At 40.5% G+C, this 258,731-nt stretch overlaps 1 protein-coding gene and 1 pseudogene across 4 annotated transcripts; one reads left to right on the top strand and one right to left on the bottom strand.

The window, feature by feature from the left end:
* The first annotated feature begins 3,917 nt into the window (after positions 1-3,917).
* Positions 3,918-166,201, top strand: LOC124794959 (ATP-dependent DNA helicase DDX11). 4 transcript variants are annotated; one of them, XM_047258674.1, is made up of 17 exons: positions 3,919-4,260; positions 21,321-21,440; positions 28,553-28,693; positions 49,924-50,124; positions 52,974-53,140; positions 59,847-60,081; positions 70,527-70,679; positions 85,940-86,063; positions 102,579-102,736; positions 110,593-110,725; positions 119,831-120,038; positions 144,025-144,235; positions 144,319-144,468; positions 144,551-144,671; positions 151,655-151,785; positions 152,688-152,906; positions 165,940-166,199. In XM_047258674.1, the coding sequence occupies exons 1-17, from the start codon at positions 4,129-4,131 to the stop codon at positions 165,976-165,978; spliced, it is 2,643 nt and encodes an 880-aa protein (XP_047114630.1). In that variant the 5' UTR covers positions 3,919-4,128; the 3' UTR covers positions 165,979-166,199. The 4 variants fall into 4 exon arrangements, with proteins under 4 accessions (XP_047114634.1, XP_047114630.1, XP_047114631.1 ...); XM_047258677.1 differs by having other exon boundaries at positions 3,941-4,027; XM_047258678.1 differs by lacking the exon at positions 152,688-152,906 and having other exon boundaries at positions 3,918-4,260; positions 165,940-166,201.
* On the bottom strand, positions 62,482-62,599 carry LOC124796569 (annotated as a pseudogene).
* Positions 166,202-258,731: the final 92,530 nt, after the last annotated feature.

The raw sequence follows: 258,731 nt of genomic DNA on the forward strand, positions 1-258,731 counted from the left end.
CAGTATTTCTTATAATGTGCTATAGCATCAACATTGGAAATGTTTCGGATTGACAGATACAGTTTTCTTTTTGTTTTACAAGATACCCCTATTCCTCGAGTAATCCATGGCTTCTTTGTAGACATTGCTCTAACCTTGGTAAGTTTTGGGGGAAAGCAGTGTTCAAATAAGGTAAGCACTTTATTAGCAAAAATGTTATATTTTTCATTCATGCCATGAGCACTGTAAACATCAGTCCAGTGAATGTCTCTGAGGAGTGTCCTAAAATAATCAATTTTTGGCTTACTGATTACCCTCTTGAGCTCAGATTTAACAGATTTTATACCCTGTTCAGTATTAACATTTAACAGAAGGAACTGCATGTCATGGTCTGAGAGGCCATTGACTATTGGTTTTGTAATATAATTTTGTTCATTTGACTTTTCTATAAAGATATTATCAATGGCTGTTTGTGAGCAAGTGGTTATCCTAGTGGGGAACTTTACTGTGGGAATTAAGTTGAATGATAGTGTTACTAACTCAAATAGGTTCTTATTGGGAGAGTCTTTAAGGAAATCTACATTGAAATCACCAGCAACCACTATTTCTTTGTTTTTGGTTGTTAAATGGGCCAGTACAGCTTCAAGGTGGTTTACAAACAGATTAAAGTTACCTGCAGGTGCTCGATATACACTTAATATTATGAAAGATTTTTTGTGAAAATCTAATTCTGTTGCACATGCTTCCATATGCTGTTCTAGGCAAAATTTATGAATGTCTATGTTCTTAAATTTATGACAGTTCCTGATGAATGTGGCAACTCCTCCTTTCTCCATTTCTGATCTACAAAAGTGAGATGCTAACCTAAACCCTGTAACACTTAAAAGTTCTATACCAGTGGTCACATGATGTTCAGAGAGGCAGATTATGTCAGCTGGGTTTGAAGACTCTAATTCATCTATGCAGATAGTTAATTCATTAATTTTATTTCTCAGTCCTCGAATATTTTGATGCAATAAAGATAGCTGACATTTCACATTGACTGACTTAAAATTGGGTGGAGTTAAAATATCTGCTGACAGTTGAAAATTCTTAACCAATGGCTGTTTATGTTGATGTAATAAGCTGGAATTATGTTTTTTGATTTCTTTCTCAAACTGAAGTTTTGTCTCAGTTCTAACCTCTCTTAAAATTTGTTTTCTTTCTGTCCTCCCTACCCTAAAAAAGGGTCTTTTCTGAATCCTATAACCACTGGTATTTTACCACTCATGACAGTGCCTCCCCCCTTTAACTTTCTTGCTATTTCCCCAGCCAATTTACCCTTCCCCTTCCTGTTGAGGTGAAGGCCATGCCTAGTATAATCCCACCTACTGATAGAATCAACATGAACCACACCAATGTGTGACCCCGCACCCGACATGAGCAGCCGTTCCAGCTCCAAATTAACTCTCTTGACAGAAGAGTTCAAATGAGGTCGGTCATGGCGCCCAAGAACAGATACAAACTCAACACTGGTATGCCTCGATGCTGATGCAATCTTTGCCAGGTCACACTCTATGCTGTACCCAGGATCTCTGTCAATACTGTTACCTGCCCCACCCACTATAACCACGGTGTCTTCCTTAGTGAAATCTTTGCAAAGTGATCCTAAATCCTCTGTCACCTGCTCCAGACCAGCACTAGGTTTAAAAAAATTGGTGACCTGGTATTCTGATCCTAGTTCATCCTGCAAGAGTTGGCCAACACCTCTTCCATGGGAACTACCTAACAACAACACTTTCTTTCTCTTTACTGATTTCCCTACATTCTTACTTTTCAATTTGCTGCTGAAAGTTTGTTGTGCCCTGTCTACACCTGTAACTGCTTGAGGCTCACCAGCTTCTAACTGAAGCAACAGGTCAAATCTATTTTCCACATTCACCATAAAGCTGTCAGACAAAGTTCTAGGCCTGTTCCTCCTGTTGCCACTTCCCACCTCTCTTTACCCTTCTCCCTCCTTAACCTGTCAAGATCTCCCCTGGCCTTGTCTAACTCAGCCTGAAGGGCAGCAATTTTCCCCTCCTGTTCCAGTATCTTCCTATCTCTACTACAAATCCTACAAAACCACTGATGAGTCTCATTTACTTCCCCTATTCCCACGCCACTACAGTCACCCACATGGAAAAAACTACAGCACCCATCACACCAAAGCCCCGACCTAACAATTCTACGGCAAGTCAAGCACTTTTCACTCATGATAAACGTAATAATTTATTAAGAATAAGTCAGTTAAATTACAGATAAACACGAAAATATGGTTACACAAATTTGGCCTAAAAGTGATTTCCCGTGATTCCGCTAAACGTCTTGTTTATCCACTTGTAGCATTATATAGCTAATAATAGTGAGATGGTTTTAACAACTGCTATATGATTTGTTTGTTTAAATATCAAAGTAATCTACCTGTAACAACTGTGTAGATGACAATTCTGTGGGATACAGTAAGCTTTTTATGTAACCTACAAAATGTAGTTCTTATAGGATAATGCGTCTCGAAGTAACCAACTAATTCATATTAAAAATGGCAATTTTGGAGGCTTGCCCTCCGCCCCCTTTCCTCCACCTCCCTCAACTCCCCCCGGACAAATTACAGCGGACGTCCTTATCCCCATGATCAAATCACTGCAATGTGCGAAATCCAGTTGCACTAAATCAGCGTTTATCTGTTGCTCTACGGTACTGTCAACTCTTTCGAAGACTCGAAATGTAAAAGTGGCCAGAGGACATTGCAATTCGAATGGTAATAGCGTCCTTGGTCACGGAGGTGGGTTCATTATATTTAAAAATTCAGAAATATTCATAGAGAAACTAAATTGTTTTGTGTATTCAAAATCAGTGGGTTTTACATGGGCTGTATATGATGTAATTTTGAAAAAAAAAAGAATCACTTAGAAAACAAACATTACCAAAGTGCGATGATTTGCTTTCTTTCTCGCAGTGAATTTTAACAGAATACTTGTGCAGTGACTCAAACTTACACATTTTTAACATCTACCGATAAGAAGCAACATGGCAAGAAATTAAAAACATTGTACAGTTTGCTAGGTAATTTAAAACATCGTACAAATTGTTTCTTTATATTGATGATAAATTTATGGATTTCATAACTACTGCCAGCTAGTACTGACGTGAGACATATTCACTATTATTGCAAAATTCTAGTGATACCCGACGGAAGTCTTTTCATTTCATTATTTGCAACTGACAAGCATAAGGGAAATAATATACAGAAATGAGAGGCACATGTCACATCCTGTATACGTGTCACCGAAATACTTGAGACAAAATTATGGAAATGTATCATGTAATAATATACGCGCTAAAGGATTAGATTCGGGTAAGTAATGTATGCATACACATAAATACGTACTGTATGTATACGGTTATTCATTGCTTTGCGTTACTTAAAATTGTTTTAAAGCACCTTCCTTGGTAACTGTAGGGTACCGGTACCGTTCAGTGTATTTCGTAACAAATCATATTCATTCTCGATATTTCTGTATTTACAACTATCTGCCCTAACACACTACAAATCCAGCAATAGTTTTCAGAGTACGATGCGCTATTTTACGCTCTTTAATAAATGCGCTCTTTTGTCTCGTTAGAACACAAGAACAACGAAAAGCGAACAGGAAGATGCCCAGAGACTTCACCGTACGAGGTATTGGGGAGGATATTGTCAAATGTCGATACTGCTCGCCAAGCAGACTTGCTGTCCACAGGTTGCACAATATATTCCAAAAGTTTTTGGCATGCTCATAATTATTCCGCAATCTGCCCCCACACTTTCTATGTTCGAGAATATTGCGCATTATTGACGGCTTATGGCGGCCTAAGTTCTGCAGTTGGCCATCCTGTTGTACACGGCGCGAAAAGACCTGTTTTCAAATTGAATGTCAACGGCAGTGTGTTTATTTCCTTTTTTAAAATCCCATCTTTCTTTGTTACAGATGCTGTTCAGTTTTTAATTGTACTGTGATTATTCGATGTGAAACTGTTGAATTATGAAGTAAGGACCATGTATGTATAGAAAAAAACCTATAGGCACGTATTCTTCGTCCTCGTGAGCACCGAAGTCTTTGTCTACTACACAGTGTAAACGTTTGTAAAATGGAGTTGAAGCCTCCGGATTCTTTCCCATTCCCGTTTACGGCTTATTCCATTCAGCATGATTTCATGACGAATTTGTATGAAGCGTTAGAATCTGGGAGACTGGGAATATTTGAAAGTCCTACAGGCACTGTGAGTATATTTTCCACTTCATTAGGGACAATGATTTATATGTACTGGAACTTTACTACCTGCTTCATTTTCTTTTTAAAACTGCGTTTGTATTCAGGTTTTAAATTTTATCGCATTTGCTTCGTGACGAAAAAAGAAATTTTTTCATGAAGTATTTCTACTGTTAGCAAGTGTATTTTGTTTTAGCTAATTTTCTAGCTCACGAATAATTCAGTTGAAACACGCCGTCGGTGAATGTGTCTATAGATAGGATCCCAAATATTATCACACCAATAATCATCCTCCTCAAATACAAATGTCTGCATGTTTAGTTATTTGCATGTTTCATGGAACCCATCTGAAATATATTGCTGTGATGTGGTATGTGTCAAAGGGAACACCAAGTCCCGTCAAAAATAAAACTACATGCTGATCATGAGATTCACACTAATTTTGAAAGGAACAGACAGACAAAGTGCACCTGGACAGTACACCCTAAAATAACATCACCTAGTGTTTCTTTAGAAGGACAAAAAGAGCAAACATAGCTTCGTGTGAACTGGTTACTGATAAAATAAGTGTTAGACTGTATTGTAAATATAAGTTCCTCATTGCGGGTAGAGTTCTCAATTTGGAGGACAGAAAATTGAGAAGTGCCTAACAAGGTTCATTATTGTTTGTTGTTATTTGTAAATGATCTACTCTTATTATCAAACAAGCTGAAGGCGTTTTCTGTGTTGATGATGCAAGTATCGTGATCAAGTCTAATGGAGAAACTCCAACACTTTTCTTAAAAATTTTGATCTTGTTCTTTGGAAATAGTGTCAGTGAATGCTGTACATGTATTTCCAACTGTATGTGATTACATCACACCATCACAGTAGACAAAGGGGAAAATGCAGCAGGATGTTCTAAATTGTTAGGGGTCATTCTGTGTGAACTTACAGATATTTTGGTGGATCCTAAGGTGACCATTTCAGAATTTAGTCATATATGGTACTTGGATACAGGCATGTCTTAGAACAGTAAAACTGCCAAACAGCACTGCCCTAACCCTTAACTGTTTTTGATAAATTCATGTTTGAAGTCTCAAGTGTGTGTATCTGGTCATTTGTAAGGAATCAATTTCCCTGTTTTCAGAGACCTACTGCTCAGTAATGATTTGAACTACAGATCTCAGTTTTGTTTTCCATCTAGTATCTGGTCCACTAAGTTGATATAACATATAAAAAAAGTAGGAAAAATCTTTCAGATTTTTTATGAAAAATGTTAAAAAACACAGTTTGTCAACATTAGCTTTAAATTTGTGATTAAAAACAATCATAACTTTGCACAGGGAAACAGTGCAGACCTGTTTGTGCACTAAAGCCTTTAGTCCTAGTATTAAGTAGAAGCACTAATGGAAAAACATTTGGTATTGCAATTAGTATTTCTTATCTTCATTTAAAGACGATTCCATCACAAAGTCAAATGTGGTGAACTTCAAAGCACAGGGGAGGGGGTGGGGTGGGGGATACATAGACAATTAAATCTCTCTTTTTTTTCTTTTACTGGAATGTTTACATATATGGTAGCAGTCATGGGTGCAAAGATGAATATCCTAACTCACTTTATTCATGACAATGAATAGAATAAAAATGCCACTTACACATACTATCCTCTTTCAACACTACAGAAAATTGATAAATAAAAACGCTGTGTACTCTTGGAAGAATTGTTCCTAAAATATTTGTGGTTGAACTGTAAGCCAGAACTATAAAGAGGTATGGGCTGAAAACAATTATCAGTCATATTTTAATTTGTATGTTGTATTTCACTGTTAAATGTCTTCAGTGTAAAGAATTACAAGCTTGGTGCACAAATTTGGTGGTGTATCCTTATTCTGTCACTGTAAATTAAAAAGACAGCTCCAATGAAACAAAAGAAGCGATGCAATCAGTAATGAGAGACATAAATAACTTTTTATATATACTAGTATAAACAGATGTTAAAATTCAGATATAAAGAAGGAAATTGTATTTCCAAAACTCTTCCATTTTGCTAATAACTTTGTTTTCCTTGACATCTTGATGTAAAAATGAAATGAATTCACCTGAAGGTGGGAGATATGATTTGTTCATAGCACCCATTGGCAAGTTCATACTCCCTGTGCACTGTGACTTTGTGATTATGGTACAGCCACCTTACATACAATATTTGAGATGAGATCACACACATCATTTTTCCTATTGGGCCATGAAAGAGAATGCGATTCAGCAGGAGACATGCAGTTAATCACACCATCTTTAAATTCTTGTGATACCTAGGAAATGTGTTTTATTCCAGTTTTTATTATATTTGAATCCAAATGTGGTCTAACTTGCAGCTGTTCCAACACGGCATTTTCATGAGCTACCGTAGCAACAGTGCCCCCATTTGCATCTATTGAGAGTCTCTTCATTAGAATGGTGTCAACAGTAGTGACTTGAAATACATGATGCATTTGTGTTCTTGTGTTTCAAGACACCTTCATACGATTTGATCACCTGTGAAGAAACAACAACAACATATAAACCCCCTATTTTTTGTAGAGTGTTTAGTGTCGAACTCTTTTCAGGTTATCTAAAATAAGCCTTTTCTACACTTGAATCATTTTGTTATTTACCGTGATGGAATATAATCTTTCCTTCCATGCATGAAGTCTTGAAAAAATGTCATCTTCATATAACATCACTACATCTTGTTTCACTATTTCAGATGACACCTTCTAATTCTCTAGCTTTCTGGAGAAATAATTATACCACAGCTGTCTTTAACTATTCTTGTTACACATACCATGTGCTCTGTGACACCAGCAGTAGATGCTACACTGACAGTGCTCCCTGATGGTAGAACAAGTGATAAAACTTGAATCTGTTCACTGCAAGTTGAATAGGGCCTACTACATTTTTGAGCGAGGAGCTCCATTACATCTGAAGAATCGTTGCACTGTTCTCATGGGCACTCCAAAAAATGCAAAGTGTTAATATGTTCTTTGTTTCTTGGCAGGAGATCAAATCATATGAATATTTCTTGGAACACAGATACTGTTTAATAAGGACAGTTTGAGGAACACTATCACACCAGGCATGTCTAATTATTGCTAGTAACGCCTTTCTAATGATGAGACTTTCAACAAATGCAATTGGGGACAATGTTGCTATGGAAGCTTATAAAATGTTTTTCAGGAGCAGCTGCAAGTTATGCAGTATGTGGCTTTCAAGTATAATAAAAGTCAATACATAGGACAAATTTGCTGGACATCACATGAATTATAAAGCTCAACTGCATGTCTCCTGCTGAACTGCAATTCTTTTGGTGGCCCAGTGGGAAAGACGCCGTTTGGGTCCCCTTCCCTAATATTGTATGTGAGGTGCACGTCCCATCATTACAAAGTCACAGTGGATGGTTGTATAAACTTGACAATAAATGCTGTGAACATATCATATCTCTCACCTTTTAGTGAACTCATTGTGTTTTTGGATCAAGATGTCAAGGAAAACAAAGTTATAAGCAGGGTGGAAGAATTTTAAAACTAGTTTCCTTCTTTATATTTGAATTTGTTTATGAAACTGTTGTTGCAGAATATAGTAACTATGTGTACTGATAAATATGTAAAAAGTAATTAATGTGTCTCATTTGCATCATTTCTTTTCTTTCATTGTAGTTGTCTTTCTAATTTACAGTAACAGAATAAGGATATGTCATCACATTTATCGACCAAACTCTCTCTTGTAATTATTTACACCGAAAAGAGATTCAACAGTCAAATACATCATATAAGTTAAGAAAGCTGATTGACAATTGTTTACAGCTCACACCTGTTTACAGTTCTGCTCTGCAGGTCGACCACAAATATATCAGGAACATTTTTTCAAGGAATGCAGGTGGTTTTTATTTACTACTTCCCTGTAGTGGTGATTGTGGGTGGTAAGTGTAAGTGGCATTTTTATTTTATTCTTTGCCAATGAACAAAGAGAAGTAGGATGTTCTTCTTTGCATCTAAGATTGCTACCAGATGTGTAAACATTTCAGTAAAAAATCAAATTGAGATTCAACTGTCTACTTAACAATCCCTGCCCCCCCAACCCCTCTGGACTTCGAAGTTCACCAAATTTGATGTTTTCTGCGACACAGTCGTCTTTAAGTGATGGTAAGAAATATTAATTACAATGTCAAATGCTTAACATAGGAACGGGCGGAATTATTACATACATTAAGACCCAGAACACAAGTTCAAAAACAATGAGACAAATAGATTTTGTAATGATCAGCACATAGAAGTGTGTGCTTGTGAATTAATGCTGCAAAATAATGTCCTTTTGGTTGAAACTGTATATAGATCTGGGATCTTCTGAACTATTTGTGAGGAATCTGGATCTGTCAGACAGTAGCAAGCAATTAATAGTGTGTGGTGACTTCAGTGTAGATTTTCTAAAGGATTCTAATAGGAAAAATGAGATGGAAACCTATTTGGATCCTACAATTTGCCCTCAGTAATTACCTTTGCAACTCAGATGGATAAAAACAGTAGAACCCTAATTTATAAAGTTTTCCTTGATGAAGCTCAGAGTAAGAAAATAACTGTTTACCAAGCAACAGATGCTCTCTCTGATCATGATGCTCATATAGTTAGGATAATTAACATAGCACCTTACAGTATGAGTACTCCTCAGTGGAAATCAGAATAATGAATGATTGCAGGACAAATGTGGTTTCAGTTGCCTGAGACTGCAGTCGTGTGTGTGTGTGTGTGTGTGTGTGTGTGTGTGTGTGTGTGTGAGAGAGAGAGAGAGAGAGAGAGATATTGTTACATTCCATTGTGGATTTCCCGTTGCAGCACAAATGTTTCTAAGAATAGTTTACAAAGGTGACACGGGATGCAATTTACAATGAACCAAATGCTAAAATAAAATATAATGTATTCCATGATAAATTCATATCATTATTTGAAAATAGCTTTCTGCATAAACTAGTTAGAAATGCCACTAAACAGCCAGGTAAAAACATGGATCACTAGAGGGATTAAAGTATTTTGTGAAAGGAAAAGGAAAATATGCCTTTTGGCAAGAACAAGTAGGCATTCTGCAGTAGTTGCACACTACAAAAAATACTGAAAGTTATTAAGTAAGGTTATTAAAAAATTAAAGGACATGCACATAATGTTAGAAATCAGTACTTCTGACAACAGACCTGGGGCAATATGGAATGGAGTGAAACGAGAGAGGACAAACAGCCACAGAACAACACAGCAGCACTGTTGAACTGAATGGAAGAGCTATAAATGAAGAATCTTAGGCAGCAAATGTATTTAATAATCATATTTCAATATAGTAGGAAGCATAGGGACAAACAGTCCAGAGCAACATGTTGAAAATGTAACTTTCATAAAATTCAACCATATGAACGTATGATCAGCTTCTTTGTCTGAAATTAAGAAAATTATACATTCTTTCAAAAATAAAAGCTTGTTTGGTTTTGACGGTATTTCCAGTTGAGTACTAAAAATTGATTCCCATGTAATAAGCCAAGTCTTAACTGAAATATGTGATGCATCACTAACTCAAGACTTTTCCAGAGACTGAAATATGCCATTATTAAATCCATCTTTAAGGAACGTGGTAAGAGAGATGTCAGTAATTACTGACCTATTTCACGCTGACATTCTCCAAAATTTTTGAGAATGTGATATATTCTAGAACAGTATCTCACCTTAGCAAGAATAGTATTCTTAGCAAATCAGTTTCAGAATGGCTGCCCTGCTGAAAATGCCATGTACATGTTCAAGCACCAGATATTACAAACATTAAATAATTATTTTCTGTGACCTCTCTAAGGCATTCGACAGTGTGAACCACGGTATTCTCCTAGATAGCCTAAATTGACATTTTGTGGGATTGATGGTACTAATGTCATATGTTTAGATTACATTAGATTCAGTTTTCATTCTATAGACCCAAAAATGAGATGATTCTCATGGGTGTGGAATGTGTCATGTAACCAAAAGAATGGAGAAAGTTGCACTTATTAATTCAAGCAATATAGTCCAGGAACATCTTAGGTCCGCTACTGTTCCTCATGTATGTAAACCAACTTCCATCTAGTATACAACAAGCAGATGACACTAGTATTGTGATCTATACAAACATACATACAGAAGTGGTAAACAAAGTTCTTGAAAGTATCATTGACTGGTTGTCTGTGAATGGTCTCACACTCAATTTTAAAGAGACTCAGCTTATTTATTTCTGCACATCAAGAGGTGTTACACCTATAATAAGTGGAACACATGGTGAGGACATAATAAATAGGGTGTGATCTACAAAATTCTTAGGGGTCCATATTGATGGGGGAGGTGGCAAAAAAACACCTTAATTTGGAACTCCTAAAACAATTTAGTTAAGCCACATTTGCACTTAGAGTCATTGCAAATTTTGAGGTTAGACACACCAGTAAGATGAGATATTTTGCATGTTTTCATTCAACAATGTCTTATGGAATAATATTCTGGAGTAACTAAACTTTAGTAAAGAAAGTCTTCATTGTGCAAAAACCTGCTGTGAGAGTAGTATGTGGTGCTCACCCATTATCATCTTGTAGATATCTGTTTAAGGAGATAGGCATTCTGTTACTGCTTCAAATTATTTATTTATTTTTCAATTCGTTTCAGCCTACTAGAGACCATGGGGCTCGTCTTAACTCTCCACTAGAATTTTCTGCTTTTTCTTGGCCCAGTATGCCTTCATCTTCTGGCTGTGAGCCTGCTTCCTCTCATCTGTCCATTTAGGTCTAGTGGTGACTGTACACTTCTTGCTTGTGAGAGACAGTGGGAAGACTCCCTGCAGGATGGCCTGTCGGTATTGAGTTTGGTTCTTGGTTGTCTTTAATGGGATCTGCACTTCCTCTGAGTCTGGTTTAACTGAGGTGATCCACTTGGTTTTGGATGCCCTTCCCCTATTTGTCACTGTGATCCTGTTGGTGAGTCTGGAGTGATTCAGGTGGGTCATGTGCCCATAGAAGGTCAGTCGCCTTTTCCTTATACGTGTGACTGTCTTCCTGATGTTCGTAGAGCTCGTTATTGTGCCTGATTCTGTAGGTACTGTCTTCCTCTCTTATGCATCCTGGTATTCTCCTCAGGATCTTCCTCTCTTTAACTTCTAGTTTCCTGAGTGGGCCCTTTCGATTCATCAAGAGGCACGTAGAGGCATAGAGTTCAACTAGGTGCACCTAGCGTTTATGGTCAAGGTTTCACTCTCACTTGCTGAGATCCATTCTCCGAAGTACTTGACTGCAGTAACTTAACATATAGTATTGTTTCCTAGTGGGATTGTAGAAGAAGCCTGCTTTATATTGGCGATGAACTCAATCTTCTCTGTGTTGACCCTTAAGCCGGTTTTTGCCACCATACTGTAGAGGCTCTGTAGTTCGTGGGTAACCTTCTCCATGCTGTTGACCAATAGGGTGAGATCATCAGCAAAGGGTAGACAGGGTACACTGATGTTGTCTTTCTTGTACCCAGTCCTGCTTCTGCTGACAGTGTGGAAGTCCATTCTCTGAGATTTTCTCCAGAACACAGCTGAAGATGATGCTTCTATTCCTTCATGAAGTTTGTTGTAAACAAACCACTACAGTTCAAGAGAAAAATGAGGTATGTAATTACAATACCAGAAGGAAAACTGACATTATTACTACACATAAAGGTTGTCTTTAGCACAGAAAGGGCTGCACAGTACAGCAACAAAAATTTTTGATCATTTACCCAGGGATGTAAAATGTCTGACGGACAGCAAAGTAAAATTTGATAACATACTGAGAAATTTCTGTCATAAGATGTAAAAAGTGGTGGATAGGAATTAATAACACACATCTGTATATCTTCTTTTCTTTTTGTAAATAAATAAATGAAATTTAGAAATGTTCAGAATCTAACCGTATGTTCAAATTAATTTACGATGTGAATGTCTAATGACTTGTTCATCATTACAATCGTTCATGCAAAAGATCCATGGAAGATGTTACTAACTTTTCATTATTATTTATACTTAATACTATTACTAAAAAGTTACAGTGCACACGTGGTCTGCATTGCTTCCCCGTGCATAGTTATGATTAAAAAAAAAAAAAAAATCACAATTTTAAAGCACAGCATGGGAAAGTTGTGTTTTCAACATTTTCGTAAAACATATGAATGATGTAGCCTACTTTTTACTGATTATATATGGACTTAGTGGCGTACATACTAGATGCTTAACAAAACTGAGCTCTGCAGGTCAAATGATTACTGAGTAGTAGGTCTCCGAAAATATGGAAATTGATGCCTGACTCACAATCGAATACACACTCTTCAGCCTCCAAACTCGAATTTACAAAAATGGTTAGTTAGGACAGTGGTATTTGGCATTTCTACTGTTAAGACATGTAGGTATCCATGCACCAAATACATTTAAATTCTGAGATGGCCACCTTATCACTTCTGTGTGTGCACAGAACAACGCTTAGGTATTTATGTTCACAAGAACATAAACTAGAAATCCTGTACTATAAAACTTCTAAAATGCCTACGCTCAGTAGTGATTCTCCAGCAGAAGGAGGTGCTTACTCATTGGTCTGAAGATGACCACAGTAGTGGTCGAAACCGGTCACTGTAATAAATAAATTGTGATCAAGACTGTTTTTGATAGTAAATATTTGTAACACTTGTTCACTGTTCACTCCCACAATGTATTCAAATATAAGTAAAGAATTAACTTCAAACACAAATGGAAATCATAGTTGTCAGAAAACTGTTTCTACTCCACAGAAGAATTTCTGAATGTGTATGCATCTGCAAGGAAGACAGTAGCCTGGCATATATTTAACAAAAATGTTTAATGCTGTCTAGGTAATTAGGTAATTTGGAGAGCAGTGGCTAACAAGGACTGTTTTTAATTTTCTTTTACCTTGGTAATGACTGCCAGTTTCTTGCTTTATGCATTCACAACAAAATGCCTGAGTTTGAAGTGCTCTTGAAAAACAGTGCAGCTTACATAGTACAAGGTACAGTAAGCTAGTTGAAACCTGTAATCGACAGCAGTAGGATTTTCGGAGAAAATTTAAGTGTGTGTTGAAAAGATAGGTTAATGGGAAATGGAGATGGTGTATTTGTCACAATAGGCAAGAAATGCAAATCCACTGAGATAGAAGATGAAGCTGCATGCGAGATTGTTTGGGCAAGCCTCAGTATGGGGTGGGCATAAAATGGTAATTGCATCCTATCACCCACCATACTCATTTCCTGATGTAACTGAGAACATTAGAGAAATTAGTAGGTATGTCGTACTTTAAGCATCAGTGGAGACATCTATCATCCATCAATCTTATTAGTTTTGTGCATGACAAAACATCCTGTGAAACATTACTTAATGTGTTCTCTGAAAACTACCTAGAACAGATAGTTCGGAACCCCACTCACTATGGAAATAGATTGGACCTAATTTCAACAAATTACCTCCTTGAAAATGTCGACATCGGATCTGGTATCACTGACTATGATGCATTTGTGGCAACAGTGATTACCAAAGCACAAAGGACAATTAAAACAAGTAGAATCATTATATACTAGATAAAAAAAAGCAGTTGTGTCATATCTGAATGAGAAACTTAAAACTTTTAGCACAGTGCAGGAGGATGCAGAGGAACTATGGCTCAAGTTCAAAAGAATTGTTAACTGTGTGCTGAATAGGTATGTACCCATTAGAACAGTTCATATTGGGAGGAAACTTCCATGGTATACAGTCACTGTAAAGAAACTCTTTAAGAGTAAGAGACTACTGCAAAATAGGTGTAAAACAAAGCATAGTACTCTAGACAGGGATGCTGAATAAACCATGTTTGGCTGTCAAGAGAGCAACAAGTAAAGCCATCAGTGACTACTATAGCAGGCTATTGTCAAATGATCTTTCACAAAACCTAAAGAAGTTCTGATTTTATGTAAAGGCTGTACCAGAGTTGGTCTCCAGTCACTCACGAGTGAGACAGGAACTGAAAAAGAAGATAGCAAAGCAAAAGATGGAATTCTTTAATCCATTTTCAGATGCTCCTTTGCAAAGGAAAACCCAGGAGAATTGCCCCAATTTTAATCCTCATACCAATGGAAAGATGAATGAAAAAAGTGTTAGTCAGTGGTGTTGAGAAACTGCCAAAATTGTTGAAATTGAGCAAAGCTCCAGAGCCCAATTGAATCTCTGTCACATTCTGTACTAGTGTCCTTGACATTGGTTTGTTGTAAAATCTTAGAGCATATTCTGAGCTCACTTAATGATGTATCTCGAAAAGAATGGCCTCCTCCATGCAAACCAGCACAGATTTCGAAAACATCGCTCATGCGAAACCCAACTTGCACTTTTCTCACACATAAGTTAAAGCTTTGGGTCAAGTCTGTTTGGTAGATGCTGTATTTCTTGATTTCTGAAAAGCATGTGACCCAGTACCACACCTACACTTATGTTCAGAAGTGCGATCATATGGTATATCAAGCGAAATTTGTGATTAGATTGAGGATTTTTTGATAGAGAGGACACAGCATGTTATCTTGGATGGAGAGTCATTGTCAGATGTAGAAGTAGCTGTGGGTGTGCCCCAGGGAAGTGTGTTGGGACCCTTGTTGTTGATGTTATATGTTAATGACCTTGTGGACAATATTAATAATAACCTAAGATTTTTAGCAGATGATGCAGTTACCTATAATGAATTACTGTCTGAAAGAAGTTGCATAAATATTCAGACAGATCTTGCATAAGATTTGAAAGTGGTACAAAGACTGGCAATTTGCGAAAGGTTTAGAAATGTAAAAAAAATGCAATTCACAAAATGAAAAAATGTATCCTATGACTATAATAATGAGTCACAGCTGGAATTGGCCAACTCATACAAAAACCTGGTTGTAGCAGTTTGTTGTGAAATAGATTTATTACATAGGCTCAGTTGTGGGTACAACAGGTGGTAGACTTCAGTTTATCGGTGGAATACAGGGGAAGCGCAACTCTCTACAAAGGAGTATACTGGCAAATCATTTGTGAGACTGGTTCTAGAATGTTGCAAAAGTGTGTGGGGACTTGTCCCAAATAGGACTAACATACGTTATTGAATATATACAGAGAAGGGCAGCACTAATGTTCATAGGTTTGTTTAGTTATGGGGGAGTGTCAGAGATACTGAAGGAACTGAACTGGAAGACTCTTGAAGGTAGACATAAATTATCCTGAGAAACTATATTAACAAAGTTTCAAGAATCTGCTTTAAATGATGACCCTAGGAATATACTACATATTACCCACATGGATTGCGAGGATAATATTATAATAATTGCTGCACATGTAGAGACATTCAAATGCTCATTCTTTCCATGCTCCATACTTGAATGGAACGGGAAGAAACCCTAATAACTGGTACAATGGGACATACCTTCTTCTACGCACTTAACAGTAGTTTCAAGAGGTGTAGATGTAGATCCGAGTTACAGTTCTTGATTAATATGCTTGTGTAAACTAAAGCAGTGGAAGATAAGTAAATTCAATACATAAGGAATATACATATGAGTTTAAACATATCAAGTCGCCTGGTGCTCTTGCAGGTCCAAAAGTAAAGCTGTTATATTTACCTTTAGCACACACATTACCTCATATATTCCCCTGTTAACTGGTCAGTGACTAATGATCATAATGTTCACTAAATAAATACTGGTAAAACTTTACAGGGGCCCATCTTACAAGAGTATGCTTGTAGACAGAGAGACTTTGTAATTAAAATTTTAGACATCTGTGATGCGTTAACTGTGAGGCTGACAGCACATTATATTGGGGGGGGGGGGGGGGGGGAGGCAGTGAAAAACTGTGACTCCCCCTGAACCAAACCCAAGAGCCAAGCCTGCATTCAACCGAGACTTCACTTTCACAAACAGATTGTCACTTTCTAAACTAATTTAATTCTCAAGGTAGCCTACAGATCACTCTACCACCACAATGTTTACTCTGATTAAAATAACTTTGTGATTGATGTTTCAGTTGGTGCCAGTCGCCATCCAATTGCAGTTCTTTCTCGAGCGACACGTGCTCGCTGTGTTGCCTGTTTTGTGGGTACATGGAGTGCCTTGTGAAGGTTGGCGGTCTTCCTTGTGAAGGAAGGCGCTGACGATGTTACTGAATCAAGTCATGAAATCGTGTTCTTGTCAACTAACAACAATATGTGGATAAATATTGTGGGGAAGAAGCAGGAGAGACAAAAAAAAGTCATGAAATTAATATGGCAAACACAATCCTATTTTTGACAGTAAATTTACAAGCCTGTGACCTGGATACACATTTGATTCTGTCTGGCAGCAGTAAGACATGGAGCTTAAATGATCGGACTATCCAAGAGTTCAGGCTGTTTTGGTGTGAAATAGAATTTAATATTATGATAATTTGTCCGTATCCCACACTCTTGAAATCTTAAGAATAATCTTTGTCACACAGTTCACCTTCAATGTAGCTTATCCAGCTGATAATGGTTATCATTTCTGTGACACGCTTAAGCTGAAGCATCAATCATAAAGTTATGTTAACTGAATTATAGTAAAAATTTCATTGAAAATTGAGTCAAAGGATTTCTCGTAATCTGTGAATGACAGACAAAATGGTGATTCCACATTTATTGCTCAGTTTTTTAGTTTTGGTCACAACTTGCCAAAGGCCCGCTGTGCTGCATCCACTTCTAAATTCAGTTTGCCCCTTTACCTGCATCTAATTTTCTATGCTGACAGTGGTAATTTTAGTGAATATGCTATACTCTATGGAGGGGGCTGAGGGTAATGTTGTACATACTATATGGTAAGTCAAAGTCTCGACCCTCTGGGTTACATACAATGTGATTGACAATGTTGACTAGAGACTTAAGATCCCTACTGATCAATACATAAACCGCTCATGTTGATTCAGAACGTCTCATACGTGGGCTGAGATCATTGTGAACATAGGTCTTTTGAGGTTTGGCACTGTTCATATCTTGTCAAACTTTACGAGTCCTTGCAGGCTGTATTGATATTGTGTACAACTATTTGTTATTCCCTTTCCAGATCCCCACATTTGCCACTTAAAGGTCTGTCATAACCTTGCATTTCCTAAAGAGCTGTCCATCTTGTGTTGATTATGAATTTGGGACAAGAAAAAAAAAAAACTAGTACAAGTAATGAAAGAAGAAAGAGGTATTCACCAGACTAAGTGCAAGTAATTGTTTGATGTCTATACAAATATATATTGCTCCTATCCCAATTCTATTTTATGAGATTGTTTTGTTTTGGTCATTATTACATATCTGAAATTGGTGATACTGTAGAGAAATGATGATTTAGCCAAATTTTAAAACTGTTAGTTAATATAAGTTTCATCACCAACTTAATGTAATGTTATCAGCTGCTTGCTTTACCAACTCATTGGTTAGTTTGCATTTTGTTGTTGTTGTGGTCTTCAGTCCTGAGACTGGTTTGATGCAGCTCTCCATGCTACTCTTTCCTGTGCAAGCTTCTTCATCTCCCAGTGCCTACTGCTTCCTACATCCATCTGAATCTGCGTAGTGTATTCATCTCTTGGTCTCCCTCTACGATTTTTACCCTCCCCTCTGCCCTCCAATGCTAAATTTGTGATCCCTTGATGCCTCAGAACATGTCCTACCAACCGATCCCTTCTTCTAGTCAAGTTGTGCCACAAGCTCCTCTTCTCCCCAATTCTATTCAATACCTCCTCATTAGTTGTGCAATCTACCCATCTAATCATCAGCATTCTTCTGTAGCACCACATTTCGAAAGCTTCTATTCTCTTCTTGTCTAAGCTATTTATCGTCCACATTTCACTTCCATACATGGCTACATTCCATACAAATACTTTCAGAAACGACTTCCTGACATTTAAACAGAAACGGTTTCCTTGCCATTGCCAGTCTATATTTTATATCCTCTCTACTTCGACCATCATCAGTTATTTTGCTCCCCAAATAGCAAAACTCCTTTACTACTTTAAGTGTCTCATTTCCTAATCTAATTCCCTCAGCATCACCTGACTTAATTCGACTACATTCCATTATCCTCGTTTTTCTTTTGTTGATGTTCATCTTATATCCTCCTTTCAAAACACTGTCCATTCCATTCAACTGCTCTTCCAAGTCCTTTGCTGTCTCTGACAGAAGTTTTTATTTCTTCTCCATGGATTTTAATACCTACTCCGATCTTTTCTTTTGTTTCCTTTATTGCTTGCTCAATATACAGATTGAATAACATTGGGGATAGGCTACAACCCTGTCTCACTCCCTTCCCAACCACTGCTTCCCTTTCATACCCCTCGACTTGTATGACTGCCATCTGCTTTCTGTACAAATTGTAAATAGCCTTTTGCTCCCTGTATTTTACTCCTGCCACCTTCAGAATTTGAAAGAGAGTATTCCAATCAACATTGTCAAAAGCTTTCTCTAAGTCTACAAATGCTAGAAACGTAGGTTTGCCTTTCCTTAATCTTTCTTCTAAGATAAGTCATAAGGTCAGTATTGCCACATGTGTTCCAACATTTCTACGGAATCCAAACTGATCTTCCCCGAGGTCTGCTTCTACCAGTTTTTCCATTTGTCTGTAAAGAATTCGCGTTAGTATTTTGCAGCTGTGACTTATTAAACTGATAGTTCGGTAATTTTCACATCTGTCAACACCTGCTTTCTTGGGGATTGGGATTATTATATTCTTCTTGAAGTCTGAGGGTATTTCGCCTGTCTCATACGTCTTGCTCACCAGATGGTAGAGTTTTGTCAGGACTGGCTCTCCCAAGGCTGTCAGTAGTTCTCCGGGGTCCTTGTTTCGACTTAGGTCTTTCAGTGCTCTGTCAAACTCTTCACGCAAAATCATATCTCCCATTTCATCTTCATCTACATCCTCTTCCATTTCCATAATATTGTCCTCAAGTACATCGCCCTTGTGTAGCCCCCCATATAATCCTCCCACCTTTCCACTTTCCTTTCTTTGCTTAGAACTGGGTTTCCATCAAAGCTCTTGATATTCATGCAAGTGGTTCTCCTTTCTCCAAAGGTCTCTTTAATTTTCCTGTAGGCAGTATCTATCTTACCCCTAGTGAGATAAGCCTCCACATCCTTACATTTGTCCTCTAGCCATCCCTGCTTAGCCATTTTGAACTTACTGTTGATAAGAGACGTTTGTATTCCTTTTTGCCTGCTTCATTTACTGCATTTTTATATTTTCTCCTTTCATCGGTCAAATTCAATATCTCTTCTGTTACCCAAGGATTTCTACTAGCCCTCGTCTTTTTACCTATTTGATCCTCTGCTGCCTTCACTATTTCATCCCTCAAAGCTACTCATTCTTCTTCTGCTGTATTTCTTTCCCCCATTCCTGTCAATTGTTCCCTTATGCTCTCTCCGAAACTCTGTACAACCCCTGGTTCTTTCAGTTTATCCAGGTCCCATCTCCTTAATTTCCCACCTTTTAGCAGTTTCTTCAGTTTTAATCTACAGTTCATAACCAATAGATTGTGGTCAGAGTCCACATTTGCCCCTGGAAATGTCTTACAATTTAAAACCTGGTTCCTAAATCTCTGTCTTACCATTATATAATCTATCTGATACCCTTTAGTATCTCCAGGGTTCTTCCATGTATACAGCCTTCTTTCATGATTCTTAAATCAAGTGTTAGTTGTGATTAAGTTATGCTCTGCGCAAAATTCTACCAGGCGGCTTCCTCTTTCATTTCTTAGCCCCAATCCATATTCACCTACTACGTTTCCTTCTCTCCCTTTTCCTACTCTTGAATTCCAGTCACCTATGAATATTAAATTTTCATCTCCCTTCACTACCTGAATAATTTCTTTTATCTCATCATACATTTCATCAATTTCTTTGTCATCTGCAGAGCTAGTTGGCATATAAACTTGTAGTACTGTAGTAGGCATGGGCTTCGTGTCTATCTTGGCCACGATAATGCGTTCACTATGCTGTTTGTAGTAGCTTACCCGCACTCCTATTTTTTTATTCATTATTAAACCGACTCCTGCATTACCCCTATTTGATTTTGTATTTATAACCCTGTATTCACCTGACCAAAAGTCTTGTTCCTCCTGCCACCGAACTTCACTAATTCCCACTATATCTAACTTCAACCTATCCATTTCCCTTTTTAAATTTTCTAACCTACCTGCCCGATTAAGGGATCTGACATTCCACGCTCCGATCCGTAGAACGCCAGTTTTCTTTCTCCTGATAACGACGTCCTCTTGAGTAGTCCCCGCCCGGAGATCCGAATGGGGGACTATTTTACCTCCGGAATATTTTACCCAAGAGGACGCCATCATCATTTAATCATACAGTAAAGCTGCATGCCCTCTGGAAAAATTATGGCTGTAGTTTCCCCTTGCTTTCAGCCGTTCGCAGTACCACAACAGCAAGGCTGTTTTGGTTAGCGTTACAAGGCCAGATCAGTCAATCATCCAGACTGTTGCCCCTGCAACTACTGAAAAGGCTGCTGCCCCTCTTCAGGAACCACACATTTGTCTGGCCTCTCAACAGATACCCCTCCGTTGTGGTTGCACCTACGGTACGGCTATCTGTATCGTTGATGCACGCAAGCCTCCCCAACAACGGCAAGGTCCGTGGTTCATGGGGGGAAGGTTTGCATTTTACATACCCTTAAAACAATTAATTCTTTTCCTTCTATGATGTCTGTCTGCTTGGCTGTCATCTAAGCTTGTACCATTTAATATGGATGTAAGTTTTGAAATTTGTTGTTTTTCGGGAGGTTACTTTACTTTAAACTGATACTTGAATGTGGCACATCACATTACTTTTTAACAAGGTAGGAAAAGACAGATTGCTATTTACCGTAAAGAAGACACGTCAAGTTGCAGACAGACACACACACACACACACACACACACACACACACACACACACACACACACACTCATGACTGCCAATTCCAGCATATTTTTAAATAAAATTGTTAGTGCATGAGAGAGAGCTCCTCAAAAAACGTGATCTAATGCTTTTTTTACACACAGGGCAAATCATTGAGTCTGATTTGTGGTGCACTGCGGTGGCTGTTGGACCACGAGACAAGGTGCCAGGCAGACCTTGAAGCTCAGATGGCAGCCCTGACTTTACAACTGGAAGAACTAGAGGTAAGGAAATAATATAGCCAAGAATAGGATAGCTTGTTCCTTGAATATTCTGGTGAACTGCCAGATGTCAAGTGACTCAAATTTGTCAGTTTGCTCAAAATCTCGTGAAACAATATAAGAACCCCGAGGCCAATATACATGCAGCATAAATGCATGTACCTTATCTTTCAGTCTCTCTTAATTCTTTGTATAGTGATCATATAGTAGATTCTCTTTAATACTCTACTTGGCAAATGTGTATCTTGTGGTGTCTTGCAGTTAGGTATTTGTTATAACTTCCTTTGCATGCAAGGTGGTTCTTTAGTGGATACAGGAGTGAGGAAGAGATGCCTTTCATGAAAAGGGAGTTCAGATATTAATATATTCTACATCTGATATCAAATACCAAAAATAATACATACCTCTTTTGCTGAATTAGCAGCGTAAGTTTGTAATGCTGTACAAAAGATTTATAAATCTGTCACTCTCCAATACAATGTCTATTCAGATGATGTTGAGCCTTGGGTACTATGAAAGTCTGTAAATATTATTCAGATGACAAACACAAAAAATGGGGCTCTGTGCATGAATGTTGAAACTCAAGTACACCTGCCACTGGAGCTCCAGAGGAGGAATGCTTCCTCTCACTGGCACTGGTGTAATTGTTCGTGGCAGGGCCCTCATGCCACAGTGGTAGCTGTAGGAAACATGGCGGCACTCATATTTGAAAGTGCTGCTGACCAGATTACCGGCCAATACCGCATTATTTACACTGTTGTTCTGTTCCATTAGATATTTTATTGTCTGTTGAATATGATGGTGTTGATAATGAGGCTGGGTACATGCAGACTTCCAGTATTCCGTCTCACCCAACAGCTGAGATATAGATTTGCTTTGTACTCTCATTTATTTAAAATTATCTTCAGATTTTGTGTCCTTTTGCAGTCATTTCAATGTCAAAGGGAGTTGAATCTGCAAAGTGATGAGTCCAGTGGAATTGTGTTTGTCATATTGTGACAATCTGGCATGTACAGGTCATACTGACATAGCACTTGTTGCGAGTAAGGTTTCACTTGTTCATTGGAACAAAATGACTGATATAAGTAAGGCAGCTTCAGATAGTTGTGGGACAGCCTTTGTTGGCTTGCTAACAAATTTTATTGTCTGTATGGATTACATATATTTTATAAAAATGAACGGTTTTGATTTCCTCAGACCATCTTCACATCAGAGTATGTAGACTACAAGAGTAACCTGTCAGTTTATATATACAAATTTACATGTTTCATCTTATAGCAATGATGTAGACTGTAACTTTGTGTATAGAAACTGATGGGTTATTCTTGTAACTAAAATACACAGAGCATTACAGACTGGCCCTCTTTGAATTTCTTTATACTTGTAGGGTTTGAAGCTCAATGCCTGAAAAAAATGTATTTATATATATATATAAATCTCTGAACATCATCCTTGAAGATTAGAAGATTTACAAGCACTAGTAAGTACTAAACAATTCCACCTAATTAACATAACTTCTGGTAACTGAGTGCATAGTGTAAAAGTCATACAATCGTAGATGAAGAAATAAATTAACAAATATTGAATCGTAATTTTTTAATAAACACGTATTTTAATTTTCAGTTACTAATTGCATGAAAATGAGAGTATTCACAGTAAATTAAAATTTGATAGTAAAATGTTAAACATTAAATGAATCATGAATTTGCAAAATGACTTTAAGTCCACATTTTCATGGTTTTGAGTTATGGGAACAGTAATGTTCCAATACCCAACATGCATCACTTAATACCAATGAGACTTTAGTCCCTAATTTCTGTACATTATTTCCAGTAACAGAACATTATTGTTTACTGGTAAAACAGCCTTAGTCCAGGACTTAAGTTGTTGTGCTTGTGAGGTAATGATAATTGTTAACATATTCATGTATAGCTTCAATTTGGTAAAATGTCTATATTACTCTTTTGCTTGGTACACCTGTGATATGTTAGTTGAAAACGAAAATGGCATCTGAAAGCAGTTCTTTATATATTGGTGTTGTTGAAAATGAAGAAAATAATGTCCAAAAAAGGAGGAAAGGAATGAAATGGGCTGTAGAATACAAGAGAGCTACAATAAAGCATGCTAAGGTTAAAGGTTTTGAGCACGTAAATCATGTGAGGAAGTTAGTTTCAGCTAGACAAACAGGACCTACTTGTGGGTAAGCAATTTGGATTTAATTTTGTTTCACAATATTGTTGTACACAATGTTCTTGTACACATCATGTAGCTTACTGAGACTGGTAATTATTAGTAATGCAGACTCTTGTTTATAAAAAATTGTCACATTTCAGATGCAGGAAACAATGCCTTAACTTGATTTCCATAAATGCATTGTTAGAAGCAGTTAGTTACATGAACAGTTTTGACACTAAGAATGAACAAGGGACAAACTGGAAGTATTGCCATAAAAAGATGAAGAGGAAGGAAAGACGAGCCTGGTACTAGGGCAGCTATGTTCAAATATTATGTTAAAGATTCAGACGAGCAGATAGAGGTGTGTAAGAAAGCCTTCCTCAGTGTTTATTGTGTTACCAAACCCAAGATGAAGAGATTGTGTAGGTTGCTGCTTGGTAGCAAGTCTCCTAAAGGCCAACGTGGAAAACACAAACCAGGGAACGCAAAAGAGGCTGATATACTTGCTACTATTCATACCGATAATGCGTCATTTCCAACTAAACAAACCCACTAAGGAAAAACAGATGTTTTATACTTAAACAGTGAACGAACTGTGAAAACTAAGCATGAAATGTTTCTTTTCAAATATCCTGATAGTAATGTGTCTTACCACTATTATCACAGATATTTCAATAACTATTTTCGTTTGAGATTTGGTAGGCCCAGTGTAGACACATGCATTACGTGTGAAGAACTGAATGTTAAAGTCATAGGGACTGCACTTAATGATTGTGCTAAACGTGGACAGACTCTACACATTGAAGGACGTGTATGAACACATAGTCAGCTGTAGTGCTAAAGGAAATTTTACAGTTACAATTGGTGAAAGTGAGAATGTTTATGATTACAACTGGTGGTCGCATTATTACAAAAGAAATGCAAATTTCATAGAGACGTCTGTTGTGGACGTTCCTAGAGATAAAACAGTTTCTTTCACTGTTTCAACTTTTATGGTATCCTGCTTTTCTGCAGAACAGATCGGAATAGTTGTGGCAAAACCATTCATAGAAGGAATAATTCAACATTCTTTCATCCTTGGGCCAACATATCCGCACATACCAGAACTATCACAGAGACATGCTTATCCATATGGTATGTGTCCAATCAGTGAAAATAAAATTATTAAAGATATATGCAAAATTGTCAAGTACATTACTGACTGTAATGAATCCAAAGCATTTTATGAGATAATTGCAGCTTGGGAAACAAAGGCAAATGAGTAAAATTGCAATTTTGTTTTGGAAATTTTGTCCTGTAAGTTTATTTCCCTGGATGATTTACTGTTCTGTGTATTCTGAATGTGTTTTTCAATTAAGAAAATACATTATTATGCGTTTATATGCCAGAATTTTATTACATAAGAAGCAAAACTGAAGTTAATTTGAAAAATGACTTAAGTCCTTTTTTAAACCAAAATTTGAACATGAAGTAAGTACAAGGTCATGCTTTTGTAATGACAGTCTTATGTAGTTTTGATGTATGTAACATATAATGCAATAATTTATTGCAATATTCACTTCAGTAAGATAGTAGACAGTTTTTTGTTGTTTCTGAAAGTGTACCTCTAAGGACTTAAGTCATTTTGCAAATTCACGATTCAAATAGAAATTGAAATACTTTTTCTTATTTCTAGATATTGAACAGGATTATTGATTTATACAATTTCTTCTCATTTAACAATGAGGTGTTTCACAGGTCTGCATCAAATTTTAGTCAATTTTCATATGAGCAGTAATAAAAAATAAGAAGGTGTAATTTAATTAAAATTATGATGAAATATTTGTTACTTCATTTCCATTTGATAATAAGTATCTGAAATCTTGCTGAAAAGTAATCCCTCAAAGTCTTTTTATGTTGAAAGTCTTAATTTTTTTTGCATAAAACAATCGTTACTAACATTCTACAACTTTGTTATTCATGTCTACATATTTCCAGCCCTTTGCTGTTAGAGGGCTCTGAATTGTAACATGTGACATAATGTTGTTTAATGTAACTATGTCGGTGCGAGAGAAACAGAGTGCTGTAATCAACTTTCAAATTCTAAGAGTTTGTCCACACATGGAGCACCCTCTCCTTCAACATGACAATTCTAGGCCAAATGCGAGTGATGCAACATCTGCAACAATCAGTCAAGTTGGGTTGTCTGTCATCGCTCAAACTCCATAGATTCCCAACTTGGCCCCATCTGATTTTCTTAGGGCTTCACTTTGATAGTGATGAGGCGGTGCAAGCGGAGGTGAGGTGACAACTCCATCAACAAAGTCAAAATTCTACAGTGATGGTATCAACAAACTGATCTCTTGCTGGGAGAAATGGTAACTATGTTGAGAAATAAATATGCATACATGAAGAATAAACATGTAGAATGTTAATAACATCTGTTTATTTTATATTGATTTAAGAATTTGCACATAAAAAATCTGGAGGCATTACTTTTCAGCACACTTTCGTAGAATCTTAAAAAAGTAAAAAAAAAAAAAGAATCTGCTGCTAATCAGATTGTAGTACTTTCATGATATGTAGCTACCAGCAGTTATGTTAATTGGGTGTAATTATTTTGTACTTAACAACTATTGGAAAACTCCTGAACTCCAAAGACTTTTTTTCAAGTTATTTTGAGAATTGTGTTGTACAGTTTTAGAAAATTAATGTCTGGGTGCTGAACTACAAATCCTACACTTACGAAGAAAATCTAAGAGGGCCAGTATGTAAAGTCTCCTTATCAGATCTGAAGGCGGTTTGATGAAACCAATTTTACAAATATTTGCAATGTAGGTGGACAGTAAACTTTTTGGACAACTGATATTGGGTTTTCTCCAGTAAAGGACAGTATGTTATCCATCTGAAGTATTGGCTTTGGTGTGGGTTGGGAGGATTGGCTCTCACTGAGAGTGTACCCTGGGGAGAGGAGGGGGGACACAACCCTCCTCACTCTCGCAGACATTTTCATTGCCTGAGAGTCCCTAAAAAGTCTTCATGAGACAGTCGCAAGCTTTTTTATGAGAAAAGACTTCTCACGAAATGCATACATTCATATTCAGCAAGGCACTGATAATCATGTCGTAGAACACTATAGCTGACACCAACACCGCCACCAGTACTGTTAAACTCCCTTCAAAGTAATATCAGAATGCAGAGATGTATTTACATTCTGTGACAGTTACTTTTGCTCTTAGAGTATTGATGTTTTTCATTGTCACCACCACCACCACCATCGGTGTTCTGCCATAGGATAGGTCTTCACATGTAGCTCTCCATGCACTCTTGTCATTTGTGACCGTCTTTGTTTTCTCATAATTGTTTCCTATCTGTATACTATCCACAACCTGGTTTCTTCTGTGTCTTCTTCTTCTGCCATTCACTGTTCCCTCATAGCGTTCATTCTCTTCCAGTGTCCAAGCGAACAGTGTTTCCTATACCTGATTATCTTTATAATTTGTCTCTCTTCCCCCACTCCTCTCAGCACCTCCTCCTTTCTCACTTTTAGTCATGTTATCCCTTTCATCTTTCTCCAAATTCATGTCTGAAACGCTTCTGTTCTTATTTCTTCCTCTTTTCTCAGTGTCCACATCTCAGCTCTGTATAATGCCAAGCTCCATATAAAGCACTTCGCCAGTCTCTTCCTCAGGTACTTGTACATGCATCCACATAGAAGTCTCCTTTTCTTATTAAATGCGTTCTTGGTGATCACTGTACGTCTTTTCACCTCCTTATTACATCTCATGTCACCTGTAATTATACTTCCTAGATATTTGAAAGCACTAACTTATTCTGTATCTTTCTCTCCTAAATTTGTAGTTCTTCTTGCACTTATCGCCATACATTTTGTCTTTTTCTCATTAATTCTCATTCAAATTTCCTCACAGGTGTTATTTCATTCTTTTAATATTCTGGTCATAGTTTTTTTGCTCTCTCCCAATAACACCATATCATCCACAAACCGGATACATTGTAGTCTCCTACTACCAACACATACTCATCTTTTTCATTTTAAACATTTCTGAATAATATGCTCCAAATTTGTTTTGGAGAGACAGCAGCTGTGTTTCACTCACCTTCCAATTGGAGTTTCCTCTGTCATCTCATTCCCAATCTGTGTTTGTATTTTCTGTTGTAGGTATGGGTTCTTAAACAGCCTCCTACCCCTCCGGTCAACAACATTCTTCCTTAAAATGTCCATTAATTTATTTCACTGTACTTGATCGAAGGCTTCATCCAGCTCAGTGAAAACGGTATAAACTTCACTTTCCTCTTTCAATGTATCTCTCACCTATCATTCTCAACAGTCCAACTGCATGTCTTGTACCTTTTCCTCTTTTAAATCCATACTGTTACTCTGCAATACTTTGTTCCAGTCTTCTGTGAAGTCTCCTATTTATCACCCGTAGTAGAACTTTTGCTACGAGGGAAATCAAACTTACAGTTCTAAAATCCTCATATTTCTTGTGATTGCTTTTCTTCTCAATTGGTATGATTACTGCTGAGAGAAAGTCATCTGGCTGTTTACCTTTTTTATACATCTTATTACATAGATAAGTTAGCTCTTTCACACCACTACTCCCAAGACTCTTAAACACCTCTGCGGATAATCCACCAGTTCCACTTGCTTCGTGGTTCTTCATCTCTCTTCAAGCCCTTTCTACTTCTCCTTCCAAGATGCAGCATCCTTTGTCCTCTTCTATAACTCGTGTCTAATTTTTGTTACTAATTAACTGTTCTAATTTTTCAGTATTGAGATTTTACTTGTGACTGTCAAGTGTTCATACGTAGTTGTTTTCATATACCCTTTAAGTTTTTTTACTTCAGTATTGAGAAATTAAATTTAATTTTTAGTTAAAAATTCACACAAAATGTATGTTTTAAACTGGTGTATTACATTTACAATGTTTAATATCCAGGCAGAAAATGCAGTTGACTGGTTGGGTCAGCAGGCTCAAGGAGTGGAACTGAGAAACAAATTAAACGTGATTGCACGGCAACTCAGTTCTATTCACAAGAGAGAGGAGAAGTTGCACAGCCTAAGGAACAATGTCAAAAAGGTCAGATAAATTTCTTAAAATGTATGACAAACAACAATAAATAATAATAATAATAATATAATAATAATAATAATAATAATAATAATAATAATAATAATAATAATTCCCGTGGAGGCCCGGGAAAAGAATAGGCCTCCGGTATGTTCTGCCAGTCGTAAAAGGCGACGAAAAGAACAAACCACTAATAGGGCTAACCCTCCTTTTAGTGTGATTAGTTGGTTCAGGACAGAACTAAAGAAGCCTCGGACAAGTGCCGTCATGGTCGGGGACGATGCTTGAACCCTATGCCCGCCCACAATGGTAACGACACTGCTAGGCAACTGGAAAATGATTTAAATCCAAATAGAGGTGTTTTGCAGGATATGCTTCCTGCAACCACTCTAGAAGGAAAACAAAGACAGAGGATGAGATGGTCAGATGAAGTTAATCGACACCTCATGTTCTGTTATCACCAAGCAACAAACCTAGGAACCAACACAACTGGATACAGATCACAAGTATACACAACATTTTTTACCAGATACCCAGAATTAAAATTTTTAACAGAACGACGACTAGCTGATCAGATCCTTGTAATAATCAAAAATAACAGGATACCCCAGTCAGAATTAGAAAACATTAAACAACAAGTACAACAAATACTGGAACAAAATAATGTGCAATCAGAAGAAGAAGAAAATACAGTAATGGACTCAAACATCCCAGAGCAAACAAACAAAGAACAACACGCATCAATTAAACAATCAGAGGAAAGCGAAATCTTAAGACAGCCACCAGAACAAGCACAAATAGAACAAGAAGTGACACATGTTAGATATAGAAGAAAAATTTCGGCTGACATATATAGTATACAAAGACACAAATACAGACATTAGACCATTCTTGCAAAGACCGCCAAATAACCCACAAGTCGAAACAACAATAAAAACTATCAACACAATCATACACAACAAAATAAATGAAAACACAACTATGGAAGAGTTACAACTACTAGTTTATATAGGAGCACTCACTACACTAAATGTACACACTAGGCAGAGATCAGAACAAACCAACACACAGAAGAAACCCACAAAACCAGCATGGGAACACAGGCTACAGATCAGAATAGAAAAACTGAGGAAAGACATCGGACAGCTAACACAATTTATAAGAAATGAATGTCAGAAAAAAAACGAAAAAGGTTAGGTAAAATCTCACAACAGAAAGCGATAGAGGAATTAGATGAAAAGAAGCAGAAATTACAAGCATTGGCCAAATGACTTAGCAGATATAAAAAAAGTTAAAATCGAAGGAAACAAAACCAAACATTCAACACAAACCAAAAGAAATTTTACCAGACAGTAGATAACACACACATTAAAATAGACAGTCCACCAAACATAACAGACATGGAACACTTCTGGAGCAACATATGGTCAAACCCGGTACAACATAACAGGCATGCACGGTGGATACAAGCAGAGACAGACACATACAAGATGATACCACAAATGCCTGAAGTGATAATTTTGCAACATGAAGTCACCCAAGCAATTAATTCTACTCACAATTGGAAAGCCCCTGGAAAAGATAAGATAGCAAATTTGTGGCTAAAGAAGTTCACCTCAACACATTCACATCTAACTAAATTATTTAACAGTTACATTGCAGACCCATACACATTCCCTGACACACTTACACATGGAATAACTTATCTGAACCCTAAAGATCAAGCAGACACAGCAAACCCAGCTAAATATCGCTCCATAACATACCTACCAACAATATACAAAATATTAACTTCAGTCATTACACAGAAATTAATGACACATACAACACAGAACAAAATTATAAATGAAGAACAAAATGGCTCTTGCAAAGGAGCATGAGGATGTAAAGAGCAACTGATAATAGATGCAGAGGTGACATATCAAGCTAAAACTAAACAAAGGTCGCTACACTACGCATACATTGATTATCAAAAAGCTTTTGATAGTGTACCCCACTCATGGTTACTACAAATATTGGAAATATACAAAGTGGATCCTAAATTGATACAGTTCCTAAACATAGTAATGAAAAATTGGAGAACCACACTTAAGATCCAAACAAATTTAAATAATATCACATCACAGGCAATACAGATTAAGCGTGGAATATACCAAGGAGACTCATTAAGTCCTTTCTGGTTCTGTCTTGCTCTGAACACACTATCCAACATGCTAAATAATACAAATTATGGATACAATATTACTGGAACATACCCACACAAAATCACACATTTGCTATACATGGATGATCTAAAACTACTGGCAGCAACAAATCAACAACTCAAACAATTACTAAAGATAACAGAAGTATTCAGTAATGATTAATATGGCTTTTGGAACAGACAAATGTAAGAAAAATAGCATAGTCAAGGGAAAACACACTATACAAGAAGATTACATATTGGTAACCACAGCGACTGCACAGAAGCGATGGAAAAAACAGATCCCTATAAATATCTAGGATACAGACAAAAAGTAGGAATAGATAATACAAATATTAAAGAAGAACTAAAAGCAAAATATAGACAAAGACTAACAAAAATACTGAAAACAGAATTGACAGCAAGAAACAAGACAAAAGCTGTAAATACTTGTGCTATACCAATATTGACCTACTCATTTGGAGTAGTGAAATGGAGTAACACAGACCTAGAAGCACTAAATACACTTACACAATCACAATGCCACAAATATAGAATACATCACATACACTCAGCAACAGAAAGATTCGCATTAAGCAGAAAGGAAGGAGGAAGGGGATTTATCGACATAAAAAACCTACATTATGGACAGGTAGAGAATTTAAGAAAATTATTTCTAGAATGAGCAGAAACTAGCAAAATACACAAATGAATCACTCATATAAAAACATCGGCTACACCACTACTATTTCATAACCATCTCTACAACGCTTTAGATCACATAACATCAACTGATACGGAGAAAGTAAATTGGAAAAAGAAAACACTACATGGCAAGCACCCGCATCATCTAACACAGCCACACATAGATCAAGACCCATCCAACACATGGCTAAGAAAAGGCAATATATACAGTGAGACGGAAGGATTCATGATTGCAATACAGGATCAAACAATAAACACCATATATTACAGCAAGCATATTATTAAAGATCCCAATACCACAACAGATAAATGCAGACTTTGCAAACAACAAATAGAAACAGTAGATCACATCACAAGCGGATGTACAATACTAGCAAATACAGAATACCCCAGAAGACATGACAATGTAGCAAAAATAATACATCAACAACTTGCCATACAACATAAACTAATAAAACAACACGATCCCACATACAAGTATGCACCACAAAATGTTCTGGAGAATGATGAATACAAATTATACTGGAACAGAACCATTATAACAGATAAAACAACACCACATAACAAACCTGACATCATACTCACCAATAAAAAGAAGAAATTAACACAACTAATCGAAATATCCATACCCAATACAACAAATATACAGAAGAAAACAGGAGAAAAAATTGAAAAATACATCCAACTGGCTGAGGAAGTCAAGGACATGTGGCATCAGGATAAAGTTGACATTATACCAATTATACTATCAACTGCAGGAGTCATACCACACAATATCCACCAGTACATCAACGCAATACAGCTACATCCAGACATATATATACAACTACAGAAATCTGTAATTATCGATACTTGTTCAATTACCCGAAAGTTCCTAAATGCAATGTAACATATACCGTACAGTTAAAAGGAAGTCACGCTTGATCAAGGTCCGTGTCATTTTCCATTTTTGACGAGACATAACGTCTGAGAAAAGAAAGAATAATAGTTGTAGTAGTAGTAGACTCTTTGATGAGTACATGCTTGGCTATGTGGGCCCCCAGCCTTTGCAGTGCTGTTTTCATTTCTGTGCTGCATGGTATAATACCTGTTATTCTTTTCTCATCCCTTGGGGACCGAGTCATATGCCTTCTTTGGGAAACTGAGGTTTTTGGTAAAAGTGTTTATAGATTTGTCCTGCCTACACGTCTTTCTTTCACTCTCCTTGTTTTCTTACCCTTCTACTGCTTCGGTGTTTGAGGTCTCTCTTTTTCCTTTTTTCCTTCTTCCTCTCTGTGCATTCCTGCAAGCCGGCCCATGCATTTGATGCGTAACAGGTGACTGGGTACCGCGTAGTTCCCAGCCCCGGGTTGACAAGTAGGGCTCGTATGTACCCCCCAGGCTCAGCGAGGGGTTATTACCTGAGCTGGTACTTTCCTCTATGCCGATTGGTCCTTCTGTCTTTAGTCCGAGAGGTGTGACCTGAGATGTCGACAATCACATAAGGTGGATGAGGCCTCTAAGAGCCCGCTGCCTCACCTGGGAAAAAGTGTATTTTTTAGCTGGGACATCCGGGAAAAATCCGGGAATTTTTTTTCCTTGTCTACGTGTACACCCTGGTTACTGTTCAGCGTGTTCGTCATCCCGAGTGATCTATTCTCTCTGACACATAGTCGAGTGATCGTTTCTACTGTGTCGTTTGTTTGGTAATACCTATCCTGTGTGTGCTGGCCTCTTTCGATTAACACCACTTCCCTTGTATTGGCAACAGGTAGAATACCTTACATACGCTATCCTTACTTCTGCGGAATGTTGCATACCTCACACCTCTTTCTTGCCAAGGCATGCCCATGTCCCCTGATGGAATGATTCATGCCATGGTGCAATCCACATGCAGATATGAGCTATCCTATCTGTTATAAACAGCTATGTGTGCAGTGTCATTGCATTTTCAGGGATAGTGAAAAGCCAATTGGCTTTCTTTTCAAAGCTCTTTTAACAGTTTTACTCCCCCTTCTGTTGTTTGGGGGTAATCTCCAGCAGCTTTCAGGAAGTGCAGTTCATTCCCCAGTTCCGCGTCTGACCGTAGCAAACAATGTCATTGTAGACCCTCTTTATATCTCCAACACCTTGGGCTGATATTTTGTGGACATTTCGAGTTGCACCCATTACCATCCTTCCCTCCTCCCTCTGAAATGAGCGGCGAAGGCAAGGACGATATCTTTCTCCTCCTAGAATTGTGAATGTTACAATATTGCTTGTACTATGAGGGAAGTTAAATATGCACGCTCTTCATCCCGTTCTACGTCACGTGTCGTATGCTCTGAAGATCTGCTCTCATTGGCTGACGAGATCACTTGACGTCAGCTATGATTGGCTTACTAAAGCGCATCGCAGTCTCAATTTCATTGGCTTCTGCTTTTCCATTGAGAAGACTGTCTGTATGAACTTTTGGTGGCACTGGGAGATTCTTCCCCTGTCCCTATTTCATGACCCCGTCCTTCTTCCATTTGTTGAAACTACGAATTTCTTGAGGCTATGTTTGACAGGAAACTGTTGGTCTTCTCACATCTCTTACCTGGTAGTTTGCTGTACTCTCTCCCTCAATGTGCTAGTGTTTTATGCTGTACCTCGTGGGCAGTGGACCACACCGTCATCCCCTACTTATACTGGTCCCTTGTCCATTCAAAACTGGATTATGGATGTATCATATATTCATCCCCACATCCGTCTTATCTTATGTCGTCTTAACACCCTCCAATTGCCACTGGTGCCTACTATACTAGTCTGTTGAGAGTCCTTATGCTGAGGCTGCTGACTTACCGGTGTCCTACCAGTGGCACGTTCTCCTCAGTCGTTAAGCGAGCCGTCTGTCTTCTGTGCCTGGTCATCCATCCTATGCTCCCTTGTTTGACGATTCCCTTGACTGCTAGTATGGGCTGTGCGTGTCTTCTCTGTTGCCTCTTGGAGTTCACTCTCTTTTGCTGCTTCGACAGCTTTGCTTTACACTTCCTGTCGCATTCGCCATGGGTACGAGTTCTTCACTGCCCTGGCTTTGTGCCGAGGTAAGTGTTCATTTTGGACTCCATTCACCTGCTAAGGACCCTACTCCTGGCCTGGTGTATCGCAACGATTTTCTCACACTTCACAACCAGTTTGGGGGCAGTGTCTACATCTACATCAACATCTACAGCTATGTGATTACTCTGCTATTCACAGTAAAGTGCCTGGCAGAGGGTTTAATGAACCACCTTCAAGCTGTCTCTCTACTGTTCCACTCTCGAACGGCGCACAGGAAAAATGAGCACTTAAATTTTTCTGTGCGTGCCGTGATTTCTCTTGTTTTATCATGATGATCGTTTCTCCCTGTGTAGATAAGTGCCAACAGAATGTTTTCACAATCGGAGGAGAAAACTGGTGATTGAAATTTCATGAGAAGATCCCGTTGCAAAGAAAAGCACCTTTGTTTTAATAATTGCCACTCCAATTCACATATCATGTCTGTGGCACTATCTCCCCTACTTCACGATGACAAAAAACGAGCTGCCCTTCTTTGTACTTTTTCGATGCCATCCGTCAGTCCCATCTGATGTGGATCTCACACTGAACAGCAATACTCCAGAATAGGGTGGACAAGCATGATATAAGCAGTCTCCGTAGTAGACCTGTTGCACCTTCTAAGTGTTCTGCCAAAGAATCGCAGTCTTTGGTTGGCTCTACCCACAACATTACCTATGTGATTGTTCCAATTTAGGGTATTTGTAATGGTAATCCCTAAGTCTGTGTGACTTACCGTGTAATCGAAATTTAGCGGATTTCTTTTAGTACTCATGTGGATAACTTCACACTTTTCTTTATTCAGGTTCAGTTGCCACTTTTCGCACCACACAGATATCTTATCTAAATCATTTTGCAATTAATTTTGGTCATCTGATGACTTTACAAGACTGTAAATGACAGTATCATCTGCAAATAATCTAAGAGGGCTACTGATATTGTCTCCTATGTCATTAATATAGATCAGGAACAATAGAGGGCCTATAACACTTCCTTGGGGAACGCTGGATGTTATTTCTGTTTTACTCAATGACTTTTCGTCTATTACTGCGAACTGTGACCTTTCTGACAGGAAATCATGAATCCAGTCACACAACTGAGGCAATATTCCATAGGCATGCAGTTTGGTTAGAAGATGCTTGTGAGGAACGGTGTCAAAACCTTCTGGAAATCTAAAAATATGGAATCAATTTGACATCCCCTGTCGATAGCACTCATTACTTCATGAATATAAAGAGCTAGTTGTGTTTTGCAAGAACAATATTTTCTGAATCCGTGCTGACTACGTGTCAGTAAACCATTTTCTTCGACGTATTTCATAATGTTCGAATACAGTATATGTTCCAAAACCCTACTGCAAATTGACGTTAGTGATACGGGCCTGCAATTCAATGGATTACTCCTACTTCCCTTTTTGGGTATTGATGTGACTTGAGCAATTTTCCAGTCTTTTTAGGTACGGATCTTTCTGTGAGCGAGCAGTTGTATATAATTGCTAAATATGGAGCTATTTTATCAGCATACTCTGAGAGGAACCTGACTGGTATGCAATCTGGACCAGAAGCCTTGCTTTTACTAAGTGATTTAAGCTGCTTTGGGACACCGAGGATATCTATTTCTATGTTTCTCCTCTTGGCAGTTGTTCTTGATTGGAATTCAGGAATATTTACTTCATCTCCTTTGGTGAAGAAGTTTCGGAATATTGTGTTTAATAACTCTGCTTTAGTGGCACTGTTATCAGTGACCTCACTGTTGTTATCGCGCAGTGAAGGTATTGATTGCGTCTTGCCACTGGTGTGCTTTATGCATGACCAGAACCTCTTTGGGGTTTCTGCCAGATTTCGAGACAGAGTTTCGTTGTGGAAATTATTGAAAGCATCGCACAATGAAGTACGCGCTACATTTTGAACTTCTGCAAAACTTTGCCAGTCTTGGGGAGATTTTGCGTTCTTTTAAATTTGGCATGTTTTTTTCGCTGCTTCTGCAACAGCGATCTGACCCATTTTGTATACCATGGGGGATCAGTACCATCACTTATTAATTTATGTGATATATATCTCTCAATTGCAATCGATTCTATCTCTTTGAAATCATTCCATAACTTTTCTACACTTACGTGATTATTTCAGAAGGACTGGAGCTTGTTTCTTAAAAAGGTGTTAAGATCATTTTTTCAGCTTTTTTAAATAGATGTAGTTTGCATTTCTTTTTGATGGTTGTAGGAATTACAGTATTCAGCCTAGCAGCTACTGCCTTGTCGGTTATTCCTGTATTCGTCGTGATACTCACTATTTGTCCAGGATTATTTGTTGCTAAGAGGTCAAGTATGCTTTCGCAACCATTTATGCTTCGAGTGAGTTCATATACTAATTGTTCAAAATAATTTTCTGAGGAAGCATTCAGTACAATTTCGGATTATGTTTTATGCCTGTCGCTGGCTTTAGACATATAATTTTTCCAGCATATTGAGGGTAGGTTAAAGTCACCACCGACTATAATTGTATGAGAGGGGTACCTATTTGAAATGAGACTCAAGTCTTCTTTGAACTGTTCAGCAACTGTATCTTCTGAGTCAGGGGCCAGTAAAACGACCCAATTAATAGTTTAGTCCGATTGTCAAGTATAACCTCTACCCATACTATTTTGCAGGTACTATCTACTTCGGTTTCACTACAAGGCCACCACCAATTGTATTTAATCTATCCTTTCTGAACACTGTTAGATTGTTAGAAAAAATTTCTGCTGAGCTTATTTTGAGCTTTAGCCAGATTTCTGTACCTACAACTATTTGAGTTTTCAGTGCTTTCTATTAGGGCTTGGAGCTATGGTTCTTTCCCAACAAAGCTATGACAATTTTCAACTACAATACTGATCATTTCTACAACAAACTTACTATGTTTTACCTTTCCCCTTTTAGACGGATGCCCTTTCTGAGGTTCCCTGAGGCCCTCTAACCTAAAAAACGGCCCATTCCCTCCCACACAGCCTCCGCTACCCGTGCAGCCACTTCCTGTGTGTAGTGGACTCCTGACCTATTAAAGGGAACCTGGAAACCCCCCACTTGATGGCACATGTCAAGGAATCTGCAGCCTACACGGTTGCAGAACTGCCTGAGCCTCTGATTCAGACCCTCCACTCGGCTCTGCACCAAAGGACCACAGTCGGCTCTATCGATGATGCTCCAGATGGTGAGCTCCGCCTTAATCTCGCAAGCAAGACTAGCAGCCTTTACCATTTCCGCTAGCCGCCCAAAACCAAAGAGGATCTCCTCCAATCCAAAGCGACATACGTCACTAGTACCAACATGAGCCACCACCTGCAGTTGGCTGCACCCTGTACTCTTCATGGCATCCGGAAGCAGCCTTTACACATCTGGAATGACTCCCATGGAGTGTATACTGGCTTCCTTCCCCTCCTTGGCAACCATGTTCCTAAGGGGCCCCATTACGCCCCTAACGTTGAAGCTCCCAACTACCAGCAAACCCACCCTCTGTGAACGCTCAGATCTTGCGGGCTGAGAAGCTTCCTCTGGGAAAGGGTGGATGACTGCATCCAGCTCCAAGACATCATCAGCCACAGATAATGCCAGAAACCTGTTTGCCAAACGAACTGGGTAGGCCCTATGATCGGCCCCTCGGAAGTTTTTCGCTGCTTTACAGACTTTGGAATGATCTCCCACTCAACCACTGGTGAGTGGTCAACCTCAGTGCAGTCAGTACCCGGGGCGGCCACAGCAGTGGACTGAACAGGAGACACGTGGGATTTGGCGATGATCCTTTTCAGTATCACCTTCTGGACCAGTGCTTGATTTTTACTGTGGAACACTACCTCCTATATCTGGCCACCCAGTACATCCGGCAACATGTGCTTCCAAATTGTGTCATCTGCTCAGATTCTCTCTGTGCTCTTCAGAGCCTTCACAGGCTGTACTCAGTCCACCCTTTAGTACAATGGATCCAAGTCTGCCTCCAATAACTTATGGTGGGGGTAGCCAATGTGGTGTTCCTGTGGTTCCTGGTCACATCAGGAAACGAGGCTGTTGATGCTGGTGCCAAGGCTGCCCCTCTTTTCCCTCGACCTGCTAATCATTCTGTTCCCTCGGATGATCTTCATGTCACAGTTTGTCGGCGTGTATTTTCACTTTGGAATGCACAGTGGTCTTCTCTCCAGGGGAACAAACTCCTGGACATTAAACCTCTCCCAATAGTGTTGTAGACTTCCTCTCAGCCCTCACGTTGCAAGGAGGTCATTTTAGCCTGGCTTCATATAGGGCACTGTCGTTTTAGTCACCATCATTTATTAAGTTGTGACCCTGCCCAACTCTGTGCCTACTGCTCTCAACCCTTGACAGGTCGCCACTTTCTTATCTGGTGCCCATTTTTTAACTGTTTACATTTATGCCTGAGTTTGCCATTTATTTTATCAGATGTTTTAGTGGGTAATACACATTCTCTCGATAGCGTCTTACTTTTTATTCACTGCAGCGGCCTTTCAAAACAAATTTGATCACCCCCTCCCACCCCTCCTCGCCGGGACCTCCACTATCTCAAAGATATTTTGAGAAATTTTCCCTAGGGACTTCCTTGTCCTTAGCTGCTCCATTTTTTAAAGTTGCATGATTGGGTTTTACCTTTTTCACTTCAGGCTTTTATTTAGTACTGTTTTTTCTTACATTATGATAGGGGCACATATGACCTTAGCAGTTTTGGGCTCTAAAGAACCAACCAACCAACCAACCAACCAACCTGCCTTTGATGGGGTGGGTGATGCTTGTGACCGGACTGGAGTAGGTGGTGGTGGGAGGATGTATGGGACAGGTCTTACATCTAGGTCTATTACAGGGATCTGAGCCATGTGGCAAGGGGTTTGGGGGGGGGGGGGGTTGTTTGGGTGAGGAGACCAAACAGCGAGGTTATTGGTCTAATTGGATTAGGGGAGGATGGGGAAGGAAGTTGGCTGTGCCCTTTCGAAGGAACCATCCCAGCATTTGTCTGGAGTGATTTAGGGAAATCACGGAAAACCTAAATCAGGATGGCCAGACGCGGAATTGAACCGTCATCCTCCCGAATGTGAGTCCAGTGTCCTAACCACTGCACCACTGCTTGGTCAAGGGGTTGGGAGCAGGGGTTGTGTAGAGATGGACGAGGATGTTGTGTAGTTTTGGTGGGTGGCAGAATACCACAGAGGAGGGCAGAGGGATGGGAATGATAATGGGTAGGACATTTCTCATTCCTGGGCACCACGAGAGGTAGTTGAAACCCTGGTGGAAATTGTGCACGGTTGTTTCAGTCCTGGGTGGTACTGATCCACGAGGGGAATGCTCCTCTGTGGCTGGACGGTAGCAATTTGACAGACAGTTGGTGACTGTAGAGATAAGGTATGGGAGATCTATTTTTGTACAAGGTTGTGAGGATAATTACGATCTGTAGAGGCCTCTGTGAGACCCTTGGTATATTTGAGAGGGACCGCTCGTCACTGCAGATGTGACAGCTGTGGGAGGTTAGCCTGTATGGAAGGCCGTTTTTTTTGGTATGGAATGGGTGGCAGCTGTCGAAGTGGAGCTATTTTTGTGAAGGAGGTCAACATTGAAGAAGGTGGCTTGATGGGTTGAGTAGGACCATGTGAAACTAATGGGAGAAGGGTGTTGAGGTTCTGGAGCAATGTGGATTGGGTGTCCTCACCCTCAATCCAGATCATAAAGATCAGCTAAAGATGTTCGTGATGTTTAAGTAAAGTAGGGGGTCAAATATCGACAGACCTACTTCGCGTACCATATCTGTTTCTTCAGAGAGGGTATTTGAAGAAAGATGTATGTGGAGTTTGTGGAAGCCAGGAGAATGCTGACTACTTGCTGGGCATCTTATATGCAATCCATGGACCCAGAAGGCGTGTGCAGAATAAATGGCATCTCTTAGCAGAAAAAAATTGATGTTTTTTTGATTGCAATGTAAGAAATCATTTGTATTACTGTTAGATGGTCAGCGTTCTTGTTGGAGTTCTCAGAGAGAAGAAATGCATTTGTGTCATGTTAATGAACTGAATTTTAAATGCAGTTATGCAATAAACATCTGGTAAAGAATGGTTGAAAGTGAAAGTATGTGTTCAGTTGTTATTTGATAATTTGGTGTAAATCATTAACCGGAAAGCTTTAGCAATTTCCTGCAGCAGAGAAGACGCTTTGGAGAAATCCACACGAGCATGGCACAGCATAGTTGGTCCCCAAAATTCTACTTGGTGACCGGAATTACCTACAAGCCAGAGTCATAAAAAAAGAGGTAATCCTTTAACAGAACATTATGACACACGGTACAGGATGCAAGTGAAATAGTACTGGACAGTACCAAACTAAATTGAACCAACCAACAATACCCAAATGGATATTTTTTATTTTTGCTGTAAGGACAATGTGAGATTTAATTGGGAGAATATATTTAGAGATTCCAAGAATGTTAACAGGCCAGTCTCATAATGAACCTATATGGCAAAGATGTCATCAATATGTCTAAACAGAACCAGGGGCTGAAGGCATATGGAATCCAGGAAAGGATCCATGAAAAGGTTGGCGTAGGGAGGAGCAATTCTGGTCCCTGTGGCTGTGCCCCTCTGTTTGTATGCTTGCCTCTCAAAGGTAAAGTAGTTGTTGGTAAGAATAAAGTTGATTAACATGAGCAGGAATGATGTCAAAGGTTCGGAATCAGATGCACACTAACTGCGGAAAGTTTCAGCGGCAGGCAGATGCTGGTATAGAGGGAGGTGGCATCAGTGCTGACAAACAAGGGATGTTGTGGGAGTAGGATGGACACAGATTTCAGCTGATCCCCTTCATATAATCCTCTGGAATTTATTCCAAAATCACCATCCACCAGTGGCAAAGAACTGGGGAATTCATAATCCAGAAAGAGGTGTCGAAAATGAGCACCAAAATTACTATGGGAACTTTAGTTTCAGAGAGATGGAATCTTACAAGAAGGTACATCAAACTTCACAGTTGTGGAGAGAAAGAAAGTGTGGACCATCGACATTGCCATCCCACGTGATAGCAGAATCAAGGAGCAACAAGTGAAAAAACTTAGGAGGTACCCAGTGGGACAGAGCCCAAAGAACTTACACGGCACTTAAAAACTGTTGATGTTAATAAAATATCAAGCTGCCAAGTACAAAAAGCCTCTGTAACAGCATCTGCATGATTTATACACCACCACATCACATAGTTCCTAGACACTTGTGGAGTGTTTGACTAGTGATAACAATTTGAAGTTTGGGTTGTGAACTGCTTAGTACATTATCATTCAGGATGATCTGGGATTCAGTCCAGTAGTCCCTGTTTAGAATTTCTGCTATTTTCATAAGCCACTTCAGGTAAATATTGAGCCTGTTTCTTGAACAAGTTGTGATCTGTAGAAATCTCCTGTACTTATAGTCAATTTTAAATAGCATTAATTCAAGCCCCTAAATATAATATAGATTCACAAATCCAAATTTCCTGTGGATATATTTATCTTGTTGTTGTTAGTTGTACAAGGCTACAGGTCCTTGGATCTGTTTTTATATTAGAGGTGATCTTTTAACTTTATAAGCTGCAAACATTTTGCATAATGTTTGTTTCTTTGGCTTCAAAAACAAAAACAACAAAGCAAGTTAGGTGCACTAAACTGTCGCATTGTATCAGTGTTGCCAGCTTTATGCTGGGAAAAAACAATATGGCACCATCTTGAAAACTTACAGAAATCTGTAACTGTCAATAGACTGCCAAGATTCAGCACTGCTACTGTCTCTCTACAGCTGTATACTGACTGAACCAGATTGATAGGTGGAGCAAGGGCTCAATACATACAAAATAAAAAAAAATCACTAGAAAAACATCAAAATTAAAATGAATTAAAATATAATTTTGCGTAAGTTACAATTATAATTTAAAGGTTTTCAAAATCTACAGATGACATAAATGACTAAATTGTGAAGTATTTTTTGTAATAATATAATTACAGAATGGATCAAAAGTGTTGTGAGAAAGTAAACTGAATTGCTTTATTACAGTGTTTTTTAAAAAATACCTAAATTACTTCGGTATTACGGCAGGCAATTAGTTGCTAATGTATTTTTGATATGTGTGTGTAAATTGTGCTCAATTTTATGCATTAATTTGTGTGCGGAAAACCATTATGATCCAATATTAGATATGTAAATGTATTCACAATAGCAGGAATACTTTGTAATTTACTCGTAGTGTGTGTAATGATATTGGATAGGTGATTGAGAACTACATAAATATGAAGTACATATAAAATTGATGTTCAAACGGTGATAAAACCATGACTATACAAAATTGATTGGTGCACATAGCATGCAAGCAAATTATGCGGCTGTTGTATTGTCTGTGGTTGAGTTGGGTATTGTGTGTGCTTATTAATGTTATCCCATTCTGTCACATTACACTGTGGATTAGTGTAGTGCCTTTGTAAACAACTGGAAAATTTAAATGTTGTGGTGAACTTTCTAAAACCCACAGTTATCCAATCTATTTTCCTTAGCTGCCACTGTTCAAGTGGATATTTTTGGAAATGTATCCTCGAAAATTAATTAAAATAGTATGTAGAATTTAGAGAACCTGGTATGTACATTGTTTTTCCATGTACATGTCATCCCAGGTTCGATTTGACAATGCCCCAGGAAAGTATGTATTTTATGTCACAAGAAGGTTCTTTAGAAGGATTGCAGTTTTGTGGGTTTTATCAAGTCTGTCTTTAACTTCATTATTTAACAGTAATAATTACACACACCAAGATATTTTATAAATACTTTACAATTTTCCCTCAATATCTGTATGTACGTGGTCTAAGATTGGCGCAAAACTTTTTGATACTCTAGTAGCTGCATTTACCATTTTTGCCATGCTAAAAGTGTTCAGAATGTTTTAGAAGTTATTATTAATTTCACCCTCAACACCTTGTTTAATACTTTTGAGATAGCGACGGATTCCCACGTGTATACTGGCATGCGCAGTGTCAAAAAGATACATGGGCATTGTCTCGAAAAGTGTTAATGTTAATGTATCCACATATTATTAGTTTTGGAGGCTGTGACTCTTTACAAGCCTTCAATTAATTTGTTGAGGAAACAGACCACATTATCCCTAAGTGGGTGGAACATGCACATAATGATTAATTTCTTATGGACGTCTAGCCTTGTTGGTTTAGCAGCTGCCAGTTCCAAATGTTTACCTATACAAATTGTGATCAGATCTCCTCCAGTTTTAAAATTTACGCCACCTCTGATATAAATACATGATGCCCCACTTTTTGAGATAATTCTGCAGTAGTGAGTTGCACAGTCATATGACGACAGCACTATACGCTGTATTTCATTGTTTCTACATCACTGCTGTGTAATGCATTTCACTATTCCATTCAAAGAGTGTAATAAAACTTCAAGCTGCTGTACTTTAGTTTTAATAGACTGCACGTTCTGATCAAGAATAGATGTTCTGAGAAAAATTTTGTGGTGTTTTTCCACTCCTGTGTGGTAGAATCTATCTTTCGTGTACAACTGAAGAAATCTCATAAACTGGTTGTGAGATACTTTTAAGGGAGGTGAGCCCGTTGTCATGATTTACCCTAGGAAAAGGCATAGTCCTCCCACCCAAAACAACAGGTATCCGACCTTATGTGGTCCCACACCTGCCTTGTGTACATCACTAATATCCCCCCCCTCCCCCCTCCCCTCCCCCGCCCGCACTTTCCCAGTCATGTTGAGGTGCAGACCACTACTGGTGTAACACCATCTCCCAATATTCCAATGTGCTCCCAGTCAGTAGCCATGAGTGCCATCTCCAGCTCTGTACCGACGTGCTGTACAGCACTACCAAGATAAGGCAGATTATGCCACTGGAACAGCTCACATTGGTGCTACAAGTTAGGCCAGTATTACACTACCATATTTCTTTGTCAAAGTTGATATGTCAGGGAACTTTGTCTAATCTCGCCTGTCATCAAATAAATATGATCAAATCTATGACTCTCTGTGGATTTGATCATAAAAATCATTCTGTTAGCGCGCGCGCGCGCACACACACACACACACACACACACACACACACACACACACACACACACAAGCTTCGACTAAAGTGGAAGGGTGAGCAATGGGCACAGTGAATTCTATGAATTTTGTGTTGATGGCCAGGTGGAATATGCTGCAGGCAACATATGTCCACAATCACAGCTATAGCCATTCACCTCTACATCTGGGAATATCCAGGCAGCTTTTCAGCAAGCTGGAATAGAGGATGTGGTAACACTAAAATAAAAGATTCTTCCTTAGCTTTCCATTCTACCCTGTGTACCTTTGAACTCTGGATGCCACAAGTTAAAAAAGTGCTTCATCGGTTTCATACTTTTTATTAATTTTGTAGTTGTTGGAACACTAATTCCATTAATTAAATTATTCAAAAATAAAAATAGTTCTTATTGCGCATACAGGTGTACTAAACATTTATTTACCTTTACATAGTCTCCCTTCAGTGCTTTATAAATTGCTTCACACGTTTCTGGAATTATTTTGGTTAATGTACAATAGGATGTTTGAGTGCTTTGTTGTAAGTAATAGTAGCTCTCTCCTGTATCAAGAAAGCCTAGTGTCACAGTTTGCCCATCTTCTGCAGGTACAGCATTTCTCGAGAGAGTATTGTGTTTTGTATTATGAAATGCCACTTAACTGAGCAAATATTGAAATACATTGTAATCCATTCGTAAGTAATTTGTATATAAGACTTGATGTCCTCCACTTGCATCTCTCGTGACAAATTTTGCTGAATGCTTTTTCTATTTTAATGTAATACCTATGACTACATCCAAGTATGTTTCCTTTTTTTCTGCAGCTTTTCTTCCAAATAGACACACAATGCAATTGTCATACTAGCAACTGCAGTGCATAATAACAAATTGTTATCCACCATCTTGAAATCTGACAAAAATCTGGCGAATATTTTATCATATTTCTTTGCCAAAGAAGCTATCTTTCTCGGATCACTACTTTTGTTGTACTGAATCAGTGTGGATGTCATGCGCGTGTCCTATTAGAACTGCACAGGTGTGTCTGCACCACTTTACCAGTCAGATCAACCTGATACCTGCTGAACGTGCTTAAGATTCATCTGCGTATCAATTTATTGATTTATTGTAGCAGCAACAGATGACACTCCAGTGATACTTGATTTAGGTCCAACAAGAGTTACGGCTGTTTTATATGCAGAAAAAAGTGTCACATGGCCTAAGGAATTGCTAAAAAAAGGGGAATGCAGATTTGCATGCCAGATTGTTGCAAATAAACAATTGTGTTTTACATGCCTCAATTCCAGTTCAGGTACTCTTGTTATTAGTTTTGATATATGAATATGAGTTTTGTGTAATATCTTGATCATTTATGAAACTCATCAATTAGAATTACCATAGATTTGGTTAATGTGTTTCAAGTGAACCACTTCCTGATTTCCAACATTATGTCACTTATTTCATTTATTTCCAGTTATTGTTTCTAAAATTGTATATTTAGAAAACTGCAGTCTGTTTGTTTTAAATAGTCAATTTCAGTTTTTCTGTTAATTTTTAATATGCCACTTGTATCTTTTTGTAGCCAGGAGAATATGTATGAGTAACTTGTCACAGGGAAGGCTCACTATGGTAGATTTCAATGAAATCTTCGATGCTATTTTCTTGATTTTGTGACACTAAACGGTTTATCAGTGTATGCACTGTAATTAGGTGAATAGTTCAATCTACGCACACGTACACACGCACACACACACACACACACACACACACACACACACACACACACACTTGTTGGCCTGTAGTCAGTGCCTGTCCAGGTTCTCTGAATAATTTTATGTTCTTTTTCATCACCTGCACACAAATAAGCTCTTTAGTGCAGTTTTGTCATCCGCACATTCCTGTTTGACTACAACTTTGCAGCATACTGATCAGCTCTACTTGAAAATTTATAGAAGCAATAAATAAGAAATCCACCTATATTACATGGATTTCATTATGAGGGTTTAGCTATCAAAAGAGAGTGTCCCATAGCAATTTCCAAGCCTGAAAGGTTCTCTGTGAATGAAAGTGTTAATTTGTAAGAGGCTTTGTAACATTTGAAACGTTTTACATCGGAGAGAAATTAAGAGTTACGTTGTAATCCCCACTATGCTCCTCCTCCTCAAATACCGAAGCCGAAAACATAGGACAGTGTGAAAACCATGGACAAGCATCTTGTGAATGTAGAGAACAAATGTGTGTAAATAGTAAGGCTACTGTCAGAATCCATGCAAGGCTTCACAAAAATTGGCGCAATGAGCGTGAGATTGTCAGAATCCACGCAAGGGTTCATAAAAATAGATGCATTCGGAGTAAGACTGCAAAGTACAAAAACAGGAGTGTATGTAAGTCAACATGTCTCATTAAATTTTTTGACTGCCAAAATACAGCATTGTGGAAATGTATGTGACTTATTATCTGATTCATTTCATCCATTCTTATCCATAAAAAGTATCATATTACATACAGAGCATCAGTAGCTATCACCAACATTGTATCATACTCCCTTTCAATCCTCTCTAACAACTTTTTCCTAACAACCCTCTTTCTTTCATGGTTGTATATCTGTGGAATAAATTGACAAGGATTGGTACCAATAATTTAAACATGTTTCACTTGCAAATTTTGATGTATTAATCTCATAACAAGCATAGACTAAAGCATTTGATTTAGGTTCAGAAAACAGGTCAAAAATCTATAGTAAAATTTCACCACAGATAGCTGATGCTAATAACAATTTTCCAATAATAATACAATTTTGTTGTAGAAAAAAATCTAAGAGCAAGTTATGCTTAGCTCAATTTATTGGTTTATCTTCCATCAATCATTCGACCAAATAGTAATATTTCTCCCACAGAATATTCTGCAGCCTATTTTTAGATGACCTGGTTTGAAATTAAGTACGTTTTTGCCTATTAAATTTAGCTTTTAGACATAATTTGTAAGGTTTCCAAATTGTTTGTTATGTTGTTAATGGTGTAGCCTGATTCCAGAGAATGAGCTGGAGTAGCACGTTTCATTAAATGCTCTTCTTCTGATTGGTGTGATGTGGCCAATATTTCAGTTCAGAGTACCACTTGCACTCTAAATCCTCAGTTACTTGTTGGATGTGTTCCAATATGTATCTTCTCTGACAGTGTTTGCCATCCCCAACTCCCTCTAATATCGTGGAAGTTATTTGCTCATGTCTTAGCACATATCCCATCATCCTCCCTGTTGAGGGGAATGTAGGATTATTGTAGGGAGAGTTCCCACCTGCACGATAGTCATTATTCTTTACTGAATTAGCCCCTTCCCCTGTTCCCGTTCCAGCACTACACAGCCCTCTATTCCACTGATGCACCCACATTCTTTTTATCCCCCCCCCCCCCCCCCCCACCACACACACACACACCAGCCTGCCCTCCATCTAACTTCCCTGCTGCACCTACAGGGCGTGATCAATAACTAGTAGGACTGAGTTGATTTAATTTTTTTTATTGACCTAACTGGTACAAATGCTTTGAACCTGGGAAAGAGGAAGAAATCCGCTGGTGACAGATCTGGACTGTAGGGAGAGTGAAGCAACATGGCAACTCTGTGCTTGGCCAGGTGTTCCAAAACCTGCAGCTCGCAGTGGCTTGGCTCTTAGTCGTGGTGCAGCTTCCAACAAGCAGCGCTGTCTGGCTGCACTCAGAGGACACGTTTGTGCAACCTTTCAAGTACTTCCACATAAAATTTCTCATTCACAGTATGTCCGGGGGCACAAACTCCCAGTGAACCATGCCATGACTGTCAAAAAAGCAGATGAGCATAGTTTTGACCCTTGACTTGCTCATTTTGGCTTTCTTCGGACGTGGGGAATTGTGCCACTCAGTGCTCTGGTGTTAGATCTTTGGGTCGTACTCAAAACACCATGATTTGTCACCAATAATCACATTGTGAAGAGAATGTGGGTTTTCTTGGAGACAGTTCAGAATTTCCTGCGAAATTTGCGTATGATCAGTTTTTGTTTGTCACTCAGGATTTTTGGCACAAACTTGGCACACACCTTTCCCATGGCCAAATCCTCGGTAACAAATTTTTGGATGGTACTGTATGAAATCCTTATCGCATCAACCATCTGCTTAAGCACCAGTTGGAGATCAGTAGCACCTTCACCTTGGCCACATTTTCATCAGTCCTTGAAGTTGATGGGCGACTAGTGCACTGGTCGTCTTTGATGAGCTCTCGCCCCTCTCGGAATAGCTTGTGCCACTCAAACATTGTTGAGCGGCTCAGGGTAGCATCGCCGCAGGCGTCTTTAATCATTCCAAGGATCTCCGTCAAGGTTTTCCCGAGTTTCACGCAGAATTTGATGGTGTAGCGCTGTTCGAGATTTTTTCTCCATCTTGAAACGCGACCGCACTACTGAACAGAGGACCAAAAAAATTGACGTGCTCACTCTACACTTTCCTGCAGGTAACTGGAAAAAATATTGGTCTCTCCAAAAGGCTCCCCACTACATACTCAGGTGGTCTGACCCCCTCCACCGCTCCATTTGCACTGAAGAAATTCAGTTTTTCCCACTTCGTTTCTGTATGCTCCCACAAGCAGCACTTCACTGTCCCCTGTCTCCCCCACCCCTACTGTACATCCCTTCCCCTCCCCGCCTCAGCCTCCTCCTTACCTCCACCATCTAGTTTGCTGCTTGCAGTCTGGCCTTGTGTGTGTGTGGGGGGGGGGGGGGGGGGGGGCACGCATGTGCATTATACATTATAAAATTAGAGAGATTTGACCACACACGAGGTACAGGCAGTTAAATTTACCCATGCAACATCTGTTAGTGGAATTGCAAAGAGGTGCCAGTGTATGAGTACAAGTGTAGTAGGTATATAATTTTCAAACATTTATCACAAGAGCTTTGAGGGAGAGACAAAAAGCATAGAAAAATGTCCTCAGTAAATGTGAGTGGCTACAAATACACTTTTACATTGCTTTGTGCCTTTTCTTTATCTGTAATTAAGTCAACTAGCATTATTTTTAAAAGGAACTTTGGACCGTGCCTGTCTTTCTCACTGTTATTACATTTCCATAATAGTTTTGTCTGTGCTACTTATTATACTCAGTCTTGTCCTGTGTTTTCCTCTGCTGCTTGCAAATGTATGATTTAGGGTACTGAAACTTTGATCTGTTTTGAACATTTGCTAATCATGCTATGTTTCTCTAATAGTGCTCTTACATCATATTTTCTGTTTTACATCCTACAGGAGGCTAAGAATACTGATAAGAAATCTTGCCAAAGATCTGAAGAGTCTCCATCGGTTCCCGCAATGAGAGATTTAGTTACTGATGAAGATGAAATTTTGTTAGAAGAATATGAGGAAAGTAATTGTGAAGATGGCACTACTGACGTCACTGAGGATGAAGAAGATGAAGAGAACCAGCTGGATGAGCCAAAGCCAACCCAAGTACTTTCACTAACATAATGTGACTTATTGTGAAGTAGCTTTAAAAGTGCGTGTAAAATATGTCCGTGTGTCAAGATATTGATGTATCTGAAGAACAAGTGAGCAGGCAGTCATGTGTCAGTTGAATGAAATGTTTGTCAACTGGAAGGGTTCTGCGAGTAAATAATAAAGAAAAGTGTAGTATAAGTAGAAACACTGTAAAATATTGAATCTGTCCTTTCATTTGTTATGCCAGAAAATGCACTAACATAATGTGTTTAGCTGAAGATTATGGTTATGTGCGAGGGTTGTGTAGTTTCACAAAGGAAGTACAGAATTCTGAAGAAAAATTGAAATCGTGAAAATGTTCTTTTCTAGTACTTTAGAAAGATTATCTACGTATACATACATACAAGCCGTTGTTCAGTGCACTTTGTACCATTGCTACTCATTCCTTTTCCTGTTACACTCAGAAATTGAGTGAAGGGAAAATAATTTCCTCTGTATGAACTCCAGTCTTTCATGTGCTTATTTCTTTTCAGAATATGACTTTCATTAGTTATAGCCCCACATGAATGTTGTTCACTTCTAAACACTTTTTTAAATGTTGCACCAGCTTCTTGCCCTGCAGAGAAATTCTTCGCTTGGGGACTGCACTAGTTGACAAAAGGCTACATTGTATTCCTCCTCACCTTCACACCATTGTTTCAAATTCAGGAAGAGGTAATAGTGGCTGGCTCTGAGATCAAGACTTTAAGGTGTGTGGTTGAAAAGTTGCTAATGGAAATAATGAATCTTATCCTTGGTACAGGTAGCAGTGTGTGGACGTATGTTGACATGCAAAAGGGCTACCTCAGATAGCATTTTCCCCCAACAATGATTCTGGATGGCGGGTATCAGTTTGGTGAGCATTTTTCAGTAGATTTAAGATATAACTGGTTACCCCCATTTGATGAAATCAACCAGAAGAATGTCCTTTTCTCCCCAGGAAATGATGGCCATCATTTTAAGACCTGAGTAAGGGGACTGCTTGTTTTTTCCCTCCAGTTTTGGCATGATCGAATGGTGCCACTGCATTGACTATTGGTTGATTCTGTGGCGCTGAAAGATATCCATGTCTCATCGCCCATAACAGTTTGAGAAAAGAAATCATCCTCATCCTGTCGACATCAGTCCAAAAACACTCATTTGTTTGACACTCTTTGCTCTTTATGTCAGTTGGTAAACATTTTTGGAACCAACAGTTCATACCAAAATATATTATATCTATTTTGTGACAGTTATGTAAATAGTGGTAGAGGAAATTCATCAACCAGTAAATGAGTTGCCAGCTTTTGGTACACCTGCTGCACGATTTCTTTGAACTGGATGTCAGGTTTACGACTCCACGTTTATTTCACACATCTGTGCACAGCCAGTTTTGAATACTCAGCCCATTACTCATTACTGTGGGCTCATAAATTAAGTACACCTCCTGATAAATTTGTATAGCTGTAGATCCTTTTGCATATAAAAATCAAATGCAACTGTGCAACTGGCAACTGGCAGTAGCAGTGATATTTGAAGGCATTTCACCCAGTTTAAAAGACTACAGAATCAAAGCAGTTCCTTCTAACAATTGACATGGCTCTGCCTTTGTGAAACTCTGTTCTGAGACGCCAGCGTTTAAATATAATCAAATAGCCCTTACTTTTTGAATATGCTTCATACCTATATAATGTCAGTTGCACTCCAAAACATTTCTACAGTCTTGCTCAGTATTTCAGTTAATAAGTACAGTAGACCAGACTAAGGTACAAACTGTAATTCGCCCTGTGCTGTTTGTCTGTAAATTTAAAGTTAAAACAATTTCAGATCATGTCATATCCATGGCATTTGGGAATTGCAGAATAAGTTGCTTTTTAAATGTTTCTCCAAACTGCCATCATCAGTTCATATGATAGTGAATTAGGAAACTTTGATAATGTGACAAATGGACTATTTGTTGTAAATGTGTCTTCTTCTAACCCTGAAAATGTGATCTGTACCAAATATTGTGGTTATGAATTTCCCTTTTTATACTGATTTGGCAGATAGTGCCCCATATTACAAAATATAGGATAGAGCAGGATATACTGTGCCATAGTGCACCTTAGTGCTTGAGTATTAAAGTTTAGAGTCAATTTTCTTCAGAAATAAAGCTTTAGTGTTACAAATGAACATGTAATAAACTTGCCATTCCAGTGAAAGCCTGTCATCTTCTTATACACCTAAAACTTACACAATGAAAAGTTTGATGTGGGCATATCTGCAGTCACATAAGTTTGTTTATTTTGTGCAGCAGGTTGAAAGAAAATGGCTTTTCTTTGAGTGAGATTACCGCTTGAATGGTCTTTATCAAAATGATTTTCTTTTCCTTCTGTAGAGTTCTGTATTGTCTCCCAAGCAGGTCAATATGTGTCACTGGCATACCCTGTAATGATGACCAATTCTGTAGAGCACCTGGGAAATCATTGACATAACATGCAAATAGGAATGGGCTCAAGAGGAACCTTGAGGAACCCCAAAGTTTGCTTACTATCATGGATATTATCTTTTCCATTGATTTCTGAGTACTGTTTCCTGTTGTCTAAATGCGATTGTTCTAACAGCTTCAGTTTTCAAGTGATACATTATTTTTCTGTACTGAAATACAGTGGTAATGGTAATATTCTATAGTCTTTGGGAAAAGACGTAATTTGAATCAAAATAATTGTTCTTAAATTTATTTACAGTGATTTAAATTTTTTTCTATGTAACTGTGTTGTTGTATATTATTAAAAAGGTAACCGGTTAGCAGGAATAATATATTACATTGTGGAAACAGTAAAGGGCTTCACTCTTTGTTGCAGATTTATTTCTGCAGCCGAACCCATTCTCAGCTGGCGCAAGTGGTGGGTGAAATCCGGCGTAGCCCCTATGGGGCTGATATCCGTGCTGTTCCCCTTGCGTCTCGTTCTAATTGCTGTATCAATGAGAGTGTTCGCCGTCTTGGTAACAATACTCTTATAAATGAAAGGTAAGGAGTGCAGCTAGAATTTTATCTGGGTGGGCATTGTGCTGCATGTGTAAACTCTGATACTGGATGTGTGTGTGTGTGTGTGTGTGTGTGTGTGTGTGTGTGTGAATACTTTGTCATAATTCTATCAAGTATAACAAGAGTGGTGCTGGACTTTGGATACTCCATTTTTGCAGAGTAATCTGGCTGGGCTCTCAGTTGATGAAACTTTCATTCAGCTGTTTTTTATTTGAGGTACTCATGTTACATTATTGATTTCAGGATTATATTCCAACACTCATATCCTATTTGAGGTTCTCATGTTACATTATTGATTTCAGGATTATATTTCCACATTCTTATCCTAGAAGATACCAGATGCACACAGTACAATATGGCACTGTTTTAAATGCAATCTGAAACTGCATTGAATGTCATGATGTAAAAACAATGTAAACAACAAGGGTCTCAAATTGCTTGTCGGCTCATACCTGAAATTACTTCTTCAGTTGGTGACTATACCCATAATAACCTCCTGTGTCCTGCCTAAGAAGAAATCCTCCACCCAGTCACAAATTCTGGGTGATACTCCATATGATCATACATTTTTTTAAAAATAGACGTTGATGTGGTACGAAGTCAAATACTTTCAAGAAATACTGCATCAATCTGATTGCTACAATCCATGGCTTTCATGATGTTATGTGAGAAGAGTGTCAGTTGAGTTTTTCAGGATCAGTATTTTTGGAATCCATGTTGGTTAGCATGGAGGAGATCACTCTGTTCGAGGTACCTCATTATGTTTGAGCCCAGAATATGTTCTAGGATTCTACTACAGATGAATGTTTGCTAAATTGTATGTTAATTTTGTGGATCACTTGTGTTTCTCTCTGTGTAGATGTGTGTGACCTGTGCATTTTTCCAGTCATTGAGTATAGTGGCCTCTGTGTGTGTGTGTGTGTGTGTGTGTGTGTGTGTGTGTGTGTGTGTGTGTGTGTGTGTTAAAGGGATTTACAGAATATTATAATTACAATGGGAGCTAACTTAGGTGCGTACTCTGTATGAAATATGACAGGGATACTATCAGGGCACATAGCCTTATTTAATATTAGCGATATTAGTCATTTTGAGTGTATAATAATTATGTATTATTTATGCTTGTTCAAAGCAGAAAGACTTATAGGTTAAGTGAACATTTTAGAGACTTTGACACATTAAGCTACAATATGACATTGGTAACATTTCTGCCCAACGTGAGAAGGCCAATGACCAGGGGAGTTTGTGCAGCAGCGTTCAGCACTTTAACAGATCAACGACCGAGCAGATGGGCAATACTTCCAAGAGAACAATGACCAGCACTGTTCGCACATCAGTGGTCAATGCTCCAGGAACTGTCAGCATACTGAACTTATGTGTGTGACGTATCTGGTGATGTGGATGGGGATGACAGAGCAATGTCCAACCACACCAATACAGTGGAAAGCCGGCACGTGTCTGAGCATTGGTAACATTTTGGCCCAACATTAGAAGCATACATCAATGACCGAAGAGTCAGTCGCCACCCTAGAAACTTAGTGACATTGGCAAAAACACCGAATAAATACCTCCGACAGCTGGGCGTCAGGGGGTCTTTTGAGGGGTCCTTTGAGGTGGTCCTTTGGAAGGCCCTTCGAGGGGAGAAAGGAGACATGAAGAAACATCGCCTGGACGGACGGACCGATGGTTAGTCAGCAGATGTCGTGCTTCGCTACATTGACTTAGCTGCTACACTGCTCGACAGAAGAAGATGTCGGTACTGCGTCAGCCCATAGGTCAATGCAGAAGCAACCATTCCAGATGTTATCAGAAAGAAGTTCATGTGGTAATTACCCAGGTGGGTGGTGAGTAAGAAGGGGCTGCGATCTCACCAAATGGGTCACCTGTGAACTTAGATGCTGATGAACTCTGCCAGAAGGTGCCAAACCTGAGGGCCGCTGGTTCGATTCCGGGACGGAGCAGTCCACGTATTGCCGTAGCTGCTTGTTAGTATGCAATGAGCGAATTCCAAGAAGGAGACCGCACCACCGCTGCAGAGAGTCATGGGCACGGTACTGAGGGAAGAATACGTTGTCGGTGTGCCACTGGAACATGAGCTGTCACTGTATCAGCTGTCACCGGAATCTGCATGCTATGACTCTGCCGTTTCGCAGCCATGAAGGATTGAGCCAGTTAAAAGACAATGTATTAGTCTGTTTGTTTAGAGTCTTATGTCTCAATAAATGATTGTTAGTGGAACCACCAATGTTTCACTCACACCTCACCCACTGTGTCAAGAGCCCATTCCACCACCCACAAAGTGTCGCTTCCTTCCTGCCACTGATGCTCAATATCAGGAGTCACTAAACCCTGACCCACTACAGTTGCTTCTCAATGCCATTGACAATAATACCTATCTCACTTCTCTTTGCAGTAGTGAGAGAAGCAAACTCGGCAAGTACACCAGTATGTTCCGTAGTAAAGGAACATGTGAAAACTGATTTCAGCATTATTTGTGTTGCTTTGCTACCCCTGATTTCAGTTCCTGTGTCATCTCTAAGTGCATAGGACACTAATTTTGGTACAGCTGACAGTCTTTACATATCGCCTGAAGCTCTTTAGGTTATGTGAGTGAATTTTCAGTAAGAAACATTGCAGTTCCCTTTTCATTCACACATGGAGATCTGTAACTCTGGCTGTTAAGGAGTGCCTTGAGGGATGTGGAATGAGTCAAATTAAGTATTAACAGGCAGAAGCAGCCCCAGGCTACTTCTGGAAGACTTGCAGTATTCAGAGTGTATATGGCCACTGCCACTCAACTTAGCCTTGATTTGAGACCAGCCATTCCTGTCATTGCCTGCCATGTTTCCATTATAACCCCACCCCCTGTGCAAACTCTGTTTATCTTATTTTCAAATTTATTTATTTTCTACATTTACATGTGCATCTATACTCTGCAAGCCACATCATGGTGTGTGCTGTAAGGAAAGCATGTATCACTTGTTAACTCCCCTCCCCCCTCGCATTGCAAGTCATTAATAGTGTGTAGGGAGAATGATTGTTAGTAAGCTTTTATGAGTTCTGGGATATAACTGCCAAGTTAGGAGAGCTACATTATGAAATACGATTGTTGGAGTACTCAAAACTTGATGTTTTTATTAGTTTTATCTGTGTTCTTATTAATTTTTATTACTTTCGCACACATTAAATACTATTTGAAATGATTTAAAGTAATTTAAGGTCTTGTAGACAGCAAAGCTCTTCATCTCATTTTAAAATGTCTTAAATTATGAAAATGTGGAAATAAAAACATCACGTAATGATCTTTGAATTTAGTCAGTTTATTCATTTTAGCTCAATCCAAATCCTTATACAATCTTTTGGCTAAAATTTGCATTATAAAACTTTATAGAAAATAATGTAAAACAATACGGTTTCTTAACCAATATATAAACACTTAAAGTATTTATAATTTTGAACATTCCTAAAAAACATTTCTGCCTACGTATTTGTAATGCATCAGTCTTAGAATATCTTTAAATGAGACAGTTGGAAATAATATTTTGTGTCTAATATTAATATTTCATTGTTCAGAACCGAAATTTTACAAGTGTTTGAGCAGAAAAAGATAATGCCTAACCAGAATTATCACCTCAAATTTTTTCTTTGTTTATAAATAATATGTAAACATACAGAGAATTATCTGTATGTGTTTAATTTTCCTTTGGAAATATATCAATGTGCTGATGGTAATAATGTATATAATAACTGTGATTGTTATTAAGTTGTTCCAGGGCCAGTGCCAAAGACAGTTTGTCTATAATGTTTTTGATGAACAGTCAGTGTCAGTCATCACTGAAAATACATCATAATGTGACACAAAAGTTAATAACCTAGGTGAAAAAGTAACAAATCACTGAACACTAGAGGCATTAAGTTGTTTATTGGTACATAATAAGGACCGGGCAGAGGAGTGGGGTTGAGGGGTGTACTCTAGCCCGAAAAAGGATGCATGCCTGTTTACAACTCAATGCCTCTACTATTCAGTGATTTGATATCTTTACTCCTAAATTATTTACCTTCTGGAAAACTTTCCAAACCATATTGACACAAAAGTCTCTGTTTTGTCCTGTAGTTTGAATAAGTACCCACTTCTCTCAACAAAATATAACATTGAGCAAATTATATGAGATAATTATTTAAAATTTGTGCAAACTTCTGCTGTTGTTACATTGTGAGCTACTTAATAGTTTTGTTCAGCTATATATTTTACTGTAGATGAGAGGGAATGGTAGAGCTCGAATCTAACTGATTTGACCTTAATGGCCTTTTCGCAAGATGTATTTTGGAGGAAGTAAAAAGTTAAACGGCTCTTCACTGAGTTTGATGAACATATCTGTGATACTTTCGTGAGTACTAAATGAACTTGCTACAAAATGTACTGCACTTCTTTGGATATTCTCTATTTCTGCTAACAGTCCTATTTGGTACAGATCCTAGACCGACAAACAATATAGAGAAATTGGTTAAACGAGGGTTTTGTAAGCTCTAGCTCCTTTGTGGGTGGACTACTACTACTGAGGATTCTTCCAATTAATCTGTGTGGTATCTTTCTTTCCTTCTATTAGCTTTATGTGGACATTCCACTTTAAATCACTTCATTCGCATGCTCATAGATATTTAATGGATGTTACTGCTTCTAGTGGCTTGTCCAATAACAGGTCTTTCCGTGTACGGTACTTGTGCACAATACAATTAATTTGTTTACTTTGAAGGTCAGTTGCCAATCCTTGCACTGTCAGTCCTCCATAGATCTTTCTGAATGTCGCTACAGTTTTCTAGCATTCAGAATTCTCTGTATACACCAGCATTATTTGTAAACGACTATCATTGCACTATGCCTGTTCTCCACAGGTCGTTGGTATATACTGTGAACATTAGTGGTCCTATAGTACTCCATTTGGGTATGTCCAAAGCCACTTTGACATCGGAAATTTTTTGTGTGTTGCAGACAACATGTGTTTTATTTGCTAGGAACTCTTCAATTCAGTCACAGGATTAGTGTGTAATATTCTGTGCACACATATATTATAACTTTGTCAAACACTTCTGGAAGTCAAGGTACATGGCATGAATCTGAGTGTTTGTTTTTACTGCCTTCTGTGTGTCACAGATGAAAAGGGCAAGCTGACTTTCACACAAGCACTGTTTGTGCAAACTTACTTTGATTTGCTGCAGGAGAGATTTTTGACCTTCAGAAACATCACAGATCTCCAAACTTTTTAATGATTATCTTTCAATCCTATCTGTCACTGTTTCATTTGCCCTCATTCTAATTCTTACTTCTTCAGTAGTCTTTTTTTCCTCGATTATTAATATTCTGGTGCTCCTTTGTAAATAATCCATTTCCACAGCTGTTGATTGTCTTTTGGGGTCAGCATTTAAAATCCACAGTTCTAATCCCTATCATAGGACAGATTCACCCATTAGCTTAAATGTTCTTTCTCTTACTGTTGTTAGAAATGTTCTTGTCCCACCAAAAAGAATTTATACACGATATAACTTTTGCTAAATCTAAAAAGGCAATGTATAACTCTACAACTTCGTTTTAGGTTCTCAAGCCGTAGGAAGATTTAATAATAATGGGGTGCTGGTCCATTGACCCAGCCCTCAACCTATAGGACCAGAATTTGACATCAGCATTTACTCCTCTAAGAAAATTGGCATTCCTATGTCTAAAACTATCTCCTTTCCCTTTGTCTGGCTCCTCCACTGGACCTGCCCTGGTTTGAATGACACTGCTGGTAGCTACACTACCACCGGCATAGCCCTCAACTTAATTGACAAGTGCAAACTCGTGTGCATGCCACTGAAGGTGCCTTTGATAATGCAGCATCCCCTTTGAGGGATCATGAGCTTTATTGGGTCTATTCTTTGATTTTAGATTGAATTTGGTTTTGAGTTAGTTCCACTAATACTTACTTCCATCTCTCTCTTTTTATTTTGTCTCTTTGTTTTTTGTCTGTGGTTGCTACTCTTCAATAATTTTTGTGTGTGTGTCTAGTTTCGTGTCATCCATGTTCCTGTGGTTGTTTCCTCCCCCCTTTCTTTATCACTGTTTTATCCAGTTTCCTTTCCGATGAATATAAATTTCCAGATATTCAAATCGCTTTGATTTCCCTTTCTGCTATTCTCTGCTGTATCTTCTTTGGCGTAAGAAACTTTCTACTTAATCCTTGAATTGACCCACTCCCTTCAAACCTTTCCTCTCTTTTGCTGAATGTAAAAGGGTCGGGTACTGAAATCTAAAATTTTCATCACATTTTCTGTGTCCCTGTTTGTGCTGCCACTTGCTGAGTAAAATCTTTTTTTCTGACGTTGTTGGATTTGATTTCAGTTTGAAGATCTGAATACATATTGTAACAATAATGGAAATTTCTGTATGGAACAAAATGTAAAATAAGGGAAAGGCAACCACTCACCTACCAGACTGATATATGGAGTGTAAAAACACGTAACTGAAAGCAGTATTCACACTAGCTTTCAAGCTCTTACTCTTTTTCTAGTAAAATCTAACACGCAACACGCAAATATACACCCCCGTGGCCACGAGAGACTAAGTCTTGGTTATTATATTAGCACAATAACAGTTTTATTGAAAGATGTCAGTTATTTCGTTATAAACTATGTCTGGTAATCATTTTAAATTCAGGTGTCTTGAGCTCCAGAGCAAGACCAAATCCAAACCCATAGATAAAGAGAACGCACCTAAGCGACAGAAGACTGTAGGTGGGGGCAGCTGTCCATTCCGGCAGCGTGAGAGAGTGCAACAGCTGAGGGATACGGCTCTGTCATCTGTCCATGATGTTGAGGAGCTCGTGACTGCTGGGAAAATGCTGAAAGCATGCCCGTACTATGCTGCCAGGGATGCAGTCCCTCTTGCTCAAGTAAGTGGTGCATCTCAGTTCTTGTAGCAGAGAGCCAGGTGGTAGAAGGGACTCGCTTGATGTGTTAGAGGCACATGCTTGGAAGTTCAGTAATGCTCAAGGGTGCAGGAATTACAACTTTGCCTTCATTTCGAGTGACATGAAGTCTTTTTCTTGATGACTTTCGTGTTGTTGGTTTGTTAAACTTCAAAGGAAAGGAAGTGTTCTTGACACACAAAAAGTTTTAAAATGTGGCAGTATTTGACCTGCTCTCAACTGAAAATAGTTCCTCAAATTCTGCAAGTATGTAGCCAATGTGTACTGTCCATTGAGAGTTATTTCAAAACTGTCGAAAGTAAACATGGAACATTGCTTTAAAATTAACTTATGAGGAATTGACAGGTGATGATGTGAAGGTGTCGTACACTTTCACTCCACAAAATGATGCAGATAGTGGTACTTGGTGGTCTAGTGGTAAAGTGCGTGGTTGGAAACAGAAAGATTATGGGATCAAATCCTGATCAGATCTTGAAATTTTTCAGTCTCTAGCCCTTGCCTTTCCGTAAGAAACAGTTTAATATAACTGTAATTCTGAAAAGGCAAAATTATAAATTCCTTAAAAGTTTCCTGTGCGCTTACCCATTGGCAGCCCCTTTCATTATCCTAATTGCTAGTGCCTTTGTGTTTGCTGGTGTGTGTGTGTGTGTGTGTGTGTGCTTTTTTTTTTTAAAAAAAAAACACTTACATTTCCCTCGAACATTATATTTTGTGTTGGTAATTAGCTTTGTTGTTTGCTTTAATAACATTTTAATATCATCTATTAACAACTTTGGCCCTACTGCTGATAGGAGATATAGCCACCATGTGACCCATGTCTACATTTCGTGATTTTGTCTTTTTTTTTCTTTTGATTTACAGCTCTCAGGTCAAATGAAAACAAAATGAATTTCCGTGGTTGGGAGCTCTTTGCTGAATTAAAATACATTCACGTAACTACTGTAGTGCCCTGCGGTCGGTAGGAAAGAACTAAAGATCAAGTTTGAACACATTTTATGTAACTGAAACGCCTTTCTGGCTTGCACTAATTTTCAAACTCGAGAACACCAGGAAACACAATAATTCTTGTGGTGGCAAAAGCCAGATAAAAATTACAAGACAATGAAAAGAAATAACAACAACACTACACAAGATACAAATTTTTACAAAAGACTATGGCGAGTGTCTACTCAGGAGTATTTTTGAGTGACATTGGCCAGAGCTGCCCTAGCTGTACGTACACACTGCCGGTCTAACTCTGCTGTTGTGCTCATAACACCAATTCTGCAGAGTGCTACACTTAGTTACATTAGTTCCAATTGATGCACCTCTGTCATACGGCTTTCCATGAATTAGTGCCGTGTTTATGCCGAAAGTCTGTTGATGTATACATTCACTGGCGATGTTTTTGATATGAGCTCTTGAAGGGAGGTCGGCATCCCACCTTGCTTGTCTGTTGTGCGGGCACTCTAACAGGTAAGGGGCCGCTACGACAATTACTAAAGACTAAAATGTGTTATTAATATGTTTTGCTATTTTATTCTATACCCACATTATTGTCAGTTGAGCATTAATTGTCTTGCAGAACAATGAACTTATTTTTGTCGATTTTGTAAAGAAATTTGGCTTTTATTAATCTTTTCCACAGAGGTAGCCAATTTATTTCAAACAAAATGTTTCATTCCACACAATTGTTTAGTTCCAACTCGACACTGAATTTCAAGTGTACTTTTTTGTCTTGTGGCACATAAAGCAGAATGCCAAAATGAAGAACCAAACAAGAAGGAGTACAGTACTGTTACTTCAAGAAAATTGGCATCCCGAATACCACACTGGAAAGCTTAATTTTTCTTTATTGTGAATATGAACATGCAAATGTGCACTTTAAGCCTAATTATGTATTTTAGTGTGGTTTACAAAATTCCAGTACTCGTGGAGTATTCTGATGTGTTTTTTATAGTGTAATGTATGATCTCTTAATGCTATATATGTACAAACATACATAAATGTTTACTTGAAAATGGCTAAAAATGCAAATTTGGTCAGTAGTATTAAATAAAATGTTCTTTTTCAAATGTATTGACTGACTTAGCAGAATTTTACAATCTGCCATCTGTGAAAACACAACGTTTTTTGATCACAAGAAATGTTTCAACTCTTGTCTAGTACCTCCTTTAGCACAGCACTCCATCTTCAGGCCACAAGTGGCCCATCGGGACCAACCGACCGCCGTGTCAACCTCAGTTGAGGATGTGGATAGGAGGGGCTTGTGGTCAGCACACCGCTCTCCCGGTCATTATGATGGTTTTCTGTGACTGGAGCCACTACTATTCTTGTCAAGTAGCTCCTCAATTAGCTTCATGAGGCTGAGTGCACCCCAAAAAATGGCAACAGCGCATGGCGGTCTGGATGGTCACCCATCCAAGTGCCAGCCACGCCCGACAGCGCTTAACTTCGGTGATCTCACGGGAATCGGTGTATCCACTGCGGCAGGGCCATTGCCCACCTCCTTTAGACTTGACATTATTTCTTCATTTGTGCTGTTAATGTCTTGAATGTATGGAATGCCACTCTTCAGTAGACTGGCAGCACATTGTGTTTTATCACTGTAACTCCCCAAAAGGCCTTGTATTTACTCCTAAAGTAGAATATAAATTGCCAGTTATAGTGTTCCTCGGCGTCACAGATATGTTGTTAATTTTTTATAATATTTGAAAAAGTCGTGAAAAACTTATTGTCCTTACTTCTGGCATATACAAACAACCTTCTTTTCTTTTCTTTTTTCTTGCTGCAAGAAGTTTGTATTCCTTCTTACCATCTTTTCGCAGTGCTGTGTGGATGTAAACATGATTGGAAATGCTGTATACCAGTATTGCAGAGAACAAATAAAATAGTCTATGTTAGTCACAACATAGCAAAATTTTACTAAATATTATGGTACTTTGAGTTGTAGAGACTAGTTTTGAAATGAATATTATTCCAAGGACTGCTTTCTTATTTTGCATTCCTTATCTGGAAAGAATATGTTAAAACAATTGTCCAAAGTACAGTAAACCTGTATGTTCCCTCTGGGCAGCATGCTGCAGTGCTGCATATAGACATATGATGCCCCTCAAACCATGAAATTCCAAACAGAAATACGACTGACTAAAGGCATATGAACAGAGCTAACACCAAGCAAGGGCTTCCAATTTCATCATAGCTGCGCATGCACAGTAATGCCCACTTTCTGGCACTCTCTGACTGCTGTTCAAACGTACCTACTTATAACAGGTCATGGGAAAATATTGTGAATGGTGGTTTGACAAGCATTACTTCCAAAGTAAATTATCTTTTATGCTAGAAGAGCCACGTTACGTGTGAGAATGTGCCATGAATTTCTTAAACCACAGAGTGTTTGAGTCTAATTCAATATGTAACAGTTTGAGGGCCAGCCACTTAGGAAAATTTCGGGCCCAGAAGACCAGCCATTTATGTCATTACTTAAAATTTTATTTTAATATTTGGGTTTGATGTCTGTGAAAGGGTAACATATGCAAAAAGGACCAATGTATATGTGAAAGCTTTGCTTTGTTTCTAGCTATACTACATGTATATTAATTTAAGCCATTAACTTTCCCTGTTTGTGTGTTTGTTATTTAAGTGATGTTGCCATTGGCTGACTATATCACTCCACTCGAGCTATGATTGGCTGACAAAAGCACTTTGCAATCTTAATTTCAGTGCTTCAGAAACTAATGTGCTGTTTTTGGTGGAATTTGTATTTATACTTTTGGAAGGGTTGATAAGTTTTACAGCTGCGAGGGAAAGTATACAGCCACTTGACAAGGAAAAGTGTATTTTTAGCTGGGAAGTCCAGCAAAAATCCGGAATTTTTTTTCTTGCCAGAGTATAGACCCTAGTTTTGTTTTGAAATGCAAAATAAATAGTTCAAACTTGTATGTTAAGTCACAGGTTACTAGTTAATGAAATGTTATTGCCAGTCTTGTCACTGCAGTTTCTGTAAAGTCTAAAATCTCACTATGACCTATTTCTCAAATTTGTAAATGAAATTGTGTTGTCTCTTTGTACTTCTTGTACCTCTGTTATTTAGCTACTTTTTTACCTAGAGTCACTTTTGTGTTTCTTTTTCTGTTGCCTTTCATCACAATAAATGCCCTGCAAGCTCCAAAGCAAGGAAAGGCCATAGCCGACTGCTTGTGCAATGAGGCAATGTGTGGACACAAGAACACCCTTGCATATACACACTCTTTCCACAAATTTTTATGGGTGTCCGTTTATTCCTGCGCTTCTGTGATTTTACACGAGAAAAGAGGTATCATGTTGACATACCTTGCTGATAGCAAAAGTGTTCAGTTGTTGATGGGCATAAAAAAAGGATAAAAACTTTGCTAGCTTTCAGACAAATCCTTTAAAGGTGTGTGTGTGTGTGTGTGTTGTGTGTGTGGCGCACGCGGTTTGTCCAAAGTAGCAGTTCATGATTGATCAGATCAAAGGCTTTAGACTTGTTAGAAACAGGCCACAATTTAATTCATTTTATTCTATAGCATTCATGACCTCTGTCAAGAAATTAAGCACAGCTATATCAGTTTTTTTAACTCTTCCCTTTCTAAACATTAAAATAATGTGCTGCATTTAGTATTCAAAACTTTTCCTGTGTAACTCTTTGAATTAAAATACAGAAGCTAAATAATAGTGAGATTGTTTTGTGTGTCTTGTGCATCATCCTTGTTTGAAGTGGCTTTACTATTGGTGTGCTAAATCATCTATTGATCAGTTGGTTTTTAATTTTGTGCTGTATTTGCAAAATATTTGTTAAATATGTTATTAATCCATGTATCTTCAACAATTCTTCCTTCACATTGTGTGATGAATTTATTGTGTTTTACTATATTTCTGTCCACTATTTACAACTTTATGAGGTTAATAATTTCATTTCATTATTTTCTTATTTGATAGTTGAGTCATTTACTAACTTTTTGCAGCTACTGTAAGTTTCCTGTATACATTGCCGTCATTTCTCACATAGGGTTAGAAAGGTGCATTTTGTTTTTCTGCTTTATTAAACTGTATAAGAGTTCCTGATGATTTCTTTATGTTTCGTGTTATCCATGTCTTTGACTTTACCTCAACTTCTGTTTGCTTCACTGAAATGCAGCATCAAAGCAATACTTATAATTACAGGTTGTTGTTGTTGTGATCTTCAGTCCTGAGACTGGTTTGATGCAGCTCTCCATGCTACTCTATCCTGTGCCAGCTTCTTCATCTCCCAATAATTACAGGAAACTGAGTCAAATGCTGGGTTGACATTATTTCAAGACACCTTTTTTTAAGTTGTTTTTTTTTTATAGAATGCAGTTGAAAATCCTAGTGTTGTTTTCGGCTTTTCTTATGATATCTGTTTGAACCTACTTAGTCTATTGAAGTCTGGTTTCTCTCAATAATTACACTCTCCCCCCATGCACATGCACATGTCCCACCATTATGAAATTGATAATTCCTTGATGTCTTAGAATGTTCAGCACATCATCGTTAGCTATTAGATCTACCTGTCAGCATTTTTCTGACTCCTACATTTAAAAAGCTTTTATTCTCTTAATCTCAGTATTTTTTATCATTCACGTTTCACTTTGATACAAGGCTACAGTCAAGACAAATACCTTCAGAAAACAGTTCCTAGCATTTGTATATACTGTCTACTTCGTCCATTGTCAGTTATTTTGCTGCCCAAACACCAATACTCACCTATAAGTATCAGTGTTTCATTTACTAAAAGAATGCCATCGGCATTGCCTCATTTAACTTGATTACATTCTGTTACCCTTGTTCTTCTTTTGTTGATGTTCATCTTGTTTGTATGCTGCTACTTGTACTGATGGTTGTCTTTGAATGCTTTTTGTGTGACAAGTTTGTTATGACTTCATAAATGAAAATATGCTAAAGATTTTTTTACTTATTCCACATCCATGAGATCACTTCACATAGGATCTGTGGAAGCTACTTTAATCCTTTTTCCTTTTTCAGTAAATACGTATTATGTAGTCTTTTTTTATGACCTGTTCTGCATCCTTGAGGTTTCCCTATTTATAGTTCTATGTAACCAAAAAGTATGTCTAATCTAATCCTCATGCTGGTTCGTTTCACATGTTGTTATCTATGATGCTGCTGTTCTGTTTTTAAACTAGATGAAGCTCTGGCTTTCCTGGGCAAATGTTCCTTAGTTTTCTTGCTACACTAGGTACTCAACTTCTCGGTGATTTCCTCTGTCATTATTGTCAGGCCATGTGGTACTTTGATATGTTGTTGTTGTTGTTGTTGTTGTTGTGGTATTCAGTCCAGAGACTGGTTTGATGCAGCTCTCCATGCTACTCTATCCTGTGCAAGCTTCTTCATCTCCCAGTACTTACTGCAACCTACATCCTTCTGAATCTGCTTACTGTATTCCTCTCTTGGTCTCTCTCTACGATTTTTACCCTCCACGCTGCCCTGCAATACTAAACTGGTGATCCCTTGATGCCTCAGAACATGTCCTACCAACCGATCCCTTCTTCTTGTCAAGTTGTGCCACAACTCCTCTTCTCCACAATTCTATTCAATACCTGTCCTCTTTAGTTATGTGATCTACTCATCTAATCTTCAGCATTCTTCTATAGCACCACATTTCAAAAGCTTCTATTCTCTTCTTGTCTAAACTGTCTATCATCCACGTTTCACTTCCATACATGGCTACACTCCATACAAATACTTTCAGAAACGACTTTCTAACACTTCAGTCTATACTCGATGTTAACAAATTTTTCTTCTTCAGAAACGGTTTCCTTGGCATTGCCAGTCTGCATTTTAGATCCTCTCTACTTCGACCATCATCAGTTATTTTGCTCTCCAAATTGCAAAACTACTTTAAGTGTCTCATTTCCTAATCTAATTCCCTCCGCATCACCCGACTTAATTCGGCTACATTCCATTATCCTCAGTTTGCTTTTGTTGATGTTCATCTTATATCCTCCTTTCAAAACACTGTCCATTCCGTTCAACTGCTCTTCCAAGTCCTTTGCTGTCTCTGACAGAATTGCAATGTCATTGGCGAACCTCGAAGTTTTTATTTCTTCTCCATGATTTTTAATACCTACTCCGAATTTTTCTTTTGTTTCCTTTACTACTTGCTCAATATACAGATTGAATAACATCGGGGAGAGGCTACAACCCTGTCTCACTTCCTTCCCAACCACTGCTTCACTTTCATGTCCCTCGACTCTTATAACTGCCATCTGGTTTCTGTACAAATTGTAAATAGCCTTTTGCTCCCTGTATTTGACCCCTTTGATATGTAGTTCACAAAATTGTATGATGGAGATATCACGAAGTCCAAAACTTCCATATACTACAACAGCTTTCTGTCGATGTCTGTGATGAAGGAATATGATTGGCAATGCTGGTGCAGGTAGATGGTAGATATCTGAGTTTACTTCTCTGTAACTTTTCAGTGCTGAGTGCTCTGTAGTGATCAGATTTGTAAAGACGTTATTGGAGGTGGGATAACTGTTTTGGCTGTTGATCATGATGGGATGGCATCTCCCAACCCAAGCATTTTAGATTTCCAGCCGTGAAGTTCAGGGTCTACCAGCAGTATGACAGCAAACTGTATCAAATTCTTTTATTAACAACATGCCATTCGGTATATTCTTAGTGATAAAGAGGTGTTGAACGCTGGACCTTCTGAAAGACAGTGGTGATAGTGTTTTAATGGCTACAATACAGTTGAGGTCCCCCTCCAGGCAGTAAAGCTAGGCAGGCGACATCTTGTGCAACAGACGCTAATTCGTCAACAGCTGGCTGCCATGGCCAGTGCTCAGCCCCATACGACAATGTAGTTTGCGATGGTATCGCTAGGGAAAGTGGTGAATTATAGCAGCACCAAACTGGAGCTTGATGTGTACAGGTGGAAGTAGCTGAGTATAACAGGTAATGGCAACCCAGCAAAAGCCAAATGTGTGAATGGAGCCATATGGATACACCGGCTATGCAGCATGATCCTGAACAACTGATGCAACCTTGGGTCACACTGGGGCCAGATCGTTTCAGTGGCCTGGCAGCTTGATCAAATGACGTGTTCCCTTGTGGCTGTATCAACATGTATCTTGTTGTGCTACTGTAGGTGTGGTGGTGTCACATAGTGGTGGTTACTGTGGCACTGATTCAGTACCCTGCTGCAACACTATTGTAGTACTGGTCATGATCAGTGCACAGCTGATGTCATCAGCCATGAGGGAACTCCAGTTATAAAAATGTAAAGTGTGTTGTACTTTCGCTCTGTTACTCAACATTTCCAGCCACCTGTAAGGGTATGAACACGTGGTTTCATGACAGAATCCTTGCAGGTAGATGCAGGGGATAATATTTATTTTCATTTTGTCAAATTTAATTGTTTTTTGTTTTTTAGAATGTGTTCGACAATAGCAGATTTGTCAAAATTGCAGTATGTAATGTGGCGGCTGTGCTATGTGCAGCGTTCTGAAATCGTATGTATACAGTGATCAATGTAAGTGCTACTGCCTTCACAAGGAGTTTGTAAATTCCAGGTTGATTTAGACTAAGGCTGCCTTTTACTGGGTAAAGCATCTCTCTAATTTTCTTGGCTGGTCAGAAAATTGGTTGATTGTAATGCCTTTGGAGGCTGAACATTTTGTGATGATTGTCTGTGTGTTTTCGTTTCTGAGAGATGGTGAATTAATATATTGTTGAGTACATGGTTAATTAATATATTGTTCATGATAGCCGTTTGTCCAGACTACCCTCTTCAGATATTTGATGGTAGAATCCACATAGTCTTTGTCAGAAAGAAAGTTAGTTCTGTGTACCAGTGTTTATAAAAATGGTACTCTTTTGGGCTGGATGATGAAAGCTTTGTGGATGGATGTATAAGTCACGATGTTTTGACTTGGGGTAAACAGTGAGATCAAACATATGAACTTTGATCCCTTGTGTGCAGATCATGTATGTGTCATAAACACAACGAAAAAAGCAAGATTGACAGATAGAGCTGAATTTAATGTCATTTGAATGCTCCATAGTGAACTTAGCCGCTGATGTAAGAAATGGAGAATTTATAGCTATTCTGTCAGTAATATAAAATTCATCATTATACAAAAAGTAGGTACTCTTCAAAGTATGGCAAAATGATTTACTAGTCTTGAGAGGAAGCTGGTCTGCTAATAACTTAAATTACCTTCCACAGGAAGAGGAAGAGTCCAAAGTTTCATCTGGATTAATTCTGATTTACTTCATTATGTCAGTGAACATTTGGGAGATTTTAATGCAATTTTTTCAGCAACTAATAATTTGGTTAGATATTTTGCAAATCTGTTGATTGGAGAATCAATAGCATTAATAATAGGTCACAGTGGAATGCCTTTGTTGTGGATTTTAGGCAAGCTGTGAAGCCTGGGTAAACTGGGAGATTGTCTAGTAGATCAGAATTCATAGCTTTGCTGTTTTTTCTCTTAAGTGATAAAGTAGGATCATGTTTAGTAGGTACTACCTTTGAAGGGAACAACACTAAATAATGTTCACTGAATTATCTACAATGTAATGGACTTCGCACAAACAGCATTAAGGAGTATAGTGGTAGTTTATTCATGTACAGTGTGCAGATTAAGTTTCTATAATTTTCTTGTGGTCGTTAATGTGTATCTTGGTCTGTTCCACAACCCTGAAGGTTCTTCTTCTTGATCGACTCTATGGAACGTAAAGGATGATGGATCTATGTCTGTTTCGTCCAAGCTGTGAGAAGTTTTCCATAGATGCTAGCAAAGAGTTCTAAGAACATTTACAAACCATTGTACATCATTTCCAATATTATATATTGTAACAAAGTTACTATACTGACAAATTATTAATAATAATTAAAGATAAGTAATGCCTGAGTCACCGACATTGTTGTACACTTACGAAACAAACAAAGGTATGATCCAGTGAACCTTATAGGAATTTTCATGAGACTAGATCTTGGTACTTGTCAACATGGCGATATAGTTTAAGATTGTACACAGATTCTTATTCTGATGTGACACTCTGCCATGATACCCATGTGTTGTCTTACAGCTGTGTACTTCTGCCTGGAAAGCGTCATAGCGTTAACGTTTTGAATGAAGAAAGTGGTATTAACAATGTTATATATTATAAAGCAATAAATTATCATTGTGCCTCCACTTCTCTGTGTCAGCAGTCGTGGCTATAATGTACAATAATTGATTCTTCAAATTTTTTCTGCATCTCTTTGTGTTTTGTTAATGTTTCTTGCTTGCATTTTCCTTTCACATTTTAAAGGAAAATGCTGTCTCACTTCACCATGTCTTTTTCAGTTGGCTTTTTTAAAAAAAAAATTGCTTCAAACAAGTTTAAAGTAGTATTCATGAGATATTGGTTTCCAGGTTGTCCTTATCCCCTACAATACTCTACTGCACAAGTCAACACGTGAAGCAAGTGGAATACGACTGAAAGATAGCATTGTGATAATTGATGAAGCACACAATCTATTGGAGAGTGTTAACAGCATTCATAGCTGTGAAGTTACGGGACACCAGGTAATCTTGCCTTTGGCAGCATAACATTTGAAATCACATTTAAAGCTCAGAATGTTCAGACTTCACTTTTGCTTGACTTTCTTCCCTGAAATATTAAGAGCCTTCCATCTCCACCCTCTCCCCCCCCCCCCCCCCCATTTTCTCCCCCCCCTCTCTCTTTCTCTCTCTCTCTCTCTCTCTCTCTCTCTCTCTCTCTCTCTCTCTCTCTCTCTCTCTCTCTCTGTGTGTGTGTGTGTGTGTGTGTGTGTGTGTGTGTGTGTGTGTGTAAATTCATGTTGTTCATTGCAGTTGAATTACAATAATTTTATCACATTTTGAATGATCAAAATAAGACAAATTGGTGGAAATCACTGTGTACTGAATCATAAACGAAAAACTGGAAACAAAAAAAGTATGTGTAATTATTGCATACGCAGAAGATGAATATAAACATGATAATAGAAAATTTCTTTTGTAACATTATAGAAGTAATGTTCAGTTCCACTTCACACTATAGAACAAGAGATCTGAACCAGCAAAGATATGTATGAAGTGAAAAGAAGAAAAAATACACTCACAGTAAGCAGTATCTTCACATGTGCTGCCCCCACCCTCCCCCCATGTTATCATCAGATGTTTCCTGCTACATCTTATGATAAAATGTCATTGTTGCATATGAAACACATGACTGTAAAACTAATTAGTGTTTGAATACACTAATTTGTAACCTTGAGATACAGCATTCATAGCATTAAACAACAGTTATTAAATATATCACAGAATAATATGAAATTCAACATAACAGTAAAACAATTACATAAAAAAATTCATACAGAGTAATGATACTCGAGAAACCAGTTAATAATGGAAAAAAAAGAAAAGAAAAAAAAAGAGGGTTAAAGTCACGCGCTCGGAAATAGAAACAAGAAATATGTGTAGCATTACAGTACACAGTCAAACAGAAAATGATTATAAAAATGAATTTATACCATGGCATTGAAGATGTATAATGTCAGTTTTCTTTTTAAAGCTATTGTTCTATTATCTTCCTTCTCCTCATCCCCAAAGTTCTGCAACAGTTCTAGGCCAATGGCATACAACTCAAATGTATCCTTAAACAAAATGGCTGGCTGTGGTCAGGAGGGTGTAAGATACTCTCCTTCTTCAGAGCCTCATAAGGTTCATTGACAGCTTCTTTACATTAGTCCGTCAAAGTAAAAACTTTTTTAGGGCTTAATAAGTTAATTGAACATGTGTTATTCAAGACTTGGCCAGGCATAAAGTGTCTATAAATTGCACAAACCTAAAAAAGTCCTAAATTGCTTCCTGTTTTTGGGATACAGACATTCTATTATTGCCTTTTATCTTTTCAGGATTAGCTTCCATGCCAGCCATGGATAAGATAACTCAAAAATTTTCTCGTTCTTAACGAATTCATGTTCTTTTAAGCCTAATGATTGTGCTCTCTTTTCTTAAAGCATGCAATACCCCATGCAGCAGGTTACAATGTTCTTCCTAAGATTCAGTGGTAATTAGACCATCTGCATATAAGGCTATTTTGGGGCTCAGCTCCAGTCCTAAAACTTGGTCTAATGCTCATGTAAATACAGATTTACTAATTTTCAATCAAAATGGGACAAGAGTATATACTGATAACATCTCCTATTACTGAAAAGCTGAATATTTTCAGTGTTCTTAAGCAAGTGGCACTTGACAATAACGAACTCTTAAATCAAGACTTGTCATATAGTTCACTTTGTAGTCGTTCCATACTTTCTGGACGATGAGTCTCTTGCCTCACTATTGTGTCCAACATTCTTCCATCTGTGACAACTTTTACACAACTATCCTTTTTACTTACAACAATCAAAGGGCTGTTGTATTCTCCCTTACTTCTTTCTGTAACTACACATTCCATCATCCTTTCAGTTTCTTTGTGCCAACAGTAGGATAAGGTTTTACTGAAAGACTCTCATGCAGCTTAACACCCTTTTTTGACCCTTCACCACTCTCCATATTAACAAAACTGTCCCCAGAATTAATGTCTGCTGTGTATTTTGTTAACTAATCCAGACCTAGAATGATACCTACACTTAGCCCCGGAACTAAAAAATAAAGAAAATTACACACCAGATTTATGCCCCCAATTTCAAATTTCAGAAGTATTTGATTTTTAGTTGAGGTACTAGCATTCCCAGTTCATCAGCATTTTCCATTACATAATTAAAAAAAAAACTTTGGGTAATTTCACTGTGTCTTCAGAAGGCCTTTCTCTTCTATACAATGATTGCTAATTTTCACACATTGCCAGACCTTCATCTTTGCCAACGATAAGAAACATTAACTTCATTCTCAACATCTACATCTATTTTATCATTCACAGAATTTCTGGTATTCATCTCCTGGGTAATTTAAAAAAGTTTTCCTTCCTTTTACCTCATATACCTCCTTCAAACTATTATGTTAAAGAAATACATCCCCTTGTTTTCTTCCTCGTCTCTACTTCAACTCCTATCACTATTATCTTCCTTACTACTATCATCACTTTTTCTCTGTAACCTCCCTTTTTTCCCTTCCCCATCACCTAGCTGCTCCTCATGTACTTGACACCATTACACATTTGAGAATACATTTCCATACAAGACCCCAATGATTCCACAATACTTCCGTAAGTAACTTCAGACATATTATCTTCAATCAAGAGATTCTGATGTCACACATTCCACTACCAAAATTAGGGTTACAACTACTGCTACCATGACTGCAAATTCTGTTTTCTTTTTCGTGAAGGCAGCTTGTAATATTTGTGAGCCCGAAAGTTTGACCTACTTCAGAATGGGCAATTGCTGTTGCGGGAGTTCGTTTCTACTTGGGGCCCCTCCCGTTTGGAATGATCTCTATTATTATCCCTAAAAGTTCACTTGACCACTTTCTTGTGCACCTCACACATTTATTTATTTCATTCTGTTTGTCTGATCCCTGTCTCATGACAACATTCAGAATTTCTTTTTTTGTGAAGTGAAGAATTTGTTTACCACCTGTCTACATCCCTCACTCGACTTAGGAAATCTTTAATTGTATGATTGTATTCTGTTAACACACATCTCTTATTAGAAGGCAGCTTCTCCATTAGTACCTCCATAGTATCCCTTTCACTCAATGGGCCATCCAGATATGTTAATTTACTCATCAGCCTTTCATAGTACTCTTTGATACTCCAGTTTCCTACAATACCATGATGCTTTTTAATAATATTCAAGGACTTTGCTTTGTTTTTCTTTTCTAGAAATCCTGAAGCAAAATCCTCAAACAGCTCATATTTATCTGGTGCATCTGCCTTCCCAATCCAAATTCCCCCCAAGCAGCCTAAATTTTCAATTGTAATATCTCAAATTTTCCTTGTCTTACAGATATCCCAAATTTAAATACTTTGACTATCTCTGAAACTTAATTGTCAACTTTTCCAAAATTTTAATTTTAATATTTTTTTAAAATTTTAATAATCAGAAAATTTCTTTTCTGACTCAGATTCCTACTCTTGTTTTTATTCCTTCAGTTTTTGCTCAAACGTCTTATCTAGCTTTCCTATCTTCTTACCCACTTCTTTTTGTGATTCTCTAATAGCTTCTACCTTTTTCCCCACTTCTTCCATTTTCATTAACAGCAATTGAAACTTACTCACTGTTCCACCTTTTCCATTTACTTCTGTTTTAAGACCCAGTGCTGATTTAAGAAATAAGCCTTCATCCATATTTTCCATAACAGTTACCACTTCCTTTTCTTCCACTTGTTCATTTCCCCAAACTTGGAATCTCACTACACGCTCTTCCCCTTTGATTGCCATATTGTAGACTCATAACAAACCATAATAAATGGGCCACCACTAAATTTCGAAATTGAGAGCCAAGGACTGTAAGATTTCAATAAGACAGCACTGGGGGAGGGGGGGGGGGGGGAATTTTCTTGCCACAAAATGACACCATATCTAATGAAACTTCCACTCTGAAGATTTAAATAGTGAATTTTGATTATGAATATTCCTAAATATTTAACTTGGAAATGTAATGAAGTACAGTTTTGTGGCTTTTCTTTCCTCTCCAGAAGAACTTGTTTTACAATTGGAGTTACTGTAAAGGTCATTTACAGATTTAGTAAGCAAAACCCAAAGGGATATAAATTATAAAAATCCCATGAATACCTTTGAAAAATATAGTCACACCAGTTGTTCAATCGCCCAAAGGCAACTACAAAAACAAGAAGCTCACCCACGAGTATGAGATTGCTGCATGTGACCAGTGCCAGAATAAGCCACAGTCATTAGACAGCTCTGAAATTTAAAACACCTATTGTGTTTATACTTTGCAACAATGTGAGATTCTGATCGGTCAGAGCCTGGAAACTAATGGCAGATGTAACAGCTTGCACATTTTACAAAATGCAACATTTAAATACGTAAAATTACCCAGCAAAAACGCTTTACACATATGTCAAAGCACATCCCCCAAAAGATATGTACAATGATAATTAAAGTAAATAAGAGAGAAAATAAATTAACAAACAGTAACATTAGGAAAGTAATAATGTGGCAGACAAAGACAACATGAAATTTGGAATCCAGTCACTATAAAGCAACATTTATTCAAAGAAGTATGTAAATGCAATTACATTAAAACAATTTGAGACTACTTTCCAAATCTTTGCTGAGAGAGCTCTATTCAATGCTTATCTGTACGCGGGATGTGACGTGTGACCTTGTTGGCAGCCAGACGGTGGTAGGTCCATCAGTGGTAAACTGCAACTGTTGTCTCCTCTTGAATGGTATATAATCCACTTGGCGGTAATATTATTCCTTGGTCGACTTCCTGTAGGTACAGGCTGGTTGTAGGCAACTGCTGCTATATAGCTCAAAGTTTGTGTGTATACGATGCTAACATTTCAGGCAAACGATAGTCATTAATGTCAAGTACACAGTTATTGAAAGAATACAATATTCACTTCAACTCACAGATAGTGAAGCTGCAGTTCATTCAATTTTCTACATGCACCACATTCACAAATTCACACCTGATGAATAACTTTTAATGCAGAAATATGCTTAACTGTTTTTATAGCTACTGTTAATGTTTAACATATGTGAAACATTATTAAGTTGTAAATGAAAGATCTTGGAACACATTAGTTTTTGGTAGCTCATGCCACAGCAAACAGCTTAGTCCAGCAGACAATAATCGCTTCTAAATTACATTTGCATTCTGGGTCATTCCATGTCAAATGAAAACATTTTAAATAAAAATTTGACCTCACCCTCTTAGATTTTGCTGAAAGTTGGCATACTTATAGTGGGTGCTGAAACTAAGAAAAATACCAAATTTCAATTTTTTACCTCAAACCATTCCTGAAATATGGTCATGTAAACTTTCCAAAAACTGGCCAAAGAGGTGTGAACGGACTTTTTTTAAATTGCCCTTGGAGCTGCCCTAATTGAGATAGAGACCTGGGAAAGGTGTCATTTTGCAGCATTTTTCGTGCTCTTGCCAAAGTGATATACAACAAAACATAGCTTCTAATTAATAACATTTTTCCAAATACTATTTAATATTTTGATTTAATTTTTTTTTTTTTACAAAAAGTACATATTTGAAAATTTTCAAAATATTTCCATAGCTACTTCATACTGTTGTAAATCACATGGCAAAATATAAATGTGGGATGAATGGGTTCATTGTTAAAAAAAATTATTCCAGACTATTGTTTTTCACTAACAGCCGTAGTTGGACCAAACTGACCTTTAACAAACAGGAATTTCATTAAAAAATACTGAAAGGTAAGTAAAAAAGTACTAGAAATATCAAAATATCACCTTCTTGAAACAAAATCAAATAACATTTTCTGTAATTGATTGCTTATTTTCTTAGTTTTTTACAGTTTAAACTAATAGTCTATTAACTGGCAAAATGAAATGTTGAGTGTGGGACCTATAGCTAAGATTTAAATAAGGTGTGAAAAACTTGTAAATAGACTATTGATATAATACTTCTAGTCCAAAAATGCACATTTCATTAGCACAGACTTTAGCCACTGTATGAAGGCTGAGCATGCTTGTGTACCTGTCCATGTATGCAGCAGGCTGTGAACAAGTTGAAGCAAGCACAGTGCTTGATGTCTGTACAATCATTCAGAGACGGGAGCCATTGTTCAGAGGATACAAGACTGTTTCCTTCTAAGGCTTAGTGTGCCTACAGCATTATTGTGCACTTTGGTTTTAGTCCAAATCAATTGTTTCCTCTGTGTTGACCAGTTTGTATCTAGTATATTTAATAGTTCAGTTACAAGTAAGTATATAAATTGAAGGAGAGTTTATAAGTGGTTTTTGTGTCAATATGGAACCAAGTAAAATTGCAGTGCTGTAAGAGTGCTGTAAGAGTGCAGTATTCTAATCCATTGAAGAAGTCAAATCATTTTATTAGATACAGAAAAAAAACAACTGAGAAATGTCTCAGCATGGATGCCCAAATTATTTCCACAAATACCTAGCGGTGGCAGGATTTGCGTTAAATGTAGGAAAGATGTAACCATCAGTGATAAGTGTTGAAGAAGATTCTTCTGGATCAGAGATATTCATCCCAGACCAAGACCCTGACTTCGCTGCAACTTCAGTGGTTGTTCAAACACTTAACACATCACTTCAAGAACTAGGAGAGTCCCCAATTGATAAGAAAAAAGTAACATCTAGGCATTGCCAAATCAAAAGTGAAAAAAATCTCCTCATCAGTGACACGTAAACTTTTTATTGCTGCTGAAACTTATTTCTTCAAAATCTCAATACAAACTTTAATAATTCTGTAAGTAGAGCAAAAAAACTAATGAGTCTTCCAAGTTTACCTGAGAAGTGGAGTGTCAGGAAAATAATGAGGGAATTTAATGCTCCTAATTACATTGTTCGGCAGTCCAAAACAATTTTGAAAGAGAAAGGATTCACGGAAGGTCCAAACTCAAAACCAGGGAACTGTTTACCAACAGAAACTGTCAAAACTGTACATTCATTTTATGAAAATGATGAAGTTAGCCGGGCAATGCCAGGTATTAAAGATAGTGTGACAATTACAGAAACAAGCGGAAGTAAAACAAAAATATCAAAGAGACTTATTTTGTGCAACCTTAAAGAAGCTTACAAACATTTTAAAGACAAGTTTCCTAACATAAAAATAGGTTTCTCTAAATTTGTCAAGTTGAGACTGAAACATTGTGTATTTGCTGGCTGGAGTGGCACGCACACACTGTCTGTGTGTGCACAACTCACCAAAACATAAAATTAATGATAGAAAATGCCAAACTAAATACTGTAACAAACAGCAGCTTAAACAATTATAAGCAGTGCATTGCAAAAATGCATTGCAACCCATCATCAGTTGATTGCTAATGGGAAACTATGAATATTGCCCTGGAGAAACTGTCATACGTAAAATTTTACAAGATTCTTTTGATGAAAACTTAATTGAACGAGTTCAGTTGCGATAGTGGATGTCAGTTGACTGCTGTAATCTGGAAATTGTTCAGAAAAGTTCTGAAGAATTCATAGATTTATTTTGTAGTTAGATGTCTACTTTGATTCGGCATGACTTCATTGCCAAACAACAACGAACATTCCTTAACTCCACAATAGAACACCTTATGGAATCTGAATTTGTTGTCATATGTGATTTTTTAGGAAAATTATAGTACAGTTCTACAGGATGAAGCTCAGAGTTACCACTGGACAAGACAAAAGATTACCATTCATCCTTTTGTTATATATTACAAACAGGAGGACAAAATTGAGCGTTTGAGCTTTGTCATTGTTTCTGATTGCCTGGAGCACAATACAGTTGTGGTTTACACCTTCCAAAAGAAGCTTGTTTCTTATCTAACAAATAAATTTCAAATGCTTCCAAAAAAAATATACTATTATTCTGATGGTTCTGCTGCTCAGTACAAAAATAAATCTTCCTGAACCTTTGCCTTCATGAGGAAGACTTCAAGATAAAAGCGGAGTGGCACTTTTCAGCCACAGCACATGGGAAAGGGCCTTGTGATGGAGTAGGGGGTTCAGTTATCTGACTGGCAGCATGTGCAAGTTTGCAAAGGCCATACTAAAATCAGATTGAAACCCCACGAGATCTATTTGAGTAGGCAGTAGAAAATATAACAAATGTTGATTTTGCGTATTCCACTCAAGAAGACTATGCTGCTTCAGAAATATTATTAAAAAGCCGGCTTGAAGAGGCATTGACAATCAAAGGAACACAGCAATTTCATTCCCAACAGTACATCAAAATTAATAGTCAAATAATTATCAGGTGATATGCACCGCTGGGAGAGGGAAGTAACTACGTCACCAGACAAACTGAAGTAACAAGATGTAGCAGGCTGTGTCACACTGTGTATGGCAGAAACTGGTGGCTTGGGTACATAAAAAAAAAAAATCAAAAAACAAAGAACTTGATGAAGTGAAAATAACTTTTCTTTATCCATGTGGACCAGCTAAGTTATTCTCCTATTCTGCACATGCATATGTCCTGTGGGTGTCAGTTGTGAATGTTCTCACAAAAGTAAATCCATTTACTCCGACAGGGAGAACATATATTCTTAATGAAAGTTATGTAAACCAAACCCAGTCGGATTTATTAAAATGTTATCTGCGAAATTCCAAGACAGTTTATTGGGAAACTGCTTTCAACTCAAAACTTAATTTTTGTCTCAGGTTAGTGTTAATGTATATTATATAGAAAGTTGTTTCAAAATTACTATTAGAACCTATTGCATTAAATTTAGCTATGGATAGATACCTGTTACTCAAAAACAAGCATTATGTATTTAATTTTTTTAATAGTTTCATTCCAAACCTCGTGAACCAGAACTATTATGTTAATACTTTTGCTTTTTCATACTTTTTTTTCAGTTTGTAGTTAAATGCTTAAACTTTTTTGTTTTATCAGTAAATATACTGTTAGTTAAGTTGTATGAAATTAAAATAGGCAATCAATTATAAAAATGCTGATTAGTTTTGCTTTAATAAATTCATGTTTTGATATTTCGAATACCTTTTTTACTTACCTTTCAGTATATTTTAATGAAGTTTCTGTTTGTTAAAGGTCAGTTTGGTCAAACTATGGCTGTTAGTGAAAAACTAGAGTCCGGAATAATTTTTTTTAACAATGAACCCATCATCATTCCACATTTATATTTTGTCATGTGATTTACAACAGTATGAAGTAGTTGTGGAAATATTTTGAAGATTTTCAATTATGTACTTTTTGTAAAAGGAAATAAATCAAAATATTAATTAGTATTTTGAAAAAGGTGATTAATTTGAAGCTATGTTTTGTTGTATATTCCTGGAAAGAGCATGCAAAATGCTGCAAAATGACAGCTTTCCCAGCTCTAGCTCAATTAGAGCAGCTCCTAGGGCAATTTAAAAAAAGTCCATTCACTCATTTTTGGCTGGTTTTTGAAAAGTTTACATAGTCATATTTCAAGAATGGTGTGAGATAAAAAAATTGAAATTTAGAATTTTTCTTAGTTTCAGCACCCACTATAAGTATGCCAACTTTCAGCAAAATCTAAGAGGGTGAGGTCAAATTTTTATTTAAAATGTGTTGATTTGACATAGAATGACCCAGAATGCAAATGCAATTGAGCAGCAATTGTTGTCTGCTGGACTAAGCTCAGTGGTCACTGTCACAGGACGTCCAACTCTTTGTTTGTCATGCAGGTCAGATGTTCCCCGCCTCAACATCTTTAAAATTACTTGCCCAACGACACGCAGCACTCACATCAACACAATCTCCATAAACTGCTTTCATTCTCTGATGAATCTCATTTGAGTTGACACCTTCTGCTGTCAAGAATTCAATGACTACACGTTGCTTAAATTGCATTGACTGACTGTCTGCGCAGAGTTCTATACTTCACACTGTAACAACACAACTGTTCAATGCTAGGGCTTCCTGCCAACTGGAGCTGCAGCGAAGAGACTATGGAACAAGCCAGTACCTGCTGCACACCAATACTGCCAACTGTTGATGAGTTACGAAGGTGGAGGCATTACTTTTCAGTCAACTCTCCTAGATATGAAAATGTGAAACTACCTAGTAGGTGCTATTACATAGTGAATTGTATCCAAAAGAACTAATTTATCATAGATGGTTTGAAATAGCTTTATTTTCTGCATATAGATACAGAAAATATAACCAGTTTTCAGTTTATTATTGGGCATTACATAGTGATGCCCAATTTAGAAAGATGATGTACATAAGAATGCATTTGCAAAATAAAAATTACACAGAGACAATAAAATGTCTGTGCTTTGATGCCCTGGTGCCAAATCAGTTGTGGGCAGTTGAATGGTCTCTTTTGAGATGCATCATGCCGTATAGGAATCGGCTGTGGGGCATCAATCATATTATTAAAGTTTGAGATACCAAAAAATAAATAATGAAAATAAACATGTTAATAGGAAATTCATGTTGTAACAAAATAAAAGTAAAGTATGGTTACACTTTACAGTATAAAACAAGATATCTGGAATGTATAAATTGAAAAGAAGAAAATATATGACTCGCCCTTAGCAGGGTCTTCACATACTTTATCAGGTACAACTACAGAAAGCAGAAGGTGAGGGCATTGGGAAGACTAAGGTTTGACACTTGAGTCAAAATATCATTTAATCAGAAAAAAAGGGAGGGAAAAAGTAGTGCTCTTAATACCAGTAAAACAGTAGTATTTACATGCTGGTTTGAAGATTTTAAGGAAGCAAACTTTTCTAGAGCATTGGGACGGAGAAGAAGAGGGTGAAAATGGAATGCTTTGCATTTGCAGGTGATATAGCCCCGATGAAAAAGGCTTTTGAAGCTCCACACAGCAAATTGACACACTGGAAGAAGTGCTAGAGTGAAATGGCTGTAAAATGACGTCTTAAAAATGTGGAACTACTGTCAAACATCAAAGATAAAAATAGAACAATAAATCAAGTGACTAAATTTAAATATTCTGCTGAATAGATCCAGTCAGGCTTTAGCAGCTACAGCTAAGAGAACGGAAATAACTTTCCAAACCACTAAAAATGTGCCATATAAAGTTCTTTTGATAAGATGTCAAGACACTTTTATAAAAGCTAACATTTCTGAAAGCTTGCAGATTTCTTGCTTTACACAGAAGATATTTGCTAGCTTACCTATGACAAAAACACGCACAACATATATGTTGCAATCTGTGTTTGGATTGTCGTATGTAGGTCCCATTATTAATCATTTCACATTGTGAATGTTGGTACAGTCTTCAGCTTTCATTACCATTTTGGAAAGATCAGAATATTAGATGTATAAAAAATAAAGTAAATGAGTTGTTGATGTGATTGCATGATATCAATAGTTGGAAAGAAATTGATTTATTTTGGCTGAACACCATATAAGCACAGGGATAGAAATCCTAATGTAAGAGGTTATAAATTGGCTGCATATTGATGTAGTCCCAATATGGATAAAGGGGTTGTCAGTCATATAAAAGGAATATAAATAAAAAATAGATCAGGATATAGAAGCATGTGCTTATGAGTTAATATTGGGAGAATGTGATACTTGTGACTGTTACAGCATACAGTTCTCCATTGGGTAATTTGGAATTTTTCGTAAAAGAATTTGATGAATTATTATGCTATCAGATAAAAGCTAGGTGTTATTAATTTGAGTTGATTTTTAATATAAATTTCTTTAAGGGATATGGCAGGAAAAGTGGTCTAGAGTTGCTGTTAGCTGCTTATAATTTACTATCAATCATCAATTTCCCTACTAGAATTACCTAACACAGTAGATCCCATATAGGTAATTTATTCATACAACCAGCAGAAGTTAGAGAGAAGTGTCCATCCTTTTGTAAACAGATAGTCAGATCAAGATATACAATTAGTCACATTACTTAGTTCAGAAACACCCTAAGAAAAGTGTGAGGCTGATTAATGGCTGAACTACTGAAATTTTTAAAGGAAGCTTAAAAATATTGATTGAGGGTGGCATTTAAAATGAACCTAATGCTAGCCTAAATTCAAGGTCTTTCTTACTGAGTTTGGATCCATTTTGGGAAGTATGACGGCATGCTGAAAAAGTAGGGCCTCTGAATTTTTTATTCTGCTCTCAAAATCAGCTGAGGTATTAAATGTCATGCATATTACTCAGTTGACTCCCCTGCTTCATTGACACAAGTTGCAACCATGTGCTACTAGCGGACTCTTGAGGAGGAGGAGGAGGAGGAGGAGGAGGAGGAGGAGGAGATAAGTGTTTAACGTGCCATCGACAACAAGGTCATTAGAGACAGACTAGAGGACTCTGAATTTCAGAGTTGAACAAGGTGGTGTGTAAACATAACTATGTCAGTGCTTGAGAAACAGTGTATTTTAATCAAGTTTCTAACCAAAGAAAATATTATGCCAATTGTAATCCGCAGAGAAATGGAAGCTGTGTGTGGTGATGATTATATTGATGTAAATAATGTGCGAAGTTCAATTGCTTGTGCTTGTAATGAAGGAGATGGTGGTGCTAACCTCAATGTGTGGTCACACTGGATGACCACTTACGGCAACTGACGAGACTCGTAGGAATCGGGTTGATGAACTCATCAGAGAAAATCATCGGATAAAGACACAACTCTCAAGTAATTGTGGCATATTGTGAGTGTGTGTACATGCCATTAGTGCAGAACTGTAGTTTAGAAAGCTTGAGTGCATGTTGGATGTCTTAAATGCTCACTCCTGACATGAAACAGATGAGATTGGACATCTGTCAACAATTTCTTTTGTTTTTTGAGCATGAGGCTGATGGGTTCCTGAATTATATTGTGACATGATGATGAAAGCTAGGTTTATCATTTTGACCAAGAACAAGAGAGCGTTGGTGGAGTTCCACCACAATCACTGGTGCCCACGAAGTTAAAGACCTGCCCATCAGCAGGCAGTAAAGCTCACAGTGTTCTGGGATGTTCAAGGTGAGGTGCATTTGGAATTCATGCCAGAAGGCACCACCTTAAACTCTGCTAGGTACCGTGAGATTCTTAGAAAACTGAAAGCATGAATTCGAAGATTTTGTCCACAACTCGGGCGACCTCTCGTTCAGCACAACAGTGCGAGACCTTACAAGAGCGCTGTGACACCTGCAACAATCCAGCATGTTTGGTTCACTGACATTGGTCATACTTCGTGTAGTTCCATTTTTGATCTGTTTCCAAAACTCAGATAACATCTACGAAGACTTCACTTTGATAGCAATGACGCAGTGCAGACAGGGTTGATGTTATGGCTCTGTCAATGAAGTCAAACTGATATACAGTGAAGGTATCAACAAACTGATCTCTCACTGGAAGAAATGTGTTTGTCACCAGGGTGATTATTTTGAGAAATAAATACGTAGACATGAAGAATAAAGGTGTGGAATGCTAATAATGTCTGTTTTATTAAAAACCTTTAATTGTTTTCATGTAAAAAATTCAGAGGCATTACTGTTCAGCACCCCCTTGTAGGTTTCAAAAAAAAAAAAAAAAAAAAAAAAACAAATGTAATAATAGGAAGTCATAAAAGAAACCGTGGATTATTGCGGGTATGAAAGTCTCTCCACAACAACAAAAGGGCTTATATAATCAGAACAATGTAATGATCTGGAAGTACTTTTATAGTATAAAATGTAGTTTAACATACGATGAAAAGTTGTGAAAATAAAATCAAGCAGTTTGCACATCTCATCTGAAATTGACAGATCGCACAGCGAAATGAAATCAATGTGGAATAATGTTAAAAGAAAGACAAGGAAAGAAGCCATAGAAAGTGACATTATTTCTGTTGAAGAGAACTGTAAACAACAGTTCCTGCATAGCAGATACTTTTAATAAATACTCCAAAAAGCAGGTGGGGAGGGGGGGGGGGGGGGGGGAGGGGGGGCTGAGGGGGAGAGAGAATGTGTGTGTTATGTGTGTTTCAGTTTACCAGGTAAGCAGTAAATGAACAGTGCAGAAGGTAGTCATTACCAATACTTTATTTGGTAGTTAATGTAATCAGAGGTGCTAATCTTGGAAAACAAAAATGTGTGAATAAAATACTTCTGCGTATTGGGTCACATCTTTATGAAATACTATAAAACTGATGTTTTGACTGGCTTTGCTGTGGTCTTCTTCAGGCTGATTAAACTGATGAAGACTGCTGCAAAGACAATTGAAACTTTGGTTTTGTTGTATTTAATAGTATTGTGGTCCAGTTAACTAAAGAATTTTATTAAATTCACACTGGTTGAGGAATTCAATGCACTTTAAAAACGGCATTGTTCACTTACTGCTAGGACAGAAAGTGAAACAGATATAACACTCAAAAATGTCTAATCCTTGAAAATGGTGAAGTAACTCCAAAACTTATAAACATAAAAATAGAGCATGGCGAGTGAAGAACTGTAATATTGGTAAAACTATATCCAACCTTAAATGCTTTTCTCCACTAGAATCTGAACTGGGCACTTACGAGTTGAGTACCACCTCACAGACATGCATTAGCACCTTTGGCGATGGATGCATCTCGGTACATCCATCCTTCTGCGTACTTGTAATCTCATGTCTGCCTATTGTCTAAAAACAAAGGAAAAATACAATTCATAAAAGAAATTATGGACTACCGACAGATAAACAATGCTATTTCTATTGCAGCAGTAGTAGCTGTTCTTGTCTTGGCACTAGGTACTAACATATTTTTCATTATTTCTTCTCAAATTCCAAGGTTATTGCATTTTGAAATAGTATTATTAACATACAAGAGCTTAGAGTGGATATCATTATTAGTGGATAATAATCTAATAAATAAAGACTATGAACAAACAGCCATTACAACAGATGACCTAACTTACATGATTAAGCTCTCCAAAACTGGTTATCATACTTTGAATTCTTTTCTTGTTCAAAAGACATTTGGGAGGAAATAGAAGGGATGTGAAAATCAGTTAACTAAGAACTATGAGATAAAAAATCATACAAGGATCAAATGTGAATTATTTCAGTACTTATAACTGTAACTTAAGGGTTTAGCTGATATATCCTTCATTATCTTATCCTTACCTTGGTTGGTTTCTCATTTGAACAGCTTTGTATAATTTTAGTATTTCTCTCATTGTAAACTATGAGCTGCAACATTTTTGTCCTTTTGTTTTTGTTTCTTAATGGTTAATGTATGCCCTTTGGTTTATTTGTCTCATGGTGTTTTTTGTACATTTTCATTGCAGCTGAGCTTTGCCCATAGTCAGCTTTCTCAATACAGGCAGCGATTCCTACGGCAGTTCAGTCCTGTTAATTTGCTACGCCTCGAACAGCTTATTTTTGTAATTAGCAAGCTTCTACGTCTGCTTGGTAAGCTTGATCTTTCACCTAATTTGTTCTTTTTACAATATGACATGAGTTTTGTTTCTGATAAGTTTCTTTCTGTGAAACACATCTGATTATATCTCGTATTTTACCTTTTTCTCTCATAGTAAGTTGGTTGTAGTAGTATATATAGATATATAGTTTTTTTCCCCTGAAGAATTCAGCTTGCAATTTTGTAGAGTTATTATCCTAACTTGTTCATGGTGTGTATTCAAATGAGTTAAATGACTTAAAAAGTTGGGACTGTGGTAATTTTTTAGAAAAATGACATTTTAATAAATAAACAGAAGCTCCAGCAGTTTTTATATTTGCCCAAATTATTTTAGAATGAAATTTATGCTACAGACAATGAAACTATTGCCGTAGTACAGTAATGTCCCTACTCACCAGCAAGATGTGCTTTCTATCAAGACTTTTCTTGTACCAAAGGCAAAATTCATATGAGGAAACTATTAAATTATGAGACAGAATTGCTGGTCAGTACTTGCCTCCAGTACTGACATTATCTAGTCTGCCTCTGTAGCTGAGCGGTAAATGTGACTGACTGCCATGCAGAGGACCTGGGTTCAGTTTCCAGTACTGCCAGGGATTTTCTCCTTTTTGGGAGAACTCAGCCTCATGATACGAATTGAGGAGCTACTTCAAAGAGAAGTACTGGGTAAAAGATCTGCAAAGCCGACAACCGCAGGCAGAGCAGATTGCCGATGCCTCGCCCCTCCATACTGCGTCCATATTATCCTGTTGGCAGATGATGACATTGTCCAGCTCTGTGCCAAGAGTTCCTCCATTCCGTTGTGTTTTAATTACTGCACTGAAACTCCACACTTCCACATCAATGAAAAATAAGGCAAGAACGTATGACTCCGAATTTATTTTTGGAAGTACAGTTCTTTATGTACTGCATGTCTTGCTGCCTATTTCATGAATGATGGCTGTCTGCACAGATCAATGCACAGATGGGGACTGCAGCATTGACTGTTCGAAGCGACAGTTGTGGTACACAAATACAGGTGCTTCGCACTGGAAGAAGACTTTTTTCTTGCAAATTACCTCTTTCACTTGCGTAAGTAGAAATTGTCACTTACCACCATCATCAGCCATGACAATTTGCAACAAAAGGAATGAAAGTTTACTAAATAACTTGCTACAATCATGTTTAATTCTTGCAGTGCCTACAACATTCATGGCAGAGAACTCAGAACGCTATTGAATGCCCATTGGCTGTTGAAAAATGTGTGACGTCAAGTGTGTAAAATGAGCCTAAACTCTACCACCATTGTTCGTGACTCCAACAATAATGTATGTTATTTCAAGCTAGTATATATAATGCTCTCTCACTCTCTCTCTCTCTCTCTCTCTCTCTCTCTCTCTCTCACACACACACACACACACACACACACACACACACACACACACAAACTTCTGTTTCCTATTGAGGGAAGCAAAACTGTGTTGCATACAAAAATCAGATGGAATTGATGTTACATATTGTTCTTCAGCAACACGGATTTTATTAAGCACAAACCATTTACAAACAAATCACAGACAGCAATAGTTTCTGACACAAGTGGAAATACACAAAAGAAAAAACTTCCTCCAGGTGGATACCTCTTAGCTAACACAGTACTCTGGAAGTCTGGTGAATGACTCATACATGGCTGCAGGAGAAAACAGTTTGTCGGTTCAACTGGGAAGCACTTGATTGCACAGCGTGCTCTCAGTGCACCCACATGCCGTCTGTTCGTCACTGAAAACACAGCTATTGGCTGAACAGCAAGTGAAGAGATTACCAAATTATACGCCCCCGTGGTGTATGCCTTGGCCGAAACTATGGCTGGACCTTTCGCGCTTCCATAAGGACTCTGTTCCTTCTGAGGCACTCTGCAGTCACTTCTTATCGATCCTTGATGCGTCCCAAGGTTCTGAAGTCATCTATACCGACGGCTCGCTGGTTGATGGTCGCGTAGGCTTTGCCTATGCTCTCTCAGCGCATAGCATATCGAACAGCGCTCCTTGCCAGATGGCTGCAGTATCTTCACTGCCGAGCTGGTGGCCATCTTTTGTGCTCTTGAGCATATTTGTTCCTGCCCTGGTGTGTCCTACCTGTCTCCAGTGATTCGTTGAGTGGTTTACAGGCCATTGATCAGTGCTACCCACGCCATCCTCTGGTAGCAACTATCTAGGAGTCAGTTAATGCCCTCGAACAATCTGGTCGTTCAGTGGTTTTTGTACGGACTCCGGGGCATGTTGGAATCCCAGGAAATGAGCTTGTTGACAAGCTGGCAAAACAGGCCACTTGTAAGCCACTTCTGGAGATTGGTATACCTGAACGTGACCTCCGATCAGTGTTACGCCGCAAAGTTCTCGGGATTTGGGATGCTGAATGGCGCAGCTTAGTTACGCCCAATAAACTCTGTGCCATCAAGGAGCACACAAATGAACGGAAGTCTTCTCTGCGGGCTTATCGCAGGGACTCTGTGGTCCTCTGCCGCCTTCACATTGGCCACACTTGGCTGGCACGTGGCTATCTTCTCCGGCGTGAGGCCCCACCATGTTGTCGCTGCGGTTTCCGTTTGCCAGTGGTCCACCTTTTGGTGGACTGTCCACATTTAGCCTCTCTGAGATGGAATTTTAATCTCCCTGACTCCCTTCCTTTGATTTTAGGAGACAATGCCTCCACGGCTAACTTGGTTTTACCTTTTCTACGTGACGCCAGTTTTTATTCTTTAGTTTAAGTTTTAGTTCCTGTTCTTCGTCACCATGTGCTTTGTACCCTAGTACTTTTAGGTTAGTGATTTTGATTTTAATGTGTTTCAGAGTGGCTGGCTCATCCTTTTTTATCCTCATGATGAGCCAGCCCAGGACATCTGCTCTACTGTCTTAAGCTCTTCTGTCTGTTTCTTGCATGTCTGTGCTTTTCTTGTCTTCTGTTGTCTCTAGTGTGTTCAGCTTGCTCTCCTTCTTCTTCTTCTTCTTCTTCTTCTTCTTCTCTCTCTCTCTCTCTCTCTCTCTCTCTCTCTCTCTCTCTCTCTCTCTCTCCCCCCCCCCCCCCCCCCCTCTCTCTCTCTTTTTTGCAATCTAGAACTCCTGTGGTGTGTACCGTTTTATCCCAGGGACTTGGTTCAATGGAACAAGGGACCAATGACCACGTAGTTTGATCTGTTTACAAATCAAACCAACCAACCAGTACCACATTGGGCAGACAGGGAAGTCTGTGTGCTAGCCAAATATCAACAGTAGGCAACAACCAAGTCCAAATTATAGTCCAGGAGAAAACCACAACGAACAGGCTCATCATCAGTAAATATACTAGAGAGCTTGCTGTAAACATTGGCTAGTTGCAGCAGGTGGGGCTGTGGCAGTCCATTTTATTGAGTATTGATTAGTGTTTGTGCAACAGTGTACATACAACCACAATTTTGATTTCATTCCTTCATACATTTATTATCCGTTAAAGTTCTGTTGTTGGGACGATGATCAACTTTCCAGCTTGATAAGATTAAAAGCTAAATAAATTAGATCGGTACTCACAAATAACCAAGAGTTCCGTGGCAGAATTCTTTGAATAAATTATAAAGTCATTGAAGCACAAGTTAATAAAACTCTGTCTAAGAACCAATGGTAGCTCTAACAAGTCACTAAACAAAGTAATTAATGTGGCATAGAACACAGTTAATAGTTACACTAAACTTCACAGTTCACATACACTACTGTCTTGCAGTAACCCACCAGATAGAAGTGTACTGCAATAGTTCACTCAGTCCTGAATGAAAGTCACCACTCTCAACAATCACTTATTCTAATGACGATGATAGTCCAAATGTCCTACCAACAACAGCACTCCCAGGGCACTCATAGGGCTTTTGTGAGTTTGTGCATGGCTCACCTGTGGCCCCGAACTATTGCGCCTTTTTCGTCGTTCCTGGGCTGCACTCCCAGCCTTGTGCCCCTGCCTCCTTATCCTTGCTTCTTTGCCTCTACCTCTGTCTTCCCCTCTCTTGTTCTTGCTTACGTCAGTCCAACTATCCTCCTGGTTTCTGCTATCTCTGAAGGTTTTGTTCCTCATCTTTTTTTCTTCACCTTTCGTTTTTGGGGTTTCACCTCTCATTCTTAATTTTGTCTCTGTGTAGTGTGAGCCAGCTGGGAAAGAACAGGGTGTAGACACACCAGGACAACTGGGAAATCCAGGAAAACCAAAGAATTTTTTTTGTCCAGGAAATATCTGGGGAATTTTTTTAGGATTCTGGTAATTTTTCATTATCTTAGTTTTCAGTTAAATTTATGTGACTTTGACTGGTAAGAACTGATACTCTAAAGAATTTCACTTTAGCCAACTACTGTGGAATAAGACTGCAGCAGTGAAACATAAACAAGAGAACAACCCCAACATAAAGCGTTGCAAAGAAAATGTGCTATTTGCAACAGCAAAACACAGTGCACATGCAAGCATCTGTGGACAGCTAAAGGTATCAAATACTTTAGGACGAAGACTATGCAATATTTTGTAACAGTAGACTGCTTTCGATGTGCGTAACGTCACAACTGTTTATGTTTCTAACAGTTCATGGGAAAATATTGTGAATGGTGGTTTTAGAAGTGTTTCTTTCAAAGTAAATTTCCTTTTATTGCAAGACAAATTATGTTATGTGTGAGAATGTGCAATGAATTTCGTAAATCATGGAGTGTTTGACACTTTATAACACCTTGAGGTCCGGTCACTCAGAAAAATTTCAGGCCCTTGACCAGCTATTTATGCTATCATTTAAAATTTTACTGGCACATTTGTGTTTGATATATCTTAAAGGATAACACATGCTAAAAAATACCAGGCTTCAAGGTTAGGTTTTCTTATTTGTTTTAGTTCTTTCATAGATTACAAATTATACAATAAAAATGGCAAAAAGTACAATTATCTATAAGAAAAGTGCAGGTTGAGTTCTTGAGCAACTTCACACGTGATTGGCTTTTCTATGGAAAAGTCAAAGTGCTCGATGGAATGTGTATTCAGCCTGGTAACCCACAAATGTTCAGTGCACAGCAGTGAAATCGTACTTCTCAGAAATATTCAGCTGCTGCAATTTACACTGTGCTCGAAGGAACCTGCCTTAACCAAATGCTCAGAAAAAACTGCAAAAAATTTTTGACGGAGTGTCTTTGGCGTGTGGCCTTACTGCCTCTTTGATCATTTCCTCAACACCGTTGTCATTTAATTTGTATAGCCAGCATGGTAGCCAGTCCGTATAGTGGGCTAATTAGGTACCTTTTCGGCTGAGCCCCTGACAATGCAGGCATCACACTTCTGATACCTGAGCTGCTATCTCAGGGGTGGTTGCTTATCATCCTGGAGCATTGGAACTACCAGCAATGGCTGCCATTCCAGATGGCCCCTGCTGTGGATGGATGGTGCTCACAGGGAGAGCCTCTGGTCGTAGTGAGTGGTATCAGGGCATATGCTTTGCGTAAGAAACACATTAGGCTGCAAAACAGTGGCTGTTCTTCTACGTCAATCTCCTTAATTGGGAATGGATCCTTTAATGCTTTGTCTTGTGCCCATGCCCCCCTCCCTTCCCTGACTACCCCCTGGAAGAGGGCCAGTCTCACTGGCTTGGGGTGAAACCCTTTCCATGCTACCTGGTCTGCAGCAGGACTGACAGGGACACTTCCACCTGGTCATTATTTTTCGTGGAAAATATTGGAGACAAGTTTGGCGAAGTGGACTGTCTTAGTAACATATGGTCGAGTTCGCTGTTGATCAAACTTCTTCTGGTGCCCAGTCTGAGGCCCTTCACGCCTGTGACCATCTTGGTGACATCCTTGTCTCCATTACTCTTCACCAGTTTTTGAATGTAGTTCAGGGTGCCATTTTTCATAGGGACCTCATCCTTCAAACTGATGAGGAGCTTAGAACCAATCTGGAACAGCAGAGCCTTCATTTTGTGCAGCATGTTCAGAAAGGCCGTATGGGCAGTTGCATAGGTACCAGTGCCTTTATTCTGGCACTCGGTGTTTTGAGTGTTAGGCCTGTCCTCTTGCTGTATAGTGGACACACTGTGGTGAAAGTGGACACCTACTCCATGAGGGGAGCCCGTGTTCCGCCGCCTGTGGGTGTTAATTGTCACGGCCATCACTTTCTACATTTGCCAGATTCTCCAGTTTATAAGAAGGTACAGGAATAGAAGTCCCTTGATCGTACGTATACCCTGCAGTGAGTCTTGTCAGAAATATGACCTTCTTAACCCTGTGTCTGTGACATCCAACTTTGCCTCTGTTACATCTTTTTCCCATCCTCCCTTCTCCTTATCCCAGTCCTCTCAGGACCTCTTTCCCCAGTGTCTCCCCAACTGGAGGCCTGATGCCACAAGTCAGCCACAGAAGCCTCAGTTCCATGTGCCCCAAGGTTGCCCCCCACTCTTTCAGTTTCAGGTCTCTCTGAAGCCTGCTTTTTCTCTGAGCTCTGCCCTCCTCAACCTATGAATGAGGAGGGGGAGAAGGAGGAGGAGGAGGAGGAACATAAGTCCTGGAACAAAGCCCCCCCCCCCGCCCCCTCAGTGTGCCCATCCCCCTTCCAACCTGATTCTGACCTCTTATTTATGGACGTCATCCCATCCATGTTGGTGACACTCGGCACACTACAAGGCTGCCAATGTCAGTTTTCCATCCTGGATGTTATCCTCCCAGTTGACTGTTGTACGGATCCATATGTTCTACTACAACACATTGCGACCCATTTTGCATTCACATTGTGAGGTAATGGGCGAGTTGTGGCGCCCTGGAAATATTCTAAGTTCAGAGTTGACGGCGACCATGTGGGCTGCGCGGCGGGGTCGAGCTCATTAGCAAACATGTGGTGCCAAACGTTAGCCGGATGAGAGGGGTAGCCCGAGCGCATGGTCCAGCCATGTGGCCGGGAATTCCACTGTGACGAGGATGATGCTTTATGTCGATGAAGGAGATGTCTATGTGCCAAAGATGGCGGACTTTGTGAAACCTTAATGGCAGACATTTCACAGTTTGTATAGAAATTAATAGTAGCCAGATCAATCATGATACCTCAAAAGGAAACATGTACATTTCTATTATTTGCTCTATGATTCTGATGGTGTAATCAGATTTTCCATACATTTATTAAATGTCTGCTTGTGTCTGTGTATGTGCGGATGGATATGTGTGAGTATGCGAGTGTATACCTGTCCTTTTTTCCCCCTAAGGTAAGTCTTTCCGCTCCCGGGATTGGAATGACTCCTTACCCTCTCCCTTAAAACCCACATCCTTTCGTCTTTCCATCTCCTTCCCTATTTCCTGACGAAGCAGCCGATGGTTGCGAAAGCTAGAATTTTGTGTGTGTGTTTATGCTTGTTTGTGTGCCTATCAACCTGCCAGCGCTTTCGTTTGGTAAGTCACATCTTCTTTGTTTTTAGATATATTTATTGAATAATGTGTATTAGAGTGTGTTTATGGTCCAGCTGTAGAAATATTTATTTAATTTCAAGTATTTAAATGTAAATCCATTATTTTGTATGTGCTTAAATATGTGTGTGGGTGCGTTGGTTCGATAATATGGCGGGAGCACTCTAGCCAATCACAGCGCTCGTGCATGGGGAGACTGAATGGGAGGGAATTCTAGCAGTGCGGCAGTTCTGGACAGTACGGCACAGGATATGAGTGCTGGATGCAGACAATACAGCGCGTTGGATGCACAGTCGGCGGAAATACTTGGACAGTGGAGCAGTTTGCGCATGGTCGCAGAGAATAGAAATATTTCGGAGTGCTGACCTGTGTTCTTGTGTGATTTCCGTAGCTTCTGCAGTGAAGGTGTAGTGTGCATTTAAAAGTGAATATCTTGCGAGCTATGTTGTTATTCATAACTAACTACATGCAGTAGGAATCTATTGTTTCCCTGTTATTCAACTTATATTTTATTTAATTGCTGGACCATCGACACCATTAAGTGTTTTGCAGAAATATACCGCATTCTCAAAAGTACTTATACTATCGTACTCGTCATTTAAAGTCGTTAAGATAGTACCTGCAGATTTTATTTAATTGTGATCTTTCATTTATAAATTTATGTGTTATTTTCATAATTAGCAATTGCCGAGTGATAGAAACCTTCGACCATTCGATTCATGTGTGTATTCTTATCGTATACTGTATACTCAGCAGTATTTGGCCTGTAATGTGGCAACTACGTATCCCAGCCCCTAGACAACGAAACCAGCCAAAACTTTTAATGTTACAACTCTGAGTCGGAGGGTATATAGTTAAGGGCCACCACCACATCTTTCATTTTAATTTGAAAGCCCGCAGCCTCCTATCCGACTACCTTCCTCCTCTGGAACCAGTGGTATGAAGCTTCCCACTTATGTTTTACCCCTTTCAGCCAGAATCCTACAGTGAACCTTTTACTGAAAGGGAACTTCTTCTGGCCTTCTCCTTTTCCCATGCTTCAGCCCATCGGCCCAGTTCCACCCATAACCAATTGCTTTAATGCTTCGGTCCTCCACAACAGCAATAGCTCCTCTGAGTGTTGAACTGCATTTGGCTCCTAGATGCCTTCCCCTCTGTGGTTACCGTCCTTAAGCCTGGCAAGGATCTGGTGGAAACCACAGTTCGACCGGTCTTTTCTCAGCACCGCCATTTTGTTGCAGTTTTCTGTGAGCTGTGTAAGGCCTACAGCACGGCTTGGTGCCATCACATCTTATTTACACTCCATGAGTGGGGTATCCAGGACCCTCTCCCGATATTTATTCGCCAGATCCTGTCTCACTGGTCATTCTGAGTGGGGTTGGCACCATTCTCAGCTTTCTGTGGATCCAGGGGAATGGCATTCCACAGATTTCCATGTAAGTGTTCTTTTTTCCTCGTTGATATTAATGGGCTCGTGGCCTCTGTCGGATCATTGGTCACCCCTGTTTTGTCTGAGGATGATCTCTATATTTGGACTAGTTCCCACTCTGTGACCTCTACCGGGCAACAGCTCCAGATTGCCATCTGGCGCACTTCTGTGTGGACACTCTCTCATGGTTTTCTGTTATCCCCCTTAGAATGTGGATGGGGCATTTCTGTTGCTGCACTATGGTCCATCCCTATCTGCAGCTTTATGTCGATGCCCAACGCCAGACAGTGGTTCCCCAGTTCCGTTTCTTGGGACTTCTTTTTGATAACAAGCTTACTTGGTTGCCCCAAATCTGCCTTCTGAAGATTGGCTGTTTCTGTAAACACTATTCATTTGCTTCCTTGCCCACACATCTTGGGGCACAGATCGTTAGACTCTTCTCCACCTTTATTGGGCCTTAGTTTTGTCCTAGCCAAACTATAGTAGTCAAGATTATGGCTCAGCTTCCCCTTCCACACTGCTCCTCTTGGACCTGATACACCTTTGTGGTATCTGTTTGGCCACTGGTGCCTTACGCACTAACTCTGTTGATAGGCTCATGTTTGATGTTAGGACGAGGTTCAATGGTCCCAGCTCCTGGTTTTCTATACAATCACTCTCTGTACTTTCCCTGCTCACCTTTCCTGTTCTATTCTTTTTTTGTGGCTTCAGGATTTCGCCTGCCCGTTGTCCATCTGCGGGTGGTTTTACCATTGGGCTGTGCCTCACTTGTCTCTGCCATGATTTCCGTCTTCCCTCTGTGTTGTGTTCCCCACTTTCTCTCCTGAACAGACTCTCGCCTCGAATTCTCATTAGTTCCTCAGCCCCCATTTTGGATGGATACTTATGGGGTTTTAAAGCCTTCATTGCTCTGATGGTGTTCTGTTGTTTTTTTCCACCTGCCCATATGAGAGTTTCAGGATGCTATTGTTTTTTACGCTGATGGCTTTAAACGTGGAATCACACTAGATATGCCTTCATGTCTTCTTTTGGCACAGATCATCTCTTGCCTCCCGAGTGTGGGGTATTTACGATGGAACTGATAGCCATTTACAGGTCCCTCTACTTTATTAAACTGCCCTTTCTCACCCAAGTTTTGTTACACAAGTACTTGATGAGCGGCCTTCATGCTATCGTATGGTGTTTTTCCCGCTGCCTCTTGGTCCCTGAGCCATCCGCAACATTCTTGCTATCTTGACCGTGCTGCTTATTCAGTTGATTTCCTTTGGGTTCCTGGCCATGAGGATACCCCAGGTAATGAGCTTCTCGATCTTCCAGCTGGGGGAGGGTCATGGCATCATTTATCTTCATTTTCCATGACCTCTGCAGGGATGGATTTGTGACTTCACTTCAAATTCCTTTTCCTGCAGTTGTGGGCTGTCCCTGGTAGGGTTGTGTGATTAAGGGGATTCCTGCCATGTGGCATTCTTCTCCCCACCCCTACCAGTGAGAATCTAGTGTCCTCTGTGCCATCTTCATATCAGCCATACCAGGTTGACCCTTGTTTATTTACACCAAAATGAGCCTCCCCCCACCATTTTGTAGTTAAGGGGCCCCCTTCACAGTGATCCATATTTTGCTGGACAGTCCCTTCGTTTTGGCCCTTCACACTAAATATGCCCTCCTCCTCTCCTTGTCTCAGGTGTTAGCAGATGAACCTCGCATGGTTACATCCGTCCTCGGCTTTCTTTATGAAAGTGGTTTGTCCTCCCGAGATTTAAGTACTTGAATTTCCTTCCAGAAATGGAGTACCTTGGTTAATGTTGGTGCTGGTTTGGGAGGCCTTCATCTTTGTCTCTGCACTGGGACATCGACATTACTGATTTTTTTCAGATGCTGATACATATATTTTTGTAAACAGATTGCGCACAGTGGTTGAGTGAGTGAACACCAGGAGCGTGCTCGACATAGGTGTTAAACGTTCGTTAGCTCAATCGAGACTGGGCATAGACTGTAGATTTTGAGTGATGTCCAAATATTTAAAGATTGAAAAATGGCTATGTCAGATTCAGGCAAAAAAGTATTGGCAAAAGTTCGGTTAGTGAAAAATGTGATGGTTTTGAACGTTTCTAGAGTTGTTTTGTGCATCTGTGTGAGGAATACCTGACTTACATATACAAATGCCATATTAAAAATTACTATAAATTATGCAAAAATCTTAATTAAGTGCTTATTTTTTAATGAAGTATGCCATTTTGTGCACAAAATTCAAGTCTGCAAATATATAATGGCAAAGGTTGGATTGTAATGAGCATAGAAGCAAAATCTACAGTGGAAAATGAAGCTAGTTCTGAACTGAATGTTAGTTATCTCGTAAATTATTAGCTTTGCAGAATTTTAGATGTGTTCTTTGAAATATGAACTGCTAGTCTTTATGTGTCACTATGCCCAGAAACACATACTAACCCTCAAGGCTTTTCTTATTCCTTAATGAGATGGGATTTTCAGTTAGATGCAGCTTTAAATTAAATGGTTTCGCAGTAAAACTAAGTGCAGCATTAGAATCAGCACATCAGAAATGTTATGTTTAATAATGAATCTGATTGGGAAGTAGTTTAGTGTTTTGGAATATTCGAACACTGCCACATGTATACTACTTGGAAAATGTACAAGATTTAAGAAATAAGCAAGTAGAAAAAAGAAAATTATTTGTTAACAGCAGTTGAAGTCATAAACAGATGGAATAATTCTAATTAACTATGTCACTTTGGGAAGGTTTACTGCTGAAATTCTGAGAACAAGGTAGTATTATCACCAAGTGTTCCTTATGCACACTGAACAGTTGTTCCTTCTGCTTGCTGTTCATGTATGGTACAGGAAAGGGGGAAATGTAGAGGTATCCAAAGTTCCCATCACCATGCACTGTAATGTGACTAATGGAATACAGGTGTAGTCATAATTTACTTACTGTGGATGTCCTATGTATCTTGCTAAATTCTTTTTTTTAATGTGAAATGAAACAAATCTTGTGAACTTGCTTTAGTAGTATAAAATGTGTTGGACTTTATGAGCATACATTATTTACTGGTCACTTGCTAGGTGGCGCAACCACAACTGTAGTAATCCATTTCAGCTAATCAAACCAAGGCAGCTGCTGGCAAATAGGTGCAGAACAGGTGAACCTAAAGAATGTACAAAGTTTACAATGACAAATAACCTTAGCTTGACTGTATCAAAGTGCTGCAGCATCAATTACTAGAACACGAGGAAAGATGAAACCATAAGATGAAAATGATGGCAATCAAACGAAATGGATAGAATCCCCAAATACATCCAGCTTACCAGCAAGTGCGGTTAGCCAACCACAGAAGCGACCAGGACACAAACACAGCTCATACGTAGTGCACAGATCATATCCACGGAAGACCGCCCAAGCTCGCATGTGCAGAACTGGAGGTCCAACACAGGAGCCCAGTTGTTCCGAAGCTGCGTTAGCACTGGCAGGAACAAAACGAAACTGTGAAATAACTCCATGATGCACACGAAGAGAGAACATCTGTGCAAAACCAAAATCCGGTTTTGTACAGATGTTCCACTAAATTTCTTGGTTGGGTTTGATTCCTTCCATTGCTAATGTGTCTTTGGAACCATTTGACTCCTATGTTGGACCTCTGGTTCCACACATACACTCCTGGACAGTCTTTTGTGAACATAACCTACACACCACACCTGTGTTGTGTTGGTGTCCTGGTCACTTCACCTGTTGTTTGCACATGACACTTGCTGATAACCTGGATATGCTGGGGGATTCTTGTCCATTTCCTTTGATTGCCGTCATTTTTTTCTTACAGTTTCATCTTGCCTTGTGTTTTCTCTCATTTTACAGATGAAGGGTATGTTTTTATACGCCAGTTTCAAGCAGGAAGATGGGGAACATATATTATTTACCCTCATGGGGATGTAATCACAATGTAATTGGCACTGCAGCACTTTGATACAGACAAGCTAAGGTTAGTTCTAATTGTAAACTTTGTCCTCCTTAGGTTCACTTGCTTCTCACCTGAACATGCAACTTTTTGGTTACAAAACTAGTTGTAACTGAGTGAATAATAAATGAATTCCCAGCAGCTATTGCGTTAATAGTGACCTTTCAGCACTGCACAAGGTGTAAAATTCCTTGTGGTCCAGCTGTATAACAAGCTAAAATGGAGCAAAGGAAAAATAAATTAATAAAGAAGTAAACAAAATGTTTCTTCAGCAGAAGCAAGTAGTAAGAATAATATGTTAAGTTGATATTTGTGCATCTTGTAGAGAATCGTGCATCTCGCAGAAGCCATTTCAAGGATCATGAAATTTTTACACCAACTTCCCAATACATTTACTCCTTAATGGTTTTTGTTGCTTATAATAAAAATCAATTCCAATGGAACTGTAACTTACACATTTGCAATACAAAATGCAGAAATAACTTTCTTGTGGATTATCCTTCTTGCCCAGGACTCATAATGGAGTTATGTACTCTGGTGATAAAGTATTCAACAAGCTCCTATCTAGCAGAATACTTTACCACCAGAGTACATAACTCCATTATGAGTCCTGTATGTGTTACAAAATGATAATGTACTACAAGTTGTAAAAACATTTTCTTTGAAAAATGACTCTGTAATCAAGCAAATATTAAGCTATTAATATGAGATAAGTAGCAGGTATACAATAAAACTGAGGAAGCAACAGGTTTTTCAAAGTAGCAGTTTCCTTACTAATTTACTCAATTACATTTAGGTGACACAAGTGTGAATAGCATTTGGCAGTATGGTGGTAATTAACTGATAATACAAGGTACAGATTAAATTTCTATGCTGCCCTTGTCTCATGTTAATAAGTACCTTGATTTGTTCCACGTTCCTGAAAGTTCTTGATGAATCTACGGTACATGAATGAATGAATGAATGAATGAATGAATGAGTGGAGGTAGTCAGAATTTTGAGGAATGGTATTACATGGATTATTAAAGAATATTAAATGTTAGATTAATGTAAATGATTATAAAGCAGGGAAAATGTGATGAGAGAGAGAGAGAGAATATTAACTAGTAACACAGATGAAAATATGGTGATAAGGAGCAATTACAGAAGTGTTGTTTTAGTTTAAAGTTTATGAAGTGTTTCAAGTTAACAACTGCAGGTGAATGATACACAGTAATTGCCATAAATGCTGTTTCATCTAAATTTTTGTGTTTTTAATGACAGACGATCCAGAATGACACTGACCATAGTGAAAATACGTGTTTGTAACTGTAACTGTTAGCATTTAAATGCTTCTTGAATAAGCGTTATGTGTTAGGTTCATTGTGAATTGTTGAATATTAACTACTGCATAGTATTATCTAATTAAATTGAAATTAATAATCAAGCTGTGTTTAAATGGAACATATACATTGTGTGGGTACTGTGTTCAGGGTCACAGCTCTTAACATTCCAGTGTTTACCTGCAAATGATCTGCCTCCCAACTAAATACATTCTGACTGCCTAAATTAAACTTGAGACATCTAATGTCCACAGACTTTAGCTTGAAGTGGATGTGGAAGCTTACAACATATCACATTACATTCACCTGTAAAATTATAAATAATGTAAAATGAAACAAAAATTACTTGGCTGCTGAGAGTAATGTCAATTAAGCTTTAATATTTGATTAACGCTGGTAAACTGTATAAAATTTGTGGGGAAACAGCTACAATAATATAAAATAAATGTCGCTGTTGGTATTAAAAAGCCAGACCGAGAGTATGATCTTTGAAGAAATTATCATTACTCATCATATGAAGGTTGTTAACTATCTCTAATTATTATTTGGTTAATGCTCTGTAATTGTATGCCAATGTTAGAAACATCCTATAGGATAGGATAAAGTAACTTATATAGTGTTCTGTGAATTCATTGTATGGCGTTTCTTTTTGCTAGTTAATTGAGTTACCGTAACAAATGGACATGCTCCATCATCACACAAGGAGTTCTAGTCAGAAAAATCACTAGGTGCTGTCAGCTATTAGCAGGACATATTAAATAACTGGAACTGAAAGAAGGAGTGAAGCCATATTACAAGCTAGATGTGCAGACAGAAGAGTGTATAAGAAGAAAATTGCATGGCACAGTGATGGACAGATTCAGGAGGTGTAAGAATAGAAATGGCCACACTGATTGGGCATACTTTCGTGAAAGGAAAAGAGAAAGAACAACTAAAGACAAAATAAGCTGGAACAGGATGAAATAGAGTGGATGATTAGTTCACTTTTATAGTTTACGTTTCACGGGAATATTAATGGTATGGCCACCATTAACAGAGCTGAAACATTCTCATACATAAGGCTACTTGTGAATTCATCTCTGAAAACTTCCCTTTGACACATTGTACAGTCACATAATATACAATGCCTGTTTTGTGAATGGTTCTGTTCCTCACCATCAGTCTGTCCCTAGTCAGTTTCTCTCTTTTTCCCACCACCAGTCTGTCTAAGGAATTTATACCCAACATAAGATCACCCCCTAGATGGACTACAAAAGCAACTAACAATGTGCGACCTCTGATTACGCAGCTTTACAGCTTCTAGCAACAGCATCATTGGTTGACATGTTTGGTGTCCCATGTACGAGCAACAAATCGCTGCTACAAGTTCAGCTTATAAGCTGACTGATAACTTACACTGAGGCACAAATGATATTGCTTGAGAGCACGGCTTAAAAATTGGCCTTAAACAGGAAAATTGAGTGACAGGGGAATACTATATGAAAAATATACCACAATGGGCACATTTATATCCACAGTAGAGATGATGACTATTTAAATTCTTAAAGTGCTCTGTAATGGCTCTGCATAAATTCAGCTATTCAGTAAACGGTTTACAGAACTGTTTTCTTATGTGACCACAAACTTTCAGCAGCCAGTCTGTGTTATTATTATTATTATTATTACAGCTGCAAAATCCAAACAGCAACAAAATTCCTCAGATTAGTTTAAATAAGTGAAGATAAATGAAAGATGAGTGTGTTTTAGAAATAAAACCCAACCTTCATCATATGCAGGAATGCCTTTGATCTTAATATTCTTATTTAAAAAGAGAGAAAATAAATAAAAGCGATACTTGTAGTTGTTTGTCCACTAACTTGGTCATAACCATGCACTATTGATTAGGCATAAATTAGTTATGGTAAATTTTATGCCTCTTGTCCCACAAAAGTTGAGCTGTACTAATACAAATGTTTTGGAAAAATCTTTTAGCAAATTCTTGCTTAGAACTAGCTCAAAGTTTTCTCATCATTGCCTGTTGTGTGGGGTATAGTGACAATACTCAGACGGATTTGAATCTAAATGCTACCCATTATAATGGAAGGCGGGAAGCAACACAAATGTCACCCACATAGGCCACTAACGTAACTGTACATGTGCTATTTTGTCACCTGAAAGTGTTGTGTACTGTCAGTTGTTTATGTAACTTACACAGAATGCAGCCTAAATCAAACCCTGCCCAATGTATTTTTTTCTTTCTGGTGGAATAATTTCTTGCCAGTGTTTTCAGTGTGTTCTGTCTTTAAAATGGTTATGAAAATGGTTTTACGATATTCCAGAGGGTCTACCTTGTGTAAGAAAGTATTTTCAGCTTGTGAATTTTAATACCATTTTTCAGGTGGTAGGCCTGGTCACCATCCTGATGTCAGTACTGGTTTGCGAGCTGCAGAAGAGAAGATGTATACACTAACAGATTTTCTGTTATTTGCAGAAATTGATAATATCAATCCATACGTGTTACTGCAATTTTGCAAGAAGAGTAAGCTGGCACATAAGGTAATACCATGCTGATTTGTGACATTTTGATTAGGATATTTTGATTAAAACAAATTGGTTTACCTGGGTTCAAATTTCGCCTGTGCTTCTTATTATTCTTCAAGTTGGCAATATTATGAGAAGGATACTTGCTACTCACCATATAGTGGAGATGCTGAATCACAGATATATTGTTTAATTGTAGAAGTTGGTATAGATATGATTGACAAGCTTTACTGTTGTGAAATTTGGAACACTTTCTTACTAGAAATCTTATAAATACATCCCAAGATTTTTGTTAATACTGACCAGTATTGCACTAAATTCATATTGTTTTGTAAAAATACTTGTAACAAATGTCTATTTTGCATTTGAAGGATGCCTAGGCTTGATGTGGTTTAAAGGTTTATAGCCAATATTTATTGAGGACTAAACTAAAAAGCATTTGCACTTAAAGGGAGACAGAAAAATAAAATTCGGAAATATTTATTTCTATGATATGAAAAATTGTGTGCCTCAGTGGATAAGAGCCAGATCCAAGGTTTGGTCCTCTGTTGGTACTAAGGTTTTGCTGCCATTTTAGTTTCTTTCCTCTCTGGGGTAATGATTTGATAATGTGAAAAATACCAGGGTGTACTATGGATCAGAACCCACATTAATCTGTAGGACCCACTACAAAAGGCCAGGCAAGTCAGTTCAAAGGTTGAAGGAAGGCAAGGGTGAACCACCACCTGTAGGACTGTGCCTACTAAAGCATCTATGTAGAGTAAATAAAGACTGGCGACCAGCAGTATAATTAATAATCCAGAAATTAGCTTTACATAGTGATGAATTGTAAAACAGATTAATGCATTAACTATGCAGAATGAAAAATAATCTTTTCTGACACAGGCACTCTAATTGATAAACCTAAATCTTAAATGTGGAAACATGGATCCCTTCTTCTGAGCGTGAAGTGACCAAGGAGTGGATGGTAGAGCCCCTAGTGTTTCACCAGTGGGATGGCAGAAGTACCATAAACACTCTTGTTAATGAGAACTGTCTTCTGAGCTCTCTAGAGTTCATGTATGTGATTGATTTCTTGCTTCACCCATTCATTCTGTGGTACATGATCTGTAAATCCTATCAGGAAAGAAAATTTTTAGGAATGTCTTATGAGTCAAGGTGTAAATTTAAGGTCGAAAGTAACTACCAGAATACATCTGTATGCTGGGATTAGTCTGCTGTGTGTGTTTTAGCTGCATAAAGCTATAGTTGGACTAAATACAGTTCTTAGAAAAAAGATTATTGCTTTGGTAAAAAGGATGTAAAATGAACAGAAACTTGCTTCTGTCCTACTTAGACTAAATAGCTGCTCTTTATTTATTGCTTCTTCAGAACAATTATCTGCACATTAATGTCATGAAAGGCAACTATTTGACTGCAAACAAAGGTGGGAGATACTTCACTAGTCTACCTCATGGTATAGGAGGTATAACTAATCTCAATCTCTTCCTTTCTGTAGCAGCAGTTACTGCCTTTGCTCACTCCTGCATTGTGTCTACTACTACGTACTTCCACATCTTTCTTGGCTGTCCTCATCTCTCCCTTTACCATCACATACTTTATTTACCTTGGCAGGTGATGTCCAAACCATTTCAGCTGATATGCTTCTCCCGAGGCTTTATTTATAAATCCCAAATTGCTCTGTTTGGGATCCTGTCGTGCCTACTTTTATTTTCTGGTGTCTCATTTCTGCTGCATGTATCAGACTTTCTGATCAGCTACTCACAATCCGTGATTCCCAGTCATAGTTCAGCTAATTTTGTTTCTTTCAATATCTGTCTGTTGTGAGGAAGTTCCATTTGACTACTTTAGACAGTTGGCCGGTTGCCCCATCTCTTTGCCTAATTTTGTCTTTCATCTTCTTATCTGCTCTGAAGATAGAGCCCAAGTACTCAAATTTACAAACCTGTTCTTACGCCTTTGCTTCAAATGTGCTCTTTCTCCATTTTGTTTGTAATCATGGTTTCGATTTTTCCAGCAAAATGCATTCATTCCTTTCTTCTTAAGCTCTTCCACCCAGACATTAATGTTGCAGTGGAAGTTTTTATCAAAGAGGGCAATGTTGCCAGGTCACCTGAAAAAGCCAAGTGGTCAGTTGAATGGCTTACATCTGGTGATTTCCAGCAGTCAGATTTTTAATATTCTACATCTACACCTACATCAATACTCCGCAAGCCACCTGGCGGTGTGTGGCGGAGGGCACTTTACGTGCCACGGTCATTACCTCCCTTTTCTGTTCCAGTCGCATATGGTTCGCGGGAAGAACGACTGTCTGAAAGCCTCCGTAGGCGCTCTAATCTCTCTAATTTTACATTTGTGATCTCCTCGGGAGGTATAAGTAGGGGGAAGCAATATATTCGATACCTCATCCAGCAACGCACACTCTCGAAACCTGGCGAGCAAGCTACACCGCGATGCAGAGCGCCTCTCTTGCAGAGTCTGCCACTTGAGTTTGCTAAACATCTCCGTAACGCTATCACGGTTACCAAATAACCCTGTGACAAAATGTGCCACTCTTCTTTGGATCTTCTCTATCTCCTCCGTCAACCCGATCTGGTACGGAACCCACACTGATGAGCAATACTCAAGTATAGGTCAAACGAGTGTTTTGTAAGCCACCTCCTTTGTTGATGGACTACATTTTCTAAGCACTCTCCCAATGAATCTCAACCTGGCACTCGCCTTACCAACAATTAATTTTATATGATCATTCCACTTCAAATCGTTCCGCACGCATACTGCCAGATATTTTACGGAAGTAACTGCTACCAGTGTTTGTTCCGCTATCATATAATCATACAATAAAGGATCCTTCTTTCTATGTATTCGCAATACATTACATTTGTCTATGTTAAGGGTTAGTTGCCACTCCCTGCACCAAGTGCCTATCCGCTGCAGATCTTCCTGCATTTCGCTACAATTTTCTAATGCTGCAACTTCTCTGTATCCTACAGCATCATCCGCGAGAAGCCGCATGGAACTTCCGACACTATCTACTAGGTCATTTATATATATTGTGAAAAGCAATGGTCCCATAACACTCCCCTATGGCATGCCAGAGGTTACTTTAACGTCTGTAGATGTCTCCCCATTGATAACAACATGCTGTGTTCTGTTTGCTAAAAACTCTTCAATCCAGCCACACAGCTGGTCTGATATTCCGTAGGCTCTTACTTTGTTTATCAGGCGACAGTGCGGAACTGTATCGAATGCCTTCCGGAAGTCAAGGAAAATAGCATCTACCTGGGAGCCTGTATCTAATATTTTCTGGGTCTCATGAACAAATAAAGCGAGTTGGGTCTCACATGATCGCTGTTTCCAGAATCCATGTTGATTCCTACAGAGTAGATTCTGGGTTTGCTGCTACATGTGTTCATTATGTGGTAAAGGCATAAGCAAGGGACTGTGGTCTTGCTTGGACGTCTTGCTTGTAGTGAAGTCAGCAGATCTCTGATTTTGTGTTCTCATAGAGTTATTTTTGAAAACATTACTGGAGATATCAGTGATCAAAATACAGTCTTCAAAATTAATTATAGTAGTCTAAAGGTTTACTAAAAGATGACCGGTTTCAATCATCACAGGCTCGAAACCGGTCACCTTTTAATAAAAATGCCTTGTTATCCAGACTATTATAATTAATCTCATCTAGTTCTTGAAGATTGCATAGGGGATCCTGGTGGCTCAACATATAGCTTTGCTAACTGTCGCATTCCTATATGGACTTTCAGAGACAAGTCCTTGAACTCTGTCTGTTGCTTCCTGCAGGTCTAGAAATATAGCATAGAAGAACTTGTTTCCTCCAGAAGTTTTTGACCAGCCATCCTAAGTGTGAAAATGGGATGTTGAGTGTGCCGATCTAGGTCAAAAGAGTGAATGTGATGAGACTATCCAGTGGTGTGCCTGAAGCCATCCTCAGCTCCATATTTCAAGTTGTTGTCCAAATTATTTCTTGGATCCACAATAATTAAAACACATCACTGGTCACATTATTGAGCACTTGCCTTAAAAAAATAATAGTTACCTGTCATCTGCCACCAAGGAGCTCTACACTTGCTCCAACAGTACCCTCCTGTGTCTGCTGCCTGTCTGTAAGACTCTCTTGGTTTTCCTATTTGTTTTACTTTGTAGAATTTATTTTCTTGTAATGTCCAATATTGTTGACTGCTTTTGATTTCACTGTGTTGCTTGGATCTTTTATTTCATTGTGTGTGTGGTTTTTTTTTTAAAAAGTGTCCATAGCTCTCTATTGCACATACACTATGTGACCAAAAGTATCCAGACATGTGGCTGAACATGACTTATAATTTTGTGGCGCCCTCATCGGTAATGCTGGAATTCAATATGGTGTTGGCCCACCCTTAACCTTGATGACAGCTTCCACTCTCACAGGCATACAATCAGGTGCTGGAAGGTTTGTTGGGGAATGGCAACCCATTCTTCACGGAGTGCTGCACAGAGAAGTATCGATGTTGGTCGGTGAGGCCTGGTATGAAGTCAGTGTTCCAAAACATCCCAGAGGTATTCAATAGGATTCAGGTCAGGACTCTTTGCAGGCCAGTCCATTACAGGGATGTTACTGTCGTGCACTATGCCACAAGCCCTACATTATGAACAGGTGCTTGATCATGTTGAAAGATGCAATTGCCATCCTCAAGTTGCTCTTCAACAGTAGGAAGCCAGAAAGCACTTAAAACATCAATGTAGGCCTTTGACGTGATGGTCCCATGCAAAACAACAAGGGGTGCAAGCCCCCTTCATGAAAAACATGACCCCACCATAACACCAGTGCCTCTGAATTTTACTGTTGGCACTACACATGCTAGCAGTTGACATTCACAGGGCATTCGCCATACCCACATCCTGCCATTGGATCGCCACATTGTATACTGTGATTCGTCACTCCATACAATGTTTTTCCACTGTTCAATCGTCCAGTATTTATCCTCCTTACAGCAAGCAAGACATCGTTTGGCATTTACCGGCGTGGTGTGTGGCTTATGACCAGCCGCTCGACCAGGAAATCAAAGTTTTTTCACCATGAGCCTAACTGTCATAGTATTTGCAGCGGAACCTGTTGCAGTTTGGAATTACTGTTTGATGGTCTGGATAAATGTCTGCCTATTACACATTACGACCCTCTTCAACTGTCGGCAGTCTCTGTCAGTCAACAGACGAGGTCGGCTTGTATGCTTTTGTGTTGTACTGTCCCATCACATTACCACTTCATTGTCACTTCTGTAACAGTGGATCTAGGGGATGTTTAGGAGTGTGGAAATCTAGCGTACAGGCTTATGGCACAAGTGACACCCAATCACCTGACCACGTTCAAAGTCCATGAGTTCTGCAGAGCACCCAGTTCTGCTCTCTCAAAATGTCGTAATGACTACTGAGGTCGCTGACATGGAGTGCCTGGCAATAGTTGGCAGCACAATGCACCTAATATGAAAAACATATGCTTTTGAGGTTGTCCAGATACTTTTGATAACATAGTGTATAAAGACAGAAGCTATCAGACATACATTGTATCCTGAATTTTTTTGCTGATTTGGAATGTTTGACCTGATTTAAGATGCATTTTCACTTTTCTCACCACAGTTTTGAGGATAATGACACTCAAGCCACAATTTTGTTTTGTCTTTAATAATGCACAAGTTATTTTTTAATTTACCCTATAGGGTTTCTTCTTCTTCTTCTTCTTCTTCTTCTTCTTCTTCTGTGTGGCTCCACGTCTTAAAGCTATTCATGGATCAAAGTGAAACCACTAAGGGCAGTATGATTAGAAAACTAATGGTCAATGGAGGTCAGACTGTATTCACCTCATTTGCCTTTGTAAGTTTTACTGTGGCGAGTAAGCGAAAAATAAATCCAGATAGATATCTGGGTGTCATGAGCTAATACCAAATGACATGAAACCAGCATCAAAATCCGTATGTCCGTTTCTTCAAAATCATGTCAATATTTTTGCCACACGCTTAATTTAATCCATTAGGTTTTGTAGGATCATGTAAGTCAAAGCTACCAGTCATGAAATGAGCTGGTAACTCGTAAAATCGATAACTTTCATTTTATCAGCATGAATGTCTTGTATGGTTTCACATTCATTAAATCAAATGTCTGAATGTGTAAAAGCCACTGTAATTAGTTATTTGCCCATGTATGTGACGTTATTCTGCAGTAAATTATGTGTTGTGTGTGGGTGCAAAACATTGACAGTAGGTGTTACAGGAGGCTATTGTAGATTAGATGACTTGATCAGGACACTTGGCAACAAGTCAGTGAGAAAAAGTCTAATATCTAACGTAATGAAAGAAAGGAAGAGACAGGGAGAGAATGCTTACCACACATTAAAAAATGAATTACATTATTTAATTGGATAGATAAAAAATCTACTCACCAAGTGGGGGCGGAACACACACACATAAAAGACTGTTGCTGTTGGCAAGTTTTTGGAGACAGTGTCTCCTTCTTCAGGCAGAAGCGTTGAAAGGAAAGGAAGAAGGGTGAAGAAAAAGGACTGGAGAGGTCTAGGAAAAGAGGTAGATTTTGGGAAAGTCACTCAGAACCATGGGTCAGGGGAGACTTACCGTACAGGATGAGAAGGAAAGACTGATTGTTGGGGACTGCATCGGACGGATTTTCAAACTTCAGGTCTCATCCAATGCAGTCCCCAACAATCAGTCTTTCCTTCTCATCCTGTACGGCAAGTCTCCCCTGACTCACAGTTCTGAGCGACTTTCCCAAAATCTACCTCTTTTCCTAGACCTCTCCAGTCCTTTTTCTTCACCCTTCTCCCTTCCCCTTCAACCCTTCTGCCTGAAGAAGGAGCCACTGCCTCCAAAAGCTTGTGTATCACAATAGTCTTTTATGTGTGTGTGTTCTGCCACCGCGTGGTGAGTAGATTTTCTATTTATACAATTAAATAATTTTATCAATAATTAAAATGAATTACATGTCATTCTGAAATGATGGTAGCTTTCGAGCAACAGGAGTGGAAAAGTGAATCAAACCAAACTTACGGTTGATGGCCAAAACAACAGCAACAACAACCACCATTATTTGAGAAACATGTACGCTAGTAATAGCATATGAAAACCCTGCAGCAGTATATAAAATGATCTGTATAGATATTGACTGGTCAAATTAGATGAAGGCTTCCAATAGTTAGGTATACAAGAAACCTTTTTCAGCTGTATTCATCTGAAAATCATGGAGCATATTTTTATTATTCTTTATTTTTGTTTTTGATACATTTTCAATAGATCACTAAGCAGGTGTAAACACAAGGATGTGGAATGAGTCAAAACATCTCCAAAAATATGACATGTTGAGTGGTCAGTAGTTAGCTCACTCTGTAGGACAGTGTTCAAAAGGTGAAAAAGGTTCTCATTCTTGTTTGTAAGCCTAATAACTGCTCAGTGCTTCAAATATATATAACTGATCACCCTTTCACCTCCCATTATTTATATTCAACCTAGGACTTTTCATTACCCTGGTGTAAAAGTATGTTTTATTTTCTTTTTAACCTTTATCATTCCTGTCTCTCCATGCCACAACTTGTATTATCATCAATTATTTCTCTAATCACGGACATGTTTGCACAGTTCATTAAATGTTTGAATTACAGAGATAAACACCAGCTTCTAATCTGGTATTTCGCAACAGTTCAAAATCTGAGTCATTTTAGTGTCAGTATTGCCAGCTCATTTCAGACTGCAACTGGCAACTGGGTGTTGTTTCTCGTGCAATCTTGACAACTTTTCCTTAAATGTGATTTATCTTTATAATTTTTACAACACCACAAGAAAATTTACATATGACTTTGGATACTTCAGATTCGGCGTTATGGAGAGCTTTATGAATCAACTGTGAAAATACACCCAGAGAAAAAAGGTGGTCTGAAAGCTCTTCTAAGTGAAATGGTCCATGCCAGTTCCAAAAATGGAATTAAAGGAAAAGTGGCAGCAGGTACAGTAGTACAGTTTCATAAGTATTTGTCGAGAATATTGGAACGGCGCTGTTTACAACTGTTATGTAAGGAAAAGAAATTACAAAATAAATATATGAATGTATGTAGCAACAGGTTCAGTATAACATGTGTACAATGCAGTCATTTGGAAACTATTCATTTGAAAATATGTTATGTAACTAGTCAGTACAATGCCTTTAAGTGACTTATTTCTTTGTTAATTTTTTGTGTCAGCATTATTTACAAAAACAGACACTATTCATAGAATACAGGAACTTAAAAAAATGTGAAGAACCTTAAATGGTAATAGAGGTTTCTTTGGCAGAACAAAGCATAAATTTGAGACAGGTTTGGATGAAGCAAGGTGGTGAAGGAAAAATGCAGCAAATCACATAGAAATCTGAGTGAAAAAAATGTACAAGAAACACCCAAATATATAAAGTTTGACATTTTTATCTTAGATGATCATAAATGTGTGACTGGCAGCATTACAAATAAATGAGCATGTAGTTGAAACAGAGCACATTGTAAATGCTTATATTCAGCAAACATGGACATCTGCAATATCTTAATGTAGTTCTCTTGTAGTTTGGCCCCACAGAAACTTCAGGTAGGTGATATTTAAAGTATTTTGAGTTGAAAGATGCAATAAATTGGAACAGATAATGAAGGGAAGAACGACATTGTCATAAGCTCAAGTTAAAGAAAGGCTTACACAATAGGTGGGCAGAATAATATATCAGCTTATTAACCTAACTTCTTCCCATGTATTATGGATTACCTGAGGGAGTATAATTATATTCTCATGCTTCAGTATTTTTTCTTTGTTATCTGGTAATAAAGTGTGATGATCATATGTACACCTGAAACCGTCCATCAATGATGCCCCCCCCCCCCCCCCTCCCCCGCCGCCTCACACACTACTGGATCCTTCTGCAGACACGATTCAGTGTCACTTAAACAGTTATAATTATCACAGAGATTGGCTTATATTGGGAAGGTTGGCACAGCATTGCGTGAAGCCAAATTGTAGAAGATCGCAATTCATCTTTCGAGTCATAAATACAACTACCTTATGCAGTGTAGTGGCAAAGTGTAATGGTTAGTGTATAAACTTGGTGTGCAGAAGGTCATACATTCAAATCTCATCAAATGTACTGAAATTGTTTTTGTTTCTAAATCTAATCAAAAGACTGTATAATTTTTAATCAATTAATTGGTATAAATGTTTTTTTTTTTAATTTCTAATACTTTGCTGCATTGTTTTCATCATAGTATTGCCTCTTTTATTTGCTCTTATTTTTCTTCCTAACACTTTGTTTTCATTTGGAATCTGCCTGTGTCACTTATAATCTGCAGCCAAGTGCCAACCAGAATTGCTCATCGGTTGATAAAGTGGCAGCTCATGTAGCCAGTGTGAGGATAGTTTCAGGTAACCAGGGACATCAAGAAATCACAGTTTAGCACTGAAACTGAAATGTGTCTGTCTTGAATTTGCTTGTAGAGTTTAGCTTTAATTGCCGTGAACAAAGTGATTGTGATTTTGGTTCTGCTGCATATTTTTTACTGCTGTTTTCAAAGATATATTGCACATCATGAGGTTGTGATTAGGTTGGGACATAGGTTTAAATTTAGGGAAAACATGTTATCTGCACAATTCAGTCATTCGTCACTTAAAATCAGCTTTCAACAGAGCATCTCACATTTCTGTCATACCTCGTGGCGGCCGCTTCCAACATTGCTGTCCATTACACATTAGCAGCATTTGTGACCTGTGGTGTTTGTGTGTTGCCTACAGTTGAGTGTTAGCCGGCAGCCAATGTGTTAACACTGTAGTGGCAAATGACACATCAACTTCCAAGTAATTTTAGTATTATGAAAAAAATGGATTGCTACTTGTCATATAGAAGAGATGTTGAGTCGCAGACAGGCACAACAAAAAGACTGCTGCACATGTGAGCATTCAACCAAAGGCTTTATTCTAAAGTAGAGAACACACACACATTAACACAAGCACAACTCACACGTCTCTGGTCAGTGAGGCCATACTGTGAGCAACTGCGCATGATAAGAGAAGCAATCTGGGTGGTGGGGGTACAGAGGAGGCATAGGGCAGGGATAGGGTTGGATAGCGGGGTAGGGGTGGAGGACAGTAAAGTGCTGCTTGTGGAAGCAATTCAGGGACAGGGTGGGATACCTAGGTGGGGGGGGAGCGTGGAAAAAGAGGCCAGTAGAGGAGGGGAAAAAGGAGATTGGATGCATTAATGGGATAGGGAGCTGGGAAAGGTGAAGGACAAGGACTAACTGAGCTTGTGGCCGGGGGGCGGGGGGGGGGGGGGGGGGGGGGGATGTTACAGGAACATATATATAGCAAGGAGAGATTCCACCTGCGCATTTCAGGAAAGCTGGTGTTGGTAGGAAGGATTCAGATGGTGTAGGCTCCAAAGTGGTCATTGAAGTGAAGAATGTTGGGCAGCATGTTCAGCAACTGCGTGGTCTAGCTGTGTCTTGGTTCCAGTTTATCAGCTTGTTGGTTGTCATGCCAACGTAGTGTGTGGCACATGGTTGCTGCTTAGCTTGTGTATCATGAGATGGCTTTCACAGGTAACCCTGCCTTTGATTGAACAGATGGTGCTTGTGACCCGACTGGAGTAGGTGATGGTTGATAGGATGTACGGGATGCATCTAGCATCTAGGTCTATTATAGCAATATGAGCCATGAGGCAATGGGATGGGAGTAGGGTGAAGAAGGGATGGACGAGGATCTTGCGTAAATTCAGTGGGAACCGGAATACCTTTGTGGAAGGGGTATGATGAGTAGTAATCAAATGGTGGAGAATGTGATTTAGTTCCTCCAGTCCTTGATGGTACTGAGCCATGGGTGGAAAGCTCCTTTGTGACTGGACAGTGGGACTCTGGGAGGTTGTGGGTTACTGGAGAGACAATGCCCAGGAGATCTGTCCTTACAATATTGAGAGGGTTATTTCTGTCTGTGAAGGCCTCTGTGAGGCCCTTGGTATATTTGGAGAGGGATTGCTCGTCACTACAGATGCAATAGCTAAGGGTGGCTAGACTGTATGAAAGGGACTTCTTGGTATGGAATGGGTGGCAACTATCGAAGTGGAGGTATTGCTGGTGGTTGGTAGGTTTATACAGTCAGAGAAGTACTGATGTGGCCATCTCTGAGGTGCAGGTCAACACTGGGGAAAGTGGCTTGTTGGGTTGAGGAGGACCAGGCGAAGCAAATGGCAGAGAATGTGTTGAGGTTCTGGAGGAATGTGGATAGGGTGTCCTTTCTATTGATCCAGATCACAAAGACATCATCAATGTATGGCGCATGAACAGGTTGGCATAGGATGGTGCCATGTGGATGCCCATTGTTGTATGACGGATTTGTTCGTAGGAGATGCCTTCAGAGGTGAAGTAATTGTGGGTGAGGATATATTTGGTCATGGTGACCAGGGAGAAGGTTGTAGGTGTGAAATCAGTCAGGCATTGCGAAAGGTAGTGCTCAATAGTGACAAGGCCTTGGGCTTTGGGGATATTAGTGTAAAGGGAGGCGGCATCAATAGCGATGAGCAGGGCGCCGTATAGTAAAGAAACGGGTACTGTGGAGAAAGGGAAAATGGTTGGTGTGTTATATATACAGGGTGTTTCAAAAATGACCAGTATATTTGAAACGGCAATAAAAACTGAACGAGCAGCGATAGAAATACACCGTTTGTTGCAATATGCTTGGGACAACAGTACATTTTCAGGCGGACAAACTTTCGAAATTACAGTAGTTACAATTTTCAACAACAGATGGCGCTGCAAGTGATGTGAAAGATATAGAAGACAACGCAGTCTGTGGGTGCGCCATTCTTTACGTCATCTTTCTGCTGTAAGCGTGTGCTGTTCACAACGTGCAAGTGTGCTGTAGACAACATGGTTTATTCCTTAGAACAGAGGATTTTTCTGGTGTTGGAATTCCACCGCCTAGAACACAGTGTTGTTGCAACAAGACGAAGTTTTCAACGGGGGTTTAATGTAACCAAAGGACCGAAAAGCGATACAATAAAGGATATGTTTGAAAAATTTCAACGGACTGGGAACGTGACGGATGAACGTGCTGGAAAGGTAGGGCGACCGCGTACGGCAACCACAGAGGGCAACGCGCAGCTAGTGCAGCAGGTGATCCAACAGTGGCCTCGGGTTTCCGTTCGCCGTGTTGCAGCTGCGGTCCAAATGACGCCAACGTCCACATATCGTCTCATGGGCCAGAGTTTACACCTCTATCCATACAAAATTCAAACGCGGCAACCCCTCAGCGCCGCTACCATTGCTGCACGAGAGACATTCGCTAACGATATAGTGCACAGGATTGATGACGGCGATATGCTTGTGGGCAGCATTTGGTTTACTGACGAAGCTTATTTTTACCTGGACGGCTTCGTGAATAAACACAACTGGCGCATATGGGGAACCGAAAAGCCCCATGTTGCAGTCCCATCGTCCCTGCATCCTCAAAAAGTACTGGTCTGGGCCGCCATTTCTTCCAAAGGAATCATTGGCCCATTTTTCAGATCCGAAACGATTACTGCATCACGCTATCTGGACATTCTTCGTGAATTTGTGGCGGTACAAACTGCCTTAGACGACACTGCGAACACCTCGTGGTTTATGCAAGATGGTGCGCGGCCACATCGCACGGCCGACGTCTTTAATTTCCTGAATGAATATTTCGATGATCGTGTGATTGCTTTGGGCTATCCAAAACATACAGGAGGCGGCGTGGATTGGCCTCCCTATTCGCCAGACGTGAACCCCTGTGACTTCTTTCTGTGGGGACACTTGAAAGACCAGGTGTACCGCCAGAATCCAGAAACAATTGAACAGCTGAAGCAGTACATCTCATCTGCATGTGAAGCCATTCCGCCAGGCACGTTGTCAAAGGTTTCGGGTAATTTCATTCAGAGACTACGCCATATTATTGTTATGCATGGTGGATACGTGGAAAATATCGTACTATAGAGTTTCCCAGACCGCAGCGCCATCTGTTGTTGAAAATTGTAACTACTGTAATTTCCAAAGTTTGTCTGCCTGAAAATGTACTGTTGTCCCAAGTATATTGCAACAAACGGTGTATTTCTATCGCTGCTCGTTTAGTTTTTATCGTCGTTTCAAATATACCGGTCATTTTTGAAACACCCTGTAGAAGGGTAAGTTACAGATAATGGGCTGAAGGTGTTAGTCTATGGCAGCAGAGTGAGTCTCAGTGGGATCACAGTAACTGGCTACAATGGGGTGTCCTGGGTGGTTGGGTTTATGGACTTAAAAAGCATGTAGAAGGCAGAGTGTGGGGATTGGCAGGGATAAGGAATGAGATTCACTCAAGTGAGAGGTTCGGGGATGGGCCTAAGGATCTGAGGAGAGACTGGAGATCCTGTTGGACTGGAGTCCTTTTGCCAGGTAATCCTTGTGATTCAAGACCACTGTGGTGGAGCCTTTGTATGCAAGTGTGATTATAAGGTCAGGATCAGTTTTTAGGTGGTGGATTGTGGTTCTTTCTGCAGATATAAAGCTAGTTTCCATGTTGAGGGATTTGAGGAATTATGGTGAGGCAAGGTTTGAGGTTAAGAAATTCTGCGATGTTAACAAGGAGAGATTTTGAGGCAGTGGATGGATCATGGTTGGGTGGAGGAGTGAACTGAGCCAGGCACAGTTCACCATTGGTTGTGGGTTGAGTCTTATTTTTAGGGTTGGTTGCATAAAAGTGTTTTCACTTTAGGGATCAGGAGATGGAGAGAAGCAGCACAGCCACACTGAATCTGGGTGTGGGACAAAAGGTAAGCCCTCTGTCAAAGAGAGAGAGAGAGAGAGAGAGAGAGAGAGAGAGAGAGGGGGGGGGGGGGGGAGAGAGAGAGAGAGAGACTAAGGCTTTTAGAGGAAAGTTTCATGACTGTGTTTGGGGTCTGTTTAGGTTCTGAGTTCTGTATTCTGTATTGCGGTGGGAGGGAGTTACTGAGGGTGTGGTAAATGTAGTAGGTTTGTGAGGCAGGCTTTGTCAGCTATGAGAGGATGTGGGGGAGGCCTCAAGCTTCATTAGTCCCTGTCCTGCACCCCCTACCCTTCTCTGCTCCCACTCCAGTACTACACAGCCTTCTGTCTCGCCCGAACCCACAGTCTCCTTATTCTCCTGCTCTGTTTGTCTCCTTTTCTGACCCCCCCACCCAGCCTCACAACTGCACCCCTCTACCATACCAGTGTGTATAAGCAGACAAGGAAAAAAAAATTCCCGGATTTTACCCGGATTTCCCGGTTAAAATACACTTTCTACTGGATGAAAATACTCTTTTTAAGTGTTAAGTGACAGTATATTTTCCCTCAGAATTGTAAAACTTACTACTCTTTTGAAGGGTTAAGGTTTTATGCACCAGCTTAAACTTTCCAGCACATCAGTAAACAGCCGCGAGCAAAAAAGAAAAAAAGAAAAATATTTTATGTGCAGCAACAAGTATGCTGTGTATTTTAATATTACAAAAGTATAAATTCGAATGCCACCAAACACAGCACGTTACTTTCCAAAGTGTTGAAATCGAGATTGCGATGCGCTTTTGTCAGTCAGTCATAGTTTGTCACGTGATCTCGCCAGCCAATGAAAGCAGATATTCAGAGTATAGAACAAGGCCTACGAGAAAAACAGGCCATGGCAGGTACATCACGAAGGTAGGCCTGGACTGTTCACAAACACACAAATAGGAAAAGTTAATGGTTTAAATTAATATACAAGTGTGGCTACAAGAAAAGCTACGCTTTCACATATAATACAGGTCTTGGGGGTCAATAAGCTACCAGAAAAGCTTAACTTTCACTTACAAATTGGTCTTTTTTTACACTTTAAGATACATCACACAAATATGCCAGAAAAACTTTTGAATAATGACATAAATGTCTGGTCTTCTTGGCTTGAAGTTGTTCTAAGTGGCTGCTCCTCAAATGGGTCCTCAAATGGTTAAGTTTTAAATGAGAGTCAACACAATGTGATTTAAGAAATTCATTGCACATTCTCAGATGCAACATAATTCATCTTGTGTAAAAGGTAATTTACACTGAAAGTGACGCATTTCAAACCACCATTTGCAATATTTTCCCGCAGCTATTAGAAACAGGTTCATTTCAGCAATTGCCATTGACCACCAGAAAACAGTCATTACTGTGTGCGTGCAGCTACGATGACGTAGGAAGCCTGTATGTTCATACATTTAAAGCATTAAGAAATATTACATTACATCATAAAAGAAACAGGGCATCAGATGATACACCAAGAGTATCGGAATTTTGTAAACCATAATAAAGTACATAATTCTGCTTACTGTGCACATTCGTGTGTCCTGATTCACAATGAAGTAGGCCCCAACCTGGTGTTAAGCTTTTCAACATGGTTTTCGGGATATAAATTTTATTAGAGTACCAGTACTGCACTATCTCATGTTTGGTTTTTTATTATGGCATAATGCCATATGTGCCAGAAGATGAAAACTTGCACTTGAAATCCAGCAAATAGTTGAAACTAACCAATAGTCTGGAATGAAATAATTTGTTTCTAATAAATTGACTGCCTCAGTGCAAAAGATTAATAACAGCCAAATTTCTTTAGCAAGCCAACGAAAATAAATTCATCGTTCTGCAAGGCAATTAATGCTTCACTGTCAAAAGCCTGGAAATAAAATAATAATAATAATAAAAACAAACCTCAATGTATTGTAGTCTTCCATAATTATGTGAATATATTTTAATTCAATTGATGGCTCCCGGCCTCAGAAATCCGTTTTGCTTTCATTTGACTTGAGAGCTCTAATCAAAGAGGAAACAGCAAAATCACTAAATGTAAACACTGTGTGCCACAAAAATTTTTCTGGCTAGCATCTGGCTGCTTCCTACAGCCGATACATCCAACAGACTTACTTCAAGTAGCCAGAAGTGGGAAAATGTACTGTTCATGCGCGACTCAACTGCACAGGTGCATGAGCTCTCTGGCAACTACTCTAACGAAGCTAATATAAACAGTTGTGACGTCGTGCTCATTGCCAGTGGTTGTTTTGAAGTATTGCATAGTCTTTCGTCCTAATGCCTTTAACAGATTTTGCTGTTGGCAGATGCTTGCATGTGCAGTGTGTTTTGTTGTAAATAGCGCATTTCCTTTACAACTTAAGTTTTACGCAATTTTTTTTTTTTCTTTTAGTGGTGCAGCATAATTCTGCAGTAGTGGAATACAGTAGTATTCTTTGTTGGACTATCAGTTCTTAGCAGTCAAAATTCCAAAAAATTAACTGAGAACTAAAACACTAAAAAATTCCCAGAATTCTAAAAAAATTCCGGTGTTTTTCTCGGATTTCCATGTTGTACCATGGTGTATACACCCTGCCTGCCTTGTCACCACCACATCCCTGTATGCTGCCACAAACATCACTTTACTGCCCTGCATCCCAACTGTGCTATCCCTTCTCCCCTCCCTGCCCAAACCTCATCCTTACCCCCACCAACCAGATTGCTTCTCCAATCATGCACAGATGCTCATAGTGTGGCCTCAGTGGCCACAGTGAACATCTCCTCTATATGGTGAGTAGCAATCTATCCTTTTCATAATATTGTCTTTATTCCATCCTAGATTTTCCATTGTTCATCAAATAATTTTAATAGAACTATACTGAACTATTTGCTTAACAGCTGACCACTACTAAACTAAACTATTCTCCCCTAACATTGAATGTAAAGTGTGCTTTTCTACAATATTGTCATAATAATAACTTTTTGTGATATATAATGGATAGAAATGTGTACAAATAAATTTACATGTGACAACATACGTGGCAGAATAAATTGTTGTAAAAACCTCATAGCTGTTCTATGCTAATTTTTTTAAAGTTAATATTTTTAAAAATTGCTATTGAAATATGTAAATTTTGTTAAGAAGAAATGAATATTTTAATTCCCTACTACATTACCATATTCTAACGTTAAAGCTTTATCATTTTACTTTCTACTGTGTATAATTGTGTGTTCCCCACTCACCGCAATATTTTCAGAATTGTGAATGCTTTCATGTTTTTTGTGTGTTGCAGAGCAAACACCCTTGCAAAATACTGTGAGGAAGGAAACCTCTTTTGGGAATCCACTACCATCTATAGTGTCATTCGTTGAAGCCTTGACAACAAAGAGTGATGATGGGCGAGTACTGGTGTCCATAAATACGGTGCTTGGGAAGGGCAGACTGCGCTTCATGCTACTCAACCCTGCTGCACACATAGAGCCCATCATCAAGTTGCCAAGGTCTGTCACACTGCCCCAAGGTGGATTTTGCACATATTATACCAAATATAAACCTACCTCAACTGAGATTGATATTTTTATTATTTTTTTGTTGAATTTCCTGTATAAAACAGTTCTATCATGATTATCGAAATTTGAATATAATTGAAAAAGAGTAATTAATTTTTGGTAAGAGTGGAAAAAAAACACCTGATATTTTGATAAGCAGTATAGGCTTAATATATTTTTGAGATGTGTGATTTGTTTGCTCAGTAGGTAAATGTCATACTATAAACCAAAGGGCCAGGTTTCAATTCCCAATTGATCCAAGGATTTTTTTTCTGTTACTTATGTCTCCTTTTACCCTCTGGCAGTGTTTGTTAATGTGAAAAATATTATGGTATGGAGTTCTAATTTTTAACTGTAGGTCCTTTTATAATTGGCTGCCTGCCCATTCAAAACTCAAGAGAAGGCAAAGACATCCTACCACCAGTGGGCCCTTTCTGCCACTGGAGTTTGTTGAGCACCTCGGTAATGTTCCCACACTGACTAAACGATCCCGTGATGAAATGCGTTGCTCTTTGTTGGATCTTCTCTATCTCTTCGATCAGTCCTACTTGGTAAGGAACTCCGATTGATGAACAATATTTAAGAATCATTCAAACAAATGCCTTGTAAGCCACTTCTCTTGTGTATGTGTCACATTTTCTTCAGATTCTTCCAGCGAATGTCTGTCTGGCATCCTCTCTTTCTTTTGTTTTTTCATGTGGTCCTTCCACTCAAGGTCGCCACGGATAGCTGCTCCTAGGTATTTTACAGTAGATACTATTTTCAGGAATTTGTCATCAATAGTGTATTTCACAGCAGCAGATTCATTTTTCTATGTATGCACAATCTGTTAACTTTATTTACATGCAAGACCAGCTGCCAGAGCCCGCACCATTCATGAATCCTCTGTAGGTCATTCTGCAACTTGATTTTGTCTTCTGGCATTACTACTTTCTTACAGACAACTGCATCATCTGTGAACAGCTTCCGATTCTTTCTACTGGATCATTTATGTACAATAATCAAGGACAAATTATTTAGCTTCACCTTAGTGCTTCGGTAGATAGGTTTTTGAATCTCTGCGTATTACTAGACACAGTTCGTGTGTTTTCCTCTGGGTCTACAGTTGAGATGCGCAGTATGTGCCGATAGTCCGTTTATCTGCATAGTTTAGTTTTCCACGGCCTTTAGTATGGACAGGGACTGCGATTGTTGTGTGCGGATGCGAGCCGAGTTGGTGACACTTTGCTCTCAGCTTGAGGCTGTGATGGCTTCGGTTACACAGCTTGGGGCTGCAGTGGATGGGCACCACTGTTATGGGCTGGCCGTGGGGATCCAACAGACGTCCAGCATGTCGGAGTCCTCCAATCGGTCCTCACCAGTTTCCAACCCAGTTACTGCTGGCACTGAGGCTGACACCTCACCTGTGGTCAAGTGGGAGGTCGCCCTGGGGAGAAGCAGGCGGCGAAAGACTTCCCAGGCGGCCGCACATAAGGCCTCCCCGATGTGTCTGACAAACAGGTTCCAGGTGCTGTCTGTGGCTGACACTGTCACTGAGCCAGGTGTTGTTGCCTGTCCTGTTTCAGAGGAAACCACTCAGCCTGCAAGATCCGGGCAATCGCAGAGGGTGGGATTATTGGTAGTTGGGAGCTCCAACGTTAGGCACATTATGGGGCCCCTTAGGGACTTGGACGACAAGGAGGGTAAGAGAACCAATGTGCACTCAGTGTGCATACCAGGTGGAGTCTTTCCAGATGTGGAAAGGGTCCTCCCGGATGCCATGAAGAGCACAGGGTGTAGCCAACTGTAGGTGGTGGCTCATGTCGGTACGAATGATGTGTGTCACTTTGGATCAGAAGAGATTCTCTCTGGTTTCGAGCAGCTAACAGAAGTGGTGAAGGCTGCCAATCTTTCTTGCAAGATGAAAACAGAGCTGACCATTTGCAGCATAGTTGACAGGACCGATTGCGGACCTCTGGTACAGAGCCGAGTGGAGGGTCTGAATCAGAGGCTCAGACGGTTGTGCAACCGTGTAGGCTGCAGATTCCTCTGCTTGTGCCAAACGGTGTTTGGGTTTCGGGTTCTGCTGAATAGGTCAGGTGTCCACTATACGCAGGCGGCGACTACACGGGTAGCAGGGGCTGTGTGGCGTGGACTGGGCGGTTTTTAGGTTAGAGGGTCTCGGGAAAACAAAAGAAGGGCCTCAGTCACAAAGGGTGCAGGCTGAACACAGGAAAAACGTAGATACAGTTGTAAATTGTCGTAGCTGTGTTGGGAAAGTACCAGAGCTCCAAGCACTAATAGAAAGCACTGATGCTCAAATCATTATAGGCACTGTGAGCTGGCCAAAGCCGGATATAAGTTCAGCCAAAATTTTTGTGAAGAACCTAACGGTGTTCCGAAAGGATGGTGGTGGCATGTTTGCTGCTGTTAGAAGTAGTTTAACTTGTGGTGAAATTGAAGTAGATACTTCCTCTGAGTTAGTATGGGCAGGGGTCATTGTTGGCAACCGGAATAAAATAATAGTTGGATCCTTTCACTGACCTCCCAATTCAGATGATACAGTTGCTGAAAGGTTCATAGAAAACTTCAGTCTGATTTCAAACGCGTACCCGACTCATACAGTAATAGTTGGTGGTGACTTTAATTTACCCTTGATATGTTGGCGGAAATACATGTTTAATTCTAGAGGTACACATGTAATATCATCTGAAATTGTGCTAAACGCATTCTCTGAAAATTATTTCGAGCAGTTAGTTCATGAGCCCACCCGAATAGTAAACGGTTGTGGAAACACATTTGACCTCTTAGCAACAAACAATCCTAAGTTAATAACGAGCATCAAAACCGATTCAGGGATTAGTGAACACAGGGTTGTCGTAACGAGATTGAATACTGTAATCCCCAAATCCTCGAAAAATAAGTGAAAAATATACCTATTCAGAAAAGCAGATAAAAATTCAATTGACACTTTCCTGAGAGACAATCTCCACTCATTCCAAATTAATAATATAAGTATAGTCCAGATGTGGCATAAATTCAAAGAAATAGTATTGGCAGCAATTGAGAGATTTATACCAAATAAATTAACAAACGATGGAGCTGATCCTCCTTGGTACACAAAACTCGTTAGAACACTGTTGCAGAAACAACGAAGCAAGCATGCCAAATTTAAACAGACGCAAAATCCCCAAGATCGACGATCTTTTACAGAAGCTCGAAATGTAGCATGGACTTCAATGCGAGATGCCTATAACAGTTTCCACAATGAAACTTTGTCTTGAAACCTGGCAGAAAATCCAAAGAGATTCTGGTCTTATGTGAAGTAGCGGCAAGAAACAATTACTGCCTTCTCTGCACGATAGCAATGGAGATAATATTGAAGGCAGTGCTGCCAAGGCAGAGTTATTAAACACAGCCTTCCGAAATGCCTTCACAAAAGAATACGAAGTAAATATTCCAGAATTCGAATCGAGAACAGCTGCCAACATGAGTAATGTAGAAGTAAATATCCTCGGAGTAGTGAAGCAACTTAAATCACTTAATAAAAGCAAGACTGTATACCATTTATGTTCCTTTTGGAGTATGCTGATGCATTAGCTCCATACTTAACAATCATATACATCCGTTTGTTCGACGAAAGATCCATACCCAAAGACTGGAAAGTTGTACAGGTCACACCAAGAAAGGTAGTAGGAGTAATCCACTAAATTACAGACCCATATCGTTAACGTCGAAATGCAGCAGGATTTTAGAACATAAATTGTGTTCGAACATTATGAATCGCCTCGAAGAAACCGGTCTATTGACACACAGTCAACATGGGTGTAGAAAACATCGTTCCTGTGAAACACAACTAGCTGTTTATTCACATGAAGTGTTGAGTGCTACTGACAAGGGATTTGAGATTGATTCCGTATTTCCGGAATGCTTTTGACACTGTACCACACAAGCGGCTCATAGTGAAACTGTGCTTATGGAACATCGTTGCAGTTATCTGACTGGATTTGTGATTTCCTGTCTGAGAGGTCACAGTTTGTTGTAATTGACAGAAAGTCATCGAGTAAAACAGAAGTGATCTCTGGTGTTCCCCAAGGTAGTGTTATAGGCCCTTTGCTGTTCCTTATCTATATTAACGATTTTGGGGACAATCTGAGCAGCCGTCTTCGGTTGTTTGCAGGTGACTCTGTCGTTTATCGACTAATAAAGTCATCAGAAAATGAAAACAAATTGCAAAAAGATTTAGACAAGATATCTGAATGGTGCGAAAATTGGCAGTTGACCCTAAATAACGAAAAGTGTGAGGTCATCCACATGAGTGCTAAAAGGAGTTCATTATACTTCGGTTACACGATAAATCAGTCTAATCTAAAAGCCGTAAATTCAACTAAATACCGAGGTATTACAATTATGAACAACTTAAATTGGAAGGGACACATAGAAAATGTTGTGGGGAAGGCTAACCAAAGACTGCGTTTTATTGGCAGGACACTTAGAAAATGTAACAGACCTACTAGGGGGACTGCCTACACTACGCTTGTCCGTCCTCTTTTAGAATACTACTGCACAGTGTGGGATCCTTACCAGATAGGACTGACAGAGTACATTGAAAAAGTTCAAATGAAGGCAGCATGTGTTGTATTATCGCGAAATATGGTAGAGAGTGTCACTGAAATGATACGGGATTCGGGCTGGAAATCATTAAAAGAAAGGTGTTTTTCATTGCGACGGAATCTTCTCACGAAATTCCAATCACCAACTTTCTCCTCTGAATGTGAAAATATTTTGTTGACTCCGACTTACATAGGATGAACGATCACCAAGATAAAATAAGGTAAATCAGAGCTTAAGTGGAAAGATATAGGTGTTTATTCTTTCCGTGCTCTACACAAGATTGGAATAATAGAGAATTGTGAAGGTGGTTCGATGAACCCTCTGCCAGGCACTTAAATGTGATTTGCAGAGTATACATGTAGATGTAGATTGTAAACAATAATGGTAGAGCACTTACTCTCGAAAGGCAAAGGTCCCGAGTTCAAGTCTCAGTCCGGCACACAGTTTTAATCTGCCAGGAAGTTTCATATCAGCGTGCACTCCACTGCAGAGTGAAAAATCTCATTCTGGAATAATGGTCCTATAGCATTTACCTTTACATCTGTCAGTTTTGTTCCGTTAAGACCGACATGTTGAGTTCTGTCTCAAAGGAGGTATTGAATCCAGTCACAAGTCTGGTCCGATACTCAGTAAGCTTTTATTTTTTTCACTAAACAGCGGTGCGGGACATTGTCAAATGCCTTCCTGAAGTCAAGGAACTCTGCATCAACCTGAGCCCATTGTCAACAGCGCTATGGATCTGATAGAGGAATAGAGCAAGCTGAGTCGCTATGGATCTGATACAGGAATAGAGCAAGCTGAGTTCTGAAAGACTTCAGTTCTCCAGTAATGTCATAATTCTTGAGCATAAAACATGGCCCTCAATTCTGCAACAGATCGACAACAATAAAATACGCCTATGATCACGCGCATCTGTCCTACAACCCTTCTTGAAAACAATGAACAAAATGGTGAAACGCACCATTGACTTTAAATAATTTCGCAACAGAGACTGTTTTTGTTCTGAAACACTTTTATACTGGTTGCTGTAACAGCCTGCAGAGATGGAGCAGTAGATTTTGGACAGTGGATTTTGTAGACATGCAGTTGTCTGCTACTGTTTTCGAACAACCAGAGACAGCAACAACACAGACAGGCATTGAAATGATTTTAATCGTGGCAGGGAAAATATGCTAAAGCAAACACGACATCAATGAGAATGAAATTTTATAGTAACTTGACTTTACAAAAATTACAAATGACACATTTTAGTAAAGTATACCTGGAGCAGCCAAGATAGGCAATTGTGTAAAAAAAGAAAAGCCCTATTGATCAGTATGTAATAACACTGAAGTATGTATGAGCGAAAATATAAACAAAGTACTACTACAAAGTATTACTCAACAGTGACATTAATGTAACATATGTTGAAATAATGCTAACTGTTGATCATGAACTTGAAGGTCAACCCTATGAACTACTCGTGTAGCTAATCTTGTACTTGCCGAGTTTGTCAAATCATAACAAGATGAGAAATGACTGATTTTGTGAAATATGAGAAATTATTTCTGTGTACCCTTATGAGAGCTACTAGCAATCACTGCTTGCCTCTACACAAATAAAATATAAAACTGCATAATCGTTATTTCAAAGATGGGCTCATAACTATTAATAACATGTAGTGCAACCACAGATTCAACTGCCACACATAGAATGCGATGATGAATTTAGTACTCACCAACTTCAAGCCAATAAATTGACATCTTCTTCACTGTCGGACTGCAATGAATCTGACTCATAGAGGTCCATTATTAAAGGCTCCATAATACAGTCCCTACCGATTTCTTGTTTGTAGTCCTAACCCTGTAATTTTTTTGCATACCTTACACAGTCTGCCCACGGAGAAATCATATTGCTCTGAAATTTTAAAGGTATTGTTCTTTTCTGCAGTGTAAGCTTCCAACTGCGCCCATAACATCTCTTGACAGGATTGTAATGGCAGTGATACAGTGGTAATGTCTTGGTGCCCATCTTGTTTAGCGATCTCATCTGTCTCATAGCTAGCTTATTTGCAATGACAAACAGCAACAGTTCTGCTCTGGTTCATGATGATAACCAGTTAATAATATCTGACTTCCTGGTGTGGGTTTAAGGAACCTTGTTGAGTCGCACTGAATGGAAACTGCATTCTCCATCACAATAACTGAATTTGGGCAGAGGTATGGCAATCATTGTTTTGTAAACCATTATTTAAATACTCTGTATGTCATCTCATTATGGTAATCCTCAGAGCTCTTACATATTAGTTTACTCTCAGGAATGAACCATTTGTCTGCTGATCCTGCATGTACAATAAGTCGACTATATTTACCTAGTGGAACTTCAAGATCACCAATCCCATTGCTCATTTTCCAGCACAATGACCTTATGTGTTTTTTTTGTCACATATGTTTCATCGATATAATAAATGGAAGATGTTCCACTGTCTTGATACTCCTGCAATCCTACTAAAACTACAGTTGTGCAGCTACAATATCACTTCTCTCCATAACAAATTTTCTCCCATCATTTATCTTACGACAATGAAACCCCATGTCCTTTAATATTCACGACATTGTCTGTCGACTGCCGTTGAAATCCAGATTCTCTATCCTTTGTGAAACTAATTTGTCTGCAGTCGGATATTCGCCTCTCTAATACATATCAAATATTGTCAGACATAAAACATTCTTAGAGAAATTGTCCAGATCGCTTACTTCCTTCTTACGATTGCATCGCTTCCCTGATGATTTAAAAGATGCTGATCGACTGGATTTAATACACACGTTTGCTTCAGTGGAGATATGCTGCACAGTTCACAGTCTCACACTGCACACCTCAGCTGTTTTCACCTGGCTGTTAACAACATTAGGGTGAGCACCATGTGGTGGCAAGTTGTCTGCTTCGGCTCCTCCTTTGAAGAAGTGGTACACCTCGGAATGCTATATCTCTTGGTTGCTTGTGTAGCATTTGGTGCTTGTATGATCTGTCAGCCGCAATGAACACTTTGCAAACAATATAATTGTCTGCACTACATGTTCAAAGCACTTACAGCAACTTGTGAGACAGACTGAAGCAGCGAAATGATGCTATTGGCTGGAGTGTCACGTGGAACACTGTCCCTTGCTACTGCACATCACCCAACCACCCGCAGTCTTAGCTGCATGCAGCTGTATGTGGTCTAGGAATTTACCTTTTTGAGTTGGTTCTCTTACTATCTGTCCAAAGTAATTTTTGGACAAGACATTCAGAACAATTTCACACAAATCCCTGTCTTTGGCACTGGTTTTGATAGCGTGACTCTCCCAGTCGTTGCCTGGGTGTTACAGATGGCCCCCTGTTACAACAGCATGATGGAGAAAGTTATTAATTATATTCTACAAATTGTCTATGAAGTGCTCTATCACTACAGCTTCTGACCCAGGCAGTCTATAAAAGCATCTGATTACCATTTCTGACTGACCTTTGATGCTTAACTTCAACCAGGTTAACTCACATTCAGAATCCATGATAACGTCAGAAGTTATTGTCTCCCCCTGCGGGTCCGGGGATTAGAATAGGCCCGCGGTATTCCTGCCTGTCGTAAGAGGCGACTAAAAGGAGTCCATCCCCCTCACGGGGGTAGTTAGCGCCTGCGTCCGGGGACGGATGGTTCTACGACCTATAATCGTGGTCTTTTTGGTTTTTCACTTCTCGTTTCTTCCTTCCTTTTGTTGGTTCCTTTCTTTGCTCTTCTCCACCTCACTGTCTTCCTTACTCTTTCCCTTGACTTCTCCTTGCCTTCTCATTGCCTTTTTCTCCTTGCCTTCTCATTGCCTTTTTCTCCTTGCCTTCTCATTGCCCTTTCTCCTTGCCTTCTCATTGCCTTTTTCTCCTTGCCTTCTCATTGCCTTTGCTTTCTCATTGCCTTCTTCTCCTTGCCTTCTCTGGTCTCCGCCTCGGCGTTTGAGACAGTCTGTCCTCTTTCTCCATCTCTCTCTTCTTTTTCCTCTTCTTCCTTCCTCCCTGTGTGCTGTGTGTGCCTGAAGGCCGACCCACGCGTTCGCATGCGTAGCCGGTGACGGGGTAACGCGTAAGTCCCCGCCCTGGGTAGACATGTAAGGCACGCGCGTACCCCCTGGTAAAGGCCAGGCCCGGGGAGGGGTGATTGCCTGAGCTGATACCTTCTGACCATGCCGATTGGTCCCTCCGTCTGTTTCTCGGGAGGTGTGACCTGAGGTGTAAACATTCACCTAAGGCGGGAGTGCCCTCTGAGAGGGTCCCCACAAGGAAGGAGCGCGCCATCGGAGACGCTGGCAATCATGGGGGATTCCTCCGCAATGGATTCTACTCCATCTCTTTCGACTTCGACCCAAAAACGGAAACGTGACCAGCCAACAGTGACAAAAGTACTACCGCCTGCCCCACAGTTCCTCGTAGTTTCTCGATCTGAGGACGGAAAGGATTTTTCCTCTGTCAACCCTTTCGTTATTCAGAAGGGCGTAGATGCCATAGCCGGATGTGTCAAATCTTGTACCAGGTTGCGTAACGGCACCTTATTACTAGAAACTGAGAGTGCCTTTCAGGCACAAAAACTGGTTCGGGCCACCCTCCTGTACACGTTCCCTGTCCGGGTGGAGGCCCACCGAACTTTGAATTCGTCTCGTGGTGTAGTCTATACTAGCTCCCTCGACAGATTGACTGACGAGGAGCTTCAATCATTCCTCGCTGAGCAGGGCGTGACGGCTGTCCATAGGGTGATGAAAAAGGTCAACAATGACCTTGTACCGACCCGGACACTTTTCTTGACCTTCGATAGTGTTAAGCTGCCATCGCGCATTAAGGCGGGCTACGAGGTTATTTCTGTTCGCCCCTATGTCCCGACACCTACGCGCTGCTACCAGTGTCAGCGTTTCAATCACACTCGACAGTCTTGTTCCAATGCGGCTAAATGTGTCACTTGTGGCAGGGATGCCCATGAGGGTGACTGTCCACCTCCGTCTCCTCGTTGTGTGAACTGTCAGGGTGACCATGCCGCATCCTCCCGCGACTGTCCTGTCTATAAGGAAGAACGCTGTATCCAAGAAATTCGGGTCAAAGAGAAAGTGTCCACCTCGGCTGCTCGCAAGCTATTGGCTAGTAGGAAGCCCACGTTGCTCCCAGCGGGGAAATACAGTACTGTCCTCGCCTCTCCTCGGACTACCCGGGAGGTAGCAACCCAGACATGCGATCTGACCTTCAGCACCACGGTCGTCCGTTCGGCCAGTGCTAAGATCGCGCGGTCGACGTCTCCTCTTCCTCCCATCACCCCACAGACACGAGCACCTTCCTCAGCTTCTGGTAAGACGAAGACATCGAAGTCAGATGCACGGGCCTTCAAGAAGGACCCATCCCGTGCAGACTTCCTCCGTACCTTGACCTCCCAGCCTTCGACCGGTACTTCCACTACACGTCCTTCCAAAAAGGCGCATAGGAAGCACAGTTCTCCTTCTCCGCCACGGCGCATTTCTTCTCCTGCGCCACCCAGCGGTTGCCGCCCCAGGCCGTCATCCGTTTCGCCTGGCCGCACCGCTGGTAGCCGTACATCTGGCCGTTCACTGGCGGAGGAAGCTCCCCCTCCCGGCCATCCTCCCGAGATGGCCGATGACCCTATAGACCCGATGGACGATGACTGTCCGCCTACTGATAGCGGCGGCAGTGCTCGCTCGAAGCCAGGCCCTAAGCGGCCTTCGAGGTGAACACTTCTCTCATCTTCCTTTTCTTACGATGGCACTCATTCACTGGAATATTCGCAGCATTCGCTCCAACCGAGAGGACTTGAAGTTGCTGCTCCGCTTGCACCGTCCGCTCGTCGTAGCCCTCCAGGAAACGAAGCTACGCCCATGCGATCAAATTGCCTTGGCACACTACACCTCTGTGCGTTTTGACCTACCCCCTGTGGTAGGTATCCCAGCTCATGGAGGGGTTATGTTGCTGGTCCGGGATGATATTTACTACGATCCCATCACATTGCACACCGGCCTGCAGGCAGTTGCCATCCGCATTACTCTCCCCACTTTTACGTTTTCCTTTTGTACCGTTTACACTCCATCGTCATCTGCCGTTACCAGGGCAGACGTGATGCAACTTATTGCTCAGCTACCTGCACCATTTTTGTTAACTGGAGACTTCAATGCCCACCATCCCCTTTGGGGCTCTCCAGCATCCTGCCCGAGGGGCTCCTTGTTAGCAGACCTTTTCAACCAGCTCGATCTTGTCTGCCTCAATACTGGCGCCCCTACTTTTCTTTCGGACACATCTCACACCTATTCCCATTTAGACCTCTCTATATGTACTCCCCAACTTGCACGCCGGTTTGAGTGGTATGCACTTTCTGATACATATTCGAGCGACCACTTCCCGTGTGTTATCCATCTCCTGCAGCATACCCCCTCTCCGTGCTTCTCTAATTGGACCATCTCCAAGGCAGACTGGGGGCTCTTCTCTTCCAGGGCGACCTTTCAGGATCAAACCTTTACAAGCTGCGATCGTCAGGTCGCACACCTCACGGAAGTCATTCTCGCTGCTGCTGAATATTCCATCCCTCACCCTCCTTCTTCTCCACGTCGCGTACCGGTCCCCTGGTGGACCGCAGCATGTAGAGACGCTTTACGTGCTCGTCGTCGTGCTTTACGCACATTTAAACGCCACCCTACAGTGCTGAATTGTATCAGTTATAAACGATTACGTGCTCAGTGTCGTCGTATTATCAAAGAAAGCAAGAAAGCCAGCTGGGCTGCTTTCACAAGCACCTTCAACAGTTTTACTCCTTCTTCTGTTGTCTGGGGTAGCCTGCGCCGGCTATCTGGCACTAAGGTCCACTCGCCAGTTTCTGGCTTGAAGGTCGCGAATGACGTCCTTGTGGCCCCTGAGGCTGTCTCCAATGCCTTCGGCCGCTTTTTCGCAGAGGTTTCGAGCTCCGCTCATTACCACCCTACCTTCCTCCCCCGCAAACAGGCAGAGGAGGCTAGGCCACCTAACTTCCGCTCCTCGAATTGTGAAAGTTATAATGCCCCATTCACCATGCGGGAACTCGAAAACGCACTTGGCCGATCACGGTCCTCTGCTCCAGGGCCAGATTCTATTCGTATTCAGATGCTGAAGAACCTTTCTCCTGCGGGTAAAGGTTTTCTTCTTCGTACATACAATCGCATATGGATTGAGGGACATGTTCCCGCATGCTGGCGCGAGTCTATTGTTGTCCCGATTCCTAAGCCGGGGAAGGACAAGCACTTGCCCTCCAGTTATCGACCTATCTCGCTTACCAGCTGTGTCTGTAAAGTGATGGAGCGAATGGTTAACTCTCGATTGGTTTGGCTGCTCGAGTCTCGACGCCTACTTACCAATGTACAATGTGGATTTCGTAGGCGCCGCTCTGCTGTTGACCATCTGGTTACCTTGTCGACCTTCATTATGAATAACTTCTTGCGGAAGCGCCCGACCGCGGCTGTGTTCTTTGATTTGGAGAAGGCTTACGACACCTGTTGGAAGGCGGGCATTCTCCGCACCATGCATACATGGGGCCTTCGCGGTCGCCTCCCTCTTTTTATTCGTTCCTTTTTAATGGATCGACAGTTCAGGGTACGTGTGGGTTCTGTCCTGTCCGACACCTTTCGCCAGGAGAATGGGGTGCCACAGGGCTCAGTTTTGAGCGTCGCTCTCTTCGCCATCGCGATCAATCCAATAATGGATTGCCTCCCAGCTGATGTATCAGGCTCCCTTTTCGTGGACGATTTTACCATCTATTGCAGCGCCCAGTGTACACGTGTCCTGGAGCGCTGTCTTCAGCGTTCTCTTGACTGTCTTTACTCCTGGAGTGTCGCCAATGGCTTCCGTTTTTCTGCCGAGAAGACGGTCTGTATTAACTTCTGGCGCTACAAAGAGTTTCTCCCACCGTCCTTACGACTCAGTCCCGTTGCTCTCCCAATCGTGGAGACAACCAAATTTTTAGGCCTTACATTTGACAGGAAACTTAGCTGGTCTCCACATGTGTCATATTTGGCCGCCCGTTGTACCCGTTCTTTAAATGTCCTCCGTGTTCTCAGTGGTCTGTCGTGGGGAGCGGATCGAACCGTCCTACTTCGTCTATATCGGTCGATCGTCCGCTCCAAGCTGGATTATGGGAGCTTCGTATACTCCTCTGCACGGCCATCCATCTTACGCCGCCTCAACTCCATACAACATCGGGGTTTACGACTTGCGATCGGAGCATTTTATACCAGTCCCGTAGAGAGTCTTCATGCTGACGCTGGCGAATTGCCACTCACCTACCGGCGCGATATACTGCTTTGTCGGTATGCCTGTCGGCTACTGTCAATGCTCGACCATCCGTCTTATCGTTCCTTTTTTGACGACTCTCTTGACCGTCAATACGGGTTGTATGTCTGTGCCCTGCTACCCCCTGGAGTTCGCTTTCGTCGCCTCCTTCAACACCTTAATTTTTCACTCCCTGCAACCTTTCGAGTGGGCGAGAGCCGCACGCCACCTTGGCTCCAGGCTCAGGTCCGCGTTCACCTTGACCTCAGCTCGCTCCCAAAAGAGGTCACCCCCGGTTCGGTCTACCACTCCCGTTTTTTGGAACTTCGTTCGAAGTTCATCGACATGACTTTCATTTATACAGATGGCTCTAAGACCAATGACGGGGTCGGGTGTTCCTTTATTGTCGGGGCACAAAGTTTCAAATACCGGCTCCATGGCCATTGTTCGATCTTCACAGCTGCGCTCTTTGCCCTCTACCAGGCTGTTCTTTACATCTGCCGCCACCGACATTCTGCTTATGTTGTCTGCTCAGATTCCCTGAGCGCCATCCAGAGCCTCAGTGATCCGTACCCGGTTCACCCTTTCGTACACCGGATCCAACGCTCTCTTTAGCGGCTGGTGGACGTCGGTTCTCCAGTTAGCTTTATGTGGGTTCCTGGCCATGTCGGTATCCCTGGGAACGAAGCTGCAGATGCCGCGGCCAAGGCTGCGGTCCTCCAGCCTCGGACAGCTTCTTGTTGCGTCCCTTCGTCCGATTTTAGCAGGGTGATTTGTCGGCGCATCTTATCTCTGTGGCATGCCGATTGGGCTGCACTTACCGACAACAAGCTTCGGGCCTTAAAACCTCTTCCCGTGGCTTGGACATCCTCCTCACGCCCTTCTCGGCGGGAGGAGGTCGTATTAGCCCGGTTAAGAATTGGACACTGCCGGTTCAGCCATCGCCATCTGCTGACGGCTGCGCCGGCGCCGTTCTGCCCATGTGGGCACTTGCTGACGGTTAGACACATTTTAATGTCCTGTCCAGATCTTAACACACTGCACCTCGATCTTAACCTGCCGAATACTTTCGATGCCATTTTAGCGGATGACCCACGAGCAGCTGCTCGTGTTCTTCGTTTTATCAATTTGACAAACCTCGCTAAGGACATTTGATGATGCTGTTTTTTAATCCTATGCCTGTCAGTCTGTCTTTTATCGTGTTTTCCCTTTTAGTTGTTGTTGTCAACTTGTGCCTCGCGGTGCATTCTTAGAGTAGTCAGGGCGCTAATGACCATTGAAGTTGTGCGCCCTAAAACCACAAAAAAAAAAAAAAAAAAAAAAAAAAAAAAAAAAAAAAAAAAAAAAAAAAAAAAAAAAAAAGTTATTGTGGAATTCGTTAGTGGAATAAATGTACTGCCACCATTGGTGACTAACACATCACTAAGATAAATATTCCAATCTTATCTAAGATTTTGTTGCCATTCACGTGCAGATTCAACCAACTTTTAGTTACTGATGCTACTTGGGCATTATAACCTTCAATAAATGATACTAATTCTGGGACCTTTCCTTAGATGCCCCTGAGTTTATCAATATCATATTAATCTGTTCTATAACTGATCTGTGAAGGCGAGCATTGTCTGAGAATATGTGACTGACATATTTTCAATTTTGGCAGCAGTTCGTCTCTGGTCACAAGTGGGAAGGGAGGGGGGGATTCCTCTGGCCTAAAAAAACCCATGCGCATGCCACACATATTCTTACACTACCCTAGTGGCTGCTTCCTGTATATAGTGCACACAGGACCTATTAAGGGGAAACCTACAATTCTCCATCCAGTATTGTTGCAGAGTAGTCTGTGCCCCTGGTTTAGACCTCCCACCTTGCTCCAGATTTGGGTACTGTGATCGACACTAAGTATGATGCTACAAATAATGAGTTTAGCCTCCGTCCAGTCTGCAGTGCTAGTTGCCTTCACCAAATCAATCATATGCCGAAAGGAACTAAGGATGGCCTCAGAACCCAAGCTGCAGGTGTCATTTGTGTTGACATGTGCCAGTTGCACCAAGTGCACTTAATGGCTGCCAGCAGGGACTCCTCCACGTTCCGGACAATACCCTCTGGCAAACATAACAAGTGCACACTGGCATTCTTTCCCACCCCGCCTGTTGTTTCCCTGAGGGGCTTCATCACCCACGTAATATTGGAGCACCTAATGACTATCACGCCCATACTCTGCACTTGTCTGGTCTGGACAGGAAAACTGGACACTGGGCCAAGAGGAGAGGTGCCTTGTGCTGACTCAGAAGCATTAGCAACACTAGGTAGCATCTTGTACATGTTGGTATGGTATAAGAAGCCAGCTGTGCAGTGTATTCCCCCTTTTGCCTTCCATCCAGTGACACGCGAAGCCACAGTTGTCTGCCACTCACTCTAGACTGAAGACAGACCAATGACTTAACTGAAGATGCGGCAACAACGAGGTCACTGGGAGATTCCAATGCCACTGATCGTTTCGCAGAGCTTGGTACCGGCGCCCAGATGCTGCTGCAGCCTCGAGTAGTAGCAAGAAGCCTGGCAACTGTGGCCAATGCAGCTTCCAACCATTTGTGGACAGCACTCAGTTTTTCCTTGTTTCTTCTCACAAGAAGCACAGCCCTTGTCCGTATTGTACTGTGTAAAGATAAGGTCTCAAAAAACACAAACAAAGCAGTCAGGAGTAACTGAGAAAGTACAAACGGGCCTCCCAAAAGAGAAAATTACTACAACTGTGTGACACTACTGAGGTTGGAATATGCACAAAATATGAACAAGGGGAATCAAAAAACACTAAAGTCTGCTCTGCAGGTTTCTCACTGTATCTTAAAAACGGAAGATCCAAAATGTCTTAAAACAGAATAAATTTCTCTATGGAAAATGTGTCAACAGTCCCATTTCAGTAGAAGCTACTGCACAAAATAATAAGCAAGCTCTGAAGTATTGATCTAAACTACACGCTATGTACTAATATGAGATTTCAGTGGAGTCATGTAACATGCTTCTGTTCATAGGAAGCTATCCTACAAAGTTGCCTTGCACGAAGATATGCCTAAAATTTATCCCAAAATTGTAGAGTAAGTTCTACACCTAAATCTACATCTACATCAATACTTTGCAGTCCACCTTATGGCATGTGGCAGAGGGTACCCCATACCACAAGTCACTTCTTTTCCTGTTCCACGCACAGATAAAATGAGGGAAAAGCGACATTCTATATTGCTCCGAATGAGCCCTAATTTATCATATTTTATATTTTTGGCCCTTGTGCACAGTGTATGTTGGAGGCAAAAGAAACATTCTGCTATCAGCTTCAAGTGCCTTTCCTCCAAATAGTGTTCCTTGAAAAGTCCCTTTCCCTCAAGAGATTCCCATTTCAGTTCCTGAAGCAACACTTACGTCTTGTTTTAACCTACCATTGACAAATCTAGCACCCCACCTCTGAATTGTTTCAATGTCTTCCTTTAACCTGACCTGGTATGGATCCCAAACACTTGAGCATTACTCAAGAACAAGTCACACTAGCGTCCTATATGTGCTCTCCTTTACAGATGAACCGTACTTCCATAGATTTGTCCCAATAAACCAGAGTCGATCATTTGCCTTTCCTACTACAAGCCTCACATGCTCGTTCCATTTCGTATCACTTTGCAACGTTATGCCCAGATATTTAAACGAAGTGTCTTTTTTCAAGCAGGACACTACTAACACCGTATCCAAAAATTACAGGTTTGTTTTTCCTACTCATCTGTATTAACTTACATTTTTCTACATATAGTCATCACACCAACTAGAAATTTTTTCTACGACATTCAGTGATGACACCATCGGCAAACAACCATAGACTGCTCCCCACCCTGTTTGCCAAATTATTTACGTATATAGAGAATAACACGGTCCTATGACACTTCCCTGGGGCACTGCTGTCGATACCCTCATCTCTGATGAACACTTGCCGGCAAGGAAGACATACTGGGTTCTATTACTTAAGAAATCTTCAAGCCATTCACATATTTGTGGACCTATTCCATATTCTTGTATTGGCTTTAACAGCCTGCGATGGGGCAGCATGTCAAACACTTTCTGGAAATCTAGAAATATGGGATCTTCCTATTGGCCTTCATCCATAGTTCATGGTATATCGTCTGAGAGGGGGCAAGCTGAGTTTCATACGAACAGTGCTTTTGGAAACCATGCTGATTCATGGATATAAGCTTCTTGCTCTCAAGAAAATTTACTGTATTGGTACTGAGAATATATTCAAGGGGTCTGCAACAAATTAAAGTTAGTAAACACTATTCTGCGAAGAAGTAAGTTAGAATACCACTAACCTATATGATGTATACAAACTGTGTACGACCGATAAGCTGCTGCTTCTGATCAGCGCTCTGTTAGGAGGCTGGAACTCTAAGTATCGTATTTACCTGATTATAAGATGAGGTTATTTCCCAAATTTATCATTCGAAAAATGCAAGGTTGTCTTATATTTGCAGATTAAACTATTGCTGCTGAGGTTAACAATTTTACGTTGTTTAATAGAGCATATAGGGGTCTTCCTTCATTTGTATATGAAGCTTTGGATATTAAAGTTACATGCAGATTTATTTTGAAGAAATCGGAGGAGCAGGGCTGGGCAAACGATACGTTCAAATAGGTACAAGTTTTCCCAATGCGCCAAAGCTCTCGATACAGTATTGAGATTGTTCAAACAACCGCATGACATGTGACTCTTGCAGTGCTACTGCAAGGGATATATGGGAAACTATGAACTAGTCACTACAACAATCTGTAGCTCCCCTTAAAATTTGACAGTTTTGTGAAACACTAAATTCCGTCATCTTAGAAACTGTTGTAATATTTGAACAAGTTTGCTGTAAAAGTTCTCATAAATTTGTGGATACCATATAGAAACATTAATGCTGCTTTTTAAGGGAAGGTAGCATTCAGAAGTGGAAATGTTGTCCTTCAAAAAGCACTACTTCATTTTGAACCCAGATCAATATTTTATTTGATTATGTGGAGATTATAATGATTTACTAAATGGGTTGCATATGAGAAATTCGGTTGTTGTTCACGTATTAGAATACCAGGTAAAAATGTTATCAGATTTTATTCAGCTTTAGGGCATGATGGTGACATTCACATGAAACAAGGAGGAAAATGAATCTAGAATGAAATCTCCAACAGAAGAAATCATTACTATTAAACTGACTGTAATTGTTAAGAAAATAAATTACAGTGGCAAAATGTGTTGTGGAGATAGTACCAACAGACATCAGTAGATCACGGGCCGAGCAAACGTTCGAGAATCGGACTGAATCGTGATTGCTATATTTTATTTATGTATTAGTTGCTGTTCTTATGTATGACTTGCCTCCTAGGAGATATTGCAGTTCATGTTTCACAGTTGCTTAAGCACAGCACTGTGGAAGGGTTGGATGGGGAACAAGGACACCACCTTGGTTGAGAATTAGATGAGTGAGCAGGCAGAACATTACATCGTGTTACCAGCTACGAGAATGTATATCGCATATTTCAGTTTTTTTAGAACATCTACCATGTTTAAACTGCAGTTTGCCTGAATCCAGTTGTAGTCAAGATTGAACTGACTGTAAAATTGAACAAGTACTCAACAATAGTATTAATTTCTGCAGGAGATGGTAAAACTCTAGATAGGGTCCAGTGGCATACCTATGTGTTTTGTTCTAAAATGCTGTCAATGTTAACTATGATGATGTATGATGGGAACAAGAGGGTGTGTCTTTGGAAGCAAGTGACATTATAACGTTCTCACATCAGTATGGAAGTGAAATCCAATAGGTATTCGGATAAAAACAGTTGTGTTCTCAGGTCCCACCACAACCTCAGAAATCGCAACATATTCAGAAGAATCAGCCAAATCTTTGTGACAATAAAGATATAAATTTCACAGTTGTGCTACTAGGATGATGATTGAAAATAGTGGCATCACAATGGTAGAGTTAGTAAGTAAAAAAAGGAGGAAAGAAAGCACTTCACAAGTTAATGTAAACCATTTCTTTTTGTTCATTTTATTTCTCCGTATTTTATCAAAATGTAGACAAACAATAAATGGCACAAATTTACAGCAGACATAATGTTAACATTTTAATCAGATACTTGGTCAGTAAAACAATTTGTAACTTTGATTAGTCAAAATATGTTAAAAATAATTTTTTCTCAAGAAGTCCCTTGAAGAAAAAAAAAGGGGGGGGGGGTCATCTTATACTCGGATAAATGTGGTACATATTCCAGTATTGTCTCTCTCTATAGTCCATTTGCTAGTTACTTAATTGCAATGGTAGGCTGTAGAAATGACTGTTGACTGCAGAATGTGACTCTTGAAATGCAATTGTGTCTGCAGCCTTTGGATTACAGGTTATAACACTGTGCAGATGGCTATCCGCATGATTGGCTGTCACTGCCAGAGATAAAGAATTCATAGCCTGTTGGCTCTACTAGCTGGATGATGTCATTGTTGTCCCTGACTGGTGTCTGCAGGAGGTGTGGCAAAGCAGTTACTTTGCCGAAGATGATCGCTGAACAGCTGCGGAGACTTGTACTGCTCATTGTCTTGCCTCTCAAGCAGGCAAGCCGAAACAAAGCAATGTGGGAAGGGATGTATCTGGCAAGAGTAGCTGGAGAATCAACCACGAAAAAATGTCATTGAAGTTGCTATACTTACAGACTTAGCCCTTAAAAACAATAAAAAACAAAAACAAGAGAGTCTTTTCTTATTCATAATCTATATGATTTATTATATTTTTAAGTTTAGCATCCTCATTGGGAATGAAGGTTAAACGAGGAGCCGAATTTTGCATCCTAACACAATTCCAAGGGATGCCCCAGATTAGGACGTTTATCTAATTCCCGTAAGTAGTTAGCATCTGCGAAACATGGCCTGGTTCACTAGTATCATATATAACAAATCTATGTAAAATACTAAATAAACATTTATTTATTGATCAGATCCTCATTTTGTATTTTGAAATTCAGGGTCTGGAATTTGCGGAACAATTTCATCCAGATATATGGCAAGTTTGTTAAAAGATAACTTTGGTTCTGGGATAGCTCAAGATATGGATAGATGCATTTTAAAAGCAAATATTATGTAAAAGTAGTGTGTTTTATTGGATAAATCACAAAAATCAAAAGCAAAGAATAACAAAACTTAAATTTTGAGAGGAAAACAGTCACACTTTTCCAAATTAATAATAAATATAGTTCATTAAAAATTTAACAGTTACTACAAAGATCAAAATAATTTCTCTCAGGCAGCCATTAACATCAGACTTAAAGAAAAGAATTTAATTTTAGTTTGCTGTAGAATCCCCTTTTACCCAGCAGTATAGGACTGTATCATCCCCTATGCATTCTAAAGAATCTTCTGTGGCAAGTCATTTCCAGTTGTTCCCATACAACTAACACATAGGTTCTTTCTTGTCATCAGCATGAAGTTTTTGAAAAATCCTTGCGGTCTTTACTCTGCGTAACTAACAGCTAAAAGGTCATCGTTTTTCAACTCTTTTTATCTTGTGTAATGTCAAACAAATTATTTATGAATGAATTTTTCAGTTTTTACATCACTGAGAGTTTCTCTAAAGTTGTCACATCCTAGTTCTGTTTCCAGTTCAGTTGAATCAACATTATTAGTCAAGACTACAGCTTTATTTGGATGTCCAAGTTGTGTCTTTAGCTTTCCTTCCTCAGACCCATTGCTCTACACGTCAACACTTTCTGCTCTGCTCAGCTTAGCTACACATTGTTTAACCCTCATATTATCAAGTGGGGTATTCTGACTACCCCAGGTTGATTTTTTCCCTATAATACTGTTATCTGAAGGGTCACATGCCTGTGGTTTCATAACTTTGTTCTAAAATGATTGACATTGAATTCACACTCACAACTGTCTAATTTTTTTGGCTTTATCATTGTTATTCAAGTCATTTATTGGTGGGATTGTGAGACTACCCTGCTCAGTATGAAACGTCTTATTTTCTTATATGTAGAAAAAGAAGATTTTGGGAAACATATCTGTCATTCATCTTCTTTGTTGAGTTTTGCCATAGATCCAATGTTTGGTATTGTTTCTGGTTACTATTGTTGAGTTGAATTTGACGTTCACTATTGAGCTGACATTACACGAGTCAGTATGTCATCTGCAAGTAAGGATGTCCAAAGGACTTTCTAGCAAAAAGATCATGGAAATGCTATACAATTCTGATGTCAGTGACGATGAAAATGAATGGGACATTGATAATGAACTGAATGAATATATGTAACCTCTGGACAAAGACCATATCATAGCATCAGATGAAGCTGATGATGAAATATCAGAAGACACTACACATTCACGTGAACAAGTAGAAGAAGAAGAAGAAGACACTGGAGATTTGTTTGTTTCTAGAAGTGGACTACAATTTTCTAGTGGACCACCAAAAGGTGGGCGGCGTCAATGTCGCAACATTTTGAACTTAACACCTGGCCCAGTGAATGATGGAAAAACAAACAAAACAATAACAGAGTCATTCTTATTATTTACCTCATCGGAAATCATGAGCATCATTGTAGAAGAAACGAACATGGATGCCAAACGAGTAATTTCTTTGTGGAATGCAGCTCATTCTTCGAACAAAACGACATGGAGAGATATAAATGCAACTGAAGTGTATGCTGTATTAGCAATTCTAATAGGAGCTGGTCGAACTTATGGACATTACACAAGTGCTTCCGATCTGTGGGAAGGTAATGTTGCCTTTTGGCAATCATTCTTTTCTGCTGCCATGTCAAGAAACTGATTTTTGTCTATACTGAAATTCTTGCGATTTGACAATAGAGACATAAGAGCACAGAGAATTGAAGAAACCAAGGACAAGCTACAAGCCATCAGGGTAGTGTTTGACAAATTTCAATCTAACTTGTGCAAGAACTTCTATCCTTATGAATACGTGACCATTGATGAACGATTAGCAACGTACCGAGGAAAATGCCCTTTTAGGTTTTATATGAAGAGCAAGCCTGGCAAGTATGGCATTAAAATTTAGCTTTGTGCTGATGTGAAGACATCTTACTTATTACAGATCCAAATTTACACAGGAATGGTGGACAATACTCGGGAAGTGAATCAAGGACAGAGAGTTGTTTTGGATCTGATGGAACCATTTCTGAATAATGGTCAGGGTGTAACAACGGATAATTTTTTTACCAGTTTTCCATTGGCTGCTGAACTACGAAAACGAAACACGATGTTGGTTGGTACCTTGCGTTCCAATAAGAAAGAGATTCCGAAGGACTTCTTGCCAAACAGAAAGAGAGAAGTTCGTTCTTCAGTGTTTGGTTTCACAAATGACTTGACCGTAGCTTCCTATGTTTCAAAGAAGGGAAAGGCAGTAATACTACTCTCTGCTCAGCATAATGAGAGACAAGTGAGTGGTGAAGAAAGTGAACCCAAACTTGAAATCATACTGCACTACAACAGATAATGGGGACAAAATGACAAGAGAATACAGTTGTGTTAGAGGAACGAGGTGGTGGCCACTAAGAATCTTCATGGAAATGATAGATATTGCAGAACTGAATGCATATATTCTGTACACTCAAAGAGTTCCTGAATGACAGAAGAATAACCGAAACCGGCGCAAACTCTTCACGACTGAACTGGCATTTGGACTCGGCAATGGCAATATGGAAGAAAGAGCCAAAAATATCAGCGGTCTTCATAAAGATGTACAAGATGCACTGAAAGATTGTGGTATTGCAATTCCTACAGCAGTGATCCAGACCCAGTGTTACAAGTTACCAACGCCACAACGATGTCAAGATTGCAAGAGAAATGAAGATCGGAAAACAAGATTCTGTTGTGTAACGTGCAAGAAACCTGTTTGTAATATACACAGAGAAGAAACTGTTACTGTGAAGTGCATGCAGTGCAAAAACATACTTGACTGAAAAGTTTTAAAAAATCTTGTGTTATTTTACTGCAGTGTCTGTTGAGGTACATAGATTATTAATTTTCTGTTTGTTGAGTACTGAATTTAGTGAAAGATATAAAAAATGTTTTGTACTTTGTATCTGTGATCTGATGAAATACTTCTAATAACCTGAAAAGCTGTTTTTCAATACTAAATAAACCCATTCGGTGGAAATAACGAAATCTGAGAACAAATATTACAATAAAACACAAAACTCTTTTGGGGTAGTCCAAATACCCCGCTTGGTAAAATAGAGGTGTGAAAAAGCTTGGTAATGGGAGGGTTAACTTACTGTAACCTTAATTACTTCAACATCTTTACGTTTTTCTTTGACATGTCGGTCAGTTTCTTCATATCTCTGAAATTTGCTCAGAAGCTCATATTTATTCTGTGGATTCAGGAGGACTGAAGTCCAAATCGCTGTCCAAATAACCACATTCATTTTTTCTATTGTTTTCTTAAATTCCACACTGCGGCTTAGTTCTCTTCAAAACCGTGTCACCAGTTCCTTCTCCAATCCAGGCATGTGCTCTGTGTCTAATGGCTTTGTTGCCAGTGGGGTATTAAAACTTAATTTTCTTTGTTTTCTCCATCTTCAAAACTTGTAATATTTTTGTTGATATCCTAATCGAATGCCGAGTAAACTTATTAGTATCCTATTTTGCTGAAATGAATTTGTAATATATTTGTATCATGGGAATTAAGTTTCTCAAAGTGAGATCCTGGTATGAAGGTTTCTTGATCTTTTTGCTGCACCAAATTAGAATGAAACCTTAAGCTTTCAGCAATAACCTAAGTCACCACCACCACCACCACCACCACCACCACCATTGTTCATCATGAAAAGCTCAAGTTTACACTCTAGTTTGACACAGTGTATCTCTGTATGTGAAAATTCAGTCATATCCTGAATTTTACTCATTTGTCCTGGATATTTTATGCAACATTTTGAAAAGTTTGAATTTTCTTTGAATATAATATGGGAAGCGTAAACACAAAGAATGAATGAATTTATAAAAACACACACCCACTGTTGTTAATTCCAGGTGTGTAATAGTCGCAGGGGGCACAATGCAGCCTATTTCTGAATTCAGGAACCGCCTATTTCTGGCAGCAGGTGGTTCTCCAGAACGAGTGATGCAGTTTTCTTGTGGTCACATAATCCCACAAGAATCTATTTTGCCTATAGCTGTGACTTGTGGACCATCCGGTGCTGAGCTGGACTTTTCCTATCAGCATCGTGAAAAGCATGATCTGGTCAGTAATTTGAGTGTTTCAGTTGCTTTTGTAAGTGGTGCAACTTTCTTTACACTTAACCTTACTCCTCTTTTTTCCATCAGATGCAGGATCTTGGCCGTATCCTTGTGAATGTTTGCAATATAGTTCCAGCAGGTGTTGTCTGCTTTTTTCCCTCTTACGATTATGAAAGCAAAATATATGCATTTCTGAAAGAAAATGGATTTATTGAAAAAATACAGCAGCGGAAACAGGTATGTGCTGCATATAGTTTGTTTACTATGAATATTGTTATTAGCTGAATGAAAAATTGTAAAGAATTATGTCCTGACTTAGGTGTTTCGTGAGCCCAAGACTTCTGGTGCTATAGATAAAGTTCTAGATGACTACGCACTCTGCATAAAAAAAGCTTCCACAGGTGGTGGCAGGGGAGGAGCACTGATGTTAAGTGTTGTTGGTAAGTTCTTAACGCAGAGCAGTGCTTTAAATGTTTTTTTGACCGCGTGGCAATGACTGCTGGAATTCTATGTCTTTTGTAGCTTAAATTGGTTGGTCTTTGCCTACTATAAATTTATTGAACAAGCAAATTATCTGTATATGTGCAATTTGTGGTGTGCTTATTTTCTGAATGTTTATTGGAAAATAGTTGTGTAGTTGGCAACTGCGGCCTTGCTCTGTGGTGATTGTGGACAATTTTTAAAATCTGTCCTTTGAATAACCAACTTGCCACTATGACATTAAAAGCTGATTGTATAAAGATTACTGACTGAGAGGTCAATTTTGACCATAGTTAAGGAACTGAACTCTATTAAGGACTCCACTGTATTGTACAACACAAATCTTGATCCCCCAAAGGACGTTCACTGTTGATCTAAATTAGCACGACACATGCATGGTAACTCCACTAAAATCAGCTGTCAACTCGATTATCATACTTCGACTGCAGGTAAAGGAAAGGAAAGCACAGAAAGAAGTTGCTGTTGACTTTAATTCACCGGACAAATAGACTGGAAATATTTGAAAATGTAAGATTGTTATGAAAAGGGACAAGAAAGCATTCATTCATAACAAGGTATAATTTTAAGATGCACTTTACAATTATTACATTTAATCTCTCTGTAATTACATGTGCTGTGTAGACTGGAGCAAAACAGTGTCAAAACTTTTTAATGTTGAAATACATAAAACTGGAATCTGTAATTTTGTCTGCTACAATATATTCTTGTTTCCAACCCATACAATAACAATGCAGATTTTCATCTCTTAAGTTATATGCATTGTGTATACATTTTAATACACTCTGATAAATTTATTGGCATAAATTTGCTGTGCAATGGGTAGTTTATAATATTATTTGTTAGTTCTATTTCAATACTTCTTCCAGGTAACTCCTATTCTGTTGAGGAGTCCCTTGAAAAGTTAAGCTGATTCCTGTGTTATATTGTTGATTGCATTTACATAAACTTATTGTTTGGGTTCATAAACGTTTTATTTTATCTGTTTTTACGTTTATGTTGTAATTTCCTGAGATTTGCTCTTCAATTTGGTCCTACGAAACTAGACGTGTAAAATAAAAGTAAAATAAAATAATACAGATTTAAATAACATTGAAGATTGCATTTCATTCACAACATCAATAAACGAATTTACAGTTATAACTTCAAATAAAAATATTGTTCTCTTTGTTGATAACAATGAAAATGAAGACAAAAGAGAAGATGTTTATGTTGTCTGGTAAGAATGTTTGTGTAAGTTAAGTGGCCGCAGCACATTGCGTATTTTGAGCTAAAAATAACCTCTAATTACAGGAAGACGCGCCACATGCAAAATAGGGTTCTGTTATAGAACTGTAGTATCAGAACTGTGTCTCAATAAAAAATTAAAAAAAATCTTCATTGGAATTCCAATTTTACAGAAGAAGATTACAATGACTCACACTCGAACATTAAATAAAAGTTCAGTCTTGCTTGGGAAACATGAAATAAGAACGGTAACATCGAAAATAGGTAGAGAAATTAAAGAAGTGGAGCTAAAATAAATGAAAAAAAAGCAGGCTTTGCAGCTAACATTTTATTAATTTATTCCAAGTTTCTGCCTGTTTTTCTGTGGGATTGAGTTTTTGAGGTCATCAGGGTTCAATATGAAGCAGGTCTCATCAGTCAACACAATTCTACTCCAGTCAATGAGATTCCAGGCTGAGGATGTGTCTGGAGACACCCCGGGCAGTGGTGGCATACCAACCTGACTGTCGCTTGCCATATGGCTGACAACCGGTAGTGATTGTCCGGGGTGCCATTTGTTTTCATAGGAGGACCCCTTTTTTTGTCATCCACAACACCCTTACAGCACAGCAGTATGTTGATATTCTACACTGTGTTTTATTACCCTTCATGGCAAGCTATGCTGAGCTTACATCATTTCAGCAAGATAATGCCCACTTGCACAGGGCAAGAGTTTCTACTGCTTGTCTTTGTGCATTACAAACTCTACCTTGGCCAGCAAGAGCACCAGATTCCCCCCGCCCCCCCCCCCCCCCCCCTCCCTCCCCCAAGTTGAGAAAATTTGGGGCATTAAGGCATTGTGGGCAGGACTCTCCAACCAGCTTGCATAGAATTTGGATGATATCCCTGAGGAGGACATGCAGCATCTCTATTGATCAATGCCAAGCCAAAAACTGCTTGCTTAAGGGCAAAAAATGAACTGGTGCAGTAATATAAGGTATGACATATTTGAATCTTCTTCAAATTGTGAAAGGCATAATAACCTAGCATTTTATTTGAATTTGTAGCTAGAATTAGTCAGTTTTGCAGATGACGCAAGCATTAATGTGAAGGCAAGCGAAGAAGCATCAACAAGGGAAGTAGTGAATGTCTTAAATTATTTAATTATACAAATGTGCAATCTTTCAACTTGAAAATTCAAGGAGTGAAAGTAACTGCACGTTACTTAGTTGAAGAGGAAAATTGTGACTGTAGATTAATGTAGAGCAGTGGATAGCAAGAGGACAGGACTGGGGGTGGTTGTTGGAGAAGAACTTTTGGTGACTGAGGCCTGGAGAGTTGTGTTATCGAAGGGACAGTTCGCATAAATGTAATTAAGAAAGGCTAGCTGTTTTTTTTTATTTATTTTTAAAGAGGGGTTGGCAGATCCAAAGAGCATGGGTTGTGAAGCAGCCATTGGTTGTTCGTCTTGGCAATGTTATAGGCCATGCAAAAGATTGAGCTCTGTTTGTAAACAACTTGGCTGCTTTCACAGGTGGCCTGCCAAGCACAAAATGCTCGTTTTCAGTGTCTGCTTCACAACCTGTGCCATTTGGATCCTTCAACCCAACACCAGCTTCTCTGAATTCAATAGATAGAATTCTTCCTTAAAACATGTCCTTCTGTGCCCCTTATAATGAATCCTAAACTTTGTGTGCTACACTCAGTTTCCACTGCATGCACCGTTGGAGGCTTGGCGGTGCCATATTTCTGTCTCATTACCCTCTGGCTGTCAGCTCCCCATTCTCTTACCCCTTCCTCCTCTTCCTATTAATTTCTTGCTCCTCTCAGCCACTCCACTTGACGCAATCCACACCTCAGTCAGCCTGAAATGCTGGACCATTGTAGCCAGGCATATGTTTGTGTTGTATTAGTTAGCTTTGTTAGTCATTGTCCAAAGCTCAGTAGCATTTTCAGTCTAGTTAAAGTGACTGTTGACATCTCAATGATGCTACTATATGGTACAGAGTTACCTTAACTCATTGCATTATTTGTATACAGCAAAAATATTGTTGTTCTTGGGTTTGGATGTTGATGAAAAGTTAAACTGAAAAAGGTGTATTATTACCCCGCCTTTGTTTTTTTTTTGCCATGAGAGTAATTGCAAACTGTGGGGTTGTAGACATCAATAAGGTAACACAATTTCAATCACAGATTTCCTATGGGATAACACCATGGGTAACTCCTCACTTAACCAAAAAGTGCTGACTGTACAAAAGAAAGCTTGTAGAATTGTATATACAGTTTTTACCCTTAACACGTTGTAGACATCTGTTTATTGGGAATACTAACCACAGCTTCACAGTACCTTTATTCACTAATGAAATTAGTTTTCAATGATCAGTTGCATTATGAGAATAATAGAGATATCAGAGGTGCCACAAATTCTGGAAATTGGGGAATATCAGGGAATTTTAAACATGTCAGGGAAAGCAGGAAAATATCAGGAAAATTGGAAAAAAACACAGGAAAATCTCATTTTTGTCTCAGTAGATGAAATGGTTTGTTTACTGAGATGTCATATGTTGTCGCTGGCTGGATGCAGCTGAGTATGTACACTGCTTCCCTAATCCCTCATTCCTACTGCTTCTCCACTTCCTACCATTCCCCTCAACTTGCAGTCGGTGCTGCCACCACTTATTGCCTCTTGCCTAGCAGCTGCCGATGAGAGGCAGTGAGGCGTGAGGAGTGGTATGTTTGGATCTGATTCTCAAGGACTGTAGACGCAATGGCCGGAGATGGCGAGCGTGTGTGCATGAGTTGTGTCTGAGTGATTATGTGAAAGTGTGTGTTCTCTCATTTTCTGATAAAGGCTGCGACTGAAAATTTAGTTGTGAGAGTATTGAAAATTAGTTGTGAGAGTGTGATTGTCTTTTCTACATGCCTGTCTGTGGCTGAAAGATCATTCTCATGGTGAGTCACTACCTGCCCTCATTAATATTGATTCCCAGAGGATTCTCACAAGTTATCTGTTGCATGGCTTGATCACTGCAGTCTCATTTCATCAACATACTGTCTGTGACTCGCGATTAGCTGGTCACATGAGTGGACTTCCACAACAGGCCAAAACCGCAGATCATTTCTCTAATGGATCAGGCCGCTGATCTGAAGCCCACCATTTCCCACCAGTGTGTAGATGCTGCCCATTGTATTTAGTCTCACCAGTCTGGCTGTAGGCTGGGCCTGTTTGTGTGTGATGTAATGCGGCAGATTTTCGTCCTGGGCACAGGATTGCAGTGCTTCGTGGCAGGCCAGAGGCCACGGGCAATAGATTTCAGGAATTGCGACTGTCTCACTGCAATTACATTATACAATGTAGCGTTTTATAGGCAGTTTATTTATTCTAGTACATTCTGGCAACAAAACACCCAGTCCACAAGCAGAGAAAACCTCCAACCAGGCCGGGAATCAAACCCGGACCCACTGCATGGTAGGCAAACACATTACCGCTGAGCTAAGCAGGCAGACATACAATACCACTAAAATAATAGACATAACACAGTGTGTAATAACTGACAATAACAAACATAGTAGAACCAACATTTTATTGGCAGTCACCTGTAGTGTTGATTTATACAAACTCTTCCCCACCTTATACAGTTCTTTCAAGAGACCTACTTTTCTCTGAGGTTATTTCTGCAATCAGTGAAGGTATTTTAAATCTGTCTTGTGACTCCAAGGAAATGCATATTTTTGTCACCAAATGTGTTTTGTTTTATTGAAATAAAAGAACAACAGTGGTCTTAATGAAACACATATACCAGTTGGTGTGCTTTCTCCAACTAAATACAGTTCACTACAAAATATGTCGATGTTAGTATGTGATACAGTGCATCTTGGAACACCGAACACTTTGACTCCCATGGTTATGGAAGCACCCACCATACGAGCAGCAGTAATTTGCTGACATTCAAATTCACTCATAATGCACTCACAACACAGAACACTGTTCTGCACTCCCCCACCCAAAAAAAAAAAAAAAAAAAAAGAGTAATAAGGACATTGCACAGGTGCCATTTGTGGTCAAACACAACAACCCAACCTGCAGACTGGTGTAGCATGCTTGCATTCCTTGCGGTGTTTTCATATTTTGACCCACCCCCTTTTACTTCTCCTGTTACTCATAGATAAATCTTCATATATTTCACATATAAAAGAATTTTAGATTTTTGAGTGGTAATAGGGAAGATTCTGTTTGTTTCATAAACATGGACTGACTGTATGTGCAATTATCAAGATGGCTGTACTCATGGTCAAAACTGTTGTTGTCAAGAGTGCAAGAGTACAGTGCTTGATGCAAGGTCACATAAGCCTTATCTCAGGTATACAATGATGTCTGCTATCAAGGCTTGCCAACATAAGTTACAGAAAAAGAATGAGTTTCTTCATATAATGGCATAACGTAGGGCATTTTGATTACAGTTCTTGTAAGTTATTTGGCAGTGTTTTAGTCTAAAGGACTGTGCAGAGTAAAAACCAAATATGATTTCAGGATGTAATAGTAAGATGCTAAGTAAAATCCTCATACTATTGTCATCAAATAATGGAAGGAGTTAAAGTAACCACTCACCACATAGTTGAGCTGCTGGGTGGTTGACAGGCACATAAACAAGATTGAAAATTTTGTTGAGCTTTTGAACTATGATGTTATTTAGAGGTAACTGAAGTGTGACACCCCCCTCCCCAGTGGCACGCGTGCAGCGCGCGCGCGCGCGCACGCACACACACACACGCGCGCGCACACACACACACACACACACACACACACACACACGCAGAGAGAGAGAGAATTTTGTGGTTTTATTTATTTGATCAGTAACTGGAACTTCCTCGCTTCATTTGCATAAGCTGTGTTTAACTTGAATTCAAACTGAAATACAAATATCTCATTGTACCTCTCTGAAAAATATAAACGTATCAGAGGTACCTGCCCAAATACTGTGAAATGATGTTTCAAAGACTTATCACCTTATTTCATGCAATTACCTGTATAATGGGTAATGAGTATTTTTCTCGTGGCTGATGTGCAAACCACTGTAAATTGAGTAAGAAACCACCTCAACTGTATTTATACATGTCTGTGATGTGTCTATCAGTTTTGTTTGAAAAGGAAATGTCAGGATACAATGCCAACAACATTCATAAGAAATCCCCCCCAGAGGTGTGCCCGTGTCACAGCTTAAGAACTGGTTCCTTACGTAAAATTAAAGGCAAATTCTGGACGCTGACAGTCATAGAAGCCCTATGTCAACTGCCTGGCATAAGTGTACGATCAGCAATGAACTGTTTGTATGATTATAATTTTTGAGAATCTGCTTTTAACTTTGCGTAAGATAACTAGACACCTAAGTCGTGGTATGGGTACACCTCTATGGAGATTTCTAATGAAGACTGCTGGCAGTGTAACCTGATGATGATCTTTGGAATGAAACTGATTGTGGCATAATAAATGTATATCAGTACAGTGTATTGATATAGCCTAAACACAAATTAGATGTGAAACTCAAGGTAATCGAGATAATTTGCGAACCACTGTGATTCTGAACATACTGATCATTATATATCATATATGCTTCTTGTCCAACAGGGATTAAAACCTCTTTGTTTCTTCAGATGATAAATCTAGAAAGATTCAAAGGATGCCTCACATACATTATTTATGATAGTTGATCTCTTTCAGGTGGAAAATTGAGTGAAGGGCTGAATTTTAATGATGATTTGGGACGCTGCGTCATTGTTGTTGGTCTGCCCTACCCAAACATCAAATCGCCTGAAATGCAAGAGAAAATGATTTACCTTGACACTAATGAGGTATGCCTTTATTTTTTTCTACAGATTATTTACAATATTTCATTTAATACTGTTGTTTTACATCACAATAAAAATTTTAATTTGTATGTAGAGCTGTATCGTCTCACTATGTTGCCTGTAAGTGTAGAAACTACTGTTATTTTTATGTATAAAGAAAGGAAAAAATAGCTTGGGTAATTGATACATTGACATACATTGCCATTTACTTAGCTTTTGATTAATCTTGCCAAAAGCACAGGAAAAAAAATGAAAATGAAGATGAAATTTATAAATAGTTGTTGCAGATTTTTTAAATATCTGACACAAAAATATAGAACGCTTCTACAATCTATGGTACAATTTAGAAGGTCATCATTTTACAATGATTCTTATAAAATATTTCACTACTGGAATAAACAGGCATCATGAAACTTCTTCACACACTAAAACAGAATGCTAGATGACTGGAATTTTATTTTTCCTGTATAGTCCTCTTACCATTGAGCTATTCCAGTCTGCGTTATGACCTGCACTCCCAGCTTCACTTCAGTAATACTTCTTTTCTACTGTGCAAACTTCAGAGAAGTTCTCCTGCATATTTTGTGGGATTAACACTCCTGGAAGAAAGGGCATTGTAGAGAGAGATTAAATGTAGTACAGGGGAATTTCATTTCCCGCACAATTGGAATGGTTGTGGCCATGACTGTGAATGACACTCCAGTGTACACTCACTGTAAACAATCTACTCGATCAGTTTCCACAACTGATTTAACAACAGTAATTAACAAGTTTTAAAATAATAGTAATATCACATCTCAATAGTGCCAATGTTTGTAAGAACTTAAAGGGAGAATCTTTTATTTCAGAAAATATTTGTTGCAAATTGTGATTGCCACTAACACACTGAACTCCTTCCGAATCAGGGCAAGGGTGCTGGTCGGGAGTACTATGAGAGCCTGTGCATGAAGGCTGTCAACCAGAGTGTGGGGCGCTCAGTACGGCACCGTGGTGACTATGCAGCTGTGCTGTTGCTGGACCGACGCTATGGCAGTGGCCATGTGCAGGGTGGGCTGCCGGCCTGGGTGAGGGTGGTGCTGCAGACTAGTGACCGATTTGGCCATGTGCTCTCACAGCTATGTAAGGTGAGTTGTAGTGGATCCTTCAAGAAGAGCCTTATTTCTGAGGCCTAAATAGTTGAAGTGAGACAAAAAGCTTGTGGTTTACAAGTAGTAGGGAGGTGTGAAAGTGGACCACTGTGCACTTGTTATTCATGCTGAGATGTCTTATTTGAAATGTGGAAGAGGCACTGCTGCCACTAGTGAATATACTGGGTGAAACCAGCTGTAATTTGTAGCTTGTGTCACACGAATGATGCCTGCCGCCTGGTTTCTAGCACATCCTCAGTTCCTTTAGAGAGATAGATCGATCGTTGAAGATAGCTAACCACACATACGAGGTGGAAGCACTTCTTCTGTTTGCTGTGTTGTACCCAGAATCAACTGCAGTCCTCTGGTTTGGAGCTGAGAGGTGCTTCTGCTACAATCCCATGTGCATATTTCTTTACCTTTGGTCTTGCGTGGAGAATTGTAGGATGCCCCATCAATAGGTGAGGTGTGCACTGCACAAAAGCAGCAGCTGCTCGCTACATGGGTAGCAGAGGGCAAGCGACGTCCACAAGAACTTTCTTTTTACCCCTCAGTGTTTAATTACCTGCAGTAATCAGAGAAAAATATGCACTTCGCTCTTGGAGGAGACCTTATGTCTTTGAATGACCAGAAAGAACAAAATACTAATGTCTTCTGATGCCCTGCAGATTCCAAACCCACCACTTCATTCCTTGTACACCTGCCCAACTACATCCTAACCTATAACTGCTTCACCTTCAGAGGGAAGGTACACAGGCAAATTCATAGCACAGCCATGGGCCACCTAGAGGAAACATTCCTATCTTCCCAAAGCCCTAAACCCCTCCTCTGGTTCAGGTTTATTGATGACATCTTTATAATCTGGACCCAAGACCAGAATACCTTATCCTCATTCCTCCACAATCCCAAAATTCTCTCCCATCCACTTCACCTGGTCCTCTTCCACCCATTGTGCCAGTTTCCTAGATGTTGATCTCCTCTGATTCCTCCATCCACACCTCAGTTCATATCGAACCCACCAATCACCAACATTATGTGCACTTTTACAGCTGCCACTCCTTCCACACAAAAAAATCCCTACCATACAGTCTGTCCACCTTTGGTAGATGCATCTTCAGTGATGAGAACTCCCTCGCCCACTATGCTGAAGGCCTCACAAAACCTCCGCAGGCGGCAGTACCCCTCAGACCTAATACACAAACAGATCTCCTGGGCCATATCCCCACACACCTGATCCTCACATCCATCCCAAGAACTAACCACAAAGAAGTACCCCCTTGTAGCCCAATACCACCTGGGACAGGAATGACTGAAACATGTCCTTCGTCAGGGCTTTGATTATCTATTATCATGCCCTGAAATGAGGGACATCCTACCCAAGATACATCCATCCCCTCCCAAAGTGGTGTTCCACGACCACTCAACATCCACAACATCCTAGTCCATCCCCATGCCTCTCCCACCTCCAGTCCCCTGCCACAAGGATCATACCCTTGTGGAAGACCCAAATGCAAGACCTGCCCTATCCATCCACCCAGCACCTCCTACTCTAGTCCTGTCACAGGCTGATCCTACCCCGTCAAAGGCCTGGCCACCTGTGAAAGCAGCCATGTTATGCTTGAGAAAAGAATTTCATTCTGAAAGCTAGCAAAGTGAAGCTCTGTACCTTTTGTATGTGTACCTGTTAACGACGCAGTGCTTCTGCCTTTCAGAGTGTCGTCTCCTTTATTCTCAACCAGAACTTTCTGTACATTAAAATAGTAATGTAGTATTAGTAAACTGCAGGAGTATCTGTGCTAAGGTTCCAAAATTACCATATTTACCTGAGCGTAAGACGACTCTGGATATAAGAAAACCCCCCTTTTTTAGAGGCTCCTTGAGAAAAATTTATTTTTTAAGATGTTCTGACTAGTCAACATTAAAATATTTTTATTGTTGTAACGTATCTGCCTAAAAAGTTAACACTGTGTCTATTTTAAACTTACGCCATTTATTCATCGTCCGCATTTTGATAATACAGGGTGAAATACAATAAACAAAAAGAAATGATTTACATTATCTTCACTGCCTTTTTCTTTCTACTGGCATCTGTGGCATAACTATTTTTAATAATAATAATAATAATAATCGACATCATCCTAACAGGACAGTTGTGGAACTTACGTCTTCGTTACAAATATTTGGCTATTTCTTCTGAATATGTTGCTATTTCTGAGGTTATGATTACAGTGTGACTTGAGAAGAGAGCTGCTTGTTTTCTGAACACACAGCAGATTTTGCTTCTATACTGATGTGAGAATGTTGCAGTGTCCCTTGCTTCCTAGCATATCATTTGCCTGCCATTATCTCGTTGGCTGTGTAGAACCAGCAGCTAACACATCCCCTATAGTTCCCATCATACCTCACGGTGAGCATCTACAACATTGCTGCATGAAATACATAAGTGTGACACTGCAAGCAATCTAGACTTTTAGCATCTCCTCAGAAATGTATGCTGTTGTTGGCTATCTGTTGAATTTTAAAGTTAGTTCGATTTAGAGTACAAATGGATACAGGCAAACTGAAGTTTAAACATGGTACATGCTCATAAAAAGGTAGAGTATGCAGCATACACAGTACTCAGTATAATTTCCCATGATTGGCAGAATGACGAAATTTGCTGCCTGCTCACCACTTCTCTCCCCCCACTCGTAGTTCTCAGCCAAGCTAGTGTCACTGTTGCCACTCCAACCCTTCTGTAGTTCTGTGCTTGTGCAATAGGGAAACACGGTTGACAATATTTTCTAGGGTACAGGTCACACGCAGCCATTGCAACTAGTACATAAATAAAAGATTGCAATCACAATTCAGTCCAGTTCTTGAACTTTCACTTATTCTGAGAGCTAGTCGACAACATTGCTGTTGGTACTACCTCCACAATCTGTCTTTCTGCTGTAAATTGTTCTTGCGATAACAATTGCAGTCAGTTTAATGTGATTTATTTTGTTTGTTAGACATTCAGTTCTGGATTAATTTTTTTTTGTTTGATCTGAATGTCATCATCTTGTTCTGATTAAAAGCTGGTGATGTTTTCCCCTGGTATTCTAATAAGTGAACAATGACAGAATTTCTCATTTGCAACCCACCTGGTCAATCATTAGAGTTTCTCATAACAATAAAATATTGACTTGGGTTCATAATCAAGTAATGGTTCTTGAAGAACAAGATTTTTGCCTTTGGAGGTTACCTTTACTTAAAGACCGGCATAAATGTATGTTTATGGTATCCATACATGCATGAGAACTTTTATTGCAAACCTGATCAAATACAACAACAGTTTGTAAGTTGGCAGAATTAATGCTGTTTCCTCCTGTGTTTCACAAAACTGTCAATTTTTTAAGCAGAGCATTAGGTTGTCATAGTGGCTAGTTCATAGTGTCTCGTGTATCCCTGCACTATGGCTGCGCATCAGATTTCACGTGATAGTTCGATTAAGGTCGATACTGTATTGAATGCTTCAGCGTATTGGAAAATTTTGAGCCTATTCGGAAAAAAAAAAAAAAAAAAAAAAAAAAAACATTATTTCTTAAGCTCTGCCGTTTGGAATTCTTCAAAATAAATTTGCACAAAACCTCAGTAGCCAAAGCTTCATTTGTAAGTGTAAGATCGGCCCTATATTAATGTATTAAACAATCTAAAAATGTTGACTTCAGCAGCAATAGTTTAATTTGTGAATATAAGACGATCACATATTTTTCAAATTACGAACCTGGAGAAACAAATCTCTTGTAATCGGGTAAATACAATAGTCTTGCTTATTGAAGGTAATAGTAGCTTCATATTATCAGGAAAAGAAAGCTGGACAAAACTGGAAAAGAAAAGCAGCAAAATCTAAATTCCAATTGTATAGCAAAGACATGCGGCATATTTATTGCTGCAGAGGATTCGATAATATCTAGTGAGGTGATTATGGATTCCAAATGTAAAATAATTTGGGTGAAGTTAAGCATCCAATGTATTTGAAATGTGATGCCCAGATGGATTTATATCCCACCAGTGTCACAAGCTGCAGCACCAGAGCACTTCAGAGCAAACTTGCAGAATATTCCTTGTAAGTTTCCTGATCATGCTATTGTAATAAGAGGAGATTTCAGTTTGACAGCTATTGCCTAGGTGAGTCATGTGATTAAAGTTGTTGCCAAAGATGGCTCTGATTGTTTCATCTTTATAGTACTTCAGCAGATAGGAAGAGAAACAACTTGTGAGTTTATGGGCTTAAGAGTTAGCATTAACAGTTTGGTGAAAGAATTGTGTTACAATGTGGACAGCAGACGTTGTGCACAAAACACCAATCTTGAGATTGTGCAGTTGCTCTTCAAAATACTGATGGGAATTTTCTGATGCATAATGGTGCACGTTCTGTGACTTCACATATCTTACAAGCTGAACCAGGCTTCATCCGAAGAAATGAAAAACTGAGGATCCATAAGTCAGGAACCACAGACAGAACTTAACATGTGAAAGTTTATCTGGACGCTAACTTGTGCGCAAGTGAATTTATAAAGATACAGATGCAGGTCCTCTCTCATAATGTTTCGACACACAAATTTTGTCAGATTGTTCCAAGCTTTTATTCACTCAAGCAACATTTTCTGACATTCTAACTCCTTTTGGATAGCTAATGTTTTTATTCGCTACAGACCCCATTTTGTGCCACTTTGCCACTTAAGTTTTGGATTGTAGACTTTACTGGAGGTTTTGCCAAAACAGTTCACGTTTTTATATCTTGCACTGTCAGTTCCGCACATGTTTTCCATGAATTTTGCCTTGCGTAACATTTGACAATGTACACACACTGTTTTGTTGTGAGCACTATTTCATATTGCATTTAACCGGGCACAAAGCACATCTGCTTCTCTCGCTCACTCAAACGTACTGACACAGTGAAGTACTCTGCACAGAGTGTGTGCGAGATATGCATGTGTGACATGAGGCAGCAACTGATAGTGTATTGAAATCACAATTTCCAGCATGTTGTGTGATGGTATTTCTCTTTTTCATTAACAATGCAGTAGTGTGCATTTCGCGCAACTGTTTCAGTGTCCTGATCGGCCTCATCTTAATGCAGCTGTTAGGCATGTTAACATGGGGCTGGAGAAGGCACTGATGGCAGAGGGCATGGGTCACATTGTGGTGGTGCCAGTTGAGTCTGTCAGTAGATCGGGTTTCACTACGGATACCTCAATAGGTATGGGAAGGGGAGGCAGGCAAAGCTTGTAGGTGACAGTGTAGTGGGTGGTGGTGGATCGTTTGTGGGAAAAATTCCTGTAGTAGTTGGTGTTAGAGCTGCACCTTTTTTAGATCGGTACACCTGCTTAAAGGAAGTCCCTCTAACTAAGGAATCACCTGCAGAGGATGTCATGTTTCCAAGCAGAGAAGGAATTAGCATATTTCATCAAAATATAAGAGGTATTAGAGATAAAGTTAGTAAACTGAACTGCTTATAGATTTTGACTCTGAATTTATTGGTCTATTGGAGCACCACTTAAATAATTTGACAATTCAGAGGCTTCCTTTACCAGGATACAGATTAGCAGCCTGTTTTTCAAAGAGTTCCTTGTAGAGTGGGGTAGTGTACATATATGTAAAAAATAATATTCCATTTGAGTCCATAGATGTATCACGACACTGCACTGAACAGATATTTGAATATTGTGCAGGGGCAGTTTAATTTAGTGAAACTAAATGTTTAACTTTTGTTGTTTATAGGTCCCCTAACTCTGACTTCAGAGCATTTCTGCTCAAGCTTGAGAGGGTTCTTGATTCACTTCATAGGAAGTACCAGAAATTAGTTATATGTGTTGACTTCAATATTAATTTTGTATACGATTGTGCAAGAAAAAGGATGTTGGTAGCTCTCCTAAATTCATATGATCTCCAACTAGGTTGCAGGGGAACAGTAGCACAACCATAGACAATATTTTTATTCATTCTTCATTACTTGATGGGCATTCTGTTAGTAAAAGTGTGAATGGCCTTTCAGACCATGATGTACCAATTTTAACACTAAAAGGCTTTTGTACTCAAACAAATGTCACATATAATTACAATTTAGGTAGGAAAGTTAATTCAACGGCAATAGAGAGTTTTTTAAACCTTGTCAAGGAACAAGAGTGGCAGGATGTTTATATTGCTATTAACATAGATGACAAGTATAATGCTTTCCCTAACACACTTCTAATGCTCTTTGGGAGTTACTTTCCATTAGAATGTTCTAAATGGGGTACTAGCAGTAAAAGGTAGCCTGGGTGGCTGACTAGTGGGATTAGGATATCATGTAGAACAAAGTGGGAATTATGTCAAAATGTTAGAAGTCATTACAGTCACGCTACAGTAGCCCATTACAAACAGTATTGTAAGGTACTTAAAATATTATTAGGAAGGCAAAGAGTATGTGGTATGCAAATAGATTAGCTGCTTCACACGATAAAATTAAAACCATATTCAGATGTGAAGGAAGTGTGTGGTCAGCAGCACAAGGTTGACAATATAAAGTCAGTTTGCAGTAAAAATATTTCTGTTACTGATAAGTCAGATATGTGTACAGTATTTAACAATTATTTTTCTGAGCATTTCTGGTGAATTAAATAAAAATTTAGTGTCTACAGGGAATCGTATAACTCTCTTAGCAAATGCCTTTCCGAGATCGATGTCTGAAATACTCCTCTGATACTGACAAGCATGAGATTGAGTCAATAATTAAATCAGTGAAGGCTAAAGACTCTTGTGGATATGATGGAGTGTCTAGCAGAATATTAAAGTACTGTGCTGCACATGTTAGCTTTGTATTTAGCCATATTTGTGATTTTTCCCTTAGGAATGGTCAGTTTCCTGAACAATTAAATTACTAAGTAGTAAAGCCACTTTATAAAAAGTGAACATTTTTAGACCTTTTTCTATGCCATCAGTGTTGGCAAAAGTTATTGAAAAGGCTGTGTATGTAAGGATAATTGATCATTTTATATCACATAATTTGCTATCAAATGTACAGTTTGGCTTTATAAGTTATTTAACAACTGAAAATGCTATATTCCCTTTTCTCTGTGAGGTATTGAATGGGTTAAACAAAGGTTTTGAATGCTAGGCATATTTTTTGATTTAACTAAGACGTTTGATTGTGTTGATCATGAAATATTGCTCCAGAAATTGGACCATTACGGAATATGGGGAGTAGCTCACAATTGGTTCACCTCTTACTTTAACACCAGACAGCAAAAAAGAGGGGGGGGGGGGGGTCAAATGGGGGGTGCCCCAGGGATCAGTGTTGGGCCATTCCTGTTCCTTATTTATGTAAATAACATGCCCTCTAGTATTACGGGTAACTCTAATATTTCTGTTTGTTGATGACACTAGCTTGGTTGTAAAGGATGTTGTCTGCAACATTGTATCGGTTTCAAACAGTGCAGTTCATGATGCAAGTTCATGGCTTGTAGAAATTAAACTAATGCTAAAGCACCATAAGACTCAGTTTGTACAGTTTCTAACACACAATTCAACAAAACCCGACATTTTAATTTCACAGAATGGGCGTGTGATTAGTGAAACTGAAAAGTGCAAATTTCTAAATATTTAGGTACATAGTAAACTGTCATAGGAAGCCCACGTTTAGGATCTTGTTCAAAGACTTAATGCTGCTATTTTTAGTATTCGAACGGTATATGAAGTAAGTGATTGTTCAACATGACAATTAGTCTACTTTGCTTATTTTCATTCGCTTATGTTGTATGGTATTACTTTTTGGTGTAACCCTGCCCATTCTCATAGGATATTTTTTGGCTCGGAAACGGGCAGTTCGGGCAATAAGTGGTGTAAGTTCACGAACCTCTTGTCGACCCCTGTTCACGAGTCTGGGTATTTTGACATTGGCCTCTAAATATATATATTCCTTACTGTCATTTCTTGTTAAGAATATTAGCTTATTCACAAGAATAAGCAGCTTTCACTCAGTTAATACTCGGCAGAAATCAAACCTGCATTTGGATCCAACTTCCTTAACTCTTGTGCAAAAAGGTGTGCAGTATACTGCTGCATCCATTTTCGATAAGCTACCACTTGAATTCAAAAATCTTAGGAGTAATCCACGCGCTTTCAAATCGAAACTGAAGAGTTTCCTCATGGTTCACTCCTTCTATTCTGTCTAGGAGTTCCTTGAAAAATTTAGCTTATTTTATGTTATATTGTTGATTGCATCTACTTATTATGGCTTGACTTTTTTTGGGTTCATAAACATTTTATTTTTATCTGTACTACTTTTATGTTGCAATTTCATGAAGTGACAAGTTCCATGACCTTGGAGATTTGCTCCTCAATTTGGTCCTATGGAACTTTACGTGTTGTTGTTGTTGTTGTTGTTGTTGTGGTCTTCAGTCCAGAGACTGGTTTGATGCAGCTCTCCATGCTACTCTATCCTGTGAAAGCTTCTTCATCGCCCAGTACCTACTGCAACCTACATCCTTCTGAATCTATTTAGTGTATTCATCTCTTGGTCTCCCTCTACGATTTTTACCCTCCACACTGCCCTCCAATACTAAATTTGTGATCCCTTGATGCCTCAGAATATGCCCTACCAGCCGATCCCTTCTTCTAGTCAAGTTGTGCCACTGATTTCTCTTCTCTCCAATTCTATTCAATACCTCCTCATTATTTGTGTGATCTACCCATCTAATCTTCAGCATTCTTCTGTAGCACCACATTTCAAAAGCTTCTATTCTCTTCTTGTCTAAACTATTTATCGCCCATGTTTCCTTCCATACATGGCTACACTCCATAGAAATACTTTCAGAAACGACTTCCTGACACTTAAATCAATACTCGATGTTAACAAATTTCTCTTCTTGAGAAACGCTTTCCTTGCCATTGCCAGTCTACATTGTATATCCTCTCTACTTTGACCATCATCAGTTATTTTGCTCCCCAAAGTCTTACAAATAATTTCTGAGCCACTTTCATTTTGCTCCCCTCATACTTATGATATTTTAATTGCTTCAACCATCCTGTGTAATCTCACTTTGTAGATAGGAGAGTTCTTTCACGTCTTCAAAAGACCACCGAGTCTGATGTTAGGTAAGTCATCATTCTCCTTTCCGCCACTCTTCAACACCTTTGTATTATTCTGTTTATCCTGAAGACACATTATGTTCTAAGTACATTGTTCGCTTCTTTCAAGAAATTTTGTGATTGTTCTGTACATTTGACCAGAAGGGTTATGTTATCTACAAACCTTGGAAGTAGTACATGTCCCCCTTGAACATTTATTCAGCTTACAAAATTTTTTTTTCTCTTTTTTCATTACTTCTTTGACAGACAAGTGAATAGCAATGGTGATAAGCTGTGTTACACTTTTCTTAAAATGAACTTATCTCTCTTGATCTTCCACTTTTATTAGGTCTTCTTGGTTTTTGTAGATGTTGTAAATTATACATCAGTCTCTGTACTTAAGCCCCAATTTTCTAAGGGTTGTGAACATTTTATTCCATTTTCATTGCCATGGACTTTCTATGGGTCCACAAATACTAAGAAGATATGCTGATTATTCTTCAGGCTATTTTCCATTACCCAGCACTATCTCAGGATTGCTTCTCTGCTACCTTTTCACCTGCGGAAACCAATCTCATTACCATCTATTGCAGCTTTAACTTTTCTTTCCGTCCTTCTGTATATTGTTGTGGTCAATAGTTTGGAGGCTTGATTTGTCAGACTAGTTATTGTGTTGTTGTGGTCTTCAGTCCTGAGACTGGTTTGATGCAGTTCTCCATGCTACTCTATCCTGTGCAAGTTTCTTCATCTCCCAGTACCTACTGCAGCCTACATCCTTCTGAATCTGCTTAGTGTATTCATCTCTTGGTCTCCCTCTACGGTTTTTACCCTCCACGCTGCCCTCCAGTACCAAATTGGTGATCCCTTGATGCCTCAGAACATGTCCTACCAACCGATCCCGATATTCCTACTTGGACATGTTGCAGCAATGGCTGATGCCTCAAATGCAATCGGACTCTCCGTTCATCTTTCAGTAGAATGGGGCTCCACCCCATTTTCATCATGAAGTTCATGAGTACCTGAACACAGAGCTGCCGCATTGATGGATCGGCTGTGCTACAGAAGGGGACAGCTGTTTCCTGAAATGGCCTCCCTGATCACCAGATCTCACTCCGTTATTGTGTATTTTTTGTATTTGTCACGCATGCCTTCTTTGTTAATTTGATGATGATTTTTTTCTGGAAACCCAATGGTAACCCACCCAGTTCGCAGATTTTTGAAACAAACTCAAGTAACCTTCTAGACTGCACATGTCTTACAGATTTCAGAAACTCCAATGGTATATCATTGATTCTTGATACCATGTTTGAGATTAGATGAATCATTGCTCTGTCAAACTCAAACTGTGCTTCTGGACCACCTATTTCTTCCACATCAACTTCCTGTGCCTCCTGTATCACAGTTTGAGATAGGTCCTCTCCATCCCCATCAACTTGAAAGTGGAGTAAATGAACTTTAGGACAGTTGTCAGTTTAAAGATCTTTGTTCTAGATGTTCTAAAACAGACACCTGATATCTGTGTTATGTGATTCTCTTGAACAAATACATTCCTCTTCAGTGAAGAATTGCACTAGAATAAGATGCCATGTCATTGGTGAGTGAAAATGGGGAAAGTATGATAGCATTTTGACATTTTCATCTCCAAAATCTGCCATTATCAGCGGTACAACGGTTACAGAGCTTAGACATTTAAGATGGGATTACATGTGACTTTCAGTTCAGGTTAGTGTTAATATAGAACAGTGATTCAGTAATTCAACAGACAAGTAGCTGTACAGGAAACATCTTCATTGTAGGCTTGACTTCGGTCTCTGTTAGGCCTGGTACGTATAGGCTGTTATTGCAATGCTCTTCCGAAAAATGACAGAAAATCTGAACATGGACACTCCAAAAGATGGTTAACATAATCTAACCAGGTGATGGTTGAGTTTTGAATGTCATACAGACATGATTTGGTGTTTTTCCATTGCGTGCTTTAATGCCACCAACTCAGCTCAAAGTAATGTATCCAGGTTTCATCACAAGTTAAAATCCTGTCCAGAAATGTATCACTTTCAATATTGAAACAGTTTTTGAGCTTAGTGCAAATCTGTTATTTATGATAAATGGAAAACTCACTGGGAAGCCACCTTGCACAAATAGAGTAGCTCAGTTTGTTTTGAACAATGGAATGAATTGTGCCAGAACTTACTTGACACTTTAACCAATTTATTCAATTGTAAGGAAATAGATCGGTCTTCTTGATTAAGTGAATGAATAACAACTTGCAGAGCTGAGGTCAATACTGCCACCATAGTCCTGGAGTGGTGTTTGTCAGTTGCGCTTTTGTGGAAACTCTTAAAATTTTCCACCTCCACATAAGAACCGGCATGGTGCATGTAGCCACTGTTGTATTGTTTGGACATCCAAGAGAATGTTTCTAATGGATGTATACTTTCTGAAAGTAAAAACAGGATCACATAATACTATTCTTCATAAGTAATTTCTCCGATCAGACATGCCATTATAATTAGACGTTAATGTTTAAGTAAATACAGGGTGTACATGAAGTCCAGGAACACTTTCAATTATTTATTGCATAAGAACTAAACATTGTACAAATGTCATACATGCATTTTGAAGAGAAACTGAAAGTTTTTTTTTACAAACATTCGATATGCGAACCATGAGCGACCTGGCGGACGTCAGTATTGTAATCGAATTCTTGCCATACCCGTCCCAGCGTGGCATCGTTGACTGTGGCAGTCGCTTCCCATATTCTCTCCCGGAGCTCTGCTACATCAAGTGGTAGTGGCGGTACATACACCAGATCTTTAATGTGTCCCCACAAAAAAAAAGTCACACGGAGTGAGAGCTGGTGATCAGGGAGGCCATTTCAGGAAACAGCTGTCCCCTTCTGTAGCACAGCCAATCCATCAATGCCGCAGCTCCGTGTTCAGGTACTCATGAACTTCATGATGAAAATGGGGTGGAGCCCCATCCTACTGAAAGATGAACGGAGAGTCCGATTGCATTTGAGGCATCAGCCATTGCTGCAACATGTCCAAGTAGGAATATCCAGTGACAGTGCTCTCGACGAAGAAGAATGGCCCGTACAGTTTGCAACGTGACAAGGCGCAAGCAACCCGTCGTAACAAATTTGTTGTGCCAGTGGTAGATGGCCTTCCTTGTTGGTGGCTTCGTACTGTACTTCGTTCTAAACATCCAATGAACAGCTGTAGCGCACTTGTTTTTGTCAAACTCCAACACACAGAAAGCTTGCTCTGCACCTGAACTCGCCATGTTTGTGACTAGTGCTGACTAGCGGCAAATTACCAAACCACACTGTGGCGGTATACATTGGGGGAGGGGGGGGGGGAGAACCTTTTAGGGTTTCTCTTCAAAATGACATATGTAGGATATCTGCACAATGTTTGGTTCTTGTGCAATAAATAATTGAAAGTGTTCCCGGACTTTATGTACACCCTGTGTTAATTGAGCAAACAACTAACACTTTTCACAAAGTTATCAACTAGCACTTCCAGAAGGTTCAGCTCCCTGCATTACACGTTACTTTCAAATATATATGTTTATCTGTTTAATTATTGACTGGCCCTCATAAACAGCTAGGAATTTAGAATATTTAATTTATTAAGTTTTCCCTCAGACACAATTTCTCTCAGTGCGACCAGGCCACTAACAGTGAGGTGAAGAAATGTGGAGCACATGACATGGTCAACTCTTTTAACTCTGTGTGTTACATAAGGACTGAGAGCTGATAATGAAAGAACTAAATGACATTTGAAGTTTCTTGTGCCTTTGACTGTTTAGATAATATTTCAGTTCTGACCATGATAGTTTTGGTCATGACTTAGTCTTACAATAAAAGTATTATAATATGCGATGCCCGATTCATGTAATTTCATTCAGAATGTTCAATGTTTAAACTTTAATTTGCTGTTTCTTATGTTTACAGTTTTTCGTGGCCCAAGCAGCAAAAGCTGAAAGACTGTAACAGTAGTGTCACCATAATCAGAAGCAGAGCCTATTTATTAAAATACTCAAAGAAAAGACTGAAAACTAGGTGTAGAGTTATCTCAAGTGATCTACTTTTGAAATATAGTTCTTTTGAGGCTTAATTAAATATATTTTCTTTCCTTGTTCTTCTTCTGTTACTGTCCGAATATGTACTGTTTCATAGATATATTTTAACTTGTGTACTGTTTCATAAAGATATTGTAACTTTAAAAGTGTTCTCTTTCATAAATATATTGTAACTTACAAATGAAAATAAAATAAAAATAAATGTGTTTTTTATACATGAATAGTCACCAGAGCTTTTTACCATATGGTACCCTTTTGTGCCCTTTGCTGGATGCTTAAGTGTAAATTGCAAAGTACTGTATTGACTGCTTCTCTAGTCAAATTACAGTTTGTTCCGTCGTGGGAGGATGGTGGAACGAAGTTATAAAGAAAGATGTTATTATTCTCTTAATGACATGAGCATGACAACAGAGCAATAATCAAAACAGGAAACTAAATGCAACATTGTTTCAACTCTTACAATAGGGAAATCCTTTATTGTCCATTTCAGGTTATTTAGTCATTATGAAGTGGAAATTGTGAAAGTCAGATGTTAATTACAAATGCATTCAGATGAAAACAGACCATGGTTGCACCACTCCAGTGAATTTTTAAATATTCCTGGAAATTTATGAACACAAATCAAAGTTCACTTGGCCATGAGGATATGACAGGCAATTGTAAACATACATGACAAATAGTTGTGCATAAGCAGATGTATTGTATTCTTTTGTGATTATTTTAATTGTCTGTATGTAAATAAGGTCTGTGTTCTGCACCTACCATTTGATAATGGCTGTATATTTGAAACTGACCAATAGTGGAGTAATAAACATTATTTACAGTGAAAAATAGATGGCACTTTGCTGTGCAGCTAGTCTATATTCAGTATTATTGTTGATGCTATGGTACACAGCTGCATGAAACATCACAATAGAAGTTATTTTCCTCTCTCAGGCTGCTGATTTTTAATTCAAGACAAGCCTTTTATTTTATTGCCAGTCAGTTAATTTAACACCCACGGCATTATCAAGGAACCTGGTTGTAAAAACAACAATGTGAAACGGGCACCATCAAACAAGCAAGAAGTAACCAAATATGTGTCGCAGTTACTTACATCCATATGAATTGTGTTAAAATATAAGGAGCGGATGACTGGTCGGTACTTGGCATCAGGAGTCGAAATTCCAGGCACTATAAATAGAAACTCTTAATAATAATAATAATAATAATAATAATAATAATAATAAGGGCTACGGATAGTGGAATAAGAACACAGACTGCATTGTATGCTTCCACTTGTAAGACAATTATTCTCTACACAACAATGCATAGACATGTAACGGCATTCCTAATAAGAATGCACAACTTGTATTTGCATTTAGTAACGGAAAATACAAATGTCATACTATAGTGCTGATGGATTTAGTCATATTATACAATCACAGGAGTGAGATTTTATATTTAAAACCAAAAAGTGCAACACACATGCAGGCTTAGTTGCCACACATACATAAGTAAAAACGTCATCATGCCTTATAGGTGGTTTCCTGTACAAGTGCACCCTGTTCTTGAACGCCCCGGCAGACTAATTGCCCGACTCCCACTCAGTTGCCTGCCACAGAATCACAGACCCCAAATGGGAGCTGAAAAATGTTTGAAAGTATAACTTTATTCCATAGAAAATGCACTGAATAGGAAGAACAGTGCTCATCACAGTGTTATGGGAAAGATCATCATTTATGATTAATAAGGATTGAAGTCATGTTGGCTACATGTCCTGTGGCAGGTGCTCTGATGTCTTCTCTTTCAGTTCCACTGAAATGCATTTGAAGGCACAAATCTGCAGAACAGACCAAAGTGTAAATTCTGAATCATTCCAGTTTCAGTGAAATGTGTTACAACTAAAAGGGGCATAGAAGTGTGGCCAAAGGTCTACATCATTTGCATTAGTGGAGGATTTCACACTTTTGTGCCATGAGCTTATAGATGCTGATTTGCAATTCGTCTCATTCCACAGTAGTTGGTTTCTGTTCACCTTTGAACTCACACACTGTTGATCATACGTGGAAACCATAAAAGTATTGGATTGCAAGTTTCTTTATGCAGTTCAGTAAAGTGTTTTGATCATTACAATCATTATCAGACTGATCTGTCTTTTTAAACCTGATAAAAGAAGCAAATAATTGATTTAACTAAGACGTTTGATTGTGTTGATCATGAAATATTGCTCCAGAAATTGGACCATTACGGAATATGGGGAGTAGCTCACAATTGGTTCACCTCTTACTTTAACACCAGACAGCAAAAAAGAGGGGGGGGGGTCAAATGGGGGGTGCCCCAGGGATCAGTGTTGGGCCATTCCTGTTCCTTATTTATGTAAATAACATGCCCTCTAGTATTACGGGTAACTCTAATATTTCTGTTTGTTGATGACACTAGCTTGGTTGTAAAGGATGTTGTCTGCAACATTGTATCGGTTTCAAACAGTGCAGTTCATGATGCAAGTTCATGGCTTGTAGAAATTAAACTAATGCTAAAGCACCATAAGACTCAGTTTGTACAGTTTCTAACACACAATTCAACAAAACCCGACATTTTAATTTCACAGAATGGGCGTGTGATCAGTGAAACTGAAAAGTGCAAATTTCTAAATATTTAGATACATAGTAAACTGTCATAGGAAGCCCACGTTTAGGATCTTGTTCAAAGACTTAATGCTGCTATTTTTAGTATTCGAACGGTATATGAAGTAAGTGATTGTTCAACATGACAATTAGTCTACTTTGCTTATTTTCATTCGCTTATGTTGTATGGTATTACTTTTTGGTGTAACCCTGCCCATTCTCATAGGATATTTTTTGGCTCGGAAACGGGCAGTTCGGGCAATAAGTGGTGTAAGTTCACGAACCTCTTGTCGACCCCTGTTCACGAGTCTGGGTATTTTGACATTGGCCTCTAAATATATATATTCCTTACTGTCATTTCTTGTTAAGAATATTAGCTTATTCACAAGAATAAGCAGCTTTCACTCGGTTAATACTCGGCAGAAATCAAACCTGCATTTGGATCCAACTTCCTTAACTCTTGTGCAAAAAGGTGTGCAGTATACTGCTGCATCCATTTTCGATAAGCTACCACTCGAATTCAAAAATCTTAGGAGTAATCCACGCGCTTTCAAATCGAAACTGAAGAGTTTCCTCATGGTTCACTCCTTCTATTCTGTCTAGGAGTTCCTTGAAAAATTTAGCTTATTTTATGTTATATTGTTGATTGCATCTACTTATTATGGCTTGACTTTTTTTGGGTTCATAAACATTTTATTTTTATCTGTACTACTTTTATGTTGCAATTTCATGAAGTGACAAGTTCCATGACCTTGGAGATTTGCTCCTCAATTTGGTCCTATGGAACTTTACGTGTTGTTGTTGTTGTTGTTGTTGTTGTTGTTGTGGTCTTCAGTCCAGAGACTGGTTTGATGCAGCTCTCCATGCTACTCTATCCTGTGAAAGCTTCTTCATCGCCCAGTACCTACTGCAACCTACATCCTTCTGAATCTATTTAGTGTATTCATCTCTTGGTCTCCCTCTACGATTTTTACCCTCCACACTGCCCTCCAATACTAAATTTGTGATCCCTTGATGCCTCAGAATATGCCCTACCAGCCGATCCCTTCTTCTAGTCAAGTTGTGCCACTGATTTCTCTTCTCTCCAATTCTATTCAATACCTCCTCATTATTTGTGTGATCTACCCATCTAATCTTCAGCATTCTTCTGTAGCACCACATTTCAAAAGCTTCTATTCTCTTCTTGTCTAAACTATTTATCGCCCATGTTTCCTTCCATACATGGCTACACTCCATAGAAATACTTTCAGAAACGACTTCCTGACACTTAAATCAATACTCGATGTTAACAAATTTCTCTTCTTGAGAAACGCTTTCCTTGCCATTGCCAGTCTACATTTTATATCCTCTCTACTTTGACCATCATCAGTTATTTTGCTCCCCAAAGTCTTACAAATAATTTCTGAGCCACTTTCATTTTGCTCCCCTCATACTTATGATATTTTAATTGCTTCAACCATCCTGTGTAATCTCACTTTGTAGATAGGAGAGTTCTTTCACGTCTTCAAAAGACCACCGAGTCTGATGTTAGGTAAGTCATCATTCTCCTTTCCGCCACTCTTCAACACCTTTGTATTATTCTGTTTATCCTGAAGACACATTATGTTCTAAGTACATTGTTCGCTTCTTTCAAGAAATTTTGTGATTGTTCTGTACATTTGACCAGAAGGGTTATGTTATCTACAAACCTTGGAAGTAGTACATGTCCCCCTTGAACATTTATTCAGCTTACAAAATTTTTTTTTCTCTTTTTTCATTACTTCTTTGACAGACAAGTGAATAGCAATGGTGATAAGCTGTGTTACACTTTTCTTAAAATGAACTTATCTCTCTTGATCTTCCACTTTTATTAGGTCTTCTTGGTTTTTGTAGATGTTGTAAATTATACATCAGTCTCTGTACTTAAGCCCCAATTTTCTAAGGGTTGTGAACATTTTATTCCATTTTCATTGCCATGGACTTTCTATGGGTCCACAAATACTAAGAAGATATGCTGATTATTCTTCAGGCTATTTTCCATTACCCAGCACTATCTCAGGATTGCTTCTCTGCTACCTTTTCACCTGCGGAAACCAATCTCATTACCATCTATTGCAGCTTTAACTTTTCTTTCCGTCCTTCTGTATATTGTTGTGGTCAATAGTTTGGAGGCTTGATTTGTCAGACTAGTTATTGTGTTGTTGTGGTCTTCAGTCCTGAGACTGGTTTGATGCAGTTCTCCATGCTACTCTATCCTGTGCAAGTTTCTTCATCTCCCAGTACCTACTGCAGCCTACATCCTTCTGAATCTGCTTAGTGTATTCATCTCTTGGTCTCCCTCTACGGTTTTTACCCTCCACGCTGCCCTCCAGTACCAAATTGGTGATCCCTTGATGCCTCAGAACATGTCCTACCAACCGATCCCGATATTCCTACTTGGACATGTTGCAGCAATGGCTGATGCCTCAAATGCAATCGGACTCTCCGTTCATCTTTCAGTAGAATGGGGCTCCACCCCATTTTCATCATGAAGTTCATGAGTACCTGAACACAGAGCTGCCGCATTGATGGATCGGCTGTGCTACAGAAGGGGACAGCTGTTTCCTGAAATGGCCTCCCTGATCACCAGATCTCACTCCGTTATTGTGTATTTTTTGTATTTGTCACGCATGCCTTCTTTGTTAATTTGATGATGATTTTTTTCTGGAAACCCAATGGTAACCCACCCAGTTCGCAGATTTTTGAAACAAACTCAAGTAACCTTCTAGACTGCACATGTCTTACAGATTTCAGAAACTCCAATGGTATATCATTGATTCTTGATACCATGTTTGAGATTAGATGAATCATTGCTCTGTCAAACTCAAACTGTGCTTCTGGACCACCTATTTCTTCCACATCAACTTCCTGTGCCTCCTGTATCACAGTTTGAGATAGGTCCTCTCCATCCCCATCAACTTGAAAGTGGAGTAAATGAACTTTAGGACAGTTGTCAGTTTAAAGATCTTTGTTCTAGATGTTCTAAAACAGACGCCTGATATCTGTGTTATGTGATTCTCTTGAACAAATACATTCCTCTTCAGTGAAGAATTGCACTAGAATAAGATGCCATGCCATTGGTGAGTGAAAATGGGGAAAGTATGATAGCATTTTGACATTTTCATCTCCAAAATCTGCCATTATCAGCGGTACAACGGTTACAGAGCTTAGACATTTAAGATGGGATTACATGTGACTTTCAGTTCAGGTTAGTGTTAATATAGAACAGTGATTCAGTAATTCAACAGACAAGTAGCTGTACAGGAAACATCTTCATTGTAGGCTTGACTTCGGTCTCTGTTAGGCCTGGTACGTATAGGCTGTTATTGCAATGCTCTTCCGAAAAATGACAGAAAATCTGAACATGGACACTCCAAAAGATGGTTAACATAATCTAACCAGGTGATGGTTGAGTTTTGAATGTCATACAGACATGATTTGGTGTTTTTCCATTGCGTGCTTTAATGCCACCAACTCAGCTCAAAGTAATGTATCCAGGTTTCATCACAAGTTAAAATCCTGTCCAGAAATGTATCACTTTCAATATTGAAACAGTTTTTGAGCTTAGTGCAAATCTGTTATTTATGATAAATGGAAAACTCACTGGGAAGCCACCTTGCACAAATAGAGTAGCTCAGTTTGTTTTGAACAATGGAATGAATTGTGCCAGAACTTACTTGACACTTTAACCAATTTATTCAATTGTAAGGAAATAGATCGGTCTTCTTGATTAAGTGAATGAATAACAACTTGCAGAGCTGAGGTCAATACTGCCACCATAGTCCTGGAGTGGTGTTTGTCAGTTGCGCTTTTGTGGAAACTCTTAAAATTTTCCACCTCCACATAAGAACCGGCATGGTGCATGTAGCCACTGTTGTATTGTTTGGACATCCAAGAGAATGTTTCTAATGGATGTATACTTTCTGAAAGTAAAAACAGGATCACATGATACTATTCTTCATAAGTAATTTCTCCGATCAGACATGCCATTATAATTAGACGTTAATGTTTAAGTAAATACAGGGTGTACATGAAGTCCAGGAACACTTTCAATTATTTATTGCATAAGAACTAAACATTGTACAAATGTCATACATGCATTTTGAAGAGAAACTGAAAGTTTTTTTTACAAACATTCGATATGCGAACCATGAGCGACCTGGCGGACGTCAGTATTGTAATCGAATTCTTGCCATACCCGTCCCAGCGTGGCATCGTTGACTGTGGCAGTCGCTTCCCATATTCTCTCCCGGAGCTCTGCTACATCAAGTGGTAGTGGCGGTACATACACCAGATCTTTAATGTGTCCCCACAAAAAAAAAGTCACACGGAGTGAGAGCTGGTGATCAGGGAGGCCATTTCAGGAAACAGCTGTCCCCTTCTGTAGCACAGCCAATCCATCAATGCCGCAGCTCCGCGTTCAGGTACTCATGAACTTCATGATGAAAATGGGGTGGAGCCCCATCCTACTGAAAGATGAACGGAGAGTCCGATTGCATTTGAGGCATCAGCCATTGCTGCAACATGTCCAAGTAGGAATATCCAGTGACAGTGCTCTCGACGAAGAAGAATGGCCCGTACAGTTTGCAACGTGACAAGGCGCAAGCAACCCGTCGTAACAAATTTGTTGTGCCAGTGGTAGATGGCCTTCCTTGTTGGTGGCTTCGTACTGTACTTCGTTCTAAACATCCAATGAACAGCTGTAGCGCACTTGTTTTTGTCAAACTCCAACACACAGAAAGCTTGCTCTGCACCTGAACTCGCCATGTTTGTGACTAGTGCTGACTAGCGGCAAATTACCAAACCACACTGTGGCGGTATACATTGGGGGAGGGGGGGGGGAGAACCTTTTAGGGTTTCTCTTCAAAATGACATATGTAGGATATCTGCACAATGTTTGGTTCTTGTGCAATAAATAATTGAAAGTGTTCCCGGACTTTATGTACACCCTGTGTTAATTGAGCAAACAACTAACACTTTTCACAAAGTTATCAACTAGCACTTCCAGAAGGTTCAGCTCCCTGCATTACACGTTACTTTCAAATATATATGTTTATCTGTTTAATTATTGACTGGCCCTCATAAACAGCTAGGAATTTAGAATATTTAATTTATTAAGTTTTCCCTCAGACACAATTTCTCTCAGTGCGACCAGGCCACTAACAGTGAGGTGAAGAAATGTGGAGCACATGACATGGTCAACTCTTTTAACTCTGTGTATTACATAAGGACTGAGAGCTGATAATGAAAGAACTAAATGACATTTGAAGTTTCTTGTGCCTTTGACTGTTTAGATAATATTTCAGTTCTGACCATGATAGTTTTGGTCATGACTTAGTCTTACAATAAAAGTATTATAATATGCGATGCCCGATTCATGTAATTTCATTCAGAATGTTCAATGTTTAAACTTTAATTTGCTGTTTCTTATGTTTACAGTTTTTCGTGGCCCAAGCAGCAAAAGCTGAAAGACTGTAACAGTAGTGTCACCATAATCAGAAGCAGAGCCTATTTATTAAAATACTCAAAGAAAAGACTGAAAACTAGGTGTAGAGTTATCTCAAGTGATCTACTTTTGAAATATAGTTCTTTTGAGGCTTAATTAAATATATTTTCTTTCCTTGTTCTTCTTCTGTTACTGTCCGAATATGTACTGTTTCATAGATATATTTTAACTTGTGTACTGTTTCATAAAGATATTGTAACTTTAAAAGTGTTCTCTTTCATAAATATATTGTAACTTACAAATGAAAATAAAATAAAAATAAATGTGTTTTTTATACATGAATAGTCACCAGAGCTTTTTACCATATGGTACCCTTTTGTGCCCTTTGCTGGATGCTTAAGTGTAAATTGCAAAGTACTGTATTGACTGCTTCTCTAGTCAAATTACAGTTTGTTCCGTCGTGGGAGGATGGTGGAACGAAGTTATAAAGAAAGATGTTATTATTCTCTTAATGACATGAGCATGACAACAGAGCAATAATCAAAACAGGAAACTAAATGCAACATTGTTTCAACTCTTACAATAGGGAAATCCTTTATTGTCCATTTCAGGTTATTTAGTCATTATGAAGTGGAAATTGTGAAAGTCAGATGTTAATTACAAATGCATTCAGATGAAAACAGACCATGGTTGCACCACTCCAGTGAATTTTTAAATCTTCCTGGAAATTTATGAACACAAATCAAAGTTCACTTGGCCATGAGGATATGACAGGCAATTGTAAACATACATGACAAATAGTTGTGCATAAGCAGATGTATTGTATTCTTTTGTGATTATTTTAATTGTCTGTATGTAAATAAGGTCTGTGTTCTGCACCTACCATTTGATAATGGCTGTATATTTGAAACTGACCAATAGTGGAGTAATAAACATTATTTACAGTGAAAAATAGATGGCACTTTGCTGTGCAGCTAGTCTATATTCAGTATTATTGTTGATGCTATGGTACACAGCTGCATGAAACATCACAATAGAAGTTATTTTCCTCTCTCAGGCTGCTGATTTTTAAATTCAAGACAAGCCTTTTATTTTATTGCCAGTCAGTTAATTTAACACCCACGGCATTATCAAGGAACCTGGTTGTAAAAACAACAATGTGAAACGGGCACCATCAAACAAGCAAGAAGTAACCAAATATGTGTCGCAGTTACTTACATCCATATGAATTGTGTTAAAATATAAGGAGCGGATGACTGGTCGGTACTTGGCATCAGGAGTCGAAATTCCAGGCACTATAAATAGAAACTCTTAATAATAATAATAATAATAATAATAATAATAATAAGGGCTACGGATAGTGGAATAAGAACACAGACTGCATTGTATGCTTCCACTTGTAAGACAATTATTCTCTACACAACAATGCATAGACATGTAACGGCATTCCTAATAAGAATGCACAACTTGTATTTGCATTTAGTAACGGAAAATACAAATGTCATACTATAGTGCTGATGGATTTAGTCATATTATACAATCACAGGAGTGAGATTTTATATTTAAAACCAAAAAGTGCAACACACATGCAGGCTTAGTTGCCACACATACATAAGTAAAAACGTCATCATGCCTTATAGGTGGTTTCCTGTACAAGTGCACCCTGTTCTTGAACGCCCCGGCAGACTAATTGCCCGACTCCCACTCAGTTGCCTGCCACAGAATCACAGACCCCAAATGGGAGCTGAAAAATGTTTGAAAGTATAACTTTATTCCATAGAAAATGCACTGAATAGGAAGAACAGTGCTCATCACAGTGTTATGGGAAAGATCATCATTTATGATTAATAAGGATTGAAGTCATGTTGGCTACATGTCCTGTGGCAGGTGCTCTGATGTCTTCTCTTTCAGTTCCACTGAAATGCATTTGAAGGCACAAGTCTGCAGAACAGACCAAAGTGTAAATTCTGAATCATTCCAGTTTCAGTGAAATGTGTTACAACTAAAAGGGGCATAGAAGTGTGGCCAAAGGTCTACATCATTTGCATTAGTGGAGGATTTCACACTTTTGTGCCATGAACTTATAGATGCTGATTTGCAATTCGTCTCATTCCACAGTAGTTGGTTTCTGTTCACCTTTGAACTCACACACTGTTGATCATACGTGGAAACCATAAAAGTATTGGATTGCAAGTTTCTTTATGCAGTTCAGTAAAGTGTTTTGATCATTACAATCATTATCAGACTGATCTGTCTTTTTAAACCTGATAAAAGAAGCAAATAATATTTTAGTCGTCATTGGTATTGTCAAAGAATATGAGAAGATGATAAAATTGTGATGAACTCTCATGGACTTTGATTTAAGGCCACAGTGTGGTAATGGCAGTTGTATATCACAGGTCATTGGTGAAAATATGCCCATCATTCTCTAGGTCATGGGTGTGATAACCTGTTGATGTGCAGCAGATGTGTGGCATGACCAATATTTAAAAACAAGTTGCATCTCATTACAAGCACATGGTTTTGTTTACTATGATTGGACACTGTTGGTGAGAACTGACTTCCTGGGGGGGGGGGGGGGGGGGGGGGGGGGGGGGGGGGGGAGACAACCTGGGAATTTGTCAAGAAATTGTTTTGTGAAACATTTTTCGATTTAGGAGTAAATCCCTGGCATATTGACAAGGTTGCGACTGTCACTGACAGGTGCTAGTGTATGTAAGGACTACCTTTAATTTTTTTACGAAAGCTATAAAAGGAAAATATATTTTTATGAATCATTTTATTGTTTCTTGAAATATTTGCCTTTAAATTGTACCTGTATTTAGCATGTGTTTTGAACCCATGCTGTAAACTTTTTTCTACTTTTATGATACTTCAAACACATTGTATTTGAAAGCTCAACTGCTTCTTGGGTGATCAAAAATCACTGTCCAAGCACTTTTCATTCAACACAAGGGAACAAAAGGAAGTCACTATGTGATAAATCAGGTGACAAGGGCAATGAGACACTAATTTTATGTTTTCCATCAAATGAACAATGGTTTGACGAGTTGTGTGACATGAAGCATTGGCGTGATGAAGAATGATGCAAGGTTTTCAGTTGTTTTCCTGATTTTATTGATGACTTGCAGCAAAGAAATTGTTGTAATCATCCAGCATTAACTATTCTTCATTTCTCTAAAACAACAGCTGTGATATTTTCAGTGTAACAAAAAAACAAGCAATTATATTATGGGAAATGTTTTGTGAACCAACCACTTTTGTTGGTTTCTGTTCACCTTTGAACTCACAAACTGTTGATTATACGTGGAAACAAAAACAGTATTTGATTGTAAGTTTCTTTATTCAGTTCAGTAAAGGATTTTGATCATTACAATGATTGCCAGACTGATCCCTCTTTTTAAACTTGATAAAAGAAGCCAATAACATTTTAGTCATCATTGGCATTGTCAAAGAATATGAAAAGATGATAAAACTGTGATGAACTCTCATAGACTTTGATGTAAGACCACCGTTAGTACAGTGTGGTAATGGCAGTTGTATATCGCAGGCCATGAGTGTCAGTCGCAGTTCTATCATATTTTTATATTTTGTGACAGTGCCAGTCACAGTTAAAAATTTTATTTGCTTCTTTTCCTAAGTTTAAAAAGACAGACCAGTCTGCTGATGATCACAGCGATCAAAGCCAAATACTGAACTTAATGAACAAATTTGTTCATTAAGACTGTTTTGGTTTCCATGCATTCTCAAACAATGGGCCTGTGTCACCTTCAGGTTGAACATTTGATTGCTGCTTAGTTTATGGCTTTTATAGATAAATGCGAGTCTTATCTCCTGCTATGGTGATGTATATGGATTGTACATTTCCTTAGAATTTTGTAAGCATTTCCTTCCATCAGTTTAAATGATCCTGTTTTTGATATTTGATTTAGTCTATCAGGGGAAAAAAATAAATGTATTTTTTCATGGTTTAATGTGCATGCACAATCGAACTTAGTTATGCCTAAGGATGCCTCTGTTTCGTGGTAAGTCAACTATAGATTCCTCTTCATTCATTTTATGTACAATATCAGTGGTTTTTGGAACAGTACCAGTTCTGGTTAATTTTCACAAAATTAATCAAGAAAATGGTTCAAATGGCTCTAAGCAATATGAGACTTAACATCTGAGGTGATCAGTCTCCTGGACTGAACTACTTAAACCTAACTAACCTAAGGACATGACACACACCCATGCCAGAGGCAGGATTTGAACCGTAGCAACAGCACGGTTCTGGACTGAAGTGCCTAGAACCACTTGGCCACAGCATCTGGCACAAAATTAATCACTGGCGAAAACATGACTACGACGAAATTCTGCAAACCAATTACAAACAGTCTTTTTCTGAAAGAGATTGATTACCAAAAGTTGAACAAAGCTATTTGAGGCACTGTTGTTGAGTTAGGCCAAAAACCTGAAAAAACAGGAGAACCTTCACCTGAAATTTAAATTTTTTCACACCACTGCCCATAAATGGTCACTCTAAACAAAGAATTTAGCGCATTTTTGAGCTACAGTTGTTTTGTCAGTGAAGATGACAGATTTTAAAATAATAGTAAATTCACATCTCATCTCAGTGGTGCCATTTAGTGAGCTCAAAGTGACCTCCTTATTAGATTTTGCAGTTTTTTGATGTTATGCAATCATGTTTGCATTACAATCTTTAAATATGTTTTTATAATAATTGTCTGACAAACAAAGAAACACTGATTTGTTCCACAAATTTGTGCTGCTATAGACAGTGAGTGTTTCATGAAAAACACTGTTGACATGAATTTGTTAGAGACAAGCTTGAAATGAGAACTGGAAACTAAATTGGAAAGCATTAGACCAGTTTGACAGGAAACTGATAGACCTCACAGTGTGCAAACTGTTTAGTTTGAGGTAGCTCTATTACTGCGAATTAAGATCAACCCCAGCACCAACATATGATCCATTGTCAAGGAACTAAATACAGTAAAACCCTGTTAACTGAACTCAGGTCAGCCGATACCTAGGTTATCCAAAACATGTCTGAAAGTTGCAAATAAGAAATAGTAAATAAGTAAAATAAAATTAGAAGCACCTGTACTGCAAGGAAAGAATCTGAAGCGACAGTGTAGTTTGGCTGTGGTTAGAGGAGAGAGGTGAGTACCTGACTGAGTTGCTACCCCACCCACTGACTCACCTGCCTAAACAAAACTACACTGCCAACAATAGTGAATTTGAGTGATTGTTTCTTTCCATTGCATGCATATTCTTGTGATGTGGTGACTAAGTGGAAGCATATTGTGATTACTTTTGCTGATAAGTTGGCTGCTATCAATGAATAAATATGAAAAAGGAAGTTCTGCAATGTAAGGAAAAGATAGATCGCTACTTACCTTGAAAATGATACATTAAGTTGCAGACAGGCACAATTAAAAGGCGCTTACGGATTAGGCTTGGGCCACAGCCTTTATCAGAAAAAGAAAGAGAAACATACATCATTCATTCACACAAGCAATATCCATGGGCATGCAGAGTTAGTTTCACCGTCACTACTATGCGCATGCATGGGCAAGGAAACATCATCTCAGATTGGACCACCACGTAGGTGGCGAAAACGTACAGGTAAGGGAATGAAAATGTTTTGCAAAAGACCATGACTGGAATAGCATACAGGCAAAGAACATAACTAGGGGACAGATGCATGTACTGTAAAAGATTGCACCTCACCACAGGATTGTGAAAGAACTGAAGATCCAGATAATCCTAAACAGGAACAGGGAGTATTACAGGCAATGTCTGCTGAGGGTTTGACTAACATTGACTATACTGAACCTCTGAGAATGGCTAGTATCAAATGTGCCACGAGCACACATTCTGACCCTCAGGATAAGGAAAGAGAGAGAAAATCACAATATACATGCAAATGTAGCAGTGCCATAAGCAACCAGGATGGGGGAAAGGACATCAAAGTCACCAAGAATGATTTGTAGATACAAAACAAGGAGAAACAGAATCATCCCATCAGCAAAGGAGCAGAACTTGAACAAGCACAAGATTTATCATGGTCACAATTCAAACTGGGTTGACAACATTCGATAAAAGATCAAGTAGAGGCATGCATCAAAGTTACACCTTTACTAAACAGAATCGAATCGGCGACTAAAATAATTTTCCAACAAATATTCCTGTTGGGAACGCAGACATCATTCTAATACAAGAAATTACTACTGCAAAACTAGTAGGCATGTCAGGACATGAAGCAATACTGAATGTCGGCAGAGAAACTGGCACAGCTGCAGTGTTTTGAGGACTACAATGCATGCCAATGCCCATTATTGAACCAGGCTGTAGCATCACAATTTACTTCTTAGGCGCCCAAATTATTAATATTTATGCACCTTTGGGGACAAACACCAAACATGAACGCAAAGAATTTTTCACCATAGCAATAGCTGGACTTGTAAATAGCATCTGCACCCTGATGATTTTAACTGTGTAGTTAGTCACACAGATCAAATTGCTTATGTGAATTTTAGCACTGAGCTACAGAGTTTAATCACTGGCTTCCAGTTATCTGGCACCTGGAGGATAATGTATTCATAAGGAACCCTTTGAGTGTGAGGTCACAAGAGACCAATGACATTTACGGCAGTCGATGCCCCACACATTGTCTAGCATGCAGCCACAATATCTGCTGCTAATGGCAACAGGGGACGGTACTGTAGGTATCCAGTGGTGAGCACAGCATGAGGCTATGGAGAGTAGTTGAACTGCTTAGTCCACAAGTTACTCATAACAGTGCTACAGTGCTAGTAGTGTTGATACAAAGCAGAGCAATGGCAATGATAAACAAAGCAAACAAATTCATTATATCTACAACTGCAGTTGAGATTTCGTTGGAAAGGAATTGAACGAATTTTGCAGAGTGAAAAAGAAGTGGCCGTTAAAATATTAGCACTTCTACAAGAAGAGCCAGTGAAGTATGTAGTGTCGTATATGCTCAACTGCGTGGACAATGTACATAAAGTGTACAATGATGACGATACGTGCTTAACAAGTGGAATTGATTTTGAAACAGTTGTTGAGCCATATTGTTCATCATCCTTGTCGAACAGGGAGTCATAATCCCGTATTCAGTGAAACATAATGAAGTTCAATTGATGTCCAGGGAGCAGATACTAAACATAATTATGTACATGGGTGATCATTCACAGCATAATAAAAATTCGAATAAGTCTGCAGTAATATGACCGTGTAGTGCATAAGAAAATGACAGATATTCAAGGGAGGGCAAGTTGCACTTGTTACAAAAACTGATGTTTGTGTGTTTCAAGGGTGCTCGATACAATTTGCAGGATGTGGGTGATAGCGACCTACTACGTTATGCGCATCAAATTTCGCATGATGTAGATTACAATGATTTCAAGGGCAGCAGTGGATGGTTACATAACTTCCAACAGTGATACAGAATTGGAAGACATAAGATTACAAAATTTCAAACAAAGCATCAACTTGAAAATGCACAACAAACTGCAGATTCGGTCCAAAAATTTGTAGATGAGGTAAATAAACTTATCCCATTGTACGGCAAGGAATTTGTGTTCAACTACAATGATTTCAAGGGCAGCAGTGGATGGTTACATAACTTCCAACAGTGATACAGAATTGGAAGACATAAGATTACAAAATTTCAAACAAAGCATCCACTTGAAAATGCACAACAAACTGCAGATTCGGTCCAAAAATTTGTAGATGAGGTAAATAAACTTATCCCATTGTACGGCAAGGAATTTGTGTTCAACTACGATCAATCGGAACTTGAAGAGGAACTGCATATGGAAGGAACCCCAGAAATTAGAGGTACCAAGAAAGTTGTATTAAGATCAGCTATCATCATTGCCTTAATGCATTTGTACACAGTTATGCCGACTATTAATCTGGTTGGTAAATTGGCAGGAAAGTTATTTATTGTGCTGCGAGAAGATGGAGGTGCTCTGTCCCCTACGATTCTTTCTTGCGTGCATGATCTTGCAAGGGCAGTAGGGAATATTTATGTCACAACAAGCAAAGTGGGTAAATGTGCATAAGAGAACTACAACTATGGTATGAGCACTATTTTTGGCCAATAGCTGGTGAAAATTTCTTGCTTTTGCTTGATTCGTGGTCTGTGAATAAAAAGCATATTCCTTTAGAGCAAACTATCCATCCTGAAAAGTGTGTAAAATTGCAGTTCATACCACCTGGAAACACAGGACAAATTCAGCCTCTGGATATATTTTTTTTCCGTGCCTATAAAACATATTGTATTATCTGCAGCTATGCCTTAAAGGATAGCCAACTCCACGATGAGCTTCATGGCAGACTGTTTCACATTTGGTTGCATGCCATCACATTCCTTCAATTCTCCTTGTCACCCCGTTCCAATATGATTCTATATGAATTCTTTAAGATGGATACCTAGCCAAAGTCCTGGATAGTTTGTAACCCCAAGGAGTTCACCTACACCTGCGATCTTGATGGGAACCAATGTGATCACTGTGGCATGCCGTTTTTCATTCGGTGTTCAAGGTGCAAGTTAATGGTTTACTTTGAAGATTTCTTGAATGTTGATGATTTCCATTTTGTGAAGTGTAATATGTACATCCCATGAAAGGTTGATCTCTGCACCCCCTGGACACGCATTTTCTGTCGCCCTCCTGATTCAGTTGGTGAGTCATTAGTAGCTAATATTTTTCCTGTCATAATTGTTAGCACAAAATTTTCAAATGAGCCCACTAAAGATTGAACTTGTGACCTCACACACATGGAGTTCTGTGTCAGTAAGGCCTATTCACATATCACAGCTAATGCGAGTTGGTTAGACAACATGTATGTATCACAACTCAAAAACAAAATATATGTCTCGGAATTTTGGCTCACAGCCTTTTCAGATCATTCCGCATATCACGTCAACATTGCTCATACATCACAAAAAAATCTACAGGAGTAGAGAATTATGGCAGCTTAACTGTAGTTTACATCTTGATTCGGTATTAGAGTACAAAATAACCCAGACCTGGAACAGATTGACAGTATGGTAAGAGCACAACATACCTGAAATCCAATGGTGGGTAGTAATAGCTAAGCCCACATTAATCAACTGTGTGAAAGAAAAAACAAAGGAAAAGGCTACCGGTATCAGGCAAAAATTAATGCAGGAATATTACTTTTTGGCATTGTGACATTACACTGTATGAGGTAGGTGCTCAAATGTATTAAGCTAAAATTATTAGTTTTACAAAGAAGCATACGACAGGTTGTCACATCAGCCTGGGACGGAAGTGATCTATGGCAACAATTAACAACCTCACCCCATCAGGTTCAAGCACTCGAAACAATGTGCACGCATTTTCAGAAAGTTTTCAGACTAATGAAGCAGTTGTTTGTGAGACACAGCAGAGCATCAAACAGGCTATTCTGGCACACTTCGCCTTCTTGTATTCTATAGAAAGTGCATTTTTTGAAGATTGGTAAAAACAACCTTGGATCCTTGTCTAAGATTAGTGAAGAGGTGATGTGAAGAGGTGATGGGAATCTTCTAGCTTAAGTTGCTGTGGATGAGATTTATGATTCACTTTGAAAGGTCCCAGTGCTGAAATCGGTGGGTCCAGACTGTGTCAGTGGAATTTTACAGCAAATTCTGGCATTTCATATGTGGGGACAATAAAAAAAATCTGCAGTGAGACCCAGCAAGGTATATAGTACCACTGGCAGCTGCAGGTGATAACATGCAACCAGTTGCCTACACCAATGTTGAATACAAAGTATTTGCTAGTGTCACTAACATTGAATAAAACTGAATTGCATGGAGGCTTCACACACCACCAAAAATTCGTGGCCCCAGGACTTAAAACGACTGACATATTGGCACACTATCGAGACGTCATCCATCTTACTTGGGAAGGGCAAGCATCTCTTTGTTTTGCATACCTCGATATCCAAAAAGCAAATGACTGAGTGGAATTTGACTATCTTGAAATAGTCGTGGATGAAATGAGATTTCTTACGTAATTTATCAAAATTACCAGTGTATGTGTACAAAATGGGCACACCTGAATCAACATTAATGGTAGTCTTTCAAAAAGATACAGCTGCAGAGGGCCATCTGTCAAGGGTGTCCTTCTCTGTGTGCAACAGCAATGGAACCTTTTCTCCAAAGATGACAGACTGCATTGAGCTGATACCGTATACACGGATTGAAGATCATTACAGTAAACGCTCACGCAGGTGACCTGAGTCTAATTTTAAATGATTGGAAAGATGAAATCAGCATAACTGGCATGGCACTCAACAAATATGAAAGATCCAGCAGAACCAGAATCAACATGGATAAATTAGTTTGTATTGACCTGGGACCCAATTCTCTATATTGATGACATTCATAGTTGCATAGAATTGACAAAAAACATTTTGGGCATGATCATCACAGCGAATCCCAAGCATGTGTTAGAACTCAGTATTGTTATCATCGGCATCATCATTATCAGAACTCAACTGGCAAGAGAAGGTACAGTCAGTCAACACAAAATTAAGGAGCCAAATCCTTCAGAGTGTAGATAGAGTACAAATGACTTGTTCCATCAGTGCTTATAGATTATCCAAGCTAAGCCATGTAGCTGCATTTCTACCTACATCTGGAAAATATGTGAGACAAATACTTTCCAGTGTGGCATGGTATGTCTGGAGGCTCAGTTTGTTCTAACTACAACTACTCAGCACAGCTAACCCATGTATAAATGGCAGAGTTGGGTTGAGAAATCCGTACCAGCATTGCATGACAATATTCTTAAAATTGGATACAAGGAAAATACCCGGGAACGATGCAGGAAACATCGCAGAAAAGATCTTCCAAATGTTCGGCCCTCAGAATTGAGGTTGCCGATTTATAATGATCCAAAAAGAAAAATTTACAGATGTGTACATCTACTACATAAGAATAAGCTACTTAGGAGAGGACATACTGAAGCAATCCTCAGTAAGGGTCTACCAACAATTTATCCAAGGCACTTTATGGCAATGAAATATCTTCACAAAAATTCATCACAAGTTTGGGAAAATGTTCTGACAAGATTATACCTGCAAATATAGAGCTCTGTGGCTTGATTCCATCACCGAAACCTGCTGAAGTCATCCTAAGAAATGAAAATCAAATTGGTCCTCCCAGCCTTTGCAAAGTGTGTAGTCTTGAAGCGAACATGTAACACATATACCTGTGCAAGAAAATGAATAGTATTCGGAGCGAGGTGGGAAAAAACACTCTTTATCATGAGAACTGCCATAAATGTGATAAACATTGACCAAATTTTGTGACCAGATTGGAAATTTTTCCATTGTACTAAACACTGCATTTGCCTGGTTGGTTGGACCCTTGACAATTTTTCTCACCAATCTCAAGGCTATTGATATACAGGCATTTACTGATTATTTGCCATTGCAACACTGAAGCCTTAAATCTCATGTAGGAACCTGATGCAGACCAGCAGTGCACAATTACATGTGTGTGATTCTCGAGATTGGTGAACAAAGGAAAATAACGGTGAAGAGTATTCAATTATTTATTAACATGATCATCTGATGGAACAAGGAAGTTGGGAGGAGTCATCTTAAGTTACAAAGAAAGTACCCTTACGCGAATGCAACAGGGACAAATAACTGATTGGTGTATCTCTGTCTTTTAAAAAATCTTAGTGTTTTATATATAAGAGAAGGAATTGATATGTTTTGCATCTCACATATAAATTCATATGGATACAGTTTTAATTAATAAAACTTGGACAGATGTCTTTCATCTACAAAAAATTTGAGAAAATCATTCATATCATTAACGTAACTATCACTTGTTCATTTTCTTGTAATGCACGTGAAATTCTTATTTCAGGAAAAAACTTAAATCTTGTAGTACATGTTGCACATCTGCTGCTTAATTTCTGTAATTTACATTTAAAAGTGGTTGAAGCATAAATAAAATGTTCTGCAGGAAGAACTAAAAACAAAGCATTTTCCTGAAGTTACAAAATGTTTTTATCACTATCCTCATTGTTACTATAATAATAATAATAATAATAATTATTATTATTATTATAGTAACAATGAGGATAATAATAATAATAATTATTATTATTATTATTATAGTAACAATGAGGATAGTGATAAAAACATTTTGTAACTTCAGGAAAATGCTTTGTTTTTAGTTCTTCCTGCAGAACATTTTATTTATGCTTCAACCACTTTTAAAAGTAAATTACAGAAATTAAGCAGCAGATGTGTAACATGTACTACAAGATTTAAGTTATTATTATTATTATTATTATTATTATTATTAATTCCTTGTTTAATGACAATAATTTGAAGGATATTCTGATTATGGTTAATCTATGCATCAACATCCCCCCATGAACCATGGACCTTGCCGTTGGTGGGGAGGCTTGCGTGCCTCAGCGATACAGATAGCCGTACCGTAGGTGTAACCACAACGGAGGGGTATCTGTTGAGAGGCCAGACAAAAGTGTGGTTCCTGAAGAGGGGCAGCAGCCTTTTCAGTAGTTGCAAGGGCAACAGTCTGGATGATTGACTGATCTGGCCTTGTAACAATAACCAAAACGGCCTTGCTGTGCTGGTACTGCGAACGGCTGAAAGCAAGGGGAAACTACAGCCGTAATTTTTCCCGAGGGCATGCAGCTTTACTGTATGATTACATGATGATGGCGTCCTCTTGGGTAAAATATTCCGGAGGTAAAATAGTCCCCCATTCGGATCTCCGGGCGGGGACTACTCAAGAGGATGTTGTTATCAGGAGAAACAAAACTGGCGTTCTACGGATCGGAGCGTGGAATGTCAGATCCCTTAATCGGGCAGGTAGGTTAGAAAATTTAAAAAGGGAAATGGATAGGTTGAAGTTAGATATAGTGGGAATTAGTGAAGTTCGGTGGCAGGAGGAACAAGACTTCTGGTCAGGTGACTACAGGGTTATAAACACAAAATCAAATAGGGGTAATGCAGGAGTAGGTTTAATAATGAATAGGAAAATAGGAATGCGGGTAAGCTACTACAAACAGCATAGTGAACGCATTATTGTGGCCAAGATAGATACGAAGCCTACACCTACTACAGTAGTACAAGTTTATATGCCAACTAGCTCTGCAGATGACGAAGAAATTGAAGAAATGTATGATGAAATAAAAGAAATTATTCAGATTGTGAAGGGAGACGAAAATTTAATAGTGTTGGGTGACTGGAATTCGAGTGTAGGAAAAGGGAGAGAAGGAAACATAGTCGGTGAATATGGATTGGGGGACAGAAATGAAAGAGGAAGCCGCCTGGTAGAATTTTGCACAGAGCACAACATAATCATAACTAACACTTGGTTTAAGAATCATGAAAGAAGGTTGTATACATGGAAGAACCCTGGAGATACTAAAAGGTATCAGATAGATTATATAATGGTAAGACAGAGATTTAGGAACCAAGTTTTAAATTGTAAGACATTTCCAGGGGCAGATGTGGACTCTGACCACAATCTATTGGTTATGACCTGTAGATTAAAACTGAAGAAACTGCAAAAAGGTGGGAATTTAAGGAGATGGGACCTGGATAAACTAAAAGAACCAGAGATTGTACAGAGATTCAGGGAGAGCATAAGGGAGCAATTGACAGGAATGGGGGAAATAAATACAGTAGAAGAAGAATGGGTAGCTTTGAGGGATGAAGTAGTGAAGGCAGCAGAGGATCAAGTAGGTAAAAAGACGAGGGCTAGTAGAAATCCTTGGGTAACAGAAGAAATATTGAATTTAATTGATGAAAGGAGAAAATATAAAAATGCAGTAAGTGAAACAGGCAAAAAGGAATACAAACGTCTCAAAAATGAGATCGACAGGAAGTGCAAAATGGCTAAGCAGGGATGGCTAGAGGACAAGTGTAAGGATGTAGAGGCCTATCTCACTAGGGGCAAGATAGATACCGCCTACAGGAAAATTAAAGAGACCTTTGGAGATAAGAGAACGACTTGTATGAATATCAAGAGCTCAGATGGAAACCCAGTTCTAAGCAAAGAAGGGAAAGCAGAAAGGTGGAAGGAGTATATAGAGGGTCTATACAAGGGCGATGTACTTGAGGACAATATTATGGAAATGGAAGAGGATGTAGATGAAGATGAAATGGGAGATACGATACTGCGTGAAGAGTTTGACAGAGCACTGAAAGACCTGAGTCGAAACAAGGCACCCGGAGTAGACAATATTCCATTGGAACTACTGACGGCCGTGGGAGAGCCAGTCCTGACAAAACTCTACCATCTGGTGAGCAAGATGTATGAAACAGGCGAAATACCCTCAGACTTCAAGAAGAATATAATAATTCCAATACCAAAGAAAGCAGGTGTTGACAGATGTGAAAATTACCGAACTATCAGCTTAATAAGTCACAGCTGCAAAATACTAACACGAATTCTTTACAGACGAATGGAAAAACTAGTAGAAGCCAACCTCGGGGAAGATCAGTTTGGATTCCGTAGAAACACTGGAACACGTGAGGCAATACTGACCTTACGACTTATCTTAGAAGAAAGATTAAGGAAAGGCAAACCTACGTTTCTAGCATTTGTAGACTTAGAGAAAGCTTTTGACAATGTTGACTGGAATACTCTCTTTCAAATTCTAAAGGTGGCAGGGGTAAAATACAGGGAGCGAAAGGCTATTTACAATTTGTACAGAAACCAGATGGCAGTTATAAGAGTCGAGGGACATGAAAGGGAAGCAGTGGTTGGGAAGGGAGTAAGACAGGGTTGTAGCCTGTCCCCGATGTTGTTCAATCTGTATATTGAGCAAGCAGTAAAGGAAACAAAAGAAAAATTCAGAGTAGGTATTAAAATTCATGGAGAAGAAATAAAAACTTTGAGGTTCGCCGATGACATTGTAATTCTGTCAGAGACAGCAAAGGACTTGGAAGAGCAGTTGAATGGAATGGACAGTGTCTTGAAAGGAGGATATAAGATGAACATCAACAAAAGCAAAACGAGGATAATGGAATGTAGCCGAATTAAGTCGGGTGATGCAGAGGGAATTAGATTAGGAAATGAGGCACTTAAAGTAGTAAAGGAGTTTTGCTATTTGGGGAGCAAAATAACTGATGATGGTCGAAGTAGAGAGGATATAAAATGTAGGCTGGCAATGGCAAGGAAAGCGTTTCTGAAGAAGAGAAATTTGTTAACATCCAGTATTGATTTAAGTGTCAGGAAGTCATTTCTAAAAGTATTCGTATGGAGTGTAGCCATGTATGGAAGTGAAACATGGACGATAAATAGTTTGGACAAGAAGAGAATAGAAGCTTTCGAAATGTGGTGCTACAGAAGAATGCTGAAGATTAGATGGGTAGATCACATAACTAATGAGGAAGTATTGAATAGGATTGGGGAGAAGAGAAGTTTGTGGCACAACTTGACCAGAAGAAGGGATCGGTTGGTAGGACATGTTCTGAGGCATCAAGGGATCACCAATTTAGTATTGGAGGGCAGCGTGGAGGGTAAAAATCGTAGGGGGAGACCAAGAGATGAATACACTAAGCAGATTCAGAAGGATGTAGGTTGCAGTAGGTACTGGGAGATGAAAAAGCTTGCACAGGATAGAGTAGCATGGAGAGCTGCATCAAACCAGTCTCAGGACTGAAGACCACAACAACAACAACATGCATCAACATTTGCAAAACCTTGTAATTCTCGTAATTCAGTTCCATAAAAGATTTTCGGGGGAAAATGTGGTCTATGGTTAGCATATAACATACAAATTTTGCTGGTTGTAATGATTAACGGCATGCAGATGCAGGTGGGAATCGAAACCACTGCATTGAAGACACATGATGCGTATCAAAAGGACGTGTGTCTGCAACTGAAAAAGTGTCTTGATGATCTCTCCAGTGGTAAAAGATTCCAGACTAACCCTCATTCAGTTCTCTGGGAGCGACTGCCATGAGAAAAAGACTGAATAATCAACGAAAGGGTGACATTCTATGGCTCGGAGTGTAGAATGTCAAAAGTTTGATTGTGGTAGGGCAGCTACAAAATCTGAATACAGAGGCTCAATTTAGATACAATGGTAGTCAGTGAAGTGAAATGGAAAGACGATAAGCGCTTCTGGTCACTCAAATATAAGGTAAGATCAAAAGCACTACAATATGGAATAACAGGAGTAAGATTTCTTATGAATAAGAAGGTAGGAAAGAGAGTGAGTCACTGTGAACAGTTCAGTGTCAAGATTGTTCGCATAAGAATCAAAAGCAAAAAACCAATAGAGCAGGTATGCATAATTGCTGATGTCACAAGGAGCAGACAAGGAGAAGAGAGAGAAAGTTTATGAGAACTTTGAAGGGGCAATTCAGTACGTAAAGGGAGATGTAAATCTAATAATTATTAGTTTCTCCATGTGCTGATGACCTCACCATTGACTGCCCGTCAATTACCCCTCCCTCCCACCCTCCTCCCCACCTCTCTACCCCCAGTTTATACATGTTTATAGAGTGCTGTTGTTCTACACATGTATACTCAATTAATGAAAGGGTGCTCCAGTTGCTGATATATTCTTTATTAAATGCAACTACTGGTTTAGGTCATCACATGCATGCTGTTTTCAAGTGGATATGAAACAGCTATTGTTAATTTATAACGTAATTGATTCATAAATATTTCAAATAATAGAATATATAAAATGAGAGTACAAAAAAATGTAAATATCACACATTGTGCACTAGATATACATATTTTTTTTTACTATAGATGTGGAAACTTCACAGAATACCAAAGATAACAAGAGCAAGGGAGTATGAGAACTATCACACAGTCAGCTTAACTACTCGTGCATCCAAGCTGCTGACAATAAAAACATATAGAAGAATGGAAGAGAAGATTGAGGATATATTAGATGACGATCAGTTTGGCTTTCGGGAAGGTAAGGGCTCCAGAGAGGCAGTTCTGATGTTGTGACTGATAATGGAATCAAGTCCTAAGAAGAATCAGACACATTCATAGGATTTGTCAACCCAGATAAAGCTTTTGACAGTGTAAAATAGTGCAAAATGTTCAAAATTCTGGGAATAATAATATACAATATTTACCAAGGACGAGGTCTTGATTTAGTAATGGTGTAAGACAGCGATGCAGTCTTTTGCCCCTATGTATCGTAGAAGCAATTATGAGAATAAAAGTTCAATAGTGGGATTAACATTCAGGGTGAAGGGATATCAGTAAAAAGATTTGCTGATGACACTGCTATCCATCATGAAAGTGGAGAAGAATTACAGTACCTGTACAGTGGAATCAACAATTTAACGAATAAAGAATGTGGATTGAGAGTAAACCAAAGAAATATGAGAAAATGAGATCAGGAATAAACTTAACATGAAAACTGGGTGATCATGGAATAGAATTCTGCTACCTTGGAAGCAAAATAACCCATGATGGATGAAGCAAGGAGGGCATAAAAAGCAGAATAATACAGGCAAAGAGGGCATTCATGGCCAAAAGAAATTTACTAATATCAAACTCAGAACTTAATTTGAGTAAGAGATGTCTGAGAATGTACACTTGGAGCTCAGGACTTCCTGACAGTGACTCATGGGCCATGAAAAATCTGAAAGAAAAGAATTGAAGAGTTTGAGATGTAGTTCTCTAGAAGGATGTTGAAAATTATGTGGACTGATGAAATAAGTAACAAGTAGGTTTTCCACAGAATTGGTGAAGAAAGGAATGAATATATGGAAAACACAGACAAGAAGAAAGGGCAAGATGATAGGATGTGTTAAGACATCAGAGAATAGGTTCCATAGTACTAGAGGCAGCTGTAGGGAGCAAAAACTGTAGAAAAATGGTGTTTTCTGTAAAAATGACTAATTACTTCTATTCAAGAATTCCTCTATGTTATATAGAAGGGATTTTTAAGGAGAAACATCTTTATTCTATATTTGAAAACATTTCTGCTACCTCTCAGACAATTTATTATCGTGGTGTTTATTGTTTATTTATTTGCAACATACACCATTACAAAATTTGTAGCACTACATGTATGTATTGTATGTGTGTTGTGTAATGTTTGTGTTGTATGATGATTATGAGAGAAGGAAGAGGTTGAAACTTGGTGTCAGCACATAGCCTATACGTTGTGAATAACAGCAAGGGGGGCCACCAAGTTTAACGTCTCCATCCGATGGATGTATCACCATCAACAGTGTCACACGCCCTCACTTCACGAGAAATTGTGGAGAGGTTTGGTATTTAAATCAGGACAATGGGGCAAAGTCTGGTGATCAGGAACTTTATGCCACCATTTCTCCACCCTTTGCCAGCCAAATACTGTTGGTGAAAATATGTTCCACATCCAACATTCAAACCGGCTTACCCTCAGGTCGAGCACCACCGCGCAAGTGTGATTCAAGTAAAATGGCAGATCATTAACATGAAACAACATGCAATCTTGCTGTTTGTGCTAAATATGTTAACAATGTTAAATGACATTTTCCGACATCTGCAACACACTGTGTACCATCAGATCACATGGAATAAATAAATAAATAAACACTAATGGCCTAATGATCAAACCCTGTGGGACATTCACTGTAAATTTTCTGCATGCAGATGATGTGTTCCTCTTTGCATTATTCGAGCAGCCTGGGGTAACTTTCTACACTCTGTTAAGTAAGAACTAAAGCAGGGATGTGCTACACTATGCATTCCACAAAAACTTAACTTCTCTTATAGAATACTATGATTGACACAATTAAAGGCCATTGATAAGTCACAGAAGATGCCAAATGATGATGTTTTACCATTTAAGTTTTTATATGTGCTCATTAAATGCATAAATAGTGGCCCTTTTGAAATCCAATCTGCAATCAGTTCTGCATCCCATGACTATGTAGGAGGTGACAATCCTGGAGCACATTACCCTCTAAAAAAAGGGAAAAAAACTCATACTGTCTTATTTGGAGATGTGTTTCACCCCATATGTGCTTTTTACGTCAGTATGATCTCATTTCAGATGGAGTTGTGGCATTAATTTTTATTTTAAAATGTCCTCTGTATTACTTCAATGTACTGGTTTGCTTTCTCTTTTGAACTATTTGCACCAATTTTCTCTTCTATTTTTAAAAAGTATTTATTAAAAGTGTCTTCTACATGTGAACTGTATTTTTCAATCCCCCCATTCCCTTTGACAAAAGTAATGTTATCTTCTATGGTTTTTCCCTGTCACTCTTTTAACACTTTTTCATATTGATTTGGTTTTACTGTCTGATCTGTCAGGTTGAAACAATAGCTTCATACTCATGGATTATTTTACAACTTACCTTGGTATATTGCAGCACTGTGCATGAAATGATATTATTTCTGGATACAAAGTCATTAAGAAATACGAGATCTGTTCAAAAAATTCCGGAACATTCGTAATTTCGCGCCAATGATGTGTTGGAGCGAAATGCGGTAGGAATCCATGCACACTCCTGTGTTTAATGTGTAACTGCCGGAAGTCTCTTTGTTGTATGTCTGTTAGTTATTGTTCGGTGCTGTATTGAGTAGAACATTGTGTTGCACAGTTGGCGAATTTCGATATGGCTGAGTTAGAGGAGTAACGGTCTGCATTACATTTTGCGTAAAACTCAAGAAAACCTTTACAAAGACACACCAAATGATTCAGGAAGCCTACGGTGATTATTGCTTAAGACGTACTCGGTGTTACGAATAGTTTACAGGGCTTAAAAATAGCCGGGCGGAAGTTAGAGATGGCCTTCGTTCATAGGTGACGCTCATGTTAGGAACATTATCGAAATTGTGCGTTCCAATCGAAGACTGACTGTACAAGAGATTGCAGAAGAATGTAACATTTCAGTTGGATCATGTCATGAAATCCTGACACAGCATCTTGGAATGCGTCATGTTGCCGCCAAGTTCGTCCCACGGCTTGTAGGTCTAGACTAGAAAGACCTTCGCCTCGCAATCTGTGAACAGCTTCTGGATCTCGCGAATGAGAACGAGATAACGAGATGTTCCTTTAGAGAATCCTAGCTGGTAATGAGACGTGGGTCGACGTGTAATGTGTTGGTAAATGTGCCAACACCTTGTAGATAGAGGCGGCCTAAATGCACGCTATCTAACGCAGACGGGCGTGAATTCTGGAACAGGATAAGTAGTGAATTCTAATAAGAAAAGTATGCAGCTCCTCGAATACTTAACTTTATTCTATCCTTGTGGTACATCGCTCTTGATAATACAAATAAGACAATCTTCAGATACGGTTAATGGCGCTTTGCTAGGTCGTAGCCATGGACTTAGCTGAAGGCTATTCTGTCTCTCGGCAAATGAGAGAAAGGCTTCGTCAGTGTAGTCGCTAGCAAAGTCGTCGTACAACTGGGGCGAGTGCTATCCCGTATCTCGAGACCTGCCTTGTGGTGGCGCTCGGTCTGCGATCACACAGTGGCGACACGCGGGTCCGACATGTACTAGTGGACCGCGGCCGATTTAAGCTACCACCTAGCAAGTGTGGTGTCTGGTGGTGACACCACATTCCTCCCCCGCAAATCGGCGAACGGTCGTGTGATAAGGCTTCCGCCCGCCGTGGGGAGGACCCCATGTTGACGTATACGATGAGGTGGGGAGCCTAACAACAGGCGAGGCTGTGCCACCCGCACCCGGCCATTCGGTCCGAGGGGAGCTAGGAAACGCCTGAAAACCTAGTCCAGGGTGCACGTCAACATGCGGTGTATGCGCCCGTAAAGAGACAGGAGGGGCCGAAGGGTTGACCTCCATTGCGTCGGGGTACCCGACGCGCGATGACGTCATGTGGTCCGGAGCGGGCAAGAGTTCCATGGCGGAGGACAGCTGGTCACGGGAAGCGATCGGCGGCGCGTGACCCAGGGAGGCGCTTGGCGGCTGCAGCGAAGCGTCGAATGCGGGCGGCGCCGGCGGGAGAACAGGCGGCGGCGGCGGCGGCTGCGGCGGCGCGTCGCCATGGGGCAAAATGGAAGGCATCGTCGGTAACACCTGGGGATGAGGCGAGCCAGTAGATGGGTCCCCAGGGCGCTGACCGGACGGCACCGACGCTGAAAGCAGACGGGGAGCGGCAGAACCCGTGCGACGACAGAGGCGCAGCTGATTGACATGCCGTCGCACCTCACCAGAGGCCCCCTAAACCACATACATCGCGCGGCCGAGGCAGCGAAGAATGCGCCGTGCGAGCCAACGCCGTGAACCTCGATAGTTGCGATAGAATACAACGTCACCTGGAGCAAAAGCTGGAGTCTGCCGCTGCACAGGAACCTGATGCGGCGGATGCAGCAAAGACATCAAGGTTCGATGAGGACGACCGTGGAGCAACTCAGCCGGTGAGCGACCATCTCGGGGCTGAGAGCGATACGAAGACAAAAAGAGCAACAATACGTCCTCCCGAGAATGCGATTCTTTCAACTTTAATATCTGTGACTTGAAAGTCCGGACCAATCGTTCAGCGGCACCGTTTGACTGAGGCGAAAACGGCGCGGATGTCAGATGTTGAATACCATTGGCCTGGCAGAATGACTGAAATTCTGCGGACATGAATTGTGGGCCATTGTCGGAAACAATAGTCTGCGGAAGACCTTCAATGCAAAAGATAGCAGACAACGCTTGGATGGTGGCAGAGGACATCGTGGAAGACATCCGGACAACAAAAGGAAAATTACTGAAGGCATCTACCAGAACCAACCATCTAGCATTCCAGAATGGACCAGCAAAATCGATGTGCAAGCGTTGCCAAGGGGAAGTGGCTTTTGGCCATGCAAAGACTTTCCGCGGCGGTGTGGATTGTTGTTCGGCACACGCCATGCAAGAAGAACACATTTTCGTAATCGCAGCATCGATTCCGAACCAAGTACAGTGCTGACGAGCAAGTTGTTTCGTTCGCACTATACCCCAATGTCCTTGGTGAAGAAGCCGTAAAACAGAGGACTGTAACGAACGTGGGACCACGACTCTGGACTGATCATTATCAGAACGCAACAACAAAACACCACGTCGAACAAAAAGTCTCTCCTTGTGAGCAAAATATCGGCGAACCAACGGATCCTCAATCCGAGACTTTGACAAAGGCCATTGCGTAGCAACAAAATGCAAAACGGTAGCAAGGACCGGGTCAGCAGCTGTGGCTGTAGCTACACGATGAAAATCAATCGGAAACGATTCGACCACTGCATCGGTTTCCGCATCAATGAACATGCAAGCAAGTTCGGAAGAATCGAATGCTTGATCCGCAGCAACAGGCAAACGGGACAACGCATCGGCGTTTCCGTGCTTAGCAGTGGGCCGATGCAAGATATCGTAGCGGTACTGCGAGAGGAAAAGAGACCAGCGAATGAATTTCTGCGCTGTACGCGGAGGTACAGGCTTGTGCGGATGAAAAAGCGACGTCAAAGGTTTGTGGTCTGTGATGATGGTAAAGTGACGACCATACAAGAAATCATGGAACTTAGTAACACCAAACACGAGAGCCAAAGCTTCTTTCTCTATCTGTGAGTAATTTCTTTGCGCAGACGAGAGCAATTTGGACGCAAAGGCAATAGGGCGATCATGCGAGCCAACTTTGTGTGCAAGCACAGCGCCGATCCCGAAATCCGATGCATCTACCATCAACAAAAGGGGTTTCTGGGGATTGAATGGCGTAAGGCAAGTATTTGAAAGCAACGCCGATTTCAACTGGCGAAAGGCGCGTTCGCATTCCGTCGTCCAGACGAACGGAACACCCTTACGGCGTAAGCGATGAAGCGGAGCTGAAACGGAAGAGGCATTGCGCAGAAAGCGATGATAATAGTTAATTTTACCCAACACACTCTGTAGCTGTTTCATATTTTGTGGGGAAGGCAAATCTTGTATGGCACGGAGGTGCTCTGGACTCGGATGTATGCCTTGGGCATTGATGACATGTCCCAGGTATGGTAAGTCACGAGCAAAAAACACACATTTGTCCTTCCGCAAGCGAAGACCATTTTGTCGCAATACCTGAAATAATGTGCGTAGGTGTGCTAAATGCTCGTCGGCTGTCTTTCCGGAGATCACAATATCGTCCAGATAGTTCGCAGCAGTAGGGACCGACGCACAAACAGTTTGTAAATATTGCTGAAACAATGCAGGGGCGGATGCACACCCGAATGGCAGTCTTTTGAAGTGGTACAAACCAAGATGCGTGTTAACCGCCAAGACGCGCTGGGATTCGGCGTCCACTGGGATTTGCAAGTACGCATCTGCTAGGTCCAACTTGGAAAAGTATTTACCCGGGCACAGTTTATCAAAAAGATCTTCCGGGTGGGGCAAGGGAAAAGTTGCAATAACGAGTTGTGGATTCACTGTTGCCTTGAAGTCTACACAAAGTCTCAGTTTTCCGGAAGGTTTCGGCAAAATTACTAAGGGTGAGGCCCAGAGAGAAGCTTGCACACGTTCTATTACACCCTGCGATTCTAAGTCGTGTAATGTTCTTGCGACCTCAACACGCAATGCGTGAGGAACATTGCGCGCTCTGAAAAATTTCGGTTGCGCGTTTACTTTCAGTTCGAAATGTGCTGCATAGTTTTTAGCGCAACCCTAAGCCCGGTGCAAAAATGTCTGCAAATTCTTCATATAGACGAGAGACACTGTCTGAAGGCACAGTCTGATTCACTGATAGGACCTGATTTACAATAGACATGTTAAACAACTGAAATAAATCTAAACCAAACAAGTTCACTGCAGTAGAAGAACGAAGAACGTAGAATGACACAAGTTTTGTTTGTCCCTTGTATGTTGCAAGAAGAGTGCACTGTCCTATCACAGGAATTTTCTGTCCTGAATAACTTTTTAACTGAACATTTGCGGCACGCAACGGAGGTTTGCCCAGTTGTTTGTACGTGTCGTGATTGAGCAATGAAACTGCAGCTCCGGTATCGAGCTGGAATGGTATGACCTTGCCATGAAAATCCAAATCTACAAAAAGTTTATCGTCCTGCTGACGACAAGAGCGACTGTTTTGTGCAATTTGAACAGACACTGGTACAGAACCACTTGTTAATTGACGTGATTTCCGGCGACGTCGACGCACACGTTTTGTGGGACGAACACAGTCACTGTTAGAGAAAGTGGCACTGGACGAAGTGGAATTAACTACATGAATGTCCATGGGCGAAGGTTCACGAGCCTTCATGTCCTTGGTTCGATTCCGGCGCGAAGCAAAGGGCCTGGAATGATTAAGAGTGTCTGATCTGAGCTTTTTCTGGCAAACACTTTGAGCATGTCCTTTCTTATTACAGAAAAAGCAAATAGCTTGGCGTGACGGGCAATTTTCACGCGAATGTCTAGTAGCACACTGCGGGCATGATTTCACTGCATTTGTGTGCTGGTGCGGCACACCTGGTTTAGAGCGTGGCGGCAGCTGTGTGGACGTGTGCGAGGGCATTTTACCGGGCCGCGCAGCGCACCTGGCGGGCCAGTTAATGTTACACACTGCTAGCGAAGTTTCAAAAGATGCCTGAGCACAGTCAAGTGTGTCTTGCCTATCCAATATGTCTATCACTTGTTGAAGGGAGGGATTAACTAGTTTCAAAATTTGCTCCCGTATGCGAACATCAGAAACGTTCTGTGCAATTGCATCACGTACCATTGCATCTGAATAAGAAAGGCCACAGTCACATTCAAACGCACAATCCCTAGTAAGGCCTTGCAAAGTTGCAACCCACTCCCTATAAGTTTGACCGGCCGTACGTTTTGTACGAAAGAAAGTATACTTTTTTGCAACTACATTAACTGTTTCTTTGAAATAGGCGTCCAATGCCGACAAAATTTCTTCGTAGGACAGAGTTGCTACGTCGCGTCGGGGAAACAATTTCACTATCACACGGTACGTTTGCACCCCTACACACGACAATAAATGAGGTTGCCGCTCGTTACCTTGAATTCTGTAGGCGGCGAGATGAAATCCAAACTGGCGGGACCACTCGGTCCAGGATTCGTGCGCCGGGTCGTAGTGCCTAAAAGGCGGTGCAACTGCGAGTTGTGGCTGCGGTAGCGGTGAAGCGGCGGCTGCCGCATCGTGTTGCAGTGCATGTTGACCCTGGACGAGCTGTCCAAGGGCATCTAATAACGCCTGCGTCTGCTGAGTCTGCAAGCGATAAAATTCGGACAGTACATCTGGAGATTGTGGCGAAGCCATGACACAAGTAAATGTAAGCAAATAGAAAGAACAAGACCCTTTCCGTTGTCTCGTCGCCAATGATGTGTTGGTAAATGTGCCAACACCTTGTAGATAGAGGCGGCCTAAATGCACGCTATCTAACGCAGACAGGCGTGAAGTCTGGAACAGGATAAGTAGTGAATTCTAATAAGAAAAGTATGCAGCTCCTCGAATACTTAACTTTATTCTATCCTTGTGGTACATCGCTCTTGATAATACAAATAAGACTATCTTCAGATACGGTTAATGGCGCCTTGCTAGGTCGTAGCCATGGACTTAGCTGAAGGCTATTCTAACTGTCTCTCGGCAAATGAGAGAAAGGCTTCGTCAGTGTAGTCGCTAGCAAAGTCGTCGTACAACTGGGGCGAGTGCTATCCCGTATCTCGAGATCTGCCTTGTGGTGGCGCTCGGTCTGCGATCACACAGTGGCGACACACGGGTCCGACGTGTACTAGTGGACCGCGGCCGATTTAAGCTACCACCTAGCAAGTGTGGTGTCTGGCGGTGACACCACAACGTGTATGATGTTGAGACTAAGGTTCAATCTTCACAATGGGTCGGGAAAGGTTTTGCAGGACCGAAAAAAGCTCGTCAGGTCAGGTCAAATGTCAAAATCATGCAATTTCTTTCTTTTTTTTTTTTGGATTGACGGATTAGTTCATCATGAATTCGTGCGACAGGGGCAAACTGTTGCCTGAAGTTTTGCGAGACAACTCATGGGTCTTACATCACGATAACGTACCCGCACGTTCATTCCTGTTGGTGCGTGACTGTTGCACAAAAAACAAAATCCTCCGTACTCTTCCTTGTGGCTTTTTTTATTTCCAAAATTATAAACCCCGTTGAAAGAACGAAGATTTACAACGATAGACGAGATAAAAGAAAATTCGCGCGATCCAGCAAGAGGCGTACAAAGACTGCTCGCCGGCCGAAGTGGCCGTGCGGTTAAAGGCGCTGCAGTCTGGAACCGCAAGACCGCTACGGTCGCAGGTTCGAATCCTGCCTCGGGCATGGATGTTTGTGATGTCCTTAGGTTAGTTAGGTTTAACTAGTTCTAAGTTCTAGGGGACTAATGACCTCAGCAGTTGAGTCCCATAGTGCTCAGAGCCATTTGAACCATTTGAAAGACTGCTCACGGAAGTGGAAACGGCGTTTGGAGCGGTGTATGAATTATTGTGGAGGAGCGTATTTTGAAGGAGACCATTCACAATAAGTAAAAGATAAGCGCAGAAAAATTTTGTCGACAAAATTCCGGAATTTTTTGAACACACCTCATACACCTCCGTACGAGCCCAAATTTCCGTTAACCAGCGTCGTGCTTAAGCGAAATGTACGATGGACGCCGTAAAATCGTTGTGCAACCAGGCTCAAATGCCGGTTCTCAAATATTTTTCAATAGTACCTCGGAAAAAGAACGACGTCTTGCCTCTAGGGATTCATTCCCCTTTGAATTCACGAAGCATGTCCTTAATACTTGCATGCTGATCAAACTCACCGGTAACAAGTCTAACAGCACGGCTTTGAAATGCTTCGATTTTTCCCTTAATCCGACCTAATGGGTATCCCACACATCCGAGCGGTACTCAAAGACGGGTCGCACTGGTGTTCTATATGCCGTTTTCTATGTAGATGAGTTACACTTTCCTAAAATTCTCCCAATAAACCGAAGTTTGACTTTCTGCCTTCCCCACTACCGTCATTACAAGCTCGTTCCATTTCATATTGCTCTACAATGTCCATCAGGTCAATTAAGTGTATAGTGAATAAGAGCAGTCCTCTCATACTTCCCTGGGGACTTCTGACGATACCCTTCTTTGATGAAAACCTCTCATCGAGGTCAGCGTATTGGTTCTATTAACGTAAAAAGTCTTTGAACCACTTACAATTCTGGGAACCTATTCCTTATGCACATAGCTTTGTTAACAGTCTACAGTGGCGTGCTGTGCCAAACGCTTTCCGGAAATCTAGGAATATGGAATTTGCCTGTTGCTCTTCATCCATGGTTCGAAAGATGTCATGCGAGAAAAGAGGAAGATGAGTTTAACATGAGCGATGCGTTCTAAATCCGTGCTGATTTGTGGACAGGAGACTTCCTGTCTCAAGGAGATTTCTTATATTAGAACTCAGAATATGTTTAAGGATTCTGCAACACACCGATGTTAAGGATATATTGGTCTGTAATTATGCTGGTCTCTTCTTTTACCCTTCTTATTTGCTGGAGACACAGTCGCTTGGGCGTTGCACTGGGTAAGAGATTCACGACAAATCCAAGCTACTGTAATATCCACGCCTATATTTTGTTCAAAATATTATTCACGACGGCGTTGTATGTGGAATGTGACTGAACTTTGATCCTATTCTCGTAATACAAATAAAAAGGACTTCATCGAACTTTGATCCTATTCTCGTAATACAAATAAAAAGTACTTCATCCTTAATAAACTAATAAATAATTATTATCAACGGCATGACTTAATGTTTTGTAAAAAATTGTGTCTCAGACAATACCCATGTAAAAAGATAATGAAAATCTTAATCTTTTGTTGTCTATGATTTCGTCGGGGTGCACTCAGCCTCGTGGTGCCAATTGAGGAGCTACTCGACCGAATAGTAGCGGCTTCGGTTAAGAATACCATCATAACGACCGGGATAGCGGTGTGCTGACCCCACGCCCCTCCTATCCGCATCCTCCACTGAGGATGACACGGCGGTCGGATGGTTCCGGTAGGCCACTCGTGACCTGAAGACGGAGTGCTTTTTTTTTCCTTCTTCTTGTTTGAACTACTGTACTCATAAGGTGTGATTGATGTCTCGTAACACAGAGGTCTGTAAAAACTGCACTAAAATGTTGTTACCTTGCTAACCGATATTTGAAAATAGAGCCTGTAATTATTATTGAAATGAATCTTCTTTGTTTGGAGTTTTATTTCATTGTAATTCTCGTCGTATATAAATGCTAATTTTTCTGCTCAGCTGATCTACAGCGCAGTTTATTGGTAAATAGCTAATATTAATGTGTATTGTAACATTGAGAAATATTTTCAAATATTAATGGATATAGTGAAGGTGAAAAAAGATGTAATATGTATTTTTTATTACGAGTAAAACACAGCCTGAAGCAGAATCGATAATGATTGTATTATGTTAGCCGCCGCCTTAGTGAAATATTGCAGCGGCAATTTTAAATTGATCTTCTATACAGACTTAAATGTTGTTGGACCGAGCCCCCATCTCGTGGTCGTGCGGTGGCGTTCTCGCTTCCCACGCCCGGGTTCCCGGGTTCGATTACCGGCGGGGTCAGGGATTTTCTCTGCCTCGTGATGGCTGGGTGTTGTGTGATGTCCTTAGGTTAGTTAGGTTTAAGTAGTTCTAAGTTCTAGGGGACTGATGACCATAGATGTTAAGTCCCATAGTGCTCAGAGCCATTTGAACCATTTTTTTGTTGGACCGTTGCTATTCACATTGTATATAAATGACCTTGTGGATAACATCGGACGTTCACTGAGGCATTTTGCGGATGATGCTGTAGTATGGTGAGAGGTTGTAACAATGGAAAATTGTACTGAAATGCGGGAGGATCCGCAACGAATTGACGCATGGTGCAGGGAATGACAACTGAATCTTAATGTAGACGAGTGTAATGTGCTGCGAATACATAGAAAGAAAGATCCTTTATCATTTGGCTACAATATAGCAGGTCAGCAACCGGAAGCAGTTAATTCCATAAATTACTTGGGAGTAGGCATTAGGACTGATTTGAAATGGAATGACCATATAAAATTAATCGTCGGTAAAGCAGATGCCAGACTGAGATTCATTGGAAGAATCTTAAGGAAATGCAGTCCGAAAACAAAGGAAGTGGGTTACAGAACACTTGTTCGCCCACTGCTTGAATACTGCTCACCAGTGTGGGATCCGTACCAGATAGGGTTGATGGAAGAGATAGAGAAGATCCAACGGAAAGCAGCGCACTTCGTTACAGGATCATTTGGTAATCGCGAAAGCGTTACGGAGATGATAGATAAACTCCAGTGGAAGACTCTGCAAGAGAGACGCTCAGTAGCTCGGTACGGGCTTTTGTTGAAGTTTAGAGAACATACCTTCACCGAAGAGTCAAGCAGTATATTCCTCCCTCCTACGTATATCTCGCGAAGAGACCATGAGGATAAAATCAGAAAGATTAGAGCCCACACAGAGGCATACCGACAATCTTTCTTTCCACGAACAATACGAGACTGGAATAGAAGGGAGAACCGATAAAGGTACTCAAGGTACCCACCGCCACACACCGTCAGGTGCCTTGCGGAGTATGGATGTAGATGTAGAATAATTGTGTACTAGTGGTCGAGGACCCACTCTGAGGTAATAAATTCCAGTTAGACTGTGAGTACATGGAACTCTTATGAATGCAAACAGGATCTTACGTGGTATAAATTCTTATCCGCTGATGTATGAAGCCTGGTAATTTCGTAACAACTTTCATGAAATGTTTTGACAGGAAAATACATTAGAGTTGTGTACGTGTGGTATTGTGGGACAAAACTGTTCATTTTGCTTAAAGAAAAGTGTTGCTACCTCGAGATAAAAGTAGCTTTAATTTTGATAAACGATGTACAACTAGCAAAGAGTCTTTTAAATAACAGCACTGAAATTACTAAAAATCGTTAATCTTGTTTATTTCAGATTACTTATCATACATTTAGCTTGTTTGTTGGTTATAAATGATTACTTTCGTGAATGAACTTAGTGAGATTTACACTGCTTGACAGACAACATTGCTACTTGTTCCCAGGTGGAGATTTATTTAACAAAATAACGTTCATTAGCCCGGAAAGGCAAAAATTAAATAAAACTTCGTATTACATTAATAATAAGTAATTAATTTTATTGTAATCTTGCCGAACGTGTATAACACAACACAAGCACAATGACACCACACGTCACACTACGTAATGGGCCAATACCTCAGCGAACTCTCTGTAAACCCAGTCTGGTGTTCCATCGGGACCTGGCGACTTTTTTGTTTTCAACTCTTTCAGTTGCGTCACCGTATCAGGAATGCCTCCATATTGGAGTCTGTGCGACAGTCAAATGACGGTATTGTTGCACTATCCTCCTGCAAGAATTATTTCTTAAAATCGAAATTTAAAACTCAAGCGTTCCTTTTGCTGTCTTCTCTTGCCACAATAGACTGGTTGACGAGTGACTGTCGATAGTACGGCCATCTGTGTGAATGAGGTACGCGAACTGCCCCACCGATCTGTCGGGGGACGAAGCTCACAAACAGCTGAGGGTTACCGTACTCATTGTTACCTTCCTAGACGGAGGCAAATGGTCTTGCCGGATGTCGGTGCAGCGAGCGAGGCTGAAGCAGAAGCAGACACAGCTTTCAGTCCTGTCACCCACAGCGGATGACGGACCATCAGGCTCGGAAGACGCAACACTGTCGCTCTGCCAGCAGATACTGATGAGGCATCAGAACTCCGTGTTCAAGTGTTTTTTTCCCAAGGTTTCAACAGGTGCTGTTCTTGCTCTGCTCTCCCATGGCTTAATCCTGCATCTGACAAATGAAGTTCGTTCGCACAGGTTGAGCGTACCATGTTTGGCTTCCACATGCCACGGGAAAGTTCTTTCCACTTCGGCCAGGTTCCCATCGACTCGCGTCTTCAGTGTAACTGTTGTGCTAGACGTTATACCTAGGACTGTGACGTAACACAATTGTTAATCTTAGTCACTGAAACTTTGGGTCCTGTGATGCAGGGGCCCTCATGATCTTAGCGGTCACAAAACTGCTGTGCATAAGGAAATAGTATCAAGTTGGAAACATGTAAATTAATTAATAATTACTATCAGTTGCAACATCTAAGTCATGGTGAATAGCAACGTAGTTACAATGATATTAAACTATTAAATGAAAAACAGTGACCTAGAAAAATGCGTCTATTCGTAAAAAGATAGAATATTAGGTTGGTTTGTTGATTTAGGAGTGGGGACCAAACATCGAGGTCATCGGTCCCGTCAGGCTAGCGAAGGATGGGGAAGGAAATGGCCGTGCCTTTTAAAGGAAGCATCCAGGAATTTGCATCAAGGGATTCAGGGAAATCACGGAAAATCTAAATCAGGATGGCCAGACGCGGGTTTGAACCCTCGTCCTCCCGAAAGCGAATCGAATGTGCTAACACAATATTATGATCGCCACAAGCATTGTGTACGCTTGAAAGAAAATCTTTCATAATTTCCCTAGTACAAGAAAAGTTATTATTGAGAAATAATTATAAATTAACATTCATTCCCAGTTAGTGGAAGGGAGAACGAGGTTGACTTAAGGAAGGAAATCAGCATAGGTGTCTTCTAAAACCATGACATATGTTCTCGGAAATTTAACTGATCAAATGTGTGGCCACTTGGCTCGAATAGAACACAGAGGACGGGATTACTGGTTGTGGCGACATTACTCGTACCACATGTGTGCGCCGTCAAGCATCGCGCCGTGAAACATTACGCGCTAGGTACCCAGAGGCGCTCTGTTTTGTATGCGTGTGTTTTGGTTTTGTTATTCTTTGATTATGCCTTTTTATATATTGTATCTTCCATGCATGTAGTTGAGTTTGTGCTTAGTTACGAGATAACTCTGTTTGTGCCGGCCGGCATGGCCGAGCGGTTCTAGGCGCTACAGTCTGGAACCGCGCGACCGCTACGGTCGCAGGTTCGAATCCTGCCTCGGGCATGGATGTGTGCGACGTCCTTAGGTTAGTTAGGTTTAAGTAGTTCTAAGTTCTAGGGGACTGATGACCTCAGAAGTTAAGTTCCATAGTGCTCAGAGCCATTTGAACCATTTGAACTCTGTTTGTTCCCTGCACGTTAAGTGATATGGAATTGCAAGCTCGGAACGATCGAACAAGCTGTGTATTTTTCACTGTCTCCTGTTGCTGCGAACAATAGAGCTGACGTTTATTTTGTGAGTTTTTTTTGTGTAGTCTTGTTCTGTCATATTAAGTATAAGCAGCAGGTTCTAATAGTCGAACGACAGTCTACACAGCTTGTACCGACACAGGTAGTTGGGAGCTCCAACGTTAGGCGCGTAATAGGGCGCATTAGGGACACGACTGCCAAGGAAGAGAAGAAAACCAGTTTGCACACTCGACATTCTAGATGAGGAATAGTGCTTCCGGAGACCCCGAAGCCGACTGCATTTGGGAATACAAAAACTGCCACAGCGTCTACAGAAATGCATCGACAGAAATAGTAGCCCAGCTTCATGGAGACGGTTGCGAATGGTCCTCGCCGATACCCCAGGAGCAACAGTGTCCCTAATTTGCTGGGAAGTGGCGGTGCGGTCCCCTACGGCACTGCGTAGGATCCTACGGTCTTGGCGTGCATCCGTGCGTCGCTGCGGTCCGGTCCCAGGTCGACGGGCACGTGCACCTTCCGCCGACCACTGGCGACAACATCGATGTACTGTGGAGACCTCACGCCCCACGTGTTGAGCAATTCGGCGGTACGTCCACCCGGCCTCCCGCATGCCCACTATACGCCCTCGCTTAAAGTCCGTCAACTGCACATACGGTTCACGTCCACGCTGTCGCGGCATGCTACCAGTGTTAAAGACTGCGATGGAGCTCCGTATGCCACGGCAAACTGGCTGACACTGACGGCGGCGGTGCACAAATGCTGCGCAGCTAGCGCCATTCGACGGCCAACACCGCGGTTCCTGGTGTGTCCGCTGTGCCGTGCGTGTGATCATTGCTTGTACAGCCCTCTCGCAGTGTCCGGAGCAAGTATGGTGGGTCTGACACACCGGTGTCAATGTGTTCTTTTTTCCATATCCAGGAGTGTATAAGAGAAACCAGAGATACGCGGCAGGCTTTAAGTATTCGTTTTCCCTGCACACTGTTCGGGAGTGGGAAGGTAGAGTAATAACAGCTTGAAGATCGTTCAATGAACCTTCTGCCAGGTATTTAATTGTGGATTGCAAAGTAATCATGTACACGTAGAAAGTAGACCACGAAGGATCAAAAATCGTTCAGGTGGCTCTGAGCACTATGGTCATCAGTCCCCTAGAACTTAGAACTACTTAAACCTAACTAACCTAAGGATATCACACACATCCATGCCCGAGGCAGGATTCGAACCTGCTACCGTAGCAGTCGCGCGGTTCCAGACCGAAGCGCCTAGAACCGCTCAGCCCCACTGACCGGCCACAAAGGATCAATAAGATTGAAGTTCAATGATTATGACGGCCAGGGGAGATGCAACAGTTCATCCTCGTGCTCATTTAACCCGTTCCGACTACGTGAGCTGTGTGAACAGGGGCCGTGTCATCTTGGAACACATCACCACCGCTGGGAGCAAACGTACCTGATCAGCCGAAACGGTCACATAATACTTGGCATTAATGCGACCTTGCTCTGCCATGTGGCCCATGGAGTGCCACGATATGGTTGCCCAAATCATTACCGAACCTCCAGCTTGTTTCACTCTTGCGACGTAAATTCGGCCAGAAGTTGGAAACAGTGTACAATAAGGCTCATGCAATCAAACGACTTTTTTCCATTGCTGCATAGTTCAAGTTTTATAGCTTTAGCAGCACGTTTTCTTGTTACGGGCATTTCCACCACTGTTGTATGGTTTTGGAATAATAACTCGCCTGTAATTCCCACCGTGTTGTTTTGCAACTGACAGGTTTCGCAAGGGCAACATTGACTTTTCAGCCTGCCTTCCTCTTTATTTTTCGTCACAATTCTCCTCGAAGACCGCCTGTCGCGATCACTCAGCACACACTTCGTCCGGGTTGTGACTTAGTGGATAATGTTTCTCTGCTTTCCCTGTATGCCGTATAAATCCTGAAACACTTCGATTACCTTGGTTACAGAAGCACCAGCCGTAGGAACTCAGTCAACTTGCCCACGTTCGAATTCACTTAGCTCCGACATAATGCACTCACAACTACACAAGCACTCCGCTCTAATCACACTTGCAGCGTATTAGGACAAATACGTCTACATCATACTCCGCAAGCCACCTAATGGTGTGTGGCGGGGAGTACTTTCGGTACCACTATCTGATCCCTCCAACCCTGTTCCACTCACGAATAGTGCGTGGAGAGAATGATTGTCGGTAAGCCTCTCTATTGACTCTAATTTCTCGAGTTTTCTCCTCGTGGTCAATACGCGAGATGTACGTGGGGGAATTAATATGTTGTCCGACTCCTCCTGAAAAGTTCTGTCCCGAAATTTCTATAGTAAACCTCTCCGTGATGCACAACGCCTCTCTTGTAACGTCGGCCAGCGGAGTTTGTTTAGCATCTCAGTAACGTGACGAAACGCACTGCTCTTCGTTGGATCTTCTCTATCTCCTCTGTCAGTCCTACCTGATAGGGATCCCAGATAAATGAACAATAGTCAATATTCGGGCGAACAATCGCCTTATAAGCCACTTCTTTCGTGGATGAGTTAGATTCTTCCGATGAATCTGAGTCTTGTAACTGCTTTTCCCACTATTTGTTTTATATAGTCATTCCACTTAAGGTCGCTCTGGATAGTTACGCCTTGATATTTTACGGCAGATGCTGCCTCCAGCTGTTTGTCATCAATAGTGTGGCTGTGCAGTAGTGGATTTCTTTTTCTATGTATGCGCAATCTGTTACATTTATTTACGTTCAGGGTCAACTGCCAGAGTCTGCACCATTCATCAATTCTCTGCAGGTCGTTCTGCAAATTCTTACTATCTTTTCGCGTCGCTGCTTTGGTATAGAGGCCGGTGTGGCCGAGCCGTTCTAGGCGCTTCAGTCTGGAACCGCGCGACCGCTACGATCGCAGGTTCGAATCCTGCCGCGGGCATGGATGTGTATGATGTCCTTAGGTTAGTTAGGTTTAAGAAGTTCTAAGTTCTAGGGGACTGATGACCTCATGTTTTTTTTAAGTCCCATAGCGCTCAGAGCCATTTGAACCATTTGGTATAGACAACTGCATCGTGTGCGAATAGCCTTAAAGAGCATCCGACGCTTTCCACTAGATCATTTATATATATTGTAAACAGCAACAGTCCTATCACACTTCCCTGTGATACTCCAGGTATTACCTTTACATCTGTCGATTTAGTTCCGTTAAGAGCGACATGTAGAGTTCTATCTGCAAGAAGGTCTTGAATAAAATCGCAGGTCTGCTCCGATATTCCGTAAGCTCGTATTTTTTCCATTAAACGGCAATGCGGGACGGTGTCAAATGCCTCACTGAAATCAAGGAACACGGCATCAGCCTGAGCGCCGTTGTCCACTGCGCTGTGGATCTCATGGAGGAACAGAGAGAGCTGAGTTTCACAGGATCTCTACGGAACCCATGTTGATTTTTATAGAGGAGATGTTCACTTTCCAAAAACGTCATAATTCTTGAGCATAAAATATGTTCCATAATTCTACAACAGATTGACGTCAACGATATAGGTCTATAATTGTGTGGATCTGTCTTATGGCCTTTCTTAAAAACGGGAACGACCTGCACTTTTTCCAGCCGTTAGGTACCTTCCGTCGCTCAAGCGATCTACGATAAATTACTCCTAGAAGGGGAGAAAGTTCTTTCGCATATTCTGTATAAAATCTTGTAGGTATCTCATCTGGTCCTGAAGCCTTTCCGCTACTAAGCGATTGTAGCTGCTTTTCAACTCCACAATCGATTATCTCAATATCTGCTATTTCGATGTTCGTACGACGATTGAAAGGGGGCACAGTGTTACTACCGTCTGCGGTGAAACAACTTCGGAAGACCAAATTCAGTATTTCGGCCTTCTTTCTGTTATCTTCGTTTCGTTGCCGGTGCGGTCGCTGAGAGAATGAATAGATGATTTTGACCCACTTACTGATTTTGCATACGACCAAAATCTCTAGAGTTTTTACTCAGGTCGGTTGGCAATATCTTACTTTCAAAATCATTGAACCTTTCTCTTATTGCTCTCCTTACGGTCATTTTCGCTTCAGTCAGCTTTTGTTTGTCAGCTAGGTTTCTACTTCTGTTGAATCTGAGATGAAGTGCTCTTTGTTTACGCAGCGCTTTTCTAAAACGGCTATTAAACAGTGGTGGATCTTTCCCATCGCTTAAAACCTTACTCGGAACACACTTGTCTAGGGCGTATTAAACGATGCCTCTGAATTTTTTCCATTTGTTCTCCACATCTTCGTCCTCATCACCGAATATTTGATGCTGACTGCTGAGATATTCTGAAATTCGTATCCTGTCGCCCTCGCTGAGCAAACATATCTTCCCATCTTTCTTAACATTCCTTGTAGGACCCGTGGTCGTAGATGCTGCCATAGCCTTATGATCACTGATAACTTCCTCTACGTTAACTGATTCGATAAGTTCAGGTCTGTTTGTTGCCAGGAGGTGTAAGACGTTACCCTCACGATTTGGTTCTCTAACTATCTGCTTAAGGTAATTTTCGGACAAGACATCCGGAACAATGCCACACGGATCCCTGTCTCTGGCACCAGTTTTGATCGCATAACACTCCCAATCTATACCTGGAAAGTTGAAGTCACTCCCTGTTGCAACGGCATGATCAGGAAAATTACTAACGATATTCCGCAAGTTCTGTCTGAAGCGCTCTACAGCTACAGATACTGACCCAGGTAATCTATAAAAAGCATCTGATAACCATTTTTAACCGTTCTTTGATACTTAATTTCACCCAAATTAATTCACATTCGGAATCCGTGATAACCTCGCTAGATTTTATCTAGTTTTTTATTGCAATAAACACGCCGCCACCATTGGCGACTAACCTGTCCTTACGATAAACATTCCAGTCTGAACTTAGAATTTCGACGTCATTGACGTCTGGTTTCAGCCAGCTTTCTGTTCACAACACTATCTGTGCATTATAACCTTCAATAGGGGATACTAATTCTGGGACCTCTCATCTGCGAGGACCAAGATAGATTCTCTGAGATTGCTATGGCTGATTTAACAGGCAAATCGTCTTTGATCCCAAGGGAGGGATCCTCTAATCTAAAAAGGCCCCATGTGCACGCCACACGTACTCCGCTACCCTAGTAGCCGCTTCCTGCGCGTAGTGCACACCTGACTTTTTAAGGGGGACCCTACAATTCTGGACCCGATTGCGGAGGTCGAAAAATTTGCATCCGATACCGTCGCAGAGTCGTCTGAGCCTCTGGTTCAGACCTTCCACTCGCTGAAAACCAGAGGACCGCGATCAACCCTGGGTACGATGCTACAAATAGACAGCTTATCCTGTACCGCGCGAGCGTTGCTAGTTGCCTTCACCAGATCAGCCAGCCGCCGAAAGGAGCCAAGGATGGCTTCAGAACGCAAGCGGCAGGCGTAATTCGTGCCGACATACACGCCCTCTGTACTTGTCTGGACTGGGCAGGAAAATCGACCGCTGGCCCACAGGAGATGCATCCCGTGCTGGCTCGGAGTTACCAACACTGGGTAGAACCTCGTACCTGTTGCTAAGACGTAGGGCGTCAGCCGCACGGCCTGCTCCCTCTTTCGCCTTCCGCCCAGTGATACGCGAACCCACCACTGTATGCCACCCACTCTTGAGTGAGGATGGACCGGTTAGATGTTGCGTATCAGAAGCCGCAGCGACGTCCGGTTCACCAGGGGACTCCCGTGGCACCAAAGGCGTCGCAAGTCTCGTCACTGGCGCCCCGACGCAACTTTGGGCATTACTAGAAGTTTGTGGACGGTGCCCAACGCAGCTTCCAGCTGCTTACGGACGGCGGCCAACTCTCCTTGTATCCACTCACAACAAGCACAGTCCCTAGCCATATCGTAATATCGTACTGTGTGTAAAATAGATATAAGGTCTCAGACGGCGCTACTGAGTTTGAAAATATGCCAAAGAAGAATAAAGTAACTAAAAGTTGCTGTGCAGATTTGTGACTGTGCTCTGAGACCGCAAGCTATTAAACAGAAATAAATTTCTCTACTAAAGGTGATGTATTTACAGATACCTGTTATTAGAAATCCTGTTTGCTACAAGGTTACTGCACGAGATAAATATTCAAACTAGAATGCACTGATCTAAGCTGTGTGCTATCTACTAGCACAAAATTAAAACTTAATGGCGTGACGGAGTTTCTGGCGACGGAAAAATTTACGCTAGGAATTCCCCCCCCCCCCCCCCCCCGACACAAGGATATTCGCAAGACTTACGCTAAAACAAAAATTACGATTCATTTTCTAACCACTAGTCTACACAGTAAAACACACGCGTATAGTTCACTTCTTTGCAGAAGAACGTGAACAAATAACAAAGACTAAATTAATTTACAGTATATCAGACAAGCGCTGCCGATTCTCTGCTGTGCGTCCTCTCGGCTCGACGGCTGCCGCTACAAGCAAGCAACTTGCAACTTGCACCCTTGTCTAGCATCTGCGTTTGTGTTCAAGCATTCAGTTCTCGCTGTATTTTCACATTTTTGTCCAAACCATGTAAATCATCTTGTGGATAAAACTGAGAGCCACGTCACTTTGTTTGCAGATGATGCCTGAAGCAGCCTCGGTATAAATAAATGTCACGTACTCGGAAGACCAATTCTGTTCCGTTTCGCTACCGGCGATGAATCACTGGAAACAGTAATAGCCGTATACTGTCTAGAAGCAACTACCCATAGTGAATCGAGCAAATAAAACCAGTTGTAGGAAAAACAGATGCAAAACTGGGATTCCTTGGAAGAAAATGGATTTCACTTGTGGAAGAGGTAACTTCTAGATCCGTCATTATAGCTGTTCATGAATATGACCGCCAGTCTGGGACCGTCACCAGACAGGATAATTAGAAGAGATAGAGAAAAATGTAAAGAAGTGCAGCTGGTTTCGTCACCTGTTTTTTTAGCCAGCGCTCGAAAAGCGCCACTGGTGGGCGCTTCAAAAGGGGCATTTGGCGTGTAAGTAGGCTTGTTTAGGTTTTTATAGCCGTAGCGTAGGTGCAACCACAACGGAAGGGTATCTGTTGAGAGACCAGACAAACGTGTGGTTCCTGAAGAGGAGCCGCAGCCTTTTCAGTAGTTGCAAGGGCAACAGTCTGGATGATTGACTGATCTGGCCTTGTAACACTAACCAAAACGGCCTTGCTGTGTTGGTGCTGCGAACGGCTAAAAGCAAGGGGAAACTACAGCCGTAGTTTTTCCCGAGGGCATGCAGCTTTACTGTAAGCATGGAGAGCTGCATCAAACCAGTCTCAGGACTGAAGACCACAACAACAACAACAACAAAAACAACAACGCCACGTAGTGCTCTGTATGAAAATCGCTGACTGCTCTGTGTGCAGTCAGTGGCTGGTTTGCATTGTTGAAATATTCGCTATTGTAGTGTTGGGCAGTGGCATGTGAACATCGTGTAGCGTTGGGCAGTTGAAGCTGAGCCGCCAGCAGTGGTGGATGTGGGGAGAGAGATGTCAGAGTTTTAAGCGGAGGATCTGGACGAGTGTCCTCCAGAAAAAGGAAATTTGTAAAGATGGATGTCATAAATTGATAGATATTGATATGATGACTTTTGAACTCTATTAAGGTAAATACATTGTTTGTTCTCTATCAAAATCTTTCATTTGCTAACTATGCCTATCAGCAGTTAGTGCCTTCAGTAGTTAGAATCTTTTATTTAGCTGGCAGTATTGCCGCTCGCTGTATTGCAGTAGTTCGAGTAACGAAGATATTTGTGAGGTAAGTGATTCATGAAAGGTATAGTTATTGTTAGTCAGGGCCATTCTTTTGTAGGGATTATTGAAAGTCAGATTGCGTTGCGCTAAAAATATTGTGTGTCAGTTTAGTGAGAATAAGTAAAGAGAGAAATGTCTGAGTACGTTCAGTTTTGCTCAGCTGTTTGAAAGTGAAATAATGTAAGAGTCTTTCCAGCACAGTCATTTATAAATTTTCAAAGGGGACGTTACAGGCGTCACTGTGACGTTTACTTTAAAATGCCGAAATCGTACGTTCGTAGGAGAGTCAGGTGGCATGTTACTTCCTCCCACACGTTTCACGATATGATTATGACGATAAAACCTACAACCACATATATATTCCGCAAGCGGAGGGTACTTTCAATACCAGTGTCATTTCTCTATTTACACGTTTTTATTAGGTCGCTTTCCTGTGTATTTACATTTGATGGATACTGTAGTTTCAAGTATTGAAATTTATACCTGAAATTCGACTTAAGTGTGACGAGGGTGGATGTACTGCCTAAAGTGACATGCGAAAATTTGTGCCCGATCGGGACTCAAACCCGACTAGAGGCCTTATCGATTAGGCTATCCGAGCACACTACCCGGAGCGACCCAAACGTACGTATGTCACGCCCCTATCTGTTTCTTCCCATAGATTATTAACTCACTTGCCCACGCTCGCACGTCTCAGGTATGTGACATGCGGAAATTTGGGCCGGTCCGAGGAGGGTTCGCGGGTTGTTGCTGGTGCGGTAGCTCAGCGTGTTCCGTCCGAGGACTGGCAGTCCTTTGTAATAAAGAAAAAATGGGTGAAGTTTTTACCCATGGAATTAGAGGGGTGTCGTTTGACATCCGGCGCACAGCGCAAATAACGAAAAATAACGGAGAAACAGGTAGACAGAACATATAATAGTGGTAGAGTGCTCGCCTGCAAACCTGATACCCCAGCTTCGATTCCCAAATGATGACTTTTTAAAAATTAAAAAAAAAAAAATAGACTAAATCGTAAGGCGACCGCTTGTGATAAGCGGGAAATTCGGGTTCGAGTTCCGGTCCAGTACAAATTTTCATGCAGCTGATTTTGAACTAACTTTCCAATGAGCTAGAGACTTTAGACTTTAAACTTTGCACATAATTTAGGACTGGAAGGCAATGCGATATTAATCAGCTTTCGTGTCTGGTGTGTGGCGGAGGGTACTTTGTGTGATATTTCCTTCCTATTCCTTTTTCATTCGGCAACGCTTTGCGGTAAGAATGATTGCTGATAAGCCTCGTTGTGAGCTCGAATCACTCCAGTTTTTATCTTCACTGTTTTTTTTTCGTGAGATCCACTTGGGAGGAAGCCACGTGTTGGTTGACAGAGGTGAAGAGAAACTGAAATATACCTGAAATTTACCACATGTCTGCTGTAATCTCATCAAAATATTTCAAATCGAAAGAAAAATTTCACAAATGGTTCAAGTGGCTCTGAGCACTATGGACTTAATATCGGAGGTCATCAGTCCCCTAGAACTTAGAACTACTTAAACCTAACTAACCTAAGGACATCACACACATCCATGCCCGAAACAGGATTTGAACCTGCAACTGTAGCGGTAACGCGGTACCAGACTGAAGCGCCTAGAACCGATCTGCCACACCAGCCGGAAAAAAAACCGAGACTAAAATACAGAAAATAATTATTTAAATAAAGGATTTTCAATATAACACATTTTAAAATAGACTAAAAGTATAAAATAAATTTTCCTATTCCCATACGGATTTCTAACCCCAAACAGATAGCCCTGAAAATTTGTGGTTGTGAATTTTTAATTACTGTGACAATACTTTTAAAACTTACAGCGAAAAACTTGGGGCGCTTACAACAGATAACACTAAGGAATCTGTATGGGGTTAGGAATCTGTATGGGACTAGAAGAAATTACTTAATATCAATATGGGATTATACAGCCAACCAGTTGCAAATAACTGTTCGGTACATTGACCAAGATTTGGACACCTAATAAGGGTGTCTTCTCAGAATGAAATTGACAAACTCTACAAAATAATACATAAAAAATTTAGAATGAAAAAAAAAAAACGCATTGAACAAGATGACAGTTCTCATGACGTGCAAATGTTAGTTATGTAAAATTACATTGCGAAAAAGCAAGGGTCAGAAATTAAAGCAGCTATGTTCAAGTCAAAAATAAAATAAAACGTTCCAGCCTGTTCCGTAGCTAGGAACATCAGACTGATCGGCCTAGTGGCTTACATTACCGCCTGGAAAACAGTACAAGCTGCGCCGCCTATCGGGCTCACACAGTGGTATGTGCCCATTTGAAACATAATAACAGAAATAACGTATAAAAGGAGAGTTAATTTTAAAGAAATGGAATATAAAGGAAGAGACCTTAAAATATTTTCGAAAATACAAAATAGTCATGTAGATTAAGTATAACTAAGAGCCATATATTAGGCTTTACAGAAATTTTTATTATGTGAAGAACAGAATAATATTGAAAAAATGTTTACAATCTAGACAATATTTGTATGAAGGTAACTTTAGTAGCACATATCTATGAGTTTCGAAGAAAATGATATTTCGGAATCAGAGATAGGAAAATACAGTAAAAATAGGGGAATAAAATTCCGCCAGCAGTGGATCCAAACAATTTTTGTTACATAGTTGTACTCTGTTCACTGAGGATGGGGCAATGAACAGTTTACAACTGCGTAACAAAAATTGTTTCATCGCATTTTTTGTCATATTACATTTTCTTTGTATTATTTTATCGGGTTTGTCAGTTTCATTCTGAAGACACCCTTAATAGGTGTCGAAATCTAGGTCAGTGAACCTAACAGTTATTTGCAACCGGTTGGCTGTGTAATCCCTATATTGAAACTAGTATGCCGCGTGGAGTGACTGCGCGGTTTGAGGCGCCATGCACGGATTGCGCGGCCCCTCCCGCCGCAGGTTCGAGTCATCCCTCGAGCATGGATGTGTGTGTTGTTCTTAGCATCAGTTAGTTTAAGTAGTGCGTAAGTCTAGGAAACCGACGACCTCAGCAGTTTGGTCTCTTAGGAATTCACACACATTTGAACATTTCTGAAACTACACTACTGGCCATTAAAATTGCTACACCACGAAGATGACGTGCTACTGAAGCGAAATTTAACCGACAGGAAGAAGATGCTGTGATATGCAAATGATTGGCTTTTCAGAGCATTCACACAAGGTTGGCGCCGGTGGCGACACCTACAACGTGCTGACATGAGGAAAGTTTCCAACCGACTTCTCATACACAAACAGCAGTTGACCGGCGTTGCCTGGTGAAACGTTGTTGAGATGCTTCGTGTAAGGAGGAGAAATGCGTACCATCACGTTTCCGACTTTGATAGAGGTCGGATTGTAGCCTATTGCGATTGCGGTTTAGCGTACCTCGACATTGCTGCTCATGTTGGTCGAGATCGAATGACTGTTAGCAGAATATGGAATCTGTGGGTTCAGGAGGGTAATACGGAACGCCATGCTGGATCCCAACGGCCTCGTATCACTAGCAGTCGAGATGACCGGCATCTTACCCGCATGGCTGTAACGGATCGTGCAGCCATGTCTCGATCCGTGAGTCAACAGATGGAGACGTTTGCAAGACAACAATCATCTGCACGAACAGTTCGACGACGTTTGCAGCATCATGGACTATCAGCTCGGAGACCATGGCTGTGGTTACCCTTGACGCTGCATCACAGACATGTGCGCCTGTGATGGTGTACTCAACGACGAACCTGGGTGCACGAATGGCTAAACGTCATTTTTTCGGATGAATCCAGATTCTGTTTACAGCATCATGATGGTCGCATCCGTGTTTTGCGACATCGCCGTGAATGCACATTGGAAGCGTGTATTCGTCATCGACATAGTGGCGTATCACCCAGCATGATGGTATGGGGTGCCATTGGTTACACGTCTCGGTCACCTCTTGTTCGCATTGACGGCACTTTGAACAGTGGACGTTACATTTCAGATGTGTTACGACTCGTGGCTCTACCCTTCATTCGATCCCTGCGAAACCCTACATTTCAGCAGGATAATGTACGACCGCATGTTGCAGGTCCTGTACGGGCCTTTCTGGATACAGAAAATGTTCGACTGCAGCCCTGGCCAGCACATTCTCCAGATCTCTCACCAATTGAAAACGTCTGATCAATGGTGGCCGAGCAAGTGACTCGTCACAATACGCCAGTCACTACTCTTGATGAACTGTGGTATCGTGTTGAAGCTGCATGGGCAGCTGTACCTGTACACGCCATCCAAGCTCTGTTTGACTCAATGCCCAGGCGTATCAAGGCCGTAATTACGGCCAGAGGTGGTTGTTCTGGGTACTGATTTCCCCGCATCTATGTACCCAACTTGCGTGAAAATGTAATCACATGTCAGTTCTAGTTTAATATATTTGTCTATTGAATACCCGTTTATCATCTGCATTTTTTCTTGGTGTAGCAATTTTAATGGCCAGTAGTGCAGCATACGGTTGCTGAGTAACATCCATGTTTAAAAATGTAATTATTTAATACTTTTTATCCATATCCAGAACGTGTTATATTTGTAAAAATTTCATTTAAATAATTATTCCTGTTCCAGTTACGAATAGTTCAAGGGGGGAACTTTTCTGGCATTCTACTTCTACATCTACATTTATACTCCGCAAGCCACCCAACAGTGTGTGGCGGAGTGCACTTTACGTGCCACTGTCATTACCTCTCTTTTCTGTTCCAGTCGCGTATGGTTCGCGGGAAGAACGACTGTCTGAAAGCCTCCGTGCGCGCTCGAATCTCTCTAATTTTACATTCGTGATCTCCTCGGGAGGTATAAGTAGGGTGAAGCAATATATTCGATACCTCATCCAGAAAAGCACCCTCTCGAAACCTGGCGAGCAAGCTACACCGCGATGCAGAGCGCCTCTCTTGCAGAGTCTGCCACTTGAGTTTGCTAAAAATCTCCGTAACGCTATCACGGTTACCAAATAATCCTGTGACGAAACGCGCCGCTCCTCTTTGGATCTTCTCTATCTCCTCCGTCAACCCGATCTGGTACGGATCCCACACTGATGAGCAATACTCAAGTATAGGTCGAACGAGTGTTTTGTCAGCCACCTCCTTTGTTGATGGACTACATTTTCTAAGGACTCTCGCAATGAATCTCAAACTGGTACCCGCCTTACCAACAATTAATTTTATATGATCATTCCACTTCAAATCGTTCCGCACGCATACTCCCAGATATTTTACAGAAGCATTGCTGGTGGACGCGAATCTCTCTAATTTCATCTTCATGTTTTTATCTGGTAACACACGTAGGAGGAAGCAATATATTGGTAGACTGTTCCAGCAACGTATGCCGTCGGAAATTTGTCAGCAGACCACACCCTGACGCAGAACACCTCTCTTGCAGCGTCTGCCACTAGAGCCACTTAGCATTCCCGCGACGCTTTCGCGCTTACCGAATGAACCTGTAACAAAACTTGCTACCCTTCTTTGGATCTTCGTTACTTCCTCTACCTATCCTGTCTGGTAGGGATTGAAAACGACGAACAGTATTCAAGTATTGGTCGAACGACTGTTTTGTAAGCTAGTTGGCTTGTTGGTAGACTACATTTCCTGAGGATTTTTCCAGTAAATCTCAGTCTGGCATCTGTCTTACCCGAGATTAATTTAATGTTGTCGTACCACTTAAAATCGCTCCGAACGCATACACTTAGATATTTTATGGAAGTAACTGCTTCCAGTCATTGTCATGTAATATTGTGTAATCATACAATAAAGGGTATTTTTGTATATTTGTTCACAATAAGTTACACTCGAGGGTCAACTGCCACACCCTGCACGAAGCATCGATCCTTTGCACGTCTTCTTGCATTTCGCTACCGTTTTCTAGCTTTGACTTCTCTGTATACAACAGTGTCATCCGTGTAAAGCCTCATGGACACTCCGACGCTATCTACTTGGTCATTTGCATTTTTTTTTGAATAATCGGCCTTCTCACTAGTTTGATGTGGCCCGCCATGAATTGCTCTCCTGTGCCGATCTCTTCATCTCAGAGTTGCACTTGCAGCCCACGTCCTCAATTATTTGCTGGTTATGTAGTAATCTCTGTCTTCCTCTATAGTTTTTGCCTTTTATAGCTCTCTCTAGTACCACGGAAGTCATTTCCTGATGTCTTAACAGATGTCCTGTCATCCTGTCCCTTCGTCTTGTCAGTGTTTCTTACATATTTATTTCCTCTCCGATTCTGCACAGAACCTCTCATTCCTCACCTTATCAGTCCACCTAATTTTCGACGTTCGTCTGTAGCACCACATCTCAAACCCTTCGATTCTCTACTTTTCCGGTTTTCCCGCAGTCCATATTTCACTACCATACAATGGCTCTGAGCACTATGGGACTTAACTGCTGTGGTCATCAGTCCCCTAGAACTCAGAACTACTTAAACCTAGCTAACCTAAGGACATCACACACATCCATGCCCGAAACAGGATTCGAACCTGCAACTGTAGCGGTAACGCGGTACCAGACTGAAGCGCCTAGAACCGATCTGCCACACCAGCCGGAAAAAAAACCGAGACTAAAATACAGAAAATAATTATTTAAATAAAGGATTTTCAATATAACACATTTTAAAATAGACTAAAAGTATAAAATAAATTTTCCTATTCCCATACTGATTTCTAACCCCAAACAGATAGCCCTGAAAATTTGTGGTTGTGAATTTTTAATTACTGTGACAATACTTTTAAAACTTACAGCGAAAAACTTGGGGCGCTTACAATAGATAACACTAAGGAATCTGTATGGGGTTAGGAATCTGTATGGGACTAGAAGAAATTACTTAATATCAATATGGGATTATACAGCCAACCAGTTGCAAATAACTGTTCGGTACATTGACCAAGATTTGGACACCTAATAAGGGTGTCTTCTCAGAATGAAATTGACAAACTCTACAAAATAATACATAAAAAATTTAGAATGAAAAAAAAAAAACGCATTGAACAAGATGACAGTTCTCATGACGTGCAAATGTTAGTTATGTAAAATTACATTGCGAAAAAGCAAGGGTCAGAAATTAAAGCAGCTATGTTCAAGTCAAAAATAAAATAAAACGTTCCAGCCTGTTCCGTAGCTAGGAACATCAGACTGATCGGCCTAGTGGCTTACATTACCGCCTGGAAAACTGTACAAGCTGCGCCGCCTATCGGGCTCACACAGTGGTATGTGCCCATTTGAAACATAATAACAGAAATAACGTATAAAAGGAGAGTTAATTTTAAAGAAATGGAATATAAAGGAAGAGACCTTAAAATATTTTCGAAAATACAAAATAGTCATGTAGATTAAGTATAACTAAGAGCCATATATTAGGCTTTACAGAAATTTTTATTATGTGAAGAACAGAATAATATTGAAAAAATGTTTACAATCTAGACAATATTTGTATGAAGGTAACTTTAGTAGCACATATCTATGAGTTTCGAAGAAAATGATATTTCGGAATCAGAGATAGGAAAATACAGTAAAAATAGGGGAATAAAATTCCGCCAGCAGTGGATCCAAACAATTTTTGTTACATAGTTGTACTCTGTTCACTGAGGATGGGGCAATGAACAGTTTACAACTGCGTAACAAAAATTGTTTCATCGCATTTTTTGTCATATTACATTTTCTTTGTATTATTTTATCGGGTTTGTCAGTTTCATTCTGAAGACACCCTTAATAGGTGTCGAAATCTAGGTCAGTGAACCTAACAGTTATTTGCAACCGGTTGGCTGTGTAATCCCTATATTGAAACTAGTATGCCGCGTGGAGTGACTGCGCGGTTTGAGGCGCCATGCACGGATTGCGCGGCCCCTCCCGCCGCAGGTTCGAGTCATCCCTCGAGCATGGATGTGTGTGTTGTTCTTAGCATAAGTTAGTTTAAGTAGTGCGTAAGTCTAGGAAACCGACGACCTCAGCAGTTTGGTCTCTTAGGAATTCACACACATTTGAACATTTCTGAAACTACACTACTGGCCATTAAAATTGCTACACCACGAAGATGACGTGCTACTGAAGCGAAATTTAACCGACAGGAAGAAGATGCTGTGATATGCAAATGATTGGCTTTTCAGAGCATTCACACAAGGTTGGCGCCGGTGGCGACACCTACAACGTGCTGACATGAGGAAAGTTTCCAACCGACTTCTCATACACAAACAGCAGTTGACCGGCGTTGCCTGGTGAAACGTTGTTGAGATGCTTCGTGTAAGGAGGAGAAATGCGTACCATCACGTTTCCGACTTTGATAGAGGTCGGATTGTAGCCTATTGCGATTGCGGTTTAGCGTACCTCGACATTGCTGCTCATGTTGGTCGAGATCGAATGACTGTTAGCAGAATATGGAATCTGTGGGTTCAGGAGGGTAATACGGAACGCCATGCTGGATCCCAACGGCCTCGTATCACTAGCAGTCGAGATGACCGGCATCTTACCCGCATGGCTGTAACAGATCGTGCAGCCATGTCTCGATCCGTGAGTCAACAGATGGAGACGTTTGCAAGACAACAATCATCTGCACGAACAGTTCGACGACGTTTGCAGCATCATGGACTATCAGCTCGGAGACCATGGCTGTGGTTACCCTTGACGCTGCATCACAGACATGTGCGCCTGTGATGGTGTACTCAACGACGAACCTGGGTGCACGAATGGCAAAACGTCATTTTTTCGGATGAATCCAGATTCTGTTTACAGCATCATGATGGTCGCATCCGTGTTTTGCGACATCGCCGTGAATGCACATTGGAAGCGTGTATTCGTCATCGACATAGTGGCGTATCACCCAGCGTGATGGTATGGGGTGCCATTGGTTACACGTCTCGGTCACCTCTTGTTCGCATTGACGGCACTTTGAACAGTGGACGTTACATTTCAGATGTGTTACGACTCGTGGCTCTACCCTTCATTCGATCCCTGCGAAACCCTACATTTCAGCAGGATAATGTACGACCGCATGTTGCAGGTCCTGTACGGGCCTTTCTGGATACAGAAAATGTTCGACTGCAGCCCTGGCCAGCACATTCTCCAGATCTCTCACCAATTGAAAACGTCTGATCAATGGTGGCCGAGCAAGTGACTCGTCACAATACGCCAGTCACTACTCTTGATGAACTGTGGTATCGTGTTGAAGCTGCATGGGCAGCTGTACCTGTACACGCCATCCAAGCTCTGTTTGACTCAATGCCCAGGCGTATCAAGGCCGTAATTACGGCCAGAGGTGGTTGTTCTGGGTACTGATTTCCCCGCATCTATGTACCCAACTTGCGTGAAAATGTAATCACATGTCAGTTCTAGTTTAATATATTTGTCTATTGAATACCCGTTTATCATCTGCATTTTTTCTTGGTGTAGCAATTTTAATGGCCAGTAGTGCAGCATACGGTTGCTGAGTAACATCCATGTTTAAAAATGTAATTATTTAATACTTTTTATCCATATCCAGAACGTGTTATATTTGTAAAAATTTCATTTAAATAATTATTCCTGTTCCAGTTACAAATAGTTCGTGGGGAGAACTTTTCTGGCATTCTACTTCTACATCTACATTTATACTCCGCAAGCCACCCAACAGTGTGTGGCGGAGTGCACTTTACGTGCCACTGTCATTACCTCCCTTTTCTGTTCCAGTCGCGTATGGTTCGCGGGAAGAACGACTGTCTGAAAGCCTCCGTGCGCGCTCGAATATCTCTAATTTTACATTCGTGATCTCCTCGGGAGGTATAAGTAGGGTGAAGCAATATATTCGATACCTCATCCAGAAAAGCACCCTCTCGAAACCTGGCGAGCAAGCTACACCGCGATGCAGAGCGCCTCTCTTGCAGAGTCTGCCACTTGAGTTTGCTAAAAATCTCCGTAACGCTATCACGGTTACCAAATAATCCTGTGACGAAACGCGCCGCTCTTCTTTGGATCTTCTCTATCTCCTCCGTCAACCCGATCTGGTACGGATCCCACACTGATGAGCAATACTCAAGTATAGGTCGAACGAGTGTTTTGTAAGCCACCTCCTTTGTTGATGGACTACATTTTCTAAGGACTCTCGCAATGAATCTCAAACTGGTACCCGCCTTACCAACAATTAATTTTATATGATCATTCCACTTCAAATCGTTCCGCACGCATACTCCCAGATATTTTACAGAAGCATTGCTGGTGGACGCGAATCTCTCTAATTTCATCTTCATGTTTTTATCTGGTAACACACGTAGGAGGAAGCAATATATTGGTAGACTGTTCCAGCAACGTATGCCGTCGGAAATTTGTCAGCAGACCACACCCTGACGCAGAACACCTCTCTTGCAGCGTCTGCCACTAGAGCCACTTAGCATTCCCGCGACGCTTTCGCGCTTACCGAATGAACCTGTAACAAAACTTGCTACCCTTCTTTGGATCTTCGTTACTTCCTCTACCTATCCTGTCTGGTAGGGATTGAAAACGACGAACAGTATTCAAGTATTGGTCGAACGACTGTTTTGTAAGCTAGTTGGCTTGTTGGTAGACTACATTTCCTGAGGATTTTTCCAGTAAATCTCAGTCTGGCATCTGTCTTACCCGAGATTAATTTAATGTTGTCGTACCACTTAAAATCGCTCCGAACGCATACACTTAGATATTTTATGGAAGTATCTGCTTCCAGTCATTGTCATGTAATATTGTGTAATCATACAATAAAGGGTATTTTTGTATATTTGTTCACAATAAGTTACACTCGAGGGTCAACTGCCACACCCTGCACGAAGCATCGATCCTTTGCACGTCTTCTTAAATTTCGCTACCGTTTTCTAGCTTTGACTTCTCTGTATACAACAGTGTCATCCGTGTAAAGCCTCATGGACACTCCGACGCTATCTACTTGGTCATTTGCATTTTTTTTTGAATAATCGGCCTTCTCACTAGTTTGATGTGGCCCGCCATGAATTGCTCTCCTGTGCCGATCTCTTCATCTCAGAGTTGCACTTGCAGCCCACGTCCTCAATTATTTGCTGGTTATGTAGTAATCTCTGTCTTCCTCTATAGTTTTTGCCTTTTATAGCTCTCTCTAGTACCACGGAAGTCATTTCCTGATGTCTTAACAGATGTCCTGTCATCCTGTCCCTTCGTCTTGTCAGTGTTTCTTACATATTTATTTCCTCTCCGATTCTGCACAGAACCTCTCATTCCTCACCTTATCAGTCCACCTAATTTTCGACGTTCGTCTGTAGCACCACATCTCAAACCCTTCGATTCTCTACTTTTCCGGTTTTCCCGCAGTCCATATTTCACTACCATACAATGGCTCTGAGCACTATGGGACTTAACTGCTGTGGTCATCAGTCCCCTAGAACTCAGAACTACTTAAACCTAGCTAACCTAAGGACATCACACACATCCATGCCCGAAACAGGATTCGAACCTGCAACTGTAGCGGTAACGCGGTACCAGACTGAAGCGCCTAGAACCGATCTGCCACACCAGCCGGAAAAAAAACCAAGACTAAAATACAGAAAATAATTATTTAAATAAAGGATTTTCAATATAACACATTTTAAAATAGACTAAAAGTATAAAATAAATTTTCCTATTCCCATACGGATTTCTAACCCCAAACAGATAGCCCTGAAAATTTGTGGTTGTGAATTTTTAATTACTGTGACAATACTTTTAAAACTTACAGCGAAAAACTTGGGGCGCTTACAATAGATAACACTAAGGAATCTGTATGGGGTTAGGAATCTGTATGGGACTAGAAGAAATTACTTAATATCAATATGGGATTATACAGCCAACCGGTTGCAAATAACTGTTCGGTACATCGACCAAGATTTGGACACCTAATAAGGGTGTCTTCTCAGAATGAAATTGACAAACTCTACAAAATAATACATAAAAAATTTAGAATGAAAGAAAAACGCATTGAACAAGATGACAGTTCTCATGACGTGCAAATGTTAGTTATGTAAAATTACATTGCGAAAAAGCAAGGGTCAGAAATTAAAGCAGCTATGTTCAAGTCAAAAATAAAATAAAACGTTCCAGCCTGTTCCGTAGCTAGGAACATCAGACTGATCGGCCTAGTGGCTTACATTACCGCCTGGAAAACAGTACAAGCTGCGCCGCCTATCGGGCTCACACAGTGGTATGTGCCCATTTGAAACATAATAACAGAAATAACGTATAAAAGGAGAGTTAATTTTAAAGAAATGGAATATAAAGGAAGAGACCTTAAAATATTTTCGAAAATACAAAATAGTCATGTAGATTAAGTATAACTAAGAGCCATATATTAGGCTTTACAGAAATTTTTATTATGTGAAGAACAGAATAATATTGAAAAAATGTTTACAATCTAGACAATATTTGTATGAAGGTAACTTTAGTAGCACATATCTATGAGTTTCGAAGAAAATGATATTTCGGAATCAGAGATAGGAAAATACAGTAAAAATAGGGGAATAAAATTCCGCCAGCAGTGGATCCAAACAATTTTTGTTACATAGTTGTACTCTGTTCACTGAGGATGGGGCAATGAACAGTTTACAACTGCGTAACAAAAATTGTTTCATCGCATTTTTTGTCATATTACATTTTCTTTGTATTATTTTATCGGGTTTGTCAGTTTCATTCTGAAGACACCCTTAATAGGTGTCGAAATCTAGGTCAGTGAACCTAACAGTTATTTGCAACCGGTTGGCTGTGTAATCCCTATATTGAAACTAGTATGCCGCGTGGAGTGACTGCGCGGTTTGAGGCGCCATGCACGGATTGCGCGGCCCCTCCCGCCGCAGGTTCGAGTCATCCCTCGAGCATGGATGTGTGTGTTGTTCTTAGCATAAGTTAGTTTAAGTAGTGCGTAAGTCTAGGAAACCGACGACCTCAGCAGTTTGGTCTCTTAGGAATTCACACACATTTGAACATTTCTGAAACTACACTACTGGCCATTAAAATTGCTACACCACGAAGATGACGTGCTACTGAAGCGAAATTTAACCGACAGGAAGAAGATGCTGTGATATGCAAATGATTGGCTTTTCAGAGCATTCACACAAGGTTGGCGCCGGTGGCGACACCTACAACGTGCTGACATGAGGAAAGTTTCCAACCGACTTCTCATACACAAACAGCAGTTGACCGGCGTTGCCTGGTGAAACGTTGTTGAGATGCTTCGTGTAAGGAGGAGAAATGCGTACCATCACGTTTCCGACTTTGATAGAGGTCGGATTGTAGCCTATTGCGATTGCGGTTTAGCGTACCTCGACATTGCTGCTCATGTTGGTCGAGATCGAATGACTGTTAGCAGAATATGGAATCTGTGGGTTCAGGAGGGTAATACGGAACGCCATGCTGGATCCCAACGGCCTCGTATCACTAGCAGTCGAGATGACCGGCATCTTACCCGCATGGCTGTAACAGATCGTGCAGCCATGTCTCGATCCGTGAGTCAACAGATGGAGACGTTTGCAAGACAACAATCATCTGCACGAACAGTTCGACGACGTTTGCAGCATCATGGACTATCAGCTCGGAGACCATGGCTGTGGTTACCCTTGACGCTGCATCACAGACATGTGCGCCTGTGATGGTGTACTCAACGACGAACCTGGGTGCACGAATGGCAAAACGTCATTTTTTCGGATGAATCCAGATTCTGTTTACAGCATCATGATGGTCGCATCCGTGTTTTGCGACATCGCCGTGAATGCACATTGGAAGCGTGTATTCGTCATCGACATAGTGGCGTATCACCCAGCGTGATGGTATGGGGTGCCATTGGTTACACGTCTCGGTCACCTCTTGTTCGCATTGACGGCACTTTGAACAGTGGACGTTACATTTCAGATGTGTTACGACTCGTGGCTCTACCCTTCATTCGATCCCTGCGAAACCCTACATTTCAGCAGGATAATGTACGACCGCATGTTGCAGGTCCTGTACGAGCCTTTCTGGATACAGAAAATGTTCGACTGCAGCCCTGGCCAGCACATTCTCCAGATCTCTCACCAATTGAAAACGTCTGATCAATGGTGGCCGAGCAAGTGACTCGTCACAATACGCCAGTCACTACTCTTGATGAACTGTGGTATCGTGTTGAAGCTGCATGGTCAGCTGTACCTGTACACGCCATCCAAGCTCTGTTTGACTCAATGCCCAGGCGTATCAAGGCCGTAATTACGGCCAGAGGTGGTTGTTCTGGGTACTGATTTCCCCGCATCTATGTACCCAACTTGCGTGAAAATGTAATCACATGTCAGTTCTAGTTTAATATATTTGTCTATTGAATACCCGTTTATCATCTGCATTTTTTCTTGGTGTAGCAATTTTAATGGCCAGTAGTGCAGCATACGGTTGCTGAGTAACATCCATGTTTAAAAATGTAATTATTTAATACTTTTTATCCATATCCAGAACGTGTTATATTTGTAAAAATTTCATTTAAATAATTATTCCTGTTCCAGTTACGAATAGTTCGTGGGGAGAACTTTTCTGGCATTCTACTTCTACATCTACATTTATACTCCGCAAGCCACCCAACAGTGTGTGGCGGAGTGCACTTTACGTGCCACTGTCATTACCTCCCTTTTCTGTTCCAGTCGCTTATGGTTCGCGGGAAGAACGACTGTCTGAAAGCCTCCGTGCGCGCTCGAATCTCTCTAATTTTACATTCGTGATCTCCTCGGGAGGTATAAGTAGGGTGAAGCAATATATTCGATACCTCATCCAGAAAAGCACCCTCTCGAAACCTGGCGAGCAAGCTACACCGCGATGCAGAGCGCCTCTCTTGCAGAGTTTGCCACTTGAGTTTGCTAAAAATCTCCGTAACGCTATCACGGTTACCAAATAATCCTGTGACGAAACGCGCCGCTCTTCTTTGGATCTTCTCTATCTCCTCCGTCAACCCGATCTGGTACGGATCCCACACTGATGAGCAATACTCAAGTATAGGTCGAACGAGTGTTTTGTAAGCCACCTCCTTTGTTGATGGACTACATTTTCTAAGGACTCTCGCAATGAATCTCAAACTGGTACCCGCCTTACCAACAATTAATTTTATATGATCATTCCACTTCAAATCGTTCCGCACGCATACTCCCAGATATTTTACAGAAGCATTGCTGGTGGACGCGAATCTCTCTAATTTCATCTTCATGTTTTTATCTGGTAACACACGTAGGAGGAAGCAATATATTGGTAGACTGTTCCAGCAACGTATGCCGTCGGAAATTTGTCAGCAGACCACACCCTGACGCAGAACACCTCTCTTGCAGCGTCTGCCACTAGAGCCACTTAGCATTCCCGCAACGCTTTCGCGCTTACCGAATGAACCTGTAACAAAACTTGCTACCCTTCTTTGGATCTTCGTTACTTCCTCTACCTATCCTGTCTGGTAGGGATTGAAAACGACGAACAGTATTCAAGTATTGGTCGAACGACTGTTTTGTAAGCTAGTTGGCTTGTTGGTAGACTACATTTCCTGAGGATTTTTCCAGTAAATCTCAGTCTGGCATCTGTCTTACCCGAGATTAATTTAATGTTGTCGTACCACTTAAAATCGCTCCGAACGCATACACTTAGATATTTTATGGAAGTAACTGCTTCCAGTCATTGTCATGTAATATTGTGTAATCATACAATAAAGGGTATTTTTGTATATTTGTTCACAATAAGTTACACTCGAGGGTCAACTGCCACACCCTGCACGAAGCATCGATCCTTTGCACGTCTTCTTGCATTTCGCTACCGTTTTCTAGCTTTGACTTCTCTGTATACAACAGTGTCATCCGTGTAAAGCCTCATGGACACTCCGACGCTATCTACTTGGTCATTTGCATTTTTTTTTGAATAATCGGCCTTCTCACTAGTTTGATGTGGCCCGCCATGAATTGCTCTCCTGTGCCGATCTCTTCATCTCAGAGTTGCACTTGCAGCCCACGTCCTCAATTATTTGCTGGTTATGTAGTAATCTCTGTCTTCCTCTATAGTTTTTGCCTTTTATAGCTCTCTCTAGTACCACGGAAGTCATTTCCTGATGTCTTAACAGATGTCCTGTCATCCTGTCCCTTCGTCTTGTCAGTGTTTCTTACATATTTATTTCCTCTCCGATTCTGCACAGAACCTCTCATTCCTCACCTTATCAGTCCACCTAATTTTCGACGTTCGTCTGTAGCACCACATCTCAAACCCTTCGATTCTCTACTTTTCCGGTTTTCCCGCAGTCCATATTTCACTACCATACAATGGCTCTGAGCACTATGGGACTTAACTGCTGTGGTCATCAGTCCCCTAGAACTCAGAACTACTTAAACCTAGCTAACCTAAGGACATCACACACATCCATGCCCGAAACAGGATTCGAACCTGCAACTGTAGCGGTAACGCAGTTCCAGACTGTAGCGCCTAGAACCGCTCGGCCACACCGGTCGGCCTGAAATTAAGGCTATGTTTGATACTAGTAGACTTCTCTTGGCCAGGAACGCCCTTTTTTCCAGTTCAAGTCTGCTTTTGATGTCCTCCTTTCTCCGCCCGTCATTGGTTATTTTGCTGCCCGGGTAGCAGAACTCCTTAACTTCGTGAACTTCAATCCTGATGTTAAGTTTCTCGATGTTCTCATTTCTGATGCTTCCCATTGCTTTCGTCTTTCTTCGATTTACTCTCCATTCATATTCTATACTCATTAGACTGTTTATTCCCTCCAGTAGTTCATGTAAGTCTTCTTGACTTTCACTCAGGATAGCAATGTCATCAGCGAATCCTATCATTGATATCCTTTCACCTTGAATTTTAATTCCATTCGTGAACCTTCCTTTTATTTCGATCGTTGCTTCTTCGATGTACAGACTGAACAGTAGGGGTGAAAGACTACATCCTTGGTTACACCCATTTTAATCCAAGCACTTCGTTCTTGGTCGTCCACTCTTGTTATTCCCTCTTACCTCTTGCACATATTATATTCGCCTCTCCGTATAGCTTACCCCTATTTTTATCACAATTGCGAACAGCTTGCAACTATTTAGATTGTCTAACGCTTTTTCGTCGTGTCGACAAATGCTATGAACGTGTCTTGATTTTTCTTTAGTCTTGCTTCTATTATCAACCGCAAGGTCATAACTGCATCTCTGGTGCCTTTACCTTTCCTAAAGCCAAGCTGACCATCATCTAACAAGTCATCAGTTTTCTTAATTTACGTATATTGGGATAAATAATTGTGTTATAACACTCTCCTGGGCACGCCAAAGTTATTTTTACGTCTGAAGCCTTCTCTACGTTGAGACTGACATGTGTTCTGTTCGCTAGGAACTCCTTACTCCTTACTCCAACCACACATCTGGTCTGGTATTCCGCACACTCGTGTTTTGTTCATTAGGTGCCAGAATGGAACTGCATCGAACGCCTTCTGGAACTCAAGGAACACTCCAACTGCAGGGACGCCTATCTCTACTGCTTTCTGCGTCTCGTGCGCGAACAGAGCGAACCGGTTTCACACGACTGGAAAAACTAGATCTCATACACAGGCTTAGTGATCTGCCGTTGCATCATTTGCCAACGGAACAGGGAGAGGGGCAAATGAGAGTTGCAGCAGAAGTTAGACGGCTTGTGGTTCAGAGATATAGGTCTGAATAACTGCCTACTGTTCGCCGTTTAACACAGTAGGACATTCGAACAGAACTGACCCTAATTCTACCACACGGGGCGTCACGTCGGGTCGTGATGTGGAAATCGACCTAACGCTACAAATGGACGCAGCTAATTCACTCCGCTGGCATTCAAGAAGGCAGGAACTTGACGATTTGGCAATCTGGTAGCCGCTGCTCACAAAGCGCCAGTTGAGGAGTGCTTTGGGCGGCCGGTGTGTGTATGCGTATGGTCCCCACGTCCCCCGTGTAAGTCTCTGGGGCCGCATGAGCAGGACCTCGCTCTCACCGCCGTGTAGGGAACATCAACAAGAGCAGGCGGCAGGAAACATTAGTCGCCTCTGCCTATTTATACCGCGCAAGTCACCGTGAGGTGAATGGCGGAAGGTACGGTTAGTTACTTACGCGTTCCATAAACCATTTAAACGATTCTTTTATCGAAATGATTTGGAACGATTCAATTACGGCATATGTATACGTGATTAATGTTAACATTAATGACCATATAATTTTTTGGTCCTAATCATGCAGCTGCTCTTAAAATTTTGTAGCTTTTTACTTTTTTCGGGATACTAGTTTTTAAATAAAAATTCGTTCATGGCACAGAAGTTGTCTGGGAGAAATGATTTTAGGTTGGATTTAAAACTTGCTTTGTTACCTGTCACACATTGTATGGTACTGGGAAATGATCAAAAAATTGTGTTGCTGCATACTGAACTCCGTTCTGAGCCACAAATAGCTTAGTAAAATGACTGTATGGTAATTATGGCCGGCAGTCCCCACCCGGGGAAGTTCGGCCGCCGGTCAAGTCTTTTCAGCTGATGCCACATTGCGCGACTTCCGTGTCACTAACATCTCTAATAATGGGCAATAAATGTCTTTTTTCCCTTAGCGTTGTAGAGATGGACATAACTGTTCTTCTCAAATTGCGATGAATTATTTATGACGAATTTCATTAGCGGTTATATCCATTGCGATGGTGCATTTAAAATGCCCAGCTCCTTGAAGAAGTGCCTATATGACGACCCCAGGTGAGCACCACATCTTACTCTTGTTGCTCGCTTTCGCAATCGATATTTTTTTCTAAGTGATGAGGCACACAATAAAATTATTCCATAAAAATTACTGAAAGCAAATATGCAAAATATGTAAGGAGGTTGACTCCTTTATTTCCAAGACTAGCAGTTATACAGAGAGCAAAAGTAGCTGAACAAATGTTTGAGCAGCTCACTAATAAGCTTCTTCCATTTCATGTTTTAATCAACATGTACGGTTAGAAATTTGGAGTGTTCTACCCCGTTTGCTGACTCTCCCTCATGTGCTACATCGATTGTTGATATGTCTGTCTGTTGCTCAGAACTGAATGTAGAGCATTTTCCCAAAAGTAAGGGAGAGTTCATTTTCAGATAACCCTTTCTTGCAGACAGAATTCAACATGTCACTGTTAACGGAACAAATTGGAAGATGTAGATGTAATCGCCGGAGTATCCCAAGGAAGAGCGACGGGACCGTTACTGTTTACAAGTATATAAATTATCTAGTCGAGCGGTTCTAGGCGCTTCAGTCTGGAACCGCGCGACCGCTACGGTCGCAGTTTCAAATCCTGCCTCGGGCATGGATGTGTGTGACGTCCTTAGGTTAATTAGGTTTAAGTAGTTCTAAGTTCTAGGGGACTGATGACCTCAGCTAGGGGACTGAAGACCTCAGCTGTTAAGTCCCATAGTGCTCAGAGCCATTTGAACCATAAATTACCGAATAGAAAGCATCGGAAGCTCTTCAGGACTGTTTGCAGATGATGCGATGGCTGTATGAAAGTAGCAACGCCAAAAGACAGTAACGATTTGCAGGATGACGTACCGAGGATTGAGAAATTGTGCAGGCTCTGGCAGTTGACCCTCAATGTCAATAACTGTAACACTTTGCGCATACATAGGAAAAGAAATCCGCTATTGTACAACTACACTACTGATGACAGGTTGATAGAAACAGTAACCACCGTAAAACACCTAGGAGTATCTCCGGAGCGAGCTCAACTGGAATGCCTATATGAAACATTAAAGTCGGTCCGCCGGCCGGTGTGGCCGTTCGGTTCTAGGCGCTTCAGTCTGGAACCGCGTGACCGCTACGGTCGCAGGTTCGAATCCTGCCTCGGGCATGGATGTGTGTGATGACCTTAGGTTAGTTAGGTTTAAGTAGTTCTAAGTTCTAGGGGACTGATGACCACAGATGTTGAGTCCTATAATGCTCAGAGCCATTTGAACCATTAACGTCGATCGCAGCAGGATTTTGGAACATACTGTATATTGTGTTCGAACATTGTGAATTACCTCGAAGAAAACGGTCTATTGACACAGAGTCAACACGGATCTAGAAAATATCGTTCTTGTGAAACACAACTAGATCTTTACTCACACGAAGTGTTGAGTGCTATTAACAAGAGATGTCATATTGATTCCGTATTTCTAGATTTCCAGAAGGCTTTTGACACTGTATTACACAAGGGCCTGGTAGTGAGATTGCGTGCTTATGGAATATCGTCTCAGTTATGTGACTGGTTTCGTGATTTCCTGTCAGAAAGGTCATAGTTCTTAGTAACTGACGGAGAGTCGTCGAGTTAAACAGAAGTGAGTTCTGGCTTTCCCCATGGTAGTGTTACAGGCCCTTTGCTGTTGCTTATCTATATAAACGATTTAGGAGACAATCTGAGCAGACGTCTTAGGTTTGCAGATGAAAGATCAAAACAAATTGCATAACGATTTAGGAAAGATATATGTATGGCGCGAAAATTGGCAATTGACCCTAAATAACGAAAAGTATGAGGTCATCCACATGAGTGCTAAAAGGAATCCGTTAAAATTCTGTTACACGATAAATCCGCCAAATTTAAGGGGCGTAAATTCAACTAGATACCTAGGAATTACAATTACGAACAACTTAAATTGGAAAGAACAAATAGAAAATGTTGTGGGGAAGACTAACCAAAGACTGCGTTTTATTGGCAGGACACTTAGAACATTTAACAGATCTACTGAACAGACTGCCTACACTACGCTTTTCCGTCCTCTTTTAGAATACTGCTGCGCGGTGTGGGATCCTTACCAGATGGGACTGATGGAGTACATCGAAAGTTTCAAAGATGGGCAGCACGTTTTGTATCATCGTGAAATATGGGAGAGAGTGTCAATGAAATGATACAAGATTTGGGATGGACATCATTGAAAGAAAGGCGGTTTTCGTTGCAGCGGAATGATCTCACAGTATTTAGATCACTGTACTCCTTCCCTAAGTGCGTCTTTTCAGGGGCGCATTCGGCCCTGACTTTATTTTTATGGGTGACCACATCGAACTGCGCAGGTAGAGGAGCTCTTAGTATGAGAGGATGTTAGGTGAATGGACAGGCCTATCAGTTCCCCGACTTAAATCCCATCGAGCACGTATGCGATGCGTTGGGGCATGATTGCAGCACACCCAGATGTACCAACGGCCATCTAGAAATTGTCAACGCTCCGGTGGAAGAATGGAACACCTTACCACGAGAACTCCTTACCAAACTTGGGCTAGCATCGAAACACATTGCAGATCATACATTGCCGTTCGCGGTGATCAAACACACTTTTAGGAACCGTGTCTTCAGTGCAATTACTGTCGTTGAATAAAAGTCGTTTATGTTGGTCTCACTGCGTATTTCTTTCATCTAGTTTCTGTACTACAGTGTAGCAGCTCTTTGTATGTGTGGTCCAAGTTCCATCGAGCCATGTTACTTGGCATTGGTACATCATACTAAGTTTTACAGCACGTTGCACACAAGTGTAAATACACTACTGGCCATTAAAATTGCCACACCACGAAGATGACGTGCTAAAGACGCGAAATTTAACTGACAGGAAGAAGATGCTGTGATATGCAAATGATTAGCTTTTCAGAGCATTCACACAAGATTAGCGCCGGTGGTGACACCTACGACGTGCTGACATGAGGAAAGTTTCCAACCGACTTCTCATACACAAACAGCAGTGACCGGCGTTGCCTGGTGAAACGTTGTTGTGATGCCTCGTGTAAGGAGGAGAAATGCGTACCATCACGTTTCCGACTTTGACAAAGGTCGGATTGTAGCCTATCGCGATTACGGTTTATCGTATCGCGACATTGCTGCTCGCGTTGGTCGAGATCCAATTACTGTTAGCAGAACATGGAATCGGTGGGTTCAGGAGGGTAATACGGAACGCCGTGCTGGATCCCAAAAGTCTCGTATCACTAGTAGTCGAGATGACAGGCATCTTATCCGCATGGCTGTAACGGATCGTGCAGCCACGTCTCGATCCTTCTGTCAACAGATGGGGATGTTTGCAAGACAACAACCATCTGCACGAACAGTTCGACGACGTTTGCAGCAGCATGGACTATCAGCTCGGAGAGCATGGCTGCGGTCACCCTTGACGCTGCATCACAGACAGGAGCGCCTGCGATAGTGTACTCAACGACGAACCTGGGTGCACGAATGGGAAAACGTCATTTTTTCGGATGAATCCAGGTTCTGTTTACAGCATCATGATGGTCGCATGCGTGTTTGGCGACGTCTCGGTGAACGCACATTGGAAGCGTGTATTCGTCATCGCCATACTGGCGTATCACCTGGCGTGATGGTATGGGGTGCCATTGGTTACACGTCTCGGTCACCTCTTGTTTCCAATGACGGCACTTTGAACGGAGGACGTTACATTTCAGATGTGTTACGACTCGTGGCTCTACCCTTCATTCGATCCCTGCGAAACCCTACATTTCAGCAGGATAATGCAGGACCGCATGTTGCAGGTCCTGTACGGGCCTTTCTGGGTACAGAAAATGTTAGACTGCTGCCCTGGCCAGCACATTGTCCAGATCTCTCATCAACTGAAAACGTCTGGTCAATGGTGGCCGAGCAGGTGGCTCTTCACAATACGCCAGTCACTACTCTTGATGAACTGTGGTATCGTGTTGAAGCTGCATAGGCAGCTGTACCTGTACACGCCATCCAAGCTCTGTTTGACTCAATGCCCAGTCGTATCGAGGCCGTTATTACGGCCAGAGGTGGTTGTTCTGGGTACTGATTTATCAGGATCTATGCACCCAAATTGTTGAAAATGTAATCACATGTCAGTTCTAGTATAATATATTTGTCCAACGAATACCCGTTTATCATCTGCAATTCTTCTTGGTGTAGTAATTTTAACGGCCAGTAGTGTAAGTGTAACATACTGCACATAAATGGAGGTAGAGGTCTATTACTGTTGGTTTATACTGTTGGCGAGAAACGACTCGAAATAGTAACTGCCGTAAGATACCTAGGAGTGACCGTCCGGAGCGACCTAAAGCGGAATTACCACACGAATCGTCTTATACACCGAGCTGACAAAGGCCGTGGGACAGTTCTTAACATCGTGTCCGAACTCCTTTTGCACGACGTAATGCAGCAACTCGACGTGGCATGGACCCAACAACTCGGAAGTCCCCTGCAGGAATACTGAGCCATGCTTCCTCTGTAGCCGTCCATCATTGCGAAAGTGTTACCGGTGCAGAATGTTGTGCACGAACTAACCTCTCGATTATGTCCCATAAACATTTGACGGGATTCATGTTGGGCAATCTGGGTGGCCAAATTAGTGCCTCTGAGCACTATGGGACTCAACATCTGAGGACATCACTCCCCTAGACTTAGAACTACTCAAACCTAGCTTAACCTAAGGACATCACACACAGCCATGCCCGAGGCAAGATTCGAACCTGCGACCGTGGCAGCAGCACGGTTCCGGACTGAAGCGCGTAGAACCGCTCGTCCACAGCGGCCCGCTGGTGGCCAAATCATTAGGTCGAACTGTCCGGAATATTCTTCGAACCAATTGCGAACAATTGTTGTCTGCGCCACACTCTAACGCTAACATCAGCTCTTGCCAACTGAAATCTGGACTCAGCCGAGGAGGCCACGGTTTCCCAGTCATCTAGGGTCCAACCGATAAGGTCACGAGCCCAGGAAAGGCACTGCAGGCGATGTCGTGCTGTTAGCAAAGGCACTCAAATTGGTCGTCTGCTGCCATAGCCTGTCAACGAAAAAAAAGTGAATGCCAGTTTTCACCACACTGTGCCAACGGATACGTTTGTTGCTTGTCCTTTATCACTGACAACTCTATGTACACGCCACTGCTCTCGGTCGTTAAGTGAAAGCCTTCGGCCACTTCGTCGTCCGTGGTGAGAGGTAATGCCCGAAATCCGGTATTCTCGGCACACTCTTGACACTGTGAATTTCGGAATATTGAATTCTCTAACGATTTCCGAAATGGAATGTCTCGTGCATCTAGCTCCAACTACCATTTCACGTTCAAAGTTTCCGTAGTGAGCCATAACACCACGGAAACCTTTTCTCATGGATCACCTGAGTACGAATGACAGCTCCGCCAATGCACTGCCCTTTTATACCTAGTGTATGCGACACTACAGCCATCTGTATATGTGCATATCGCTATCCCTTAGAGCAGGAAAAGCAGACGTCAGGCTGAGATCTGATGAGAGAATCTTAGAGAAATGCAGTTCTTTCGCGTAAGAAAAGTGTTATAAGACCCTTATTTGGCCTATTATTGAGTATTTTTCGTCCGCCTGAGACCGTGACCAGATTGGAGTAACAGAAGGGATGGCCAAGATACAATGAAGAGCGGCACGTTTCGTCCCAGGTCGTTTAACAAGCGACAGAGCGTAACGGAGATAACAAACTACAGTGGCAGATGCTACAACGGAACTATTGTGCCTCATGGAGAGGTTAACTGTTGAAATTCCGAGAGACTATGTTCTAAAAAGATCGAGCAACACGTTACTTCGTATCATATACATTTCGAGAAATAATAATAATAATAACTATTATTCTTATTATTCCCTCTGGTCCAATGGCGCGGTGCAAGTCTTTAAATCTTACGACACTTGAGCAACTTGCGTGTCCCTAACCTACCCCAGTAATCCTGTTAGGGAAAGGGGACTCATTGTTCAACCTGGAACCCGAACCACGTGTCGCTCCTGGCGAATCTTCACATCAAGGAGAGAAGAAGCCTAGGTTAAAGACAGATTGCACTGTAACTTTCGGTTTCGGGGCATACGCTTTACCTTCAGCTCACCAGACCTGACGCCCCATGAAATGACTACAACGGCAAGATGAGGGAAATTAGATTTATCGACAGCCATTCTTCGCACTCGTCATTCGCAAAGGGAACATTGGCGGAGGAAACACTAGTGGTACCAGAAGTACCTTCCACCACACACCATCAAGCAGCTTGCAAAGTATGTGAACTTAGAAATCGTTACCAGACTCCGACACCGCTCTTAAGACCTAATGTTGATACACTTAACACAACGGAGATATGCTACCTGAAATTTGGCTCTAATATGAGATCCTAAGTTGGTGAATTGCTATAAAATCTTTTAGTAACTATATTTTAAAAACAATTGATAATGAAAATGAGATAAAAGGGCAGTACCTACTTTAAACGATATTATCAACAAAATAAACTAGTGATTAGTCACAAAAGTTCGTCTTCATAGACAGGAAAACCAACAGATTGACAATACGAATCCAATACGATAGACAATCAGCATACGAGCAAGTATGATGTCCAGGTAAGGATAATGGATTCAAGCTGAACATACCCTCAATGATGTGAATAAACCCCACTAATATGAATTCTACTATGCACCGGTTGGAAGAGAACCTATCTTCGTAAATGGAATATAACGACACTGTGGCATCGGTATAAACTGCTAAACTCCCACCTAAGGAGCTGGAGCTGCACAATATGCTACCAGTCTCTCGTCATCTCGATGGAATGGAAACGTGGGTCAGCACTATATCTGTAACAGCCATGAATCTGCGGATCCCACTAAATTGTTGGGATGTGTCCACCAGCAGCACACCAGAATGACAACCCTCTCAATGATCGAAAGTCGTCTCTAAGACGACTGACCTCAGAGTGTTCAACATCATGCGTCCCTGCACCCGACTCCTCCGTTTGCCCCAGTATGGCAACAAACACCAATCAGGTAAAATGTATTTACTTCTATCCAATGGTGAAACTGCAACGGTGATAATTTCCCACCATGGAATATATCTCCTCTCAAAGTTTGTTGCGGGAATTCCTGTCTGACTTCAAGAGGCGATAGACGAATCACAGCGTTGTTGATACAACTTAGAATTTCCAAAACACCAGGCGAACGTGACATGATCTCCACCAGGTCCCATACCCACGGCTGCAGACCTTGCCTCCTCAAGAATAGTGAGTTCTCTCCAGATGTTATCAGGTGGTGGACCAGCCCTTAAGACTAAAAACCCCTAACTGGGCACGGGACAGTACCATACACCACAACATCAAAAATACTGTCCTCCTTTGTGTGCCATGGGAGTGCTGCAAGCCACACTCGAGTAGCTCTACCACCCTTGTAATACAGGGACTTTATTCTCTGAGTGGCAACCGGAGTGCCCCATTACTCCCGGTGTTGTATGCTTCAGTCGTTCTCCAACCCCTGGGGAAATGAACTGAAACGTTCCCACGAATTTCCTTTGCTGGAGTGGCATATGTTCGGATAGATAACACCTGCATGTTTATCAAATACAATACTCAGAATCAAGTACAGTAATAAAAGTTAAATAAATTGATGAGATTCATGCATTCCAAATATCTCCAGTCACGATAGGGAGCAGGCAGTGTTAGCATATTAATGGAAGAAGGCAAGCCAGATGACTTGTAACCTTTCACGAACTATTCTTTCCTATCAAATTTTGAGTGGGAGCTATCCCACTGAAGTAAGATAATGGGGCTACTCAAAGCGAAATTTCCATAATTACCACCCATCAGAACTGGTCAGAACACCTATAGAAATATGTGAAATGTGTAGCAAGGAATGGTATCAAATGTGTTGGGTGCATGAAAAATCTCACACCACACACATTCGCAGGCAATCCATCTCATGCATAAACTGGCCTAATTTTGAGGGCAAATCAGAGCTGTGACAGTAGATTTAACTGGCAACAAAGGTGACAATATATGAATGAAATGGGCAGCTTGACAGGACAATCACACTAGCTCACTCACAGTCAACATTTACTATAAAGGTACGAGCTTGAGCTCTTGCATTGTTGTATGGGCTCCTATTCTTCAAAACATGACCAAACAACACATAAGTTGACAGAAGGTCCATCACACAAGACTTTTTACTCTCTGATATACTATACAAAAGTAATTATTAATGCCTGCTTCAAACATAAGTATGGAAAAATCCCTTAGTTGAAGCGTTTGAAGATTGTCTACATTAAATTTTTATTTACTGAAAAACGTGACAGAAAATAGTAAATCGTTGAAACAAGACATCCAGACGCAAAATGTGTTTAAACAATTTATAAATATGTTACAGTTCAATTATTTATAGAGCATGATCCCGTTTTTGGATGATCATACGTAAATGAAAAAATTCAGAATAAATTGTGGTATCATTAATCAGATATTAGATAGAAAGGAGGCATAAAGACTTATAGATAGATACATATAAAATTTTACAGTGATCCAAACCATTACGAGCTTACGTTAAACACACAAATAGTCACAAATGTGAGCATGGTAATTCATATTGATACATGTAAGTAACCCGTTTAGATATGAAAATAGTGAATGCTCTTCAATGAATAAGATACACAATTAAATCAAGCGCAAATCAAGAGACATATAAAACACAAGAGAATGGCCACCCCTTATGATTACTTAAGCATTTTGCTTGTTGTCATAATGATCTTAGAATAAAATTAATATTGAGGTAAAAAGATTTAGTGCATTTGGCATTTAGTGCTTCGGGTGTCCTGTATAACTGGTAAGCGTGATCTGTGCTAAAATGAACAAGGAATGGATTTGTGGGTCACTGATGACGACTTAGTACTAATACATAATTTATAAAACAAGTTCTTTACAGGGTGGGAGCAATGTCAAGCTGCAAAGAAAAACAAATGCACCAAGTGTATAATTTAACTTAGTTTTTTCTTTGGGGAATGCACACGAGAAACAGAGGGGCATATCACTGTCACATGGACACACATTAGGGCACTGTTCACTACACCTGAACCACCAGGTGGGCGTGACATAGTGTGTGTGATTGTACAGGTGGTGTGGTGAGCCAGTGGAGAGTGTGTTGGTAAGCATGAACCCGGTATGAGGCCCATTGCCTCCATTATCTGTCTCATCAGGTGCTCCGGACTGGTCAGTATCTCCTGGAACACTGCTGTCATGGGCAGCTGCACGTCTGTCTCCATCGCTTCTCAACAGCTGAGACAGACTTCTATTCCCTAGAGCACATGGAGTCTCGTTCAGGCAGGACGCTCTTGTGGTTTAAACTCATTCAGCTCAGCTGCACCGAGACAGAGAGTTGACTAAGGCTCAGACAAGAGTGAAAACTGTTTGAACTTATTATAGTACGATCCACAGCAAGTGCACCCTGTCTAAAGGTCTGGGACAGAGAGCAGTTTGGTGATTAGGCCGTGACATATGTGGTCTCTTAGAGACAGAAATGTGGGAATCTGTAACATTGGAAATGGCACAGTTGCAAGACCTCAGGCTCGATGATGGATTGTTCCCCTAGGGAGAAAGAAAGGGTAAATTTCCATCGTCTTGTTGCCATGCAAAGTATCAAACCACTCTGTCCTTGACACCACACAACAGGACAGTGGGATGGATTAAGTGGCTGGTTATCTCTCTGTCAACTCACCAGTATAAACATATCTTCTGGTTGATGAACATGTATGCCTGCACAGGCCATCAGGCCTCATAGCTCTAGTAAGGGCCCTCACGACAGGTAGGAGCTGGTATGGAAAGAGCCCCTTCCTCCGACCGCCATGTATCACCCCGTGACCACCGACCTGGATTAGCTTCATCACTAAATGCATGGACTTGGCCTAGCTCCTTGCACAGCCCCACCAAAAGTCACCCCACCCTCATTTAGACCCCCTCACCTGGACGTCTCCGCACATTACTAATGCTGAGAGTCACAAACAAGCTACCCCACACCCACAGTGTTACAGAATTACAAGCAATTTTATCCTGTTCACTGAATAACAGCTCCCCCATAACTGTCATAGAGCAAAATGTCCATCAGTGAATGTAAAAAAGTATATACCGTGATTGCAACCCTTTGGTCCACTGACTGCATAGCCAATGTTCATGATTGCTCATGAAGTTGGATTCTTATGAAATCGTACGTTCAGTGGTCCACCCTTCCTTTCACCTGCGAGTAAACAGCTTTAAGACAATTTTCATTGTGCATATAAACAAATAAATGAACAGGCGCAAAGGATATAAATTATTATTCTACAGTAAATAGGCAGGCACGCACCTTTTGGTGGCTGTACACATCTTCTTTTGACCTTTTAACTTCTGTACAATAATGTGTTCCATTCTGTATTGGGGGACTGATGACCTTCGCTGTTTAGTCCCCCTTAAACATCCCAACAACCACCACCACCATTCTGTATTGTGATGGTTATGACTGCTGACCATCCTTCTTATTTTTCTAGTTTGCAACCTAATCATCTAATCTAGTGTCCTGTTCATTAAGTTACAGGGATGAAATTTCTGTAAAACACAAGTTCAGAACATTATTAATAAGTTCTTAATATAATCAGTCGTGTCAAAGGCTGACTGTTCGTGACAAAAATGCATATATTGATGTTGCTGTCTCGTTTCTCTCGTAGGTCGATTTGCCTCACTTACAATGCTGTACACTCCATCCTCCTAAATTAGAAACAAAACTCCCTACAATAATCTGTGATAGGTGCAAATGCTCCCTGACATCGCACTATACAAAAGAAGAAAAAAAACTCCATTCTTGAGATATGGGTCCATGCAACAATGGAGTGGATTAGTCACAAAATAGATAATTCGTCCTCCTAAGAAGGCGTCACTTGTGTAGGCGACAACAACAAGAACAACAATGCCTACATTGCTTAAAGTCTTCCTATCCACCAGAGACAACGATAACTTCATCAGAGATATAAATTCAAGCCAGGATTCAGATGGTTCTCCGTTTGCCACTGCCAACCAAACGACAGATGTTCCAAAAATTCCCGCAACACCCACAGTAATGAAAATAAAAACATTAGACAGCACGCCTTCTCTCCTCCATCACTCTTTATAGCCTGGCACTTTCTTTCCTTCCAGACCAGTTTTCCTATGGATTAACACGTGAAATCAGGCCTCAGCATTTCATCATGCAATACACAACACAATATCTATGTATAGAGTTCGAAGGAACGCATATACTAACATTCAATTAAGAGAAAATTCCCAGAATGCAACACGCGACACAATTATTATCTGTGTAACAGAAATATAAACTAAATTTAATTAACTACTATATATATTGTCGCCCTGCGGGCCTAGGGGTTAGAATAGGGACAACGTATTCCTGCCTGTCGTAAGATGGTTCAAATGGCTCTGAGCACTATGTGACTTAACTTCTGAGGTCATCAGTCGCCTAGAACTTAGAACTAATTAAACCTAACTAACCTAACGACATCACACACATCCATGCCCGAGGCAGGATTCGAACCTGCGACCGTAGCGGTCGCTCGACTCCAGACTGTAGCGCCTAGAACCACACGGCCACTCCGGCCGGCCCTGTCGTAAGAGGCGACTACAAGGAGTCCCACACGTTTCGGCCTTTATGTGATGGTCCCCTGTAGGGTTTGACCTCCATTTTTCAAAATTTTCCCGAAGAGCGAGCCAATTGGGGAAGAGCACCTTACATGGTACATTGTTACATCATTCGCTGAGACCTATCGCATCCTTCATCGACGTGGATCTGCACTTCTGCTCATTCTCCAACTGTTGGGCGAGGTCACCCTCATGGGTGCATACTTTTCCATCGACTGCGCAGTATCGTTTTCTACGCTGACGATGATAATGGACTTTGGCTTGGTTGCACCTGATATCCAGCACGGTAGCCAGTCCGTTGTGGTGAGGCCGCCATTTACCCTGTTGGTTGTAGACCCCTGACCACACAGGAATCGCTCTGCTGATGGAAGCGCTGTTAACTCCCCCCATATGCCGAGGAGTAGATGCCTGGCACCCTGGGACATCGGGACTTCTGGCAATGGCCATCCTGCCAGGTGGCCCTTGCTGCAGCTGGGTGGCGCCCGTTGGGAGGGCTCCTAGTCGGAGAGGGTGGCATCAGGGTGGATGACACACAATGAAGCGTAGTACATCATCTCTTGCTGGTGGTCAAACACCAGCAGTCGCTAAGTGTTTACGGGCTCAATTGAACGCACAGAAGGATGACCTCAAATCATTCCCATCCCTGGCCACACCATGGGAGTAACGTCAGGCTAAGGATGGCAGCAGCTCTTATTCGCCCCTTATGGGAAATCTTTCATGACGATGAAGCCTCAGTTTTTTGTTGAGCATTTACAGGACAAGTTTCAGGAGGTGGAGAGCTTGTCCAAAATGAGATCTGGGCCAGTCTTGATCAAAGCAGCATCCTCTGACCAGTCACGGGCGTTACTCGCTTGTGGCAAGCTGGGGGATGTTTCTGTAACCATCATACCCTCCACGGCTATAGGAGATATTACAGGAGCCGTAGTGACTATAATCGAGTGTCAGGTGGAGTTTGCGTTTATGTGCTAAACTTAGTATGTAGTGAAACTGTGCCCCTTAAAACCCCTCTTGAAGCTGTAGGTGTCAGAATAAGGATGACACAGGAAATAACTGCCTGCAGTGTATATCTTCCTCCAGATGGTGCAGTACCGCTGAATGTGTTAGCTGCACTGATTGATCAACTCCCTAAACCTTTCCTACTTTTGGGAGATTTTAACGCCCATAACGCTTTGTGGGGTGGCAGCGTGCTTACTGGCTGAGGCAGAGATGTCGAAACTTTACTGTCTCAGTTCGACCTCTGCCTCTTATATACTGGGCCCCCCACACATTTCAGTGTGGCTTGTGGTAGTTATTCGGCCAGTGATTTATCAATTTGCAGCCCAGGACTTCTCCCGTTTATCCACTGGAGAGCACAAGACGACCTGTGTGGTAGTGACCACTTCCCCATCTTCCTGTCACTGTCCCAGTGTCAGGCCCACGGACGCCTGTCTAGATAGGCTTTAAACAAGGCAGACTGGGAAACTTTCACCTCTGTTGTCACCATTGAATCTCCCCCACACGGGAACATCGATGTGATGGTTGAGCAGGTGACTACAACAATCCTTTCTGCGGCAGAAAACGCGATCCCTCGCTCTTTAGGGTGGTCCTGGCGAAAGGCAGTCCTTTGGTGGTCGCTGGAAGTCGCTGAAGCAATTAAAAGAGTGTTGGCGAACTCCACGGCGGCATAAGCGGCACCCTTCCCTGAAGCATCTCATAGCCTTTGAACGGCTGCGTGCCCACGTTCGCCAACTTATGAAACGACGGAAGCAGGAGTGTTGGGAGAGATACGTCTCAACCATTGGTTGCCATACGTCACCTTCCCAAGTCTGGTCAAGGATCAAACGAGTTTTTGGGTACCAGACACCAACAGGTGTTCCCAGTGTTAACATAAACGGCATGTTATCCAGCGACGCAATCGCGATTGCCGAGCACTTTGCTGAGCACTATGCTCAAGCCTCTGCGTCGGAGAATTACCCCCCCCCCCCCAGCCTTTCGCACTCTCAAATTGCAGCTGGAGGGGAAAGTCCTCTCGTTCACTACACGCCGCAGTGAATCCTATAACGCCCTATTTACCGAGTGGGAGCTCCTCAGTGCCCTTGCATATTGCCCCGATACTGCTCTTGGGCCAGATCGGATCCACAGTCAGATGATTAAACGTCTCTCATCTGTCTACAAGCGACATCTCCTCGTCATCTTCAACCAGATCTGGTGCGATGGCGTCTTTCCATCGCAATGGTGGGAGAGCACCATTATTCCGGTGCTCAAACCTGGTAAAAACCCACTTGATGTGGATAGCTATCGACCCATCAGCCTCACCAATGTTCTTTGTAAGCTGCTAGAACGTGTAGTTTGTCGGCGGCTGGGTTGGCTCCTGGAGTCACGTGGCCTACTGGCTCCATGTCAGGGCGGCTTCCGCCAGCGTCGCTCTACCACTGCTAATCTTGTGTCCCTCGAGTATGCCATCTGAACAGCCTTTTCCAGCGCCCTGACGAAGGATGTCTTGTGACTCTCTAACGTCATGGAAGTTCCTGTGACTGGAGCATCCTGATTGGTTCTTACTGAATTTACCCGCCAAAATGCTGTTGCTGATCTAGAAACACTGTCCGCCACTTTCTACTGAAGGGCAAATTACGAGAATCTCAGCGGAAAGCTGCTTTGTACAGATCGAGAAACATACAGCAGTTATATTGCACTAACAGTTAAACCCTGCAAAAATGGTCTACATATCATGAAACACGGAAACAACAGCTAAAGACACTTAGTCAATTACACTGCTTTGCTGCTGTCGATGAAAGCTTGAATTTTTCGGCGTGAAAGCGATCTCCAACCAGGCTATATCGCCACAAACGATTGTACCACCATACCATTCCGCTATGTCACTGCAGTAAACGGAATTCGTTTCCTACACCATACAAAATCATCACCTCTGCTTCCTGCATACGCAAGATGTCGCTTGCTTTATCATAAATATGCGTCCAAGTGATGCTAAGTGTTACTATATTTACATATAGAAAAGTATTATCCTCTCAACAATCTTCAAATCCTAAGTTACACCCATAATTTTTATATATGAAATTAGTGAATTTACTCATGGCACTTTTGTTACCTTTGTTTGCGGTTACTTTCAGAACTGAAGTTAATCATCAGATTAACTAATTTAATAGGATTGCATTCTGAATTGCTGGTGTATCCATGTATCACCACAATAAAATGAAAACAGTGAATGGCTGGGTGAGTACGAACGACAACAGTGGCGAATTTAAGTTTACAAAAATAATTACAAGTTTTTATTCATCCTTTTGTAACTACAATCGAGCTGATAAATCTTACAAAAAATTGACAAACATATATCACCTGAAAGGAATAGTCCTTTATTGGTAAAGCATTCATTGGGGTGAAATCTATACAAGTTCTCCCCTGAATTAATCCTTTTTAGAACTCAATCAGACTTCGTTTAAATGAATCTACTGTGAGGCCAAATTCTATTCAAATGGAATCAACTACGACAAGGTACACCACAAACTATGGTTAACTGTGAACAGGGAGTTGTGAATATCGTTTAACAACTCTATGCCGGTGCAGCAATATTTTACCCTATGTGGTTAATTCAGGCGGCAGCAGAAAACAGCAAGCTGTGGGCGGGGGGCGAAGCACGGCGGCTGCTGAAATGCTCTGACGCGTCCACGAAAACTCGCAAACTACGTGGATTGGCGTTGTGATTGTTAGAATATGAGAAACTTCCCTATCAGAGTCCTGAAATCCCAGTAGATTTCATTGTGAGGTTCACTGGTTCGGCCAACCCATTTGACTCACAGGCACAATGGCATGTGCTGGAATTGTCGAACATCAGACAGCCGACTCAGGACGAATAAGTTCACCCTCGTGTCACACAACATGTCTAATATGATATACAGTTCCACTGCTGGTACAGCTGGAAATTGCCACTGATTCTTAGTCTATCACATGTCTCACCCACTAGGTGAAGACCTGAAGTTCTCCACCGGGGGAGGACCGGAAGACGAAGAAGGCAGAGAATCACAATCACGTTTCACCAAGCCTCATACAGATGCCGAATTAGCAGAAAAAACCGCCTCCACGTTGTACAAACCAGTTGAACTGTCCTAGACTCGTTGAATCTCCCCTCTTGACTGTTCTGATGGCCTGATAGCCAATCCACACACAGCACCGGGGTTCCCACACTAGTGGAGCAAGCCTCTGCTTTACATATCCTGAGGGGAGCAAATTGGCAACTCAAAATCTCTCTTGTCTGAAAAAAGATTTTAGACTAGGGGCCGGCCGAAGTGGCCGAGCGGTTCTAGGCGCTTCAGTCTGGAACCGCGCGACCGCTACGTCGCAGGTTCGAATCCTGCCTCGGGCATGGATGTGTGTGATGTCCTTAGGTTAGTTAGGTTTAAGTAGTTCTAAGTTCTAGGGGACTGATGACCTCAGATGTTAAGTCCCATACTGCTCAGAGCCATTTGAACCATTTTTTTAGACTAGGGAGGCGTCGTTCTCACGGCTAGCAAGGCCATATTTCGGCAAAAACCGTCTACATAGATGGGACCACAGTCCCTCATTTACAAAGAGATCTAATCTTTCCAGGCTGACCGTTTCGAATTTCTGAAAGAAGGCTGTTAAGCTTCCCAGTCAGTCACGCCCGTGAAATACGTATATGTTTTTTCTGCTTGCTAAAAGAGCCAGGCGACTTCCTGGCGACAGTCTTGTCTCCACTGAACACATCCACCAGCCACTCTGATCGTATCATCCCAGCTTCTAACATGAGAATGGTTATAGTTTTATGACATCCCACCGTTTGCATAATCTCTCTTAAATGGCCTCCTCCACCCGCTTTCCGCCATCTGGCCGCCCTCGCGCCGGCCTGTCGCGGGGTCCAGGTAAAATGTTTTGCGAGCATCAAGTGAGTGCGTGCAGGGGCAGTTGCATCACAACCACTGGCCGCGGTCGATGACAGACCGACCTTGCGGGGGATATGTAGCACTTCGACTATATATGGTGCACATGCTTCTGTTTATGGGATCGTGTGTCTCTGCAGTATATCTAAGATTGGGTGGTGGTTGACAGCTACTAGCAGGATGCAGAAATGATGATTTTGCGTGGTGCAGGAAACCGAATTGTGTTTACTACAGTGGCGTAGCAATATGGTATGGAGGTACAATCGTTTGTAGTGATGTAGTCTGGTTGGAGATCGGTTTCACGTCGGAAAGTTCGATGTTTCCTCGACAGTAGAAGAGCAGTGTAATTGGCTAAGTGCCTTTGGAGGTAACTTCTGTATTTCATAATCTGCACTTTTACAGGGTTTAAATGTCATTGCGATATGGCTGCTGTATGCTTTTCGATCTGTTCAAAATAGTTTTCCGCGCTGAAATTCTCGTAATTTTCCCTTCCCTAGAAAGTGGTGAACAGTGCTCCCGCAGCAGCATCAGGATTTTGGTGGGTAATTTCAGCAAGAACCAGTCAGGTGTGGATGGGAGTCTCTACAGACTAGTTTGAACAAGACTGGTGTAGAATAAGGCATCTGTGGAAAGTTCTGTGACGTCACAGAGTCAGATGATGTCTTCTTTGCTTGAATGTTCAGACACAAATTTAGGCAGACCAGCCTCCTCTCATTCAGACAGGTGGGATGCTACCCCCCACCCCCACCAGTCCTTGTGGCTTTAGAGCATCTCCAGAACAGTCATTGTAGGACATCGAAAATTCCCCAAAAATTCCAGCCATTTTTCTCGTCTGTACAACAGTGCTTCGAAATCTAGGAGAGTATTTTAGACAATGGATCTGCTGTGTGTCTGAGGTTTTTTTTATAATCTCTTGTGGGTTTCGAAATATGTCACGAACTTTTAGACACATAATTGTTCTGACTTTCCCATCTGTGCTTGGACAGCAGTATGGGTTTCCCACTGTAGAACTGTGTTTCTAAAAGTGAGTGAAATAAAAAAGTGCCTCACCACGTCTAACTCCAGCAGTGAAAATAAACTGAGCCCACTCAGCATTTCAGACAAGTGATGAACACCATTGTAGCTGCAGGACTCTGAAATTTTTTCTATCTGACAGTGCCTCCAAACAAGCAGCTGAAACTTGAATAGTGAGGAATGGAGGGCAGCAGAAGGTGGGGGGTTGTTGTAGAATAGTTTCCACCACCCTCTAGTGGCAGTGATGTGGACTAGCTCAGTCTGTCTTCAGTCTCTGAGGCGAACATGCGTACGCATGTGCAATCAGGAAAAGTGGGGGCAGGGGACAGTGGATAGTAGGGGGGGGGGGGGCAGCGGAATATAGAGGACAATCCACCAGCCAGATAACACCATTGAGAACACATTTCCTGTCAAAATAAATAGGTACCTTACACCCTTCATCTCCTGCAGTTCAACACTGTCTCTGTCTTTTTCCAGTAGTTCATTAGAGGAGGAGGGCGTGGGGGATGGCATAGGAGTGAGCGGAGTTAAGTTAGTGGAAGTAGCTCAGTTGACCTATTTCCTGCCAAACAAAAGTCCGCCTTTTCCAGGGATGGAGAGGAGGTGTATTGTCATAGGGGGTGAGGAAAACCCAGCTGCCATCTCGAATAAATTATTTGTGCCAGAACATGCTTTGTTCCTCTACTGCTAAGTAGTCTGTGTCGAAGGCTTGGCCTTTCGACAGTCTTTGCACACAGATAAAGCTTTCCTGACACACCTCTCCATGTTGTTAAACTGGCACAGTGTCTTCAGCCTCAGGAAACACTTATGCAGACCATAGTTCGCATGGCTGTGGCGTGTATACGAAATTATCTTGTCTGTCAGCCCTTCCAGGATGCACACCACACACTCTGAATCCCTCTTCATCCTGCGGCAAAACAAAATACCACTTCTCTGTAGGTAAAACTGTCTGACGGCCACGCTGTTTCAGTCTTTCCACTTAGCTTTTAACCCTATGACAACCAGATCCTTATCCTGTTCCCTGATGATGTCTCCCATAGTCAAAGTAATTTCGTTCTCTATAGCTACCTTGCACATGTAGAAGAGACTGAAGTGATTTTCTTCCAAGTCGTCCTGATCATCACCCACAAGTCCTTTTGATGATCGCGACAGTGCATCCGCAATAGTTTTGGGTACTCCAGGCACATATGTGGTAGTAACGTCGAACTCCTGAAGAACTAACACCCATCTGATAAATCTTTTTCTGCTCAACTTGGCGGTCAGTAGCAATTCCAGGTCTTTATGATCAGTGAAGACCCGCATCTTTCGCCTATACAGGAAGAATTTACATTTATCAAAGCCCCAGATGACAGTCAGAACCTCTGTTCGGTGACAGAGTAGTTCCAATTGCGCTTAGTTAATTCTTGAGTCTAGAATCCCACGTGCGTTTGTACCCGTTTACCATTCTCCCCAACCTCCTGAAAGATTAAAACTGCGAACCCTGTCCTAGACCCTGCCCTAGAGCTGTCAGTTCCTATTTGAAAAATCAGGATGTAAGAGTACTGATGCGTTTCTTAACGCTTATTCCAGTGCACGGAACTCGCTTTCTGCTGCGCTGTTCCACACCCCTGCTGTCTTTTTTGCGGGTTATTTCGCATATGCATGAAGTTCCCACAGGTTCTACTGTTGTAATTTTTTTCTAAAATATATCATTCTCAGAGAACCTTGTAATTGTTTTCTTGTCATGGGAGTAGGAAGTGTAGTTGCAGTTGTGACCTGTGCAAGGTGCAATGCCTTCACCAGAGACGACGTGGCCGAGGAATTCTACCTTGTATGTACCGAATTGTGATTTTTAACGTTGATAATAACTCTGTGTTCCCTTAACGTGAAGAGTAGCTCATGCAGAACCTTCTCAGGTTCCACCCCCGCCCCCCCCCCATTTATTTTCGGCAACCAAAATATCTTCAACGTAGCTTATGATTCTGTCTTTCAACGACTCGTTAAGGATCCCATCAAGTCCTCGTATAAATGCAGACGATGAAATACTCAGGCCACAGGGCAGTTTCTTGAATTGGTAACAATTCCTTAAATCAAGAAACTTAGTGTGCTGCCTGCATGCCGAGAGCAAGTCGACTTGCACTCGATCCGAGGTTAATTGAAGAGAAAAATCAAACGCTATGAAATTTTTGTAACAACTCTTCGAGTTTCTCTAGGCGATCTGCCTCCGGTGCGATGATCTTATTGATTTGTTGAGAATCTAGTACAAGTTGCCTTTTCGACAACATGGAGAGGGCTGTTGTATGTTGTAGATTTAAATAAAATGATGAGAATCGTGTCTCTTGCATATCTCCAGTCCAGTGATGACAAGGAGCACATAGTATTAGCTTATTAATGGAAGCAGGCAAGCCAGATAGCTTGTAACCTTTCATAGACGTAAATGTAGATGCAGAAATAGGTCGGATGAGTGTTTTGTATGACACCTCTTTCGTGTTACTTTTTCTTAGCATTATGAGTAAATAAACCGAACGACGTTGTATCGTGGATTGGCCGATGGATGATTTGTTAACTGGTGTAAGACACAACCGTCAAGTATCTAGTGGTCTCTGCTCTCTTTGAAAGCAAGCTATTAACCTCAGTTAAATGGTAAGGAGACAAAGCAAGTAAGTCGCTTACTTTGCTTCAAAAGTAATCACCACAGCTGTTAATACATTAATCCCACTGAGTGACAAAAGGATCAATGCCTTCAGGGAAAAATGTTCGCGTTTGGCTACGGAACCATGATTGTAGCCAGGCTCGCACCTGTACATCGGTGCCAATGTCTTTATTCAGCCATCCAAAAATATGGACATCGCATGAGAAGAGACCGGGACTGCATGGAGGATATGGATGGGCGCTAACGGTGCCAAGGTTGTTGCGTACGCTGCAGAAGTTTCGCTGGGAAAGGAACATCAACAAAACTCACATGTACACTCATGTTCAAAAACATCAGAATATCTTGAACAACTAGAGATGGAACGTTCATATTCACAGGACGTGTATCTACATCTACATCTACATACATACTCCACAATCCACTATACGGTGCGTGGCGGAGGGTACCTCGTACCACAACTAGCATCTTCTTTCCCTGTTCCACTCCCAAACAGAACGAGGGAAAAATGACTGCCTGTATGTTTCTGTACGAGGCCTAATCTCTCTTATCTTATCTTTGTGGTCTTTCCGCGAAATGTAAGTTGCGGCAGTAAAATTGTACTTCAGTCAGCTTGAAATGCTGGTTCTCTAAATTTCCTCAGTAGCGATTCACGAAAAGAACGCCTCCTTTCCTCTAGAGACGCCCACCCGAGTTCCTGAAGCATTTCCGTAACACTCGCGTGATGATCAAACCTACCAGTAACAAATCTAGCAGCCCGCCTCTGAATTGCTTCTGTGTCCTCCCTCAATCCGACCTGACAGGGATCCCAAACGCTCGAGCAGTATTCAAGAATAGGTCGTATTAGTGTTTTATAAGCGGTCTCCTTACAGATGAACCACATCTTCTCAAAATTCTACCAATGAACCGAAGACGACTATCTGCCTTCCCCACAACTGCCATTACATGCTTGTCCCACTTCATATCGCTCTGCAATGTTACGCCCAAATATTTAATCGACGTGACTGTGTCAAGCGCTACACTACTAATGGAGTATTCAAACATTACAGGATTATTTTTCCTATTCATCTGCATTAATTTACATTTATCTATATTTAGAGTTAGCTGCCATTCTTTACACCAATCACAAATTCTGTCCAAGTCCTCTTTTATCCTCCTACAGTCACTCAACGACGACACCTTCCCGTACACCACAGCATCATCAGAAACAGCCGTGGGTTCTATTACTTAAGCAGTCTTCGAGCCACTCACATATTTGGGAACCAATCCCATATGCTCGTACCTTACGAGTCTGCAGTGGGGCACCAAGTCAAACGCTTAATGCTCAATGCCTTCATGGAAAAATATTCGCGTTTGGCTACGGAACCATGATTGTAGCCAGGCTCGCACCTGTACATCGGTCGCCAATGTCTTTCTTCAGGGATCCAAAAATATGGACATCGCATGGGAAAAGACCGGGACTGTATGGAGGATGTGGATGGGCGCATACGGTGCCAAGGTTGTTGCGTACGCTGCAGAAGTTTCGCTGGGGAAGGAACATCAACAAAACTCACATGTACACCCATGTTCAAAAAAATCAGAATACCTTGAACAACTAGAATGGAACGTTCATATTCACAGGACATGTACATCAGTATATTCTGCAGAAATGATTACCATTTGAATCATGTCGGCCTGCGGGTTCCAGGTCAACATGGATGTCGCGGCGCAGCACCACCTACCGGTAGAAAGTGCCTCCGGCTGTCGTCTCTATAAACCGAAAGTAATGGATCAGTGTGATGTCAGCACGCGTGCAGGATGCCTCTCAGACATATGCGCGAATCGCACTGTCAAATCAGTGAGTTTGAAAGAGGGTACATTATTGGCACGAGAGAATGTGATGCATCCATCTGGGAAACTACTACTCGTGTGGGACAAAGTGTTTCAGCAATGCAAAGGGTGTGTCCAGAATGGTTCACAGAAGGCTGTAGAGCATGACGAGATGGGTCAAGTCACACCACCCAGACTATCCCTCGACAAGATCGACACCTCATCCGAATGGCATTTCAGAACAGATCTGTCTCCTCCTTGGCTCTGGCGCAACGGTGGAACACTTCGAACACTACAGAGAAGTGATATTTTGTTTTGCTACAGGGTGACGAGGGATTCAGAGAGTGTGGTGTGCATCCTGGAAGGGCTGACAGACAAGATAATTTCGTATACACGCCACAGCCATGCGAACTGTGGTCTGCATAAGTGTTTCCTGAGGCTGAAGACACTGCGCCAGTTTAACAACATGGAAAGGTTTGTTAGGAAAGTTTTATCTGTGTGCAAAGACTGTCAAAAGGCCAAGCCTTCGACACAGACTACTCACGACTACAGGAACAGAGCAGGTTCTGGCACAAATAATTTATTCAAGATGGCAGCTGGGTTTTTCTCATCGCCTATGACAACACACCTCCCCTCCATCCCTGGAAAAGGCGGACTTTTGTTTGGCAGGAAATAGGTCAACTGAGAAACTTCCACTAACCTAACTCCCCCCACTCCTATGACATCACCCAGCCCCTCCTCCCCTAATGAACTGGTGGAAAAAGACAGAGACCGTGTTGAACTGCAGGAGAGGATGGGTGTAACGTACTTATTTATTTATTTTGACAGGAAATGTGTTCTCAGTGGTGTTATCTGGCTGGTGGATTGTCCTCTATATTCCGCTGGCTCCCGCCCCCTCCCCCCCTATCCACTGCCCCCCGCCCCCCGCTTTTCCTGATTGCACATGCGCACGTACGTTCGAACTTTCTCTCCTACATTTGACGGCCATGATGTATGATGTATGGAACGACGTCACTGGGGACAGGAATGGCATCGACTAGTGTTCTTGGACGAATCCAGGTTCTGTTTGTTTGAAAATGACGGCCCTATTTTGGGGCTGTTACCAGTGTGACCTACGTGAATGACATCCTGCAACCTGTAACCATATCCATTCTGCACAACGCCGTACACGCCATTTTTCAGCAAGACAATGCACGACCAGATGTTTCTGCACGAACATGTGCCTTCTTGGTGTCACAGGATGTCAGCCTTTTGCCCTGGGCCACCAGATCACCAGACTTGTTGCCAGTCGAAAATGTGTGGGATACAGTGAAACGACAGGTGCAGCGCTGTGACCCAATGCCAACTATCACAGATGAACTTCGCAACAAGAAGACTGCAGTATGGATGGCTATACCACAGGACGCCATTCGCGTCTTATACGCGTCGATGCCATCATGCATGGAACAAGCTATCAGGGCCCATGGCGGGCCCTGCGCCTACTAGGCAACAGGACACATGCTGAACCGAGGTGACTGAAATGTTATGCCTCAATATCCCCTATTACCTGACCAATGATAGCACTAGGTATTACAATAGTTGTGACCCAGTATCCTGAGCCTAGTTTTTCTTGCAGATGTTCGCCTACATTTCTGACATGACTGCAACCTAGCAGCAAGACTTTTATTTTTGTACTCAGCTTAGTTTCTAACCTGTCTCTTAAATTTAATTTTTATTGGTAGTCTGCTACACCCCACTTTCTTAAAAAGTTGAAAGATCCCCCCCCCCCCTTCAACAGACAGCACGCTGTATTCATTCTTTTGCTCAACGGTAAGAGAACTATCCAAACAAGTCTTTCCCCCCCCACATTTCTGTTACCTTTTCCCACAGCCCAATTTGTAATCCCACCCCCCTCCTTTCCCCACCCAAACTGCTCAAACTCAATTTTCGCTGCCTGAAGAGCACAAACCTTCTCCTCTTGTTTTATGTTCCTCCGGTCCTTTATACACAACCTGCATATTCATGTGAGCGCCTCACTAGAAATCCATTCTTCTGTAACACTACAGTGGCCTCAATGAAACCGCAGTTTCCAGTTCCCATATGCCAATCCCAAACTATTTACTATTTGTCTCCCGTGGTCGCATTAGTTACCAGTTACAGTTGTGTTTATACTCGCGGATAGGCATACACAAATTACGTTTACAGGTCCCGACTTCTAACACTGAATAACCTTATAAAAAACTAACCGAAACTGAACCTGCGTTAATTTCCATGTATTAACACTAAGTACTTCTACATTTAGCCTTTTACTCGAAACAGAAACTCTAACAAAATAAATCAAGTCGAATTTTACGCCATGTTTGTCGCAAACAAATTTAAAACTGAACTTCTTATGAACTTTTCGCTTCTTGTGAACAGGAAAAGGCATTAATACACTTATTTACTACATAATACAGACGGAATTAGCTGTTAAAATCCGATTAATAACTTAACATTACGTCAACGGGAAATGACAGTGTCTCCTATGCAACCGAAGATACTATACTAATAATTTATAATTTAAAAAGATCCGCTGTTCCGTATAATTGCTGGTTAGCAAATACTTACATTTTTTTTCGTTCGATTACGCAGGTTTTCGAATGGAAGACTGTGTCGTGTTGGGACTTCATTTCATGTAAGAACATACAAAGAGTTCGATGTCAGTCTTTAACGCATTCAACAGTGCTATCTCTCATCTTTGACTACATAAGTGAAATGCCATTTTCTAGCAAATTTAAAAAATAATCACGCATCAGTCAAGCATCCTAAAGGGACAAATCTAGAATCATTTTAAATCCCATACCTTATAAATTAGGAAATATAGTTTCTTATATACAGTATATTCGCGTCAGTGGTGTTATAAATTTGCTCACGAAGACCTCAAGCAGAAATAAAAATAAAAGAATAACTCCCCAAGTGCAATTTATTTCATACTTTACGACTAAAAATGATTACATGTAATTTATACATAATTTCCTTTCATATGGTAGTCTTGAAAACTTCGTCATACTGCAACATTGCGGTTTTTGTAACACCTTCTGCTTTCTTTCCTTATCCCTTTGCCAGTCTTTTTTTTTTCCTGTGTCAGAACAAACTTTACAGTAGCACGTGGCGTATACTTTGCTGGCAGTAGGTGATATCTTTTCTGGAAAATAGAGACCAAAGTTTGTATCTAGGCTAGTCGGTGGTGTTGCTTCCAATGATCGAATACTTCCTCCTGCAACTACCAAGCCCATGCTAACGTTTTCTTATGAATTCCGCTAGAGCTATCTTTTGCTTGGTGACATATTTGTACAAAATAAAACCATTCGCAGTACACATTATGAAAACGTAAAAGACCAGTTTTTTCCACCACCTCATTGTTTTTCTTGCGAATGGGTAGTAGCTGACTGATACGGTCAACACCAGTCTAGTTCATGCTATAATCTATGGCACTGTTGGCTTTATTATTCTTGTAAAACCTCCTTTTGAACGTTCAGAAACCTCTTTGGTGATTGCCTGACGTTTTCTAGAGAAGCGCTATACATCATGGTCATCTTTCCATTTGAGCACTAGAATAGGACCCTTCCCCCCCCCCCCCCCCAAAAAAAAAAATCATTTTGCTTCAGCTTCGTTGTTTTGAAGCTTGTGTGTTAGTCCTTCCTGTTCGTCATGACAGTTCTGACAGCTTGTGTCTGATGTTCCTACAATATACTCAGTAAAAGCACAGTTGTAAATCTTCTCCTGATGAATCTAGTGGACAAAATATGAACTTCTACGGCCATCCTACAGCCGGCAGTCGTGTAGCATGCGCGAAAACGCATTTCAGCGAATGGAAAAGCTGCGCCCGTAAGGGATACAGTCGCCTTCCACACGGCCGACACATGCACGCCCGTACGACGAACGGCCAGAGTGCCCACTGTCAAGCAC

This window comes from Schistocerca piceifrons, chromosome 4 (genome assembly GCF_021461385.2).
Source record: "Schistocerca piceifrons isolate TAMUIC-IGC-003096 chromosome 4, iqSchPice1.1, whole genome shotgun sequence".
Taxonomy (NCBI): Eukaryota; Metazoa; Arthropoda; class Insecta; order Orthoptera; family Acrididae; genus Schistocerca; species Schistocerca piceifrons.

Coding starts and splice junctions, on each gene's coding strand:
- LOC124794959 (XM_047258674.1), top strand. CDS start 4,129: ATGGAGTTGAAGCCTCCGGATTCTTTCCCATTCCCGTTTACGGCTTAT. Junction 86,064..102,578: donor CAAGCTTCTACGTCTGCTTG/GTAAGCTTGATC, acceptor ACCATTTTTCAG/GTGGTAGGCCTGGTCACCAT. Junction 102,737..110,592: donor AGAGTAAGCTGGCACATAAG/GTAATACCATGC, acceptor TGGATACTTCAG/ATTCGGCGTTATGGAGAGCT.